Source organism: Plecotus auritus (assembly GCF_963455305.1).
Source record: "Plecotus auritus genome assembly, chromosome: 5".
NCBI classification, from domain to species: Eukaryota; Metazoa; Chordata; class Mammalia; order Chiroptera; family Vespertilionidae; genus Plecotus; species Plecotus auritus.
The window spans coordinates 68,208,680-68,452,195 of NC_137776.1; the positions used below are offsets into that span (position 1 = coordinate 68,208,680).

General features: G+C 41.6%; 1 protein-coding gene across 3 annotated transcripts; it reads right to left on the reverse strand.

Annotated features, from left to right (window-relative positions):
• Nucleotides 1–49,429: 49,429 nt before the first annotated feature.
• Nucleotides 49,430–183,483, reverse strand: EPC2 (enhancer of polycomb homolog 2). 3 transcript variants are annotated; one of them, XM_080670742.1, is made up of 14 exons: nucleotides 183,009–183,483; nucleotides 138,170–138,329; nucleotides 90,219–90,364; nucleotides 82,011–82,217; nucleotides 75,170–75,318; nucleotides 74,230–74,362; nucleotides 71,881–72,072; nucleotides 68,192–68,281; nucleotides 66,710–66,855; nucleotides 66,261–66,604; nucleotides 55,613–55,743; nucleotides 52,884–53,043; nucleotides 51,627–51,960; nucleotides 49,430–50,695 (listed from the first exon to the last, which is right to left on the reverse strand). In XM_080670742.1, the coding sequence occupies exons 1-14, from the start codon at nucleotides 183,159–183,161 to the stop codon at nucleotides 50,623–50,625; spliced, it is 2,418 nt and encodes an 805-aa protein (XP_080526868.1). In that variant the 5' UTR covers nucleotides 183,162–183,483; the 3' UTR covers nucleotides 49,430–50,622. The 3 variants fall into 3 exon arrangements, with proteins under 3 accessions (XP_080526868.1, XP_080526867.1, XP_080526869.1); XM_080670741.1 differs by having other exon boundaries at nucleotides 55,613–55,749; XM_080670743.1 differs by lacking the exon at nucleotides 71,881–72,072 and having other exon boundaries at nucleotides 55,613–55,749.
• Between the last annotated feature and the right edge of the window lie 60,033 nt (nucleotides 183,484–243,516).

Sequence of the window (243,516 nt, forward strand, 5' to 3'; positions counted from 1 at the left end):
TGAGATGAGAGAGAAAATGGACAATTATCTGGATCATTCAGGCAACAATGAACAGTCTCACTTTGACTTGCTTGCGACTGGCAGAAATCAGGGCCAAAGCACGTTCATTTCCCCCCATTATCCCATTTTCTCCCCTGAGTGATCAGAATCATTTTCTGAGCACTCTGCTTCTCTTCCTTCAGCCCTCTCCTAGAGAGCAGTTTCTGCCACAGTCTCTACTGCCAGTAAAAAGTGTAAATTGATGCAATTATCTGGATTGTTCAAGGAAAAAAGCCTCAGAAATTCTTCTGCCTGAGTGATCTAGGTAATTGCTTCAATTTTCACATCAGCTCCCTGTCTTCAGCAGTCACTGGGATAGCCATTTAACTCCAACACTGGGGGTTGCAGGTCCCGTGTGGGTTTAATCATTTCTGATTGCCTGGGCCCAGCTCCATTCCTATAAGTACAAAAAAAAATATCTGGCTCTAGTGAAGATTAAAAACCAAATGAACAGATGAAATGTTTTTTAAAATGTTGACAAATCCCTTTAAAACTTCCAAAAATAATCTAGTCCATGGAATGGAAAATCTGGATGTCTGTTAAAATGTATCTCCTCAGTTCAAGATGTCCAGATAACCCAGCTCAGTGGAGAGAAGCAAAGACCATCACACCATGGGACATGGCTGATCTGACGAAGGGAGCCCTTTCTTTTCTAGGAGAGCTGACCCATGGGCTGAGATTCATTTCACTGGATTAGACCTTTAGTGGTAATGCAGAAAAATACTCAGGCTCTTCTAGACAAATAAGATGGAGAACAACTGAGTCTAAGGAGGGAGAGGAGAGGAAAAAGAAAAGCCAAACTCTGTTCTGGGGGTGGGAAAGGGGTACCTGTGAATGAGCACTGGCATTCACAGGGCAGCATGTGGGTTCCAGGCACCAGGCCCGGGTGGGTGGGAATGGAGGTGTAGGAGATGACAAGGCATGGAGGACCCCTGCCCTTCTCAGGGCTGACTCAGCACAATCCCAGGCATATTCTCATGGCAAGGCAGAGGTGTGAGAGTGAGCAAGCCCAAATGTGCAAGAGATTAAGTGAAAATGTGCATGTGCTTTTCTCTTTTCATTGAATTTATTGGGGTGACATTGGTTAATGAAATTATATAGGTTTCAGGGCTATAATTCTATAATACATCATCTGTATATTGTATTGTGTGTTTACCACTCCAGGTCAAGTCCCCTTCCATCACCATTTATCCCCCCTTTACCCTCTCCTACCTTCCCCCACCTCATTCCCTCTGGTAATCACCTTAGTGTTGTCTGTCTATGGGTTTTTTGGGGGGGTTGTTGTTTTTTGCTTAACCCCTTCACCTTTTTCACCCAGCACCCCCTGATCCCGCCCCTCTGACAGCTGCATCTGCAGCCAGGTAGAGAGCTGTCATCAGAACCTGCTCCTGTTGACACCTTGATCTTGGACTTTCCAGCTTCCAGAACTCTGAGAAACTCGTTTCTGTTGTGTAAGCCTCCCAGTCGGTGGTTTTTTGTTATGGAAGCCCAAGCCAAGGCAGGTGTGGGTACATGGAGGCCTTTTACGACCACAAGAAGGAAGGGAGGAAGAGAGAAAGGTTTCTCTATTTTAAAAAATGTGGATTGTTGAAGAACATGAATAAACTCCACGCTCCTTCATCTGAAAGCAGACTGTCTGCAGTCTCCATCTGTGAGCAGAAGGCAGTCAGGAAGGTGAGGAGGATTGGGATCGAGGAGATAGAGACTGGGACCCGTTCACTTTCTTCCGAAAACAAATAGAAATGGTGTGGGGATTTCCACGCTTGGGACAAAGCACATTGTTGTGTGAAAGATTCTGGCTCTGCCTGGAGGACTCAGAGCAGAGCCTCCTCCCTATCTCTAAATGTTAGGCCAGCTTTAGGAATAGATTTAAAAAACAGAAGCTCTTCCGAAACTCAGACTTGCGATTCATTTCCTCCCTCTTACCTCCTTTTAGGTGGCCAGATGTGTCTCCAGTAGATACTAACGTCTGTCACCAGCAGGCAGAATGTTAGATTTCAGGTAGGAAGTATTTATTTTATTGCTCAGCCACATCACTAAGTCCAGTGAATTTTTTGTTTAAAATATAGTTCCTGTATATATATTTTTTGTATGTCCTTAATGTCATTCTAGACCAAGCCATTATGACATCACCCCTGGATTACTGCAGTAGCTTCTTAGCTGCTCACACTGCCCCATGTACTCTTATCTCATATTCATCCTTCCAATAGCCATTCTAAAACCTAATTCCGTTTTTATTATTCCATAAACTATAGCCAATGTGGGAAGGCAAGAAACAGAAATGGGAGGCCTAGCTGTAGGAAAAAAGTGGAAACAAAACTATACATAACTGTAGGAAAGGTGATTACCATCCTCCTAAATCGTAACAGTTAGCTAAAAAGCGAATACACTTAACAGGACAGTTCAGTAAAGTGACCAGATGAAAAATAAATAGGTGAAATCACCCGTTTTTCTGTCCATCAGGGACATTCAGCTTCATAGGGAGATGAAAGGCCATGAGCAGGGGCTCATGGAGAGGTGGAGAGAAATGGACACTTTCCCTCAGTGCACAGTGAGGAGAGTAAGGGCCCTGTGCCAGCGCTGGGCTGCATGGGTTTTCATCCCAATTTCACTTTTTCATTCTTTTTTTATTTGTTTTGTTAATCCTCCCCCGAGGATATTTTTCCATTGATTTTTAGGGAGACTGGGAGAGGGAAAGACAAAGAGAAACTTTGATGGGAGAGAAACACATCCATTGGTTGCCTCCTGCATGAGCCCCAGCCAGGGCCAGGGTTGGTAGGAGCCTGCAACCAAGGTACGTGCCCTTGACCAGAATCGAACCTGGGACCCTTTGGTCCGTCCGCAGGCCAACTTTCTATCCACTGAGCCAAACCAGCGAGGGCCACTTTTTCATTCTTGAAGGATTTGGAACAAGCTACCTAATCTTTCTGGCCTGAATTTTCTCAATGGCAAAATGGAGATGATGGTTGAACTACCTCAGAGGTATATGTGGATTAAGGAGATAATACACAGAAAGCGTAGAGCAGTGTCTGGCATGGAATAAGCACTACAGAAGGGCTTGCTATTATTGGTTTTAATTTATTGTTAGTAACTCTTAGTCACACTTTGTCACTTGCCCTGAAAATTTGCCTTAAGCACCGAATCTCACAAATTCTTCCATGAAGTCCTGGCTAGATAGTTCAGTTGGTTAGAGCATTGCCTCAAAATAGCAAGGTTGCAGGTTCGATCCCCAGTCAGGGCGCATACAAGTATCAACCAATGAAAGCATAAATAAGTGAACAACAAATTGATGTTTCTTTGTGTGTGTCTCTCTCCCTCCCTCCTTCTCCCTCCCCCCCTCTCTCTTAAATCAGTAAAATAAATTTAAAATATTCTTCCATGAAAACAATTCCATTATTTCCTAACCTCCATTCTTTGATTAATATAGGGGTTTGGTGCAAGTCCAAGACTCCAGCACTGTGTTAGCTTTTGCATTATTAATGACCCCTCCTTAGCTCACAGCATTTTCTCCAAAAGCAATCGAAGTTTGCAGAAATACAACTCAACATCCAGCAAGGACAACATTTTTACTATCTTAAATTCTAAAAATGTTTATCTCCTTGGAACTGGTCTCATTGAGAAGAGGATCTTTGCTTTATATTTGCATTACTAAAATTTCTACTTAAAGGTAATTCTAGGACAAAAAGAATTGCCTCTAAAAAGCAGCTTACAAATAACAAGAGCTGTTGTTTTTATCTTCTTAATTATCGAGGTTTCAAAAATATTAGGATTCAGGTCTCAGCTTGAGCATGTCAGATACAAATGTCCAACATACCTTCATGTTCCAACGGTTTTAAGATAATGTAATGGATAGAGTGTGATGGTTTTGCTGTTGGATCTAAAGATGATAAGGGACTGAAAGAATCTGCTACCTGGAGGCAGCAAAGCGAGCAGCTGGGACCCCAGGCTGAAGAGGAGTGAGATAGATTACCCAGTGTTATGTTACTCTTTTTCTTTATTTCTGCTTAGTTACTCTCAGCTTTCAAGAACCTTTAAAAAAAAAAAATCTTCTAGCCTGTGTTCTTAGCTGTGCTAAATGGAATTAAGGGAAGCGTTGTATGTTGTATGTTCTCATACTTGGGCTGAACCCTGAAAAGTAAAGCAGAGGCTCCCGAGGTCAGCCTGTGGGCGATAGGAGCAATTAGTGAGAGATCCCCAGGAGAGGAGTGAATCTCAGAGCAGGAATGAAAGCTTTGAGGTCCAGCCAGCAGTCCTCACTTGGTGATCCCTCCCACACTGCCAGCCTTGGAGAATCTGGGCTAGATTTTATTAGGCTAGCCATCTGGTTCTTTTCACTATGAGCCCAAATAGCATTAGCACAATGAGGGTTGTTATGTTGTGTTTCAGTGCCACAGGGAGTTAGAAGCAGGAGTTATAAGAATTCAAAGGAAAGAGAAGCCATTTCTAGCTGTCAAAAGGTCAAGCAAGACTTCCTAGGGGAGGTGACACTTGAGAAAAAAAAAATACTGGCTTAAACACACAAGAATTTATAGTCTTTGTAAGAAGGTAATCCAGAACTGATATGGCAGCTCCAGGAGGTGACAAAACACCCAGTAATGAAAGCAAAAAGATTTTCTATGTTTTTACTCTGCCATTCTCACTGTGTGGCTTCTTGAGATTGCCTTACTGTCCAAGATGACTGCCAGCACGCCAGCCATCAAATCCATATTCTAGGAAACAAGAAAGGCAAAGGGTCCCAGTCCTGACCAAACAGTTTCCTTTAGTAACACTTCCACTTACAACTCATTGACCAGAACTCATCCACACAACTGCACCTTGTTACTGCAGTCTTTTAGCTGGGTGGATTGCTGCCCACAATAGCATTGGGGTTCTGTGTCTGAGGAGGAAGTGGATAGCGGATATTAAATCTCAACTAGTGGTCCCTCGCATGGGCTTTTTGAAAGTTTCTAAACAATTAAGATAGTAATTAAAATGCCCCAGAGAAAACCACCCGATCGGTGCGGTGTAAAATGGAGTGGGCTGGAGTCCCACTTCCGAGATGGTAGCATGAGGAGCTCTGCAGTCCATTCCCCAATAAAACAAACGAAGCTGGTGAAGCTATTTTAAAAACAAGCATTTGAAGTCTCTGGATTCTAAGGGCATACAACAGATGAAGGAACATTTATTGAAGGAAACCTATTAAACTTGATAAGAACAGCAAGCACCTATGGCATTTGAGCCACGACCCACTTCCTCCCTCTCCTTACCCCATCTCAGCTTCATGGAAGCTACACCAAGCAGGTGTGGACACGAAGACAGGGCTTCCTCTCCCCTCACTTCCCCATGGATGGTTACTATGTCTCACTAAGAGAGGCAGGCCACCAGCATTTCTCCTCCCCTCTACCTCCAAGGTAAAGAGGCTACATTTCTGGTGAGCTCTCTTCTTCCATCCAGCCTGACTCATAGGATAGAGGTTCTATTCCAGGCAGGACAAACCAAGAACACTGAGGCTTCAATCACCCTCACCCTAGCATGCTCACTTGTAAGGGAGAAGCAAGCCAACAAGACCAGAGGCTACCACACCAACCCATGCTCAGAGCAGTGGCTCAGAGGTTTTGCCCAAGGGGAGAGGCAGTGTGTAAGAAAAGAGAGCTCCAAAGGTGTGTTTTTCTCTCTCTTTTTTTAAAGGAACGCACTTTATTTGTAACAGAGTGTGCAATCATTCAAGCCTAAGATGTTCTAGAAAAAAAGAGCTTCTTTTCATCAAAAGCCAATAAGCTAAACCATAGGCTAGCTAGTTCAGCAGAGAAGACTAAGGAAAGGGATTGTTAAAAACAGCCCTTCTGGGGTCAGAACAAACTTCAATTACTGGCTAGAAAAAAAACTAGTCTTGGAAGGCTTCTGGGAAGATGGGAGACTAGACAGCACCAGAAATATGTCTCCCAACCAGGACAACAATTGCCCAGGCAGAAGCTGTCTGATATAGCTATTTTGGAACTTTGGAGTCTACTGAAGGTCTGCAACTTCCAGGGGAAGGCTTGGATGGTAAATTACAGCTAATGTCAGTCAACTCCATCTCTTAGCATAGTAGCAGCCATCCATCTCCCACCCCTCACCCCAAGGACAGGCTATCATGTACATGTTTCTGGAGCAGCTTGCACACAGCTTTCAGAAGCCAGGGTGGACAAAGATTAGGGATCTGTGCTCTGAACACTGAATGCTGCTTCTGATCACAGAGGTGCAAAGAGGCCATGACCATTGTTGCATCTCTGCCCATTGTTGTAAGCAACCCACCTCTGGCTGGCATGACTTCCAGGTGATTTGAAAGGACCAATGACACTCCTCCCCCTTCATTTTTCTCATTTTTAGAGCCAGGCATTGAAGACTAGAACATCATTGAAGACTAGAACATTTACTTATATATTTTTTAATCTTTACCCGAGGATATTCTTCCATTGATGTTTAGGGAGAGTGGGAGAGGGAAAGTTAGAGAGAAATATCAATGTGAGAGAAGCACATCAATTGGTTGCTTCCTGCAGGAGCCCCGACCAGGGCCTGGGCCAGGGAGGAGTATGCAACCGAGGTATGTGCCCTTGACTGGAATAGAACCTGGGACCCTTTGGTCCACAGGCTGATGCTCTATCCACTGAGCCAAACCAGCTAGGACAAAGACTAGAACATTTAAAAGCAAAGTCAGATACAGGGAACATTAGAAACTCACAGCACAATGCCCAGAGAAAAGCATAGGCTCAGAAAATGCCTGAAAAGACCTTAAGTTTACACCTCAGCCTGATCCTTAGCACAGAGATAGCTTACAAGAATTACAAAAACAAAAATAAAGCTTAGCAAATCCTGGAGAAGGGAGAGAATCTGACTTCCAGACTTACCATATAGTTTGATTCAAATGTCCAGTTTTCAACAACAAAAAAGAAATCACAATACATACCAAAAAAAACCAGAAAGTATGGTCCATTCAAAGGGAAAATAGAAACCGTCCCTAAAAAGAACCTGGTGGCAGATCCACTAGAAAAAGACTTTAAAACAACTGCCTTAAAGATTTTCAAAGAACCAAAGTAAAATGTGGAGAAAGTAAAGAAAACAATGTATCAGCAAAATAGAAATACCAATTAAGAGATACAAAACTTTAAAAAAAAAAAAGAATCCAAAAAGAAATTCTGGCCCTAGCTGGTTTTGCTCAGTGGGTAAAAAGTTGGCCTGTAGACTGAAGGGTCCCAGGTTCAATTCTGGTGAAGGGCACATGCCTGAGTTGTGGGCTTTACCAATGGTGCGTGCAGGAGGCAGCTGATCAATGATTCTCTCTCATCATTGATATTTCTATCTCTGTCTCCCTCTCCCTTCCTCTCTGAAATCAATTTAAAATATCCTATCTAATAAAAGAGTAATATGCAAATTGACCGTACCTCCACTACACCCACCAGCCATGCCCACCAGCCAATCAGGAGAGAATATGCAAATAAACACAACCAAGATGACTGCAGCCACAGAGAGCAGGAGGGATGCTTGGGTTTCCCCGGTGATGGAGGAAGCCAAGCTTTCCGCACACCCTGGCCAACCCAGGCCTCCACTTAAGGCTACAAAGTTTCAATTATAGAAGATAAATTAATCCCAACAAAAATGGCAGCAGCCACGGAGCTGGAGAGAGCAGGAGGCTAGGGTTGCCCCCAGCGATGGAGGAAGCCAAGCTTTCCGCACACCCTGGCTGGTCCAGGCCTCGCTTAAGGCTACAAAGTTTCAATTGTAGAAGATACATAAATCCCAGATACCAGGGCCTCTGCTTGGGTCGCCGGGTGCTGTAGCCGGTCTGCAAACCACCACAGGCCCCTCGCCCAGGCCACCCCACACCCCAAGGGAACCCCCACCCTGATCTGGGACACCCTTCAGGGCAAACCAGCTGGCCTACACCTGTGCACCAGGCCTCTATCCTATCTAATAAAAGAGTAATATGCAGATTGACCATCATTCCAACACACAAGATGGCTGCTCCCATGTGGTCAAAGATCCTGCCCCCATGTGGACACAAGATGGCCACCACAAGATGGCCAGCAGGGGAGGGCAGTTGGGGGGCGATCAAGCCAGCAGGGGGGGGCTGTTGGGAGGGACCAGGCCTGCAAGGGAGGGCAGTTGGGGGCGATCAAGCCTGCAGGGGAGGGCAGTTAGGGGTGACCAGGCCGGCAGAGGAGAGAAGTTGGGGGCAAACAGGCTGGCAGGGGAGCAGTTAGACATCAATCAGGCTGGCAGGGGAGTGGTTAGGGGGTGATCAGGCTGGCAGGCAGAAGCGGTTAGGGGCAATCAGAAAGGCAGGCAGGTGATCAGTTGGGAGCCAGCAGTCCTGGATTGTGAGAGGGATGTCCGATGCCCGTTTAGACCCGATCCCAGTGGGCAGTCGGACATCCCTGGAGGGGTCCCAGATTGGAGAGAGTGCAGGCTGGGCTGAGGGACACCCCCCCACCCCCGTGCACGAATTTTGTGCACCGGGCCTCTAGTATATATATAAATTCTGAAGCTGAAAAATGTAGTAACTAAAGTGAAAAAAATTCACTAGAGGAATTCCAAGGCAGATTAGATCAAGCAGAAGAAAAAATAAGAAAACCTGAAGATTAGAAATTATTGAGTTTGAGGAACAGAAAAAAAAAATGATCGAAGAAAAGTGAACTGAGGCTAAGGGACATATAGCTATTTTGGGACTCTGGAATCTATTGAAGGTCTGCAACTTCCATGGGAAAACTTAGTTGGTAAATTACAATTAATTTCAGTCAACTGCATATCTTAGCACAGTAGCAGCTATCTTTTGGTCAATCAGAAATGAGATAGGGGACATTACTACTGACCTTACAGAAGTTAAAGGAATGTAAGAGAATACTATGAATAACTGAATGCCAATAAATTAGATAACTTAAATGAAACTGACCCAAGAAGAAAATTTTAAAAATCTGTCATGTATCCACACAATAGAAATCTATTCAGCAATTATAAGAACTGAATTATTTTCTTTTATGTTTTTAATTATAAGAGATGAATTTAGTGATAAATGCACATGGATAAACCCTGAACATATTATGTTAAGCAAAGAAAGCCAGTCACAAAAGGCCACCTGTTGTATGACTTCATTTACATAAAATGCCATAATATGCCAAGTCTGTAGGGACATAAAGTGGATAAATGGCTGGCTAGGGCTGGGGAGGGAATGGGAGGTTTGGGGCTGGGGTGAAGGCTAAGGGATGTGGGGCTTTTGGGGGGATAATAAAAATACTCTAAAATTGATTGTCGTGATTGTTTCACAACTTTGTGAATATATTAAAAGCCATTAAACTGTACCTGTTTAACAGATAAAATATATAGTATGTGAATTATATTTCAATAGAAATATTTCTTTAAAAAATTGATGGGAGGGAAAAATCTGAAAGTGGGGAGGCTATTGCAATGGTCCAATAAGAGACTGAAGACCTGAACTGGAGGGAAGAATGAGAATGGAAGTCTGGAGGAGGGACCAGATGCTGGTCCTGGGGCAATAGAAGATGAACCACTGCATATTCGAGATAGCAGAATTTAAAAATCCTTCTCTTGCAGCATTTTAAAGGTCAAAGAAGTATAAGAAGCTTCCTGGAGACTGCTTTAAAAAAAAGTCATGTTGGAAATACAGGAAAATGTCAAGGATACGCACACACACCATGCAATTTAAAATAATTCACTGCATGGCAAATGGCAACACTAAAAGGGCATTGGGGAAAGTGGGGAAGTTGGAGCATTATGAAGAAAAGGAAAAGAGAGCCCTGGTGAAGAAAACAGAAAGATCACCAATTGAGGTGCGTGTTCATGAATTCATTCACCAAATACTGACTGAGCATCTGCCATGATCCATGCTCTATGGATACAGACATGCTTGAGACCTTGCCCTCCTGAAACCCCCAGTCTAGTAGGGGAGCAGACTGCAGTGCACAAAGCTGTGATATATGACATCAACTAGTGATGCGTGCTGTGGAGAAAAAGCCGGTTAAGAAAATAAGTGATGGTATAAATAAAGCAGATGACTCCAAGGAAGTGGCACTTGAGATTTAGAGACTTGGATGATGCAAAGGTGTGGGCCCTGTGACTATAAAAAAGGAGAACATCTCAGGCTCAGAGGCTGTTTGAGGCTGGAACAACCACAAGAATTTGAGGAACAGCAAGACCAGTAGCTGGGGTGCAGTGAGCTAGGTGCAGAGCGATAGCAGGCCGAGAGCCATAGGCGATGGAGTTGAAGGGGTCAGCAGGGGCAGGGGCAGGCCTTAGGTAAGCCATGGTAACAAGTATTCAGTGTTGAGTCTATTTTAAATGAAATGGGAAGCCATGGAAGGTTTAAACCAGGGAGTATTGTGATCTGACTTGAATTATAAAAAGATGTGTGGAAAATGAGGGGAATTAGGTAAATCTGGAAGCAGGGTGTTATGGCTTGAATTGTGCTGCCGCCCCCCCCCCCCCAACAAAGATATGTAGAAGTCCTACCCCCAGTGCTAGGGTCTGTGACATTATTTGGAAATAGGGTCTTTGCAAATATAATTAAGTTATGATGAGGTCACTAGGGTGTCCTTAGGAAAGGAAAGAAATGTGTCCACATACACACAGGGAGAAGGCTATGTGACACCACAGGGACACCCAGAGGAAGACGGCCATGTGACAGTGGAGGCAGAGACTGGCATTTCGCTGCCAGGCCACAGTCCACACCTGGGTTATCAGACAGTGACATTGGCAAAGAAGGAGCATGGCTGACCCCTGAATTCCAGACTTCTCACCTCCAGAGCTGTGAAACCACCAGTTTGTGGTTTGTAGTTCTTACAGCAGCCCTAGCAAACTCATACACAGGGAAACCAATTGGATGGTTCGTGCAGAGGTCGGAAGGAGAGAGGCAAGTCCGTGGACAGGGAGGTGTGAGAGAGGATCTGATTCCTGATACGTTCTGACAAGGATTTGCTGATACACTCGGTTGCAAAAGAGAGGAATTTGTTGGCCAGAAACACACTTGAGGAGCAGCTTTCTAGGACTGCCAAGACCAGTAGAGTTTAAGTTCTGGATCTCAAAGGGAACAGATCGATCAGTGAAGCTTCTCGATGGCTACGGGGACTTTGGGATAGACAAGAATAAGCAAGGCGGAGCAGCTGAGGCCACAGAGCTTTGCCTCTGTTTCTGTGAAGCAGCGCTGAGAAATTGGTCAGGCTAGATGACCTTTACACCAAACTGACAAACCAGCCTCTCCTGCATCACTGAGTCTTCAAGCCGCTCAGGAGCTCCACTGGAAAACATTGGGTCAGGGAGTAAGTGAGGGCGTGTGAGAGGCCTCCTGGGAGTGCAGGGGTCACAGCCTGTGAGGGTCGCCTGCAGGAGCGCCAGGGCAACCTGCACATTTTACTCACCCTAAGGCCAGCCCTAGCCACCATAGGGGATGTTTAATTCAAAAGAGCTCGGGCAGAGCTTGCTCCTTTGTAGCAGCCAAACACATGCAAAGTAACACCATGCACCCAGACCCAGTGACCTCCCCTGGGAGGCCTGAGTGAGGAATAGATTCTGTGTGTGTTCAGTGATGGTGGTCTTGGTGAAGGTGTGGAGAGGTTCCTGGGAGGGAGGGGCAGGGAGCGCCTGTCGATTGTTGGATGCTTTCTACATACGAACATTATGTGACCCATTTTGCAAACATGATCTAATTGACCCCACCACAGGAGGGTGGGCGGGAGAGATTCGCACAAGGAATGAGGCTCCAACAAGAAGGGTAGTATTGTCCCCATTTAATAGATGAGAAAACTGAGTTTCAGAGACGTTTCAGAATGTGTCCAAGACCGCACAGAGCAGCACTGGGCTTCAAACTCAGGGCTATTTAATGGAAAGCCTTGGATCTTCTCATTGTATCGTGTGATGTGATCTTTCTTGCTACTCAAAGTGCAGCCCATGGACCAGCAGCATCAGCATCGCCTGGGACCTTAGCCATAGCACCGACTCTCAGGCCCAACCAGACCTACGGAGTCAGAAACTGCTCTTTTTCTTTTCTCTGTTAATCCTCACCTGAGGATATTTTAAAGAGAGTAGAAGGGAAGGAGGGTGAGAGAGGGAGAGAGAGAGAGACATCAATGTGAGAGAGACACATTGGGTGCCTCCTGCAAGCGCCCCAATTGGGGCTGGGGATTGAACCTGTGACCCTCTGGTGCGTGGGCAGATGCTCCAACCACTGAGCAACACTGCCAGGGCAGAACCTGCATTTTAACATGAACCCCAGGTGAGTCAAGTGCATGTTAGAGTATGAGGAGCACCACTCTACTAGCCTTTAAAAGGCCTTTGATAAGAGTCCACTCAAGAGTCCAACTGTCTTGCTTTACAGATGAGCAAACTGAGGGTCAGAGAGGATGAATACGCTGCCCAATGTTCCTGACTTGATGCTTCTAACAACAGTGTGGGCCACTAAGGACCCCGTCCAGCAGGCTGCTGTGGCCAGAAAAAGCAGTCACATGATGGAAGCGGTCAGCCAAGAACAATACTGAAATTAAAGGCCAAACTCTGTTCCATCTGTTACACAAGGCAACAGAGCCGAGCACCAACATCCCAGCCCCTCATCTAGACCTGGTCTAGGCGCCCTTGTAAGAGTCCCATTGACTCCTTCCTATCGCAGCTGTGAGCCCCCGGAGGGCAGGGATGTTCTCACTTCTTTCTTTGCATCTTCAGTGTCTGCCTATATGCTGCGCACACAGTAGGTGCTCAGTTCATGTTTGCTGATGTCACTGGCGCTAGTGGGTGGGAGATTCACGCAAGGAATGAGGCTCCAACAAGAAATGGTGAACGGAAAACAAAGCCCGCATATTTGCCTGGGGGCATTTCCTCCTCTCCGTTTCGCTCTCCCAATTACCTCCCTTCAGTATTTCTTACAAAGTATTAAACTGCTTCAGCAATGCTTGGACTTTTCCAAATTCTTTAACAGGAGTGCTAGTGAGTGTGCCAGTACTGTACTCTCTTGCATTGACCCCATTTTCTCTCCGATACCATTAATACTGCTGAAACTGCCAAGGCACTTTGGCTCTGAGCTCTAATGGACATTGGGCAGCTGAACCCTAGAGGATCAGCAAAAATTCTTTCTGGACACCAGTGTCCGGCTCTCTCCATCTCCTGACCCCAGGCTCTGCTTCCACCTGCTGCTGGCACCTACCAGCTGCCTCCTTGCAAACTCTGCCCCCCTCCAGACAACAAACAGCACGGCCAGCAGACAGTGAACTACCCAGGAGAGGTCTCAGTGGAGTGAAGGACAAACCAAGATGTCCAAGGAGATGAAGAAGACCAAAAGGCCTGCAGAGCCACAGGCCCAGCCACCCTCTTCTCTGCCTGAGTCAAGAATGTCCCCAAGCTCTATCTCTGGCTGCAGGCATATGCCAGCCAGCCCATCCATGCCCCTGCAGACGAGGGAGCCACAACAAGGGGCTTTGGCGCTCTGCCCGTGTGTCTAACCCCATTCCTTATTGCTGCTCTTGTTGGCTATCTCTAGATTGCTCTGGATGCTGACTCCAGCTGCTGGCTGGAACCCTGTTTTTTTTTTGTTTTTTTCTGTTGCCTCCTTTCTGATCTCAAATTCTGGACTCAGTTCCCTGGACTTACAGAGCTTTTCCATCATTATCTAAGTTTCTAGGCTTTCCTACAGCAACCCCTATTACCCAGGCCATCAATTGTACCCCTTGCTAACTAACTGCCCATGTCCAAGCCCAGTGGGTATGATCCATCCCTGTTCAACTTCTCGGCCAGTGAGTGACGCAGGAGGCTGCCATACATCCCCAGACACATGTGTACTCATGCCTCACTAGCAATCATACTCTGGGGACAGAAAGGAAAGAACACATACATGGTTATTCAGCTCAAGGAGCTAATAAAATAGACACTTGACCAGGTATAGTCCTGTGTAGTAGAATCTGATACCACAGCCCCAGCTGTTGAACCTTTCTGTCCACTCATTTTTGACCCAACCCAGAAAATTTGACTCAGCTGCAGGGCGAGTCAGCAAACCTCTTCCCACTTTCCTCTTGAGATGGTCCATGACTTCTAGGGATTTGAGACCTAAAATAGAAAGATTAACAAAGGCCATTTGGATGAAATCATTAGACCAAGGTGGCTAATGAGGTCTGACACCACAGACAGGTCAGTGGGCATGTGGGGGGACAACGGGGACCAGTCTCTGGACCATCAACAAGTGAGGCTATGGGAGCTCCATATGCAATGTGATGTGGGTGAAGGAAAGCCATGAGCTCCGCTCAACCACAGGCTCAACATTCTCCCTCCCTCCCCCAATCCGGGCAAACTTCACAGCGCAAGCGGGAATATCAGCAATTACTCACTTGCTAGGAGACAGAACTGGCTGAGGGGGAGTGGTGGGAAGGAACACTTCAGGACATGGGCCTGTCATGACGAGGCTCAGAGGAAAGTGGAAAAGGGAGACAAATGAACTAGGAGGGCCTCGCCAAGTGAAAAATGATGGGTTCCGGCACAGGGCCAGGAGAAAGTGCATCAAGATGAGAGTATTGAATGGAATCCATAAGTCATGAGCAAGACACAAACAGTGGACAGAAAAGCATAATGGTTAAAAGGTACAAGATGAATTAAAGACATTGCCTGAGTGACAATCTTGCCTGTGTAATCGTAGCTGTGTGACCTTGGACATGTGAATTCACCTCCCCACGCCTCCCTCCCCTCACCTGTACATTAGGAGGGATGTTGAAGTCTCTCACAGGTGCTTTCAGCGCCCGCCTCTGTTTTCAGCCCCAGCTGGGGCCGAAGGTTCTTTGGGGGCTCACTCTCTTGCTAACATTTTGCAGTTGAGAAGCAGGTCAGTTGCTTCCAAGCCTCAGGCCTCAATCTCTGTGCCTCAGGCCCTTCCCTGAAAAAGCAGGGTCCCTGCTTTGGAAGTCAGGGAAGTCAATGTCCCCATCAGCAACCCTCAACCAAAGGCAGCTGGGAGCCAGTGGGCCAATGGCCTACCTGGGGGACAATTGGCCTCTCTGGCTTGGGCAGAAGATCTGGGGTGGGTTTGGGGGAGAGGTTAGGGAGTGTTTTGCATGCTCCTGGTGATCCTGGGGAGTAGAGGCTCTCTTGCCTAGAGCAGTAATCTCCATAACATTCTCTGACTTTCCCTCCTTCTCTTCTACCGTCCCTGCATTCTCCCTCCTGCTTCCTGAGATAACTTTCCTATAGACAAGCTCCAACCACATCCTTGTCTCAGGCTCTGCATTCCAGAGAAGCCGAACTGAGACAGATGCCTTCCTCATGAGGTCGCCGTAAGGACAAAAGGAGAAAACGTAGGCAAAGCTCTTGGAAGAGAAATAAAAGAAGACCCAAGTGACTGAGAAAGAAAAAGGCAGCACCTCACTCCTGTGCATTTGTCTGACGCTCAGGGCTGGCCTCCATGTTGTCAGAGCTCTTCTGATGCTCACAGCTAGTGTTGTTATCCTGCTGGACAGAAACCATCTCAGAACATCAGCATCAGGATCTGAAGGATAGCATGGAACACCAATGTTGACATGAATGATCTCATGGAACACCAAGATTAGGACATGGATGATCTCACGGAATACCAAGGTCAGGACATGAATGATCTCACGGAACACCAATTGCAGACACTGCCACTCTGATACTATGATAAAGTGAGACAAAAACAAGGTCACTGTGCAACCCACAAAATACTTAACACCTACCTGTGTCCTTCTCCCTCCCTCCCTTCCCTGCAAAAATGATTGACTACTGCTTCTTTCTAAAGCCCCACATCCTTGACCCTCCCCCGAAGAACCCAACGAAAGCCGAAAGCCGGCATCCTATCCCAGGTTCCTTCTCGCCCTCTTCCTGCCAGCAGAGATGTGCCTGAAGCATAGGAAGAAAGGAAAGGCCAGGAGGAGGTGAGGCCAGGAGACAGGTTCTCTCTCATCCTGAACCACTTAGCACCTGCTCAGCTACTTAGCAAGCATATATTGGCACCTGCTATGTGGAGTACTGAGCAGCTCAGGGCTGGTGCTGAGTGCAGACAAACCAATCCAAAGACACAGTCCCCACTCTGGAGGATTCTGTGAGCTAATGGAGAAGAGAACGCACACTTGCAAGAAGTAGCTAGGTCAGTGCAGGTATTTAAGGGACACAATTCCCACCGCAGCAGGCCCTTTGCTCTCCTGTGTCTTACTAGGCTCAGTGAGGCCACAAAGCCTTGTAACCACCAGACTTAATGAAATATTGATTTACTTTATCTTGTCTTCTAAAAAGGCGCTACACTCTACTAGTAGCCATTTTTAAGAATCTCTTTTGGAAACATATTCTGGACATTTTAGATGATATAAAACACCACTGACAATCTTTGTGATAAGTTGTGGTGATAGTGTGTACCCTTGATACAGTGTGATGAGAATGGCACTTCCCCATGGTCTGCCTCTCAAAGACCTATAATCCCAGTCTAATCATGAAAACAGCACTAAACAAGCCCAAGGAATGGGACATTTTACAAAATACTTGATCAATACTCCTCAAACTGTCAAGGTCCACACAAAGAAGCCAAGAGGAGTCTAACAAACCATGATGCCCAAGTATCATGCAGTATCTTCGACGGGATCCTGAAACAGAAAAACGACACTAGGTAAAAACTAAGGACCTCTGAATATGGACTTTAGTTAATAATAATGTTTCAAATACTGGTTCATTAGCTCTGATGAATACACCATCCTATCTAATAAAGATGTAATATGCAAATGGTCGTTACGCCATGAAGCGTAAGGATGACTGCATAACGACTGGATCACAGATCAGCAGGAGGGTGGGGCAGTGAGCTACAAGTGGGCAGTGGCGAGCTACAGGAGGGGGCAGGGCAGCAAGCTATGAAGGGGGATTGGGGTGGGGGAGCTACAGGAGGGCGGGGCAGTGGGCAGAGAGCTACTGGAGGGCGGCAGCCAGCTATTGGTGAGCTACTGGCGCACAGATTCATGCACAGGGCTACTAGTAGTAATATAAGATTTTACCAACAGGGGACACAGGAACTTTCTGCACTGCCTTTGCAACTTTTCAGTAAATCTAAAACCATTGTAAAAGTAAAAGTTATTATAATAAAAACCAGAAACCACCCTAGCTGGTTTGGCCTACAGACTGAAAGTTCCCAGGTTTGATTCCAGTCAAGGGCACATGCCTGGGTTGTGGGCTCGGTCCCTAACAGGGGGTGTGCAGGAAGCAGCTGATAAATGATTCTCTCTCATCATTGATGTTTCTATCTCTCTCTCCCACTCTCCCTTCCTCTCTGAAATCAATAAAAATATATTTTAAAACAAACAAACAAAAAACAGTAAACCAATAAATTTTGAGTACTGCATATCCTATGTACCTAAAGGTGAATTCTGATCAGGGTAGTCCTTCTTACCATATGAAAACATTGGAGTGTGCCTGTGTTATGTGTGTGTGTGTGTGTGAGCAAATGTTTAAAGGGGCAATTACTGCACTTTAATTTTTTATAAAAAGTCAGCCTAGCTATTGTAATAGTTTCACAAGTATGTGTATGTCAAAATGTACCAAATTGTACACTTTAAATATGTTCAGTTTACTGCTTGTCCATTATATCTTAGTAAAGCTTTTTTAAAAAAGTTAGTCTAATCTAAATTTTGATGCCCAAACAAGTAAACTAAATTGCTATGACTTTGGAATATTTCTTTGAAGGAAAAATCAAACGAACGGACAAAACTTAGCATCTCATGGATCTTTCTCATGAAAACCAAACTGGCCATTTCAGAGTATGAATCTCAAATTCCAAATTACAGGTTTCAGCAAATCTCCATAATCTTAAAATATTTTTTTTTAATTCTCACCCAAGGATATGTTTATTTATTTGAGAGAGAGAGAAAGAGGAAGAGAGAGAGAGACATTGATTGGTTACCTCCCATAAATGCCCCAACTAAGGATGGATCCTGTAACTTACATATGTGTCCTGACCTGGAATCAAACCTGTTACCTTTTGGTGTATGGGACAATGCCCAACCAACTGAGCCACACTGACCAGAGCAAATCTCCACACTCCTAGTGTCCAAGCATTGGAAAAATGATCAGAGTGAGCATTTTGGTAGTCTGTGTCACTGATAATCAGATTGGTGATACAGAAGGGCAGGAGGAAGGGAGCCATATCTCTTTTCCCAGAGCTCTGACTCCGCCTCCAAGCCAACCAGCCTCTGACTTCCCCAATGCTCTGACAGGGCATTCTTCCGTGAGGAGTTTCTGGGGCTGGGAGGTCGGTGGCTTTCTCCTGACTTTGCCCTGAGGCTTCCAGACCCTCACTGTTCACAGGCTTTATTTAAAATCCCTCATCTTTGAGCTGTTGTCATTCAGCGATCTCACCTCTTCCTGCTTGACTGCCAACACTTACAGACCTCCTGCACAGTTCCTGAGGGCCTGGACAGTCAATTCCACACATTAATAATAATGCAGGTGGTAATATGAATGATACAGTTAATGGGCACTAACCCTGCTGAGCAGTACATACATGACCCTATATGAAACACATGTGTTATCCTTATGAAGCCCATGATGTGGATACTGTCCCTGTCTTTGTTTCAGAGATGGTGAAATGGAAGCTTAGCACCATCATGCTGGCAGTGCTGTGTCTTATCAGTGATTCCTGCATCATGTGAATCTGTTCTACTCCAGTACACTCCCCTCCACTCCGCTCAGCAGTCCCCTCCTTGTCCTTATCCTGGAACTTGTAATCGCTTGCCATTGCTCCAATTCCCACCCACTTGTTCACTTGCACACTTATTTGTATGTGCAAGAATGCCTGTCAAACACCTACAGAGTTCCAGGCTGAGCCAGGAGATGGCAGGGACCCAAGGACAGAGGCTCGGGACATTCTTCTCTCTTCCTACAATAGCCTGTCACCCAGACACCTTGCTCTTCTCTCATTCCCACTAACCCTGGGACTCAGTTTCCCCAAGTGTGATCCCTGATCTACCTGCATGGAATCACCTGGGGCAGAAGTGAAAAGGTGGCAGCTGGGCCCTGCCCCAGGGAACGGAGTTAGAAATTCAAGGCCAACCAGTCCCCATGTGTGGCTGAAATTTGTCATGTCTTTTAAATATTTAATAAAGTTCCATAAACCAATACATTTATATTAAAAATTCAAATAAGATCAAATAAATAAGATGGAAATCTGCCTTTATTCCTACTGAAATCCTGCTCAGAGTCAACAGTCTGGGCTTCCATTTTTCTTGTATGTTCAAACATTCAGGGTCCTCTTTACACAAACAAGCACCTGGAATTAACTGAGCACAAGAAAGCTTTCTCACTGAGATGTTCCTGTATTTCCCTCTTTCTTTTACTGGATTTTCAAGGATCCTATATCTTTTGCCTTGGTTATCACATGATCTCACTCATATGTGGAATCTAATGAACAAAATAAACTGATGAACAAAATAGGTCTAGAGACAAATAAGCATAGAACAGACTGCAGAATGCCTCCCTTATTTAAAAACTATATATTTTATTTCTATGTATCTAATGTTACATTTACATTTTGACAGAGATATTTAAGCATATTTTTCCCTATCAATGCTGAGAGTTAATCAGGATCCAAAACAACTACACTCAAACAAGGTTATCAAAACCTTGTCCCATGCCCCCTTTTAAAAATGTTTATTATGGAGAATTTCCAATACAGACAAGAGTAGGGCAAATGGTATAATGAATTCCTCTGTATACCTCCTCGACTTAAACGTGAGGAGTATGTACCAGCTCATGGTCAATCTTATTTCATCTACGTGTATATCTCCATCCACTTGGTCCTCCCATATTATGTTGAAGCATACCCCACATATAATATTATTTCATCTATACATTTTTTCAATATCAATCTCAAAAAATATAAGGTCTCCTTTTTATATATAATTGCAATGTCAATAGATTAATATTATCAAATATCTCATAAATATCCACAATTCCAATTGTCTCATAAATGGCACTTTTTTCTACAGCTTGTTTGAATTGGACTCCAAATAAAGTCCACATTTTAAACATTGCAATTGGTTGACATGTGTTTACAATCTCTTTTAATCTATAAGTTGCCTTCCATGTTTTTTTCTTACAATTAATTTGTTGAAAAAAAGCAGATTGTCCTACAGTTTTCCAAGTCTGGATTTTGCTGATTGCATCCCATGGGTGTTATTTAACAAGTTCTTCCTTTTTCTGTATGGGTACTTAGGTCTGTCGGCTTAATCAGGCTCAGGCTAGATATTTTTGGCATGAGTGCCTGCTAGAAGGTAGTGTGTCCTTCCAGCAGGAGGTAAAGGATGTCTGGTTGTCCTTTTTGTCATGTTAACAACTAACAATACTCCCAGGTCCAAAATTGTGATATTCAAAATCCACTATTCTTTCTTCATTTATTAGCTGAAATACTTCTTTAAAAGTAAACTTCTCCTTGTCTTTGCTTTACCCGGTGGTACAGTGAGTAAAGAGAAGGCAGGGAAAATGATTAATTCTTTTTTTTTTTAAATTTTTTTAATTTTTTTATTTTATTTTATTTTTTTTAAATAAATCTTTATTCAGATTATTACAATTATTTCTCCTTTTTCCCCCCATAGCTCCCCTCCACCCCTTTCCCACCCCACCTTCTGCCCTTACCTCCCCCCCACTGTCCTCATCCATAGGTGTATGATTTTTGTCCATTCTCTTCATGAACCCCCCATACCCTTTTCCCCCTGAGAATTATCAGTCCACTCCCTTTCTATGCCCCTGATTCTATTATATTCACCAGATTATTCTGTTCCTCAGGTTTTTAATTCACTTGATTTTTAGGTTCGCTTGTTGATAGATATGTATTTGTTGTCCATAATTTTTATCTTTACTTTTTTCTTCTTCCTCTTCTTTAAGAATACCTTTCAGCATTTCATATAATACTGGTTTGGTGGTGATGAACTCCTTCAGCTTTTTCTTATCTGTGAAGCTCTTTATCTGCCCTTCAATTCTGAATGATAGCTTTGCTGGGTAGAGTAATCTTGGTTGTAGGTTCTTGCTATTCATCACATTGAAAATTTCTTGCCACTCCCGTCTGGCCTGCATAGTTTCTGTTGAGAAGTCAGCTGACAGTCGTATGGGTGCTCCCTTGTAGGTAATTAACTGTTTTTCTCTTGCTGCTTTTAATATTCTCTCTTTGTCTTTTGCTCTTGGCATTTTAATTATGATGTGTCTTGGTGTGGTCCTCTTTGGATTCCTTTTGTTTGGGGTTCTGTGGGCTTCCTGGACTTGTAAGTCTATTTCTTTCACCAGGTGGGGGAAGTTTTCGGTCATTATTTCTTCAAATAGGTTTTCAGTATCTTGCTCTCTCTCTTCTTCTGGCACCCCCATAATTCTGATGTTGGTACGCTTGAAGTTGTCCCAGAGTCTTCTTACATTATCTTCAACTTTTTGGATTTTTTTTTTTTTGCTTTTTGCTTTTTCGGTTGAGTGTTTTTTGCTTCTTTGTATTTCAATTCTTTGACTTGATTCTTGTGTTCCTCTATTCTGTTTCTGGGTCTCTGTATAATATTTTTTATTTCAGTCAGTGTATGTTTAATTTCTAGTTGGTCCTTTTTCATATCTTCGAGGGTCTCGTTATATTTATCGGCCTTTTCTAGGATATTCTTAAAAAGTCTTATAACCGTGGTTTTGAATTCTATATCCAGTCGTTTGTTTTCCTCCATTTCTTTCGTTTGTGATCTGATTCTTTGACCCCGCATTTTCATTGATTCCCTGAGTTGGTAAGGTAGATATTTGTGCTAGGTTTCCAATATGGCCCAGTGGGTCTGCTTCCCCAGTTAACCTGAGGTGGACACTCTTGGTGCACCCCTTTGTGGACTGTGTGTACAGCCTTGTTGTAATTAAGTCTTTATTGTTGTTGGTATCACTGGGAAGAATTGACCTCCGGGCCAGTTGGCTGTAAGGATCAGCTGTGTCTATGCTGGGAGAAGTTCGGTGTTGGAGACAGCCTTATAGGATTAGACTTGCCAAATTGCAATAGCCTCTGTGCTCAGCTTGGATGGGGTGGAGTCTCAGTCTTGGCTTCCTGTCAGCCTTGCCCTTGCGCGCGTGCGCACTTTCAGTCCTCCGCCTTCCCCGGCTCCCGAGTCTCCGCCCGAGAGTCCAGACTCCCCCCACAAGAGCGTGGGTCCCCAGGGGCTCGCCTGGAACCGGGGTTCACTGCAGTCAGAACTGGGGCTCAGTGCAGTCAGGATCCTCTGACTCCCTTCCACTAGGGAAAGCCTGTGGCAACCTCCGCAGCCTTTGTGCGCACTGGCCCGCGTGCGCCTTCAGACTTCTGCCTTTCCCAGCTCGAGTCTCCGCCCGAGAGTCCAGACTCCCCCCGTAAGAGCGTGGGTCCCCAGGGGTTCGCCCGGAACTGGGGTTCAGTGCAGTCAGATCTGGGGTTCAGTGCGGTCGGAGGCTTCCTTCCCCCTTCCGCCAGAGAAAGTCAGCCAGGCTCTCAGCCGCCCTTCCTCTCTGCGCGCACAAAGCCCCTTTGCCGTACCTCCAATTCTCTGTGAGCTTTTCTATCCTTCTAGTTGTAGAATTTTCACTCAGCCAGCTTTCCTGTGGTTCTGGATGGTGTCCGTTCTGTCTTTTAGTTGTAGTTTTGAAATTGTTGTGCAAGGCAGCAGTTTAGGTGTTTACCTATGCCGCCATCTTGGTTTCTCTCCCCAAAATGATTAATTCTTTCCTTTTATTAACACTTTTCAAAATAATGGCCCAGTTTCCCAGTATCCTCCAACAGTGACCAATTAGATTTACTTTTGTTGTCATTGCTGGATTAATATGATTGTATGCTCATGCATTCACACAGAGTTGATGTGCTTCCATCCACTGGGGCCATCATCCTCAGCGGTGCTCAAATTGTCCATTCTTTGGTCAGTTGGAACCTCTTCAGGTTTGCTCGAGAGTTAACTTGCTGGCTGGGTTAAGACATCATATTTAATAGTTAGCCTCTGGTAAATATGTAAGTTGAAAAGCCACATGGAATCTTTGGCCCTGTCCGAAGATTTTATTTACACAAACCTTGAAGAATGGAAAGTGTAGAAAGTAGATCACAGTCCTCTGTGGAGGACACATATCCTTGATTAATATGACAAGTAAACATGCTTTACACCTCCTCTTAGGCACAGACACCTTCTCTGACCAAGTGAAACAGCTGGTGGTGAGCTTCCGCACTCATCTATCTTCCAGTATCCATTCTTTGCACCCATCCACATAGGGTCTCTGGTATGAAATGTTACTATTTCTTTTCCTCCAACTCTTTCTTCTTGATGTATAACCTGCATATATTAACATGCACAGGTTTAATTGTAAAAGTTGACAAATGCATATCTCATGTATCTATCACCCCAACAAGAAATAGAACATTTTCATCCCCAAGAAATTTTCTCATGCCTCTTTCTAGATAATCCCAACCATCCACTCAGACATAACCACTGACTGGTTTTCTATCACCATACATAGATTAGATTTGTTTGGTTTGGACTCCATATGAATGGAATCAAACAGAATAATCTCTTCAGTGTCAGGATTCTTTCTCACAACATAATGATTTTGAAATTTATCTAGGTTGTATCAGTAACTCATTCATTTTTAAGACTGAGTAGCACACCAGTTTGTTAATCCTCTCACCAGTTGGTAGACATTGGGTTGTTCCCAGTGTTTTTCTATAAATGAAGTCCACATTCATGCAGTAGCCTTTTTGTAGACATAGCTTTTCATTCCTCCTGGATTTGAATTGGAGTTGTATTGTAAGTATATGCTTAACTTTAGGAAAAGCTACCAAGCAGGTGTACAAAGTGATTGTACCATTTTACATGCCTACCCACAATGTTCCAATTGCTCCACAACCTCACTAACACTTGGTATTATCAATCTTTTGAATTCCTGCTATTGCAATTGGTGTGATCTCTCATTGCAATTTTAATCTGCATTTTCCTAATGATGTTGAATATTTTCATCCACTTATTGGTTGATCTTATATCTCTTTTTGTGAAGTGTCTGTTCAAGTCTTTTGACCCTTTGCTATTGGGTTGTTTATCTTCCTATTACTGATTTGCAGGGATTCTTTCTATATTCTGGGTCCTGCACTGGATATATATATTATGAATATTGTCTCCTAATCCATGACTTGCTATTTCATTTCCTTAGATTTTGTTTTTAATTTTATTTCTCACTTCATCTCTACACTCCAGGATATTTCCTCAACTGCTAACCCAAGCTCAAAATAGAATTTACCATTTTCTGAACCCTTCACTCTGCTGAATTCTCTGTGCCCATTGACTTCGCCTGCTACTGACCACAACTCTGGGAGGCAAAGAATATCCACCACCCTGATCCCTAGGGAAACTGAATTTGAGCAGCCTTTCAGTATCACCAAGCCAGTAAGTGGCAGGGAGGCCTTACAGCAATGGTGTTCTACGCTGGCTACACGTTAGAGATGGAGGTGGATAGTGATGCCCAGGCCCCAACCTCGGGGATTTTGGTTGATTTGGTCTGGGAAGAAGCTCAGGCATGGGTATTCAAAAAACGCTTCCCCAAGTGATTCTACTATCCAGAACCTCTCACTCAAAATGTGCTCTGTGCTTCCTGCTGCTGCTCAGCGTGGCTCCTGAAGAGCGCCCTGCCCACCAGTGCAGGAAGAGTTAAGTCAGTGGTCGGCAAACTCATTAGTCAACAGAGCCAAATATCAACAGCACAACGATTGAAATTTCTTTTGAGAGCCAAATTTTTTAAACTTAAACTATATAGGTAGGTACATTGTTATTAACTTAATTAGGGTACTCCTTCAATCGCACTGTACGTGCACGCCTGCACGTGGTATTTTGTGGAAGAGCCACACTCAAGGGGCCAAAGAGCCGCATGTGGCTCGCGAGCCACGGTTTGCCAACCACTGAGTTAAGTGACAGGCTGTGGTGGGGACCATCTCTCTGCTTCATTTCCAGGCTTCACAGGCAGTGCAAAGAGAATGCATGCCCGGCTGAAACAGGTTCTGCTGTGCAGACTGGAGATGATTTGGGTTTTAATTTAAGGAGCTCTTTAAAATCTGCTCTCTCCTCCTCCCAGGAGGCAGCATATGCAGACATCAGTGCACAAAAACCAGGTCCAATTTGGAAGTCTGCAGCCATCTGGGGAAGCATCCAAGGTGTCCTTGCAGACAGGCAATCACAACTCGGAAATGACGATCACATAGGGGTTTCAATGATGCATGCAAAGCGACGATTTTCAACTTGCTGTCATTTAATGAGGCTTCCCTGCTTCTCCAAGGCAAGCTGGTAGCTAGTGGGGGAGTGGCCCTGCTTTTCTTTTCAATATTCCACTGATGCTGCTGTGGCTTTCAGAAGCCGAGGTGGGATTCCTGAAAAGCCAACATCTTAATCAACTGCGAGAGGAGAGCCAGGGAGAAATAGGTTTCTCTAAAATAAGACCCTTCTTGATTTTTCTCCCTGTGATAGTTACAGCTCAGAGCAACGTGCCCAGAAATCCTTATTCGTTCTGGAATCAGAGCCCTGGTGTCACTCAATTGAGGGTAAGGGAGAGGAGACGTTTAATGTAATTCTTCTGTGGAGTTTTGAACATTACCATCATCACTTGGGTGTGACAGAGTGTGCGAAACGTATTGGATATTTGTTCCTGGCCAGTAAGCTTTCTCTGAGAGAATATCTCAGACTTACCGAGGGGAAGCACAAATGGCCCACATCAGCACCCTCTCTCCTGGAAAGCTCAGGTGCCATGCTTTGTGAAACAAGGATGTGAGGTTGGGGAGTGGAGACTGGGGTCCTGGCGGTGTCAGGTGGTGGCTGATACCCGAAGCACAACATGCAGAGCAGTGGTTTTCCAAGTATGGTCCCCGGGGCCAACAGTGTTGGTCGGCAGTCATGGATCCCCTGTCAGACCTACTGAGTCAGAAACTCTGGCGGTGGGGCTGGCGATCAGCGTTTAACAAGCCCTCCAGCGGCTCTGAGGCACCTGGAAGTTTAAGAACCGTTCATCTAGCCTAGACTCTTGAGAACCATTCCTGGAACACTTGAGCCCTACTGCACAGGCAGGAGGCAGGTGGGGAAGGGCCCTGCTTCAAGCTGCTTTCCATGCCTGCCTCCATGGTGAGGGGGTGGGAGCGGGTAGGGTGGCTGGAGGTGAGAACACAGAAGTAGAAGCAGAGCGGCCTGGCATGGAGGCCACGGAGCAGCCTTCCTGCTTGCAACTGACTTCAGGCAGCTGGGGCCACCTCCCTGCAGACTCCCTGAGCAAGGGGGATGCCCTCCCCGCACACTCCCTGTGGAAGGGGGATGCCCTCCCCGCAGACTCCCTGTGGAAGGGGGGTGCCCTCCCGCACACTCCCTGTGGAAGGGGGATGCCCGCCCCGCACACTCCCTGTGGAAGGGGGGTGCCCTCCCCGCACACTCCCTGTGGAAGGGGGATGCCCTCCCCGCACACTCCCTGTGGAAGGGGGATGCCCTCCCCGCACACTCCCTGTGGAAGGGGGATGCCCTCTCCGCACACTCCCTGTGGAAGGGGGGTGCCCTCCCCGCACACTCCCTGTGGAAGGGGGGTGCCCTCCCCGCACACTCCCTGTGGAAGGGGGGTGCCCTCCCCGCACACTCCCTGTGGAAGGGGGGTGCCCTCCCCGCACACTCCCTGTGGAAGGGGGGTGCCCTCCCCGCACACTCCCTGTGGAAGGGGGATGCCCTCCCCGCAGACTCCCTGTGGAAGGGGGATGCCCTCCCCGCACACTCCCTGTGGAAGGGGGATGCCCTCCCCGCACACTCCCTGTGGAAGGGGGATGCCCTCTCCGCACACTCCCTGTGGAAGGGGGATGCTCTCCCCGCAGACTCCCTGTGCAAGGGGGATGCCCTCCCCGCACACTCCCTGTGGAAGGGGGATGCCCTCCCCGCACACTCCCTGTGGAAGGGGGATGCCCTCCCCGCACACTCCCTGTGGAAGGGGGATGCTCTCCCCGCAGACTCCCTGTGCAAGGGGGATGCCCTCCCCGCACACTCCCTGTGGAAGGGGGATGCCCTCCCCGCACACTCCCTGTGGAAGGGGGATGCCCTCTCCGCACACTCCCTGTGGAAGGGGGATGCTCTCCCCGCAGACTCCCTGTGCAAGGGGGATGCCCTCCCCGCACACTCCCTGTGGAAGGGGGATGCCCTCCCCGCACACTCCCTGTGGAAGGGGGATGCCCTCTCCGCACACTCCCTGTGGAAGGGGGATGCCCTCCCCACAGACTCACTGTGGAAGGGGGATGCCCGCCCTGCAGACTCCCTGTGGAAGGGGGATGCCCTCCCCGCAGACTCCCTGTGGAAGGGGGATGCCCTCCCCGCACACTCCCTGTGGAAGGGGGATGCCCTCCCCGCACACTCCCTGTGGAAGGGGGATGCCCTCTCCGCACACTCCCTGTGGAAGGGGGATGCCCTCCCCGCACACTCCCTGTGCAAGGGGGATGCCCTCCCCGCACACTCCCTGTGGAAGGGGGATGCCCTCCCCGCACACTCCCTGTGCAAGGGGGATGCCCTCCCCGCACACTCCCTGTGGAAGGGGGATGCCCTCCCCGCACACTCCCTGTGGAAGGGGGATGCCCTCCCCGCACACTCCCTGTGGAAGGGGGATGCTCTCCCCGCAGACTCCCTGTGCAAGGGGGATGCCCTCCCCGCACACTCCCTGTGGAAGGGGGATGCTCTCCCCGCAGACTCCCTGTGCAAGGGGGATGCCCTCCCCGCACACTCCCTGTGGAAGGGGGATGCCCTCCCCGCACACTCCCTGTGGAAGGGGGATGCCCTCCCCACAGACTCCCTGTGGAAGGGGGGTGCCCTCCCCGCACACTCCCTGTGGAAGGGGATGCCCTCCCCGCACACTCCCTGTGGAAGGGGGATGCTCTCCCCGCAGACTCCCTGTGGAAGGGGGATGCCCTCCCCGCAGACTCCCTGTGGAAGGGGGATGCCCTCCCCGCACACTCCCTGTGGAAGGGGGATGCCCTCCCCGCAGACTCCCTGTGGAAGGGGGATGCCCTCCCCGCAGACTCCCTGTGGAAGGGGGATGCCCTCCCCGCACACTCCCTGTGGAAGGGGGATGCCCTCCCCCAGACTCCCTGTGGAAGGGGGATGCCCTCCCCCAGACTCCCTGTGGAAGGGGGATGCTCTCCCCGCACACTCCCTGTGGAAGGGGGATGCCCTCCCCGCAGACTCCCTGTGGAAGGGGGATGCCCTCCCCGCACACTCCCTGTGGAAGGGGGATGCCCTCCCCGCACACTCCCTGTGGAAGGGGGGTGCCCTCCCCGCACACTCCCTGTGGAAGGGGATGCCCTCCCCGCAGACTCCCTGTGGAAGGGGGATGCCCTCCCCGCAGACTCCCTGTGGAAGGGGGATGCCCTCCCCGCAGACTCCCTGTGGAAGGGGGATGCCCTCCCCGCAGACTCCCTGTGGAAGGGGGATGCCCTCCCCGCACACTCCCTGTGGAAGGGGGATGCCCTCCCCGCACACTCCCTGTGGAAGGGGGATGCCCTCCCCGCACACTCCCTGTGGAAGGGGGATGCCCTCCCCGCACACTCCCTGTGGAAGGGGGGTGCCCTCCCCGCACACTCCCTGTGGAAGGGGGATGCCCTCCCCGCACACTCCCTGTGGAAGGGGGGTGCCCACCCCGCACACTCCCTGTGGAAGGGGGGTGCCCTCCCCGCACACTCCCTGTGGAAGGGGGATGCCCTCCCCGCACACTCCCTGTGGAAGGGGGATGCCCTCCCCGCACACTCCCTGTGGAAGGGGGATGCCCTCCCCACAGACTCCCTGTGGAAGGGGGATGCCCTCCCCGCACACTCCCTGTGGAAGGGGGATGCCCTCCCCGCACACTCCCTGTGGAAGGGGGATGCCCTCCCCGCACACTCCCTGTGGAAGGGGGATGCCCTCCCCGCACACTCCCTGTGGAAGGGGGATGCTCTCCCTGCAGACTCCCTGTGGAAGGGGGATGCCCTCCCCGCACACTCCCTGTGGAAGGGGGATGCCCTCCCTGCAGACTCCCTGAGCAAGGGGGATGCCCTCCCCGCACACTCCCTGTGGAAGGGGGATCCCCTCCCCGCACACTCCCTGTGGAAGGGGGATGCCCTCCCCGCACACTCCCTGTGGAAGGGGGATGCCCTCCCCGCAGACTCCCTGTGGAAGGGGGATGCTCTCCCTGCAGACTCCCTGTGGAAGGGGGATGCCCTCCCCGCAGACTCCCTGTGGAAGGGGGATGCCCTCCCCGCACACTCCCTGTGGAAGGGGGATGCCCTCCCCACAGACTCCCTGTGGAAGGGGATGCCCTCCCCACACACTCCCTGTGGAAGGGGGATGCCCTCCCCGCACACTCCCTGTGGAAGGGGGATGCCCTCCCCGCACACTCCCTGTGGAAGGGGGATGCCCTCCCCGCACACTCCCTGTGGAAGGGGGATGCCCTCCCCGCACACTCCCTGTGGAAGGGGGATGCCCTCCCCGCAGACTCCCTGTGGAAGGGGGATGCCCTCCCCGCAGACTCCCTGTGGAAGGGGGATGCCCTCCCCGCAGACTCCCTGTGGAAGGGGGATGCCCTCCCCGCACACTCCCTGTGGAAGGGGGATGCCCTCCCCGCACACTCCCTGTGGAAGGGGGATGCCCTCCCCGCACACTCCCTGTGGAAGGGGGATGCCCTCCCCGCACACTCCCTGTGGAAGGGGGATGCCCTCCCCGCAGACTCCCTGTGGAAGGGGGATGCCCTCCCCGCACACTCCCTGTGGAAGGGGGATGCCCTCCCCGCAGACTCCCTGTGGAAGGGGGATGCCCTCCCCGCAGACTCCCTGTGGAAGGGGGATGCCCTCCCCGCAGACTCCCTGTGGAAGGGGATGCCCTCCCCGCACACTCCCTGTGGAAGGGGGATGCCCTCCCCGCACACTCCCTGTGGAAGGGGGATGCCCTCCCCGCACACTCCCTGTGGAAGGGGGATGCCCTCCCCGCAGACTCCCTGTGGAAGGGGGATGCCCTCCCCGCAGACTCCCTGTGGAAGGGGGGTGCCCTCCCCGCAGACTCCCTGTGGAAGGGGGATGCCCTCCCTGCAGACTCCCTGTGGAAGGGGGATGCCCTCCCCGCAGACTCCCTGTGGAAGGGGGATGCTCTCCCCGCAGACTCCCTGTGGAAGGGGGATGCCCTCCCCGCACACTCCCTGTGGAAGGGGGATGCCCTCCCCGCACACTCCCTGTGGAAGGGGGATGCCCTCCCCGCAGACTCCCTGTGGAAGGGGGATGCCCTCCCCGCAGACTCCCTGTGGAAGGGGGATGCCCTCCCCGCAGACTCCCTGTGGAAGGGGAATGCCCTCCCCGCACACTCCCTGTGGAAGGGGATGCCCTCCCCGCACACTCCCTGTGGAAGGGGATGCCCTCCCCGCACACTCCCTGTGGAAGGGGGATGCTCTTCCCGCACACTCCCTGTGGAAGGGGGATGCCCTCTCCGCACACTCCCTGTGGAAGGGAGATGCTCTCCCCGCACACTCCCTGTGGAAGGGGGATGCCCTCCCCGCACACTCCCTGTGGAAGGGGGATGCCCTCCCCGCACACTCCCTGTGGAAGGGGATGCCCTCCCCGCACACTCCCTGTGGAAGGGGGATGCTCTCCCCGCACACTCCCTGTGGAAGGGGGATGCCCTCCCCACAGACTCCCTGTGGAAGGGGGATGCCCTCCCCGCACACTCCCTGTGGAAGGGGGATGCTCTCCCCGCACACTCCCTGTGGAAGGGGGATGCCCTCCCCACAGACTCCCTGTGGAAGGGGGATGCCCTCCCCGCACACTCCCTGTGGAAGGGGGGTGCCCTCCCCGCACACTCCCTGTGGAAGGGGGATGCCCTCTCCGCACACTCCCTGTGGAAGGGGGATGCCCTCTCCGCACACTCCCTGTGGAAGGGGATACCCTCCCCGCACACTCCCTGTGGAAGGGGGATGCTCTCCCCGCACACTCCCTGTGGAAGGGGGATGCTCTCCGAAGGGGGATGCTCTCCCCGCAGACTCCCTGTGGAAGGGGGATGCTCTCCCCGCAGACTCCCTGTGGAAGGGGGATGCTCTCCCTTCAGACTCCCTGTGGAAGGGGGATGCCCTCCCCGCACACTCCCTGTGGAAGGGGGATGCCCTCCCCGCAGACTCCCTGTGGAAGGGGGATGCTCTCCCCGCAGACTCCCTGTGGAAGGGGGGTGCCCTCCCCACAGACTCACTGTGGAAGGGGGATGCTCCTGGGCAATAACATGAGTGGGATCCTGCCTTCTGTTGGGCAGGGGGCGGGGGGGGGGGCACATGGTCTGCAAACCTCTCTGGAAGGGCTCAGGATGGGTGCATTAGGGAGTAGGACAGTGGGAGGGAGGATCTCAGGGGCAGTCTCTCCAGCCCACAGATAAAGGGGTCTCCTCCGCCCAGCCAGTGCAGGCTGGGTACCAGCCCTAATTCCTTGCTGTCTGTAACCTGCACAGCTGGCTACGAAACAAGAGCTTAACAAACCTTGCTCATGCTCAGGACAAAGAAGAGACAGGAAGGAGATGCCAGGGTTGGAGAGGGGAGGAAGCTAAGGAAGGGAAGCTGAGCCCCAGAACAGGGTGGTTTCAGGGTACCTGGATGTGTTTTAATTGGGTGTGGGAAGACGTGCAGGCGTGGAAAAGACTGTCAGGAGGGAAGAATTGTGTTACACTCGCAGTTCCCTAGGAAGGGACATGCTGCCCAGACACAGAGGCCCCGCCCAGAAGCCCTGGAGAACAGGAGGCGGAGGGAGTGAGGTGAGGCCTTTACTGTGGTTTCCCGGGGAGGAACTGGGGAGCAGGGTGCGCAGGCTGGAATGGGCTAGTTTGAATCATTCTGGGGGGCTCTGGGGCCCAGGGCTGTCCCTCGTTGGCTGGGCCCATCGTGCTTGGCGTATGAGAGCCCCACAGAGGAGGTGGTGGCGGCCCCTGGGCTCTGGATTGGGTAGTCGGGTATGAAAGGCACGCTAGCAGCAAGTTGCTTGCTATCTCCAGGAACTGGGAGGGGAAGTCCCTCCAGGGTCAGAGCCTCAGAACACAGAAAATAAAAGACATGGCTACTGCACAGGGATAGCAAAGTAAGATGCAGAAAGCTTGTCCACTTATCAAACCCACCACTCTGTTCCCGTGGCCTGTGCCTGTGCTGCCCAGCACAGCAGCCCCCAGCTACAGGTGCTACTGAGCACTTGCGATGGGGCCAGTGTGACTGAGGAACTGAATTCTACATTTGTATTTAACTTTTATTAATTAAATATGAAAAACAGAAGCAGTGCGAAATAGTCTTCCATTACACAACGTTAGTAAGAGTGTAAAATATCTAACTATTTTAATATTGGTAACATGTTGAAATGAGAATATTTAGAACATATTGGGTTAAATAAAACATGCTATTACAATTAATTCCACCTGTGTCTTTTTACATTTTTTAATGAGGCTACTAGGAAATGTTAAATTACAGCTATGGCTTGCATTAGATTTTTATCGGCCATTGCTATACATGTACCAGTGATTGGAAGCAAAATCCTAAAGCAGCAATAAAACAGTGTTTTTCCCTGAGCAGCGGGTGCTAACCAAGCAAGCACAGCGCATGTCTTCCTCTTGTTGGGCTTGGTGAATGCTCATCAGGAGCTCAGGGAAAGCCGTAGGGTAGGCAGGATGTTGACAAGCAGTTTCTTGAGAGAGAGAAAGGAATCCGGCTGAGTTCCTGCAGCCCAGGAGTGGCCCTCAGGCCCGAAGCAGTTCCTGGTTGCCCAGGCCATGAGGGCTGCCAGAGCCCATCTAAGGCCCCCAGCTCCCCCTCCTCACCCCAGGCTCGCCACTCCCTGCATGGCTGGGTCTGGCAGAGGCAAGGAAACAGCAAAGAATGACAAGTGAAGGGACCAGGTTAAGCATTCCGAATGGCCAGTGCCCACCGTGCCGAGCGACACTACCAGGCAGCCTCTGCCCTGGGTGTTCTCGCCTGGCTGCCAGCTCTGGGAAGAGTGCATGACTCACAGACGTCCTCAAGGTTAGACTTTGGGGCATTGTGGTTATAAATTAGTACAAGAGGATTCTTGGCACTGAATCCAGGAGTCCTGGCCCTGTGTCAGCTGCAAGAAAGCTTCTCAGCTAATTGGGAGGCAGGGTGGGGCGGGTGGTGGAGGATGGCTGTGTAAGGGGACAAAGGTTCCTGAGCCAAGGACAGAGGCCAAGTTGCTCCCAGGCTCACTAATAGGCACCCTGCTGGTCTGAGCAGGGCCATGTATAGAAGGTGACCTGACAGAGCTCCAGAGGACAAGGTACACAGCCAGCAGCCCTCTGCACCCACATGGGCTTTCTGAAGATGGGAAAGAGAACCCCAGATGTCCAAAAAAGGACTACCTTGGAAAAGGGGACAACTTTCATTTTCCCATTAGAAGCAGCAATCCAATTCAACAAACAAGTTATTTTTTGTGCCTAATATGTGCACCAAGGCCCCTCCCTGCCCTAAAGTAGCTTGGAGGCAGATGAGGTGTCTGCAGTGGATTAAAGTGCAAGTGTTATGACAAGGAAGTAAAGAGAAAGTAGCTTCATCTGAGAAGGCTCCTCAGAAGGCCTCCTCTAAAAAGATACACACAGAAATAAATGGAAAGGGAACCAAAATGGTATACCACAAAAAGTCAATTAAACACAGAAGAAGACAGTAATAGATAAAATGGATGGGGAAAAGGTATTACATACAGAAAATAAACAGAAAAATGGCAGAAGTTAGCCCTTCCTTATCAGTAATTACTTTAAATATAAATGGATTGAGCTCTTCAATCAAAAGGCAGAGATTGGAAAAATGGATTAAAAACAAATAATCCAACTATATGCTATCTACAAAAGACTCACTTTAGATCCAAATACACAAATTGGTTGAAAGTGAAAGGAAAAAATAATTTTTAGCAAATGGTCACCAAAAGAATGCTGGCTTGGCTATATCAGAAATATGAGAAAAATGCAAGATAATGTCAGAAACAAAATAGACTTTAAGTCAAAAGCTGTTACAAGAAACAAGGATGAATATATACTGGTAAGAGGGTCAACTCATTAAAAAATATAACATTATAAACATGAACAGACCAAACAAGAGATCCCCAAAATATATAAAGTAAATATTGACGGAATTGATGTGGGAGCCCTGGATAGTGTGGCTCAAGTGTTGCCAGTTCAATTCCTAGTCAGGGCACAAGCCTGGATTGTGGGCTCTATCCCTGGTGGGGGAGCATCAATATTTCAGTCTTGTATCAGTGTTTCCCTCTCTCCCTCTCCCTTCCTTTCTCACTATAAGAATACCTAGAAAGAAGATCAATAAGGGAATAGAGGGCTTTAACAACACTACAAACCAACTATATTTAACAGCCACCTATGGAACACTCTCCCCAAACGCAGAAATACACATTTTTCCCAAGTGCACGTGAACAGTCACCAGGATAGACCATATGTTAAGTCACAAAACAAGTTTCAATAAATTTAAAAACACTGAAATTATGCAGTTTCTTTGCTGACCACAATAGAATAAAACTAGAAATCAACAACAGAAAGAAAAGAGAAAAATTAACAAATATGTGAAAATTGAATGACACGCTTATGAATAATCAATGGTTCAAAAAGAAATCACAAAAGAATTTAGAAAATACTTTCAGATTAATGAAAACAAAAGTGCAATTCACCAAAACTTATAGATGTATCAAAAGCAGTGCTCAGAGCAAAATTTTTATCAGTAAAAAATTATATTAAAAAAAGAATAAAGATCTCAAATCAGTACAAAAAAAAGATCAAACTAAACCCAAAGCTAACAAGGAAGGAAATAAAGATTTGAATGGAGATAAATTAAATGCAGACTAAAAAAATGATAGAATCAATGAAACCAAAAGTTGATTCTATGAAAAGAGCAACAAAATTGAAAAACCTTTAGCTAGGCTGACAAAGAAAAAAAAGAGAAGACACAAATAAAAAATTAGTAAATTATAAGGGTCTGGTATCCAGAATATATAAAGCTCAATATAAAACTCAACATAAAAAGGCAAAGAACCCAATTAAAAGATAAATAAAATACTTGAATAGACATTTCAAATATACAAATGGCCAAAAAACACATGAAAACATGCTCAATTTCATTCATCTTCAGGGAAACACAAGTTAAAACAATAAGATATCACTTCACAAACACTAGTATATAGCTATAATTTAAAAAAAGAAAAAAAGTGTTAGCAGGAATTTGGAGAAATTTGCTGGTACCGTGTTTCCCCGAAAATAAGACAGTGTCTTATATTAATTTTTGCCCCCAAAGACACACTAGGTCTTATTTTCAGGGGATGTCTTATTTTTCCATGAAGAAGAATACGGTACACATTTATTGTTAAATGAAAATAAAGGAAATTTATTACCTGTATACGGTACGGTAGTACGGTAGTTGTCAACACAAACCAGACAAACTGTGAATCCTACAGTATCAAGAATTTACTCATTTATTCAATGACAATCATGTCATCATCTTCTGGAACATCATCATAACAATCCAATTTCTGAATTTCCTGGTGAATTTCTTGTGACTCCATTTCTTTCAGAATCAGTGGACCAAATCTCTCATTTTTAGCAATAGCACTGTCTTTAAGTGAGTACTTGTTGTCAAGGTAGCCTGCTCGCAGTGCATTTGCAATGCAACTGTCAGTGATTTTCTCCCATGAATTCTTCACCCAAGTCACAACTTCTTGCAGTTTAGGTTTCACAAAGTTTCCACGCTGATTTCTCTCCATTCCATTTTCAATGTAGTCATTAATTTCCATGTGCAAATTGTCTTTGAATGGCTTGTTTATTGCAATATCAAGAGTCTGGAGATAGACCGTCATTCCTGTGGGAATCATTATCTGATCTATTTTTCTTTCGTGAAGAAATGTCTTCATGTCCTTAGCGTGGTGAGTGCTGGCTGCATCCCAGACTAGCAGACCTCTTTGGCTCCCTCGCATAACAAGCAGCAGCATTAAATCGACCCACTTCCTTAAAACTGCTTGTGTGGCCCAGGCTTTTTCAGTTTCAAGAATAAAAATGCCCAAAACACATTCAATCTTTTCCTTCTTGTCCTTAGAAATGATTAAAGGTGGGATTTTAGTGCCATCCAGACGAATTGCCAAAATACAGGAAACACGTGCACTTTCGTAAGCAGTGGAGGGAATGTACGCTAAGGAGGCACCCCGCTGTTCAATTGTTGTTTGAGATGATTGGCCCATAAACACTGCAGTTTCATCCATAGCAATCATGTTGGAAAGATTGTATTTAGAGAAGTCGGCATCATCAATAAAGGACTTGAATGTAAGTGCTAGCTTAATAACTTGAGTATCTTCCAACCTAAACAATGTTGTAGATCTTCTTAAAGACAGTTCACTTCGCTGAAGGAAATTATCCAGCCAGTGTTGTGATGCTTTGAAGTCTTCGGGGGCTATGTCAAATTGTGGTGTCATTGCAAGGGCAAATTCTTGAATCTGAGCCCTATTCACAACCAAAGCCTTTGCTCTCCTGTCAACAACCCATTCACAGATCAGGTCTTCCAGCTCGGAAAATAATGGTTGCCGACCTGATCCACACTTGCGCTTTTTAGCATTTCCCTTGTCCACTTGTTCAATGAGGTTACCATACTCTCCTCACCATTATCGGACCAATCGGATACTCAACATCTTTTCTTTGCAGAAAGCAGTAAGATTTTGGCCCCAAGAGTCTTCCACGATTCCTTTCTTGTACTCCACGGAGTAGCTTTTTCTTTTTGCACTCATTTCTACCATAGGGGTAAAAAAAAAAAGGAATTGGGGTATCAAGGTGGGGGGAGGGGGATCACTCAAAATGACACAGGGGGGATCAGAGGGGGGAATCAAAATGGCACAGGAGAATCAGAGGGGGGATTACCATTTTAGTAACCCCTTTTGATCCTCCTGTGTCATTTTGATTGTCCCCTCTGATCCTCCTGTGTCATTTTGATTGCCCCCTCTGATCCTCCTGTGTCATTTTAAGTGACCCCCCTCCCTCCACCCCTGTGCCACTGAACACCTTCACCAGACATCCCCCCTACCCCTTTATCAGACATTTACCCCCTGGGGCCTGCCTGGGGACTGTCACTGGGCTTGCTGGGGCTTGGATCGGGACTGGAGCAGGGTCTGCCACTGACTGAGAATCTTCAGTCATCATGAAGGCGGCCGCGAGCATCAGGTAGTGTCACCAGAGACAGACCAGCACTCACCACCTTTGCCGCGTCCCATCCACTCTAATCCTCCTGTTCTTTTACATGCATCTGTGAAAGTCTCCTCCTCTCTCCTGTCCCGCGCTCACTGCTCACTCCGACCTCCACTCCGCCTCCACACAGCAGTGACGTCAGGACTCCGCGTAACATCACTGCTTGCTAGACGCCAGTCGGGGCGGCCCTAGCGACCAGTTTATGGTAAATTAATTTTCATTCTGAGACAGAGCCTGGGGGCTTATTTTCGGGGGATGCCTTATATTTCACTCAGAAGGAAACCTGTAAGTAGGTCTTATTTTCAGAGGATGTCTTATTTTCAGGGAAACACGGTAGGAATATAAATGGTTCAGTCATTGTGAAACAGTTTGGTGCTTCCTCAAAAACTTAAATAGGTGTTGAATTATCATAGGACCCAGCAATTTCACTCCTCCTTATGTACTCAAAAGCATTAAAAATAGGTACTTAAACAAATACATGTTCACAGCAGCATCTATACTAATAAAAGGGTAATATGCTAATTAGACCAGGAGACCTTCCGGATGTCCTTCTGGACAAAGCCATGGTTACGGGGCTGAGGTAGAGGTGGTTAGCGGCGATTAGGCCAGGAGGGGAGGGCAGTTGGGGGTGATCAGGCCGGCAAGGGGGGCAGTAGAGGGAGAGCAGGCCAGCTGGGGGGGGGGCAATTGGGGGCTAGCAGGCTGGCAGGGGGGCTGTTGGAGGCGATCAGGTCAGCGGGGGGGGGGCAGTTGGGGATGAGCAGACTGGTGGTGGGGCAGTTGGGGGTGATCAGGCTGGCAAGGGGGGGCAGTTGGGGGTGAGAAGGCTGGCAGGGGGGCAGTTGGAGGCTATCAGGTTGGCGGGGGGGGGCAGTTGGGGATGAGCAGGCTGATGGGGGGGGCATTTGGGGGCGAGCAGGCTGGCAGACAAAGTGGTTAGGGGCGATCAGGCAGGTAGGCAGAAACAGTTAGGGGTGATCAGGCAGGTAGGCTGGTTTAAATTGGCAGTCGGACATCCCTCAAGGGGTCCAAGATTAGAGAGGGTGCAGTCTGGGCTGAGGGACACCCCCACCCTGCATGAATTTCGTGCACCAGGCCACTAGTTTTTCATAATAGCCTTAAGTAGGAAAAACCCAAAACAAATGCATCAGTGAGTGAATGGATACACTGGTATATACATGTAATGCAGTATTATGCAGCAATAAAAAGAAATGAAGTACTGGTATAGATACCACAACATAGATAAACATTAAAAACATGGTAGCCCTAGCCGGTTTGGCTCAGTGGACAGAGTGTCAGCCTGCGGACTGAAGGGTCCTGGGTTCGATTCAAGACAAGGGCACATGCCTGGGTTGCGGGCTCGGTCCAGTAGGGGACCTACAGGAGGCAGCCAATCAATGATTCTCTCTCATCATTGATGTTTCTATCTCTCCCTCCCTCTCCCTTCCTCTCTGAAATCAATAAAAATATATTAAAAAAACATTATGGTAAGTGAAAGAAGCCAGACACAAAAGGTCATATATGAGTCCATTTATATAGAACATCCAGAATAGGTAAATCCATAGAGACAGAAAACATCATAATGGTTGCCAGGGGCTCGAGGGAGAAGGAAATGATGAGTAACTGTTTAATGGCTATGGGGTTTCATTTTAGGATTTTGAAATGTTTTTGAACTACATAGAAGTGGTAGTTGCACAATGCTGAATTACATAGTAAATATCACCAAATTGTTCCCATTAAAATGATTAATTTTATGTTATGTGAATGTTATCTAAAAAAAAAAAAGTGTATCTGTAAAATCTAAACATTAAGAAAGAAAAGGTCCTTTCTTAATATCAGGTGGGATAGAATTTAGACCAAAAATCACTAAACATGACAAAGGAGAATACCTTAAATAAGATGATTTAAACTTGATATTGAAAAATAAGATAGAAAAAAATAGGCAGAGTAATTTATAAAAGAGGAGCAATATCTCTCTCAGATATTTATAATACTATAAAGCCCAAGCATTAAAACAATAAGATATTGGCACATAAATAGCTAACACCAATAGAACAGAAAAAAAAAAAAAACAGAAATAGACCCAAATATATGTAAGAATTTAGAATATGATAAAGGCAGGGTATCATCAATGAAGAAAAAGTGTACTTACTAATAAAAGTTTGATAAAACTTTGGACAAATATAAACTTGAACCTACATCTCATATCATTTGCCAGGATAAACTGCAAATAGATCAATGTTTAAATATTTAAAAAATGAAATGATACAAGTCTTAGAAGATAACCAAGGAATAAATTCTTTATAATTTATGAGTAGGAAAAGCTCTTTTAACCATGCCTCAATAATTGAAGGCATTAAAAATTGATGCACTTGACTACATAAACAAAAGCAATTTTTGTTTGTGATAATAAATAATATGTGATAATAAATATATTAAGCCAAGTCATAAGACATATACTTGCAATCCTATCATAAAGTGCTATTTTTTTTTGTTTTATAAAGTGTTGCTAGAAATTAAGTAAAGGACCAATAATCCAATAAAAAAATGGTGAACATAAAAGTGGTCCTTAAGTTTATGAAAAGATAATCTCTTTCCATATGAAATAGTATATTCACCTCTCAGACTGACAATCCCAAAGTCTAAAAACACTATTGGTGAGGCTTAGTGGAAACGGACACTCAAACATGACTAGTGAGAGTGAAAAACCCCATACCCTCCAGAATTCTGTTAATAACTACTCAAATTGCAACAAAAAACTCATTGACACAGACAACACAATGCAACAGAGATGACCTATTATAATATTGTACTTTTGAAACATATCATAACCAATGATACCCCAATACATTTAATAATAATAAAAAAGAATGAGTTTTGTGGGTTTTTGTTATTTTTTTGCTTATATTTGTATTGAGAAACACTGAGAACAAACCAGAAACTAATAAATATGGGAATACGACTATCTGTAGAGGTGGATGGGGACAGCATGGGAAACCTCTTCGTACAATGTTTTAATTGCTCAATCCCTGCACCTAAAAACACTGGTATGTGATAGGTCTTCAATGAATATTTATTGAATGAATGAATAATAGGCCTTCAATGAATATTTATTGAATGAATGAATGAATGAATGAATGAATGAGACATATTCTGTATGGGCTTAAAGAGTAGAGCATCAGGAAAATCTAATAAAGCAGTCAAAGCAGGAATAGACTGCACTGGGCGGTGGAAGATCCCAAGGGATCATTTGTTAGGATTTTGATTCCTAAACCCGGGTATATGAGAGATTTTTTTTGGGGGGGGGGGGACAGAATTTAAAAGCAGATTTGAAATTATTTGCAGCATTAAACTGGTGCTTAATCAGTAATAATAAAGAAATTTCTAACATTTAAAAACAAAACAAAAAAAAGCATATCTCTAGGACTCATTTAGAATGAATTAGAATCTCTGAAGGAATAGCCAGAAGTCTACTTATTTATTTATTTATTTAGGCTCTCAGGAAATCCTGATGGAATCAGTGTAGCATAGTCATTCACTTATTTATTCAGGAACTACTTACTGAGCCTCTGTTTACACTCCAGGCTGCTGTAGGCGGTACCGAGGACAGAGCCAGGAATAAGACAGGCATTGTTCCAGCTCTAATGAGACTGGAAGTCTAGGCGAAGAATCAGGCAACAAGCAAGTAAATGGACAAATACACTGATAATTTTAGATAGAATTACATGCTATGATGAAAGTAAAACAAAAGTGAAGTGATAGAGAGCTTAACTGCAGAATGTAGAAAAGGTTGGGAAAGGCCCCCTGAGGATGTATTTCAGCTGGAAACTGTATAAGAAGGAGTTACAGTCGTGTGAAGGTATAAAGAAAGAGTATTTCAGAAGAAGCAGAGAACAAGGCTGTGATAGGAACAGCTTGATAGGTACCCGGTAGACCAGAAGGCCATTGTGGCCACAGGAGAGGACAGAAATAAATCCGCTCTAAGAGTTGAGCAGACAGCAGGTCAAGAAGGGCTGTGCAGGCCAGGGCAGAGAGCTGGATTTTTATTTTAAGAGCAGTGTGAAGCCCTAGAGTCCGGGAACCATTAGTAGTTAGGGGGATTTAAACATCCCATCTGGCCAATGTAGGAGCTGGAATCAAGACCTACCATCGGTTGGCTGTTTTCCGTCCTCATTATCCCCATTGGTACATGTGTATGTATTTTTTACCACAGGGCCAAAACTTAACATTTTATATCCCTGACAGTGCCCAAGGGTGTCTTAAACAAAGCGAGTGGTCAATAGTTGTTGCTGCTTAAAATGATAAATTCAGATATTTTGAAAACTTAGTAACTGAAATCAAAAGACACCTTATCCAGATTTCCATGCGATCACTCTAGATTTCTTGAGCATTACTAGTGGAGCTTACAACTCCACTAATTTATAATTTTTGAGTGAAATTACTAGTTTGAAAGATATATCTAATTTAAATACTTACAAACAAGTATTTTTAATCCAATGAAATTAGGCTGAATTCATGAATATATACATTTCTGAAAAGTGGGCTTGCAATTAAAAAGTTTAATATAATAAATTTCTACTTACATGTAATAATCTTAAATATTACCCTAAATGCAAATGGATATTTAAAATAGTAATTTCAAGGCACGCAGTTGTTAATGGCCCCTAAACCCATGAAATGTGTATACTAAACTCTCTAAATGTTCATTAGTAACACGGCCACCCGATATTTTCAAACTAAGAACTTAAAACTAAGTGCTAAAAACTGCTTAAGCTTTGTTGGACCAAGATGGTGAATGTTAAGTGGAAAGCTTCACCAATTCACTACATTCCTGGCAAGTGTGTTGAAATCTGATATTTTTTGACAAAAATACACCCAGAAAGCGTAATGCATAAGGAAATATTGATTAGTCACAAACCACGAATACGAATCTTTCAGCAATCTTTGATGAAGAAATATTTCTAGCTCACAAACACCATGACAAAACCAGCAGCTAGCCAATCTGCTCCCAGATTTTCTTATATTGAGCACAACCGCTAATTCTGTATAAGTATAAGCAGAAAAAATAGCTTTTAGGGAATCTTAAAACAAAACCTATTTTCTGCTACTATCCACCCACAGCCATCTGCTAGACTACGGCTCAAAGCAGATGACAGTGACCTCCCAAGAAAGCTTCACCAGGAAATGAGTTTCTGAAGCTACAGGTCAATCATTTTAAGCATAATTGAACTATTTTAGATTTCAAGTCTGTTTGGTTAATAAGTCCAAGAGACATGAAACTGTGTTTAGTGATCATCATGTTTTGGTTTAAAATAACAATAAAAATGAAATATAACAAGGAAATCCCTTGACTCTGTTTGATGGCTCTAATTGCTATTTGTTCCCTTATTTATTCAACAAATATTTCAGCAACTACCATGTGCCAGGGTCTATGCCCAGCGCAGGAAATACAACAGAAAACAGTCCCTGTCATCATGAGGCTCATGAAGGGAGTAGTAAACAAACAATTGAAATTATTTCCTTCATATCATCAACAGATAAGGGGCCGGGACAGAGAATGACAGAGGGGGAAGGCCAGGGAACCAACAGCTCTCTGGAGGGGTCCTCAAGGCCTAACATAGGCAGAGAGGAGAATTCTAGGCAGAAGGGATGTCCATGTACAAAAGCACCAAGGCAGGAAATCCGTTGTTCAAGTCAGGACCAAGGTCCTCCAATGAGGCTCGCATGTGCTGAGGCCAGGAAGTAATACAGGATGCGTTTGGAGAGGAAGCCAGAACAAGACACAGAAGATCTTGCAAGTCATGGTGGAAATTCAGATTTTTAGTGTAAATCGGGAGCAATGGGGAAGGTTTTAGGAGACTATTGAGACAGTCTGACTGTTAAGGGCTATTTGCTCCCATGTGAACGGATGGAAATGGGCAAGAATGGAAGCAGTGGGGGTGGGGGAGTGGGGGGTGCCATGAGGCTGTTGTAGTGCAAAGGATGTCCATGGTGTAGACAAGGTGGTGGTCATCTGAACAAGGGGAAAAATGGATGGGCCTAACATATTTTGGAGCTCATGTCAAAGACTTGATGGATTGTATTGGGTAGATGTGGGGGCGAGGAAGGGAAGAATCAAGATGATTCTTAGGTTGCCCTAGCTGATTTGCCTCAGTGCTTAGAGCATCTGCCTGTGGACTGAAGGGTCCCGGGTTCGATTCTGGTCAAGGGCACATGCCCGGGTTGCAGGCTCGATCCCCAGTAGGGGATGTGCAGGAGGGAGATCTCATCAATACTTCATTTCTATTTCTCTCTCAGTCTCCTTCCCTCTCTAAAAAATAATCAATTGAAACATTTTTTTTTTTTTTTTAAAGTGGGTGACTAGTCCCTTGCGGGGAACAATTCTGTCTCGGAGCATATTGATGTTCTGGTGTGATTTGGGAACTTAGATTGCTTGAAATGGGAAGGTGTGAGGTATATTTATGAATTGCTGTAGAGAATTTAAATAACCACAATTTTAATCTGTGATGAACTGCACGACAAATTTTTTCAAGCACATGATCTCAAAACCTTAAAAGAGCAAGGAACTGCATTTGTTATATGGCAGCAATTGTCAACCTTTTTTTTTTTTTTTAAACTCATGGCATACAAAAACTAATTACTAAAAATCCTATAGCACACCAAAAGATATATATTTTGCCAATCTGACAAAAAATATAGGTATAATTTTGATTCATTCACCCCAGACAGCTATTGTTGTGTTGGCTGTTGTCATTTTTAAATTTGACAATCTAAGGGAAAGTATCTAAATAGTCAGATGTTGCATGATTTAAAAATTCTTTAGGCAAACTGGTTGGAAATCACTGTTACAAGCAATTCTTCAAAGTCAGTACTATGGAGCCATGGAGCTTTCTCAGTGAGAGGCATTCTCTGTATTCCATTGGAGCTAATGGGACTCAGGGAAATAATTTATCCCTCCTTATTTTTCAGCTAAGGAAATAAATTCTGAACTTTCAGTACAGTTACTCGTCCACTGTCACAACCAGTAAATAGAAAGATCAGACTAGTCATTCCCAACCTTAGCTGCAATGAACAAACACCATCTGGTGAACTTACAAACACAAACACAATCAACCAACTCTACAGCAAATAAACAGAAGGACTAATACCAACAAAGAATAATTTTTAAAATTAGTAATTAAAAAAATCTTAAAGAAGTAAAAAACATTCCATTTTTGGAAATTCAACCAGCCTGGGATGAGACTCACACACCTGTACCTGTGATGGTGAGAAGCACCCAGGTAGGACTTTAACCCAGAATTTCTGATCAGGTCATTCTCCACTTTTTACCTCACTGCTAAACCCTCATCACCTGTTATTTCCTTCCCAACCAAAACCACTCATTTCTATCCACTGGCACTGTACCTCTGCAGAGTTCTTCCAAAGGAAGTTAGAAAACTCCCTGGGTTTCCAGATTCCGTCCCCCCGCCCCCCTGGATGGCTACCCTGTCCCTTCTCTGCCCCCACCTGCCCCACCTGCCCCCGGCTTCATCGATGCTAAGGTTCTGCTGCTCAGTTTCCTTCCTTCTGGTCTATTCTTGCTAGCTGATCTCATCCACTTGTTTCCACATGGCTTTTCTGCTGCTGATGGGCAGGCTTATCTCCAGACTGGACCTCACCTCCTCCCTGACATCCAGGACTGTGGAATTTATGGTTCACAAAGTAGCACAATGTTTGCACTAGAGAGTACCTTCAATTGTTTCTTTATAGTAGAAGACTGGTGAGTGGTAGTGGGATGGAGTTGATCCAATTATTGATATGTGGCAGACACACCCTGGAGTAACCCTAATATTCCCATCTCTTAGTATCTAAGCCTTCCCTCCCTTTGAGTTTAAGGCCTGTGACTTGTTTCTAATAAAATAGGGCAGAAGGAAAAGGACTTCACGGGATGTAAGGTCCTCAATCAGTTGACTGCATCAATCACAGATCAGGCTGCACAGGCCTGACCTAATCAGATACACCCTTTATGAGGTCCAGGCCTTCCCTGAAGCAAGAGACTTCACACACAGCGGAAACACTCCCCCACTGCCAGCTTTGAAGAAGCAAATTGCTACAAATTCTACAGCCACAGGAAGTGAATTGTCTACAACCAGAGGGAGTTTAGAAGTGAATCCTTCCCTACTTGAGCCTCCAGATAGAACACAGAGCCGATGCCACCTGGATTTCTGCCTTGTGCTACGCTAGACTCTTCACCCACATTACATGTTGTACCAATTTATTATTCAGCAGCAGATAACTAATAATGTTTTATGTTAAAAGCCGAAATCCTGGTCCTGGCCCATGTGGCTCAGTTGGTTGGGCATTGTCCAGTGCACTGAAAGGTTGCCAGTTCAATTCCCAGAGCACATGCCCAGGTTGTGGGCTTGATCCCTGGTAGGGGGCGTGAAGGAGGCAGCCTATCGATGTTTCATGCTCACATCGATGTTTCTTTTCTTACTCTCCCTAGAAATTAGTAACTAAGAATCTTAAAGAAGTAAAAAACAAAACAACAAAACACACATAAAAGCTGAAATCCTGCATCTTGGTTTTCCCTAATTTGGGCTCACTTAGGCTGACCAAAATCTACTCATGACAGTGAGAAGAGCACATAAGACAGGCATTAGTAAGACAAGGAGCTGTGTGTGCCCACGACCTTCAGTGGCCCTGGGACTGAGCAGAGGAAGAACATGTCATTGTATACACTAATGGAAGGTTTTCAACATTGGTAAATTTAAAATGTCAGTACTCTATGATCAAACTAATAGTTTGTATATGGAAGGTGAAAGAATTTTCTTTCTGTGATTGGGGTTGGTCTCTTGCTCTGGCAGTGAAACGTGACTGCAGAATCCTAGCCTTCCTTGAGAATAACAGGTGTTCATTCTGAGGCAGGGTCAATGCTCTGAGGTATCTTGTCATCTTCTTGACCTGCCATGTTCCTCTGATCAGTCAGCCAGGGAAGTTTTGTTCAAATATGCAATGCTCCGACAAGGAAGATTTCATGGACTCTTATTCTTGATATGACATAAAGAATTCCATTTCAAGATTTTTCTGAAAAGCAAGGGAGCCAGCAGGGGAGTGGGAGGGGGAGGGGAAATCGGATTCCTGCAGCACTGGAGCTGGCAGAGATGTTGGAGGTTACCTAATTCCACTCACCAGTCCTATGATACAAGTTTGGAGATAGGAAGGCGATAAAATCAGGCAATTAAATGGCAGAGGCATTAAAACCCAGCTCAACAAATTCTCTGCTAGTCTAGCACCCTGTGTTGTCTGTCTGGTTCCCCGTTGATGCCTCCTCCAAAAAATATTAATTCCTGTGTCCTTCTGAGACTTGTTGTCACTGAAGTTGGTTAGAATTATTAGTTCTGCCCAAGCTCAGCGGCATTACACACAGACAACTGTCCACACTCTAGTCAGCCTTGATGACATTAATGACTAAAAGAAGTTGTCTAGACTGTATCTGTCTTCGATCTCACATCATTTACTTCCTTGGTGAGAAACCAATGACACGAGGGCCATACCTCCACCTCCACCAAGCTTGTCTGTGTGGCCTCCTTTCTGGAGTTCCAGGAAATTTTGCTTATTTTACAGATAGGAACACCAAGGTCCAGAAAGGGCAAAACTCAGCCACACCCTGGCCCAGACCCAGCTCCCAGTGCCTTGTGTTGAGAGCTTGAGCATTTACCGGCTAGGTCTGACAGAACAGAAACTAGTTTGGGTTTGCCAGGCAGATGGCTAGGAGCCAGTTGGATCTAATGCACTCAGTCTGGGAAGTAAAAAGCCGACATTAAGTGCCTGGTGGTGGAAGAGGGGGAGGGTGTTTTCTAAATAAATTTTAAAACCCTGCTACAGATGCTGCCAATAAGTGGACTAAAGATACAGTAAGTACTTCTTTGAAGAGCATTTCTTTCACATTAAAGATGGATGCAATGGCTTGAGAGTGTTGACTACCTAAGTTTAATTCCTGGCTCAGTAACTTACCAGCTATATGACCTGGGGCAAGTTATCTAACTTCTCTAAACTTCACTTTCTACAACTGTTGTTAGGACTAAATGAACAATCACTGGGAGAGAACTCCACATGCTCCATGATGCTAGCTATTGTTCTGTGGTTAGTGATTAAAACATCACTTGTCTTACAGGATAAAGTAGTCACAATTACTTGAGATATCCTTAGACTTCTGAAATTTAATTTGCCATGGCAGTTAAGGGACAAAACATTTCAGTCAAAAGTGTATTACTACTGATCAACAAAATTTGATTAAAAAAAAAGAGCATTATACTCAAACACAGCAGTATTTACTAGGGAGAAGTTTCTGAAATGTTAGCCCTCCTTACTGCCCTCCCACTCCCCGCCAAAAAACAACCTTGGTAATAAAAAACATTAAGCATAGTTGCAAATACTGTATTACCTATTTTTTAAAAAGAATCTGTGTGAATTATATTTACATATATATCCTATCTAATAAAAGGGTAACATGCAAATTAACTGTCACTCTTGTCACAAAGGTGGCGGTGCCCATAGCCACAAGATGGGCCTAAGCCATCATGGCTCTCAGATTGGAGAGGGTGCAGGTTGGGCTGAGGGACCCACCCCCCGTAAACGAATTTCGTGCACCGGGCCTCTAGTATATATAATTTTAAATGTGCCCTCCAGGTATTCCCCCCCTCCCTTGGACTTCTGCAAAAGATATGCAACACATGGTGAAATATATTTAGAGCTACCGTCATAATCCCTGGGCATAATGATGATCTTCAATTACTAGGAAAGGAAGGGTATTTACTCTCTTTAGGAAGGTGGAAGACTAGTTTATAAATACTTTTATCTATACTGAATTACAAGATATCCCAAGCACAGGAGAGTTACCCCTTTGTTTAAAACAAATAAACAAACAAACAAGCAAACGAACAGACCTACTACTCCATAAAAAAAATCCTGCAAGGACTCCAGGAGCTTACTGAATTACAAGTACCAAGACTAGTTTCCTCAGAAAACCAAGAGAGAGAGAGAGAGAGAGAGAGAGAGAGAGAGAGAGAGAGAGAGAGAGAGAGAGAAAGAGAGAGAGAGAGAGAGAGGTATTGTCCAGGGAGGGCCATGCAAAACTAAACTATTCTTCAATTTAGTAAGGTGAAAATAAGTATCTGTCATGAAAGTTTTTGAAATATGTGTCCAAGTAACTGAAATGCCATCCATGAAATAGTTACAACCACCAAAATAATGAAGGCTTATTTTTCTATTTTACTTCAAAAGGAACAAATAAATTGTGTCATCAGTCTGATAAATTCTGGATTTGTCACATCTCCAGAAACTGTACAAATGGATAGTTCTTTTCTTTTACTTAAATTATTTTTTAACATGTATATCACATAAGGCAAATTCACTTCATGCTTTGCTTTAGTAAAATGGAAAAAAAAGCTTTCTCCAAAATTGGCACTAACGTTATTTTAAGTTCTTAATAACGAAGAGTTACATTCAACTACAAGCAGAATGAAAACAGTCATGATACATATCAAACAAAATGATTTCCTTTATATCATCAGCAATGAGAACTCCAGAGGTAGAATGGCAGAAACGAGCATGGATCCTATCAGGTCACAACCAATGAAGAAATTAAATTTATTTATTTTTCTATGGTTTTGCCCATAAATTGCTTTACACATTTAAGACCTGAATAAAAACCACTCTCAGCAGAAATCTTGGCCCATTAATTCAACTGACATATCAATTTACAACTTTTAGAACTGCAGATATAAAAAATGTAAAATATAAAATTATGTAAGTTTGAAATGGTTTTAATCATATTCATTAAAAATATTTACATTTCCCAGAACTTACTTGACAAAACGCCCTTGCAATATAATTCTACTCTAAACTTCTATTTATAAAATGAGGCTCATTTATGAGATTTCAATGAATGTTATACTGCAAATTACTTACATTTGTAAAATATTTCAAGAACTTTTCATATCAAAGGTAGTTTATATTGGATTATCTGAAACCCAATAGTGCCCACAGATGAGCTCCTTATAGTTCTTTTCATTAATGCTTGGAAAGCACTGTGAAAATGAAAAGTGCTGTTAAGTGCTATCGTCTCCCTTAAATTTTACTGACACTGTGTGCACATTGTGAAATAAACACATATGCAGCATGGCCATGTTTTGATATGTATTTTTATTTCCCTGCAGTTTTCACTTATCAAGAACAAGTAACAGGGAAAGTTGTCTGAACTAGTGCATAAACAAACATTCTGAAACACCACTACACGTATCTAATTTACAAGAACCGTATAAAAAAAGTCACTAAAACACTACACTATGAAGGTGTCCAACGCTTACAGTCAGACTTTTTCCAACCCGTTACTTGCCTTGTAGCCACAGGAAAACTCTCCAAAATTGAAAAGACAATCTTGCCACAACCCTCCCCCCTCCCAACACCTGGGATGGCTCGATATCTAGACTTCCAATAATTATTGCAATGATATAATAATGCAATACATACCTGGTAAAATACCCTTTATGTGGTGTGTTACAGTTTTAAAGCCAGTTAAAATATGCAGTCTTCAGATAAAATGTAATCCTTGAAAAATTTTCTTATCTGCACAGTTTAAATGTGCTAGATGCATAATTTTTCCTAGTCCTTTTTTCTGTGTAATTATTTTTTATAAACTGGTATTATAAATAGAAATATACATTCAAAATATATGGAAAAGTGAGTTACTACATTAAATTTGCATGTATCGATCCATCCCTTTCCCCTGCACAGTAATAGAAAATACTATTTTGCCTTGAACTTCATATTTGACAGTGAAATGCCACTAAAGTATTTACCAAAAAGTCCATCTAGTCAAATTGTGAAACAAAATGAACCAAGTGAAAACTTTACAGTTCCTTTAGAAAAAAATTACAAGAATTTCATTTCCTAGCTATGAATCTTTAACGTTTTAGACACAAAGTTGGATTTATTTTTACAAGATACAAAATGTAAACATGGCAAAATAAATAGTTAAAACAAGTGATGTAGGATCCCATTTCATGCTCATGATCCCATTAAAGAATTATTTTTTTAAATCCATTCAGTTGCAAATTCAAGTGCAAAAGCATGATGATGAATATCTACTATTCAAGTAACAGAAATAATATTGATGATACAAATAAACTATTTTACAAGGTAGTGATTTTCCCGATTTTACAAAATATACATCATATATGGATTACACATCCGATATACTGTAGTCCATTTAGGTCCATGGTTAACCTCTGTGATCCACAGAGTGTCGCCTTTTGCATTCAGCTGGAATATGAATGACTGCACACCATCAGCACAGGTCAAAGCCACATGTTTTAGGTTATGTCACTTCCATAGCTACTGTTGTCTCTGCTATTCCATTTAAACCCAATCTTTCTGGTTCATGGTTCTCTCTATAATAAGGCAAAGAGTAAAATAAACATTAACACTCTCTAGTATTTACAGATACCTTTTTATGTACTATAACTAAACACGTACTTCCCAAGAACATTTCCCACTTTTATAATATCTATACAGGAATGAGAAAAAGTTTCCTTCGGCTAAGAAATCCTATTAGTTCCTAATTACTTGATTATAATTATTTACTTAGGAAACAAAAATAATTTAACATAAATTTCAGTAGAAGCCAGTGATAAATTACTTATGCAATATATAACATAGGACAATCCAAGTTTTTACAATAGGTGGAGCTTATGATGCTCCAAAACAATGATCATTAGGAGCACAATATTAAATTACTTTCTACTGTAGTTATCTTTTCAGCTTCAAGGTCATGTAGTTATTCACCCATGCAAATCAATTTTTTTAATTCATTGTTCTCATGTATTAGTTTCACAGAAAGAAGATAATATTTAGTTAATCCCAGAATATTATCAATTTTAATATATACATAGAATAATTTACTTTCCTCTTGTGTTTAATGTTGAAGAAAACACAAATGTGATTGGAAAATTAAGCTCTGACATGGATGTTAATAACAACTCTAATCCTCCAGACTGTTTAAACTACTAGTAAGCCCTATAAGAGTAACTGAAGTTTCTAAAATGGGCTCTGTGATATATCTCTTTTGGTTTGATGGTTCCCAATTTGATGTGGTTTTCTCCTGTTTTTATAATTTTGGCTGGCATTTAAACACTGCAGTAGTGACCTCAAACAAATAATAAGTCAAAGCACTTTACACTAAGCAGATATTCAGTATCTGTTGAAAAGCAAGCCAATCAACAGACATCTATTACTTGAGCAGTAAAAAAAAAAAGTCTTTTCCTCCCTCAGAGTAGCCAGCAGAAAGGGATAGAATGATGCCTGAAACAAGCACACACACACCTTGCTATGCTGCTGATGGCACTGCTAGGAGTAACCTTTGGCACTCTGTCCATACTGGCAGCAACTGTGGCAAGTTTTAAGGCTGTTGGCGATGGTGCTGAAGTCCGTGTATTGATATGCACATTGACTGGAGAAACAACACTGACGTTATTGAGGTGCACTGCATTTGTCAGGCAAGAACTGTTCATGGGAAGTGTTGGAGGACTGCTTGTGCACAAGGCTGGGATTAAGTGATTTGTAGTGGTGTGGCCAACTGTCCTTACAAGTTGTACGGCTGAAATCCCTGGGCTGGATGATAAAGCCATATTGGTGGAGTATAATGTTTTAGAGGTTCCTGAAGGAGGAAAAAAAAATCATTCAATTTATGTCATGAGACATTAATTAAACTCTTAAAAAGATTTTAATAATAAAAATATATGCAAACATTTGTAATCTAATTAAATACCATGTCAACTTTCCACATAATGGCCTCTCAAAAAGGCATTAAAGACAGCTTCTGATTAGTAAGGACAACATACGCACCTGTTACAACCCCAAAGACAAAGACACCCTCTTTCTACATAAAAGGGCTTTGCAAAGTATTCTGTTGCCTCCATATTTGGAAATTGTATAAGAGGACAGAGCGGTCCATTATGGAGGCTGAGGGCAGGGGAAGACTATAGTTGGATTTCTATTAGAATGGATACATGTAAGAACATCAGTAAGGAGAAGCAATCAGGATTGTGGATGCATGCCAAAGCAAGTGAAAATCCTAAAGTTAGAGCAGTAGTTGAAGGATGTTAAGAACAGCAAGTGTCTGAGGACTCAGGGTAGTAAGAAGCAGACAGGGTTTCAGAGCAATGTTGTACTTCAAGAGGAGTCAGAGAAAGCAGGCCTACGAGTATGTAAAACCGAGGAGGTAAACTCATTTCAATCTTATTGATCATCCTGCACGGAATTTCGTCTTTTTAACAAAGCATGGATAATTCAGCGGTGGTGGTTAGTGATTAGCTTGATGCATTTCCTAAGATGTGAGGCAACTGACAGGACATGGATAGAACCAGGCAGGGTAGAGTGTCACACAGGTAGATATCCAGTGGGTGTGGTACAAAAGATATAGGAAGCAGGCTCTATTTGAATTCTAAAAAACATCCAGCTGTTCCACCACTCATTATCCACAGAAGACGTTTCCCCTTGGATTTAAAAACAAAAACCATACCTCAAATCACCGAGTTACAACTCTGAGCTAGTAAGTAACACATGAAACCACAGGCTTACCTGAAGGCTGGACAACACCGTTTATGTTGTTGTGCCCAGTGTTCTGTTCCTTGGCCGACTCACTGCGACTGGGAACAGGTGCACTGACCACTGCAGATGCAGCAAAGTGGGCGCTGGCTGAGTCAAGTGTTTTAGACATACAGTCAGAGGTGCTTGAGCCCTGTAAAATGAACAAAATTAAACCCAATTTTTTTTAGATGTGATTCCACGAACTTATTAAGAAATGGGCAAAACCCAAGAAGAGGCTGTTGCTTTTTCATACGGAACAGTTACAAGTGTTTAGATTAAGAGACAGAGGGCTCTGGTCCTGACCTGTGTTGCTAGGTGGTTAGAAAGTCGGACATACACTAAAGGGTCATGGGTTTGATTCCCGGACAAGGGCACGTACTTGGGTTGCCGGTTCACTCCCCACACCTGAGGCATGTGTCAGGCAACCAATTGATATCTCTCGCTCACATTGATGCTTCTTTCTCTCCCTCTACCTCTCCTCTGAAAAAGCAATGGGAAAAACAACCTCTGGTGAGGATTAACAAAAACAAACAAACAAACAAAAAAAAGAGACAGTTCCAGGGCTTCATAGACTATTTTTGGCATATGAAGCAGAGAAGTGACTAAAAACTGAAAAGTAACTATTTCTCAGAAAGAACTAGGGGATTAAAAAAACCCAAACCTTTAATACTCTATACATTTTTTCTAATTAAGTGTTAATGAATGCCTTTAAAAATACTTGACAATCTTGATACTATGAGCAAAATAAAATCAGAGATGACTAACAGTCACCTTTGTCACACTGTAAAAAAACATGTCTTGGCCTAATCCTGGAGTAGGCTGAAAACACTTCAGGCTGGTTACCCAAGAGACTACGAAAAAGCAAATAAAAAGGCAAGTTTAACGGCATTTACTATTTTTAAAAATTTATCTTTATTGTTGAGAGTATTACAGACGTCCCCCATTGCCCTCCTCCACTCCAGGCCTTCACGGCACTATTGTCTGTGTCCATGAACTATGCATATATGCATATAAGTTTCTTTGGTTAATCTCTTCCCCACTGCCCCTTCCCTCTGAGATTCATCAGTCTGTTGCATGCTTCCATGTCTCTGGAGCTATTTGTTCATCAATTTATTTTGTTCATTAGGTTCCACAGATAAGTGAGATCATGTGATATTTGTCTTTCTCTGACTGGCTTATTTCGTTTAGCATAACATTCTCCAGGTCCCTCCATGCTATCTCAAAGGGATGATCTTTTTTTATAGCCGTATAGTATTCCATTGTGTAAATGTACCACTGCTTTTTAATCCATTCATCTACTGATGAGTACCTGAGCTGTTTTCAGATCTTAGCTATTGTAAATAAAGCTGCTATGAACATAGGGGTGCAGATAGTCTTTCTGATTGGTGTTTTCAGGATTCGTGGATATATTCCTAGGAGTGGGATCACTGGGTTCAAAGGCAGCTCCATTTTCAATTTTTTGAGGAAACTCCATACTATTTTTCATAGTGGTGGCACCAGTTTGTATTCCCTAGGGTTCCTTTTTCTCCACATCCTCACCAGCACTTGTTTGTTGATTTGTTGATAGTAGCCATTCTGGCCAGTGTGAGGTGATTCCTCATTAGAGTTTAATTTGCATCTCTCTGATGATTAGTGACACTGAGCATTTTTCCATATGTCCTTTGGCCATCTGTATGTCCTCTTTGGAGAAGTGTCTACTTAGGTTCTTTGAATGGCATTTGCTCTTGATTCTGTATAAAACTGGTAGCTATTACTAACAGCCAACAACCCTAGAATGTGGGCCAGTCCCAAATCCACCAGGATGATAGCGGAGTGTTAAGGAGTCCCAGGGTGACTGAGATTTTCATGTTGCTGGACATGGGATCTCAAGGTTGGTGTACTGACCTTTTGAGAATGAGCTGAACTACTATGGGCAGATGCTGGCCTGAGATATAACAAACTGAGTTAATTTCATTATTATTTTAGAATTATTTTTTAGAATTATGGTGCAACAAAATTTAAGACCTAAAACACTGGGTTTATTTTTTCAGATGGCTCAAATCTGAAATACACTTCTCAGTTTTCTTTTTAGTGGTTTAAACAACAGAAATTCATTGTCATACAGTTTCCGAGGCCAAAAGTCCAAAATGAGTCTACAGGGCTCATCTCAAGGTGTTGAAAGCTTTTCTCTTCTGGCAATTATAATTTTATCAGGTATTTTTGTTCTTATCCATAGTGTCTTCATTTAATGGTGCTTATGGACCTCACCTGGTGGCATTATTTTCTTCAGGGAAATATGATTCAAGAAAATATGTTTAGAGTTAATGCACAATTCAAGAGAAGTAAACACCTTTCAGCTTGGGGCACAACCACATGGCACTAGCGGTTAGGAAAGTTAGTGCTTAAAAAAAAATTTTTTTTTTTGGGGGGGGGACAGTAAGGGTTGGGGGATAATGGTTCTAAAAGTATGCAATTGCTTTTACAAATTCTCAATAACCCTTCAAAACATTTCTTCCTAAATTAAAAATATCCTATTTGGTTCTAATGCACCTCTCATAAAATATGAACTGGTCACTTAAAATTAAAATTATGTAAATTAACTAAAAAGACACTTAGAGGTTTGATCTTTAAAATCAAGAGTGGCAATATCAAGATTATTTCCTCTGACTTGACTACAAGTGAACAGGACTATAATGATGAGAGAAAGGAAGAGAAATAAGCGTGGTTAAAGACAGGCTTACCTGTGCTTTTGGATGTGTCTGTTGCGAGGAATGCTGAGATTGCTGTTTTTGCTGAAGCTGAGCAAGTTGCTGCCTTTGCATTTGAACTAGCTGCTGTTGATGTGTCTGAAACTGCTCTTCTGTGATACCCCCTGTTACTGATAAAGAACATTAATTTCAGAAGTATGCTTAAAAGTTCTTTTAACAACACAAATAAAACACAACATAAATTTATTCCACAATTAAGATGAAAAGCAATTATAAACCACAATATACATCATCAGCAAAGAATCCAATAAAAATGACAAGTCTTTCAGCAAAAGTGGCTTATGCTAACATCCATGACCTTAGGCTAAAAGTTCCTATATTTTTTACCATATAACATACCTCTGATATGAGAATTCTATCATTTATTCAGACTCATTATCTGTGATCACTCTTAATTCTCTACACTGTGTTAACTACAATGAGAAAACTTTGATTTATTAGTGTAAATAATATTAAGGCTAAGTTAAGTTATAGCCATAATAAGAACACAGGACCATCTGTAATAATGTAATTGGTTCTGATTGCTGGTTTTCATCTATGACAATACGAAAATACCTTTTTTTAAAAAAATTACAAATCAGAGTGGAAGACAATGATGTTCATTTTACATAACCATTAACCAGCAATTTTCAACCTTTTTCATCTCATGGCACACATAAACTAATTACTAAAAGTCTTTGGCACACCAAAAAATTACATTAATTTTTTAATTTTTATTTTTTATTAAATTTTTTTTAATCTGACAAAAAATAGGTATAATTTTGATTCATTCACACTGGACGGCTATTGTGTTGGCTTTTGTCATTTATTTATTTGACAATGTAAGGAAAAGAGGTCAGTGGTCCTGACCAGTTAGGTATTGCATGTTTTAAAATTCTTGCAGCACACTGGTTGAAAATCACTGCCATAAACCATAGCTCAAGCCAATAGATTAGCTGTCTGAAATAAGTCCTATCTATAAAAATATGGGCTAGAAATTGGAGAGGTATTCAGAAAATTCAAGATACAATGTTTCCTCAGATAGAACTGGTTATGCTGTAACCAACTGTATTAAAAGTTAGTAATTTAAAATAAAAGCAAGGCATCTAAAACTTTTGTTGAAAAGATTAGCTAAGTAAAAGTAATATAAGAAACATTTTTCTCAAACAAACGTATACAAACTTTCATATTTAAGTAGCTCACTGATAAAATGATTTAGGACACAAAGCTATTTCCATAGCAGTTACTATGTTATTCGAGTCAAGAAATATTAAATCATATCAGAATATATGTACTACTAGAGTAATTTTGTTTTTGTTTTTTTTTAGTTAATTTTGAGAGAGAAAGAGAGAGAGAGAGAGAGAGAAGAGGGGAAAGGGGGAGTGTAGAGAGAGAGAGAGAGGGAGAAAGATTTCTTGCTCCACTTATTTATGCATTCATTGGTTGTTTCTTGTATTTGTATGTGCCCTGACCGGGATCTAATCTGCAACCTTGGCATATTGGGACCATGCTGTAATCCAGCGGTCACCAACCTTTCGGACCTTAGGGATCACCAGTGGTCCGCAGCTGTTCTAATCAACTGGGCTACCCAGCCAGGGCTGCTCTATTTTTCTTTATTGCTTTCCTCTCCCCCAACTACTTCTCTCAGTCAACAAGTATATACTATCTATTGTGATGCAGAGTGCTGTATTGAGTTAAGCGTGACTATAGGAAAAAATAAATTAAGAAGAAGGTCCCTGCTATGACGTCCTATAGGGTAGTTGGGAAGAACAGATACTTATAAAGAAATACCAACTAATAAATGTGTCAACCTTTAAATGCAATCGAGCAATCTAATCAATATAACCTAAAGAAGTTTACATAGGAGATAGACCCTTAACCTAGCTTACTTAACTAGTCCCCAAAGTATTCTGTATAGTAGGATCACAAATGGAAAATAAAAAAAATTCTGTTGGTTAATCAGATATATAATAAATTATACATAGTATAGTCTATTTTGTATGAAAAGGGAGTTAGGCATCAGAGATGAACAAAGCTTTAATATGTCTTCATTACTATTCCACAACAATTAAAAAAAAAATCCTCACCCGAGGATGTTTATTGATTTGAAAGGTGGTGGGGAGGAGTGGTGCTGGGGGAGGGGGAGAGGGGGAGGGGGAGGGAGAGAGAGAGAGAGAGAGAGAGAGAGAGAGAGAGAGAGAGAGAGAGAGAGAGAGAGAGAGAGAGAGAAGTATCTACCTCAACCAGTTGCCTCCCATATGTGCCACGAGGGGGTCGGGGGAGGGGGCCTTGAACCCAAAACCTAGGTATGGTCCTGACCAGGAATTGAACCCATGACCTTTTGGTTTACAGATCCATGCTTCAACCAACTGAGCCTCACGGGCCAGGGCTTCCACAATTCTAACCATCATTAAAACGTGTATTAGACAATGAGGGGAAAACAGTTCTTACACAGATAGCAATTTTATTTTCAGAAGATTAAAAAGCCTCGGGCTATGATAATGCTCACTAAAATGTTAACATTACCTGTATTTTTGAAGTACACATTAGTTATCTTACTGAATTACCAACAAAATCAAATGTCTTTCTTTGCACATATTAAATTCACTGCAAGTGCTCTATTTTTAAATGGAAAATAATAATTTTAATTCTAAATGTACAATCTTCAAAATCAAATGAAAATATGAAGTATTCATGAATTTCCAGCTGTTTGAAAACCTTGGGAAAGATGAAAAATAGTTTATTAGATACAAAGGCAGGAAGGAAAATTTCACCCCCAAAAAATCTGTTTAGTCCTGTATGTGTAAGGAGTGTATCAATTAAAAAAAAAGATTGACTTGGAATCTGGTGTTAACATGGTCCACTCCTCAAATCCAGTATTATGCTTGTCCAGAGCTAAGGGTTATATTGTGGTAAAAAGCTGAGTCAGTGGTTAACTTTAAGTGAATATAACGAAGAATCAAACGAAGAATATACTTTTAGTGGCTATTTTAAAATTAAAGAGAAATGAGGATAATGAGTAACTTTTCTGTTTCCAAAATATTTTAAGTCAGACAGTCATAAAATCTTACTAATTCAGAATAAAGTATATACTAAATTAGTAGAAAGAAGTAAGTGTACTTTTTTAAATTAAAATAATTACTTTTGGTTGGTAGTCCATGACAAACAAAGTATTGCTAATTATAGGTATTCAACTTGCTTTTATGAATAATCATTTATATATACAAAAAAGGAATGCTGATAGAATTGCCCATTTTGGGGGCTATGTCTACTTATTGCTCTGTTGAGAACCATTAGTTTGCTCAGGAACCCCATATTGTTTCCTAGAAAACTCAGGATACAATATATTCTCAGATGTATCTCCAACCAAAGAGCAACCCAATTATTCAAATTAATGGTCAGTGTTTCCCAATTTTTTAAACTTAAGCTGACTGATTCTCATTCTTGTTCGATTACTGGTTGAGAATTTAATATAATATGCTTTAAAAATTTACATTCATTGTTGTTTCTCTTCTCTCTCACCTCAAACTTAGTATATTATATCGATTCCTGTTACCTAGCATCTTCTTTACTATAAGGTGCTTGTGCTTGAAACAAGCTGAAGTTCCTCATTCAGAATTTTCTAGAGCATTGTTTAGTGTTATTGCAACTCTTTAGACAAAAATAGCAACTAGTACCATGACTCAAACAAAATATCCTTTGTAACTGACTCACTTTCCTTTTGTTAGGGTGAATGGAAAATGGTAAGAAATGTATGGTTTTAATGGCATAGACACAGTACTGAATTATCATTCTCAGGGTTGACTTACTGGTTGGTGGAGGATGGTAATTTGATTGAAAGTACCTTCTCTACTCTACTAATTATCTTTCCTTTAAAAAATTACTGAAATACTTCCACAAGAGATTTATTTCTTACAATGACTTTGAGTTACCAAGAGGTAAGCATTAATATAATAAGGACAAGGTCATAATTATAGCATGAAGAAATCTGTTTAGGAATGAGATACAGGACAGGGGCCCATAGCTTTGGGTCGGTGGTAGTGTCACAAAGGGAAAGAGGAATGTCCGAAAGAGAAACCTTGTCTGCTTCTGTTGCTTAGGACCAACCCAAGTTCTTTCCTCTGGTTGCTCTGAAGTTGCTAGTTTAGAAGTGAAATTCATGCTGGTCATAAATCTGCCCTACCCAACCCCTCCAAGTCCTACTGGTTTAAAAGTAACCACAAAGCTGAATGTTTTGTGAAGATGGCAGTATTTCACTATTCCAAGTCTCACCTTGGGAAGTGTTCCTTTCCCTAAGTAAAAAGTTATGCAAATCTCCCTGGGTAAACACATTCTAATAGGTAGATATCCATATTACAGAATCTTCCCTTTTATGTAAATACTAGAGGCCTGGTGCATGAAATTTGTGCACTTGGGGGGGGGGTGTCCCTCAGCCCAGCCTGTGCCCTCTCAGTCCAGGAGCCAGGGGCCCTCAGGGGGATGTCCAACTGATGGCTTAGGCCTGCTCCTCAGCAGTCGGACATCCTTAGTGCTGCCGCAGAGGTGGGAGAGGCTCCCACCACTGTCGCTACGCTCACAGCCATGAGCCTGGCTTCTGGCTGAGCAGCACTCCCCCTGTGGGAGCGCAATGACCACCAGGGGGCAGCTCCTGGATTGAGTGTCTGCCCCTGGTGGTCAATGTGCATCATAGCGACGGGTTGTTCCACTGCTCGGTTGATTTGCATATTATCCTTTTATTAGATAGGATATTTTTATTGATTTCAGAGAGGAAGGGAGAGGGAGGGAAAGATAGAAACATCAGTAATGGGAGAAAATCATTGATTGGCTGTCTCCTGCACGCGCCATACTGAGGATTGAGCCCGCAACCTGGGCATGTGCCCTGACTGGGAATCGAACTGTGAGCTCCTGGTCCATAGGACAATGATCAACCACTGAGCTACACTGGCTGGGCTATCCTAAAACTTTTATGCTTGGCAACATTTAATAGCAATTTAAGAAAGGAAGAGAAACTGAAAAATAAAAATCAAGAATTTCTCGTAAAACTATCCAAAATGTTAATGATTTTACAAATTGGTAATATTAAGATATTTGAAGATGGTCAAAAGGCTGCTGGTATCTACTACTCAGTATACTAAGACAAATAAGGAAAGTTAATTTGCAACCATGCATTAGTCAAAACCAAGATTAAATGTAAATTAATTCAGCCTGTATTTTCTTGAGGTTTGGATTTAAGAACAGCATACCAAAAGAATAGTTTAATAATGCTACACTTTCAAATGACTAGAAACTTTATGATCTTTTTATATAAAAAATGCAATATTTGCCTGTAAACTTCTTGAAGGTAAGGATTATTGTTTTGTAAAACTTTGCAACTTTTAAACACTTAATATAGTGCTTTGCAAATATCCTAAATAATTATGTATTAAATGAATAATCCTTGGTTGTTCACGTGCCATGTTCAACACAATCTACTTTTCCTTTCTCTGTCCTGATTCTATTCTTTGAGAATAATTTTTCAACTAAGAAAACATATCCTTATTTTACTTAATAGTTACAAGAAATGTCTCTGCTTTAAAATGAAGTATTTAGTTTTAGTTCTTCTAATAATTAGGTCACACATTTCAATATTTATTCCTTTAAGTCCTTTATGTATGATACAAAAATAAGAATTAGAATATATTTAGGACACAGGGATTATGACTTGAAAAACATCAACTGGGTTATAAACAACATAAAAAAAAGAAAATTCTTTGCCACTAGACCTCAAGTTCAAGTTGTTTTTTAAGAACTAAGGAACCTGTGATACAAATAAATATTACTTCCAAGTGTATCATATTCCTTTTTCTGATTAAATCTTTTATTTGCTGGATTTGCCTGCTGTGAAACAGAAGATTCAATACTTATAATCTGTCTAGCTCAGTGATACCCTGCCAGGTACAAAAATGGTCCTGTGTCAGTCTTGGTACTCTTAAACACACATGCTCTCAAGACCAAGACAACTAAGAATAAGCAGAAAGCAAAAGTGTTAAAGGCACATAGACTAAAAGAAACCATACATATGTGGATTCAATCCTTTTGTGCATATCCATCAAATATCAAAATACAACTTTCTAAAAACACCTACATCCTTTGCTTTAGGCAGATGAAGGAATTTCTATCAATACTTATTGAATTGAAGTGAAATCGCATAAAATTATCTAACCGGAACTGAGAAACTAGAAGCCCAGGGCACGAATTCATGCACAGGTGGGGTCTGGCCAGCCCAGCACCAATCGGGGCGGACTGGGGTTGGGCCTGTCGGGAGGAGGAGAGGGCAGGAGGTTGGCCAGCTGGCCCATCCCCATCAGGGCCCGATTAGGGCTGGGATGGCTGGGGGAAGGGGCTGTGGGCGATTGGACAATGGGCCCCACCCCTGAATGGGGTGGGGGGGGTGCTGATCAGGGGCCAGCGGCCTGGGGGAGGGGCCATGTGTGGTTGGCCAGTTGGCCCTGCCCCTGATAGGGATGGGGGGCCGATCTGGGGTTGGGCCAGGTGGGGGGAGAGATTGGCCAGCTGGCCCTGCCCCCTAGTGGGGGGGGGCAATCAGTGGCAGGGCCAGCTGGGGGCCGATCAGGGTGGTGGGGGCCCATAAGGGACAAGGCCAGCCAGGGGGAGGGGCTTCGGGAAGTTGGCCACCTGGCTCCGTCCCCTATTGAGGTGGGGTGACAATAAAGGACGGGGCTGGCCAGGGGGAGGGCCTGCGGGCTGATCAGGGTGGTGGGGGCCCATTGGGGGTGTGGCCGGCTGGGGGGAGGGGCAGCAGGAGGTTGGCTGGCCAGCCCCGTCCCCTATTGGGGTGGGGTGGGGGTGTGATCAGGGGCGGGCCGGCTAGGGGGAGGGGCTGAGGGCCTATCGTGGTGGGGCTGGCTGGCTGGGGGTGGGGCTGGCGGGGGTGTTGGGGGAAGAGAGGGGGCGTTTGGCCAGCTGCCCTGCTCTTGATCGGGGTGGGAGAGTACGATCAGGGACAGGCCGGCAGGGGGGAGGGGCTGTGAGGTTGGCTGGCCTGCCCCACCCCGATTGGCCGGTTCATTTGGCCACAGTGGGCGTCATAGCAACCAGTTGTTATGGTTGCTGGCTTTATATATATATATATATATATATATATATATATATATATATATATATACACACACACACACACACACACACACACACACACACACACACACACAATGCATATATATATATATATATATGTACATATGTGTGTATATATATATGTATATATATATAACTGGTACAAATGGATACTTAAAATTGCCATAACTCTGTGGTTATTTATAAAAATGCTGTTTAAACACCTGCTTCATTATGCATTTATATATCTATGCCTACTACTTTGAAATGAAAGAAATTTGTTAAAAACAAACAAAAAACCTTGTCACTTTTATGATTAGAGGATCACACTTAGCAGAGAAGAAAACTTCAAACAAAATCCTTTAGTAACAAATAATTATATATTTTAAGAGTTCAATTAAAAAATATTGATTCTACTGTAGCTTAAATGGTACTATGTAGAGAGTACTAAAAAAAACGTAAGACAGGAAAAATTACACAGATCATTTTTTTCCAATGATAGGAGAAAGGCAAAAATAAAAATCTTATTATCTATGATGTTATAACTTTTTAACACTTGTGATTTAACACTGTACGCCATAAGTGTCTGTAGACACAAGTGGTAGACCTTCCCCAAACATCACGCTCGTCTATTAAAAAAACAACAACACACTTTTCCCTAAGTGGCAGCCCTGACCAACTTTAAAATCATTTTTCATGAGAATTTTCAGTTGAAAATATTCAAGAACACCGAATTGTAATATATTTATTTTTATAATATTCATTGCAAATTGGTTTTTTAAATTAAATTCAAAATGTCATGGAGCATGGGAATTGTTTCCGTTTTGGATGCGTGGCAGTTAACTTAAAGTTCCCTAAGAAGTGTGTATTTTATTATCCTGTATAATAAGAGGTAATATGCAAATTAACCATCACTCCAACACACAAGATGGCCGCCCCCATGTGGTGAAAGATGGCCACCACAAGATGGCCGGCAGGGGAGGACAGTTGTGGGCGGTGAGGCCAGCGGGGGAGGGCAGTTGAGAGGGACCAGGCCTGCAAGGGAGGGCAGTTGGGGGCAATTAGGCCTGCAGGGGAGGGCAGTTGGGGGCGATCAGGCCTGCAGGGGAGGGCAGTTGGGCGGGACTGGGCCAGCAGGAGAGAGCAGTTAGGGGTGACCAGGCCTGCAGGGGAGGACATTTAGGGGTGACCAGGCCTGCAGGGGAGGGCAGTTGGGGGTGACCAGGCCAGCAGGGGAAGGCAGTTGGGGGCAACGAGGCCTGTAGGGGAGGACAGTTAGGGGTGACCAGGCTGGCAGGGGAGGGCAGTTAGGGGTAACAAGGCTGGCAGGGGAGGGCAGTTAAGGGCAATTGGGCCAGCTGGGAGCAGTTAGGCATCGATCAGGCTGGCAGGAGAGTGGTTAGGGGGTGATCAGGCAGAAGCAGTTAGGGGCAATTAGGCAGGCAGGCAAGCATTTGGGATCCAGCAGTCCTGGATTGTGAGAGGGATGTCCGACTGCCCGTTTAGGCCCCACACCTCCCCGTGCATGAATTTCGTGCACCAGGCCTCTAGTTATTACTAGAAGCCCGATGCACGAAGATTCGTGCAAGAATGGGCCTTCCTTTCCCTGGCTACCGGCACTGCCTCCTTCCGCTTCGGCCCCAGAGCCACCTTTCCGCCTTCCCATGCTGCCCAGAGGCCCGGAGCGGCTAGGGTGGTGCAGAATGCCTGAGTCGTCGCCATGGCGACAACGCAAGCGTCCTGCCCCGCCCCCAGCTGCTTGATGCTTGTGTATGCAAATTAACCCGCCAACTTTGTTGGGTTAATTTTCATACTCACTCGTGATTGCCTGGTGGGTGTCGCAAAGGTACAGTCAATTAATTAGCATGTTACTCTTTTATTAGGTAGATAACACTTACATGCCTTTTTTATGCTAATATATGGTAGTGTCATAAAATTCCAGAGCTGATTATGAAATTATTTAAGTTACATTAAGTTTTTTTCTGGATCAATGCATTTAGAGTATTGATGATACATTAATATGCAACAAATATATATTTTCTGGAAAAGAGTTAAGTCAGATAGATCTAAAGTGGATTGGACTGTATAGAAGAAAAGCTGCAAGTATGTTCAAACTGCGAAGGAATAAATTAAAATCATTTTTTTGATTTGGTATATACATTGGTAAAGTTGAAACTCATTCTATGGTCAAATCTAATTATAAATGCCTATATTGACAGGCTTTTTAAACTCCCTTTTTGACAAAAATTATTTTGAGCAATTTTGGGGATAGGAATTCCTGTTCAGTTCAATAATTTGAACAATGTCTTGGAGTTGGCTGAAAAAATATCTGACCTATATTCATTAACTTCCTACTATCTTTAGATTTCTGACAATCTTGCCACCTCAAAATCACATTAGGTATTTATCCATTTCAGCTTCAAAAGCTCATTAAACTTCACAGACTTATGAACTTTATATAACAGGATGCCATTTTCCTTACCTAAATTCATTTAGGAGAATATTAACCAATTAATTTGGAGAATGATATCCCAACTTCTAATCATTCAAACAAATTCAATTTCCCATTACAACTTTAAACACATAAATATGTCTAGGTCAGTTTGAAAATAAGCAGTTTAGTAACTAAAAGATTGAACATTACTGAGACCAAATTTCAAGCTAAAATGATTTAAAATCACTTTAAATAAGTTTAACATAATTTTGCATACTAAAATACACCCTCCAGGAAATAATTTAGAAATCTATACCTATAAGAGAAAGAAAGGATATCACCAGTATAAGTCCAGTCACATCTATGTTGTTTCTGGATACCATGAATCTTTTGCAATGCATTTGTTATAAGGATGTTTATAAATTATACATACTTGCATAAAGAGAAGCTATCCACAGAGGGAAACAAATCAAAATTACACTTTTGATTCTCTAGATATTATACATTATTTACAATGTACATGTCATAAAAATATTAAATTATTCTGAGCACAATATCTCTTAAAATAAAAAAACTTTCAAATCTCAATTACAAAGGTAAGTTACCAGATAAAAATAATAACTCTTCATAGAAAGCCTCTTAAAATATCATTTTACACAAAAAAAGTTTTCAATGGTACTCTTGAGGAGCAATGCCTATTTTTAAGGACAATTAATACTTAAAAATAAACATTTTCTTTAACCAAAGCAGACAGCATTGTGCAATGATGATATGGTTGCAGCTTATAATCACTTTTCCCATAGGGATCCCTAAGCATTCTGCTTCCATAGTCACCACAGCAGGCCCACACACTCAGAATATACCTCAACAGTTTTATAGGTATTAGGACATTTTGGTTAAAATGTCAACCACAATAATTAGGTTTAATTTCTTAGGCTGGAAGGAAATGTGGTAGATTACGATAAAATCGCAGTTCTCAGTGGGATTATGAAAATAAACCTTCAAAATTTACCATGTAAGTTTACTGAGTATATAATAAAATTTAAGGAGAAAAAACCAGCAGGATATACCTCCAATAAAGTGACAGCTTACCTGATATGCCATTCTTGCTGGTGTTCAATAAAGCTACAGATGCTGCAGAAACTCTTTTACTGTTCACAGTCTGCCCTGGTTTTCTTGAGGTACATTCTTCACTATCACTGTCCTGTACATTTAGTAGCCTTGGCTGGAAACACTGTAGTCGACATGATCTGATATTGCTTAATATTTCAGAAAGGGACAGTCTATTTTCACAATGTTTACTGGAAGCATTGGTCCGAGAGAAATTAGAAGAAAAGTCTATAGTTTGGGAAGAGCTTGAAAAACCATTCAGCATTTCAGGATCTATCTGTTTCAGGACTGGGTCATACTCTGTGGATATTCGGTCCATTATGACCCTGAAAAACAATATAAAACCAAATATTATCTGGAAGAACTTAACTTTTTCCTATAGGTTTTCTTCTATCTTGTAAACAAAATCCATGTCAAAACAAATAGTTTACCTTCCACCTCTGCCAATTCGCCTCCTTGCAAATCCTATACATCTTCTTGGGACTGTGAGTGTTGTAAGGCAATGCCTATATCTCAACTTATCCAGATCTGCCAATTCTGAATTTTCAAATGAATGGTTAACTTGGTCCAAACGAGGCTGCAAAGAAAGGAAAAATAAATTAAAACTCATGCAGTAAATCTGAAATGAAAAAAAGCTAAATCATGATAAAAATAAATTACAGCATTAGGAAAACAATTAAATTTAGATATTCAGAAATTTAAAAATTCAAAATGAATTTAGTTTACAAATATAAACACATTTAAGGTATATTTTAAAAAGAAATATATCTTTAAAGAATAACATGGCTTTTAACATTTATGTGAAAAAGTAAAGATAGTGAAGTTAGTAATAAGCTTTCTATTGAGATAAACCAGAAGAAATTTTTTTGGACACCAAATTACACTTTTTAAGCATGCATGGGTCAAGATGACACTTCCTCTTTACTTTTAAGAACATACAGTCCATTTCTTTACCTTCTCCCCTTTATTATTCTATTTTTCTGTGTCTTAGCAATTCTGCCCCTTTAATATTTTCCTTCTCTCATTAGCATAATTTGTAAACAACTCCCTACCTCTTCTACATTAAACACACATACCCTGCCCAGACAGGTGTGGCTCAGCAGTTGAGTGTTGACCCAGGAACCACGAGGTCACCAGTTCAATGCCCAGCCAGGGCATATGCCCAGTGTGGGGAGTGCAGGAGGCAGCCAATCAATGATTCTCTCTCATCATTGATGTTTCTATCTCTCTCTCCCTATCCCTTTCTTTCTGAAATCAATAAAAATATATTCAAAAAACAACAACACACACACACCCTGAAAAGGCTATATGACAAACGGTGTCCACAAGACATATATGAAAGGCATCCTTATAACTATATAGTTTATACCTTATCTGAAAACCCAAACATTTGGGAGTGAGGGCTGTTCTCTGATATAATGCTATACCAAAACTTGACTTAATAGCACAAAATAATTTCTAAGTGTGTAAAAAAGTTATGAATATAATGATTAAAGTTTAAAAATGGTCCTTTATGTTTGATACTTACTGGATATGTATGCACAAGATGGCTTGTCTAACAATAAATTCTAATAAATACTTGGCAGTCATCAGGTTCAATTAGATATTCTGGGCTTACCTAACTATAGCAATGACACTGAGTAATTTTCGTTAACTGCTGAGCTATAGCTACACTGAAAGCCCAAAGTGAGAGTAGATTTCTAAAATATGAGTCATCAATTTCCAAGTGAAGAATTCTGTTATCTTTTGAAAGAACTCAGTACCTTTGAGCATCTTTTACTGGTATCTGCACAGGGGGTATTAAATAAAAATGCTGAAGGATTTCCAATTTCTAGATCAAGACTAAGTCACCTTGACAAAAGTTACCTGTTAATTCCAGTTCACAAAAACATCACAAAAAATAAAGTTCTTACAGCATAATACTGGCATCCTGCTCGCCTCCTGAAAGCACAGGGACCATCAGGATCATTTTCTTCTTCAGGTTCTGATACTGGGGACAGTACCTGAAAAATGAGGAATGAGGCATTCTACTTAGGAGTTATCAAAAGTCAATAGATAAACCTTTGTAATGTTCTAAAATTAGAATCTGATCATAAATAGTAAATCACTCCTATGTTAACTTGCAAATTTTTGAACCTCACAAATCCTTCTCTTCCTATTTTGAGAGGAAAAATGTTTTCTCCACATTTATTTCCAAACTGTGGTAATTACCACTAAGCAGGGTCATCCAGGGGAGAAAGGCATTTGTTTGAGGTTACAATATACCTCCACCAGCCCTGTGGAGGATACAGAAATAGAAAGCTAGGGCAGATTCGTCTTTCTGCAGAACCAAGCCCCAAACCTGAAACTTGAAAGGAAATCCCAAATGTGAATTTTATACTTTGTTTCCTTTGCCAATCATCTACCTCTTCTAAAATGCACACAGAAAGTATCACAGTCTTAGAAATTCTTTGCATAAAGCATACCACCCCTTCCTCCCAACCATCATTCCCCAGGAGTGGACTTTAGGATTTAGTCTGAGCTATAAGAAGAAAGAGGCACTTTAGGAGAACCGGAAGCATGATCAAGAAGAGACAGGAGTTTTAGTTCTGCTCTCCTGCGAACCAGTGGATAAGTCTGGTTAAAATGTTTGTTCTCTTCTTTTTTTCCTTGTTTATTGGACAAAGAAAAAGCATATGATTATTGTATTGATTTTTTTACCAATAAAATCCTGATTTGTCAGAGCAACATTCTAAATAGTTTAATCATGTCCAACTGTAGGTAAATACTTACTTTAGCAATATGGGGATACCATTATAAAAATGACAGGGTTGTCAAAAGACCTTGTACAAGGACACAGAGGAACCTAAAAGTTTCAAAATACAATTTTCATGTCGTTATGGGAGCTGCGGACTATGTGAATAAACATGAGAATTTGAACAGAAATGAAGATACCTTAACGTTTGAGGAATGTATGACTAGTATGTTGAGTGTGCCCTATTATCAGGATGGACAGACTGATGCTAGCAATAAGGGAAAAGTTTCTATAGGTCATAGTATCCCATGGTATCATTCTTAAAGGGACTGTATAGCAAAACATTATAGGTTCTCTTAAGTACCATCAGTATAAGGCCAATATATATCTATATCTGTCATATTCTGACTTAAAATTCTTCAATTATTTCCCAATAGTCTAAGATAGAGGCCATTTGCTATCTGGATAGTACTCCAGGCACCATTCTGTTCACTCTTTCTTCTCTTCTGTGTTTTATGCTCCAGCAATGCCAAATTACAAACAATGCTCTCTAATATGCTGTTTTCTCTACCTAAAGCCCTTCCCTACACTTTCTATCTGGAAACCTACTATTTGTTAGGACATTATTTCCCTTATTCTTTCACAAGGTCATTTAATTAATGTTTCATGGCTACTCAAAGCCCTGCATAAGTCTAACTGGATGATCCTCTGACGAAAGTAATAAATTATTTCACTAAGTGCTTTTCAAGAGTATACTAAATTAAACACATCTTTGTGCATTGGTTACAATACTTATAATGCTAATTTATCATCTAGGATAAAAAACTAAATCAGTGACAAAAGAGTAAAAAATATAATCTAGCCAAAGTAAATATCCTATATAATAAAAGACTAATATGCAAATTGACCGAACAGTGGAATGACCGGTCACTATGATGCGCACTGACCACCAGGGGGCAGACACTCAATGCAGGAGCTGCGCCCAGCCCGCAGGCCCCAGGCCAGCCAAGGCGGGTGCCCCCTGAATGCCCCACCAGTCGCCCTGCAGAGGGAGGCAACTGGCAGAGGTGGCAGGGGGCGGGGCCACCGAGTGGTTGGTGCCAGGCTGGCCAAGGCGGGTGCCAGTGGAGGCCCCCTGATCGCCCCGCAGAGGGAGGCGACCAGCTGTGGCAGCAGGGGGCGGGGCCAGCAGGCTCTCCCCCTACCCCATCGTCCTGCCAGATGCCCCAAAGATGGGCCCTGATCACCAGCCAGGCCTAGAGACCCTACCTGTGCACGAATTTCGTGCACTGGGCCTCTAGTTTTATATAAACTCTAGATCAGGGGTCCTCAAACTTTTTAAACAGGGGGCCAGTTCACTGTCCCTCAGACTGTTGGAGGGCCGGACTATAGTTTAAAAAAAAAAACTATGAACAAATTCCTATGCGCACTGCGGGCCTGGGACAAGTCAGCTGCTAAGCAGGACAGGCAGCGGCACCCGGCGGGCCGGATAAATGTCCTCGGCGGGCTGCATGTGGCCCGCTGGCCGTAGTTTGAGGACCCCTGCTCTAGATTCTTAAATAATTACAATAAAGGGTTTTATAAACAGTCGTGCTTCCAAATATATCTGTGATGGTGGTTTTTTTAAAATTTGTTTTGTTTTTAAATTTCTTTTAAAGCAAGTAAGTCACAATGTTAAAATATGAGAAAGCTTGTTTGTTACTATATTCTCTTTAGGTTGCCCATACCATATAGAAAAGAAAAAAAAAAAAAAAGAGGATACTGCTAGACCAGGTGCTAAACAATTTTAAAAAAATTGAACCTTTACTAAATAAAATAAAGGTATTTTTAAAAATCCTCACCTGAGAATATTTTTTTCCTTTGAAAAAAATAGAAAAAAAAGAGAGTGGAAGGGGCCCTGGCTAGTTTTCCTCAGTGATAGAGTCTCAGCCTAACTGAAGGGTCCTGGGTTCAATTCCCATTAAGGGCACATGCCTGGGTTGCAGGCTCGGAGGCAGCCGATCAATGACTCTCATCACTGATGTTTCAATCTTTCTCTCCCTCTTCTATGAAATCAATAAAACAATATTAAAATGCTTTAGAGAGTGGAAGGGAGAGAAGAGAAATATGAAAGGGAGGGAAGTGGGGGAGAGAGGGAGAGCGAGAAACATCGATTGGTTGCTACCCGGGCTGGGGAACCTGCAACCAAGGTATGCGCTCTTGACTGGAAATAGAACCTGCAACCCTTTGGTCTGAGGGTCAATGCTCTAACCACTGATCAAAACCGGCAAGAGCAAAGTCTTGTTTTAAAAATAGCACTTATGAAAATAAAATTGAGATTTTAATTGCAAACATTTTTTTCTATAAAACTGTTGCAGTATAAACAAGAGAATTATCTTTACAAGTTTAAAATTTGAGTCAGTTCTTCTAAATCATCTTTATAATCAAATCATTACTGCCAAACAAATTAGCAAAATTAACATTAAAAGCTGTAAACTATAATGCTGGTAAAAAGGGAATTACTGTTGGTGAATATTTATAATTATGTATTAAATGTCTTAAAATGTTAATAATCTTTGGTTCAGTAATTTCATTTCTAATAATCTATTTTAAATAGAGAGAAAAGATAGAGATGCTCATTTCTTTTAAAAGGGAAAACGGAAAACCACCCAAGTTCTCCATAATAGAATAAATTCTATCCTACTGATGGAAAATAACAAAAAATAAAAACCATTTCAATGGCTATAAAAATAATGTGGAAAATATTTATGCTATACCATTAGGTGAAGAGAGCAAGAATCAAAACTCTAAGATGTCAATTATGTTTTAAAATATAGCAATATAAAAGACTAGAAGGAAATGTTTTTAAAATAGTTTTAAAACAAGCACCTGTGGAAATTCATCTTCATCTGAGCTGTGAAAGTCATATTGCTTAATGTCACTCTTATTGATCACAGGCAATGTCTCAGGAGTGGGTTGCTGAGATGTTATCAAAGCCTCTGCTTTAGGCTTCTTTGGGTACTTCTTCTTTTGACGAACCACATCAGAAGCCTCTTCTTTCAAAGACAAATGATGAGGGTGCTGTTAACATGACGATTTTCCCCCCAAAGGAAGAAATGAAAATCATTTTAGAAATCATGAAAAACTATACTGCTCTTTGAAAAACATACATTTTTTTACCCCAGAGGTGATTTTATTTACTTTTATTATGCAAAAATTATGTAATCATAAATTTAAAAATTATAAGTTAAGATAAAAAATAATTATGTTACTTAAATTTGCTTTATTTATTGTTATTAATAAACTAAGATGTTAGTGGTTTTTAAAAATTGCTCTATTGCAATCCAGCATTTAAAAAGTATTTACATTTAATTTTAGTTTCATCACTGTCCTGATGAAAATTAATTATTTTTATTTTAAAAACTTGAATTAGATTATGAATTCATTAACTAATTTCTACTTATTTCCAACTTTAAAAAAAACTCATTTTTTTTTTAGGGGAAATAGCTTATTACCTAGAAAAAAAGTCACTTTTTAGAATGTATAATTACTGCCTCAACTGAAGAATAATCAAACTGTTCTCAAGTTCCACAGAGTTCTGTTGGTACTTCAGAGGTCATATGGGAAACAGGCAGGCCGCTAGGGTGGGTTTCCAGCCCCCACCTCTCAACAGAGCAGCTGTTTCTGTTTTAACACACTGGCACTCTTTTTAAAAAAGGGACCTATCACTTAAAAAAGTTTGAAAACGACTGTTCTGAGCACCAAAGTACAAGCAATATGGAAAGTGTAAAAATATTTAGGAAGTTATACATTTCCCCATGTAGCTCAGATTTTTGTTAAAACTACTTTAGGGTCAAAATGGTACACACAATGAAAATGTTGCTTAAACGCCAAATTATTTAGTGAGATATAAATTGTTTCATACAATGGGTACAGTTACACCAACTAAAAGAAAATCCAACTTCTTAGAAAGTGCCTACATTTTAAGGTGGGGTATGTGACAAAGTAAATACAGTTAACTTTGTTATAGTGTAGAACAACTATGGATGCAACCATATATCTAAAAGTAGAATTTAAATAGGCTGAGTGTTTATTCTTAGAGATGATCTACAGTAAGAATCAATATATAATAAAGACTAATTCTGTCAGTTATTTGGGACTGAGATTTTCAGATTTTATGCCTGCCAATCACATACCTAGGAAAAGCATTGATCTATATACTAGTAAAATGGATTTAAAAAATAACTTAGAAAATGTCATTTTTTGCATTGATAACATTTTGGCTGGTTATAGAGGCGAATGTGATTTAAGGGGTATCAGGTAAGTGGGCTAGATGCCTGTGATTAATAAGAAAGAACTTTGGTGTTTGAACCAACATGAGTTGAGTAAAGGAGTTTTCCTGCTCCACATTCTTCCTTGACCTTTAAGAATGAACCCATGAAAAATGAGGATTGTGTACATTTTTTAAAAGATGAATTTTCCACAAACACCCTAAGTCACTTTTAAATCTTGCTACACAGCAAAGCTCTATTGTCTAATGCTTCAGTTAATACCTGTTCCTTATTTAAATCTATGCTCCTAAAATTAAAGGTCTTACTAATTTTTTATTATCTATTGAATACTTAATCAATGTACCAAGTGAATACTGAATAAATATAATTGAATACTTTAATCAATGTGCCAAGAGAATAATGAATAAATATAATTCTTTAGTCTAAGAAAAAATTGTAGTCTAGAAGTCAGAGGACATTTTCAAATCATGAAGTGTAGATAGCAAATGATAACTGCTGGTTCTGGCAATGATGATAACAAGAATAACTTTCAATAGTCTCAATAAAGAATGCTTTAGTTTTAGATTTTGACACCTGCCGGTAAGTACGATGCAGGATTTGCTAAGGCTAAAGGTAATAACTAAACTTTAACCTTATTCTCTACAGAAGCAGCTTGCACAGTAGAAAGCATATCGTCCTTGGTATAAGATCTAGATTCAAATCTTGAATCTGCCACTCATTAGCTATTTGATCTGGAAGTCACACAGAAGTAAAATCTATCTCAAAAGCTTGTTATAAGAATTAATAAGCCACATGTATGTAAAATTCCCAGCAAAGTGTTGGCAAATAGTAAGAACTAAATACATGTTAATTACTCTCTTTAACCAAGCTATACTAAGATAACTGCAGAAACCAATAACTGTGAAATCAATATTATCATACATGCTTCTCCCCAGAGGATATTCACCTTAGTTTTACATTCTTGGACTTTGTGATGATTTCCATTATGAAGAGTTGCTGGAGTGGCATATAACTCTTTTTCTGATCTATTGATTTTCACTTCATTAAGGATTTCACCACCATAGTCTCCCAAATGATATCTTGAAAAGGTAACAAAACATAAAAAAAAGTTGCACATTTTAAAAATGAAGAAAAACCAATGATAACTCAATTAATTGGAACACAGCTAATCCAACAGAGCAAACAATCAAGATTCTTAAAACAAAATTTGCATGAATAAAAAAGCTCATAATTGGGATTTAGTAACTAAAACAAACAAACAAACAAACAAACAAACAAAACAACAACCCCAAAACAAAAAATCTCTTAGGTATACAGAAGACAAATTTCTTGTATATTTTATATTTTGAAGCACAGGGAAAGGATAACTTCAGGAAATACATTAAATTCTGTTAGGTTTAGGGACAGTATAATTAAGCAGGAAAATGACTAATAAATTAGAGAATACATTTTCAAAATGCATTGAAACAAAAAAATATTTCTATTTAATCAGAAAATACAATAAATAAAACATTCATTTCCCTAAAATTTTCTTTAATAGAAAATTTAATACAGAGAATTAGACAAAATGATCTCTAGGTTCTTTTCTAAATACAACTCAATGATTCTGCAATAACAAGAACAAAAAATCAGGTGTACTTAGAGGATCTATACTATACCCCAAAATATCCCCAAATTTGTACTCCAAATTATAACAATCTGCTTAAAAACAAACAAGTAGCAACCACAATTCTTAAAAAAAAGTAGATTTTGTTAGAGTATCAATTTCAATTGTTTTAAATTTAACAACAACAAAATCTCTCTTTCTTGCTCTCTCTCTCATCTGGTTATATATTGCCCATAATTTGGCTAAAGCTGCCACTAGTATATAATTGTAGCAATGTTACCTTTTTTCCACAACTTCTAAGGTTAAGTGCAATAATTCTCTTTTTGTTTTCTCTCTTCTTTTAATCATTTCCAAAATTGTTATGGCTCTACTAAACTCTCGTCTCAGTTTCAACATCTTTTCATAAGAGGCTTCATCATTCTTACGATTCTATTGAAAATAAAGACAATTAAAAAAGAATAAACAATCCAGTTATCCACATTTCTAGTTTCATCCAACAAATCCATTCTATAAAATAAAAATGTTAAATGTAAAAGTTAAAAAGTCATCTAAACAACAACCACATAAAAAAGTTATCTAACTCTGAAAATATAAGTATAAGCAAATATCTCAATTAATATTCATAAAAAAGTGTTACCAGCTGTTGAAAAGATGGAATGACATAGAAGGGATAATTCCAGTGTAACCAAATTTTTAAAATCTGCCTGAAACAAAACCTAGTGTATTAGAAAATGCTGTCCATTTAAATTGTAGCAAGGTGTTTTCCAATGACAGAGAGAACAGTTCTGTCAAATCAAGGTTACCTAAAAATAGCCAAAATAGGTCTCTCTCCATCCATCCAGCTCTGTAATTGGGGGCTGGAAAGTTCAATATACTACAATGTAAACATGCACAATGACAAGCAAAGCGTCACTTCAGGAACTCAGATATAAAACTAAAAGTGGGATATAATGTTTCTCAAGGAATGAGATTATCATGATTCATTGTAATAGCACCTCACTGCAGAGTAGAAGAGATTTAGTAATAACTATGAGTTTCAGAGTATTAAGTTCTTACTATGAAGTGTAGAAACAATTTGAACAAACTTAGATGACAGTTGTGTTTAATAACCAGAGAATGCTCAGCTATAATTAGCAGCATCTACTTGTATACAAAAGTTACTGTTTCCATCCTTGACTTAATAATGCAATATGATTATTAAAAAGAACCTGAAGAAAGCCAAATTTCATGCTGGAGGATTATAGAAGAGAAAATAAAACTTGAGAAAGATTCAAAGTTTTATTCTTTTTTTTATATATATATATATATATTTTATTGATATTTTTACAGAGAGGAAGAGAGAGGGATAGAGAGCTAGAAACATCGATGAGAGAGAAACATCGATCAGCTGCCTCCTGCACACCTCCCACTGGGGATGTGCCCGCAGCCAAGGTACATGCCCTTGACCGGAATCGAACCCAGGACCCTTCAGTCCGCAGGCCGATGCTCTATCCACTGAGCAAACCGGTTTCGGCTTTTTTTTTTCTTTTAAGCATCGTTTCTTGTATCTTAAAATTGATCAGCACATACAAAACATAATCTAAACTAAGTCCCATTAAGGTACTGCATATCAAACATTAAGAAATACTATGTTAATAAGTCATCCCTTTATCTCATCAAGAGGAAAATCTTTTTTCCCTTTAATACTATGTGTATGACAAAAGGCAAAATCTAATGCATGATTTTAAGCAATTTTTTGGAGGGAAGGGGGGTTAGGCAGCAATAATACCCTCTAATTGAAAAATAATTAACATTATCAACAGCAAATATTAAAGTGTCCACTCTGTGCAGGATACTGCACATGTCCCCTATCCGCAGGAAGCTTTAAGTCTTATAAGAAAGACAAATAGATTACAATCCTATATAATAAAAGCCTAATATGCAAATTGTCCCCTTGACCGGGAGTTCGACAGCTCGCTATGATGTGCGCTGACCACCAGTGGAAGCACTGCTGGCCCCTATGGGCCCAGATAAGAGCGGGACCGCGGTGGGATGGTGGAGCAGGTGAGCGGGCAGCGCCAAGCCAAGGTAGGTGCAAGCAGGGCCCAATTGCCCTGATCGCTCCACAGATGGCAACCAGCGGAGGCAGCGGGGGGGCAGGGCTGCTGCCCGGCTCCCAGGTGCTGGGGGTCCGGGGGCCCAGGTGCTGCCCAGGGCCCAGAGGTCAGCTGGGACCTGCCCTTCCTCGCCAGATGCTCACGCTTCGATTACCAGCCAGGCCTAGGGACTGCACCCATGCACGAATTTCATGCACCAGGCCTCCAGTGATAAATAATAATACAAGGCTACAAGTCAGCTGAACAATATCCAAAAGAGCACGAGAACCTTTTAAGATTGCTCCCTCTTCACCAAGGGTTCCTCTTAAACTATGTGCTTCTGCCCTGTCTTACTCATTTACTTCCAGCTCTCTGTAGGCCCAAATAACTACCCTTCCTAATTTTTCCTTTCCCCAGATTTACAAAAAAACATTACATAGCATAAAGAATTCTCATATATCTTCAACCAGATTCCCCAAATGTTAATATTTCATATTTGCTTTATCTTTTTCTCTATGTATGTAGGGTGAGGCAAAACTAGGCTTACAGCTGTTTGTGTGGATATAATGCAATAATTAGTAAACAAGAAAAAATGTTTCATGTGCTCACAACTAGTTTTGCCTCACCCTGTATATATACACATACATGCACATATGTTATATGTTTATATATGTGCATATTGTTATGGACTGAATGTTTGTGTCCCCTGAAAATTCCTATGTTGAAATTCTAGTCTCCTAATGTGATGGTATTTGGAGGTGGCAGTGATTAGGTTATCAGTGTGGTCCTTAGGAATGGCTTAATGATCTTATAAAGAAAACCCAAGAGAGCTCTCTGGACATAGCAAGATGACCGTCCATGAACCAGGAAACAGGCCTTCACCAGACACCGAATCTATTGGTACCTAGACCTTGGACTTCCGAGCCTCCAGAACTGTGGGAAATATATGTTTGTGTTTAAGCCACACAGCCAGTCTTTGGTATTTTTATTACAGCAGCCCAAATGAACTAAGAAACATATACACATATGTTTATTAACAGTAGTATTTTAAAGATTTTTTGAAAAAAATGTATGATAAAATACCCCTTTATTCCTAAACACATTTAAAGTGTATTTTCTAAAAATAATATTCTCTTATATAATCACAGTAATTATAAAAATCAGGAAATTAACATAATGTATTCCTATTATCTAATTTATAGATTTCATTCATATTTACCTAATTGTCCTACTAATGGTCTTTACAGCAACATAATAGTTATATTTTTATATATTTATATAACTTGTTAAAAAGGGCATTAAGTGGGATAACAGTAATTTTTATTATTAAAATTCACTAAAATGTAATAATTTTTTTTCTGTCTAGGATCTAATTCAGGATAAAACTGCATTTAGTTGACATGTTTCTCTAATCTGATTTTCTACAGTGATCATGACCTTTTTATAGATACATGTATTTAAATATGTTTTTATTGATTTCAGGGAGAGGGAGAGAAATATCAATGATAAGAGAATCATTGATCGGCTGCCTCCTGCACATCCTCTACTGGGGATCGAGCCCACAACCCGGGCATGTGCCCTGACCAGGAATCAAACCGTGATTTCCTGGTTCATGGGTTGATGCTCAACCTCAGAGCCACACAGGTCAGGTGTGACCTTGATATTTTTGAAGAGTAGAAGCCATTTATTTTTACAGAATGTTCCTCAAGTTGGGTTTCTTTGATGTTTTTCCACAATTAAATTCAGTTTATATATTTTTAGTGGGACTACCACAGTAGTATTATATCCTTCTCTCATCATATTACAAGTTAAATTATATCTATTTGTCCTATAAGTGCTGATGTTAGCTTTGATCACTTGATTACGATGACACCTGCCAGGTTTCTCTAGTAAAATTACTATTTTTCCTTTTTAAATCAAAAAGTATGCTGTAGAACTCTGTATCTTGTTTTTCATCAAATCTCCCCCCACTAGTTTTGCATCCACTGATTCTAACTTTTGCTTGAAACATTTTTACTACGGTAGTTGCCAAACGGTGATTTTCAAATTCAATGATTCCGTTGACATTTTTAAGTTGCAATTCTCTTATAAGGAAAAGAGTACCTTTCTCTTATCTATAGGTCTGTATAATAATCATCCATTCATTCATCCATCCATTTATATCAGTATGGACTCATGGGTTAGTTATATACTGTCGTTTATCCATTATTCTTATTTATTCTGACACTCAAACTTTCTTAGTTCTGCTCAGTGGAGTCCTCCTTCTGACATGGCTCCAACATATTTTAATCACATTCTTATTTTTTGGCATAGCAGAATGTTCCAAGCTTATCTTTATGCTTTCTCAGCCCCAGACCCGGAATCAATCGTTTTTCTAAGGAGCCCTGGTTCCTTTTTATGAAAAACAGTATTTAAAGTCACAATCTACATGCTAAGCATGCCCACTGCTACTGAGTCATTGCTTCTAGACCCTCTCAGAGAACAGAGTTAGAAAATATGTATGTAATATATATATGCACATACATGTGCACAGAGCTATATCTATTTCTAACTGTACCAATATATTAAAATCCATGAGTTCATATTGACACCTTTTCTATATGCTTTTAAGATGGCCCCTAACCCCTACATTCAAACCCACTCATTCCCTTTACTCTTCCTCACAAGTGTCTCTGCTCAAGCCCAATTCCTTTCTTCCTATTCCAGTAACATATAGTTCTGACCTACTGCCAAATCCCTGGGGAAATGGTTCTCAAACTGCTTCACTTTAGAATTACCTGTAGATCTTTTTATAACCAAGGATAATTCACAGGTGACTGTTATGTGCTGTCAGACTGACAACCACTACCATGAGACTTCCCTCTCCTGTTTGTCTTGCTTCTTCTGGTCCACAGAGAGGGAGGAGAGAAGTCACAGATGCTAACAATTGTTTCTCTGGGGTTAAACATACTAAATGTATATTGGGATTCAAGACTTCCCAATCAGTACATTTAGACTTGCTGGTGCCTTAAAACTATCTCATTTAAGAACGGCCTAAAGTACTTAAATATTCCCAAATTAAATATTAGTTTGGTGAATTAAAATTAAATTCTAGACTACCAAGCAAGTATTTCAGAAGTCCCTTACTTTTAGTCTTTGCATTTTGTGGCAATAGAGAAGGAAACAGAGAATCTTTGCTAGCTGTATTCATTTTTGCATATCCCAATGCTTGCCCACCTCTTAAACACCTGGGGCGGGGGTAGGGAGTACTCATTGTTAACTGCTTTCCCAACTTTCTCATTTTGAAACATAAACATTTCTACCAGCAATAGCATGCATGAAGGGGAATAGTCTTTTGTCCCACAACTGAAAACAGAGAGAAATACAAAGACTACTGGAAAAGAAACCACACCACAGGTAAGAGTAGGGGTAGGAATTAAGATTCAGGAAAAAGCTTGACTAGTTATTACACAATGGAGAAGCACATAAACACAAGAAACCATTACAAGCAATTCTCAATACTGATTAGAAAATAGTAACTTAACCTATTTAAGAATAAAACACATTTAAACATTTAGAATATTGTTTAAAATGCAATAAATACTTCTTATACTTTTCCTTCAAGACATTGCTAAAAGTTTATGCTTTGCAATATATCTTAATTAATTACATTTCTTTTAAAAAGCCACTGGCAGTTCAAATGATTCAGATAAACCTTTCCTTCCTCATGCCCTATAATCTATATTTGTAAGTTTTATTATATTTACAAATTTATCTCACTCTAATCTTTTCTAAGGCACTAAATCTTCATAACATATCTTAGATTTCCTTAGTTAAGAACTAAAACACCAAACTGAAAACTCAGCTCAGGTTAGGGAATGCCATCTACACTTGGGAAATCCAAGAAAGTTATATAACTGCTTGTTAACCAGTTGCGAGTTTCACCAAAACCAGTGGTCGGCAAACCGCGGCTTGCGAGCCACATGCGGCTCTTTGGCCCCTTGAGTGTTCTAACACCACTTCTTCAAAATAGACTTGCCCAGGCCGAAAACCGACTTCTGCACATGGGCCACGAAGTTTCAATCGCACTGTACGTGCGCGCCCGCACGTGGTATTTTGTGGAAGAGCCACACTCAAGGGGCCAAAGAGCCGCATGTGGCTCGCGAGCCGCGGTTTGCCGACCACTGTCCTAAACTATACTATCCCTGGCAGCTGTTAAGCTTCCCAGCTGTTACACTAACAGCTGAGGAGGACAAGCTTTCAATGTTAGGAGAAACAGAAATCCACAGAAAATGTTTTGCCTACAATTATAATTCCTTATGGTTTTTACATTTATATGTTCTTAATATTTTACAATGTTAGAGAATGTGTTACCATGTGTGGTTCTTACTGTTAATTACTAGAAAAGGAAGGCAGTGAATACTCATCTGAAATAATGCTTTCCTCTATACCATGTCATTCCACAGCATGAGACCTCTTACTTAAAAATCTGGCTCATACTGCTTATGAACTTGCCAGATGGGGACACGTTTATCAATCTGAAATCCGACACACCTGACAACTCAGAAAAGGAGAAAAAGATTCCACTGTATTACCTCTGACTGTTGGCATAATAGGCTTGAAAATGAACCTTTCCCAACTTCCCACGATCTTATCGTAGCTAGAGGCAGTAAAGCCCATATTTACTTGCAAGGATTAGAATATGGTTTCAAAGGAACTGTGAGTTCTTGGGCTTCCCAAATAAAGAATATGTACAGATTGTCATAGTTTACTGAAGAGATCAAAATGTCCAAGGTACATAAAGACATATAATTCCTCATATCACTTCAACTGCAAGTCTAAACTGGTATGATCAATAGATTTATAAGGGGCATGGGATTAGATAAAAACTGTACACAATTGATCAATAAAATCTACTGAAGAGCAGGATTTCTAACATAAAGTTCAACAATATCATATTGTCTCTTTATTTTCAAAGTATTGAAAATTATTCAAATTGTTAGCAGAAAAAATACTTGTCTCAAATACTATTAAGGTACATTCAATTAATTCAAATTTACACATTACCTTTCGAGTTTGCATTTTCTCTGTTCTCCTCCGAAAGGCAACGTAAGGGTCATTGTTAGTAGAGCCATCTCTTTTCTCTTGTTTTATCTGGGGGATGAGGGATGGCCCCCTGCAGTTTTTACGTTTTCTCACCCAGTAGTCATATACCGCTTTAATAAGGTAATCATCTTCGTTTAGCAGCAGTTTTGCTTCTTGAAGTGTTACAAGCTAAATTTAAAAAATTACATATTATCAACTACAATGCTTAAAAAGAGAAATCAAAGAAAGTTAAAATCATACATTTGAAAAAAATGTGATAAGTCAAATAAAACAATTATGATCAGATATCATGATGTCAGAAAATACAATTCAATTCAATCAAACAAATGATTTATTAATAGTAGATTTACCTGAAAATTTATATTTCGCCCTGATAGGTAGGAAGTACCACCACTTATAATATTTAAGAAGCTTGGATGAATGATAGTTGGGAAGACCACAATAGATTTATGCCTCAGGTAAGTCTTGAACTAGAAGACAACTTTGGTCCTTCAAAATTCTAATATTCTATGATTATAAATCTACACACTTGAGGATCCACTAATTTTCAATAGTCTAACTTTTTTTCTGTGTATTTATCAACAGAAACTACAAGATAGAGATTTCTTTTTCTCCCTCTCCAAAGTAAAAGATAAATACAGGGTGTGGCAAAAGTAGGCTTACAATTGTTTGTATGGAAAATAATGCAATAAATAATAATACAAGAAGTAAACTCTTTCATGTATTCACAACTGAAAACCTACTTTTGCCCAACCATGTCCTAATATATTGCAACTAAATATATAATGCCTGTTTCAAAATTGTAAAAGGAAAATTTTTAGCACATTTCCATAAGTTTCAATACCATGTAATTTTTAATTTCTTGTACCAATTACAGATAAAAGCAATTCCTCTAACCAAGCTGGTTATATACTAGAGGCCCAGTGCACGAAATTCATGCACGGGGGGGGGGGGGGAGGGGCAGGGGGAGTGTCCCTCAGCCCAGCCCTCACCCTCTCCAATCTGGGACCCCTCAAGGGATGTCCGACTGCCCGTTTAGGCCCGATCCAAGTAGGATCGGGCCTAAACGGGCAGTCGGACATCCTCACAATCCAGGATTGCTGGCTCCCAACTGCTCGCCTACCTGCCTTCCTGATTGCCCCTAACCGCTTCTGCCTGCCAGCCTGATCACCCCCTAACCACTCCCCTGCCAGCCTGATTGATGCCTAACTGCTCCCCTGCCAGCCTCTTTGCCCCTAACTGACCTCCCCTGCAGGCCTGGTCACTCCTAACTGCCCTCCCCTGCAGGCCTGGTCCCCTCCAACTGCTCTCCCCTGCAAGCCTGTTCCCCCCCAACTGCCCTTCCCTGCAGGCCTGGTCGCCCCCAACTTCCCTCCTCTGCCAGCCTGGTCACCCCTAACTGCCCTCCCCTGCTGTCTTGATTGCCCCCAACTGCCCTCCCTTGCAGGCCTGGTCCCTCCCAACTGCCCTCCCCTGCTGGCCTGATCACCCACAACTGCCCTCCCTTGCAGGCCTGGTCCCTCCCAACTGCCCTCCCCTGCTGGCCATCTTGTGGTGGCCATCTTGTGTCCACATGGGGGCAGGATCTTTGACCACATGGGGGCAGCCATCTTGTGTGTTGTAGTGATGGTCAATTTGCATATTACTCTTTTATTAGATAGGGTAATTTTTGTTCTCAACACTCCTTCTGTTATGTGACAGTGTCCTATGATGGTTTCTCTAGTAACTCTGACATTGGTATCTCAGGGATCTACTCCTTTATCAATGCAGCCAGTATAATGCAAACAAATCTCAAACTAATGTTTGTAAAAATTTGCTTGGTCACATCTGATTCCTTGCTCCTTATGAAATGAAGGGCAAAATTTTCTCATTCAAATTGTAAGATCCACATATGAATTGATGTGTTGCTTTTATGAAGTCATCTGAAGAAAGCATGACCCATCAAATAAATTTCTAATATGATCTGACTTATCTATACTAATAAAGGGTAATATGCTAATTAGACCGGGTGACCAGGTATCTTCCAGACGTCCGACTTCCTTCTGGACAGTTAGGGGACGACCAGACTGGCAGGGGGGCAGTTGGGGGGCAACCAGGCCAGCGGGGGGGCAGTTAGTGGGCGATCAGGCAGGCAGGCAGGTGAGCAGTTAGGAGCCAGTGGTACCGGACATCACTCGAGGGGTCCCTGATTGGAGAAGGGTGCAGGCCAGGCTGAGGGATGCCCCCCCGCCCCCGGTGCACAAATTTCGTGCACTGGGCCTCTAGTATGGATATAACTTTATGGAATAATGTAATGACCACTTGGACTTCTAGTCCTATGACAGTGATTACTAGGGCTCATTAGTTGGTTTCTTATATAATTTGGCTGCCAAGATAGTTTGACCACAGAAAGAAAATACACTGACAATGTAACCTCAAGTATTCTAGTCCATGTAACAATTGCATTAAAATTTTAAGTGTCCATTCTTTGGTTTATTCAAGGTCTCAGTGGAGTTAGCTTAAATGCATCTGAGAAGCTGAGCAATTTGGTCTTTCAAGTGAAGGGCCAGAGGCTGGAACATGAGACCAAATGAAAAGAATCAATATTTCCAAACATCAACTTTAAATGGACACTTTTTTTTTTTTTTTTTTACTATGGGTGAAGTTCTCTGCAATGGTGATATGTGCCCCCAAAGTCTACAAGGACAGTGGCAGAATAAGAATCAAGCATTATGGATGTAATGAAATTCCCCCTCATGCTGACAGCATCACAGCATCATTAGCAGCTCTCATGTGCTCTGGAGACCAAGGGAAACAATGCTGTGATTATGCTACACAGCTTGAGCTGTTTGGTCATTCTGCTTCTGATAAAATTTTACAACATTCACTCAGTAAATAAAAAATTTAATCTAATCTTAGACTGGGGAGAAGATCGAATTCTTTCCGTCAACCAGCAGAGCAGTAGTGAGTGTCTTATATAATAATACTATCAAAATAACACTATCCTGTTGCAGGAGGCATTAGGGGATTAAAACACTGCCACGGATTTCCTTCTCTGATGCTTTCTGTTCCTGCTAGAAATTTTCTTCTGCCTGGTTAAGTACCCTCTTTGTATCTGAGGTCATAAGAATTCAATACACAATTTACAGTTGAACATCCTGACAATTTTTTCTAGTGTTAACTGTATTTTTTTAGTCAATTGCTGTTTTTATATTATACTAGAGGCCCTGTGCATGAAATTCGTGCATGGGGGCAAGGTGTCCCCTCAGCCTAGCCTGCACCCTCTCCAATCTGGGACCCCTTGGGGGATGTCCAACTGTCGGTTCATGAAACCGGCAGTTGGACATCCCTCTCACAATCCGGGACTGCTGGCTCCTAACTGTTCACCTGCCCGCCTGCCTGATCGCCCCTAACTGCACCCCCCACCCCCGCCAGCTTGCTCATCCCTAACTGCCTCTGCCTGCCGGCCTGGTCACCCCCAAATGCCCCCCACCCGCCATCCTGGTTGCCCCTTACTGGCCCCCCCCTACCCCCCACCAGCCTGGTTGCCCCACGCATCCTACTGTTCAGTCGTTTGGTCGTCCCTCACTAACCTCCCTGCCAGACTGGTCGCCCCACGCAGCCTGCTGTTCAGTTGTTTGGTCGTCCCTCACTAACCCCCATGCTGGCCTGGTCGCCCCACGCAGCCTGTCGTTCAGTCATTTGGTCGTCCCTCACTAACTCCCCTGCTGGCCTGGTCACCCCAAGCAGCCTGCTGGTCATTACTGTTACTGTGACAGCATCCCAGAAAATTTGCATATCCCTCTATTATTAGTATAGATAGCAAATTTTTATTTTATTAAATAATCTTCATTTTAATCATTCCATTAAATTATATGTAGCAATTCTAAGGCAATTAATATCACTATCACCATTATCATTGGTGACAGCATCAATCTGAATGGGCAAGAATTATTTTCAGATAAAGTACTCCCAAATTATGTCACATGATTAAAACCCCACAAAATCAGAATTCTACTACCTTTGAACCTTAGCAAAAAGTCCTGCCACTTAGCACTTTGTCTACTAGAAAGTAGAAAACAGTATTTAACTGGCAAAGCATCGGGGGTAAATTTACTATTCCCAAGACAGGTCTGAGTTGTTTGATTTACTTACTTTGGGGGTTTGAGAATGGGGAGATTAAAAATTATTCTACTGTATGGCCTTTTCTTCTAGACTGCTACTAGCTCCATGAGGATAAGGATCATTCAGTTTGTTTACATACAAAACTGATGATCAAGCAATTTAAATAAACACATTTTAAATACACAAATGAATAAATTACATGTAAACGTTAATGTTTTATATATATAATATTCAATTAAACAATAAGTAGCCAATAATTAATTACTCATTGTGTTATAGTTTGTGAGGAAGATAAACAAATTTTAAAATAAATCCACAACCTAAAGAAACTTACAATATGGCCAAAGAGGTAAAATAACACAAATACAAATTAAACAATAAGAGAACAATATAAAAACTCTAGAACTGAGTATTAGTGCAGTAAAATGCAGGCCAGAGTCACAAGAACACTATGTGAGAGGGCCTGCAGTAGTAGTTTGAGATACAAGAATAAATTCAGAGGTCAGATACTGAAGAAAATAGCAAAAAGAATATGTAGAGGAGCAGTGAAAGAAGAGATGAAAACAGCAAGAACCAGGAAATGTGGAGGTCAATAGCATCCAATACTACAGAGATATTAAGTAGGGTACAGGCTGAGAAGAGGCTCTTGGATGACAATTTAGAAGGTCACTAACTGGTGGACCTTATAGAATTTCTATAAACTGAAATAGATTGTGGTGGTTAATCTTTTGGAAATTTAACAGTGACAGAAAAAGGAGAGATATAGGTGGTAGTTTATTAAGAAAGAAAGGGTCAAATATAGGGACCCTTGGCAGAGAATTTGGGGGCAGAGAAAAGAAATGAGAGAAGAGAAAACTGAAAATGAAATATTCCAGGAATACGCTAACACACAAGGAAAAGTCAGAATTAGAAACTTAAGAGACTAAAGGAATAAAAAAAATACATGATTCTGAGTTCTGTGAGTCACAGGAGAGAGAAGGAATACTATATAGGATCATCTGGAGTTGAGAGTAACTATCATGCTTTGGGGCCTAGAAGCTTGTCACTGAGCAAAGAGAACTAAAATAGGATAATGCTGATGTATGTGTATAGTTAATTGATTATTTACATGCTTTTTGTTTATCTGGTCCCTACTTAGAAAATAAGCTCCACAACGTGAGAACTTTTGTCACCTCTCCTGTTCACCTGAGCACTTAATAAATATTACTGACTGAATGAAAAAAAGCATGTTAAAGAACAGAGGTGAAGGTTTCTGATGATATAATTTTGGCCACCGTGAGTAATTTCTGAGCAACCATGGAAAACAGTGGAAATACCAAAAGACTGATCGAGCCTAAGATTGCTAGGAAAACCCTATCTAATAAAAGAGTAGTATGCAAATTGACCATCACTCCAACACACAAGATGGCCACCCCCATGTGGTCAAAGATGGCCGCCCCCATGTGGACACAAGATGGCCACCACAAGATGGCCAGCAGGGGAGAGCAGTTGAGGGGGACCAGGCCTGCAGAGGAGAGCAGTTGGGGGCAACCAGGCTGGCAGGGGAAGGCAGTTAGGGGCGATCAGGCCAGCAGGGGAGGGCAGTTGGTGGGAACCAAGCCTGCAGGGGAGGGAAGTTGGGGGAGACCAGGCCTGCAGGGGAGGGCAGTTGGGGAGAACCAGGCCTACAGAGGAGGACAGTTTTGGGGGGGGGGGACCCGGCCTGCAGGGGAGAGCAGTTGGGGGAGACCAGGCCGGCAGGGGAGGGCAGTTAGGGGTTACCGGGCTATCAGGGGCGGGCAGTTGGGGGTGATGAGGCCTGCAGGGGAGGACAGTTAGGGGAAATCAGGCTGGCAGGGGAGGGCAGTTTGAGGCAATTGGGCTGGCAGGGGAGCAGGTAGGCGTCGATCAGGTTGGCAGGGAGGTGGTTAGTGGGTGATCAGGCTGGCAGGCAGAAGCAGTTAGGGGCAATCAAGCAGACAGGCAGGTGAGCGGTTGGGAGCCAGCAGTCCTGGATTGTGAGAGTGATGTCTGACTGCCCGTTTAGGCCCGATCCCACTATGGCAGGGGTCCAGATTGGAGAGGGTGTAGGCTGGGCTGAGGGACACAGTTTGTATATAAAGAAAAACTCAAATTATATCTGATGCCAGTGATCAAAATCCTATAAAAATTTTAAGCATTAATTACTATGAATACCAATTTGATAATTAAAACACATTTCAAATTAAAAAAACAAGACAGACATTTTCTCAAAAATTCAGTTTTCAATGTACTTCTTTGGATAGTACACTAGATTTTACTTTCCATTAAGATATGGGGAAAAGATTGGTAGGAAGGCTAAATACGAGCAAAGTCACTTTACAATATAAAAGTTTTTAGAAATGTTCTGAAAGCTGGTAATGCCTCAGGAATTCAAAGGACTTAAGTTGGGAGTTAAGAAAATTAATGTTTGCAGGAGTAAACTAGTGAAAAGTTTTAAGACTATTTTTAAAAGTTTATTTACAGCTGTAACTTCTTATTACTTTAATAATAATTAGTACATTAATATATCACACAGGTATACCAATTGTTTTAAAATATAGTTTTAAAAAATCTAATTACAATAGCAACATGTGATTATAGTAAAATTGGAAAACAGAATGAAAATATAAAAAATCACCAATAATTCCATAACTTAAATGAAATCATTGCTGCCATTTTGTTGGACTTTCTTGTTCTTTATTTTATGCACAAGTATAAATTTAAAGGCTTTAAATAAAACTCATTTCCATTTAAACAATTCTGTATCCTGGTTTTGAAATGGCTAATTATAAAATCCTATCTAATAGAGGGAATATGCTAATTGACCCTCACACGGTCACAAAGATGATGGCGCCCACAGCCAATAAGGAGGGAATATGCTAATTGACTGCCCGCCCTCAAAGACGGCGGTTCCCACAGCCATAAGATGGCAACGCCCAGTCCCCTTAGCCCCGCCAGGGCAGCAGGCCCGTGGCAAGGCCAGGCCCGCCCCCAGGCAGGCCTGGCCACTCCGCACACCTGCCTCCGGAGTCCCCCAGTCCCCTCAGTCCCCCAGCCGGCCCAAGGTGCTGGCAAGCCTTGGCTGGCGGCTGCCCAAGACGCAGGCAAGCCTCGGATGGTGGCTGCCCAGCCACCCAGGGCTGCCCGAGGCTCAGTAACCAGAGCCGGGCGAGGCTTGCGCTGCTGGTAGTGGCAGCAGCAGAGGTGTGATTGGGCATCACCTTCCTGATCGCCGGGTTGCCTCCTGCCCCTGAGGGTTCCTGGACTTTGAGAAGGGGCAGGCCAGTTTTAGGGACCCCCCACTTCAGTGCATGAATTTTCATGCACTGGGCCTCTAGTGAACTAATAATTTTGAATGACTGTATGATATTCCACAATAAAGACAGTATGTAAGTTACTCTGAACATCACTATTTAAAAATCTTTGATATTTTCACTAATTATTATTCTTGAGAATAATTCCTAGAGATAGGATTACTAAATCAAAAGGTATAAACATTTTATACTTGACACATGCTACCTAATTACTTTTCAGAAAGACCATACCATTGTAAATTCTGTATACCAAATAAAGACTGTCTCACTAAGGAAAATTCACTACTTTATGAATAATTTTTCCTTCACTTAAAATTTTAAGTAATACATAAATAAGTAACTCTAAAATACATTTAAAATAGTAGGAGTACCTTAATATAAATCTGAGCAACTGAGCAAGATTTGGTATGAGATGCTTGCCTTAGAGACCCAAACAAGCCAATTTAGTTACTGAAGCACAAAAAGATAGCCCTATGAAAAGGATCAAGAAGATATTATAATATTGTAACTAGTATTATTTTATATCCAAACAATAAAAATGTCAGAACAGTACTCTTTATACTCCCACAGAAAGAAATTATGCTTAAGTATTCAGTTTAAGAAATATTAAAAATAGAAATTCTAGGTTGTGAGGAAAAGAAATTCAAAAGACAGTAAAACGCAATATACTTTTAGGTCTAAAGAAAATGTAAAATAAAGCTACTAATTGGATTAATTATAAGACAAAAGACATTTTTACAGTGTACAGTACCTGATTAGAACTGGCTTTTTCAAGTCTGTCAATCATAATTTCAAATTGCAAAGGCTTAATTTCCATCTTTCTGTTAAGTCTATTTAATAAGGTCTCATCTTCTGAATCCATATCATAATCTGGTTGCTCGTTGTCTAGATTAAAGGCTAGAAAAGAAAAGAAAAAGTGTTCAAATCAGGAGAAATTGTTTACATATGACCATAGAATACTCTTAAACTATAAAGCATTGACCAAAGACGAGCTCATGAGCAGACATCTATAAACTGGCTTCAAAAACAAAGGAAACAATGAAAATATAAAATTTTAATTCATATAATGTTTTAAAGTTTACTAAAAGCAATAACAAAAATATACATATTTATCGACATGTTAATTTAGTAGCACAATGAGAAGCTATGAAACAAAATTAAGAATCCAGAAATAAACTCAAGTACAAAATATAATGAAAATGGCAATTAAAATAATTAAGGACAAAACCGATTATTTAACAGGGGAGGAGCTGGCACAACAAACTAATGATAATTATCTTTAAAAAATTAAGTTTGGCCAGGGCAGTGTGGCTCAATGGTTGAGTGTCCATCGAACCAGGCGGTCACACTTTAATTCCTGGTCAGTGGACTCGATCCACAGTGGGGGGCATGCAGGAGGCAGCATCAAAGATTCTCTCTCATCATTGATGCTTCTCTCTCTCTTTCCCTTACTCTCTGAAATCAATAAAAATATATTAAAAAGTTTGATTCCTGCCATCATACCAACAAATGATATATTCATCAAATTTTATAGTAAAAAATAAAACACATAAAAATATTTTAAGAAACTGAAAGGGAAAATTGTTGTATGGGCAGGTACAAGCTCAGAAATCATAAACCTGACTAAATAAGTGCAAATACAGTAACAATAGTGTATTTTACTCATTAGACCAGCCGTGGGCAAACTATGGCCCACGGGCCGAATCCGGCCCATTCGGCTGTTCTATCCGGCCCGCGGAGCCGAAAGAGCGGAGGGTTCTCTTGCTCTCCCCTCAGCTCCTTCACCAGCAGCAGTGTTAACATGGCAACGTCGGGAAACACGGCCGCAGCTCCTTCTTCTGAGTGGGCGGATTTACATCCGCCCATTGAGTAGAAGGAACAACCTCTCAATCTTCCAGAGGCTCCTTGTAATGCCGGAGGCGTCCCCCGACATCACCCTGGGAATGCGTAGACACGTTATTGTGGTGATGTAGGGAGACACGCCCCTGGAGAGCACAGTATCAGAGCATTAGCTAAAAAGGAGACCAACAACACTGGTCCCACTGAAGTTGATGTTTTAAAGACCAAAAACCTTTCAACCCAGTCTACATTGCCATCTACATCTACGTCCCAGGCATAATTTGGAAGTTGCACTAAAGACTATGTTTAATTTACTGTTTACACATTTTGTTCTTTTCTATTTGTTTTAGTTTTAAATTATTTTATTATATTTAACTTTAATTTGAAAGGCTTTTGTACCTTTCCTTTGTTAGGCAATTTTATTTTGCCTTTGCCATCTTCAATATAAGGTATGTTATTGTGCTATGATTCCTCCATTTTTTGAAGTTTCAAATTATAATTAGTGTTTACATTCTTCTTGTTAAAATGTTTGAAATGAATAAAACTATTAAAATAATAATAATAAAAAAAGACCGTACCCTTTAATGTAATGATGTTTACTTTGAATTTATATTAGTTCACACAAACACTCCATCCATGCTTTTGTTCCGGCCCTCTGGTCCAGTTTAAGAACCCATTGTGGCCCTCAAGTCAAAAAGTTTGCCCACCCCTGCATTAGACAGACTAAGATCTAAAACTTGATGTTCAACTACTTTGGAATGAATGGAGGAAGGAGGCCTTCTGGAACACTGTGACAAAGAAATTATAAACTGATATTTATGTTTAGTTTCTATTGTAGGAATTTATCTGATAGATTTACACAGAGACAAAGACATAGAAATAAGAGTTTTAGATGTGACACTATGAGAAGTAAAAAATATAAAACAAGTAATGGACTAGAGAAATAAATGATGGTTTGTACATAAACTGAAGCCCTGAGATTAAATGAAATGACGTATGTGTATTTATATGCAATGAAACCAATCTTTATGAACATTGAGTAAAAAAAGCTAAGGTACAGCCCTAGCCAGTGTAGCTCAGTTCACTGGGCATCGTCCCTTACACCAAAAGCTTGCTGGCTTGATTTCCAGTCAAGGCACATGCCCAGGTTTTGGACTCAATCCCGGTGCGGGGACCAATGTCTCCTCACATTGATGATTCTCTTTCTCTCTCTAAAACTCAATAAAAATACTGGGAGGGGAGGGGTGCCTAAGAACAGAATGTTGTACAGTGTACTAAGCTATGTTTTTAAAAGAGGAAGGAGTGTATGTGTATAATCTTATAAATGCACAGAATATTTTATTATTTTTATTATTTTGAATCCCCACCCAAGAATATGCTTATTTATTTTAGCAAGAGGGGAAGGGAGAGAGAATCATTGATGTGAGAGAGAATATCGTATGTGCCCCGACCAGGGATAAAACCTGCAATATAGGTATGTGCCCTGACCTGGGAATTGAACCCACAACTTTTAGGGGTAAGGAACAAACACTCCAACCAACTGAGCGAAACTGGCCAGGGTTGCACAGAATATTTTTAAAGAATACTGGTAATAGTTCTCCTCTAGAAGTGGAATTGTTAGGTAGGAAGTTAGACATGAGCTGCTGGGGTGGGGACTGCCCTGGGGTTCTATACAGGGGTAAGACAACATTGCCTTCAGACCGCCTCTCTATCGGTGGCCCAGCAGCCATCAGACCACCAATGGGCAGGATGGGAACCAGCCAGTTCTTGGCATAAGCTCAGAGGAAAGCAACATGACCTCAATGTGACCTTACTAGGGTTCTGAACTAATTATAATAAAATTTGCATTGCGGTTTTGACATTAACCCCTACCCCACCCCCTGCAACAGGGTTTTCTGCATGCATTAGGGGTAAGATGCACAGAAGAAATATAGTCATATAAACGTTTTCTGTCAGTCATCCACGAATGCAAATGAAATTCTCCACCCAGAATATTTCTCTTTTAAACCATATAACCCAGGAGTTCGGGGCCATTGTCTCTCTTAACTGGCCTGCTCCTCTAAACCCCATTTTGCTTTACTTTTATTTCCATTGGCCTTAAAATCTTTTCTGCATTGATAAGAAAAACTGGGGTCCCAGCTGGTAACCCCAATTGGTAACAGAATTTTAAGTAGGAGATCAAGGATAGGGGCGAGAATTTTAAATTTTTCTATGTTCCTTTTATATGATCCCCTTTATTTTAAATGTAAAGCTTTTTAAGATTTAAAAGTAAAGGATTTTAAGCATGTGTATGTACTAATTTTTTTTATTGATTGATAAATGTTTTTTTAAATAAATCTTTATTCAGATTATTACAATTGTTTCTCCCTTTCCCCCTATAGCTCCCCTCCACCCAGTTCCCACCCCACCTTCTGCCCTTACCTCCCCCCCCACTGTCCTCATCCATAGGTGTATGATTTTTGTCCATTCTCTTCATGAACCCCCCATACCCTTTTCCCCCTGAGAATTATCAGTCCACTCCCTTTCTATGCCCCTGATTCTATTATATTCACCAGATTATTCTGTTCCTCAGGTTTTTAATTCACTTGATTTTTAGGTTCACTTGTTGATAGATATGTATTTGTTGTTCATAATTTTTATCTTTACTTTTTTCTTCTTCCTCTTCTTAAAGAACACCTTTCAGCATTTCATATAATACTGGTTTGGTGGTGATGAACTCCTTTAGCTTTTTCTTATCTGTGAAGCTCTTTATCTGCCCTTCAATTCTGAATGATAGCTTTGCTGGGTAGAGTAATCTTGGTTGTAGTTTCTTGCTATTCATCACTTTGAAAATTTCTTGCCACTCCCGTCTGGCCTGCATAGTTTCTGTTGAGAAATCAGCTGACAATCGTATGGGTGCTCCCTTGTAAGTAATTAACTGTTTTTCTCTTGCTGCTTTTAATATTCTCTGTCTTTTGCTCTTGGCATTTTAATTATGATGTGTCTTGGTGTGGTCCTCTTTGGATTCCTTTTGTTTGGGGTTCTGTGTGCTTCCTGGACTTGTAAGTCTATTTCTTTCACCAGGTGGGGGAAGTTTTCAGTCATTATTTCTTCCAATAGGTTTTCAGTATCTTGCTCTCTCTCTTCTTCTGGCACCCCCATAATTCTGATGTTGGTAAACTTGAAGTTGTCCCAGAGGCTTCTTACACTATCTTCAACTTTTTGGATTTTTTTTTTTTTTCTTTTTCGGTTGAGTGTTTTTTGCTTCTTTGTATTTCAATTCTTTGACTTGATTCTTGTGTTCCTCTAGTCTGTTGTTGGGTCTATGTATAATATTTTTTATTTCAGTCAGTGTATGTTTAATTTCTAGTTGGTCCTTTTTCATATCTTCGAGGGTCTCGTTATATTTATCGGCCTTTTCTAGGATATTCTTGAAAAGCCTTATAACCGTGGTTTTGAATTCTATATCCAGTCGTTTGTTTTCCTCCATTTCTTTCGTTTGTAATCTGTTTCTTTGACGCCGCATTTTCACTGCTTCCCTGAGTTGGTAGGGTAGATTTGTGTGCTAGGTTTCCTATATGGCCCAGTGGGTCTGCCTCCCCAGTTAACCTGAGGTGGACACTCTTGGTGCACCCCTTTGTGGACTGTGTGTACAGCCTTGTTGTAGTTAATTCTTGACTGTTGTTGGTATCACTGGGAGGAATTGACCTGCAGGCCAGTTGGCTGTAAGGATCAGCTGTGTCTATGCTGGGAGAAATTCGGTGTTGGAGACAGCCTTATAGGATTAGACTTGCCAAATTGCAATAGCCTCTGTGCTCAGCTTGGATGGGGTGGAGTCTCAGGGCGGAGCAGACAGTCTTGGTTTCCCGTCAGCCTTGCCCTTGCGCGCACGCGCGCGCCTTCAGACTCTGCCTTCCCCGGCTCCCGAGTCTCTGCCCGAGAGTCCAGATTCCCCCCACAAGAGCGTGGGTCCCCAGGGGCTCGCCTAGAACTGGGGCTCAGTGCAGTCAGAACTGGGGCTCAGTGCAGTCAGGAGCTTCTGACTACTTTCCACTAGGGAAAGCCTGTGGCAACCTCTGCAGCCTTTGTGCGCACTGGCATGCGCGCGCCTCCAGACCTCTGCCTTCCCCGGCTCCCGTGTCTCCGCCCGAGAGTCCAGATTCCCCCTGTAAGTGCGTGGGTCCCCAGGGGCTCGCCTGGAACTGGGGTTCAGTGCAGTCAGAATTGGGGTTCAGTGCAGTCAGGAGCTTCCGTCTCCCTTCTGCTAGGGAAAGCCTGTGGCAACCTCTGCAGCCTTTGTGCACACTGGCACGCGCGCCTCCAGACCCCTGCCCACCGGGGCTCCCCCGGGTCTCCGAGTCTCCGGGTGCCTTTCTCTCTACCTGACAGTCCAGACTCCCCCTGTATGAGCCTGGGTCCATGGGGTTTCGCCCGGGACTGGGGTTCAGTGCTGTCAGAACTGGGGTTCAGTGCGGTCGGGGGCTTCCTTCCCCCTTCCGCCAGAGAAAGTCAGCCAGGCTCTCAGCTGCCCTTCCTCTCTGCGCACACAAAGACCCTTTGCGGTACCTCCAATTCTCTGTGAGCTTTTCTCTTTTCTTCTAGTTGTAGAATTTTCACTCAGCCAGCTTTCCTGTGGTTCTGGATGGTGTCCGTTCTTTTAGTTGTAGTTTTGAAACTGTTGTGCGAGGCAGCAGTTTAGGTGCTTACCTATGCCGCCATCTTGGTTTCTCCTCTGTATGTACTAATTTTTAAAATATAAAGGAAAAAACAAACAAACCCTGAAGTGCCACAGAGTATGTGTTGAAATCATGTATCAAGAGTCAGTGCCAGGCAATGAAAGAGAAACCAATCACCAACAGGTTATTTAAAGACTAGAGGCCTGGTGCATGAAATTTGTGCACGGGTAGAGTTCCTAGGCCTGGCCGGCAATCAGGGCCGATCTGTGGGGTAACCAGCAGGGCGATTGGGGGACCCCCACTGCCACCCGCCATGGCTGGCCTGGCACTGCCCACTAGCTGGCCCCGCCCCCTGCTGCCACCACGGTTGGGGCCTGCGGGAGCTCCTGCGTTGAGTGTCTGCCCCCTGGTGGTCAGTGCATGTCATAACGACCAGTCATTCCACTGTTCGGTCTATTTGCATATTGGATTATCTACATATTAATGTATAAATGAATGCCCCATATTCATACTGTGTGGAAATTCCTGGCATTCTCAGATTCAGCATAGCATTCTTAAAGTTAGTTTATAACACAGTAACAGGAACAGATGTGTATATTTATATAATTTTAGTCAAGTCACCCCCTCAACAACAGATAGTACTGATGGACATAAACTATTTAAAGGCAAAAATAACTGATTATATCTGAACTGTGGTTGTTTAATAAAACTGTACCACAAATAAATGTTACCTAACATTTCTAACCTTATATAGCACTTAATATGGGCCTAGCAGTGTTCAAAGTGCTTTATATATATTAAATTATCACAACCACCCTAAATTGTTGGTAATATTTTATCTCTGAATGAGTCTTATATTCTAAAATCTGTAAAAATTTTATTGTGTTTAAGTTGTATCACATAGTATAAAATAAAGTTAATGAGAGAAGTTATAGCAATTCATGAAATGATACAAATTATTTTGTAAGTATGATTAATTTAAAATAGTCCTGAAAATAAAATTTTCTTCATCTTGATATACTGCTTATTATATGATTAGCAGTAATTCACAAGTATGCTTTAAAAAATCCAATCTGGGTGCTTTGCCCATGCTTTTCAGCCAGCAACTGCACCCTTCTGCCCAGAAGTAAATTTGCCCTGCTGAGCTATTTCTGAGTGTTCGTTTCATTCCCGTTGAGCATTTCTAATAATTTGGGGACTTGTCTGGGATTTCGCCTCTTGAGAGAGTCATCTGGACTCCCTCTCTAGGGGAGGTGCACTCCATCGTCTCATTATGGTGGCCTCTGGGAGAGGGAAACCTATGACACTCCAAGCCGGCAAGAGACTCCAGATTTCATCGGCAACACAGGGAAGGGCCCGGGAAAGGAAACCGCAGCAACCAGGTAACTATGCATAGACCAAGGTACAAACACTTCAGGGAGAAGTCAGCAGTGCCTTGATGGTCAGGACATTCTCAGAGGTTCGGTATATGTGACTGGGAAAAGGTCTGGGACATAAAGGGAGTGCGGAGTTCTGATTTGCACTTCTGTTCTCCCGCAAGGGAAATGACAAGAGAGACAAAGCAGATTTCAGGGAGTGCGACACATCTCCCAATATGGGACGTTGAGCATGAACAAACGGTCACAAGGAACTTTCCGAGGATGGGAAACAAAAATTCTAGGCCTAGGAAATACATTCCCCAAATAGTCCATTGGGAGAATGCTGAGGCTCTGGGGAAAGGCAGTCCCCAAACCAGGGACAGGAGACATCGCTCTTGCTTCAGTGGTTTTTTATACAGGGTGTTCTGTGGTGTCTGTGGGTTTGTGCACGCCTGTAAATATTGTATATAAGAAAAAGTTAATAAATAAAAAATCCAATCTGCATCAAATTCAATGACAGATTATGTGGACCCCTAAACTATGTAGATCACTAAAAAGTACTATTCTATCTTTAAAGCAATGTTGTATTTGTAAATTCACACAGTGAGTCAATGATCTGCCTTTAGTCCACAGACTAACAAATAATAAAACCAGGGATATGATATGACTAGAAGACATTTTATTTATTTATAAAATGTATTTTTTATTGTTGATAGTATTACACATATCTCCCATTTTGCCTCCTTCCCCCTGGCTTCCAGACGCCCTTCCCTCCCCCCACGTCTTCCCTACCCTATTGCCAAGAAGACATTTTAGAGGAAGATAGGGTTTTAAAAATGTTGAGAAGAATTAAGCCAGTATACTGAGTTTCTAAGTTAAACACAAGTTTTTGGAAGTTCAAGGTCATGGCTATCTATGCAAATTTTGTATGCCCATCTTTTACACAACAACCAACCTTTTTTTTTCTTTCAAATTTTAAAACATTTTAATGTATGTGACTTTATTCAATCTTTTTTATGAGTCTTTTAAATAGTTAAGATCAGTATCTTATTTTTTTAAATATATTTTTTATTGTTGATAGTATTACAGATTATCTCCATTTCTCCCCCTTTACACACCTACTAATTTTATTCATCTCTTGTTCCTCCACCTGTCACCTCTGGTTCTACATTCTTATGCTATTCTTACAAAAGGCAGTACCTTAGCTTCTAAGGCAGGGGAAGGGGCAAGAAAAATTGGGAAACAGAACAATTAATAGTGAGAATTAACAGGTCTTACAGTATGTTAAACCAGAACCAGGGCAAAGACTTGCACTAGCACTGTAAGTTTTCTGATGCTACCTGCCATTTATCTTGTCATCCAAAAACTATACAAGAACTTGATTACAGATTCAGGTATTTTATTGCTTCCAAACACCTATACAGTTCCATCTGCACCTCTTTTTACCACAGATTACATTGATTATCTCCTCTAGCAGGCCAAACAAACAAACAAACCCCAAATTCTTTAAAAATAGTGATTACTTTACTGGCTGGTATTGCTCAGTTGGTTGAAGCATTGTCTGTACACCTAAAAGGTTATGGGTTCGATCCCCAGTTGGAGCACTGTGGGAGGCTCTCTCTCTCTTTATCTCTCCCCACTTCTTCCTCTCTCTAAAATCAATTAAAAAAAAACATGTCCTCAGGTGAGAATTAAAAATTGTTATTTCTTAAATATAAATATACTAGAGGTCCAATGCACAGATTCCTGCACCGGTGGGGTCCCTCGGCCTGGCCTGTGGGGATCGGAACAAAACCAGCTCTCCAACATCCCCCGAGGGGTCCCGAATTGTGAGAGGGCAGTTCTCGGGTGACACCCCGGAATCAGGCTCCCTCCTGTCTGGTTCTGGGTGTATCACCCAGGAACCACAGCTGCCAAGTCACCACAGCTTGGCAGCTCCTGCATTGAGCGGCTGCTCCCTGGTGGTCATTGCACACCATAGCTACCGGTCGGATGGTCAAACGGTTGGATGGTCGCTTAGGCTTTTATATATATGTGGGGAAGCATGGAGCTCGGTTGGAATGTCTGTAAGGAGTATTCTCTGAAAGTTTGGGGGCCTCTGAGGGGACCTTGCTGAAGTTCCTACCCTGATTTTTCCAAATAAGTCTGATACCCCAGGGTGTTTTGTTAGAATCTCTATGTTTAGTCTTTAAAGGCCCGGCCTTGTAGAACCATATACTTTCTCAAGGATACTTACCCTGCTGATTGTATCTAGAGATTAATTTTAATTCAGGCTGTCAGGACAATAAAAGCCAAAGGAGGCAGGTGAACAGGGCTACTTGGAGGCCACAGCCAAGCAGTGCCTTAGTCCTCTCTTTTACAGAAACATGTGCCAGAGTAATCATTAATCCATCATTCAGGATCTGCCAGTCAGCCCCGGCATATATATAGAGAAGATCTCTTAAACTACAAGCAGAACATATTCTGTAAATTTTTTATTATCTTATTTTTTGAAACCCAGAAAGATTTTTCCTATTAAAAAATAAATCTTACAAATACTGAGTTAGTTTCACAAGCCAGTCAACCATGCAAAAAAAGTAAAACATTCTCTATTCCCTCTCCCCATAAAGAGGGGAAGGAGGTACAGGGGGGGCTGAAAATTTCACGATGTAGTTTATTAACAGAATCAAGATATGAACAAGGTTAAGGACAATAAGGGAATGGGTGTATGTGTAGAAGACTTCCTGTGGTAAAGTTAATTGAACAGTAAACAATTAAAGAAGAAAAATGAGAGAATTAGAGTGTGCATGATCACTATGAGAAAGAAAAAGGAAGTGGGAAGGAAAGTAGATCAGTAAGTTTCAAAGGGTGGATACCACTGTCCAAGGAAACTTGGTTACAGGGGGAACAACTACTTCTGTGTAGGTAGGGAAGTGAGCATAATCTGCTGTGTTCATATATAAGGCTTAGAGAATATATAGAACAGAGTTGGTCTAAAATAGCTGGTATAAAGAGATATTACTTCAAGTTAAAAGGACCTTTCAAAGTCCTTTAGATTGCCTTTAATTTGGATATCAGAGGCCCAATGCACAAAATTCGTTCAAGAGTAGGCCTTCCTTCCCCCAGCTGCCGGCACCGGCTTCCCTCTGGCACACGGGACCCGGGCTTCCCTCAGGCTGCTGGCAGGCACCAGGGACCCGGGATTCCCTCACAGCCCTGGCTTTGTCCAGAAGGTCGTCCGAAGGATGTCCGGTCTAATTAGCATATTACACTTTTATTATTATAGATACAGGGTGGGGCAAAAGTAGGTTTATAGTTGTGAGTTGACCTTCTACTATGGGGCTGATCCTGTCCCGATATTTGGAGATATGCTCTGCCAGTGACCAGCCAGTGGTGAGGCAAGTTTGTCTAATTCAAGGGGTAAATATTAGATTGTCTGTTGAGGAATTTCAACACCATTTTTATTAATAATGGTAGAAGACTGAAGGCTTAATTTGTAAAGGTTAATCCAGAAAGCCAGTGGACCCTGGAGTACAAGGCATGCTGAAGGAAGGTACTGGCTACATACCAAAGAAGATTAAGTGAAAGTCTACAGGTTGAATCATAAACTCTCCCACCACTGCCATCCCACTATCTCATTCCCACCCCCCAATTCAGCTATAAAAACAAAAAGTCAGCTACCCAGGAATGAAACGGAATTCTTTTTTTGGGAAAACTGACCAATTGCCCACAAACAACATTAGATAAATGACCTTATTCAAATATGGACAGTCAAGTAATCCAAATATTTGAGAAAGGACAGCTGATGGTTATTTCTATCTCTCTATTCTTCTTCCTTCCTCTCTAATATATATATTTTATATAATATATATATATATATATACACACACACACACATATATATATATACATATATATATAGATATATATACACACATATACTAGAGGCCCAGTGCACGAAATTCGTGCACTCGGGAAGGTGGGGTGTCCTTCTGCCTGCCCTGCGCCCTCTTGCAGTCTGGGAGCCCTCCGGGGATGTCTGATGGACAGGGAGCGGGTCTAAGCCTGGCAGCCGGACATCCTTAGCGCTGCTATGGAGGCAGTAGCCTTGCAGCCATGAACCCGGCTCAGGGCTTCTGGCTGAGTGGTGCTCCCACTGTGGGAGCACACTGACTACCAAGGGACAGCTCCTGCATTGACCGTCTGCCTCCTGGTGGTCAGTGTGCGTCATAGCGACCAATTGTTTGGCTGTTTGGTCAATTTGCATATTAACCTTTTATTATATAGGATTAGAAAAATAAAAAGAGCAGAAACAAGATACTATATAAAATAAACACTTAGACATCAAAAAATTGAAATTTAAAACTGTAATAGCAAAAAGTAAAGAACAGCAGATTTCTCAATAGCAACACAACAGCACAATTTTCAAAATTATGAAGGATAAAGGTTTTCAACCCAAAACTTTGTACCCAGCAAAACTATCAATAAAGTATGAGGCTAGAATAAAGGTAATTTCAGACATGCATGGTCTCAAAAATTTTTACCTTCCACTCACCCTTTCTTAGAAAGCTATCAGAAGGTGTGCTCCATTAGAATGGAGTAAATCCAAAAGGAAGAAAGCATGGAATCTAGGAAATGGGGAAATGAACACATGAGAAAAGCAAAGAAATTCCCAAGATAATGGATGATAACCAAGCAATAAGCCTAAAAGCAACCAGTCCAGAATATAGCAACATAATGAATGGTTCCAGAAAAAATAATTTCCACGGAAGAAATAAAACTGACAGATTATCTGACTGTTTGAACATATTAAGAGAGTTATACACTTCTGTGGGAGAATTTGTGGTGACTTAATCAAAGGTACATACAAGAGGAAGCAGATATAAAGATAAGAAAGTCATCTCCTTTGAAAATAAAACCTAAACAAGAAAGGATATGTAATCATTGTTAAACTGTTGATATTTGCAGAATGATAATGCTGTTTCAGATGTTAGTATTTGCAGAATGATAATACTGCATACATTGGATAATGATTTAATAATGTAACTACAGCCAAAATATGGGACATGGAAAGTATACTAAGAGAAGTAAATTTTAAATAGACAGAAGTAAAAAAATAATTTATTTTTTAAACGTTTGAAAAGCGTTATATAAGCCTATTATTTAGAAATATGAAGATAAATACCAAAAAAAAAAAAACCCACAAAAAACAACCAACAAGTAAAATATTTGAAGTTAGTTGCATCTCAGAATGGGGAGTAGACTGCCCTTTTTAGAATAAAAAGTTTTCAACTAAATGTAATGATACATGCATCACTTTGATCTTAAAAATATGTACTTTTTAACTTAAAAAAAAAAAAAGAGAGAGAGAGAGAGAGAGAGAGATAAGAAGAATGTTAATGATGGGAGCAACAGGTGAAAAGATTCCACTTACAATACGGTCCATGAAGACCAAAGTTGTGAAGTAACAGAAACTAGGAAGAAAATAGTAAAAAAATTCCAATTTCAGTTTTCAGCCATTAATAATCCTTATACTAATTCCATCTTTTCTGCTTTAGTTATATGAGTGATCACCAACCTTACAATCAAAAGTGACTGTTTAAAACACTTTACTCCTTCCAAAAAATGTTTCCACGAGGGTCAATACAGTTTATTTCAAGGTTTTAAGCAGAAGTTTGTTTTTCCTTTGATCTGTTTGTAGCCCTAAACAGTTCCAGTTAGTTTTAAGTAGCTTAATAAAACCCTAATTCACTTGTTGCTTGAAAGTACTCTAAATTAAAAAAAAAAGTACTGTAAATTACAATTACTCATAGCAATGCTTAAAACACTGATGCAATTCCTACTGTCTTTAAATGTATGCTTTATATACATTTTCTCTAATCCTCGCGGAGCACTGAAAGGCATGGTACCTGTATCTTCATTTTGCGTACAACAAAACTGAGATTTTAGAGGTGATTTAATTACTTTGCACCAGTTCACACAGATAGAATTTGAACCCGAGTCTGCTGGATCCAGAAGTCCATACTGGATCTTTACTCCAACTTGCCTAAAAGGAGTGCATTTATTTCTCCTTTTTGTTGTTGTTGTTGTTTGATTCTTTTGTGGTATAGAAATTTAAAGTTTTACTATAATGCAATCTTTCCTTTATGGTATCTGCTCTTTGCCTTAAAAAACCTTTAACTTTAGGTCATAAAGTTATCCTCACATTTTCCCCCTAAACATGTTAACACTGTCTTTTAATATTTATTTCTTAGTTTTATGTTTTTCCATATGGATAACTACACTGTCCCAGTACTATTTATCAAATATTTCAATAATTTCCCCACTGATTTGTAGTGCCTCTTTGGTCATATATAAAATTTACACATATGTATGTGGATGAGTGTGTTTCTAGCCTCTATTTTCCTTTCATTGGTATACTTATCAATCTTCGAATAAAACATTAATATCCCAAACCATAAAATTTTAAGAAATGGTTAACTATAAGAGGAGGGAAAAAACAGGATGGGGGGGCACAAACATACAAGGAACAGCAACTAGACTTCTTTGAACATGCCTTGTTTTATAGGTAGTTTTAGAACCATATAAATATTTTACATAATTATGAAACAATAAAATCTTGGAACAAAATAAAAATTAAATTAAATGGAACAAATAAATCCAATTGTCATTTGAGTTCTATTGCAAGCACCTTTAAAATACAACAAACTAATATTTCTGATGGGAAATACTCTAAGGACTAAAAGCAAAAACCAACCAAACAATCAAAAACCTTCAAATTGCTTTCAGTAATTATATTGTTGGTGTTAAGTGTTGGCATTATAATTCTGAGACTACTGTGGTGTAAAGTGAGTTAAAACAGGGAATTAGGTAGATGCCCTTGAAAACTAATAGATGTGGAAGAAAGTTGTAAATGTATAGATTAAAACACTATTGTCTTGAGTTAGAGTAAGAAATCCTAGATAATAAAAGAGTAATATGCAAATTAACCATCACTCCACTACACCAACAAGCCACGCCCACCAGCCAATCAGGAGCGAATATGCAAATAAACCCAACCAAGATGGCTAAGGCCACAGAGAGCAGGAGGGAGGCTTGGGTTTCCCTGGCAATGGAGGAAGCCAAGCTTTCCGCCTGCCCTTGCGGGCCCAGGCCTCCACTCAAGGCTACAAAGTTTCAATGATAGAAGATACATAAATCCAAACAGAAATGGCGGCAGCCACGGAGCTGGAAAGAGCAGGAGGCTAGGGTTGCCTGCGGCGATGGAGGAAGCCAAGCTTTCCGCACACCCTGGCTGGCCCAGGCCTCCACTTAAGGCTACAAACTTTCAATTATAGAAGATATATAAATCCCAAAAAAATGGTTTCCGCCACGGAGCAAGCAGAAGGCTTGGCTCCGCTCCAGGCTACAAAGTTTCAATTATAGAAGATAAATAAATCCCGGATACCAGGGCCTCCACTTGGGTTGCCAGGGGGCGTGGCCGGCCTGCAAACCACCACAGGCCCCTCGCCCAGGCTGCCCCACGCCCCAAGGGAACTCCCACCCTGATCCGGGACACCCTTCAGGGCAAACCAGCTGGCCCTCACCTGTGCACCAGGCCTCTATCCTATCTAATAAAAGAGTAATATGCAGATTGACCATCACTCCAACACATAACATGGCTACCCCCATGTGGTCAAAGATGGCTGCCCCCATGTGGACACAAGATGGCCACCACAAGATGGCCAGCAAGGGAGGGCAGTTGGGAGGGACCAGGCCTGCAAGGGAGGGCAGTTGGGGGTGATCAAGCCTGCAGGGAAAGGCAGTTGGGAGGGACCCAGGCCTGCAGGGGAGGGCAGTTAGGGGCAAACAGGCTGGCAGGGGAGCAGTTAGGCATCAATCAGGCTGGCAGGGGAGTGGTTAGGGGGTGATCAGGCTGGCAGGCAGAAGCAGTTAGGGGCAATCAGGAAGGCAGGCAGGCAAGCAGTTGGGAGCCAGCAGTCCTGGATTGTGAGAGGGATGTCCCAGATTGGAGAGGGTGCAGGCTGGGCTGAGGGACACCCCCCTCCCCGTGCATGAATTTCATGCATCGGGCCTCTAGTATTATATAAACTCATGATATATTTTATCTTAAAAAATTTTAAGTAGCTATTTCCTAGTGAGGTTCACTAAAAAGTCTTAAGAGACAATGGCCAACCCAGTGCCCTGATTGTAGTCTCCAAATGATTTGTCACTGAAAGGAACAAAAGCTCTATGGAGAAATAGATGCTTTCAGATCTGAGCCAGGAAATATAGGGTTTAGCAAATGTAGGTTTACAGTTGTGAGTACATGAAACACCATTTATTCTTGTATTATTGTTCTATTATTATTACAACTGTAAACCTATTTTTGCCCACCCCTGTACTAGGTGAGCCAATAACTGTTAGTTTTCTTACTTTTTGGTCTGGCAATGTCAAGACTCAGAAGTTAACCTGAATAACATTTTTTCCTACTGACCAAAGACAGTCGTATATATGAGTGTCAATCCTATCTAATAAAGAGGGAATATGCTAATTGACCATCACTCCGTCACAAAGATGGCTGCACCCACAGCTGAGGCCAAGTTCCCATAAAGAGCCTTAACGAGCAATCAGCAGGGACCTGAGGCTACACTCTCCCCCGCTCCTGTGGGGCTTGACAGGGGATCTCAGGCCACTCCCCAAACCCGGCAGGGCTTGACAGGGGACCTCAGGCCGCGCCTCCCACCTGGAGGGGCTTGACGTGGGACCTTAAGGTGCGTTTCCTGTCCTGGTGCTGGGCTAGGGGACCTCAGGCTGCTCCCCCTGCCCCAGCGTCTGGCTGAGGGACCTCAGGCCACACCCCCACCAGGTGGGGCTTGACAGGGGACTTCTGGTTGCGTCCCCCAACCCAGCACCAGGCCTGGGGACCTCAGACTGCACCCCCCACCCAGCGGGGCTTGACAGGGGACCTCAGGCCGTGCCCCCCACCCAGCAGGGCTTGACAGGGGACTTCAAGGTGCACCCCCAGTGCTGGGTTGGGGGAACTCAGGACGTGCCCCCACCCACCGGGGCTTGATGGGGGACCTGAGGCTGTGCCCCCCTGCCGGTGGGGCTTGACAGAGGACCTCAGGCTGCACCCCCCTCCTGGTGCTGGACTGGGGGACCTGAGGCTGTGCCCCCTGTCTGGTGGGGGACCTCAGGTCATGCCCCCCACCCAGTGGGGCTTGACAGGCGATCTCAGGCTGTGTCCCCCACCTGGCGGGGCTTGACGGAGGACCTCAAGGCACACCCCCCACCCTGGTCTGGGCTGGGGGACCTCAGGCCACGCCCCCCATCCTGGTGCCAGGTCAGGGGACCGGAGGCTACAACCTCTGCCCAGCAGGGTTTGACAAGGGTGAGACTGGTTGGGTCTGGATCTAGCCCAATGTGGGGCGGCCGGGTCTGGGTCTCACGCGATTTTGAGGTGCATGTGGGTGGGCGGGGACTTGACTCTGGGTACCGTGGTGAGCCCCAGACTTTGACAGGAGGAAAGTTTTCATACACATTTTACTAATTTTCTTTCATCTCTGACACTTCTATTATAAAGGGCAAATAGCAATATTAAATTATTTCCTCTAATTAATTCCCTTTTAATGTGCATGAATTTCGTGCACCAGGCCACTAGTGAGGATAATAATACAGTAAATTGAAACATAATAAAAGTGTATAAATCCATGATTCATAAGAATTCTAAAACAAAACAAACATCTTCACAGTCACCTTTAGAGAGTACTAAGAAACCATCCTTCACCAGGAAGCACATAATTTTTGGTTGCCTCTCCTTTTGTGATATTTGCAACCATTAATGATCACTGCCTTGATCCATGAATTCATTAGGGGTTGAAAAATAGTGATACTTTATCATTCCTTTTTGTTTTACTTCAGCTGGAATAATTCTACAAAGAGAAACATCCCCCTCTTCAAATATGTAGAAATCCTGAGATACAGTTCATAGAAAAGGCAAGATAAAAGCTCAATTCCCATTTAAAAGAATCTTTAGAAACTGATTAACCAATTGTACCTTATGGAAGTTTTCTGGATCCCAATTCAAAATGATCAACTGTTATTTTTTAAAGAAGATAAAAGAGAAAGGGTGATCACTTCAGACAATCAAAAAATGTGCACACAAACTATTTTGTGATATTTTTAAAATGCTGTTTTCTTTAAAGTGGTGGCATGAGAATGGTACTATTATTATGTTTTAAAATTCCCAGATTAAATGATGTTGGAATGGCTATAAAATCAAGGGGTGGGGGGTAAAGATGTAGAGGAACAATATTGCCAATGTTGAGCGATGAGTACATGGAAATTTATTACACTATTCTTTCTAATTTGGAATATGTTGAAAAATTTTCCATAATAATTGTTTTTAAAAGTATTTAAACAACCTCTTTAAAAAATCAGTAAGAAAATGACAGAGAAAAATGAACCCAGAGATAAGAAGAGGTCATTGACATAAAAAGATGTATAATCCTCTTTGTAATTGAGGAAAGGCAAATTTAAATCAGCAAATACCATTACATATCCATCAGATTGGGAAAAATTATAAAGTTTGACAATAACAAGTCAAAAATATGAAAAAAATAAGAACTCTCATACACTACTGGTAAAAATATATATTGATATAATGAGTTTGGAGAGCAATTCTGCAATATGTAGTCAAGTTAAGCATGTACATTCTATAAGACCCAGCAATTCTACTTTTAAGTCTATATTCCATAGAAGCTCTCATAAATGTGGACAAAGCCATTCATTACTGCATTATTTGCAAGAGCTAAAAATTAGATAAAAACTGTCCATCAACAGAATAAACTGATATATTTACACAAAATTATTTTTATTTTTTTTAATATATTTTTTATTGATATTTTACAGAGAGGAAGGGAAAGGGATAGAGAGCTAGAAACATCGACGAGAGAGAAACATTGATCAGCTGCCTCCTGCACACCTCCCACTGGGGATGTGCCCGCAACCAAGGTACACGCCCCTGACCGGAATCGAACCTGGGACCCTTCAGTCCGCAGGCCGACGCTCTATCCACTGAGCCAAACCGGTCTCGGCACAAAATTACTTTTATGAAATGAAAAATTATGTTGATACAAAAACATGCACATGAATGTTCATAGCAACTTTACTAGTACTCATAATAGCCCAAAATTGGAAACAACCCAAATGTCCTTCAATGAGTGAAGGATTAAACAAACTGGTACATTCATACTGTGGAATTATATTAAGCAATACATAGTATCAAACTAATGATATATGCAACAACTTGGATAAATCTCAAGGGAATTATGCTGTGAAGAAAACCCAATCTCAAAACATCTTAATCCTTTTTAAAAATCCTATTTATATAACACTAGGGGCCCCATGCACGAATTCGTGCACTTTAAAAGGAACTGTGGGCCGCGAGGCTGTTGTGGGCACAGGGGAAGGTTGCAGCCCATCCTCTGTGCCCCTGCCTGGCCCCTCGGGCCATAGCCCTTGGTCCCCTCTCTGCCGGCAGCCCAGCTCCCGCTGCCACCACTGCCACACGCTGACATTGCCGGCCCCGCTCGCATCCGCTGATGGCGCGGAATAATTGGGGCCAGTGCCAGGAGCGGGTGTTAGTGGGGCCAGTGCCAGGAGCGGGTACAAGCGACAGCTGCTGCCCCAATCGTCACTCAGGAGCAGGGGGAGGCAGAGATCGGGGCTGGTAGCTGCTGCTCTCACCTGCTGATGGTGCCAAGTGATCGGGGCCAGTGCCAGGCGCTGGCAGCGGATGCGAGCGCTAGGCGGGATTGTGGCATGTGGGAGCAGAGAAATTTTAGTAACCACCAGAGGCCTGCCCCGATGACAGCGACCAGTACCCCACCTTGGTCTGGCACCCCTGCTCACTATCCTGCTGTAGCTGCCGCCTGCCATGTTCTGCACTCTGCCGCCTGCTGCCGACACCTGCCATGTTCCACGCACACCCCCTGGTGGTCAGCGCACATCACAGGGACCGGTTGTTCCACAGTTTGGTCTATTTGCATATTAGGGTTTTATATATATATACACACACATACATACATATATATATATATATATATATATATATATATATATATATATTCTTAAAATGATAGAGGTGGAGAACAGACTCGTGGCTATAAAACAAGACGAATAAATGCACCTATCTCATAAGATTCTTGTCAGGGTTAAATTAAATAACTTGTACATCATAGTGCCCAGTATAGAGTAAAAGTGCTCAATAAAGGTAGGTTGCTATAACTCAACACTACTCCATTAGTAGTAGATCAAGACTATTCTGTAATGTAGCATAAATGAAAGTAAAGCACAATACAATTTTATAGGTATTTTTAGTATTAATGCCCTTAATGATCTGAGTATACAGAAATCAAGTTTTTAGTTTAAATACTTTAAAGTAGTTCCAGCTATGACTAACTGAAAATTGTAAGGTACATTGCAAAAAAAAGTACTTCTGTTTCTCTAAGGCTAAAACCTACTAAGAACTGCAACATCTATTTTTCTGGCTTATTTCTTAATACTGATTTGTAGCCAATGTGATTTTTTTAATGGTTATTTTTATGAAGATGATATTGATTTTTCAGAAAGTAATGGAAAAGGAGAGATAGAAACATTGACTGACTGGCTGCCTCCTGCATGCCCTCACTGGGGGCCAAGGCTGAAACCAAAACCAGGGCATGTGCCCTGACCTGGAATCAAATGGGCGATCTCCTGGTGCATAGGAGGTCAATCTAAGCAATACCAGCAGGACTAGACAATGTGCTTTTAATTGATAAAACCTGAACTTGCAAATGGTTTGACAGAATCTGGACTAACTTTAAAAATTAACTCCTACGTGTACAATTTACGGAGTGAATCACAAAATGCCTGGCCTAACACTAATTTATCAAGGGCTTACTTAATGTATCAGGTAGAGAGCTCAGTACAGATGAAACCATGAATCCCTGTCCTGGAGGCTTTGTAGTCCCTCATTTTAAATACAACAGTATTGACTTTTACTTGGAAACACTCTTGGACTGGAAAAGAACTTCGTAATTTTTCTCAGAAACACATATACCATGTGGTCACTGGGCTTAGAACATTATTTGTTCATCTTCCAACAAAGTATTGCCCTACATCAAGCATGTCAAACTCAAAGGCTAACACAGGCCAAATAAACAAGGTTTAAGTTTATGTGGGCCGCAAAAAAAAAACACAAAAGCTTCAATTTTCATAGAAATGTAGGTTTATTTCAATAGAGACATGCTGAATACAAAGGGCTGAAATAAATGAGTAATCGTTAACATAAAATAATAGAACATTTTAATAAAAATTAATATTCTTTCTTGAACATTAAATTACCAGACACGGAATAACTTCACAAATAAGCATAACGCAAATAAACCTATTTTTCTTGTTTTCCGAAAGCAAAATATTTCCTGTTGCGCACACCAAACAAATCAGTACAAGACTAATGACATGGCAATTGGCTGCTAAAATATTCGCTGCTAGTATTAGTGGAGAGAAATGGTACGCCTGCGCATTAAGGCGTGTTAAGGGAAATGAATGCACCACGATTATAGTAATAAGTCATTAGCAAACGTTGTAGTTCATATTAATAATTATGTATAACAGGATATTGTAAAAATTAAGTTACAAAATGTTTATTAAAACGTTTCTTACATACTGTTATATTGGCTGGGCTGCAAAAATATTCATGTTGGCCACATGCGGCCTGTGGGCTGCAAGTTTGACATGCTTGCCCTACATCCTTTGACTTATGTAGCCATATCCAGTTTAGGGTTTTTTCTTTCCTCTGATCTAGAGGAGCAGTTTGGCTACATGTCACCCTTCTTTTGGTTACCTGTGATAAAGAGCTTAACTTGGATACATCTGAATTTTAGTATTTTGAAAGGGACTTGTACCACAGCTAGATAGTGTGTGCTACTGATGAGAAAGAATCAATTTCCCTTCCAAAGGGACAAACATTTTAAAATAAATTTGGAAATAATAATGCCTCATGTTCTTTTTGTCCTACCAGGTACCACACAGTATGGCTCCTGCGAAGAGAGAAGCAAGGAAAAGCCATCTGCCACCAGAAAAGGAGTGGCAGGGGTGGGCAAACTTTTTGACTCGAGGGCCACAATGGGTTCTTAAACTGGACCGGAGGGCCGGAACAAAAGCATGGATGGAGTGTTTGTGTGAACTAATATAAATTCAAAGTAAAGGAGCGGAGGGGAGAGCAAGAGAACCGGATAGAACAGCCGGATCCGGCCCGCGGGCTGTAGTTTGCCCAAGGCTGGACTAGAGAGTTCACTCACAACATTCACTACCATCTTTGGAATGTGCACCTCACATACCAAGAAATCTAAAAAATTCACATTGAAGGAGATGGAAACACCAAATGCATATACTGCTAACAGGCTTAAGAAAGCTGTCTGACTAAAGAAGAATGCACCCTAGAGTATTTAGGTACATCTGTTCAGAAAACATCATTAATATGAAGATTTGTCAAAGAAGCTCTATACACTCATCATCCATGTACATATCCGCAATTTCAAAATCTTGCAGAGGCACAGGACAGCAGTTTATAGCAGTGGAGCTTAGCATTTCTTCCTTCTACCCAGCATAGAGTAATGGGCATCTTTCTAAACAATGGGTAAGACGAGGGTCATCGATGCAGACTACAATGTATCTAGTAATAAATGGTCTGCATGAAGACCCTAATGAGAAACAGCATTGTGCTCATCCATAGCACACACCACCTAGCAATGTACAAGGTGCCACTACACAATGTCCCTGAATCACATGGGGCAAAGCTGACTCCTGAGGAAATTTTAAACAAAAACAATAAAAATTTTTCAAGAGAAATATGATTAAGAATAAAAATTTCTGAAGGAGTTCCAGAGCAGGGAAAGCTTCTTAAGAGCACTGCTTTATGGTCTGGCTAGTGTGGCCCAAAAGGCTAAGCTGGTAACTTTGTTGCTGGAAAATAAGTTGGAATTCCATCTAAGGAAGACCAACTCCCAGAGAGGCCAACCTCCCCCCTCCCATCTCAGTTCAGATAATAAAGTAGTCTATTAAAACAAAAACAATAAGACCCCGAGACAGTTCATATGAAAAAAAAAAAAGTTGTTTAAAATTATAATAAAATTTTAAAACAAGAAAAAAAAAAGACTTTCTAATTCATCTTGTACACTTCCAATGAAGGGGCAGACAGACACATTGCTTGACCATTTTTTTTTTTTTACCTTTTGTTAATATCTATCAGATACTTCTCTCACACGCTAACAATTACCTTTACTTTTAAATTAAAAAAACAAAAACAAAAACTCATTCATCTACATACATATTTTCTCTGATTTAAAATAGCAACAAACTAAGCAAAACAGATTTTAAAACTGTTTTGCAAGTGGATAAAGTTATATGAGAATGGCAAGTTCTGATTTTAAATGTCTTTTACTAGTACTATCAAAATTACTCCATTTTTATTGGAATATTTTTTACCTAAGGTTGCTTGTCTTCTAAATAGGAATTAAAGAAAATAAAGAGGCCATAGATACAAAATGCAGTGAGAATGGAGACAACATTTCCTATACTTTGTTTTTTCCTTTCAAGCTGATTTTTCTCTTAAGTTCAACCTGTATTATTGAGGGTCTATAATATGGTGGCACTAACAACAGAAAGGATGCATGGGGATGCCCAGTTTAAGTGCTCCTGAGTCTTAAAAAAAACCCTGTAATTTATGTGCAACTTGTTAAGAGGAAAAATAGAATAAAAATATGCTGGGAGATCCAGATTCCAATTAGCTTTACTCAAATTACATAGCAGCTATCTCTTCTCTAGTAAACAGAGGTAAAAATCTTAAAAATTCATAGTTCCTAAGGGTAGTCAGTCACAAACCAGAACCCAGATGTTCAATTAATCAGATTATTCCCTTTCCTCATGTTGGTGGAAAAACACCAGGTGTGGGGGGAAATTATATAACTAAATATGGTTACTGAAGCAATGCTTAAAAAGTGAAAATCTCAATGTTATAAAATAAAACTTGGATAGTTATCATCTTTTTAAGTTTTTTCTTACTACTGGAATCCATTTTGAATTTTTCCCCTCTTTTAACTCCCCCTACCCTACTCCTTCCTGTGAATTTTTCTCTTTCTAGTATACCACTACTAGGGTCATTGTTTTTTAAAAACACATACACACACAAAAACAGCTCTGGCCTACGTTGCTTAAAGGTTAGAGCAGGGGAACAGTGGCAGGATCTTGTTTGATTCTCAGTCAAGGGCACTCTCCTGGATTGCAGGTTTGATCCCCAGCCCTGGGCGAATGTGTGCCAGAGGCAACCAATCAATGTATCTCTCTCACATCAATGTTTCTCTCCACCTCCCCCCCCCCACCCGCTCTCCCTTCCCATTCCTCCCTTCCACTCTCTCAAAAAATCAATGGAAAAAATATCTTCAGGTGAGGATTAACAGCAATAAAAAAGCAAGCTAAAGTGAAGATCAAACATATGAGTTAATTTACGTGTATAAGAAGTTACACAATGCAGAACTAGAAACACCTTGTCTTACAGATCAGAAAACTATGACTGGTTAAGGACCTTAGTGAGTGGAGCACAGGTTTGAGGGCTTTGACTCAGAGCTCAATACTTTTTCCATTATGCCACACAGATGTTAAATTAAACCCTTCTAATCATAAGAGCAGCAATAAAAAATTCTTTCAAAATTAAAAGGAACAAAAATACAGATAAATCAAAATCTTGTTTTTGTTTGACTTTGGACTTAAAGGTTCAAGCTTATAAATTACATTAATAACCAAAGATAATACCAAATAATCTACAGATAAAATAATTACCAGTTGACTAAAATGCTTATAAAATAAGCTATTGTGAACCTAGTGCATCAGATACTCAAGGATTTGTTAAAAACAAATGTTAAAAATTAAAATGAATAAAGACAATATTTTCCTACTTAAAGTTATTTCAAGTCAAGAAAATTTCCAATATTTACCTAAGAATTAGCAGTGATAATTTTTTGACACAAAAAGCAAAATCAATCTTTATACAAAGCCACTAACACTACTTTCATGCATCTTTATGTTTCCTAAATGTTTAACTTCTGGAAAGTATTTGCTAATACCCAATACCTCTAATGAAGGCAACAAATTAAGACAGAGGTACAAGTGTACCTTGTTAGTAAAGGCTTTTTTTAAAAAAATATGTTTTTATTGATTTCAGAGAGAGAGAGAAACATCAATGATGAGAGAGAATCACTGATCAGCTGCCTCCTGCACTCCTACTACTAGGGATCAAGCCCGCAACCCAGGCATGTGCCCCAACCAAGAATCGAACTGTGACCTCCTGCTTCATAGATGGACGCTCAACCACTGAGCCCCATCGGCAAGGAAGTAAAGGCTCTTCTTTGAAAGTATTAACGATAGCATTCTAAGAGTTCACTGGACAGGGTAGGTTTGTACTCATATGACATGGGTTTAAAATGGCAAAGGAAGGCTGTGAGAGAACACTGTTTTGAAAGACTACAGGGTAGTTTTTTCTCCTGAAAAAGTTTGTTTCCTTCTATGTTTGAGCAAGTGAATGTAAGTGTGTCCATTGGGAATGGCCCCTTGTTACCTGCATGTTCTTGTTACGTTTAACTCTTGCTTCCTCTGTCTTCAGGATCCTCTTTAGGATCTCGTTTAGCCATTTAATGCCTAAGAGTGGCCAAACCATTTCAAACCTCCCATGGGGCTGGATGGTACTGTTGCTTCTACATAGGCACAGACAGGCTTCCAGGTAAACAGACCTTGCCTCTTCTAGCATTTCAGATTCCCCTTATCTTGGTTTAAAAAATTATTTCCCCCTCTGTCCTTCACACTAAAGAGTCAACCACAAACATCACTGCATTGCCATAAAAAATTCACGATGTGCTCTTTGTTCTGAGAAGGGCAGCTCCAATCATCCCTTGGCCAGGTAAGACCATATAGTTCTGATTCAGTAATGAAGGACGAGGGTGAGCTAGACCCAGAAGTTATGCAGCCAAATTCTGCAGTAGGACATTCTATTTGCATGCTCTTCTCTTGCCTCTTAAGAATAAGGTGAGAATAGTAACTGAATATTGTTTAAATCTAGAAATGAGTGCATAACCTATGCTGACCAATTCAGGGGGCTTAACAGATGCCTCCTGACTGACCTTGTTGGCAGGTATTGATTGGCTGAAACGTTTTTAGCAGGAGTTCCATTCATGTGGACCTATGGCCACCTGTAAGAAGATGGCAGGCATATTGGGAACTTGGGGATGTGTGAAGGGATATCAGGTTTCAGTGGCTTTGGACAGAAGAGCAGGCTCTGAATTTAAGTGGGTAGTCACCTATTAGACTTTTACCTTGGGATTGTTATTTAACGGAATCAGTTATTTTCTTGAAATTTCATAGTAGTGTGTGGGCCAGTGTTAAGGCTCTGGCCAAATAACATGAAATATGAAGCACATAGAAACACAGGACCACCAGGGTCTTTCTGCAAGGCTGAAATGTCAATGTCATGAGTTGTGATGACTTTCAACAGTATCATTAGAAGAACTGGTGTTGTCGTAGCCGGTTTGGCTCAGTGGATAGAGCGTCGACCCACGGACTGAAGGGTCCCAGGTTTGATTCCAGTCAAGGGCATGTACCTTGGTTGCGGGCACATCCCCAGTAGGGGGTGTGCAGGAGACAGCTGATCGATGTTTCTCTCTCATCGATGTTTCTGACTCTCTATCCCTCTCCCTTCCTCTCTGTAAAAAATCAATAAAATATATTTAAAAAAAAAAAAAAAAGAACTGGTGTTCTTGCTGGTCTATCTCATCTTCCAACTCTGCACTTTCTTTCTTATACAACAATATTATGTTTATTAATTTTATGAACCCACTGACGATACCTCAAGTACAACATGTATAACAGACTCCCTTCTAAATTAGAATAGATATCAATACCATAAGGCATATGCTTAAGTGCAAGAGATACAAATTATCTATGATAGGACAGTATGTAATCCAAGTCCACCTTTAAACAACAAAAATTAAGAACTGTATGTTTATAGAAGTTGTACGTGCATAAATAAGAAGTGTGTGCATGTGTGCATACACACACACACATTTATTTTAAAAAAGCAGTGTTAGCGAGTTAACCCTGGCTGGTTTGTTCAGTGGTTAGAGCATTGGTCCATGAACCAAAGGGTTCTGGGTTCAATTCCTGGCCAAGGGCATATACCATGGTTGCAGGTTCAACGCCCAACCCCAGTCAGGCATGTGTGAAGGCAAACAGTTCCTGTGTCTCTCTCTCACATTGATGTTTCTTTTATTTTCTTCTCTCTCTCTCTCTCTCCTCCCCTCCCTTTCACTCTCTCTAAAGATCAATGGAAAAAATATCCTCCGGTGAAGATTAAAAAAATTTAAAAAGCAGAGTTAAATGGTTTTCCATATTGCACATCTAGACCTCAGTTACATGAAACCTAGTGTACACTAAAGTGGGCTCTGACTTGGCAGAATCATGAACTCGGAGCAGTTTGAATAAACCATCTTCCTAAGCTCCCATATACTTCTTAACCGTGGGACTTGACAAAGGCTCAGAAGTCTCTCCTTGACACGAGAATATCATCAAAGCCTTTAAACCTTTAAACCAGTGTTTTTTGAACTTTAGCATTCACCACAATCATCTGCTTGGCTTGTAAACAAATTACTGAGCTTGAGCATCCACTTCTGAATCAGTAGATCTGGAAAGGGCTTGTGAATTTGCATTTCTAACAAGTTCCCAAGTTATGTTGGACAATGTTTTGAGAATCTCTGATCTAAACTCAAGTCCTTGCTCTTAAAATATTATAAACTTTACTTATGTCTAATATAAGATACACTGGCTGAACTTTTAAAATTTGTAAGTTGCCCTGGCTGTGGTTCAGCTGGTTGGGCATCATCCTGTGCACCAAAAGGTTGCTGGTAAAATTCCCAGTCAGGGCACATGCCCAGGTTGTGGCTCAATCAATGTTCTACTTTCACATGGATATTTCTGTTTCTCTCTCCCTCTCCCTTCCTCTCTCTAAAAAGCAATAAAAATATTTTAAAAATAAATAAAACTTGTAAATCTTTTTCTCAGGCTTCACATAACTTTAAAAAATAGTTACTGACAAGCAAGTGTATCTCAGAGTTCAGAAGCAACCCTAGCACCATCTCCTCTTTTATTTGGAGCTCTCCAAGGTTCTGATAGCCTCCAAGCCAAGCAGTTCTCAATATTGTACCAAGAGATCATTAATGTTGAAAGTGAAGAATGTGAACCTTGACTTTGATTCTCTGAGATTTCCTACAGTTATAAGACTTGGCCAGAGACCTTCCTTACACTCCCTCCCCAATGTACAAATACAGAAAGCACAGAGGAGTCCAAGGCTACTTTCCACAAGATCACACAGTGATTAAAGTTGCTCTACTTGTCAAAAAAAGCTCCAGGTTTATACTATAAACACTATTAGTGTTTTTGCTGACCAGCCAACTAACATTTATCTCTCCCTTTGAAGAATCAACATTTGATATAAATAACAAGCATTACTGGCAAAAATTAGTAGCAATGATTACAACACAGACTATGAAAGTGGGTAAGTGAATTCTCTGAATCTTTCAGGTAGAGATTTTCATCATTAGCGAGGGGACAGAGCTTAATTATATTAGACAAGACCTAAGGAATGCAATACAGTAGTGATTTTTTAAAAAAGTAAGGTGTGTGGCCTGGCTGGTATAGCTCAGTGGGTGAGCACTGACCCATGCACCAAGAGGTCAGAGCACATGCCTGGGTAGCAGGCTCCATCCCCAGTAGGGGGCATGCAGTAGCCAATTGATGTTTCTCTCTCATCTATGTTCCTTTCTCCTCCTCCTTCTCCCCGTCTCTCTAAAAATCAATAGAAACATTTTTTTTTTAAAGTAAGGTGTGTGAAGATAACGATCCTTTTATTCTCCCTCTAATTATGCTTATTTTATAACAACTCAATAGACACCTGGGCAAAAAACAGTTAACAGTTCAGGGATAAAAATGCTAATGGCAACTAAACATAAGAAAAGACAATCAACCTCATTCATAATAAGAAATCCAAATTAAAACTACACTAAAAGAAATCAAGAGTAACCTCTGCGTTTTAGTTAATAGTAATGTAGTGGTTTCTTATTTTTGACACAGGTGCCACAGTAACGCATGATAATAAATTAGAGGAAACTGAAATTGGATGAATTGTATACAATTGGATGAATTAAAAAACACTATGAACTATTTCCCCAACTTCTCTGGAAATTTTCCAAAATACAAGTTTTGAAGTCGGTTTCAGAGTTTCCCAAATGGTTTCTCTATGGATATGTTTCTCAAGGATTAAGATCATGGCTTATTCATTATGAACCATCAGAGCATTTTTTAAGAAAAGTCTCACTGTATTATTTTTTTTTCCCTTCCATGAAGACAAAATGATCTACATAGATTTTACTATATTGTGGTCTGAAATGTAAAGACAGTAGTTTTAAGAATTGGAAAATATTTTATTGTAGCTTATTTATTCATTCATTCATTAGAGTTTCAGGTCACAAGTCTGCTGATCTAACGCATAACAATTTTATGCAAAATAGTATTTGATTTGATTACATATGCTTATGAATAAGCAAAAGGAATGACTGCAATGATACAAGGAACAAGAGGGAGGAATCAGAAATGTTTTGTTTTTATAAGGTAGTTGCACTACCCAGAAAGGGATACAGTGTTATTTGGACGTGAACTTGGATTATTTGTAAACGTAGAGTGATATGCTAAGAAAGGACAGAAAAAAAATGAGCATATAAAATATTCAAGGAAAGCCAAAAAAAAAAAAGGGGGGGGGCAAAGAACAAGCAAATAAATAGAAATCAGTAACAAACATGGTAGATATCAATCGAACTATATCAATAATTGCTTTAAACATCAATGGTAGAACTACAGCAATTAAAAGAAACAGTCAGAATGGCTCAAAAAACAAGACCCAACTTCTTATCTACCAATAATCCCACTTTAAATATGAAGACCCATATAGATTAAAAGGATGGAGAAAGATGTATCATGCTGACACTAATCAAAAGAAAGTGGGAGTAGCTATATTAGTTTCACATAGAGCTAAGTTCAGAACAAGGAAAGTTATCAGGGATAAAGAAGGACATTATATAATGATAAAGTCAATACTTAAAAGAGATATAATACAAAAACCTGCAAAGATACTGAGCAGTTCTTTTTATAATCACCCAAATTGGAAGCAAACAAGCAAGATGTCCTTCAGTAGGTGAATGAATAAATAAACTGTGGTATATCCAAACAATGGAATATTATGATATATAATAAAGAGGTAAGATGCAAATTGACCCTCACACCGTAACACTATCACAAGATGGCGGTGCACACAGCAGTCTGGTTTCCCATAACACAAGATGGCTGCGCCCACAGCAGAGGTGGGGTTTCCGTAACGAGCGATCAGCAGGGACCTGAGGCTTCGCCCCCTGCCTGCCTGACAGGGCTTGACAGGGGACCTCAGGCTGGGGGACCTCAGGCCACGCCCCTCACCTGGTGAGGCTTGACAGGAGACCTCAGGCCATGCCTCTCGCCCAGTGGGGATTGACAGGAGACTTCAGGCTGCACCCCCCGCCCGGCAGGGCTTGACAGGGGACCTGAGGCTGCTCCCCCCGCCCGGCGCCGGACCAGGGGACCTGAGGCTGTGCCGCCCCGCGCCCCCCCCCCCGCCCGGCAGAGCTTGACGGGGGTGGGGCTGGCTGTGTCTGGGTCTCGCACGATTTCGAGGTGCACACGGGTGGGTAGGGACTTGACTCTGGGTCCTGCGGTACACCCCAGACTGACAGGAAAAAGATTTTCACATACATTTTACTAATTTTCTTTCATCTCTGACACTTCTATTATAGAGAAAGGGAAAATAGCAATATTAAAATATTTCCTCTAATTAATTCCCTTTTAATGTGCATGAATTTTGTGCACCGGGCCACTAGTTCAATTATAAAAAAAAAATTAGCTATGAAGTCACAAGAAGACAGAACTTAAATGCATGTTGCTCAGTGAAAGAAGCCCATATGAAAAGCCTAAGAGCTGTATAATTCCACCTACATCACATTTTGGAAAAGGCAAACAACAGAGACCACAAAAAGATCAAGAAATAATAAATCCTAGTAAGAAAACCGAAAAAAAGGAACCCCTGTGTACTGATGATCAGAATGAAAATGGGTACAGACACTATGAAAAACAGTATGGAGGTTCCTCAAAAAACTAAAACCAGAACTACATACAGTATGATCCAGCAATCAATCCCACTTGTGGGAATAAATTCAAAGCAAACAAAAATACTATGTTGAAGAGGTAATTGCACTCTATGTTCATTAACAGTAGTATTTAGAATAGCCAAGACATGAAAATAACCTAAGTGTCTACTGACAGATGAATGGATAAAGAATTTGTGGTATATACATATAATGGATATTATTCAGCCAAAAAAGAAAGAAAGAAAGGAAGAAAGAAAGAAAGAAAGAAAGAAAGAAAGAAAGAAAGAAAGAAAGAAAGAAAATCCCCCATTTGTGACAACATGGATGAACCTTGAGGGCATTATGCTAAGTGAAATAATTCAAACAGTACAGTAGGATCTCACTTAAATGTGAAATCTTAAAAAAAAACAAAAAACAAACCCCAAACTCACAGTAAAAGAGATCAGATTTGTGGTTACTAGAGGTGAGGAGAGGGCGAACTGGATGAAGACATTCCAAAGGTACAAACTTCCAGTTATCTATACCAGTGGTCGGCAAACTGCGGCTCACGAGCCACATGCGGCTCTTTGGCCCCTTGAGTGTGGCTCTTCCACAGGATACCAAGGCCTGGGCGAGTCTATTTTGAAGAAGTGGTGTTAGAAGAAGTTTAAAAAATTTGTCTCTCAAAAGAAATTTCAATTGTTGTACTGTTGATATTTGGCTCTGTTGACTAATGAGTTTGCCAACCACTAATCTATACATATAAAACCCTAATATGCAAATAGACCGAACAGTGGAACAACTGAACAACTGGTTGCTATGACATGTGCTGACCACCAGGGGGCGTGCATGGAACATGGCAGGCGTTGACAGCAGGCGGCAGAGTGTGGAACATAGTGGGCGTCAGCCGTGGCAGGATGGTGCAGCAGGTGAGCGGGGGTGCCAGACTAAGGGGGGCGGGCTGGTCACTGTCATTGGGGTGAGCCTCTGGTGGTTACTGAAAATTCTTTGCTCCCAAATGCTGCAGTCCCGCCTGGTGCTTGCACCTGCTGCTGGCGCCAGCCCTGCTCGCACCCACTACCAGGCCTGGCGCCGGCCCCGATTGCTCGGTGCCGTCAGCAGGTCCGAGTGGTGGCTGCTGGCCCCAATAGCCCCTGAGGGCTGCTCCACCTCCCCCTGCTCCTGAGGGCCGATTGGGGCAGCAGCTGCCACTTGTACCCACTGCTGGCCAGTCCCAATCGCTCTGTGCCACCAGTAGGTGCGAGTGGGGCCGGCGCGGTCAGTGCGTGAGAGTGGCGACGGCAGGAGCGGGGCTGCTAGCAAACAGGGGACCACTGCGAGAGGGGCCGGGGGGCAAGAATGGAGGATGGGCCAAGACCTGCACCTTGTGCCCACCATAGCCTCACTGCCCACAGTAAATATTAAGAGTACTTATCACAACAAAATATTTCTTTTTTTTTGTACTTGTATGAGGTGATGGATAAAACTTGTGGCAATCATTTCACAACATCTATAAATCAAATCATTATGCTGTGCACCTTAAACTTATACAGTGCTGTATCTCAATTATCCTATATAATGAAAGCCTAATATGCAAATAGACCAAATGGCAGAACGACCAGTGGAACGACGTGCACTGACCACCAGAGGCACTCAACACAGGAGCTGGCCCCAGCCCGCAGGCCTCAGCCAAGGCGGGTGCCAGCAGGGGACCTCTGATTGCCCAACCGGTTGCCCCGCAGAGGGAGGCGACTGGCAGTGGTGGCAGGGAAAACGAGGGGCAAGGTGGGGCAGGTCAGCAAGTGGGCAGTTCTGTCCCCCGATCGCTCTGCCGGTCACTTCCAAGGCGGGTGCCAGTGCCCCCCCCCCCCCGATCATCCCGCTGGTCGCCCCACATATGGGCCCTGATCGCCGGGCAGGCCTAAGGACCCTACCTGTGCATGACTTTCATGCACTGGGCCTCTAGTATCTCAATAAAACTAGGGGCAGGGGAAAGCAGGAATTCTGGAATTTGACTGCCTAGTTCAAATTCTGGCTCCCCTAGTTACAAGGCCTTGGGAACATGTTCCTAAACCGCTCTGTATTTATAACAGACCATTACAATCTCTTGTAAAATAAAGCAAGTAATTTTAACTACTTCATACAGTTTTCATGGGTATGAAATAAAGTAAAACATAAACTAACAATATTTGACTAATCATAAATATTCCATATGTTTCATTAGCATATTATGGAACCACACCTAAACATATTCCATTTCCACATTCCACAGTTGGACAATTAGTTTTCAATTCTGTTCTCTCTCATCTTCTCTTACAAAATCAGTTATAAAATACTGCCTAAAATTGTTCAAAATGTGGTTCTCTAAATCTAGACTTCATTGGCTCTTGCCTAGAGTTTTGCAGATATGGTTATGGTTTTGTGGCACCTGGTTAGATGTTGTAGGGGGTAGAAACATGTCAAATATTTAGTGGTTACTCTAATAGTATTTCATTTTATTTTTCATTAAAGTAGGTATGATTTCCCCCCACACAGTGGGAGTATCTAAAAACCTACATGAATCAGATAACTTGATACAAGTTAAAACCGTCAATAACTAAATAAATACCAGAGCTGCAATGTCCCATTAATATCAGGTTATTCATACTTTGTTTCTTAAGCACTATAGCAATACCCTTAAGAAGGAAAAAAGCGGGGGGGGGGGGGGGGGGAGGGAGGGAAGGAGAACTGTTAGAGATTATTTCCTCAGGAAAACTAAAATTACATATATGCCCTGAAAGGACAGAAATACTGACATCTTACAATCTGTATCTCAAAAAGATTATGTAGCTGGATTAGGTGAGATTGTAAACGTCAGTTAAAAAAGACTATCTAAAAAAGTTTACTGCATACTAGCTCTTGAAAAAATAATGAACTATAAACTTCTTTAAAAAATTCTTTATTGTTTAAACTATTACATGAGTCTCCTTTTTTCCATTAACCTCTTCCCTGCCACTCCCTCCCCCAAGCACAAGCCCTATTAACTTTTTAAAAAAGTCTAAAATCCAATTTTTCCTTGAAATGCAAATTATATTTTACTAATGCAGACTACTAATTTATTAATATACAAATTCCTATTTTACTAATATAAAAAAACCCCACAAATAATCTGGGTCTAAAACTCCTTAGAGTGTAAATAAAAATGTACAGTACTAGCTTGCTTTCCTTACAGATTCCTGTTGACTACTGAAAAATATGGAACTAATTCCTTGTACTATTTTAGTTTTAAAAATAAAATGTAATGCAAATTTGGGGGGAAATGGGAAACCAACTATTATCTATGGTTTAGTATTTTCCACAATGAACATTTTACTTTTCATTACAGAGGATGTCTTCTCAACAAACAAACAAAACAAAAACGAACCCCCCCAAAAAACCAAAACACCCTATTTTCTTAGTTTTTATCAGAGAAAAAAAGGAGTCTCTTAACTCAGTGATGAGAAACAACTTCTTCTGAACAAGGTCTAATTGGGGGTGGTAGTGGGTGAGAGTGGCTTTATTTAACCTCCTTGGGGTGGAGTGGTCTTATATTTCTACTATTTTGATTAGTTTGATTTTATTGAAGAATGTCAGTGAGAAAACAATTTTTAAAAATTTATCTTTATTGTTGAAAATATTACAGATGTTCCACTTTTTTCCCTCAATGACCCCCACTCCTGGCCCCTCCCCAGGCCTTCACCCCACTATTTTCTGTGTCCATGGGTTATGAATATATATACAGGTAAGTTCTTTGGTTGATCTCTTTCCCTCCTCCACTCCCTCCACCCATCCCCTTCCCTTTGAGAATCCTCAGTCTGATGTATGCTTCCATGTATCTGGATCTATTTCTTTGTCAGTTTATTTTGTTCATTAGATTCAACATATAAGTGAGATAACGTGATACTGGTTTTTCTCTGACTGGCTTATTTCATGTAGCATAATACTCTCCAGGTCCCTCCATGCTATCTCAAAGGCTAAGAGATCCTTTTGTTTGTTTAAATCCTCACCTGAGGATATTTTTTCATTGATTTCTAGAGAGAGTGGAAAGGAGGGAGAGATATAGAGAGGGAGGGGGGATATAGAGAGAGAAATATGGATGTGAGGGAGACATATTGGTTGCCTCCCACATGCTCCCCTAATGAGGCTGGAGAACCTGGAACTTAGGTTTATGCCCTTGACCGGGAATAGAACCCGAGACCCTTCAGTCTTCACATCGATTCTCTAACTACTGAGCAGAACCAGCAAGGGCAATATCCTTCTCTTTTACAGATGCATAGTATTCCATTGTATTGCAACTCTTTTTATCCATTTATATACTGACTAGAGGCCCGGTGCATGAAAATTCATGCACTGGGGGGGGGGGGGTCCCTCACCCCAGCCTGCCCCCTCTCACAGTCCGGAAACCCTCAGGAGCAGGAGGCAACCTAGCGATCAGGGGAAGGCGACACCCCCATCACACCTCTGCTGCTGCCACCGCCGGCAGCGCAAGCCCCAGCTGGCCCTAGTTACCTGAGCCTCAGGTGGCTCTGGGTGGCTGGGCAGCTGCCATCTGAGGCTTGCCTGCGCCTCAGGCGGCCCTGGGTGGCTGGGCAGCTGCCATCCAAGGCTTGCCTGCGCCTCGGGCTGGCCCTGGGCAGCTGGGGAGCTGAGGGGACTGGGGGACTACGGAGGCAGGCGTGTGCCTGCTGCCCCAGCAGGGGTTAAGGGAACCGGGCGCTGCCATCTTGTGGCTGTGGGCACCACCATTTTGAGGGTGTGATGGTCGATTAGCATACAGGATGGGGCACTTAAACTGTTTCCAGATCTTGGCTATTGTAAGTAATGCTATGAATATAGGGGTGCATATATTTTTCTGATTATTGTGTCTTCTTAGGATATATTCCTAGAAGAGGGATCACTGGGGCTAATGGCAGTTCCATTTTTAATTATTTGAAGAAACTCCACACTGTTTTCCATAGTGGCTGTGCCAGTCTGCATTCCATTCAGCCATGTCCTAAGGTTCCTTCTTCTCCACATCTTTACCAGCACTTGTTTGTTGATTTATTGATGGTAGTCATTCTGACAGGTGTGAGGTGGTACCTCATTGTTGTTTTAGTTTGCATCTCTCTGGTAAGTAGTGACATTGAGCATTTTTTATATCTCTTGACCATTTGTGTGTCCTCTTTGGAGAAGTGTCGATTTAGGCCCTCTGCCCATTTTTTTTATTGGATTGTCTTCCTTTTGTTGAGTTTTATGAGTACTTTTATAAATATTGTAAACTAACCCCTTATCAGATGTATCATTGTAAATTATGTTCTCCCATACAGTGGGCTCCCTTTTCATTTTGATGCTGGTTTCTTTTGCTGTGCAAAAGCCTTTTATTTTGATGTAGTCCCATTGTTTTTTTTCCCTTTGTTTCTTTTGCTCTAGGTGTTGTATCAGTGAAAATTTTGCTACTTGAGATGTCGGCATTTTTGCTGCCAATATTTTCTTCAAGAATTTTTATGGTTTCACCACTTACATTTAAATCTTATCCCTTTTGAAGTTATTCTTGTATATGGTGTAAGTTGGTGGTCTAGTTTCATCTTTTTACATGTACTTGTCCAATTATCACAAAACCATTTATTGAAGAGACTCTCTTTACAACATTGTATGCTTTTGCCTCCTTTATAAAATATGAGAGCATAATGGCTTGGGTCGATTTCCAGGTTCTTTATTCTATTCCATTGATCTATATGTCTGTTCTTGTGCCAGTACCAGGCTGTTTCTATTATAGTGACTTTGTAATACAGCTTGGTATCTGATATTGTGAACCCTCCAACTTTGTTCCTTTCTCAAGATTGCTGTTGCTATTCAGGGTCTTTTTTGGTCCCACAAAAATTTTTGGAGAGTTTGTTCTAGATCTGTGAAATATGCTACTGGTATTTCAATAGGGATTGCATTGAATCTATAAATTGCTTTGGGTAGTATGGACATTTTAATGATATTGATTCTACCAACCCATAAACATGGTATAATCTTCCACTTATTTATATCTCCCATCTCTTTTTTCAACATTCTATCGTTTTCTGAGTAAAGATATTTTAATTCATTGGTTAAGTTTAAGTATCTTAACATTTTAGTTGCAATGGTAAATTGAATTGTTTTCTTAGTCTCTCCTTCTGAGAGTTCATTATTGGTATATAAAAATGCCAATGATTTCTGGGTGTTAATTTTGTATCCTTGCTACATTGCCAAAATCAATTATTAAATCTAGTAGTTTTTTGGTGGAGTCTTTAAGGTTTTCTATGCACAATATCATGTCATCTGTGATTAATGATGGTTTTACATCCTTTCCAATTGGGATGCCTTTTAGTTTTTCTTCTTGTCAGAGTGCTGTTGCTAAGACTTCCTGTACCATGTAGAATAAGAGTGGTGAAAGCAGACATTCCTGTCCTATTCCTGTTCTGAGGGGAAATGGTTTTAGTTTTTGCCCAGTGAGTATGACGTTGGCCATAGGTTTGTCATATATCGCCTTTATTATGTTGAGGTATAACCCCTCTAGTCTCACTTTGTTGAGCAAGTTTTTATCAAAAGTGGGTGTTGGATTTTATAGAATATTTTTTTCTCCATCTATTGATATGATCATGTGATTTTTCCCATTCCATTTGTTTATCACATCTATTGACTTGCAAATATTTTAACAGCCTTGCATCCCCAGAATAAATCCCACTTGGTCATGGTATATGATCTTTTTAATATACTGCTGGACCCGATTTGCTAATATTTTGTTGAGGATTTTATCATTTATGTTCACCAGAGATATTGGCCTATAATTCTCTTTGTAGGTTCTTTATCTGGTTTTTGAATTAGGATAATATTGGCCTCGAGAAATTAGCTTGGAAGCATTCATTCCTCTTGAATTTCCTGGAATAGTTTGAGGAAGATAGGTGTTAGTTCTTTGAATATTTGGTAAAACTCCCCTGTGAAGCTGTCTGGGCCAGGGCTTTTTGTTGGCTGGAAGTTTCTTGATTAGTGCTTCAATTTCAGTAGTTGTATTCAGGTTTTCTGATTCTTCCTAATTCAGTTTTGGAAAATTGTATTTCCCTAGGAATTTGTGCATTTCATCCAGGTTGTTCAGCTTGTTGGCATACAGTTGTTCACAGTATTTGCTTACAATGCTTTGTATTTCTGTGGTGTCCCTTGTTACTTGACCTCTTTCATTTCTGATTTTATTTGGGTCCCCTCTCTTTGTTTCTCAATGAGTCTGGCTAAGGATTCATCAATGTTGTTTATCTTTTCAAATAATCAGCTATTGGTTTCACTGATCTCATATATATTTTTTAGCCTGTCATTTATTTCTGCCCTGATCGTTATTTTTCCTTCCTTCTACTTACTCTTGGCTTTTCTTGTTCTCTTTCTAAATCTTTAAGTTGTAGAGTTAGTTTGTTAGCAATTTTTCTTGTTTCTTGTGGAAGGCCTGTAATGCTATGAACTTCCCTCTCAGGACTGCTTTTGCTGTGTCCCAAGATTTTGGATTGTTGTGCACTCATTTTCATTTGTTTCCAGGAAGTTTTTTCTTTCTTGATCTCATTGGTAAGCCATTCACTGTTTAATAATATGCTATTTAGCCTCCATGTGCTTGAATGTTTTTATTTTAGTTGATCTCTAGTTTTATGCAACTGTGATCCAATGATTTTAATCCTCTTGAATGTGTAGCGACTTAATTTATGTTCTTGCATGTGCTCTATCTTTGAGAATGCTCCATGTACACTTGAGAAAGAATGTATATTCTACAGCTCTGGGGTGAAATATTCTGTAAATGTCAATTAAATCCATTTGATCTAGTGTGTCATTCAGGGTCATTGTTTCCTTGTTGATTTTTTTGTCTGGAACTATCCCGTGATGTCATTGGAGTGTTAAAGTTCCCTACTATGACTGAACTGCTGTCACTCTCTCCCTTTAAGTCCCCCAGAAGTTTTTTTTTTTATATAATTGGGTGCTACTATATTGGGTACATATATGTTTACCAGAGTTTATTCTCTTGGTTGTATCAATATAGATATTGATACATATACATACATATATCTCAATCACATTTTCTTATCCATTCTGCTACCCTGTCTTTCGATTTGAATATTTAAGCCATTATTTAAGGGTATTATTGATAGATACTTATTTATTACCATTTTTACTCTTTATGCCTGTGTTCTGCCCTCTCTCTCTCTTTCATGTTACGAAAGTCCTTGTAGCATTTCTTGCTGGTTTGGTGGTGGTAAACTCTTAGTTGTTTTTTTCTGCAAAACTCCCAATTTCTTTAATTATGAATGATAGCCTTGCTGGATAGTCTTGGATTCAGTCCCTTGCTTTTCATTATTTTGCATACTTCGTATCATTCTCTTCTTGCCTGAAGTATTTCTATTAAGAAATCAGTCTAATGGGAGCTCCTTTGTAGGAAACTTTCTGTCTCTCTCTTGCAGCTTTTAAGATTCTTTGTGTCTTTAACATCTGCCATTTTAATTATGATGCGTCTTGGTATGGGTTTTTTTGGGTTCATCTTTATCGGACTCTGTATTTCCTGGACTTGTGTGACTTTTTTCTTCACCAGATTAGGGAAGTTTTCTGTCATTATTTCTTCAAAGAGGTTCTCTATTCCTTGCTCAGATTCTTCTCCTTCTGGTACCCCTATTATATGAATGTTGTTACATTTCATGGTGTCCCAAAGCTCCCTTAAACTCCTGCTTTTAATATTGTTTTCCAATTGCAGCTCTGAATGGGTATTTTTTTCTACCTTCTCTTCTAATTCGCTGATTCATTCCTTAGCTTCTTCTAATCTATTGTTGAATCCTTCCAGGGTATTCTTTACTTCTGCTATTGTTAGTCTTCATTTTGATTCTTAATCATTGCTTCATCTCATTTCATGTTGGTGTAGTTCTCATTAGTTCCCTATAATTCTCATTAGTTGCTTGTAGATCTCCCTAAGTTGTTTGAGCACCATTATAACCATTCCTTTAATTCTTTATCTAACAAATTGCTTGCCTCTATTTCGTTTAGTTACCTTTCTGGCAAGTCCTCCTTTTCTCTCATTAGAGGTTGTTTCTTTGTCTCCACATTTTAGCAGTCCATTAGTCCGGGGCACTGTTTGAGGTGGACAGGGTCACGGGGTCTGGCCTGTGCATTCAGAGTTAACTGATTGCGCTGGGTTGCTGTGGCAGGTCCGTGATTCTGGGGCTGTCAGGTCACATCTACCGATAGATATCAGGCAGTAGGAGCGCTGGGTCAGGCACAGTTGGCCGTGGTGGCAGGGCCAGGTGCACCACGTCAAAGCAGTGGGGTCAGTCATCCAGGAACATGAGGTCGGGTATTCTGGGTTGGGGTAGCAGCTCCCTGATCCAGGCAGGCCATGTGTGAAGGTGGCAGGGTAGGCCTAGTGCTGCTCAGCTGGTGATAATGATGGGCCAGGCCAGATGCTGCTCCACTGGTTGGGCCGGGTGATGCTTCGCTGGTGGAGGGGTTGGGTTGGGTTGGGCGCTGCTCCACCAGCAGAGGGGGTGAGCTGGGCACTGCTGTGCTGGTAGAGGTGGGGTTGGTTGGATGCCCTGCTCTTCAATATGGAAAACAATTATTTTAATCACTAAAATATAATCATCTTGGATTATTTAATAAACATTATAAACGTTTTTGTATTCCTACATCTTTTACATCACTTCTGTTATCCATTTCAGCCTCCTCTGAACAACCATGACAGGTACTGTCAAACATAGAAAATAAAGCAAATCTGACCAAGGTCCTATGCAGTCCAGTTCATTCCACCCAAAGCAAACTTTATTGCTTGCCAAACACAGCATTTTGTTGGAGGTTTTAGAAATCAGTACCTGCCACACAGCCCTTTCTTAACTTGGGCCTCCCTCTATCAGGATTGCAGGATTATCTTCAAAGAAGGGTTGAATTTGGAAAGCCAGGATATCCAGTGTCACCAGAAGCAATTCTCAAGCTCTGCTCCCAAAGCCCAAAGGTCTTGGATGATTCCTTGTATCACGCATTTGTGAGTGTGTGAGTGTGTGTGTGTGTGTGTGTGTGTGTGTGTGTGTATTCACCTATGCACATGTGCACATGTACTGGAATGAGAATTTTTTTAAAGGCTTACCTAATATTGTCACCCTAGTGGCTTTCTCCCCCTAATATCTTTGATTGATAGAACTGAAAAGTGTTTTTCTTTGTTTTTACAAATATTAGATCAGAGGCCTTTCTAAATGCTAATAAAATTCACTCCTTTTTACCAGAGCTCCACACTAACTTAAGTAAAATTATAAAATGTGTTTTTATTACTCTAATGGCTCTCTTTTCTTCAATCTTTTCCCTCTTCCTGGCACCTTCCCTCATCCCCATGCACAGTAGTCTTCGCTATTTAAGCAACTCTGCCAGGCCAAACCAGAAAAATGTCATAGCAGGTGTTTGCATCTGTCTTTCACATCCAGATCTCCCTTTTCTATCAGCAGACAACCTATCATCTATCCTGCAATTTATCCATCAAAAAAAGAAACATTTTATTCTCCCCGCTGATTCTATTATCAACCACACATGAATGGTAATGGATTTTTTTAATGCACACCAATATTTGCATCTTATAACAATGAGGCATGACTGAGTAGAATATATAAGTAAACCAGGCACCTTGTAGAGCCAGATGGCCTGGGTTTTAATTCTGACTCTCTCTCTTGCTGGTTGCACTACCTTGAGCTCTTTACATAATCTTCCTTTACAAAGGAGGCAAAGCCCTGGCCAGTTTGCTCAGTGGATAGGGTGTGGGCCCATGGACGGAATGATCCAGGTTTGATTCCCAGTCAAGGGCATGTACCTGGGTTACAGGCCCAATCCTGATCCTGGTCTTGCACGTGCAGGAGGCAGCCAATCGATGTGTCTCACATCGATGTTTCTCCCCCCACTACTTCCACTCTCTCTAAAAATCAATGGGAAAAATATTCCCTGGTAAGCATTAACAACATCAACAAAATATATATATTACCTGCCTCATAAGATTCCTTTGTGCTTTAACCCTTTGTAGCCATAAGCATCTATAGATGCAAGTGGCGGACCTTTCCCACATGCCACACACGTCTATCGCCGCAAACCTCACATATCAACTCTGGTCGCCCAATTTTAAAATCAGACTTGTTAGTTACATCTCTGGGTTTCTAAAGAAAATTATGGTAACTTAAATTCGTAAATATTCTGGCACATATGGAAGAAATTCCAATATTGATATATAGGGCTGCCACTCAGACACACAAGAGATAAACACTGCGACACTTGAGATTTGTGTTTTCATGAATTTCATACCTAAAATGGTAAACATGGTGTGCATTCTTCATTATTTTATTTTATAGATTTCGTCTTTGGCGCATCAACAAAATTTAGTGTTTTCGAGGCTTTTTGTGTTGAAGGTTTATTTTTATTTCGTGCTTGCTTTTGTTATTTCCATAGAATTCAAAATTATCATCATTTTATTACTGAATTTATCATTATATTACACTAGGAGCCCAGTGTGCGATGCAAAATCACACGGCGCTGCCCACCCTTGAGTTGCCAGTCCAGTCCTGCCTCGCTCCCCAGGCCCCACAGTAGCCGCGGTCGCTGCCAGTCCAGCCCTGCCTCCCTCTCTCTGGCCCTTGAAGCAGCCGTGGCTGCTGCTGATCAGGCCCTCCCCCAGTGCAGGCGCTTGGAGGCCCCTGCCGCCGCACCCTCGACGCTGCACGCGCAACCTCCTCCTGTCCGGTCGACCCATTGTGGCATCCTGGTTAATTAGCATATTTCTCTATTACATATATAGATTGTGCAAATGAAATTCAATCCCCATAAATGGCATCAGATGAAGAAATAATAGAGCCAAGCACCTCCCAAGAAGAGGACATCCTTTATTCAACTCCAGAGTCAGATGATTTTTTAAATTGTATTCAAAATATCGTGGCGTGTGGGGATGGTTTCCGTTTTGGACGTGTGGCAATTAACTGGTTAACATATGTAAAACACTATGGGATGTGGGCAAAATCAGTAAACGTTACATATTTTATAATGCTTTTAACCCATAACTGTAGAAAAAAATTTTTTAGTCTATTAAAATTTTCAGGAAATAGCATATGAGAAAATATTTTTATAGATAGGCAGTTCATGAAATTATATTACTAGGTCAGATGGGAAGAAAATTTAGTCTTTTATGATAGACAGGGAGACAGATAAAATGCTAAAAGGTGTCAACTCTCAGGGCAGTGTATTGTCACTGAAGAATCTTCCTGGAGATGCTAGTTGCTAAGTGAATGTGTTGAAGGCCTAATTCTGGCAACTCCTATTAGCACAACCAGGTGTGCTGCTGGGTTATATCACAGTATTTTCTTTGTGTGGCCCTACAGGAGAGTTCTGAATGCTTCAGTACCAGGAAACATGCACTGAAATATGCACCTTATGACCAACATTACTTTTTGCTTTGTCTATTAATTACATCATGCCTAAAATATGTAACACTATGCATCAAATTTACCTCTTACTATACTATCTTTATTTTCTCCCGGATTCCTTTTAACCCTGGTCTTTAATATATTATACTGTGTTTTATTCAATCACCTCAAACAACTTTTTTTCATAGTGGACATAAATAAATGCATATAGGCCCAAGGGGCACTCTCCTTGTACCCAAACTTCTCTTTGGTCTCTCTATCCCAGACTGCCAAATGATTATATTTTATTTTTGCCCAAAACACCTTGCATTATCTTAATATTTAATAATTTCTGAGTTCTGGAGTTCTTCCTCCTTCCTGGATTAGTAGGTACCCAAATAATGGTCAACCATTTCAGCCCTAGGATCCACATTCATAGCTTTATCCAAAGTTAGGAGGGTCAGCTCAATCTTGAGAAGAGAGGAAACTAATTAAAGGTACCTATCAGAATTAAAGGTACCTTCAGTGCCAGGCCTTGCTAAATGTCCCTGTTATAATCCCTCTAATTACCCCAAATTGGAATCCAGCCTCACCTGGAATGTGATTCTCCACAAATTTGATACAATCAGCTTTTGTACTTGTGACTGTTTTTCTAGCATTTATTTAAAAGTGTGATGTCATCTAATAGGATTTGTGCTCAATTTGACTTAATACATATCCTAGTGACATTTTTACAAGAAAATGATGTTCCTACAATGCATCCTTTTCACCAAGAAGTTTTTCTATATGAACAAAACAATGCTCTTCATTTGAGATCTTTTCCAACTCTTTCTAATCAAAACATGTTTGTCCTGCCAGTACTAAGGGTCAATTACCATCATTTTTGTTTCATGAGAATAGAAAAGGACATTCCAAGATAATGAGATTGAAGCTGGGTGTTAGGCCAACATCTGACTCCCTTTTGCTAAAAATTGAGTGCACTAGACAGGTTCACTTTACATTAAATAAGTGGGATTTTTCTTCTTTTCCCAGTGTATACTTGTCAGCTTTATCAGACTGAGAAGGAGCCAGCTTCAAGTGTACTGAGGTATATAGTAGAGTATATACACAGGCACTTTGCCAGGGTTTAAGAACTTGGCCACAGATACAAAACAGCAGAATTCAATTTACTTTGGGAGAGTTCCTCTCCCTGTCTAACAGATAACAAGAGGGCACTACCCTACATATTCTTTCCCTGAATTCTCCACACAACAGGTTTCTCAATTTCACTGTACACACCAATAATTTTATTCTTATATCTGATTCTGCATACAATTTTGAGTTCTACAAGATGGATGTCAAAAAAATGCCCTGATGTGCATGCTTTTATCCACACCATCCATCCATTCACTCACTCATTTATTTATTCAGCAAATAATTACATACCTAACCACATGCTAGGTACTATACTAGGCAGTGAAATGAAAGAAAAAAATTCCCCTGCTCTCAATGAGTATTATGCCTGTTGAGCAACAGAGGACAACAATCACAACTGAAAGCAGTCAATGCCACACTGAGAGCGGAAACATGGCACAGGAGAGCTTGAGGTAAATAGTGCCAAAGACTTAATGGGGTCAGAAAAAGGCTCTTAAAGGTAATCCTAAAGACGAGATTTGGAGAACAAGTTATGTTTTAACAAGTGGAGGAGAGAAGTAAAGGGCGATGTGAAGCCATGGAGGCATTAGAAAATAAGACATAAGTCAAGAGAGTTGCAAGGAGCTCGTTATTGTAGCTGAAAATATAAAGACAGGAATTGGGGGTGTGGGGTGTTGGGACTATAGGGACTATACGGTGAGTGAGTTGAAGCTTCTGTTCCTCAGGAGCTTAGAGTCAAGAGAAGGAAACTCTCTCCAAAAGGTCATTTCAATAAGGTTGGTGTCACAGTGAAAAAACACACAGGGAACTGTGGCTGGACAGGCACAACAAATGTTAAAATGTTATCCTATTCACAACAGAGAGTCTTTGAAAAATTCTAAATGGGTAATGATTACAACAGTGGTTGCATGGACAACGGACCGGAAGGCATGAAGCTAGAGCAGAAGGACCATAAAGAGGTTTCTGCCAAAGCCCAGGTAAGCAATACGATAGACCTGCACTAGGCCACCTTACTGTGGCAATTTTGCAATGTCTTTTTCTAGCCACGCTAATGGGGATTCTTTCAAATCTATCATTTAAAGAAGAAAAAGAAAAAAATCCAGAGCAATATTATCTGAAGTTTCTTGCATTTAAGGACTTAAAAGGAGTTATATAAAAAATACTTTTTAAGCTTTCCTGTAAAAAATAACATCTAAATAACCAAAGATTACGTTTTACTACAGATAACCTTAAAGCCAATAATAATCACAAAGATAAGCAAATTGTGGAAAATCAATTTGATAAAAAAGTAGTATACATTGAAAATGAAAATAAGAGACTATGTAATATAAAAACTTGAGAAACTTAAAAAAAGTAAGTAGAAAAACAGAATAAAAAATTGTATAGTATGAAATTGCATAGTATGTAGAATATATATGCTGACAGACTAAAAGGTTAAAATAATTTTCTGTTATTTTTATTCAAATTATTTTTTTTACAATAATAGAATAAAATGAAATGAAATGAAAAACTAACACCAATACAAAATTAATGTTTACTGAATCCAATGGCCCTGACCTGGATAGTTACACCCAATTTCTTGCTTCTTGGTTTCCTAGAATAGATTTTATAAATAGTCCTATTGTCTGGCTATACTGTTATTAAAATAAAATAAAAAATGGATACTTTGGCTTGACAAATTTTTAAAATTCCTCTTGTGAACAGCTATCTCCTTCCTGATCCAAAGATAAGGCAAATTCAATAAGCTAATGGAACTCAACATGAAAGAACACAGAGGAAACATATCACAAATAATGTTTGAATATGTGTTTTTCTTGAATGCTTCAGAGAAAAAAAAGTCTCTGGAAAATGGTTATGACACCTAACAGACTTATAAAAGTCATTTAAAAACAATTGAATCAGTCAACAAACATGCCATTTATTAAGCATCTATAAGCCATGCACTTTATTCTAAAGATACAAAAACAAAAGAAAACAAAACAAAATCTTCTGTCCTCAAGGAACTCACAGTCTAAAAGGAGAGAAAGAATGGCTGCAAATAACTGCAATGACATATGGTGACTCCTCTAATAGAAGTATGTACAAAATACTGAGATAAGCAAAGAAGATAGGTAGAATTAGAAAAGTGGGTAAACTTTATAAGTGAGTTAGGTCTTAAATGAGCTATAAGAAGGGAAAGAAGACTTGAATAGTACATGCAAGGAATTGTGAAATGTAAAGCAAGGCAAATGTGTATAATTTTTAGTTAGTCCCTATGGTGCAGAGAATAAGGGAAAGAACCACAGAAAATGAGGTTAACAGAGCTGTCAGGGAATAAATCACTTAGTAGCCTGTTTTCAAAATGGAGAATCTGGCTATTACTAAATTCTGCCAAAAAACATCAACTACAAATGCACCATGACTTTATGTACAGTAAGAAAGAAAAAACCAAAACTTTATGCTAGAGTCTATTAGAAGACTTCATAGTATACTCCTACATAAAGCTGCATGCACGACACCAAAGGGCAACAACCTCAGTGTAAGGTAAGAAAATAAAGTGGTCATGCAGAAAGGAAAAGCAAAGAACTTTGCATTTCTCTACTTGCGCTTAGGTGGAAAGGAGGAGAAAATCTCCCCCTGAGAACTCCAAGCCGGTCTGTAGTCTGAACTAAAGTTACCAGTGTGGTACAAAAACAAACAAAACAAACAAGCCAAGAATTTAAAATTCTCTCAGATTGGCAAGTGTCTTCAGATGCCTGGCAGAAACAAATGTAAATTCTCTTTAGTTAAACCAAACTTCAATCAGGTCAATAACAATTTAAAAATGCAATCTCATTTCAAAGATGACAAGTGAAAAAATATTCATCTTAGAATCTACGTAAAAAAACAGATCTTATAGTCCCTGTGACTATAAATCTGAAGATGTTTCAGAATTACTTGAGGAACTTCTAAAACATTCTTTATAACAGTTGCATATCAGAGATTCTTAGACAGGTAGGCCTAAACAGAATGCTGGAATCTCTATTCTAACAAACTACCCAAGGGTGGGTGGGTGTGCCTGCACTATTAGACAAGACAGTAGCATGTCTGTGAGGAGCTGGTTGAAAACTCCTACTATCCTATATAATAAAAGCGTAGTATGCACATTGTTCCCTCGACTAGAGTTCTGGGAGTCTGACCAGGGGGCAAGTTGACTGGGGGAAGGGAGGGAGGCCCCAGTGCTGGCAAGCGGCTGGGGGAAGGGAGGGAGGCCCTGGCCAGCAACAGTGGCAGGCAGCCGGGGGAAGGGAAGGAGGTCTCAGCTGGTGGCGGCAGGCGGCCAGGGAAGTGTCTGGCCGCAGCTGCTAGGAACCCTACCAGTACACGAATTTCACGCACTGGGCCTCTAGTAGACAATAAAGAACAGTAGGATTTAGACCAGGGATGGGCAAACTTTTTGACTCGAGGGCCACAATGGGTTCTTAAACTGGACCGGAGGGCCAGAACAAAAGCATGGATGGTGTGTTTGTGTGAACTAATATAAATTCAAAGTAAAGGAGTGGAGGGGAGAGTAAGAGAACCCTCCGCTCTTTCGGCTCTGCGGGCCGGATAGAACAGCCGAACGGGCCAGATCCGGCCCGCGGGCCGTAGTTTGCCCACGGCTGATTTAGACTGACACTTCGGGAAGACACTCTGGTGCTGATGGACTTTGTGAATAGATAAATTAGAAAAGGGTAAGGACTGGAGATGGGGGGTAGTAATATAATAATTAGGAGGTTACTAAAAGAGGCAAGAGATGGTGATCATTTAACTAATAACAATGGAAAGAAACATGAGTATCAAGGAGGCAGAATTAGAATTTCATAAAAACTAGTGCTATACAAAATCCTACACTACATTAATATCAAATGCTCCAAATGCAACTAACACTCAAAATGATCTCCAAGTTCAGATATAAGCACAGAGAGATTTTATTATTTAATGTTTTACATTTCTACTAATCAGTATATACAAATTGAAAAATTTAAATCTCTTTGGGCAAGAGAGAGAAAGGATTTTAAATTACAAACAGAAAATAATGAGTTAAAAAACTTACGCTGAATATGAATGAACTGTTTTGGTTGTTTAAACTCTCCTTTGTACAAGCGATTGTAATAGTTGACGTTGCTCTCTGCCTCAGGAACTGGAATGACCATGCTCTCTTTTTTCTCTCTAAACACTTGCTGTGCTGAAATAGCTCGCTGTAAGTGATGTTCCTGGAAAATGTAAAGTAGGCAACATAAGTTGTTTTAATAACGTTAATTTAACGCATAATTATATTTGAATCTTACTTGGTTTAATAATAGCAAGGTGCTTTAAGAATCAATTATAAATAGTCCCTTTGCCACAAAATTAGAGAAAACATTGCCATTGCCCTCCTTTAATACTTGTGGTTCATACTTAGATGTCACCTTAGATGATTACAATTTTAATAAGTAGAATTTTTAAAGATTAAATATATACATATTCACAAAGTAGAATTTAACATCTTAATTACAAGAAAACTGATCCCTTGTTTGCTAAAGTGATTGAGGTGTTTGTCACCAATACCAAGTTACAAACAAATATGCAAATGACAAGAACATAATTTTTATCACAGATTTTAAGTGTCTTCTGCATTTATATTGCAGAAACTTCAACAATAAAAATTCTGGGTAATTCAAAGAAAGGTAAAATGATGTTCAACAGACAAAAATTAAAAAAAACTTCTTATAAAATACACAGATTATAAAATACTTTCAATCACCTCCCACTTAATGCATACTTTCTCCCTTGACCCACAGTGGACCATTCCCAAACCAGCTGTACCTTGAGGAAGGAAAATTAGGTTATCTTACCCCCCAAGAATTCCCCTTCATATTCAGATTAAAGGTTTTGAAAAATCCCTTACCACGAAACAAACTGGAAAGAGAGCATCAAGAAAAGCCTAGAGGAAGTAGATGGAAGGAAATAATAAAGATCAGAGCAGAAATAAATGACATAGAGATGAAAAAAATAGTACAAAACATAAATGAATCCAAGAGGTGGTAGTCCGAAAAGATAAACAAGATTGATGAACCCTTAGACAGACTCATTGAGAAACAAAGAGAGGGGACCCAAATAAAATTAGAAATGAAAGAGGTGAAGTAACAACAGACACCACAGAAATACAAAGGATTGTAAGCAAATACTATGAACAATTTATACGCCAACAAGCTGGACAACCTGGAAAAAATGAACAAATTCCTAGAAACATGCAAATCTTCTAAAACTGAGTCAGGAAGAATCAGAAAACCCGAATAGGCCAATAACAACTGATGAAAATGAAGCAGTAATTAAAAAGCTCCCAGCAAACAAAAGTCCTGGATCTGATGGACTGACAGGAGAATTTTACCAAACAGGAGATTCCAATAATAGATAGATAAGTCAGACATAATATCAATAAAAAAAAAGGACTTAGACAACACTACAGACCAACTGAACTTAACAGAACACTCCATTCAACAACAGCAGAATACTCATTCTTCTCATGCACTCACAAAACATTTCCCAGGAAAGATCACACGCTAGGACACAAAACAAGTTTTATCAAATTTAAGAAGACTGAAATCATACCAAGTATCTTTTACAATCACAATAGAATGAAACTAGAAATCAACAGCAACAGGAAAACTGAAAAATTCACAAATGCAGGGGTAGGAAAGAGCAGGTTTATAGTTGCTCATATGGAAAATAATATAATAATTAATAAATAATACAACAGTAATCTCTGTTTTGTGTACCCTCAACTGTAAACCTAATTTTTCCCACCCCTGAACATGAAAATTGAACAATACAACCAAAGGAAAATAAGAAATTACAAGAGAATTTAGAAAATACTGACACAAATGAAAACAAAAATTCAAAATTAAACTTAAGGGATGTAGCAATGTAGCAAAAGCAATATTAAGAGAGAAGTTTATAGCACTAAAATCCTATCTACATTTAAAAGATTTCAAATCAACAGCCTAACATTACACTTCATGAAACTAGAAAAAGAACAAGATGTAAATTAGCAAAAGAATATTAGAGGAGAGAAAAATAAAATAGAAATAAAAACATAGGGGGGGGAAAAAAATCAATGAAACTGAAAGTTGTTTTCAAAAGATCAACAAAATTGACAAACCCTTAGCTACTGAACTAAATGGGAGTAAACTCAAATACGAGAAATCAGAAATGAGACATTAAAAATGATGTCACATAAATAAAGAGAATCATGAGACTACTAAGAACAATTATACACCAATGAATTGTGTAATCTAGAAGAAACAGATGAATTTCTAAAAACATGCAACCTATCAAGACTAAATCATGAAAATAAAAAGTGTGAACAAACCTGTAACTAGAAAAGCTCATGGCCAGATGGCTTCACTGGAGAAAAAATTAACAACAATCCTTAAACACTAAAAAAAAAAATTAAAGAAGCCCAGCCATTGTTGCTCAGTGGATTGAGCATCATCCCATACACCAAGAGGTCGCAGATTTGATGAACAGTCAGGGCACATGCCCGAGTTGCCGCTGATCCGTGGTAGTGGGCATGCAGAAGGCAGCCAATCAATGTTTTGCTCTCACATTGATGATTCTCTCCCTTCCTCTCTTAAAATAAATGAAAATGTATTTTTAAAAAATTAAAGAAAAGGGAAAATTTCCAAAGTCATTTTATGAAGCCAATATTACCAATACCAAAATCAGACAAAAATACTGCAAGGAGGAGGGTGAAGGAAGGAGGAAATGAGTTGACACATTAAGCGTCCAGCCTGTTTTGTCTTCCAGATGGAAAGTATACTGTCAGTCACTGGTGACTGATATGGCGTTTAACGTGTTAAGGTAGTCAAAAGGTATAAACTCACAGTTACAAGGTAAATAAAATTCTGAAATGTAAAGTAGAGTTACTGGTGACTATATATCATGACCAAGTGTGATTTATTCCTGGAATGCAAGATACAAAAACTTATCAATATAATACACCATAATAAAAGAATGAAGGACAAATACCATCATGATCATTTCAATTAATGCATTAACAAAATTCAACATTCTTTCATGGAAAGAAAAAACACTCAACAAACTAGGAACAGAAAAAGAAAATTACCTCAACTAGTAAAAAATTAGAACTAATAAATTTAACAATGTTAAAAGATACGTCAACACACAAAAATCAGTTGTTTTTTTACACTAACAATGAGAAATCTGTAAAGAAATTAAGAAAACAATCCCATTTACAAGAGCATTGAAAAGAGAAAAATACTTAGAAAATAAACTTAATCCTGGAGATGAAAGAACTGTATATGAAAAACCACAAAACACTACTGAAAGAAATTAAGTAAGACATAGTAAAAAGGAAAGACACCTTGTTTTCATGTATTGGAAGACCATTTTAAAAAAAGAAATACCATATGATCAAGCAATCCCACTTCTGGGTACATATACAAAGAAATAAAACTGGGATTTTGAAGAGATATTTGCACACCTACGTTCACTAGAGCCAAGTGGTAAAAACAATCCAAGAGTTTATTGACCAATGAATGGATAAGCAAATGTGGTACATACCTGTAATGGAATATTACACAGCCTTAAATAGGAAGAAATCCTGACACATGCTACAACTTGGATAAACCTTATGAACATTATGCCAAATGAAATAACCCAGCCACAAAAAGACCAATACTGGGGGAGAAACCAAGATGGCGGCACAGGTAAACACCTAAACTACTGCCTCGCACAACAATTTCAAAACTACAACTAAAAGACAAAACGGACATCATCCAGAACCACAGGGAAGCTGGCTGAGTGGAAATTCTACAACTAGAAGGAAAGAGAAACGCACACAGAGACTCAGAGGAGCTGCAAAAGGCGGAGGTACGGGGATGCGCGCGTGGAGAGGACTGGTGGCTGAGTGCGTGGCTGGCTTTCTCAGGGGAGGGAGATGGAAGCTCCCCACTGCGCTGAACTCCAATTCCGGGTGAGACCCTGGAGACTCAGACTCATACAGGGGGAATCTGGACTGTCAGGAAAAGAGAAAAGCATACTGAGACTCAGGGGAGCTGCGAAGGCAGAGGTACGGAGGATCGCGCGGAGAGGACTGACTGCTGAGTGCGCGGCTGGCTTTCTCAAGTGGGAGGGAGACAGAAGCTCCCGACTGCACTGAACTCCAGTTCCGGGCGAGACTATGGGAACCCAGACTCATTCTGGGAGAAACTGGACTGTCTGGAAGTGGGTGAAACTCGAGGGCGGCTTTCTCTCAGAGGTGCTTGCAGCGATTACCACGGGACACTGAGACCTAGGGGCCTCATAGGGCAAGGCTGATGGGAAGCCAAGGCTGTCTGCTCCGCCCTGAGACTCGGCCCCATCCAAGCTGAGCACAGAGGCTTTTGCAATTTTGCAAGTCTTGTCTCATAAGGGTGTCTCCAGCACAGAAGTTCTCCCGGCATAGACACAGCTGATCCTCACAGCCAATTGGCCTGGAGGTCAATTCCTCCCAGTGATACCAACAACAATCAAGACTTAACTACAACAAGGCTGTGCGCACAGCCCACAAAGACGTGCACCAAGAGTGTCCACCTCAGGTAACTGGGGAGGCTGAGCCACTGGGCCCTATAGACACCTAGCACACAAAGCCACTCTATCAACTCAGGGAAGCAGCGAAAATGCGGAACAGATCACAAATGAAAGAAATGGAGGAAAGCAAACGACTGGCTATAGAGCTCAAAACAACGGTTATAAGGTTTTTCAAGAATTTCCTAGAAAAGGCCGATAAATTTAGCGAGACCCTCAAGGATATGAAAAAGGACCAACTAGAAATTAAGCATACACTAACTGAAATAAAAAATATTATACAGAGACCTAACAGCAGGCTAGAGGACCGCAAGAATCAAGTCAAAGATTTGAAATACAAAGAAGCAAAAAACACCCAACCAGAAAAGCAAAAAGAATCCAAAAATTTGAAGATAGTGTAAGGAGCCTCTGGGACAACCTCAAGCGTACCAACATCCGAATTATGGGGGTGCCAGAAGAAGAGAGAGAGCAAGATACTGAAAACCTATTTGAAGAAATAATGACTGAAAACTTCCCCCACCTGGTGAAAGAAATAGACTTACAAGTCTAGGAAGCACACAGAACCCCAAACAAAAGGAATCCAAAGAGGACCACACCAAGACACATCATAATTAAAATGCCAAAAGCAAAAGACAAAGAGAGAATATTAAAATCAGCAAGACAAAAACAGTTAATTACCTACAAGGGAGCACCCATACGATTGTCAGCTGATTTCTCAACAGAAACTATGCAGGCCAGACAGGAGTGGCAAGAAATATTCAAAGTGATGAATAGCAAGAACCTACAACCAAGATCACTCTACCCAGCAAAGCTATCATTTAGAATTGAAGGTCAGATAAAGAGCTTCATAGATAAGAAAAAGCTAAAGGAGTTCATCAACACCAAACCAGTATTATATGAAATGCTGAAAGGTATTCTTTAAAAAGAGGAAGAAGAAGAAAAAGGTAAAGATAAAAATTATGAACAACAAATACATACCTATCAACAAGTGAATCTAAAAATCAAGTGAATAAAAAATCTGATGAACAGAATAAACTGGTGAATATAATAGAATCAGGGGCATAGAAAGGGAGTGGACTGACAATTCTCGGGGGGAAAGGGGTGTGGGGGGTGTGGGAAGAGACTCGACAAAAATCGTACACCTATGGATGAGGACAGTAGAGGGGAGGTAAGGGCAGAGGGTGGGGTGGGAACCGGGTGGAGGGGAACTATGGGGGGAAAAAAGAGAAACAATTGTAATAATCTGAACAATAAAAATTTATTCAATTTAAAAAAATTCAAAAAAAAAAAAAAAGACCAATACTGCATCACTTCATTTGTAAGAGGTATAAGTAGTCAAATTTATAGAAACAGAAATTGGTTGCCAGGGGCTGGAGGGAGGAGGAAAAAGGGAAGATGTTGTTTACTGAACAGAGTTTCAGTTTTCAGTTTTTTTAAATGAAAACAGTTCTAGATATCTGTTGCAATAACAGATAAAAATTTAGTGGTTTGCTTTTTTACATTTATAGAACACCTCAACTCAGACTAGCCATATTTCAAGTGCTCAAAAGCCACAAATGACTAGTGGCAACATATTGGATAGTGTGGTCCATCCTCACATGGCTTCCATCAACCAAGACTGGAAAATTTCAGCAAAATTCTGTACACACAAACACACATTATTTCAAAGATGGGGAAAAGGCTGGAAGACTAATACTCAAAATCTGCACACCAAAGTGGAAATAATGCAGCTAAAAATGGGAGAATGAAAAAAAACCTTTTCAAATACCAAATATAATCCTATGTAATAAAAGCCTAATATGCTAAGTGTCCGGTCAGCCATCAACCAAAGTGTAAGTAATATGCTAATGATATGCTAAGGCTGCTCAACCGCTCGCTATGATGTGCACTGACCACCAGGGGGCTGACAGTCAACCGGTCGACCAGTCACTATGACATGCACTGACCACCAGGGAGCAGATGCTCTGACCAGTAGGTTAGCTTGCTGCTGGGGTCTGGCCAATCGGGATGGAGTGAGATGGGCCAGACATGTCCTGGAGTCCTCCCACGGTCCCTCCCTGGCTGGCCAACCTCCTGCGTCCCTCCTTGTCCCACATCATGCACCGGTGGGGTCCCTCAGCCTGGTCTGTACCCTTTTGCAATCTGGGCTAAGGGGCCCCACCCCCCCAAGTGAATGAATTTTGTGCACCAGGCCTCTAGTCTTTTTAGAAAAGAGCAAACACTAAAAACAGCCAATATAACAAAAATTTTAAAATTTAAATATGAAAGAATTGAGATCAAACATATTTAGGCACAGCAATAGATGTAAATGGTCTTCATTCAACTATGGAAACAAGATTTTCAACTTGTCTCATAACCCAAGACTCAACTATATGCTTATACAGCGCGCGTGCGTGCACGTGCGCGCGCACACACACCCCCCCCCACACACACACACAGTAGGTTCAAGTCATTCAGAAAGAATAAAAGGCACAGATGAAGTTTACTATGTAATGGAAGACAGTAAGAAAGACAAGCAGACCTTAATAGCAGACAAGTAGAATTCAAGCCAAAGAACAATAACATGACCTATAAACCACAATTCACAACAAAGATTTTGAATCTCTATGTATCATTTGTAAATATCTATATATTGTGAGTATATACAGGGTGTCCCAAAAAATGTATACACATTTTAATAGCTGATAGCTCAATTTTGAAAATGAAATGATTTTAATAAACACTGCCTTTATAATTATTCAAAGTGTGTGTATACATATTTGGGGGCACCCCATATTTGAATATCTATGTAATTTATGAATATCTATACATCAAATAACATAGCAACCATTTTACAAAGCAAAGTTACAGGATATGCAAGTAGTAATAGATAAGAAACAATAATAATCAGTAACTTTAACCCAACACTCAGCATAAGGCAAATCAAGGGGACAAAAAAACAATCATGGACCTACCTGCACAACTTAATAAGGTAGACTATACAGTTTATATAGAACTTTATACCCAAAGCCCCTTCTTCTCAAATGCCAATAGAATTTTCATAAAACTCATCAGATAGTAGTTAAGAATTACAAAGATAAGGTATTACAGATGGAGTAGAAGGTACAAGAACAAAGTGGAAATTCTCTGAGCATATACCCTTTGTATTTTTTTGAATTTTAGAACCATGTTAATGTTTCATGTAATCCTATATAATAAGAGGCTAATATGCAAGTCGACTGAACGGCTGAACGACTGGTTGCTATGATGTACACTGACCATGAGGGGACTGTCACTCAGCCAGAAGTCCGGCTCACGGCTGGCAAGTGCAGTGGCAGTGGCGGGAGCCTCTCCGACCTTGACAGCGCTAAGGATGTCCAACTCATGGCTTAGGCCCAGAGGGGAGCAAGCCTAAGCTATCAGTCAGACATCCCCCGAGGGCTCCCAGGACTATGAAAGGGCGCAGGCTGGGCTGAGGGATCCCCCACCCCGAGTGCACGAATTTAGTGTACTGGGCCTCTAGTATAAAAATAATTAAAGTCAATGAGGATGTGGGGAGAACCCAAAATAGAATGCAAAGAGAAACAAACAGAACCCTCACTTATTAGAAATGAATACTCATATACCTACCAGAAAGGGGATGGGAAAGAAAAAAGTTTAAGTTCCTTTAGAAAATAATGATGTGAAATTCATCTGTAAAACTTAGATAAGGTATACTTTAAAGGTTTATTGTGATGATTATGTAAGTTAATAACGTGTTCAGAATAGTCCATGGCATAAGGAATAAAAGCTTCTTGTTTTTATTAAAACACCAGAGGCCCGGTGCATGAAATTCGTGCACGAAGGGGCGGGGTCCCTCAGCCCAGCCTGCACCTCTCCAATCCGGGATCCCTCTCGCAATCCAGAACCACTGGCTCCTAACCGCTTGCCTGCCTGCCTGCCTGCCTGCCTGATACCCCTAATTGCTCCCCTGCCAGCCTGATGGCTCTCTCCCCTGCCAGCCTGACCCCCCTAACTGCTCTCCTCTCCTGGTCTAATCCCCCTAACTGCCCTCCCCGCCTGGCCTGATCCCTCTAACTGCCTAACTGTTCCCCCTTGCCGGGCTGATCCCCCTAATGGCCCTCCCCTGCCGGCCTGATTGCCCTAACTGCCTAACGGCTCTCCCCTGCTGGCTCGACCCCCCTATCTGCTCTCTGCTGCCAGCCTGATCCCCCTAACTGCCTATTGCTCTCCCCTCCTGGCCTCATCCCCCTAACTGCCTATCTACTCTCCTTTCCTCTCCGCGCCCTTCAGACCCCCGGCGCAGTCGTGCTGAGAGCTCTCTGCCGTGGCCCCGCCCCATTCTGACTGGTCATTACATGACAGCATCCTGGCCAATCTGCATGTTCCTTTATTATTAGTTTAGATATCACAAAGGTACAATATTCAAATAGTGGGATTTTAAGAACAAAAGCAAAAAAATTTAGAAATCTTGACAATTAAAAACGTTTTCAACACCCATTCAAAACAAGAATTTCTCTGAAAGAAATGTGTTCAAGCTAATAAAGAGCAAGCACCTATGAAAAACCAATATCTAACATCATACTTAATGGTCAAAGAGTGAATGCTTTCCTTCTAAGATCAATAACAAACTAATAAAGAAGTCTGTTCTCACCATTTCTAGTCCACATTTTACCAGAAGTTCTAGCCAATGCAGTGAGGGAAGGAAAAAATAAAAACATACAGATTGGAAACAAAAAGGTAAAAAACTATTTGCACATGATATGATCACGTAGGGAGAAAACCATAAGGAATCTTAGCAGAGCTGATAAAATTAAAAGGCAAATATAACAAGATTGCAAGTCAATAATAAAAATTCCATTTTATTTCTATACATAAGCAACTGAAAAATGAGAAAAAAAAGCAATTATCATTTACAACAGCATCAGAACTAAATATTTAGGGTTTAACAAAGTTTGTGCCAAACTTACACAGCAACATAAATTGAGAAATATAACATGTTCATGGACTGGAAGGTTCAATAACATTAAAAAAAAAAAAAAAAGTTCTCAGGTAAATTTCACCCTAAATTGATCTAAACATAGACTCATCATAATCCTAATAAAACTCCAATAAGCTTAAAAAAAAACCAACACCCACAGAAATAGACAAGCTGATTCTAAAAGTCATATGGGAAGGCAAAAAAACAAAACAAAACAAAACAGAATAATCAAAATAATCTTGAAAAAAATTTTTTAGAAGAACACACACAATTTGATTACAAGCTAAACCATAAAGCTAAGTTAACAACAGTGTGTTATTGGCATAAAGATAAACATATAAAGCAATGGAGATAAAAGGAGTCTAGAAAGAGACCAACATACACACAGGTAATGCATTTTAGACAAAGGTGCCAATTAAATGGGGGTAAGGACGGTATTTTCATCAAATGGTCTGGACATGAGCTGGTAAAAAAAATGAGCCCAATATTTCTACCTCATACTGCACTCAAAAATTAACTCAAAATAGGTCACAGACTTAAACATGAAGCCTAAATTATAAAATATCTACAAGAAAAAAAATAGGAAAAAAATCTTAGTGACCCTGGATTTGGCAAAGACATCTCAGGACATAAAAAGCACAAATTATAAATGGGAGAATTAATAAGCTGAACTTCCTCAAAATAAAAAAAAAAAATGTGCTTTTCATGTTACATTTCTTAAAGAAACAAAAAAGGTAAGCCAGACTGGCGAAAAATATTCACAATATATGTGAGAAAACTTGTATGCAGAATATACGGTGAGGAAAAGTAGGTTTATAGATGTGAGCACACAAAAGAGCTTATTCTTGCATGATTACTGTATTATTTTCCATACAATAACTATAAAAAGAACTCTTATAACTCAATAAAAAAACAAACTTTTAAAGCGGACACTTCATGAAAATACAGGAATGACCAATAAACACATTAAAAAATGCTCAAAATCTTTATATCAGGGAAATCTATATACATAAAAGGTTAATATGCTAAGTGTCCAACCATCCAACCAGTCACTATGATGCACACTGACCACCAGGGGGCAGACACTCAATGCAGGAGCTGCCGTGACGTGCACTGGCACCTTGAACCTGGCGCCCACAAAGCAGCACTTGGCTTCCTCCAAGTGGGACACAGGCCCTGCCACCACACTGGAGTGAGAGCCCACCAAATTGCAGCCAACGCTGCCGAGACCCCATAGCGTAAAATGTGGCCCACAGCCCAGCCCGGAAATGGTCACTGTGGGCACTGGGTAATGATGTCACGTAGCAACACTTGGCTTCCTTTCCCTAATGATGACTAGCCTCCTTGCAGTTTCTTCAGCCCAGGAACACGACTTGCTTTATAGCCAGGTGCAAGCATTTCACACTTTAACCAAATATCTGTGAAGTGTTTTCATGTGCCTCATTTCATTTGATCCTCACAGAAGTCCTGGAGCAGGTAGATAGGAGGCTTGGTAGAATCCTATTTTCTCTTCATTAGCCAGAAAACGGAGATTTAGAAAGCTTAGAAACTTAAGGTGACTGAAAAGAAATGGTGGAACTTGAAAATGACTGCAGGTTTTCTCACTGTGCAGAATATAGTTAAACACTGCTGCAGTTAAATATTTACACTTTGTTCTCCCTGCATGATCAACAATAATAATCTGCTTCATGTTGATACTTACTGCTGTGCTGCTGACAATTACCTGAAAGAGAAGTTGGGGTGCTTCACTGGGCTGGGAAAAGTTTAACAACATCAGAAAACAGGTCTATTCTATATATATAAAAGGCTAAGTTGACTCGTGCATGCACGATACATACAAAGCTCTCGCTGGTGCCAATCGCACGCATGTGTTTCGATCTGTCATTGTCGACTGTGAATTTGGTTGACACTTCTATTGTAGAGAAAGGGCGAGCAGTGATATTAAAATATTCCTTCTAATTAATTTCCTTTCAATGTGCATGAATCCATGCACCGGGCCACTAGTGTAAAATAAAACCACAAAATGTTTTGACTAGACACCCACAAAATGACTAGAATTAAGAAACTGATCACAACAACTGATGGAGTGTTAAATGATATCACCACTTTGGAAAACTGTCCGGCAGTTTCTTATCCTATCTAATAAGAGTAATATGTAAATTGACTGCACCTCTGTGATACCCACAAGCCATGCCCACCAGCCAATCAGGAGCGAGTATGCAAATTAACCCAACCAAGATGGCTGCAGCCACGGAGCAAGCAGGAGGCTTGGGTTTCCCTGGCAATGGAGGAAGCCAAGCTTTCTCCACACCCTGGCAGGCCCAGGCCTCCACTCAAGGCTACAAAGTTTCAATTATAGAAGATAAATAAATCCCAACAGAAATGGCTGCCACCACGGAGCAAGCAGAAGGCTTGGCTCCGCTCCAGGCTACAAAGTTTCAATTATAGAAGATACATAAATCCCAGATACCAGGGACTCCGCTTGGGTTGCTGGAGGGCATGGTTAGCCTGCAAACCACCACAGGCCCCTCGCCCAGGCTGCCCACGGCCCAAGGGAACCCCCACCCTGATCTGGGACACCCTTCAGGACAAACCAGCTGGCCCCCACCCATACACCAGGCCTCTATACTATCTAATAAAAGAGAAATGTGCAAACTGACCGTCACTCCAACACACAAGATTGCTGCCCCCATGTGGACACAAGATGGCTGCCACAAGATGGCCAGCGGGGGAGGGCAGTTGGGAGGGACTAGGCCTGCAAGGGAGGGAGGTGTGGGCAAGCAAACCAGCAGGGGAGGGCAATTGGGAGGGACCAGGCCTGCAAGGGAGGGTAGTTGGGGGCGATCAAGTCTGCAGGGGAGGGCAGTTAGGGGTGACCAGGCCAGCAGAGGAGGGAAATTGGGGGCGACCAGGCTTGCAGGGAAGGGTGGTTGAAGGGGACCTGGGCTTGCCGGGGAGAGCAGTTGGAGGGGACCAGGCCTGCAGGGGAGGGCAATTAGGGGTGACCAGGCCTGCAGGGGAGGGCAGTTAGGGGCAATCATGCTGGCAGGGGAGCAGTTAGGCATCAATCCGGCTGGCAGGGGAGTGATTAGGGGGTGCTCAGGCTGGCAGGCAGAAGCAGTTAGGGGCAATCAGGAAGGCAGGCAGGTGAGCAGTTGGGAGCCAGCAGTCCTAGATTGTGAGAGGGTTTGGGCCTAAACGGGCAGTTGGACATCCCTCGAGGGGTCCCAGATTGGAGAGGGTGCAGGCTGGGCTGAGGACACACCCTGCACCAGGCCTCTAGTAAATATACATTTATCATTTGACCCAGAAATCCTACTGCTAACAAAGTATGTACCGAGATGTGAAATGCATGTCCACAAACAACTTGCACATAAATGTTAATTGCCATTTTACTCACAATGGCAAAAAACTGGGAACAATACAAATGTACATCAACAGATGAATAGATAAGAAAAGTGAGTATACTTGTTCAATAGAATATTTGTTTAAAAGAAAAAAAAAGGAATGGAACAAACTAATCACACTCAGGATCTCAGAAGTATACTGAACAACAACCACACACAAGCAGCTACATACTGTGTGATTCCCTTTATATGAAATTTGAGAACAGATAAAACTAACCAATAGTGATTGAAATCAGATCAGTAGTTGCCTGAATGGGGGTGGAGGATAAAACTGCAAAAAGGTTAAAGGGAACTTTTGTAGGGAATGAAAATATTCTATTCCTTATGTGGGGTACCGGTTACACTGGTATATTTATTTATTAAAACAAAGAACCACACGCAAAATAAATGCTTTGTACTATAAAGCACAAAGCAAATTTTTAAAATCTAGTAAATTAACTTGTGTATAAACATTTAACATAAACAAAACATGGTGGCTAGGCAATATCTGCAATGCTGATAAAATTGTGATGAGTAAAACAAAAATTTTCAAGAATGAGTGCTAGAAAATGTGTTAAAGTGTAAATTGGCATGTTCTGAAGAACACTTTGGTAATATATTTCTAAGCCTTAAAAATCTTCTAACAGTTAACCTATTATTTAAACTAGAGGCCCAGTGCACGAATTTGTGCATGGGTGGGGTCCCTCGGCCTGGCTGGCAATTGTGGCTGATCAGGTCTGTCTCACCCAGTCCTGATGGGGGCCAGCCCAGCCAGGGGGGAGGGACCATAGGAGGTTGGCTGTAGGAGCACACTGACCACCAGGAGGCAGCTCCTGCATTGAGCATCTATCCCCTGGTGGTCAGTGCCTGTCATAGCTGCCGGCTGGTTGTCCAGTCATAATGATTGCTTAGGCTTTTTATATATATATATATATATATATATATATATATATATATATATATATGATCATATCAAGTAAAACTTGAAGCAACCTAATTATCTCCATCATTGTACTAATTGTAATTTAGTATATCCATACACTGGGCTTATACACTGCCACTTAAAATGTCTTTAAAAATAATTTAATATTTGAAAATGTTTATGCATTAAATAGAAAAATCAGGAACCAAAACCACACACTGAAGATAATCTCAAATAGAATAAGGTAAGTAGATGATACATGATGGGATATATAAACACAGAGTTAAAAAGTAAAAAAAAAAAAAAAAAAAAAAAAAAGCTGAAAAGAAATGTGCCAAAGTATTAGGTGGAAAAATTATAGATGACTTATTTTCTTCTCTACATTTTCTACAATTTACCCAGAGAGCAACCAATGCCAATCTTCAAAATCACTTAAAATGATCCCTTTTAGAATCAAAGACAGGAAGAGAAAAAGGAAGAGAGAGAGAAAAAAATCCTAGATGAGTCCTTATCCTATCTATTTAAAACTGCTTCTCTTCTAGTACTTCCTAAATCTGATTCTCAGCCCTGGCAGCTTATTAAAATTACCTGGAAGGCCAAATATAGACTCTATGGGAGATAAAAGCAGCAGCAGAAATCAGTTAAAAGGCTTCAGTATCTTTCTCTACAAGAAAGATGAAATATATACAGTGAAATATTTTTCAGCCATAAAGAAAAATGTAGTACTGATTTATGCTACATCATGATCTTTAAAAACATTATGCTATTTAAAATACGGTCGCATAGTATATGATTCCCTTTATAGGATATGTACAGAAATAGACAAAACCATAGAGAAAAAAGTATACTAGTGATTGTTGTAGAGTAGTGGGGGGAGTAGGATGAAGAGTGACTAATGGGTATGAGGTTACTTTTTAGGGTGCTTAAAGTGTTCTGAAAAAAATAGTTGTGATGTTGCAGAACAGTATGAATATACAAAAAAACCATGGAGGTGCACAATTTCATATAGTGAATTATATGTTATGTGAAAGTTTATCACACAAAAAATTGCCCCCCCCCACCAAAAAAAAAGATGAAGTGACAGTGAATGAATTTACACTTCTACCTGAAGCAACAACAATAAAATGTGACAAGAGTTGAAACAATGGTTTTCCAGGCAGTGGACATCAGGCAATAAAAGACTTAAAAGAAGGAAAATAAAACCAGGTGAGTGAGCCTATGTGATAGCCTCTGCTTACTACCTTGAAAGAGTTTCCATGCCAAAGAGCAAAGGAATGAACTGAGGCAGAGCCTAGACTTCATGAGCTGCAGAGACAGAAATAAGAGGCCAGAAAGACTAAGGCACCTTTAAAGTTCATGGCAGAGTACCAAAGAGGAAAGAACTACACAATATAGAACCCAGGAAATCTGCAGAGGGTTCCCTGGAGTATTCAGCAAAGATTCTTCAGCACACGTATGTAACAATGAAGAACAAACTTCCCCAAAAGATTAGAGGGAACAGTGCCTGTCACTCAGGGTCAGGAAGAGTACCTGTTCCTACCAACCAGACTGGAAAAAAAAGACAGTCTGTATACTAGGTGTACCAGTTAATAATGCGGATTTTTTTCAATAGATGGAGTTACACACATGTTGATATATATGCGATTTGATAGTATGCTATTTTGTTGTATTGACACACAGCAAGCTTCAAAACTTCATATGTCAAATTTGCTGAAGATGTTAATATCATAGATACCTTTACACTTAAAAATGTCGAATTTCGTGCCAAAAACAAATGCATTTGCGGGAAGTTTTAATTCATTACTTTATTTTGAAGAAAAAGTTATTGTATCCTTCAGGAAGCTTATGGTGAACATGCTCCATCTCAAGATACTTGTGAACGCTGGTTTAAACGCTTTAAAAGTGATGATTTCAATTTGAAAGACAAAAAATGTCCAGGTCAACCAAAAAAGTTTGAAGTTCAACAATTACAGGCATTATTGGATGAAGATGTGTGTCAAACTGAAAAACAATTTTCAGAAAGATTAAATGTAGCTCAGCAAACAATTCCCGATCGTTGACAAGCAATGGGAAAGATTTTAAAGGAAGGAAAATGGGTGCCCATCAACTGAACGAAAGACAAATGGAAAACTGAAAAGTCATCAGTAAGATGTTGCTTCAACGGCACATAAGAAGTCTTTTTTGCATCGAATTGTGACTGGCAATGAAAAGTGATTTTGAGAATCTCAAATGTACAAAATCATGGGTTGATCCAGGTCAACCATCAACACCGACTGCAAGGCCAAATCACTTGGAAAGAAAACAATGCTCTGTGTCTGGTGGGATCAGGAAGGTGTGGTGGATTATGAGCTTCTAAAACCAGGTGAAACGTTAATACTGATTGCTACCGACAACAAATAATCAGTTTGAACCACACTTTGATTGTAAAACAATCAGAATGGGCCAGAAGACATTGCTTCATGATAACGCACCATCATACACTTTAAAACCAGTTAAAGACACTTTAAAACCAGTTAAAGACACATAAAAAGATCTTGCCTGGGAAGGGTTAACCCACCCGCCGTATTCACCAAACCTTGCTCCTTCAGATTACCACTTGTTCAGATAGATGGCACACGCACTTTCTGAGCAGCACTTTAAAACGTACAAAGAAGTGGGAAATTGGGTCTCTGAATGGTTTGCCTCAAAACAAGAAAAGTTCTATTGGGATGGTATCCACAAACTACCTGAAAGATGGGGGAAATGTGTAGCTGGCGATGGACATTGCTTTGAATAAAACACTTTTGATGTTTCTCTTGAAATTATCGTGTTTTCTTTGATTACAAAATCTGCCATTATTAACCGGTACACTTAGTAGAGAGGAACAAAAATACAGATGACATCGATTTCTCATCAGAAACAATGCGAGAAAAGACTGGAACATTTTCAATGAGTACTAGAAGAAAAAACTGTCAATCTAAAATTCTGTATCCAGAATATCTTTCAAAAGCAAAGCAAAAATCAGAGATCTGTTGTACAACAATATGCACATAGTTAACAATACTGTAATGTGTATTTATAACTTGTTAAAAGGATAAATTCATGTTATGTGCTTTACCACACACAAAAAAGGCAAAATAAAGATTTCTTTAGACATACAAAAGCTGAAATTATTCCTCACCAGCAGACCGGCAATATAGGAAATGTCCTTTGGGAAAAAGGAAAATGATGCCAGATGGAAGTCTGGATATAAAACAAACTGATGAAAAGCAGGAGTAGTAGTAACAACAAGAGTCAATACATACATCTTTTTATATTATTTTAAAGTATTTGAAAATAAGTGGTTTAAGTAAAAATAAGAATGTATTATAGGGCTTATTACATATAAAAAGAATAATAAAAGGGCTGGAAAGGAGAAATGGAATTACACTATTATAAGGTTTTTACACTATGCATAAGTGATACATCACTTGAACGTAGACTATGATAAAAAAAAAAAGTATATTATAATCCCCAAATCATAGGTTCTCAACTTTGGCACTACTGATATTCTGGGCATAAATTCTTTGTTGTGGGAGGCTGCCCTGTGCACTGTAGATGTTTAGTAGCATCCCTAACCTCTATCCACAAGGAGTCAGTAGCATTCCCCAAGTTGTGAAAATAAAAAAACGTTTTCAGATATTACCAAGTGTCCTCTGGGAAATAAATCAGACCACATTGAGAATCACATTACTAAAGCAATCAGTAAAGTAACAAAACAAAATTATTGCTAATGAACTAAAAACAGAGGTAAAATGGAATCATAAAAAATACTCAACTCAAAAGAAGAAAGAAGAGGAAAAAGGAACAAAGGACAGAAGAAACAAAGAGAAAACAGTAACAACAGAATGTTACCTAACCATATAAAAAAAATCATATCAAATCACAGTAAAACAGAAATAGAGGGGAACTTTCCACAACTTGTTCCCTCTCACTACTGTGCTTCAACATCATACAAGAAGTTCTAGCAATGAGACCAAAAAAAAAAAAGGAGATAAGACTAGGAAAAGACATAAAGTTGTCTCTGTTTGCAGATGAAGTGATCACCTATGTAGAAAATCTGAAACAAACTGACAAAAGACTCCTGGAACTATTATAGCAAGGTTGCAGAATTCAAGGTTAATATACAAAAGTAAATCTCCAACAATCAACAAGTGGAATTTTAAATTAAAAACAATACCATTTATATTAGCAATACCCAAAATGAAATATTTATGTATAAATCTAACAAAATATATACAATATCTATGAGGGATTATTATAAAACTAGAGGCCCGATGCACAAAGATTCATGCAAGAGTGGGCCTTCCTTCCCCTGGCTGCCGGCACCACTTTTGCTCCAGCCAGAGCCACCTTTCCGCCTTCCCACGCTGCCCAGAAGCCCAGAGTGGCTGGGGCGGTGTGGAATGCCTGCGTCATCGCCATGGCGATGACGCAAGCTTCCTGCCCCCGGCCACTCGGTGCCTGTGTATGCAAATTAACCCACCATCTTTGTTGAGTTAATCTGCATACTCACTCCTGATTGGCTGGTGGGCATGGCAAAGGTATTGTCAATTGCATCTTTCTCTTTTATTAGTGTAGATTCTGAAGAACAAAATCAAAGAAATAAATAATAAAGAGATATTCTATATTCATAAATAGGAACACCAAAATTGTCAAGATGTCAGTTCTTCCCAACTTGATCTACAGGGTGGGGCAAAAGTAGGCTTACAGTTGTATGTGAAAGTTTATTTTTGTGTTATTATTTATTAACTAGAGGCCCGGTGCACGAAATTCGTGCATGGAGGTCTGTGTCCCTCAGCCTATCCTGCACTCTCTCCAATCTGGGACCTCTCGAGGGATGCCCGACTGCCCGTTTAAGCCCAATCCAGGACTGCTGGCTCCCAACTGCTCGCCTGCCTGCCTTCCTGATTGCCCCTAACCGCTTCTGCCTGCCAGCCTGATCACCCCCTAACCACTCCCCTGCCAGCCGGATTGATGCCTAACTGCTCCCCTGCCAGCCTGTTTTCCCCTAACTGCCCTCCCCTGTAGGCCTGGTCACCCCTAACTGCCCTCCCCTGCAGGCCTTGTCCCCCCCAACTGCTCCCCCCTGCAGGCCTGGGTCCCCCCCAACTGCCCTCCCCTGCAGGCCTGGTCACCCCTAACTGCCCTCCACTGCAGGCCTGGTCCCCCCCCAACTGCTCTCCCCTGCAGGCCTGGGTCCCTCCCAACTGCCTTTCCCTGCAGGCCTGCTTGCCCCCAACTTCACTCCTCTGCCAGCTTGGTCACCCCTAACTGCCATCCCCTGCAGGCTTGATCGCCCCCAACTGCCCTCCCTTGCAGGCCTGGTCCCTCCCAACTGCCCTCACCTGCTGGCCTGATCGCCCACAACTGCCCTCCCTTGTAGGCCTGGTCCCTCTCAACTGCCCTCCCCTGCTGGCCATGATGTTGTGGTGGCCATCTTGTGTCCACATGGGGGCAGCCATCTTTGACCACATGGGGGTAGCCATCTTGTGTGTTGGAGTGATGGTCAATCTGCATATTACTCTTTTATTAGATAGGATAGAGGCCTGGTGCACGGTGGGGGCCGGCTGGTTTGGCCTGAAGGGTGTCCCGGATCAGGGTGGGGGTTTCCTTGGGGCGTGGGGCAGCCTGGGCAAGGGGCCCTTGGTGGTTTGCAGGCCAGCCACGCCCCCTGGTGACCCAAGTGGAGGCCCTGGTATCTGGGGTTTATTTATCTTCTACAATTGAAACTTTGTAGCCTGAAGCGGAGCCAAGCCTTCTGCTTGCCCCGTGGTGGCAGCCATTTCTATTGGGATTTATTTATCTTCCATAATTGAAACTTTGTAGCCTTAAGCGGAGGCCTAGGCCGGCCAGGGTGTGCGGAAAGCTTGGCTTCCTCCATCACCAGGGGCAACCCTAGCCTCCTCTCTTTCCAGCTCCGTGGCTGCCGCCATTTCTGTTTGGGTTTATGTATCTTCTATCATTGAAACTTTGTAGCCTTGAGTGGAGGCCTAGGCTGGCAAGGGCAGGTGTAAAGCTTGGCTTCCTCCATTGCCGGGGAAACCCAAGCCTCCCTCCTGCTCTCTGTGGCCATAGCCGTCTTGGTTGGGTTTATTTGCATATTCACTCCTGATTGGCTGGTGGGTGTGGCTTATGGGTGTAGCGGAGTGGTGGTTAATTTGCATATTACTCTTTTATTAGATAGGATTACTAGAGGCCCGGTGCACAAAACTCATGCACTGAGGGGGGGGGGGGGGCCTCAGCCCGGCCTGCACCCTGTCGCAATCTGGGATCCCTCTGGGGATGTCCGACTGCCACTTTAAGGCCCGATCCTTCAGGGCCTGTGGGGATCGGGCCTAAACTGGCAGCCGGACATCCCTCTCACAATCTGGGATTGCTGGCTCCTAACTGATCACCTGCCTGCCTGATTGCCCCTAACCACTTGCCTACCTGCCTGATTGCCCCTAACTGCTCATCTGCCTGCCTGATTGCCCCTAACTGCCTCTGCCTTGGCCTCCACCGTGGCGGCTTCACCTGGAAGGACGTCCGGAAGTTCGTTCGGCTATTCAGTCTAATTAGCATATTATGCTTTTATTATTATAGATTGTATTATTTCCATTTGAATAACTGAAAACCTACTTTTGCCCCATTCTGTATATAGATTCAATGCAATCCCAATCAAAATCCCAACAAGTTATTTTGTTGATACTGACAAATAGATTCTAAAGTTTACAAGAGATAAATGACCTAGATTATCCAACGCAATACTGAAGAAGAGGAACAAAGTTGGAAGGCGGATGCTACCTAAGTTCAAGACTTCTAAAGTCACCCTAATTAAGACAGTGTAGTATTGGGGAAAGAACAAATAGATCAATGAAACAGAATAGAGAGCCCAGAAATAGACCCACATAAATAGATCCTCTTTGATGGAGGAGCAAAGGCAATGCAATAGAGCAACTCTTTTCAACAAATGCTACTTGAACTGGACATTTGCATGCAAAAAAAAAGTGAAAAAAGCCAATCTGAAAAGGTTACATATTGTATAATTCCAACTATGACATTATAGAAAATGCAAAACAATGGAGATAGTAAAAATATTAGTGGTTGTGGGGGATGGGGAGGCCAGAGCGATAAATAAGAACAGGGAGGATTTTTAGGAGTTAAAATACTCTATATACCATAATGATGGATACATGTCATTATACATTTGTTCAAACTTATATAATGCATGCCACCAAGAGTGAACTATAATGTAAACTACTGACTTTGGGTGATCATGGTTTTTCAATATAGGTTCATTAATTCTCACAAATGTACCACTCTGGTAATAGATAGGCTATGCATGTATGTGGACAGAGGTATATGGGAAATCTGTCCCTTCCTCTCAATTTTGCTGTCTAAAACTGCTCTTTAAAAAAGTCTTAATTTTAAAAAATCATACTAAATGTAAAAGGTCTAAACACTGCCAGACTGAATTTTTAAAAAGACCCAATTATAAACTACCAATAATAAATGGACTTTAAATATAAAGATATAAACAGGTTAAAACATAAGAAGAGATATAGATGCTACCACTAGTTAGAGACTTCGTGTGACCACATTGACATCCAACATAGATTTCAAAGAAAATCACAAGGGATTTAGAAGTTTATTTTATACCGCTTAAAGGGATCAATTAGTCAAGGAGACATAACAAACCTACCCAATTACGCACCTAACAACAGAGCTTCAAGATATGTAAAATAAAAGCTAATGTAACTTTAAGGATAAACAGACATATGTACAATTATAGATTTTACTACCACGTTCTTAATCCTCCTATATAATAAAGATAATATGCAAATTGACCCTCACGCCATAACACCCCCACAAGATGGCTGCCCTACCCAACCCCTCCCCCGACCCCACCCCTGATCAGCCTCTCCCACCCCAATTGAGGGTGGGGCAGCTAGCCAAACCCCACCCTCCCCATGGCCCCACACCCAGGCTGGCCATGCCCCCATGCTTTCCTGGGGCTGGGGGTACCCCAGACAGGCTGCAGGCAGGGCGTTGGTCAGAGGCAAAGGTCCTGGCTGTCCCTGGTCTAGTGAGTCCAGAAAACCTCAGCAGTGACCAAAGACCAAGACCCAGTGGAAAGGTCCCTGCCAACACTTATGGCTCAAAGTGCCAGGAGGAGGCGGAGCGTCTTGAACCTGCAACCCTGGCATCTGCACACCAAGCCTTGGGGCACACCACACCAGTGGAGCCTGTGGGTGAAAGGGGGAGAGCAGGGAGCTGGGGTATGGAGCTGGGAGGGGCCTAGAGTCTTTGGGAGCAGCCCGCCTGCCGAGTTTGCTGTGACCCGTGCGCTTGGGCTTGGTCAAAGCCCCTGGTCAGCTCTGCCGCTTGCCTTCCAGGTGCGGCTAGCCCTGAACCAGCTGGCGTTGCACTCAGAGAAGCAGCTGTCACTGGGCTCAGTTAAATAACAGAAATCAAAGAGCCAAGAGTAAGTATCCTCCCAGCCCCTTCCTATGCCCCAGGCGAGGCGGGCTGGGGATGGGGGTAATGGAAAACGGCTGCTGCTTTGCATTTTATAAAGAAAAGACTCCTGCTATGTAGAGAGGAGAGCTGATTTGTTTCCAGGAACACCTGGCATGTTCCCTGCCCCAGCCCTGAAGCCTGACAGCACCTAGCAAAGGTGTGTCCGCACAGCCACGTTGGCCTGGCTCCTGGAACGTTGGGAGCAAGTTTGAGCTGCATTGATTTAAAAAAAAAAAAGGTCAAGATTGAAAAACACCTCTTTATACTCAAATGGCACTATAAAATGCAGATTATAGCATCTGATTTTGTCTTCTGTGTTGATTTGTGGCAGAGCGCAAATAGGTTCATGGGAAAAGCAGAAAAAACAAAGGGAAAGGGAGAGGATTCTGCAGTCCACAGCACTGAACATTGTGGGGTTTTTTTTGTTTTGTTACTTTTCCTTCTGTTCTTCAAGTCAGTATATGCCATTTAAACCACTTTATGGCGTTAGGTAATGAGCTAATGCGTCCTCTATTAAGAGCAAGCAGCAGTGCCTTTCATATGAGTCACATATATTTAATCCATTCAAATGGAGCATACTGAGTGGAGAGAATGGTATGTGTCATATGAAGAACTTGGCATTATGATGCTATCTGGCTGAAGATCTTATTTATTTTGCAATTTAGAGAACGTAGACAAATCAGGCATTGAAAATGAATGTGCATGCTTAAATGCATGACTTTATTTTCATCCATAACGACCAAACAACCAGTCACCAGGAGGTGCATTGATGGGTCCCGCAGTGCGGCGGGTCTGGGGTCTCGCGGTGCGGCAGGTCTGGGTGAGGCTGTGTGGCATGGGCCAGGGCCAGGGGACCTGAGGCTGGGCCCCATGCCCCAATGCCAGGACATGAGGCTGTGTCCCCCACCCAGCGGGGCTTGATGGGGATGGGGCCGGCTATGTTGCCCAATGGGGGTGGGGCCAGCAGGACACTTCTATCATAGAGAAAGGGCAAATAGCAATATTAAAATATTTCCTCTAATTAATTCCCTTTTAATGTGCACAAATTTCATACACTGGACCACTAGTAATAGAATAAATGAATACACAGAAAATCAGCACAGGTATAATGACTCTAACATAATATCATCTAACTTGACCTGCCTTTTACAGAATGCTGTCTACCCATTAAAGGCAGCATACACCTTCTTTTCATGTTGAAAGGGAACATTTAGCATGACAAAATATATTCTGAACTATATTACAAATTATAAAAAATTTACAAGAATTCAAATCATACAAATTACGCTCTCAGACTACAATGCGATCAAGTTAGAAACTGATAAAGATTTCTATGAAATCACTAAATATTTGGAAACTAAATAACATTTTTCTAAGTAACCCCAGGAACAAAGACAAAATTAAAGGGGAAATTACAAAGTACCTCAAGCAGTACTTAGAATTTTATAGAAATAGAAAACAAAATCAATAAAACTGATAAACTTCTAGCCAGATCAGTGAGGAAAAAAGAAGACAAATTACCAATGTCAGGAATAAGAAAGAAGAGACTATTATGAGCACTTCTGTACCAATATAAACTCATCACCTGGATGAAAAGGACAAATTCCTTGAAAGAAACAAGGCTCAATGAGGAAGAAATAGATAACCTGAATAACCTTATATCCATTAAAGAAATTTAACTTAGTTAAAAACCTTCATACAAAGACAGATACTTCATTGGTGAATTCTGCCAAATATGTGAGAGAAAATAATACCAACTCTATACGGATTTTTCCAAAACACTGAAGTAGAAGGAATACTTCCCAACTCATTCTATGACGCCAAAACCAGAAAAAGATATTACAAGAAAGCTACAAATATTCCTTGTGAACACAGATGCAATCATTGTAAACAAAAATTTAGCAAATAGAACCCAACAATATAGTAAAAGGATAGTAAGTGACCAAATGGAGTTTATTCCAGAAATGCAGCGTTGGTTTACATAAAAAAAATAAAAATAAAAATCAATGTAACTCATCATATTAATAAATCAAAGAGAATAAATCATCTCCATATACAAAAATAAATATACAAAACCCAGCTACCATTCCAAAAAAATTATCAGAAAACTAAAAATAGGCATTTCCAAAGGGCATCAATGAAAAAAACACAACGTCACACTTATGTGAAATACTGAACATTTTTTTCCTAAAATTAAAAACAAGATAGCGATATCCACTGTCAACACTTATATTCAATATTGTACTGAGGGTCACAGTCAGTGTAATCACCAGAGAGGGAGGCAAGCAGAAAGACAGAAAGAGTGAACGAGTGACTGGGAAAGGAAGAAGTACAACTGCCTTTATGCACAGACCAACACGATCTTCTCTATATAGGAAATCTGATGTAATCTACAAAAACAAAACAAAACCTTCTAAAACTAATAAAGTAATTTTTAGCAATATTGCAGGGTATAAGATCAATATACATATTCAAAAGTATTTTTATGCATCAGTTACAGACACACTAAAATTAAATTATAGATTAATCAAGACAGATTCCATTTCAATCTAAAGTGATTTCAAATACAACAATGTACTAGCTCCTTTTAATATGTACTGAAACAACCTGCCTAACTTCCAACTTAGAGTTATATGAATCAATTGCTATGCAACCCAGAGGTCTTAAACCATGACGGTTTTAACCAGCAAAGTCTTCTCAGATCCATCAAAAGAATTTTAATTATGCAACGCATATTCCTAGTACCTAAAACACCAGAATCTTTTTTCAGTTAGCACATATATTTTCAAACATTTCAATCTTTAATTACATGTGTTATTTTCTAAGAATCCATGACAGATTTAACTTTTTAACGAACCATACCTTTCAGTCTTTCAATTACATAGTTTGCATTCAAAGAGAGTTTAGGACTATCCAGTTCCTCCTTAGAAAGCCCAGGTAATCAGCATTTTAGGGGGATAGCCCAAAGCAATGGCTCTCAAACTTTAGTGTGCTTCAGAATCACTTATAGGGCTCATTTCAAAACATACTGCTGTGGCAAACCACCAGAAATTCTGATTCAGTAGTTCTGGCATGGAACCAAACAATCTGCATTTATAAAAAGTTCCAATCTACTATATCAGGGGTCCTCAAACTTTTTAAACAGGGGGCCAGTTCACTGTCCTTCAGACCGTTGGAGGGCTAGACTATAGTTTAAAAAAAAAACTATGAACAAATTCCTATGCGCACTGCAGGCCCGGGACGAGTCGGCTGCTAAGCAGGACAGGCAGCGGCACCTGGCAGGCCGGATAAATGTCCTCGGCGGGCCGCATGTGGCCCGCGGTCCATAGTAGTAACTATATACATAAAAGAGTAATGTGCAAATCAACTGAACAGCAGAACAACCACAACGACCGCTCGACCAGTCGCTATGAGGTGCACTGACCACCTCTTGGTTCCTCTCCCTCCCCCCGTCACCGGTAGGCTCCGATCGCCCAATGAAGAATGGGAAACTGGGGGGGGGGGGGGGGGGGGGGGCGCAGCTGCTGGGGAAGATGGCCCTGATCACAGGCCAGGCCTAGAGACCGCATCTGTGCAGGAATTTCATGCACCGGGCCTCTAGCATGGTAATAAAGCTGTAACTTGGGGACTACACTTAGACTTACCAGTCTAAAGCAGTGCTACCTTAGATTGTGGTGCTCTAGAACAGCCGTCCTCAAACTGCGGCCCGCCGAGGACATTTATCCGGCCCGCCAGGTGCCGCTGCCTGTCCTGCTTAGCAGCCGACTCATCCCGGGCCCTCAGTGCGCATAGGAATTCGTTCATAGTTTTTTTTTTTAAACTATAGTCCGGCCCTCCAACAGTCTGAGGGACAGTGAACTGGCCCCCTGTTTAAAAAGTTTGAGGACCCCTGCTCTAGAAGTTGTAAAGCAATATGACAAAGTAATTTTGTCTGTTAAAACTAATGATTAAAAAGTAGTGGCCCTGTAGTTTCTTTGAATTTTGCTAGTAATTCATTTTTTATCACACTTAAGAAAAGTATTAGCAAGAAATGAATTATTTTTTTAAACTGGTCTTTCACCACAAAATTCATCTAGGTGAGAAACATTAGCGTAAAGAATATGGTATCTAGCCATCCCTCTAGTATTGTAAATACCGTCTTTGAAAGAAAAGTTACATTTGTTTCATTAACTTTGCTTCCCAAAGAGATACATCAGGTTTAGCTGAAAATCAGTGAAACAGAAACTAACCTTATTAAGCTTTCTGTTTTTTTTCTGAAAACTGTATTTAAGGGCATTTATCAATTAATCAGGTAAGTGCTCCTCTCTATATATAAAAGCCTACGCGACCGAACGACCGGTTGCTATGACGTGCACAGCGCTCAATGTACAGGATCAGGCTCCCTCCTGTCTGGATCGGGCTCCCTCCTGTCTGCATTGGGCCTGTGGGGATTGAGCAGAAACCAGCTATCCGATATCCCCCAAGGAGTCCTGGATTGCAAGAGGGTGCAGGCCAGGCTGAGGGACCCTAGTTTGCAATAAATTCCTTTTAAAATTTAAGAACAGAATAAAGATTTTTCTCTTCTGAAAAACAACTGTGTTTAACTTTAAATAAATAAGAATTGGGTCACCCATAGCTTCTCCACCTTTCTTAATGGCCTGTGGGAATGTAAAAAAGAAATGTGGGTGAGGGGGTTTTAATGGCCTGAACAACTGATATTTTAGACAAAAATATAAAAGTGAAAGCAATCTTATTGGGTAGAAATATTTTACCACAAGCATTACTGTATAATACTAGAATATTTGACTTATAGATCAACTTTTGGAGGACTCAATTATTAAGTTACATAACGCTAACTTGTTTCACTTGATAAAGTAACAAATGTTTACTTTTTAATCTAATTATTGGGTTTTTTGAAACCTTGTTTTAATTTGAGAATTTCTTAACACTAATTAAGACCATGACCTTTAACATTAACACTAATTCAGGAAGGTGACAGTAACATCATTGTAGCTTGATTTAAATATTTTATGCAATAATGGAAATGAGCAATAGTAGAGAAAATTTAAAACAGTAGGCAAAATAAATTATTGGTACTTGGCTTTAAAAAGCATTATTTGATATTCAGTTAACCTATTAATAACAAAATCATTTCTAAAATTACTTTGCATTCCTTGAATACTAAGAATAGATAGATAATCCATACAGAAATTTTCAGGATACCTATATAAAAAAATAACCAAGAATTAGATCACTGGTTATGAGAAAAAAACAGAAATAACAAAAAAGGCAAATGGACTTATTCACCAGATAAATTACACAAAATTATACAAAAAGAAAAAGGACATCACTTACCCACCTACACAAAAAATTGTGCCAGGCTAGATAGCTCTACATTGAAGAAATGCTTGGGAAGTAATTCCTTCTTAAAGTGATGCCAGAATAATTAATGGCCTAGACTTCCCAGACATGAGTGGGAGTGAGGCTCTTGGGGCACTGTTAAAAGAAGTATTTTTAGAAGGTTCCAGGGGAAGATGGAATGTGGAAGAAGTCTTCATTGGCATGGAGTTATATTTTTCAGGTTGCAATGTTTTATTTCCCCCAAGCCAGTCCTGAAAGAGGAGCTGGGTGTTCAATAGAGTCAGAAACAAGGTTAGTGTCCAGAATTTCCATTCTATTATAGTTGTTTGTGGTTTAGTATTTAGCCCAGATTAAAGTCCATTAGTGTAGCGGTTGCCAACCTTTTGGACCTCACGGACCACCCGTGGTCCGTGGACCGCAAAACTAGCGGTCGCTAACCTTTCAGACCTCATGGACCACCAAGTGGTCTGCAGACCACTGGTTTGCGACCGCTGCATTAGTGCATACATGAAGTTCAACATGGCCGTGAGCCATGTGGGCACAGCGCAGTCCCCTGCAGTAGGAGCCCCAAGAGGGCCAGTGCGTGAGAGCCAAGAGAGAGAAGGGGGGGCAAACTCCCTTTGGAAGTTTATATATTTAGATTTTGCCTGTTTGCAGTGGCTACTGATTTGGGGTTTTTTAGGTGTGACTGCCTGGCAATTAGCTTCCCACATCACTCAGACCTTATTGGGCCTTTGTCTAGTTCCTTCCCCAATCAATCAGTGGGGAATACACTTAGAGAATGTTAAATACAGCTTTTTGGCAAAGCTATGTAAATGGATACCTGTATCTTTTGGTCTCCCCTTTCACTCCTCTCCTGTTAAATAATAACCTGGTTACCACAACATTAGCAACACTACTATATTTGAAATGGGCAGTAGGCAGAAAGTTATTGCCACAAGTAAATCACTATGAAGCAATCATTTAAAGAAGGACAAAATACTCAGAATTTATCAATATTATGTCGGAATTTTAAAAACGATACTGCATCTCCCAGCCCCATTTGAGAATGTCATACAAATGTGTCAAAGCCCTAAGTGTGTTAAAGTGAAGGAGGAGGAGGAGGAAGGTGAAGAAGTAGAAGAAGGGGAAGAAGAAGGATGAAGAAGGAGGATGAAGAAGGAGGATGAAGAACAACAACAACAACAACTGCTCTAAACAACAACAACATCTGCTCTAAACCAGAGCTTCTCAAATTCTAATGTGCATTTGAACCACCCAGGATCTTTCTAATTTTTTTTAATTGCACATTTTGATTCATGAGGTGTAGGATGGGACCTAAAATTCAACAAATTTAAGGCGTTCCTCTTAGGTAATGCCAAATCCACACCAAACTTTGAGTAGCAAGGTTTTAAGCTATGTAAACATCTCACAAAAAAAGTATCTTTATGGTATATAATTACTCTAAAAAACAGTCTGCTAATTTTAAGTTAAAGCTTTTTAATATAAACTAGAGGCCCGGTGCACGAAATTCATGCACGGGGGGGGGGGGTGTCCCTCAGCCCAGCCTGCACCCGCTCTGGGACCCCTCAAGGAATATCCAACTGCCCGTTTAGGCCCGATCCTGGTGGGATCGGGCCTAAATGGGCAGTCGGACATTCCTCTCACAATCCAGGACTGTTGGCTCCCAACTGCTCACCTGCCTGCCTGCCTACCTGCCTGATTGCCCCTAACTGCTTTTGCCTGCCAGCCTGATCGACGCCTAACTGCTCCCCTGCCGGCCCGATTGCCTGTAACTGCCCTCCCCTGCCTGCCTGGTTGCCCCAAACTGCCCTCCCCAGCAGGCCTGGGTCCCCCCCAACTGCCCTCCCCTGCCGGCCATCTTGTGGTGGCCATCTTGTGTCCACATGGGGGCAGCCATCTTTGGCCACATGGGGGTGGCCATCTTGTGTGTTGGAGTGATGGTCAATTTGCATATTACTCTTTTATTAGATAGGATACCATATGATCAAGCCATTTCACCCCCAGATATTTAACCAAAACAAATGAAAGCAGATGTACACACACAAATATTCATAGCAGCTTTATCTGTAAGAGCCAAAAATCAACCAACCAGTAAGTGAATAAATTATGGTATAGCCATAACATGGAATACTACTGAGCAATAAAGAGGAATGTATTGTTGATACATGCTATCATATGTATGAATCTCAAAACAATTATGCTGAGTGAAAGAAGTCAGACCAAAAAAGAATATCCTATATAATAAAACCCTAGTATGCAAATCGACTGAACAGCAAAATGACCAGTTGCTATGATGTGCACTGACCATCAGGGGGCAGACGCTCAATGCAGGAGCTGCACCCTGATGGTCAGTGCGCTCCCACACGGGGAGCGCCCTCAGCCAGAAGCCGGGCTCATGGCTGGCGAGAACAGCGGCGGTGGCAGAAGTCTCTCCCACCTCCGCTGCAGGCTGGTGGTAAGGAGGGGTCCTGGACTACGAGAGCCCTGGACTGCAAGAGGGATGTCTGACTGCCGGCTTAGGGGATCGGGCCTAAGCTGGCAGGTGGACATCCCCCAAGGGGTCCTGGACTGTGAGAAGGCACAGGCCTGGCTGAGGGGCCCCTCACCCCCAGTGCACAAATCTGTGCATCAGGTCTCTAGTATACTGTGATTTCATTTATATAAAAGTCTAGAAAAAGCAAACCAGAACACAATGCCCAATGCATTTCCTTCTATCTGGCTGATCCTGAGTTATACCCTATACAATAAAAGGCTAATATGCAAATCGACTGAACGGAACAACCAGTCACTATGACGTGCACTGACCACCCAGGGGCAGACACTCAACGCAGGAGCTTCCCCCTGGTGATCAGTGCGCTCCCACAAGGGGAGCGCGCTCAGCCAGAAGCTGCTGAGTGCAGCAGCAATGGCAGTAGTGCTAAGGATGTCCAACTGACGGTTTAGGCCTGCTCCCCTAAGCTGTCAGTTGGACATCCCTGAGGGCTCCTGGACTGCAAGAGGGTGCAGGTCGAGTTGAGGGACACACCCCCCCGAGTGCACGAATTTCATGCACTGGGCCTCTAGGTTTTTTTTTAATAAAATAATCTAGCAAGTAAAATGTTTCTCTGAGTTCTGTGAGAAGCCAGATACTGATCACTAAAACCTCCAATCTATAACCAGTCAGTCATAATTAAACCCAGGTGAAGGATCACTGAAACCTCCAATCTATAACCATCAGTCAAAAACACAGGTGGCAATCTGGACTTTTGATTGGCATCTGATGCTATTTCCAGATAGTGTCAGAACTGAGTTGAACTACAGGATAATCTGCTGATGCCAGAGAATTGCTTTGGGGGAGAGGGGAGAAGTATCAGAATAAATGCCAGAATCAGATATCCACAATAGTATGCCTATATTAAGAATAAAAGCTTCACTCTTTTGGGGGAGGTGATGTTGAACAGTGACTTAGAAATTCCAAGTAACGACTGAAAAGTATTGTAGAGTAGGTATGAAAACCAATGGTGACCCAGAGACAGAAATAACAGAAAGCACTAGTTACATGATATAAAATTAAGATAGAAATTGATAGCTTTTTAAAATACAAGCAATAACAAGTTATAAGGTATAATGGAAGAGGAGATGACATTTACAATAGCGACCAAATAGGCAGAATTCCAAAGAATAAGCTTAACCAAAAATGCACAAAACCAATAAGAAAACTGCCCCTGAAAGATATAAGTACACTTCAACAAATGAAAAGATAAACGACGTTCTTGGATAGGAAGTCAACATCACAAGGATGTCAATAATTTATAAAGGTATAGTGAATCCCAATAAAAACACCAATCTTTTTTCTAGAGTTAAACAAAATAATTATAAAGTTCATATGGGAAAATAAACAAGAAACTATAGTAAGAAAAACTCTGAAAAAGAAGAGCAGTAAGAATGGGAGAAGTTACTAACTCTACCAGATATATTTTAGAATGATAAAAAGATAGAATGAAATGATTATTGATTAAAACAGTAAATTTTTTTTGCACAATGACACAAAATATAAAGTCAAGAAATAATCTCAAATGCCTAAGAAAATTCAAATATGGTGAAAATGGCATCTTAAACCAAGGAGAAAGTATTTTTTCAATGGTGTTTAGACAAATGAATAGTCATTTGGATGAAAAAAAAATTGGATCTACAGAGTAGTGCACACTAGAACAAACCATATAAATTCTAGAAGAACATCTGAATTAAGGACCTGAGAGAAGGGGGGTGGGGAGATGCCTTAACACTAATTCAAAAACCAGAGCCTTTTTTGAGAAATGAAAACTTTCTATTTTGTCCTTTTAATATTCTATTTAGTGCTATGTTTTTTGCATTTTAAAAATTATTTCATTGTTTACATCCCCCCTCGGTATCTCCAACTGTAGTGCTGCAGTGCTGTTTAGCGTGTCTAGAAGGCTGGAATATGCCTTACAGAGAAAATATCGTATGTTAGACAAGCTTTATTCAGGCATGAGTTATAGTGCCAGTGGCTCTAAGTTCAATGTCAATGAATCAACGATATATATTATATAAAGTATCTTTAAACAGAAACATACGTTAAACAAGGTTATGTATGCATTGATTGACTGATGAAAATACACTGAGACCAACCCTAGCCCGTTTGGTTCAGTGGATAGAGGATAGGTCTCCATACTAAAGCATCCCAGGTTCAATTCCAGTCAAGGGCATGTACCTCGGTTGAAGCTTGATCATGGGCCCTGGTCGATGTGTCTCTCTCACAACAATGTTTCTCTCTGTCTCTCACTCTCCTTTCCACTCTCTCTAAAAATCAATGGAAAAATATCCTCAGGTGAGGATTAACAACAAAAAAAAAAAGAACACACACACACACACACCCAGAGGCTTACAGGAACCTAACCCTGTATTTCCTCTAGGAGCAATGGTTCAGTCATTCACTGTTCATGGCAACTCTATAGAATGTAACTACTACTGTGAAATATAAAAATCCACCGAATATGTATGTGAGTATCAATGTGTACTTCATTTTGATTGTGTACACACACACACACACACACACACACACACACACACACACACTGTCATAGCCAAAAGAGGTTGAAAGCCAATGAATTAGAGCACAAAAATTCTGAATGAAGTGGTAAAATGGCAAGGCAGTCAGGAAGGGATCATGGGCATGCATGCTAATCATTTTTTTTCTACTTAAAAAGTCAAAATCAGCCATAAAGGTTAATTCGGTTGGTAAATCTAGGGTAAAGCCTAAATATGTACTTTAGAAAAGCATCGAGATATTCTGACGTGTAGTCTAGATGAGAACCATGCTTCTCCCTCCTAACCTGGTGGCTCTCAAAGTGGTGTTGCTGGGTAAGCAACATCAGATCAGCTGGGAACTTGTTAAAAGTGCAAACTCCTGGGCCGCATCCCAGAACTACTAAATCCAACACTCTGGGAATCACCAGTGATCAGTGTTTTAACAAGCCTTCCAGGTGATTCTGATGCATGCCAAAGTTTGAGGATCCTGACCTAACCTTCTGTATTTCTTTTAGAGATATTTTGAAAGCCCTGATATATTCAGCTAAGATGGCTGAGGCTATCTATAATAATAAAAACGTAATATGCTTATTAGACCAGAGAGCCAAATGGCTTTCCAGTCGACCTTCTAGAACCTAGAATCAGATTCTAGATGAAGCCGGGGCTTCGAGGGCCTAGGCAAGCGGCTGTGGCTGCGAGGGCCAAGCCCCTTGCACGAATTTTGTGCATTGGACCATGAGTTTCAAATAAAACATTATGGTATCTGCTTTTGTTATGCTACTGAAGCACCTATAATGTATAAACAAGCTTCTTTCAAGTAGTTTATGGAGAGTGACTCTGTGCTTTAAACCAAAATCATTAAAAACTGCAAATTATTTGTATACTAATCAAGCAACACGGTTTCTTTAAACCATCCTCCATAACACCAAGTTTCTTGTCCTCAGAACTCTTTAAAACAGTGGTCGCCAACTGGTGGTCCATGGACCACTGGTGGTCTGTGAGGTCCGAAAGGTTGACAACCGCTGCTTTAAAAGGTACTGTTCTTAACACCAGCATGCTTGTCCTAAAAGGTGAATCTACACTAAATCACAAAAATTCTAATCCTCTAACAACTCTCCTGGGCATCACACACTTCCTAATATGAAAAAATATCTATTAAAAAAATAACCCCAACAACTTATGGCATTCTGGCATATGGACCTAATTTTGAAACTGATTTGTAAAAACACATACTCTTGTTCAAATAGGTCTCTTGTTGTCATGAATTTCCACAGTACCATTTTTATCTTCCACATAACACATTATGCCTCATACGGAGTTATCCGTGTGCAAGTCTTTTCTATGGGGCTGGAAGCTGCTTGAAGACAGGTACCACATTTTACCTCTTTCCATGTCTAAAGTACAAAGCAGGTACTGTTCATCCCATCAGCAAATAGTGAGCAGCTACCATATCTCATTCACTGTACCAGATGACATATACATAGGAAGTACAGGCAGTCCCTGTGCTCATGGAGCTATTTATTCAATGAATAAACATCACAAACATTACACTCAAAAGTTGAGAGTGTAGTCTGTAAGGAAGATCCAGTTTACCAATGTGATGCATGCTCTTTCTGATCCAAGTTGCTATTTAAGGCCATATCTGATTGTTAAAAAAAATTTGGAGACAAGTCACTTAATTAATAGTTAATCTGATTTTAATATTTTATATATAGAAAAATAAATAAAAGTCTATGCACAATGCAAGGCTTACTGACAACCGAATTCCCACATGGGAATAACAGGTTAAGGTTTGATATCCAAACTCCAATTTATCAGAAAGCTACAGTTTGTGAATTTCTCGGAGATTTTAGAAGGAAGAAATTTAAAATTAAAGTTATCTGACATATGACTGTAGATTAAGGAATTATAAGGTCACATATCACTCACTTATAAAATGAATACAACTAGAGAAATAATTGTCTACTTCACTGAATAAAAAGCATGTGTTTAGAAATTTTCTAAGAGACACACACTCACACACACAGTTTCCTCTGTAGAGTGTCTGGGACATGGGGAAGACACTTTATATATATATCATTTTGTTATTAAATTTTTATATTTAAATAATGTGGAGCTATTGTATTTCAAAAGCTAGGAATGTGAAAATATCAGGGGGACCACTTTGTCAAGTATATGGGAATAAAATCTGTAGCCTGACTATGTATTTGGGAGAAGAATGACACAGAATGGGATTGTCGTTTGGGCCATGGAAATTCTTCTGAGGAGTTCTAAACCACAGGTCATAGATTCCCCAAAACATTCACTGAAAAACCTGAAGAATCCATGAACTTGGGTGAGAAAATAATCCTTTCTCTAATTTCACTAACTTGTTACATATTTAATATATTTCCTTTTATTAACTAGAGGCCTGGTACACGAAATTTGTGCACTGATGTGTGTGTGGGGGGAGAGGGGTTGTCTCTCAGCCCGGCCTGCACCCTCTCGCAATCCAGGACCCCTGGCTCCTAAGCTCTCTGCCTGCCTGCCTCATTGCTCCTAACCCCTCTGCCTGCCTGCCTGATCGCCCCTAACGATCTCTGCCTCGGCCCCCACTGCCGCGAATTGTCGGGAAGGATGTCTGGAATGATGTCCAGAAGGTCATTCGGCTGTCCGGTCTAATTAGCATATTACCCTTTTATTATTATAGATTATTATTATAGATGTAATTAGACCACAGTGGTACTAGTAATACTTTTGACTAGCAATACAAAAGAAGCCACAGATCTTTCAATTGTCATATTACAATGGTTGCACTTGTCAAAATATTGTTTATACTCATCACTACTTCAAATTTAAGACAATTAGACTCAAGTCTAGATCCAGTTATTAATGTGTTAAATACATAAATTAAAAACTGTTTTAATATTGATAACTACATTTCAATATAATTGGTTTATTTTATTTTATGCATTCAAATATCATTCTGAGGAATTTCACCAGGCAAAGGAGTCCAAGTCACAAAACAGGTTAAGAAGGCTTGGATAATGGTTCTCAAATCAAGTGCAATAACCCCCTTCTGGAAACAGAAGGAGGAAACATTATGAGGTTATTGCAATTGTTATGCTACTAGAAATTAGTGGGCAGGAGACTGATTAATAAACTTGCTGATATGCCCGCCCTAAACAATTAACTATGCACAAACATCAAAAAACGTCCCAGTCCAGAACAATCTCAAGAATCAAGTAAATGTCAACGCTATCCTCTTCAGTACCATGCTTTTCAAGATTTCCAAACTTAAGTGTTCATCTGAGGCTTCACTGGTATATTAAAATGTATCACTTCGCCGAAACCGGTTTGGCTCAGTGGATAGAGCGTCGGCCTGCGGACTGAAGGGTCCCGGGTTCGATTCCGGTCAAGGGCATGTACCTTGGTTGCGGGCACATCCCCAGTGGGAGGTGTGCAGGAGGCAGCTGATCCATGTTTCTCTCTCATCAACGTTTCTAACTCTCTATTCCTCTCCCTTCCTCTCTGTAAAAAAACAATAAAATATGTTTTAAAAAAAAAAAAAATGTATCACTTCACTTGCTTCTGCTCTCCAGTGTATACCACCCACTGAACAGATTTTTACCACTAAAACCTATTTTCACCCATTAACAACTAATCTCTCTAATCTAAAAAACAAATACAACATCAATTATTCAAGACTAAATTATTACCCCAAGGATTCGCTAAAGATTTAGTTCTCTTGGCTATTAATTTTCAGTTTTTAATTTTTTAAATCAATTTGATTGTTAACTGCTCTGCCAGAGAACAGAGATGGAAGGAGAAAAATAAAGTATCAATTTGCTAATGTCTATCAGATGTAAAAATATATTTAATTGACAGGAGAAAAAATGTAAAACTATACCACAATAATGTATGGAAATACTCCGTGTACTTTATTCTTCCATATTATTATTTATTATTTATAATTCTGTATAACTAAAAATTACCAGTAATAAATAATAGCAATTGCCTGTAGAAAGGACTAACTTATGTCTTTACAAAAAAAAATTAATCTTTAAAGTTACCTTTTTTAGATACTTCTCATTAAACAGATAAAGAAATGTTGTTTAATAAGATAAAAGTACTTTATCTTGCCCAGAGGGAAAGTGAAAGAGGCCAAAATTGGAAACTAAATCACAATTTGGAAGTTCCAACAACATCAGATTAGTAGTACTAACTAAGAGTTGCTTGCAGATTCCCCAACCAACAACTTTATCCTTTGCCCACCAAAAAAGGGGGGGTGCAATAAGAAAGCTGGAGCTAAAGATATGAGGATATGAGTTAGAGAGCAAGCAAATGGGCTGACTCTTCCACTCTGCATTCCTCAAACGCCACAGTAATACGAGCTGACAAGACAAAAGAAACCTAAAAGCAGATAATAAATGAAAATGGTGCTAAAAAGAATCTGGAAGTGACTGCCATCTTCTAGTATAAATCCCAAAAGCAGCAGTACTACACAATGAGCAGGCAAATCTGAAGGCCTATTCCATTTAAGTGTAAACAATGCAAAAAACAAAAACAAACAAACAAAAAAAAGAATCAAGGATCAGTCCTAAGGTAAGATCAAATAATCATGATGGACCTTCTGCTATCTACACTGTCTCCTTCATGGCTTATTCCTACATAGTATCCTTTCTACCTCAGGCAGTCATTACAGTTTTTCTACCTCAACTGTACTTAAAATGAAATATAGACGCAGTGCTATATTTTTAGTAATATAATCCAACACAATCCCAGTGGCCATGTCTGAATTACAAACTTTCTATCACTTAAGTGCCTGGGTAGGTATCTGTGCTGAATAAAACAAGGACATGATACCTTCTTTAAAGTATTTGGTTTAATTGGGAAAACAGGTGTCTTTTCTCTCACTTGTGCTCTCATTCTCTAATACATATATCTATAGACATACATACACACATGAGATATTGGAAAATTATAATAAACTCAAGTAGTAGGGGTTAAAATTCAGAACATTTACAGCAACAAGAGTAGTAAAGATAGGAAAAGAAAATCTTATGAAAGCAAGGGAACTAACTGATTATAACCAAAACTTACAGCATGGACTGCCTACTGATCTCTAGGAAAAAAATCAGTGTCTGATTGTAGGTAAATGTAACTGATCTTCATTAAAAAAAGGACTCTAAACAAAATTGACAGCATTTACAATAGTGTTAGAGTTAAACCTTACCTATTAATATTTTCCTAATATCTAGTCTCTCATTTGTTAGTTCTAGGTAAACATGTTGATTCACAGATGCAGTAATTTTTAGGTCACTCAGTCCAATTCTATTTCACAAGTGAGAAAACTAAGAGCCAAAAAGATTAAATAACGTCTTTGAGGTCACACAAAATTCATTCCTTGCTACTTGGAAAATTAGTAAATGTGAATGAAGGGTTTGCTTTCTTTAAAGGGATTCTGCAGACTTCTTTTATAGTCTCTAATTCAAATTTCATCAAGGAATGTAATACATTAAAGTTATTGTAATCTCATTAAAACATCTTACAACCCTGGCCGATGCGGCTGTGGTTAGAGCATCAGCCCATGCACCGAAGGGTCGTGGGTTCGATTCCCAGTAAAGGGCATGTACCAGAGTTGTGGGTTCCTCTTCATGCCCCCCAAATACCTCCCCCTCCCCCATCAGGATGCATGCCAGAGGCAAGGAGTCAATGTGTCTCACATCAGTATTTCTCTCCCTCTCTCCCCCTCCCTCCCTTCCACACTCTCTGAAAAGCAATGGAAAAAATATCCAAACAAAAAAATAAAACACCTTACAAATTTAAGGTTTGTAAAAACACAACAAGTATACAAATTCACCTTGGGTCAAACCATGAATTTAAACAATTTAACTCCACAACTTTTGATTATGATGTTATATACCCACCAGAAGATCTCTCAGGGCAGGTCCTGGCTAAAACCCCATTTTCAGGAGGGTAGCCCTTAACAGCACATATATACTAACTCCCCCTGTCCTTGACTGGTAGACTTAGAGGGAGACAGATACCTGATGCAGGCCAAACCAATAACACTCCATCTCAGGAATCTGAATTTTGAACTTAAAGAAATATAACACTGATGATAATAATAGCTAATACTTATTATACGCTTACTGCAAGCCACGAACTGTCCCAAGTACACTACAATTCATCCTCGCAATAACTCCATTAGATTTCATAGATGAAATTAACCTGCCTGGTGATTCAAACCCATACAGTCTGGCTCCAGAACACATGTACTTAACCACTAACCTATATTACTTCTCAAAAGATTGCGAATTGTTAGAATGACATCAATGTCACCATACCTGCCCTTGTTCTTGGCCTTCCCAAATCTTGACTGTTCACTTCTTTCTTGGGAGTCTGTTGAAGAACCTCCAGGAATGTTAAAGAAACCAGACTTGGTTTCTGTTACTTGAAACCAACCTACTGATCCCACCAAACATTTTTAGGCTTCATTTTTAGAGAACTGATACTAATGAAATCTAAACTTACACCACAGATAGATCATTCCTTTGAATTTTTAAAAAAGGAATGTGTTTACAAAAAGAATTCACCACAAAGTTTCTTTCATAATATTCCCTGAGGCAAAACTTAGTACCTCCTCTATGCCTATGTGATAGTAAGTGATAGAACAGTAGAAACGTAATGACACTTAGATATCATCTGCTTCTCTACACACTCATTTTACAGATGAGCAGTACAATGGTGAAGAGAAGAGCTCAGGGTCACGAACCTACAGAGCCCGAGTTCAGGCACCACCTCTAGCACATTCTAGTTTAGATAGGGGCACCCTTGTGCAAGATACTTAATTTCTAAAGGCTTGGGTTCTTTTTCCGGAAAAGAAATAATAGTACCCACTCATCGCAGCGTTATAATGAGCTCTAAACCATCTACTGAGTTTAAGGAAGTGCCTGGCACATGCTCAACACACTCAATAACACACACTCAATAAATGGTAGCTTAGATGGTAGTGATGAACAACCAGAGGCTCAGAGAAGGTAGGCAACTCTCCCAGGTCATAAGGCCACTTAACAACAGAACGAAAACTTAGAAAACAGGTTTCACACTTGTACCTCAATTCTCTTTCTTCTACACCATCCTACAAACTGCTGGGCCTAACATTCAAAACTCTGTATAACTGACATAACCCTACCCTTTTTTCAACCTAGTCTCCACTGCAACAATTTTATTCATTCAATCACCAGACATTTACTGAGTGACTTCCAGATTATAAACAGTATCTAGTGCTGAAGACACAGCAGGAAACAAAAGGAGGGGAAGAAATAAAAATCATCTGCATGTCCAAAAAAAGGAGAAAGATCAAAGAGAATGACATGCTCAGAAATGACAGACTGCAGCCCCCCTCAAGTTTCTGTAAGTAGGGGAAGGATAGACAAGGATAGCTTCAAAAACATATACATGCAAGAGACAGCCAGGTGGCTTGGTTGGGTGAGGATAAAAAATATATATAAGATGCAAGAATCTTCCATTAGTCTGTGTAACATCCATAGAACTAGTTTTAAGTATTTCTGCACTAAATATTTACTTCAACATACCCATACAAACAAACCTAAAAGTCCAAATTGTTAAATCCCTCTCCAAGGAGCCTTCTCTATACATTCCAGTAACAGTTTTCTCTTACTCCTCTTAACTGCACCAACAGTTAACTTTTTCTAATGCTCTTTTAATGTCTGTCAGGCTGACTTAACCTGGTAGTTTCTGCTAACTTTCAAAATACGTTTTTGACCTCAATGATTCATTTAAGTTCCCTGAAGTCAAGATCAGTATCATATTCTTCTTTTAATCGTAACAGCACTTCAGCACACAGCCTTACACACAATGATATACAGAACCTTTTAAATAGTTTCTCAATCTCTTATTTAGGTAACACCTGGAACTTAGATGATACCTGGCTGTTATTTGCTTTTGTTGGAAAAAAACACCAAAAAACCCAAACAAAACCAAACCAAAAACGCTTAATGTTTTTACAATGTCAGCTTACAAAACTTCATTTTATTCCCTCTTTAGAACCCCTCTATTATGAAACATGAAATATATTAGTACCAAAAATAACTTTGAAATGGTAGAAAGATTGAATATATTTCTACTCCACCATTCAAAATATCACATGTTAAGATGACAAAAATTAGGTAACTAATATATAGGGGAGAAATACAATTTAACTCAGTCATGATCTTTTTCTTTGAAAATAAATGTAATCACATGCTTCATGTAGATTTTGGTTCATTCCAATATAAAGAGATCTTACACAAACCTGTATATACCTATGAGAGGGGTAACTAACACAGATAAAGACTAATATTGCAACCATACCTATCTACAAAAAATTCTATATTTAAAGAGGCCTGACTCAAGAGGGAAAACAAATGAGTATGTAAGTGTACACAGTACACCAAAATAAGAAACCAAAAAGAATCCCTGGGAGAATAACTTACCAAATTTTGCTAACGAATTACACACACACACACACACACACACACACACACACACAGTGTTTTATAAAAACCTAGCTCTTGGTATAGAAAACGAAATAGAAGCTCATTCAATACTCAACAAACATATATCAAGCGTAAGTTATATGACAGGCACAGTTCCAGGAACTGAAATATATTAAGGACCAAAACATGCAAAGAACCCTGCCCTTATAGAGATTACATTCTACTAGGAGAAAATATAAGTAATAAAATAGGATAGTTTCCTACAAGTTTATTATATGCTTAGGATAACAAACACTCAGATAAACATAATGGTGCCAACATTAGGGAAAAGCAAAGTTAACAGACTTACAAGAAAAAAAAAGAGAAAATTTGAAAAGCCAAGAGCAAAAGTCAGTGATGAAAAATTACACTTAATTTAATATTTTAATCAAATCAATATCATTTACAGTTCCCAAAATTATAAAAAGTACTTTATTTACAAAAACTAAAATTAACTTAGTAATAGTTCATAAGATAATTTGGGTTTCTGTAAGAAGTCAATATGAAGCATAGTGGTTATGAGAACAGGCTTTTGTGACATTAAAGGCAAGGATCTGAATTCTACCCCTGCCAGTTACTAGCATTTAGACCCTTCAATTTCTTCATCTATAAAATAGAAACAAAACTTCAAAGGGCTGTTACAGGATTAAATAAAAACTAAAAACAACTGAACATCCAACAACAGATGGATGGAAGGAAGGGATGGAAGGAAGGGATGGGAGGGAGGGAGGAAATGAAACGGGTGGGCAAAAGTAGGTTTACAGTCATGATTATGCAAAACAGTTTATTCTTATATTATTATTAACTATTCATTTGTATTACAACAGTAAACCTACTTTTGCCCACACCTGTATTACAGTATGTAAATTCAGTAATAAAAAGGAATGGACTGCTATATGCAACAAGGATGAATCCTTAATGCATTATGCTGAGCAAAAGAAGCCAGACACAATAAAGTATGTATGATTCCACTTATATGAAAATCTAGAAAAGACAAAACTATTCTATAATGAGAGAAAGCAAATCAGTGGTTGCTCAGAATTATGGTGGAGAGGGATTAACTTGCAAAGAAGCATAAGGGAACTTTTTGGGTGTTTAAGATGTTTTTATATCTTTATTGTGATGTTTCCATCAGAATACACATTTGTCATAATTCATTAAACTTTATGCTTTAAATGGGTACATTTTATTGTATTTAAATTATATCTATGAAAATTGGTTTTAAAAAGGATTAAGTAAAATAATAAGGCAAAGTTCTTGGTACAGTACCTGGTGCAAAAGAAGTATTCCAAAAATGATAGATATGTTAAAAACATCAACTACCACTATACAAACTCATGGGGAGGTGGAAGAACCACTGATTACCTGATCTTTCAGGTTGTGTAGATTCTAAATAGACATAAGTTTACACTATTTGACCTAGACCAAGCAATGAGGAGCACTACAGAGACCAAGTTATAGAAAGATGACAACTGGCTGTCACTCATGAAAGCACACGTCTTCCGACTTATGTTAATTTTTAAAAGAAAAAGAAAAAACTAATATCCCATTTAAACATTCTGGGAAGCAAAAGACTTCAGACTGCATATACTGTATAAATCTTAACTGTCAGGGCTTGTTTAGTTTTCCTTTAATTTTAAGAACCTCCACTTGGAACATTAAAGAGGCAGAAAGGACAGAACAGAGACAAGAAGTCCTGAGTTACAACTCTAGTTCTATTAGAATTTGGATTTCTTCTTGCCTAAAATTGGGTAGATGAAGCAGGCTTCTGAAAATAATGCAACGTTAACACTAACAAACAAAACTGTGCTAGGGTTAATTATGCATTTATTTTTCATATATCATTAGAAATAAATAACTGCAAGTTTTTTCCCTATTTTCAGATAAAATACCAAGACACATGTGGCAAACTAAGGACCTAAAGCAGTAACTAAATATAATGCTGATCACTGTTTACAAACAGTAACATATCTTCCACAGGCTAATTATTCATTCTAGTTTTTGATTCAAGTTTTTCCCAAACCAAAATAATGGGATCCAAGTAGTTACATACAATACAGGGCGGGGCAAAGGTTTGCAGTTGTTCGTATGGAAAAAAATACAATAATAAATAATACAAGAATAAACTCTGTCTCACGTTCTCACAACTGTACTTTAAGGCTCAGAAGCCACCTTAACATTAACAGAAACTTAAATTTGTGGAATCCAAAGTTGTGTTATTTAAAGTTCAATTCAATTAATTCCTGTACATACTATAACTTTCTTATTTTAATTATCTTTTCCATGGAACACTGAGCTCAAACAACCAAAAGACTTTTCACATTTGACTTAATTCTAAACTTTCAGCATAAATGTTGGGCATTCATCTTATTTACTTAAAAGAAGTTGAATGTTCGTTCGTCCTGATAGTGCGGCCATGTTCATTTTCCACTGAAAGTGTAAAATTTTCAAGTAATCAAACACCATGGAGAAATGTGATTAAATCACAGCAGAAAGTAATGGCAGGGTAATATAATGAGGTCAGAATCGAGCAACCAATCAAAGGCATAAAAGCATTTCCTGCAATATTAATAGTCAAAAGAGAAAACCAATCACAGAAACCTCGCGCCTTCTTTTGACAGTCACAGAAGCAAGAGAACCAATCCACGAACACCCGGGGTTGACAATAAGGCGGGACTGCAGGTTCATTGAAGAAATTCTTGAGGGTGCAGTTACTATAAACTTCGCATGCAAGTAACACCACTCCGGTGTCATCAACACTGTCAAACCAGATGAAATTCAACCGTATGCAAAATTTAACCCATCAGGGAGAAAAAGCAGCATTTCAGCCTAAATACGCTGTATTACTAAAAATGCAACTGTCAATTTAGATGCACTAGGTCAACTCCTAAAAGACTCCCCACCCCTCCGATAACAATTCTCGGGGAGGCGGCACTGGGACAGGCCACAGCCAGCGGCTCGCTGCTGCATATCCCCGGTTCCTTCCTAAGGCTGCGCACCAAGCGGGCGCCGTCCGAGCGAGGAAGGCAGAGCTAGCAGGTCCCCGACTCTCTAACGCTACAACCCGCTGGGTAGTCGCGGCCTCCGCCCTCCTCCGTCGCAGTGCCGCACCGCCTCGTCCCGCTGCACCCCCACGGGCCGGGGAACGAGGATTACCTTGCTGGGAGGAAGATGTTTGTTTTGAAAGCGCTTTACTTTCCTAAGTCATTTCAAAGATAACCCAATGCAAAACTAAATTTAAAAGTGAAAAACAAAGCTTTCCCAGCCAAGGATCCCTCTCCCATTAGTTAACCCAGTGTCGTGGGTGGGAAAAAAAAAAGGTAAACAGAGGCCCTACGCCAAGTGCGGCCAGAACATTCCCTGCGCCATTCCCAGCAGCCGCTTACGGCAAGGCCCCCTTACGGCAGCGTAAGAGGCGCAGCGAGCTAATCACAACACTGGGACGCAACAATATGGCGGCCCCGGGCGGGCGCTGCGCCGGCCGAGAGGGTTTACGCTACTCCTCCGGCGTACGGTCTCATGCGTTGGAGCGGCAGCGGCGCCCTCCAGCGAGCGTAAAGCGCGCTGTGAATGGCGAGGCCCGACTGACAAAGGGGAGGGGGGAGGAGAGAAGGGGGGGTAATAAACACTTGAGTCCCTACCGATTCCTCCTCCTTCTCCATCCCGGTGGGCATCTGGGGCACGGCCCGGTTGATGGAGACGCAGTCGTTGAGATCAGGCATGTCCTTGCCGCGGTAGATAGGCAGCGGTTTGGCGGCGTCCAGCGCCCGCGCTCGGAAGGAGAGTTTACTCATTGTCTCCCCGCCTCACAGGAACAGCCCGGGCGGCGGCGGCGGGGCGGGTGGGGAGGGGGGGAGGACTCCCGCCGCCTCCTCCACCTCCTTCCTCAGTGCAGCGCGGCCGGCCCGCTCCTCCTCCTCCTCCGCACTGCCCCTGGCCACAGCATGGGCGCCCACCCGCCCGAAAACAGCCCCCCGCCGCCCGCGGCCGCTTCCAAACACTAGATCCGCCGCTCGCCCGCCCGATCCGCTCCCTGCGCCATGGCCAACATGGCGGACATTACCACAGCGGCGGCGAGCGATCCCGGCAGCCCGCGCGAGAGCGCGCCCCCGCCGCGGGGACGCGCCCCGTCCGCCCTCCCTCCCTCCTTCCTCTCCCTTCCCCTCCCTCGCCTGCCCACCCACTCGCTCCGCGTCGCGGCCGGCCCGCGGGAGCGTGCTCCGCCTCGGGCGCCAGGGGAGAGGGGCGGCGGTCCTCCGCGGGGCGGCCCTCCGCTGGGCGGCCCGCGCTCTCGCCGGCGGCAGGTGCCAGGTGCGCCAGTTCCTCGCGCCCGGAGCGTGCGCCTCTGCCTCCGCGGCCGCGACTCCCGCTCGCCGGGCGCCCGGAGGAAGGCGCCGGGCAAAACACCGCCGAGCGCGCGGAAATGAGCGAGCGCGCTGAAGTCTGCGAGCGGGAAAGGAAGGTGACAGCCAGGGCTGTCACCGCCGCCACCCAGCCTGTTCTTGTACACTTGCTTATATACTTATGTAACAACTATTAGAAAAGGCTACAATGTATCGCACTCTTCCTAGAGGCTGTATCCTTATAGACCTACTTATTTACTTATGTAGCGCTGTCTCCGGGCGCCCCGAGCGCCGGCTAATTTGCAACCTCCAATTCGCTTGTCCCCGGGAAGAGCGAAAGGTCCTCCCCGGCTGCCCCAGGGCTGCAGACCTGCCGAGCCTGCCGCCGCTCAAACGCTCCCGCAGCCCCTGCTTCCATCCCCGCATCCCCTCTCGAGTGCTGACCGAAAGCCCACTCCGAGGTAAGGCGGCGTTGCTCGTCCTCACCTGGGCGGGGAGGATGTAATGGCAGCTGCGAGGGTTAATGCTTGCGGCTGCCAGATGCAACAAGTGCACTTGAGCCTGTCACCCAAACTATTTAGAGTTATTTAGTGGACGGTAGATATTCCTCTGATTTCAAAAATATTATAGTCCTTTAGAATTAAAGATCAAGTTTAACTAAGGCAGCAAGATTTCCCAAGTGGCAGCATTGTGGACAGTATTAGCTACGGTGAAAGACGAAACGAAGTTTGAGATAAAGTTCCTGCCCGCGTGGAGCTTCCACGCTTGTGGGATGACAGGTCGTTGGGAAGATGGATTAACAGTAAGAGCCGTCCATGGTGGAAGAACTGGGCAACTGGAAAGATAAATGGCAGCAAAACAACAAACAAACCACAAGAGAACAACAACAGTGTAAATACGTGGAGAAAACTATACAGGAGATAACACAAGGCAGGAGGACGTGATTAATTACCGAATGAGTTGTACTGGCAATGATTGCCGGGAGAGTTCAGAGGAAGGAGGCATTGCGTTAGCCTGAACTGATTAGAGAAAGTTCTGAAGAGGAAGGGAAATCAAGCTGGCTCGACTATACCAGCTATTGTTGACACCACCCTCGTTTTGCCAAGTTTCTTGGTTAGTCTTTAAGCATTCCAGTTTTCTTACAAAACCCCTAGGAAGCGTGTAACACATTTTACCATATTCTAATAGTTGGTAAATACTCTGCCTAGTTCAGAGAAAAGGAGATGGTGTGCTGAAGTCCAGACGTGTGAACAGTTGATTCCTACAGTCATTTCTAGAAAAAACAAACAAACAAACAAAAAACAACTTCCTCCGTTAACGCCTCCTTCTCATCCACTTCTCTCCTTTTTTTCCTCCTGCCTTTTCTCTCCATCTCCCTCCTTGAAGGCAAAATGGTGCATATGGACCCCTGGCAGTGTCTACGAAGTCTAACCCGCTTGGTGCAGCGAGACTTCAAGTGTTGTTTAGCTGGGCTTGAGTGTGTTTCCATCCTCTTTGTTTTTGGAAACAATGGAGATGCTGTGACTCACTTCTTGTAAGCAACACCTTCCTCAGGCTGATGGGCATGTCCGGCTCTGAGAGCTACCCTCTGGAGCAGTTCCAGTTCTCTCCGAGGAAGGACAAGATGTTGCTGCAAGGGGTCAGCCCTGTTCAGGCCTGAAGGTGGCTGAAGAAATGAGTCATCCAGAGCTTCCATCTGGGTGCCCAGCACTTCTGGGACTCAGAAAGGATAGCTTTTTTCTATGCCCTACATTTATTGTTACTTTCTATCAAGAAGGATATATTGAGTATTTGTAATATACCAGCTACTATAGTGGTAACATATACATATACATATTAATCAAATTCCACTTAATTCTCATTACAACCCTATGAAGAAATATTATAACTTTACTAATGAGGAAAATGAAGCTCAGACAGATAATCTGCCACATTTCAACACGACTAACTAGCAGAACTGGGTTCCAAACCAGGTCTAGCCTGGCCCCAAAACTCCTGTTTCCTCTGCAGTGCCACCTTTAAGTCCAGTGGCTAATGGAGTGCATGACCCATAGCCTAAAGATGCAATGCCCTCAGTGAGGGCAGGAACCACACCTGCTCTGTTAATCCTGTGTCCCTAGTTCTGTGCCTCACATGGAGCAGACACCTCATATATATCTGTTGACTGATAAATCCCCTCAGGAGATTCTGATACCCCACTTCATTCTAGCTTAGAGTTCATCAGACCTTATTGGCCCGTCACCTGACCTAATCACTGCTGCCAGTATTTGCTCTTATGGCCCACCCTGCTCTCCACCTTCCTACCTTGAGCATAGGAATTTTAGAACCAATTAGAGCAATTCAAAGAAGCTTCTTAAAATCTGAAATTTTATTACATAAACAGGTTTTTGCTATGGTAGTTGTTTTGTTGTTCTTTTCTTTGAGCATGTAACTTTTTCCTCCTGCCCTGTAGGCAATGATTATAGAGCTGGGAATAAAACACTTTGAGGCAGGTAACACAGCATGCTTTTCAAGTGAGACACAGCCTGTGTTTTCTTGGCTTCCAATTCAGTACCCAAACCAGAAGGCCTCTTTCCACATTTGGAAAGTAGCTTTTATTTGTATACAAATATTCTTTTTCATGAAGTTCACTTCTAATCTATTTGCTGAATACCCATATACTTGCTAGGGCTAAAAGCAGAAAATAGCTTTTCAACTTTTGAAGTAGATCCTGTTATAAAATGTCTTTATCAAAACCTGTTTCAAATGATTGTGCAGCATGAGAGCCTATTTTAATTTCCATGTACAATGCACTAAGTACACTTATTCTGAAATCAGTACACTGCAAATATGTTCTGGACCCATTAAAAAAAAAAGACATGCATTTAGCCAAGCAAGTGTCATAAATACACATCCAAGAATTAGAAATAGTTTTACAGCTATATCAAAAATAAAATCACTGTCTAAATGTAGTTTAAATTAGAATAAAAGTCAAATAACCATAAGAATTGAGTTTATATTCCAGTTTCCACTTCCCCATACTACCACCAGGACAGGCAGCTTCCAAATAATGAACAAATTACTTTTTGAAAGAACCTTAGAGCTAGTAAACACAGTTGCTATTCAACCATTTCAGAGTTTTGTAAATGTCACGTCCTTCCTAATTGGCTCTCTATTTCAGCAAACCCAATTGAATGTTAATTGGGTTGGTATGTGAACTGCATCCCCACCTCTCTCCCAGTGTTCCAGCCCGGTACCAATAAAGCTTCATTGTTTTCATCTGTAATCTGAATGTGGGGTCTGCCCACATTCAATACAATTGACCAGAATCAGCCTCCTGGTTCCAGTGCCCTCAACTGAGGCAACTCTGGATCTTTGAGACATAGGGACGGAGACCGCCCTCAAAGGTGACATGCCGAAAACTACTTCCACCTTTATATTTGCAACAGTGAGAAAACCAAATGCTGGACAAAAATTGTGGCTGTGGCTCTGCCTCTTAGCAGCACGGCTTCTCTCAGCCCTGGTTGGAATCACAGGGTGCCACCTTGTGTATAAGCTGACGATTTACTTCCCAGTTCCACAAAGGACCCAGAGAGACTCAAAAATAATCAGCCCCAAAGCTCTGTATTTTATTAACCAAGGAAGAACGGGACAGATGTAATTGAAGGAAACAGATTTGAAAACACACAGCTCCAGATGGTCCACACACTCAATTTCAAATCACACCAATAGCCTGTCTCATTTGTTGCCCTACCCTGACCAGAAAACACACCCAATGGCTCAAACATGGACTAGACTGATGCCGCTCACTCAAGCTTTTGGATTGAGGATACCGGGAATAGGTAAAGCTCTGTGACAGAGCTAATAAATCTGACTAGGGCAATTATCAGTGTCCAAACAGCAAGCGGGTTACATAGGTTTAATTTTGGGACTTTGAATTTCTGAGAGGCAACAGCTTCCATCAAGTTGATGAATATGATCCTACTTATTTTAATAAAGTGCCGAGTTTGAAACAGAGAAACACGATGGTTGAAGCAAGGCCACGGGAGGTAAAATATGGTCCTTTCCAATCCAGCTACCTTGCCCTTGAGAAATTCCACCCTTCTCTAAATTCAGCACAGCTGCCATTCATCTGAAGCCACCGTTACAGTCAAGGAATTGGCTGGAACTTTCAGATTATCTTCAGCAGAGAGGTGGAGTGGAGACCCTGGGGCTTTGGTGCTATAGGTACACTTCTTTTGGCTGAGGGCTCCTGAAACATCTATTCTCAGGTGCCTGCCCTGGCCTCCTCCACCAGGCATCCTTTTCTTCTCAAGCATCTCTGAAAGGTAACGTGGAAGGTGGTTTCTCTCTCCCTGTGAAGACAGGTTAGCCTCACTGGTGTGTTGGCACATCTCAGACAACCATAGCAGGCTCCGAGCCCCGAGCTCGGGGCGGGGGAGGGGAGGGTCTTAAGTGTTAGCTGAGAGGAGTCCATCTTTAGGAACCTTGAGTTGCTATTCTAAATGTCTCTCCCCTCACCAATTTTTTAAAAATCTCTTCCACCACCAAAGGACTAATGTTTATAAACACAGGTTTGGGAATGGAATATGCAATTGGAAGCCTAACTTTAAAAAAAAATAAAAATCAGTCAACTGATTTAGTAAGCCTTATTGATCTTATCTTTGTTGCCCCAAGAACAAGCTGGCCTGTTTCCTAAGAGGTATGGTATTAGCATATTGAGAGCCCTAAACTCCAGAGTGACTTGTCAGGAGGCCTAAAGGAAAGCACCTGTATGTTTCCAAATTAGGAGACAGGTCTACTTGTCTTTCATCAGCCATTAAAGATAACTCTGGCAGAGGAAGAGATAGAAACCATTGAGATAAAATACACTAATTACCTGGACATTTACTGCTTCACGCACACCGCTCACCTTGTTTCAGAAAGACTTTTAGGTGACTTTTGAGAGTAGCTCAAATGTGCTAGGATAGCATTTGGGCTCTAACTTTCCTAGTAAGGTGAAATATCCTAATCATGAAAATATGGCTCGTCAGTTTCACAATGTCCATTAAATAAGATGATTGCTCAGGAGATTTACAACTGTTCCTGGTTCTAATGGGAATATCCAAGAGTTCATAAACAGGGCACCTAGGTGGTATGACAGACATCTCAACAGTCTCCTTACAATAGACTTGCAAGGGGCAGCCCAGAGCTGTTACTTACAGTGACCCTCTTTGCATGCTGATGGCATCCTCTGCAATCCAGCACAAACAATTCTGCAAGGGTTACAATGACCTGGATGTCTGAGACTGTGAGCCCCACCCCATGCAGATCGGGGAGTGGGAATGGCCTCCTAGAAATCCTCCCTGAATAATGTTTTTCTCTCAACTGTCACCTGCTAAACTGTGTGGCTGAGAGCTCAAAATTGTGCTCTATTACAATTGCCTGAAGAGTGGTTCTTCTAAGTGCCCAATTAAGGGCAGACCCATATGCCTTAAATGACTATGTTGTGGAGGACAGAGTTAACTTCCTTTTCTGGAAAGAAAGGAGCTTTACAAGGACCAATGCCTGAATAGAAAGCTGTCCCTCCTGCTCTTGCAGTGAGCTAAGGGTTTATCTACTGGCAGGGCCAAGAGGTAAATTGGCCTTTGCATAAACAAGGTGTACATTGCTCTCTCAGGATAGATGACAGTTGCGGGGGTGGGGAGGGGGTGTTCTTGAACTGCATCCACATGAGGTTGTCCTATGGTTGGTAGCAATAGGTTCCAGTTCCAACTCCACTTCCCGTGCCTACACTGTGCCTTTACTTAGAGAGCAGCTCCATCTATAACCACTCCTTGCTATAAACAGCTTTATAGTTCAGCAGGCTGTATCAAAGGTAATTTTGAAAAAAAACACACAAAACAAAACTGAGCTTCAGAGTATCTTCTTTTATAGGAAGATATCAGCTCCTCCTACTCAAAGCCATGCAGGGGATGTCTTTGTACCAAGCCTCCCATCTTCCACACTTACCCACTCCAGCTGTCCTTCCCAGCATGGCATTCCCCTGCAAGGCTGGTGCCCAGGCCCAGGCCCATGCCCACAGATGACCCAGACCTGCCATTTTAGGATAATTTAACATGGACAAAAGGGATTCTAGAATGGATGTTGGTTTGAAGGCCAATTTTCTCCATTACATTGATGGCCTCTATAAAGTTTGGAGGCAATTATAGCTTGGTCTGGAGATTGCTGCTTGCAAGTGCTCTGAGTTTCTTAGTCCTTTCTTCTACTACTTTTCTATTTCATGGAGATGAAATGGCCTAAATAGTATGTTTCAAATGTCTATGTTTGCAACAGCTCCAGCTGTTTAAAACGTGCCTGAGTGGCTAACCAAAGAAAACATTTGAAACCTATTTTAGACACAGAGACAAGTCTGGAACGTTGTATCGAACTATTCCCTCTAGTGAGGGAAATGGGATTGCAGGGAAAGGGACAGTGGTGAAGAGAAATCCTTACTTCTCACTCCACAAACCCCTCTGTAAAGGTTAAATAATAACAATAATTCTAGAGAAATGGTTTAAAAAACTCATTTTAAAAAATTGAAGTCAGATAATGGAGCACAGTTGGGCTTTGAAGAAAGACAAAGCTTGTCTCCATGTATTCTATGACCCCTGAAACATTGTTTAACCTCTGTGACTATTTCATAGCCTCCTTATGAGAACTAACCGTTAATACGTTAATACGACACAAGTTGGCTAACAGTGCCTGGCAAATAGAGGCCCAATCAGCATTAAGACTACTCTTTCTGTTCCCCTCCCTCTGTCTTTTTATTTACATAGTTTGAGGTGATTAAAATTAGATAAAATTAGAACCATAGCACATAGAAGATGAAACCTCGAGTTTCTACTCTGGTTTATGGTTTATTTTAAACACTTAAATTTAGAACTAAATGGAACATTCCTCCCTCCCTTCGCCCCCAATAACACCTATTTTCTGGCCCTATTTGGTTCTCAGGCATGGAGTGGAACTTTATTCAGATCCTCATGGCCATTGGGCCCTGCCAAAGAGATAACATGAGGTGTGAAGATCTTATCTTTATTAAGAATGGGCACACTTATATCAAAACATTTAATTAGACTCTCTGAAAATTCTGATTTTTTTTCATTTTCCAAAATTTCTCTTCAATGACTATGATAAGGTGAATCCCATGACCTTAATACTTACATTTGCCTTTCCTTCTTCTTTTCTCTTACCCTCATTTCCTCCCTTCCTTCCTTTCATTCTCTTCTTATTTTAGAAAATTCTAAAGCTAATTTTTAAAAATTCAAATTTCTGGCTGAACACCAACATGGTTAGCTTCTATTCAAAATCAGCAAGAGATGGGCTACTTACCCATGAAATATCCCACCATAATCCATGTGCTAGTTTCTGAGTTTGTTTACCTGTAAAATACTGTTACCACATTCATCAATGAGATTGTAAAGATTATTAGCAAGAGTTTTAATATAACATATTGGTAGGCTCTCCAAAGGAATTTACAAGTGATGTTTAAAAATAATGTATGTCTGATTGTTTTCAACAAATCTGTCAGAACATAGCCACCCTAAAGAGCTAGACATGTCTCAGAGTCAAACCTGGTAACTAAAGTGAGTGAGCCATTTGAGTAGATTTTTTTTTTCTGGTCGGAGAGGAAGGAGGTAATGACTCAGGTTGGCTCACATGATTTGTAAATTATATCTGAAGGCTCACATGATTTGTAAATTATAAAGAAGGGTCCCAAGAATACAGTAAACTTGCCCAAATCTCCACTTTGAAGGGTCACACTGATTTGGATGTGTATATATTAGCATGTTTACTAAGCCAGGCCCATCACTTACTGACCTTTTTCTTTATTATCTATTTATATAATTTAATTAAGAAGAGAACATTGAAACATAAGACTTGGTTTACCAACCTTTTCTGACTCCTGAGAGATGAGAATTTTCTTTAGACAAGAGTTTAGCTCAACAAGAACAATAAATACGCTGTTCAACGCTGTTTTCTGACAACATATTTATTCTATATTAGTTTTACAAATTTATGAACAGCTCTGAAGACATTCTGTTTGAATGAGAGAGTATCCAAGCTTGATTTTATTTGGTATTTTTATTATATTCTTTATACAGATTTTTATCACTTTTAGAATCACCTTACCATAATTAGGAGTAATTTGGCATTATATGAAATAGTAATAAAAAAGGGAATAGCCCCAAAATACTTAGAATTAAGAATGTCAACTTTATCTCCATCCCCAAACCAAATATGTGTTTCCCACCCTAGAAGCTCATGCGTTCTCAGCAGTACAGCGAACTTCCCGGAGCAGGCACAATTACTGAATTCTCCATTGCCCTGTTGCCTGATCTATAGCAATAAATTCCCAGGGTGGCAGCGCAATTACATACAATGTGATCACCATCACAGCAGGCCCAGCTAGATATGGATACACAACGTGATCACTTACCCGGTAGGCACTGTTCAGTGTGGTTAGACAACATGATCACGACACAGCAGGCCCTTTTCAATATGGATTCTTAATATGGCCATGACTAATACACCAGGCAATGTGCAGGCTTCAAACTGCAGCCACCATCCATGCAGGAACTGCTTGATGGGGATACGTCATCAAATACCTGGCTCCACATGTACACTCCGGTACAGACACCCTGCACAAGGCCATTTAGCACAGCGTGTTCTGCCAAACAGATATTTGACCAGAGACACAGTGGAAACAGGTTTGGCCCTGAAGACAGCATGTGATAGGGCTCCCAATGAGACCACTAACATGGCAGGCCAGTTCTGACTTTAGCCAAGTGTCAATAAGCAAAACCTACTGAGCACAAGATCTGCGATATAGAAAACGTCATCACAAAAGGACCTGGAGGAAAAGACAAGGGCGCACCGCCTGCTGGGCAGGATTTTCCTGCACCCACGTGGCCAGTGCTTCAGGCAGAAGAGAACACATTTGACATTATCCTGCTCTCTCACTAGAGCACAGCCTTTTGATGGAAGGTGTGAAAGTACTTCCTGTAAGGCTATCAACAGTTGTGTAGAATAAAAAGGGAAAGCTTTTCAGACAAATAAATGGGTACATTTTTTTTAAAAGAAGCAAAGGAATTTGCAAATCAGGAATCAAAGTGAAATCTGAAATCAAATTTTAAAAAGGAGAGTAATTATTTTATCAAAAAGCTTTTCATTTAGGTTTAAATGATGCTATTCCCATAGATTTCAACATGGCTTATCTGGAATGTGGCCCAGAAATATACTTTTTTTTTTTTAATGTATTTTATTGATTTTTTTTTTTTTTTTACAGAGAGGAAGGGAGAGGGATAGAGAGTTAGAAACATCGATGAGAGAGAAACATCGATCAGCTGCCTCCTGCACACCCCTTACTGGGGATGTGCCCGCAACCAAGGTACATGCCCCTGACTGGAATCGAACCTGTGACCCTTCAGTTCACAGGCCGACGCTCTACCCACTGAGCCAAACCAGTTAGGGCCAGAAATATACTTTTAACAAATATGCCAGGTGATTCTGCATCAGACTTTTTTATACAGCTTTATCCCACTGATTCTCTTTTCACCCTCATCTTTTCTCTAATTTTTACCTTCCTCTTCCTCTCCTCATGTATCCCCTTCATTCTCTTGTCTCTTTCCTTTGTCCTATCTTATTCCCTTTCTTCCCCTCTAGGTATGGGCAGGGATAGGTAGAATAGTTGGAGGGTTATGAGGAAAATAGAAGAAAGAAAATCCTGCCTCAAGCCATGTTCACAAACAGTATGAGGTCTCACTGTATTGCCTGTGCCCCTTTAATTGTAATACACAGTCCATGCCACCTGATTTCCTACAATCATGATTAATTGAGGGAGGTCTTCAGGAGCCAAGAGAAGAGAGGCAGAGATCGGATACCGAGCCTGGAATTGGCCAAGTTTGGTTCCATCAACTAAAAGGTCCTACATTTAAAATCCCTTCAGCAAACCCGGGATTGGAGCAGCTTTTGTCTTAATTTCTCACCAGTGGCCTTTGGAAATAACGAGGCTCCAGTGTTCACGGTCATCCCTTTTCTCTGGCCTCTGGCCCAGTTTTCCATCTATTTACTGGTAGTTGGCTTTGTTTATTTCTATTGTGGACTGTTTTATTGAACACGAGTGAAGCAATATTGTTTGAAGAACCCTAAGAGTCAGGAGGCTCATATCCACCTCTGGACCTCTTCAGTCTCATTGTCCTCATTGTAAAGTGAGGGGGTTATCTGTAATGCTCATTTTACTTCTAAAATTATACAAATTAAAAGATATTAATCTTCCATAATGCTTCAAGATAAGTGAGTTTTTAGCATCTAGAATAAGTGATTTTTTTGGCCTTAAAAAATTAAACTCTTTTTTTCTAAAATAGCCGCTTTATCTAGAGTCAGAATTAAATGGCTGCCAAACTTGTCTGTTGGATCATAATCAAAATTAGCCTGAATGGTAAAATATAAACATATAAAAACATAGCATGTAATATAGGTTAGTGTTTTAAATTAAACTACTAGCTTCTCAAATTTTCTTCTTCTTATTGTTGAGAGAGAGAGAGAGAGAGAGAGAGAGAGAGAGAGAGAGGGAGAGAGAGAGAGAGGGAGAGAGATACTGATGTGAAAGAGGTACATTGATTGGTTGTCTCCCGCACGCACCCCAACTGGGGTGGGGGATCTAACCTGCAACCCAGGTAGATGTCCCTGACCAGGAATCCAACGGATTCATAGAGATCCCTCTGTGTACGGGCCCATGCTCTAACTACTTGGTTACACTGGCTAGGGCAAATTTCCTTCTTATTCAGGATATATTTATTTTTATCATGATTATCCTTTAAAGAAACTACTAGAAAGCTTTTTAAAAATTAAGCAATTTGAATAGACAAAAACATTGGTTTTATTATTACCACAACCCATATTTAGGTAGCCTAAACACTTATGAAAAAATGAGAATTATGATATAGAATTAAGGCATATGGAGTTCTTAGGACAGAAAACCTTTCTTCTTGAGCACAAAGCATCAGCCTTTATGGTGGTATTCCACAGAAGGAAGATGAGAGAAGGAGCTGCAGAGAGCAAGGAGAGGAGGGGGAGAGCGAACACTTACAGAATATCCTTTACCAGGCACTTTTAACTCACTTAATACATGACTACTACATGCTTTCTGTGCCTAACCTAAGACATGAGCATGGGATGGGAGCAAGAAAGGCCTTTTTACTCCTAATCTTTAAAAGCCCACGTCATTGACCCATGTTCTTTGCAGTGCTCACCTTGCATTTTATTAAAATTCGCCAAGTTTAAGACGTTCCCTCCCGTCTCTCACAGGACATAAACATACCTTTCCTTTTCTGTCCTGTACCTGGTACGGTGATGAGTTAAGTGCTACTGAGTAGAGAGCTGTTCCGATTTTACTCAATTAACTAAATTAGTAAGAATATTAGCCTCCAACTTTTATTTATTTATTTATTTATTTATTTATTATTATTATTTAATATATTTTATTGATATTTCACAGAGAGGAAGGGAGAGGGATAGAGAGCCAGAAACATCGACGAGAGAGAAACATCGATCAGCTGCCTCCTGCACGCCTCCCACTGGAGATGTGCCCGCAACCAAGGCACATGCCCCTGACCGGAACCGAACCCGGAACCGAACCCGGAACCCTTCAGTCCGCAGGCCCACGCTCTATCCACTGAGCCAAACCGGTTTCGGCTAGCCTCCAACTTTTACCATCTACCTGGACAGAGAAGTCAATCAGAAAAATTAACGGCCTGAAATTTCCTTGGATTTCATCGAGTTCTATGTTTTTGTTTTTATTTTTTATTGTGAAAATACACATAATAAAAAAATTTATCATCTTCACCATTGTTCAGTGGACAGTTCGGTATTGTTGAGTATATTCACATTGTAAAACTAATCTCCAGGACTTTTTTACCTTACAAACTGAAACTAGATTCATTAAACACGCCACATGTTTCCTTCCCCCCAGCCTGTGGCAACCACTATTCTGTTGTTTCTATGAATTTGATTACTCTAAGTACCTCATATATGGAATCATAAAGTATTTGTCCTATTGTGAATGGCTTATTTCACTTAGCATAATGTCCTCAAGCTTCACCCATTTTATAGCATATGTCAGGATTTTCTTCCTTTTGAAGGCTGAATAATATTCCATTATATGTACATACCACATTTTGCTTATCCATTTATCTGTCAATAAACACTTGGATTACTTCCACTGCTAGGCTATTGTGAATAATTTTGCTAGGGACATGGGTGTGCAGATATCTTTTTGAGACCTGCATTCAAATCTTTTTAGTACATACCCAGAAGTGGAATTTCTAGATCATATGGTAGTTCTAATTCTTAATTTTTTGAGGAATCTCTATACTGTTTTCTATAGTGGCTGTGCTGTTTTACATTCCTACCAACAATGATCAAGGGTTCCAATTTCTTCATATTCTCACCAACATTTTCTACTTTCCATTTGTGTGTGTGTGTATGTGTTTAATAATAGTCATCCTTATGGGTTTGATGTGATATGTCATTATGGTTTGGACTTGATTGTTGATCATTTACATAACTTCTTTGAAGGTATGTTTATTCAGGTTCTTTGCCTACTTTTTAATTGGGTTATATGACTAAAAATAAGTAATCTATTGTATAGCTTTTTGTAGTATATATAGAATTTTCACACAATTTACTATATTTTACATTCACAATAACCTTGTGGGGTTGCAGGTAGATATTTTGCCATTTGCTCCAACAGAAAACTGATAATGGGAGAAGCTGAGTATTTTGACCAAATAGTCATTTATAGGCAGGACCAGGACTGAAAGCTTTGTTGACTGCATCTTCCCACTCACCGTGTTTTATCCTTCAAATTCCTGATCCTGGCACGCATCTTGTCCTTTCCCCCTTCATGAACCTATTGCCCCCTTTCTACCTGTTCACGTACTTTTCAAGGCTATATTTTGCCCTAAAGCTTTCTCTGACATACTCCAAGCCCATCAGCCAGAAGTAATCTCTCCACCGTTTCTTTCCCCATAGTTTTTTTGTGTGTGTATTTGTAGATTTTGCTTAAGATAACTCACTTTCTATGTTATACCATAGTTAGCTGGGTACATGTCTTGTCTCCTCTTCCAGATCATAGGCACTAAGGGCAGATATTTTCTCATCTTTGAATCCTCATAGCATTTAGTAAAAGGCCTTACTTAGTAGAAAGTAGAAAGCACAGTAGGCATTACTGAATATTTGAATGAATGAATAAGTGAATGAATGAATGAAGTGATAAAGGTGAAAGTCTCAAGAACATGGTATTTGAAAAAGAAACCATTTCCAACACTTTCCTCTCTCCCCAGTTTACTCTGTGTATTCCAGAGCTGAGGGCAGACACATACTGTAGAGAAGTTCAGCGATTTCTAGCCAATATACCTTCTGTTTAATTTTTATGGAAGGGTCACCTAATTTCTCACACAAAGTCAACCAGGCATGGAGCATGAAACTTGGGTTTAATAACCATGAAAAGCTATACAATGAGAGAAAAAAAAAATGGTGGCAGAATAGACAGACGTGTCCTGAGCCTTGTCCCAGAGCAGATAGAAAGAACAGCTGAGGGTCGCACAAGGAGTGTTTGTTGGAGAGTTAAGGGACAGCTATACTCCAGGAGAAGGTGGGGGACTGCTGGATGGGGGTCCCTTGACCGGGCAGCCCTCACTGCTGCTGGTTCCCTCCTGGAGCCACTGGCTTGGACGCGGAGACCGCACCATCTTGAAGGGGAAAGTGGATGTTAGCGGAAGCCTGAAAATCTACAAATGCAGCACCCACTGAACAGCTGCGAACCCCAGAGCACCAGTTCCCAACTGGCACAAACACGTGGATTCAGAGGAGAACTACACTCCACCATGGAAAGGTCAGATTTCGCCTGGGATAAGGTGAGGTCTCTAGTCCCAGCAGGACAGAGAAACGCACGCACTGTGGAGCTGGAGGACTGGGGGAAGTCTGCGCCTAGAAAAATCTGTGGCTATTGGGGCTGGCATGATCCATGAATGTGGAAGGGGGTCCTCAGAGCTGCTAACAGCTAAAAAGCAACTCATTTTGATCTGACACAGAAGGACAGCCTAAAAATTTTAAAAGGTGTGTCAGCTGCTTGGACACGGGGGGAGGGAAGGGCTGCGCAGACTTTCGTGCAGCCCCGGAGTTCACACACTCGCGCTTTCTTCTCTTTAAATCCTTGCTTCTGATTGCTGAGCCCAGTGCATGGGATCACCCAGTTTGGTAAACCCTAGGAGACTGCAGGGGAGAGTTGTTTTTCTGGAACCTGGGGATCAGAGCGGGGAGTGACCATCAGAGAACCAGCTATTTGGCAGCCTAATCCCACAAACCAGTATTGAGTGCCACAGGGAAAGCAGGATCTAAGCACAGGCTAGAGAGGATGTATAGACCTGGAGGTCAATCCAGAAACACTGCCACACAGGGGTTGAATCACAAATCAACTCTTGTGTAATCACAAATAAAGGAATACAAAAAGTAAGACACACTGCCTGCTTAAAAATCAGGACTGGATTACAACACTGAGGAGCAGTGGAATGCAGGGAACTGCAATACTGTCCTGACTGGGAAACAGGCATGTCAAAAGAACAATAGAGGAAGTGAATGACCTTCACTACTGCACTTTTTATTTATATTTTTTTAATTTTTAATTTTTAAATTTTTTATATTTTTTTATCTTTTACTTAAGAAACTATTTTTTTCTTTTTTCCTCACTTGATTTTACCTTTTTAATTATTACATTTTTATTTTCAATCAGTATTATTACTACTACTATTTTACCTTTTTTTAAAAAAAGTGTCATTTTATTTTCTCTTTATTTGATTTTGAGATTAGTGTTCTACATTCTATTTTCATCTTTCCTTTAGCATCATTCTATTCCATCTCGACTCTACCTTTATACTATCACTCTCTTCCTAACTTTTCCCCTTTTGTTGTCCTGTTTTTCTTACCCTTCTCCTGCTTTAGATTTTCCCCATTCTTTCTTTTTACCACCTGTTAAAATTTCACCCTACTTATATATCTAAGTTCCAATCCCCTGCTCTGAGTTCATACACACCTCTCTCTTCTCTGGCTTCACTATCCAAAAACTGTATTTCTCTCTGTCCTTTTATTGTTGTTTGCTTGAATGTTGATTATATCGATTTTTTATGCTTGTTTGTGAGATTGTTTTTCTTTTTCTTTTTGTATTGTTTTTTTTTTGTTTGCTTTGTTTTTGTTTGTTTTTTGTTTCTGTTTTCCCTTGCCTTGCTTGATATTAGTTGTTGTTTGTAGTTTGTATTCATCTCCAGGTACTTGCTGGCATTTGCTGAGATTAGTGGCTGTTCTATTGGAGTTTTCTCCCCATATATATAGTTGGTTCCCCTTTCCTTTCTTATTCTCTTTCTTTTCTCTCTTACTTTTTTTCCCCTTTTCCCAATTTCATTTTAGCACTCCTTTCTTTTTTTTCCTTTTTGTAAATTATTACTTTTTTTTTCTCTTCTTCTTTCTCACCTATCCCCTAATTTGCCTTTCTCTGGTGGGCACCTTTATTTGGGGTTATTAATATTGTGAATACATTTCTGTTCAGTGCCTTGTGTGTTGTACCTGGTTGTATTGTATTTTGTACCTTTAAATCAATGCAGGAGAGAGAGAACTGCATAACCAGACACCCGGAGAAGAGAGACCATGGGGAGACAAAAAAACAGCCCACATATGAAAGAAAAGCAGGCATCACCAGAAAAGGAAGTAAACAAAATGGAGGCAAGCAACCTGTCAGAGAAAGAATTCAGAGAAATGGTCATAAGGTGGCTGAAAAGAATGGAAGACAAATTCGATAATATGAGTAAGAACCAAGAGGAAATGAAGAAGAACCAAGAAGAAATGAAAAATGACATCTCTGCTGTAAAGAACTCAATAGAGAGCATCAAGAGTAGACTAGAAGAAGCAGAGGACCGCATCAGTGAGCTAGAAGAAAGGGTAGGAAAGAATACCCAAGTAGAGCAGCTTCTAGAAAAAAAAAATCAAAAAGCAGGAGGAGAGCCTAAGGGAACTTTGGGACAACATGAAACAAAACAACATCTGCATAATAGGGATTCCAGAAGGAGAGGAAACTGAGCAAGGTATAGAAAACCTGTTTGAAGAAATAATGACAGAAAACTTCACTGAAATCAAGAAGAAAAAACCCACACAAATCCAAGAAGCTCACAGAGTCCCAAGCAAAATGAACCCCAAAAGACTGACGCCAAGGCACATTATAATTAAATTGGCAAACACCAACGACAAAGTAAGAATCTTAAAAGTGGCCAGAGAGAGACAAAAAGTTACCTCCAAAGGAACCCCCATCAGACTAGCAACTGATTTCTCAACAGAAACTCATCAGGCCAGAAGGGAATGGAATGAAATATACAAAGTCATGCAAAGGAAGGGTCTGAATCCAAGAATACTGTACCCAGCAAGGCTATCAATCAAAATTGAAGGTGAAATCAGGAGCTTCACAGACAAAAAAGGACTAAGGGAATTTATTACCACCAAACCAGCAATGCAAGGAATGCTAAAGGGTCTGCTATAAAAAAAAAAAGAAATAGGAAGCAAAGAAGGAACACAGGGGTAAAGAACAAAAATGGTGACAAATAAGTACCTATCAATAATAACTTTAAATGTAAATGGATTAAATGCCCCAATCAAAAGACAAAGGGTAACGGATTGGATAAGAAAACATGACCCATATATCTGTTGTATAGAAGAAACCCACCTCAGAAAAAAAGATGCACAGGACTGAGGGTGAAGGGATGGAAAAAGGTTCTTCAGGCGAATGGAAATGAAAAAAAAGCTGGGGTAGCAATACTTATATCTCACAAATTAGATCTCAAAGTGAAGGACATAACAAGAGATAAGGAAGGCCACTTCATGATACTAAAGGGAGCAATCCAACAATAAGAAATAACTCTGGTAAACATATACTCACCCAATACAGAAGCACCCAAATACATAAAAAAACTCCTGGAGAATATCAAAGGAGAGATTGACAGCAATACAATCATAGTAGACTTTAATACCCCACTATCACCATTGGACAAATCCTCTAAACAAAAAATCAGCAAAGAAACATCAATCCTAAATGACTCACTAGACCAGATGGAATTAATTGACATCTTCAGAACATTTCACCCCAAAGCCACAGAATATACATTCTTCTCAAGTGCACATGGGTCATTTTCAAAGATAGACCATATGTTGGGTCATAGGCAAAGTCTCTCCAAATTCAAGAAGATAGAAATCATATCAAGCATCTTCTCAGATCACAGTGGCATAAAACTGGAAATCAACTACAATAAAAAGAATCCAAAAAAATCAAACACATGGAGACTAAACAGCATGCTATTAAACAATGACTGGGTTACCAGAGAGATCAAGGAAGAAATAAAAAACATCATGGCAACAAAAGACAATGAAAACACAACAATCCAAAATCTATGGGACACAGTGGGAGCAGTCTTGAGAGGGAAGTTCATAGCTCTACAAGCCTACTGCAAAAAAACAAGAAAAAATGGTAATAAATTACCTAACCCTACAACTCAAAGAGTTAGAAAGAGAGCAACAAGAAAAGCCCAGTGTAAGCAGAAGGAAGGAAATAATAAAGATCAGAGTGGAGATAAACGACATTGAGACCAAAAAAACAATACAAAAGATCAACAAAACCCAGAGCTGGTTCTTTGAAAGGATAAACAAGATTGATGAACCTCTAGCCAGGCTCACCAAGAAGCAAAGAGAGAGGACCCAAATAAACAAAATCAGTAATGAAAGAGGTGAAATAACAGCAGACCCCACCGAAATACAAAGGATTGTTAAAAAATACAACGAACAACTCTAGTCCAACAAACTGGACAACCTGGAGGAAATGGACATATTCCTAGAAAAATATAACCTTCCAAAACTCAATCAGGAAGAATCTAAACATCTCAATAGGCCAATAACTATGGAAGAAATTGAAGCAGTCATCAAAAAGCTTCCAGCAAACAAAAGCCCGGACCAGACGGCTTCACAGGGGAGTTTTACCAAATACTCAAGGAAGAACTAAAACCTTTCCTCCTCAGATTATTCCAAAAAATTCAAGAGGAAGGAACACTTCCAAGCTCATTCTATGAAGCCAGCATCACCCTAATACCAAAACCAGATAAAGACAACATAATGAAAGAGAATTACAAGCCAACATCCCTCATGAACATAGATGCCAAAATCCTCAATAAAAATTTTAGCAAATTGGATCCAGCACTACATCAGAAAGATCATACAGCATGAGCAAGTAGGATTTATCCCAGGAATGCAAGGATGGTACAATATCCGCAAATCAATAAATGTGATACATCACATAAACAAATTGAGAGATAAGAATCACATAGTCATATCAATTGATGCAGAAAAGGCATTTGACAAAATCCAACATCCTTTCTTGATAAAAACTCTCAACAAGGTGGGAATAGAAGGATCATACCTCAACATAATAAAAGCTATGTATAATAAACCCACAGCTAACATCATACTCAATGGGCAAAAACTAAAACCATTTCCCCTAAGAACAGGAACAAGACAGGGATGCCCACTCTCACCACTCCTGTTCGACATAGTACTGGAAGTATTAGCCATTGCACTTAGACAAGAAGAAGAAATAAAAGGCATCCAAATTGGAAAAGAAGAAGTAAAGCTGTCCTTATTTGCTGATGACATGATATTGTACATAAAAAACCCGAAAGACTCCATCAAAAAACTAACAGACTTAATAAATGAATTCAGCAATGCAGCAGGATACAAAATTAACGCCAAGAAATCTATGGCATTTCTATACACCAATAGTGAACTTACAGAAAGAGAGACTAAAAAAGCAATCCCATTTATCATCGCACCAAAATTTAAGATACCTGGGAATAAACTTAACTAAGGAGGTAAAAGACCTATACGCGGAAAACTACAGGACACTGAAAAAAAGAGATAGAGGAAGACGTAAATAGATGGAAGAACATACCATGTTCATGGATTGGGAGAATCAACATCATTAAAATGTCCATACTATCCAAAGCAATCTATAGATTCAATGCACTTCCCATTAAAATACCAACGGCATATTTCACAGACCTAGAAAGAACTCTCCAAAAATTCATCTGGAATAAAAAAAGACCCAGAATAGCCACAGCAATCCTGAGAAAGAAGAACGAAGTATATGGGATCTCAATACCAGATTTCAAGCTGTATTACAAAGCCCCTGTTCTCAAAACTGCCTGGTACTGGCACAAGAACAGACATATGGATCAATGGAATAGAATAGAGAACCCAGATATCGACCCAAACCACTATGCTCAATTAATATTTGACAAAGGAAGCATGAACATACAATGGAGTCAAGACAGTCTCTTCAATAAATGGTGTTGGGAAAATTGGACAGACACATGCAAAAAAATGAAACTAGACCACCAACTTACACCATACACAAAAATAAACTCAAAATGGATCAAGGCCTTAAACATACGATGAGAAACCATACAAATACTAGAGGAATCCACAGCCAGAAAAATCTCTGACATATGCTGAAGCAATTTCTTCACTGATACTGCTCCTAGGGCAATGGAAACTAAAGAGAAAATAAACAAATGGGACTACATCAAAATAAAAAGCTTTTGCACAGCAAAGGAGACCATCAATAAAACAACAAGAAAGCCCACTTCATGGGAGAACGTATTTGCCAATGATATCAACGATAAGGGTTTAATCTCCTCCAACATTTACAGGGAACTCATGCAGCTTAACAAAAAGAAGATAAACAACCCAATCAAAAAATGGGCAACTGATCTAAATAGACACTTTTCGAAAGAAGACAGAAGGAAGGCCAAGAGACATATGAAAACATGCTCAAAGTCACTAATCATCAGAGAGATGCAAATCAAAACAACAATGTGGTACCATCTCACACCTGTCAGAATGGCTATTATCAACAAGTCAACAAATGACAAGTGCTGGCGAGGATGCAGAGAAAAAGGAACCCTCGTGCACTGCTGGTGGGAATGCAGACTGGTGCACCCGCTGTGGAGAACAGTATGGAGTTTCCTCAAAAAACTAAAAATGAACTCCCATTTGACCCAGTGATCCCACTTCTAGGAATATATCCCAAGAAACTAGAAACACGAATCAGAAAGGATATATGCACCCCTATGTTCATAGCAGCACAATTCACCATAGCTAAGATTTGGAAACAGCCTAAGTGCCCATCAGCAGATGAGTGGATTAAAAAACTGTGGTACATCTACACAATGGAATACTATGCTGCAGTAAAAAAGAAGTTCTTACCATTTACAACAACATGGATGGAGATGGAGAGCATTATGCTAAGTGAAATAAGCCAGGCAGAGGAAGATAAATATCACATGATCTCACTCATTTGTGGAATATAATGAACAATATAAACTGATGAACAAAAATAGATCCAGAGACAGAGAAACATCAATGAGAACGTCAAACCTCAGGGAAGGTTGGGGAGGGTGAGGGTAAGGGGAAGAGATCAATCAAAGGACTTATATGCATGCATATAAGCCTAATCAATGGACACAGACAACAGGGGGGTGGGGTCATGAATGGGAGGTGGGGGGTAATGGGGGAATAAGGACACATATGTAATACCTTAATCAATAAAGAAATTTTAAAAAAAGCTATACAAGGATAAGTTATTTTTATTAGTAGATGGGGCCCAATGTTGGAGGGCCTTGAGCATTAGGCTAAGGGGTTTGCATGTGCCAACTGCATCAGATGCAGAAGGTCTTTCATCGGGAATTCCCATTGCTTCCCAGGTGAAGTCAGCTACCTGTTTTACACAATGTAATATAATCAGGTATACCAGCTATATACACATTTGGTAACTGGTATAGGCTACACACTTACAACTCACCTTATTAAATTAACTTACTACAGGTTCAAATTTTAAGCATAGGCTTCCAATTTTCCCTCCCCTGTAGATTGACAGGTTTATCTTCTGGCCTGAACATTGGGGCCACCTTTCCAAATTTCTTGTTCTCACGACTTCCCCCTTTCAGGCCCACATTAGGGACATTCTTCCCAGCTCCACTGATTCCTGAAGAATTAAACTCAATCCTGGTGTGGGGCCCAGCATCCACTACCCGCCTCAGATTGAAAGGAATTCCCACTTCATAAGGTGAAAAATTTTAAATTAATTAAGGGTGAATATATGAATAACTGGCATTGTCTCAGAGGATATGTGATAGCTGTTTAACACTCATTGGTTCTAAATATCTGTTGGCTTTCACTTTATGCTTAACTTTTTGGTTGTCATTAATAATGGATTATTTGCAAAATTAAAATAAAAATGAAATGAATTCCTTGTAGCTTTGATGGCCAAACTTTTCATTTCTGTGGCCCACCCACTAACTGCTTTTAACTGTGGCACTATTTCTCCATGACCAGATGCTTACTGGTTTCCTTACACCAGTGGTCTCCTAACTAGACATTCCTGCCCAGTCTTGCCTCTTCCTCTCCAGTCTCCACAGTGGTATCAGAGTGGTCATTCTGAGGGGTGCAGGTCTGTGGGTGCCTTTCCTTTGCTTCCTTAGCATGGCTTACACCCCTCCATGACCTCACCCTCTGCCACTTCCCCCATCACCCCACGCCCCAATGTCACCATCCTTTAGTCCTACCACGCCCCCTGCACTCCAAGTCGGCCATTCTCTTTTACAGCTTGCCTTTTCATGTTATCCCCTGGAGTTTCTGCTCAGTATCCTCATATTCTACTTGAAGTCTCATCTCTATCAGTCCCTTCTCTGTGAAGACGCTCTGATGGGGCTGCCCTCCTGTCCCCCCACCTTTGGCATCATCGATGCAGGCCTTCTCTCAGCACCTCATGCAAAATAACTCCATTGGGGCATTATTCATATCGCGTCACCACTGTTTGTTTGCTCACCTGTCGCCTCACTAGATCCTGAGCCTTTTATTGTTCCACGACCGCATATTGACCCAATGCATAGTTGTTAAATGAATGACTAATGAACCCACAGACCTCGACGTTAGAAAGTACTCGAGAAATCCTAGTTCCCTTTTGCCCTTTTTCCTATCTCTTATTCTACTTAGTTTCTAAAAAACCATCATTTCCATTTCAGCTTAACCTAGGTCACCATATGGGGACCCCAATAACAAATGCCCACTTTTAGGGAGTCGGATCACCAGTCATGGTGAAGAGGTCATTTTCTATTTTCAAGCTCTATAGAGGGAAAGAAAAATCCTCCCACCCATCAACTGTTATTTTACTGTCTTGCCCGGACCGAGCCTCCAGGTACACATCCACTTGGTGGGGAAAGAAGAAAGGTTTTGTCATATTCATTCCTACACCTGCTTGTAAGACAGAATTTTACCCAACAGAAGTAATGACCAAGAGGACAAATAGAGGTGATGCGCAAACCAATGTAAACTAGATGCTCCATGTAGACTTGGACGCCTTCTCTGTGCCCGGCTCCATGTGAGCGAGGTGCTTGCACACATTCTCTATGGTTGGAATCGGTGATCTGGATCGGGTTTCTCACTGTTGGCACAACTGACATTTTGGGCCAGATAGTTTTTGTTGTGGGGGCTTTCCAGTGTATCATGGGGTGTTTAGCAGCATACCTTGCCTCCATCCAGTAGATACCAGCAGCAACCCCACCCCAGTTGTGACAACTGAAAATGTCTGCAAGATGTCTCCAGACATTGCCAACGTCCTGTGGGGGCGACGTCAGCCCACTTCAGAATCACTGATGTACCTGACTTCTGCTCATTTTTATATTTTAGCTAATGTGTCACCACCTCTTGGAAGCCTTTCTTGACCCCTCAGAGTGGATTGAATGTCCCATCACATGTTCTTATAACATTGTACACCATTCCTTTAGAGCCGTGGTCGGCAAACTGTGGCTCGCGAGCCACATGCGGCTCTTTGGCCCCTTGAGTGTGGCTCTTCCACAAAATACCACGGCCTGGGCGAGTCTATTTTGAAGAAGTGGCGTTAGGAGAAGTTTAAGTTTAAAAAATTTGGCTCTCAAAAGAAATTTCAATCGTTGTACTGTTGATATTTGGCTCTGTTGACGAATGAGTTTGCCGACCACTGCTTTAGAGCATCAAGGTTTGCAAGGATATGTTTACTAGCATGCTTGTTTGCTTATGATTTTTCTCCTAGTCTATAAGGGCCATGAAAGTTCAGGCTGGAACTGTTTTTCTTAGGTTGTATGCCTTAGCACAGCACCTGGCTCATAGTAGGTGCCCCTAAACCAAACAATGTGTAAAAGAGAGAATGCGGAGGTAGAGAGATCAAAGATGTAATCTCTGCCCTCAATAACAAAGTTAAAAAAAATACAGGTAGAACATACATGTGAACCATTGGCCTGAAGTATGTAAGACGCAATGTAGTTCCAGGGGTGGGTGTGGGAGCTTATAAATAAATAAAATTCCTTCTGTATAACCGAGAAACAGTGGGAAGCAGCTGTACAATTAGTGTGGAAGAGAGTCTCTGATGAGACACTATTGGGGGAGTGAAGGGATGGGCACACACAGACATCTCTAAGGATTGGGCCAGGGAGGCTAATGCCCATGGAGCTGAGGCTCACATGATGGCTACAGGGAGGACCTCACAGTACCACGTGCAGGCAGGACTCCCCCTGCGCTGAAAGCCGTAGCAGCAGCTGTGGCCTATGGCAGTGGTCGGCAAACTGCAGTTCGCGAGCCACATGCGGCTCTTTGGCCCCTTGAGTGTGGCTCTTCCACAAAATACCACGTGCGGGTGCGCACATACAGTGCAATTGAAACTTCGTGGCCCATGCGCAGAAGTCAGTTTTCGGCCTGGGCGAGTCTATTTTGAAGAAGTGGCATTAGAAGAAGTGGGGGTGTTGGTCGCATGTGGCTCGCGAGCCGCAGTTTGCCGACCACTGCCCTATGGGAACCCGGGACAGAGAGCAGCGAGGTGTGCATGTGTGGAATCATTGGCTGCCAGCTTCTGATACATTCTGTACCCATGGATAAATTCAAAACAAAGTAATCATTTTTCTCTTTTAATGAATGAAGATGTAAGCAAAATAGGAACTAAACTTTTTTTCTCGTGTTGATCTGCTGGCAATACCTTCTCCAAATAAGGGTTCTTAGATTGTTCTCATCTTTTCTTGCTCTAAACTTTTTGCTTTGATTTGTTTGCTGTTTATGTATTAGGAGGGTGTTAGAGGCAGGGTCTTGACAGGAAAAAGATGGACTTGATAAAGGTATTGTGTACAGGATGTGTTGGGAAACCAGAAACCACAAGGATAGTGCTATATCTGGGGTCTAACAGGGAGGCACCCTTGTCACCTGTACACTTAAAGAACTAAAAGAGAGGTTACAGGAAGAAAGAGCGAGAGGGAGAAAAGAGAGAGACAGAGTGCACGAGAGAACTCTATAGGTAGAGAGGGCCACCTGCCATGAGCTGTGGCTTCGGAAGAGGAGGTACCAGCTGCGGTGACCAGTCAGCACAGAAAATGGATCCATACCCACCTTTGCGCTCATTCTCCCTCTCAAATCTGCTATTGCTCATCATTGGTAGCAAGGCAGCAGGCAAGGTCACCTGCTGATTCAGTCAACAAAGGTGAGCTTCTTGGGGCCCAGGACAGGGAAGAAAAGGGAGCCATGAAGACATGGAGGGCAGCAGAAAACATCCAGTACCATGTAGAACTACCATTTCCAGAGGTGGACCATGACATTATTTCAGACTTAACATCAACAGTTTGTAAACCAGCACTGATTGTGTTGCAAAGTTTTAACTGGAGATGGAATATACTTTCAAGTGTGTATATACTTTGAAAGTAGCCACAACATAGAGAAAGCCTGCATGACTGTCTCCGACACTTGATCATTTTCAGAGTCATTGCAGTGGTTCAGAATTATAATGAGGCAGGCACCAGCCTCCAAGCTGCCTGTTATACACTTGAGCATGGCTGCATTAAAGAGGCTGAATAAAACTTAACCTACCTCTGCCTCTCCCCTTTAGGGGTGTGATAGGATCACACAACAGAGCCTTCTTAACTTTCCCTACAAGGAAGTAGAAGCAGCAGAAGCAAGAAGAGCCATCACTAGCTCTTTGAGGAAGTGGAAGGGAGGGAGAGAGGGAAGAAGAGAGGGAGAGAAGAAGGGAAGTGGAGGGAGAGAGGGAGGGAGGGAGGGAGGGAGGGAGGAAGGAAGAGCGCGCGAGAGAGAGCGCGCTTGAAAGCTGTTGTGATGAGAGGCCCCTTGGCAATACAATAGGTGGCTAAAAAGGAATGTCAGGAAGTTTGCCTGTGTGTCATGTGATATTACCTCTCTCTCCTAAGAATTTTCTGAGTGACCTAAGTAAAAATTTAAATTGCTTCTCAATTTTTTATTTGAAAGTGAAGCTGTTCAGTAGAGACCCCCAAGTCATCTCAGCTGTCTGTAGGCCGCAGAAGCAAAGAACAGATGGCCATCTGGACAGGGGCCCTGGAGCCAGAAGGAAAACACGAGGAACATGGGAACTCAGAGATGCCAGTCTCAACATGATGCCCAGGTGAACTCTCCCCTGCTCGCACCATGTTTTCCAGGAAGGGAGAGCATGCTCATCGGGGGCAGTGTGAAGGGCACATGGATGGAGAAAGTGCAGCCTAGCTCAACATACTAACAGGCGCAAACATTTAAGAAATAGGCTGGCAGCCACACCTAACTGGACAGACCCCCTTTCAGGATAATGGCGCCTACTAGGAACGATGCTGGTTGCTGTCTGAGACCCAGCCTTGGCTTCTGCCTGTCCCATCTCTAGAGTCCTGATCTGGGCTTGTTGCCCATGCTCCCATCTGTCCTGCTCACTGCTTGGCACTCTTTCCTGTTCATAACTTCAGCCTCCACCTGTCTGTGCCTTTGATGAGCCCCCTCTGTAAACTCTAGCCCTAGCATGCATGTGAGCTATGAGCTTTGATAAGTGCTTTTCTCAACGATATATTTCTTCCAATCTTCTTTGGGCTTCTTGACTGTCTTGGCTTGAAATATATACTATTTCTACATCATAACAAGGACAAATTGGGGTCTGATACTAAACCAAGTTCATGACAATATCCTTGGGATACTCCAGCTTGGCCCAGGCCAATTACCTCAGTCGTTGCAAACCAATATTATATCACTAATATTTATTAGGGTTTTTTTTCCCCTGTAAGCCTAGCCCTTTGCATGGATTTTCTCGTGGAATCCACAGGAAACACCTGTATGTAAGAGAAGAGTACTGTTTCCATCTTATAGAGGACAATATCAAAACACAGAGAGGATGCGAAGCTTCTCTAAGGCCAGGCAGTGGATGGTACAGTGGGCACTGGGACCCAGCCTGTCAGACTTCTGAGCCTCTGCCCTCACCCACTGTGCTGCACGTGCCCAGAATGCCCCTAACCCTCCCGTGGGAGGACCCACGGTCCACGCCAGCTGTGCCTTCTGATCAGGAGCCCCTTCCCTCACGTTGTACACGGTGAGCGCCTTCTCAACTCTCAACTTACCCGTTTCCTCCCCAGAGAGGCTCCCTGCTCACCAGTCTAAAGAAGGTCTCTCCCGCTTACATTCTCTCATGCACGTTCTTCTTCTGTTTCATTTATCCCCATAAACATTCCTTTGTGTGTTTACTTGTTAATGGGTTCTCTTGCTCTGTAAGGGCTGGGACTAGGTCTGCTTGGCTCAGCATCATATCCCCAACATTCAGCTCAGCCACCGACCCACACTAGTCAGTGTCTTTTGAATAAAGGAGTAAATAAGTAGACTTCCTTCTGGCATTCTTCTCAGCCCAGAATCTTCCAAAAGTTCCATCCATTACCTAAATTGTTGAGCAAATGTCTTTTGCTCTTTGCTTACTGCTGAGAAAGCAAACATTCATCCTTTGAAGGTAGATTTTATTTTTAGAGATAGATAAGACTTGTCTGAGGTCAAATTTGCAATGAGCAAGTTTGTCACAACTAAGTAACCTAACTTCGGTTCAAAAGTTCCTTGTGATTATAAAGTAGCAAGACTGTCCTGGCCCGTGTGGCTCAGTCCGTTGGGCTTTGTCCCGTGCGTCAAAGTGCTAGTTCAATTTGCAGTCAGGGAACATTCCCACGTTGCGGGCTCAATCCCTGGTCAGGCTGTGCAGGAGACAGCCAATTGATCTTTCGCTCTCACATTGAAGTTTCTCTCTCTGGCCTCCTTTCCTCTCTCCCTAAAAATTAATAAAAATATATCTTCAGGTGAGGATTTTTAAAAAAAGAGCCCTGGTCAGTGTTGCTCAATGGTTAGAATGTTGGCCCATTCACTGAAGGGTCTCAGGTTCGATTCCTGATCAAGGGCAAATACCTGGGTTGCAGGTTCGATCCCCATCCGTGGGTAGGGGCATGTGCAGGAAGCAACCAATTGATGTGTCTCTCTCACATTGATGTTTCTCTCTCTCTCTCTTTCTCCCTCCCTTCCACTCTCTAAAAAGCAATGGAAAAAAAAATATCCTTGGTGAGAATTAACAAAACAAAAAAAAAAAAAAAAAAGAAAAAGAAAAAGACACATAAGTATCAAGATTAAATAAAATTAATAATTTTTACTGCCCACCAAGGACATTCTTTTTTTTTTTTTATCCTCACTGTAGAATATGTTTTTATTGCTTTTAGAGAGAGAGTGAGGGAGAGTGAGAGAGAAAGAGAGAGAGAGAGAATCATTGATGTGACAGAAAAACATCCATCAGTTGCCTCCCTTACAGGCCCTGAATAGGGACTGAACCCGAAACTTAGGTGCCCTGAATGGAATCGAAGCCTGCAACCTTTTTGGTGTAAGAGATGATGCTCCAACCAACTGAGCCACTTGGCCAGTGCCTACCAAGGAAATTCTTAATTTCAACAGGTTTTTCTCATTCTTTCTCTCTTTATCCTTTCCTCCCTCCCTCCCTCCCCTTCCCATCTGCCTTTCTTTCTTTCTTTCTTTCTTTCTTTCTTTCTTTCTTTCTTTCTTTCTTTCTTTCTTTCTCTCCCTCTCTCTCTCCCTCCCTCCCTCCCTCCCTCCCTCCCTCCCTCCCTCCCTCCCTCCTTCCCTCCTTCCCTTCCTTCCTTCCTTCCTTCCTTCCTTCCTTCCTTCCTTCCTTCCTTCCTTCCTTCCTTTCTTTCTTTCTTCCTTTCTTTCTCAATAAAGGATACAATGGCTGCTGCCTGGTGCTGCTACCTTGATTTGGCAGATTTGACAGCCATTGCTTTCACACCACAGTGCAAATGTCAACACAGCAAGAAAAGCAAATAACATAGTATTATAGCCAAAATAGTTTCGACTGTTTAATCCCTCCAAAGCAGGCTCCCCGAGTCTGCAGACCACTCTGAGAATGGCTGTGTTAGTCTTCCCACTATAAAATTTTCCAAGAACAAAGTTGTGTCATTATCTTCCTGTATAATGTGATGAGACAATATACCCATAAAACAGTGTAAGCCCAAAACTCGAAAATGGCTCCAAATCCACCAGAGGAAAAAGAATGTAGGAGAGGAAAGAGTCTGTTATAGACAAAAAAAGCAATTCTGGTTACAATGTGTTTAGATTGCAAATACACTATAATGGCACTGATTCTAAAATCTGCTTTTCTTTTTTAATATATTTTATTGATTTTTTTACAGAGAGGAAGGGAGAGGTATAGAGAGTTAGAAACATCGATGAGAGAGAAACATCAATCAGCTGCTTCCTGCACACCTCCTACTGGGGATATGCTTGCAACCAAAGTATATGCCCTTGACTGGAATCGAACCTGGGACTCTTGAGTCCACAGGCCGACGCTCTATCCACTGAGCCAAACCGGCTAGGGCTAAAATCTACTTTTCTTAGCCTATAGTAGACTTCAAGAATGGTCTCGCCCTGACCGGTTTGGCTCAGTGAATAGAGCCTTAGCCTGCAGACTGAAGGGTCCCGGGCTCAATTCCAGCCAAGAGCATGTACCTTTGTTGTGGGGTTGGTCCCCCACTGGGGACATGCAGGAGGCAGCTGATTGATATTTCTAACTCTCTATCCCTCTTCTTCCCCTCTGTAAAAATCAACAAATTAAATAAATACATAAAATAAGCTGCAAAAAAGAACAACAACAAAAAAGAATAGAGCAGTCTCAATGGTCACGCATCTTGCTGGCTCCTTCTAATCCTACTACTCAGGGTACAAGAACCATGAGTTTTCTTTGAAGGGGAAGGCAACAGGAATTCAGGGAGGTAGTGTCTTACTTCATAACCAGAGTTTGCCTTTTAGCACAAAGCTGGTCACTTCCTACCAGTCTGACTAGAGTTGTCTCTTCCAGCTAATGTCATAGTGTCTCCTGTCTCTCGGAGTGCTTCTGGTTATGTGTAGTGGCTAATTAATCAATGCCTGTGACATCTGGGAGAGGACAACTTTGTGAGAAAGACATTCATGTGGGGGCACTGGCTTTATCTATATATGTAAAAGCCAAGTGACCAGGACAGCTTAACAACCGGAACAACTGGACCGACCAGAGCAGGGGTCCTCAAACTACGGCCCGCGGGCCACATGCGGCCCACCAAGGACATTTATCTGGCCCGCCGGGTGCCGCTGCCTGTCCTGCTTAGCAGCCGACTCGTCCTGGGCCCACAGTGCGCATAGGAATTTGTTCATAGTTTTTTTTAAACTATAGTCCGGCCCTCCAACGGTCTGAGGGACAGTGAACTGGCCCCCTATTTAAAAAGTTTGAGGACCCCTGGACCAGAGTGACCAGAACGGCTGGTTGCTATAACGTGCACTGTAGCGGCCAACCAGCCCAATCAAGGCTCCAATCACCCCCCCTCCCCAACCTCCCGCAGTCCCCCCGCCCCACCCCCGGCTGGCCCTTCCCCTGATCGGCCCACCCGACCCTGATTGGGGGTGGGGCCAGCCGACCAACTGCCTGTGCCCCTCTCCAGGCCGTACCCTCCCCGATCGGCACCCCCCACCCTGGACCCCACCTGTGTATGAATTTGTGCACCGGGCCTCTAGTGTCTTAAATAAAGAGCACAATTGTTCATTTAAAGCATGTGGCAGCCCTAGTGCTGTTTTCTGATCAGAGCAAGTGGGTTTGTCCACAGCCAAAGAGCAGTGGGTAGAGGAGCCCCTCTTTCAGTCCCTGTGTGCCGTGCTGACAACCTGGGATGCTGTGTTTGTGTGCCTGGCTCTAGGGGAGGCGGCCTTGGGGGAGGACAATCCACGTAGAGACCGGATGAAGCGGAAGAGAGAAGAGGAGCACACGCCATCTTGGTCACATCAGAGCAGTTTGACTGCTGTCAGGGAAAACAAAACTTTCTGTCCTTTGGGCATCTTCTCTGATTCTGGAAGGTGCAGACAGGTTCCTCCTGGACAGGACTTAGTCCACCCCTGGGGGCCAGGCTTGCGCCAGAACCTCACACTAGCGCCAGGCCAGTGAGCCAGAGGCACTGAAAGTGCTTGCTGGCTGGAAGGTTTGACCTTGAGACTGTGGAGGTAGAGCAACGGCAGGGAAATCCCAGAAATGGGTCAGCAGCTACTTCACCTCCCTGCCCCTTCCGTGGTGACAAGGATCCTACTGGAGACCTCGATTGATGAATTGCAATTGAGAATTTTCCCAGCCTGCTGCCTCAGTAAGCAGGAGGGAAAAGATTGTGAAATAGGAACCATCCAGGGGAAGGGGAGAGGGAGCCAGAAAGTTTTGCTTGTCATGAGGAAAGGAGAAAGTTCAACTTGGGTCCAGGCTGCTCATGGTAACGAAAACAATGGAGCCATACATTTTCAAAAGCACTTCCCCGTTAGGGAGCCTTTTCCCATTTCCCATTCCCACCGTCGTACCACACTACAGGCAAATGATAGGCAAAGGGAAATGCTGGGGGATGTTTCTGTAATAAGGAAATGTACAAGTTGTAAAGCTGCCCACACAGTCGAGCCACAAGACTGTTCTTCGGTGTGAAGTTAAAGGTAGGAATGAATGCCAATAGGAGTGCTTTTAGTTAGAAACATTTCTTTTGATGTCACAAAAAACAAGAAGGACCTAACCTTTCTCTCAAACATAAAACATTCACGATGAGAACAGAAGGTATTCTGTTTTGGATGTTTCTGATGAAATCGTTCCATTTTTCTTTTATTTTTTTCCTTCTCTTCAAAACAAGAAGAAAGGCATCCCATGACTTTCAGTCTGCCCTAGTCTTTATTACTCTGAGGGCAATAAGGGTTGACCGTGCACATAATTCCAGACATAAGAGTTTGCTGGGACCCATGTAAAATTGCCAGTATCGGAGCTCTCTTAGCTTCAGGCTCCCATGGGCCTCTTGTTAGTACCTAGCGTCAGAAGAATTGGGGAAAAGCCTCAGCTTCTTTGAGCCCAGACTTCCCATCTGTGAAATGGTGATGACAATATCTACTTCACAGGGTATTGTAAGTGCTAGATTAAAGGGGCAATCACACAGATAAATGTGTACAGCATAACTGCACAACACATTAGTATAAACTTACTCAGTGGTGTTCTGCAGTTGATTTGTATGCCCTTACAAAAACTGGTTATTATATTTTCAGGAACTTTGCTAGCCAGTCACTAAACCATGGGTAGCTTGAAACTAACCATGCTAAGAGCATTCATATCATGGAAATCAGCAAACTATAAACCAGGGTTTCTCCCCCGCTGGTGGAGAAAGGTTTACAAGCACACCATTACTGCCCCTAATAAATATTTTCTTCAACATCTTGGTTTTCAATTTCCTATTTGATATTTTCTAAAAAAATAGTATGAAGTAAATATTTGTTGGGCATAAATATCTTGAAAATATAATTATCTTTTTTCAGTTATATTTTATTTTTAGTGTTGACATTATTACAGATGTCCCCCATCCCCCCTGCCCCCCGCTGTGTCCCCCTCCACCCAGATCCTGCCCTTCCCTCCCTCTGGCCCTCACCACATTTTTGTCTGTGTCTGTGGGTTATGTACATATCTTCTTTGGCTGTTCTCTTCCATTCCATCTGCCCCACCCACCTCCCCTCTAACCTTTGTCAGCCTGCTCCATGTACCCATGGTTCTGTTTTGTTCGCCAGTTTATTTTATTCATTAGATTCCACATATAAGTGAAATCATGTTATATTTGTCTTTCTCTGCCTGGCTTATTTCACTTACCATAGTAATCTTCAGGTCCTTCCATGCTGTCTCAAAAGGTAAGAGTTCCTTCCTTTTTATAGTCATGTAGTATTCCAGGCGTCCTCAAACTACAGCCCGCGGGCCACATGCGGCCCATCAAGGACATTTATCTGGCCCGCCGGGTGCCGCTGCCTGTCCTGCTTAGCAGCCAACTCGTTCCGGGCCCGCATTGTGCATAGGAATTTGTTCATAGTTTTTTTTTTAAACTATAGTCTGGCTCTCCAACGGTCTGAGGGACAGTGAACTGGCCCCCTGTTTAAAAAGTTTGAGGACCCCTGTAAGTATTCCATTGTATAAATGTACCACAACTTTGTTACCCACTCATCTACTAATGGGCTCTTGGGCTGTTTCCAGATCTTGGCTATTGTAAATAATGCTGCAATGAACATAGGGGTGCATATATCCTTTCTGATTGGTGTTTCTGGATTCTTAGGATATATTCCAAGAAGTGGGATCACTGGCTCAAAAGGCAGCTCCATTTTTAATTTCTTGAGGAAACTGCTTGTCACAGTGGCCGAACCAGTCTGCATTCCCACCAGCAGTGCACGAGGGTTCCCTTCTCCCACATCCTCACCAGCACTTGTTGTTTGTTGATTTGTTGATGATAGCCATTCTGACAGGTGTGAAGTAATTCTAATTTGCATCTCTCTGATGATTAGTGATGTTGAGCTTTTTTTTTTTTTTTTTTTTTTTTTTTTTAATATGTCTCTTGGCCATCTGTATGTTCTCTTTGGAGAAGTATCTATTTAGGTCCTTCGCTCATTTTTATTTATTTATTTTATTGTATTTTTGTTAATCCTCACCTGAGGATATTTTTCCATTGATTTTTAGAGAGAGTGGAAGGGAGGGGGAAGAGAGAGAGAGAGAGAGAAAGAGAGCGAGAGAGAGAGAGAGAGAGAGAGAGAGAGAGAGGGAGAAAGATCGATGTGAGAGAGACACATCAATTGGTTGCCTTCTATACGTGCTCTGACTGGGGCTAGGAATCGAGACTGCATCCCAGGTATATGCCCTTGATTGGAATCAAACCTGGGACCCTTCAGTCCACAGGCCGACACTCTATTCACTGATCCAAACCAGCCAGAGCCCTTAGCGCCTTTTTAAATACAAATTTTCTTTCACTGGGACAGAGCCTCTGTTGAGTTAAAGCACCAGTGAAACAACCGTGGGATTCCAGGCATCAGCAAGCTCAGTGGTTATGGCAGACACTGTTGGCTGCCTCCCCAACAGCCACTCTCCTGCCCTGGTCTCTCTTCCCTCATCACAGAACTCCACTCCTCAGTTTCCGAGAAGGCAGGCCCCAATCCTGATTGATGGGTCACAATTGCTCCAGCTGTTCCTGGCAATGCAATTCTCCTTCCCTGGTGATTTGTATACTGAGCTCCAGCTCCCTTCTCAGATTGAAAGAAAGCAGACCCTTATTAGAAGAAAGACCCCGAGTCCTTTCCTCTCCTTTCACTTTGGTCTGGCCTTGTGACCATAAGGCAACAGGCAGGCAGGGAGAAAGGCAACTCTCTGGGGATGTCTGAGGGGAAGAGTGGAGAGTGTCTATTGCTGTGTAGCATCCCTGAGACGCTGATTGAACCCTGAACCAGCCTTTGGCCAATAAAAATGGTTTAACCACAATTTTATTTTTCTATTACTTGCAGCCAGAAGCATTCCTATCTAATACAGGGAGGACAATAGATTTCAAAGGAAGGTATCTTTTCAAAGTTCCCTAGATTATACCTATTTTGTAGCTGATATTTACTTAAAAGTTCATTCTGGCTCTAATCTCAAAGACCACAGGCCTTAGAGCCAGAGGGGACCATGTTGTGGACGTCCCCAGGGCTGTGTGGGTCTGTTGGGCTATTATAATGAATCAAGTATGGATGGGCATCACTGTGAACTCCTGAGAGGGACTCCTGCGTGCTCAGGTCCTGCTCCTGAGGTGTTCCCCTGGGCACAGTATAGTTAGGATCGTCTCAGGGTTATTTAATTAACCCGTTATTGTGAATGCTTACCAGAAAGGATTTCTGGGAAATTTGTCTACAGCTGGCAAATAATGAAAGAGGTTTTAAGGGAGCGGTGGAGGTGGTGGCGGGGCTGTCTAGAAGCTGTACCTGCTACCCCTTTCAAATGAGATTTAAAGGCTGTGTCATCATACGTGTGAACAAATAAGAACCTGAATACGATGAGGCTATTCCAGCAGAGGAAACAGTGAACTAGCACACGGTATGCTGCCTCCACTCTTTCTGTGTGTCAGAATCTGCTTACGCCTCCCCTTCATCCAAAGAAAAGACTTGCAGCCAAGTCAGCGGAAAGCCAGCAGCAAGGGGGGCATTTCGAAGAAGCAGGCAATATAGGCCTTGTTCCTGGAGGCAGCCTGGAGGCAGCCTGGAGGCAGACTCCGGGAAAGCTCTGCCTGTTTAGCAGACTTCCCTGCGGCCCCTCCCCCGCCCCAGCAGGAGGTTTCAGACTTGCTATAGGAGCATTGGGACAGGAAGTGCGATTCAGGGGTACGAAAATAGCCTTATGTACTTCATCCCCCCAGCGCCACAGTTCTGGCTCATCTCTTTTCTGCACAGTCTGTGATCCTATCTGATGGCTTCTTCCCATACTCCAAAGCCTACGAGCCTCAGAGAGCTCAGCTGCCCGGCTGGTACCCCAGAGGGACAATGATGACAGTGAGGAGCCACATCCAGGGCCTCAGCACTGGGAAATGGCAGGGCATGCTAGCCAGTCTGTGAATGGCCTTCAAGGCTGTTTAGAGCTTATAAAGTCCTCCTTTCTCCTTTTGCTGAAAACTCCCATGGAAGTGAAAGGGACCTCTGTCTGGTTTATTTCAAAGGGGGGTTTGTAGAAAAAAAATATTAAACATTAACCAAGTAGCTGCTTACCGGATAATTTTCAGAGCTAAATATCTCAGCTGCTCCCAAACGTTTCTTTTTCATATTCATCAAAGAGACCGATGATGGGGTCTGACATCGATGCATTTTCTATGTATATGTTGTTTCTCTCTCTTTAGAGACGGGCCAATGCATGAGCCTTTTCAGAAACTATTTTTAGAGAACAACTGCTCACTGATAAGAACTCATCAGAACAAAATCAACTCCAGGAAGCAGGGGAGTCACTGCAAACTGTTCTTATGATTTGGGATCAATGAAGTCCAAATCTCTTCAAGCTGTCGCAGCCTGTCCTCCCCTGCAAAAGCGAGCAGGACTGTGCCAGAGGCACTCGAGTGTCCCAGGCTTCTTTTGGGGAGTGGGAAGTGATGTTTACATTAGTCGCTTCCCTTGCACACACGTGCGCAGGCGGGCGTACGTGTGTGTGTGTGTGTGTGTGTGTGTGTGTGTGTGTAAGCTAACATCATGCTACAATTACTATACAATTATGTATAGTCTTACAATTAAATTATGTAAGACTGTACATAATTTCAGTGACAGAGACACACTGAAAGTTGCCACACACACCAAAAAAAAAATGTGTGTTGCAAGCAGTGCTTCTGCTTCTGTGGCTCCTGCTGGTGGTTTTAAAATTGGAGACCCAGGAAATCCAAATCCCCTGCCACAGGGAGATCAGGAATTGGAGTTGAGTTAAGTGGAAGGGGGAGGAGGAATTCGTCCAACTTGACGCGGGGAGTTGTTTGTGCCTCCTCAGCTCCTCTGTTGGTCTGTTGCCTCAATCTTATCATTTCTGCTTTCTCAGAGCTTTTGCTTCCTCATCTTACTCATAGTTTCTGTTTCCCCCTAACTTCTCTGGCCTTGTGTAGACCCAGTGAACCCTTTCAGCCCCCGAGCTCGCTTCTCCTCCCTCATTCACCAAGTGTCTCCTCATGGTAGGATCTGGGAGAGACTTGATGGTCCAGTTTATCTTTTCTTATGCTGCTCCTGTCCTGAGGACTGATTGCCCTTGGCATAGGACCCTGTGGTTCAAAACATGGCAGTCCTGGCAGTCTCTTGCTTAGGGGCAGTGGTTGAGTCAGTTCCTATTAACCATGGTGGGTACCATGACTGACACGTCTAATACGTGTGAGTATGCAGTTACAACATCCTCTTGGCAGTTTCATTTTTTGTTTTTTTGAGGAAACTCCACACTGTTTTCCAGAGTGGCTGAACTAGCCTGCATTCCCACCAGCAGTGCACGAGGGTTCCCTTTTCTCCACATCCTCACCAGCACTTATTGGTTGCTGATTTATTGATGGTAAACATTCTGACAGGTCTGAGGTGATATCTCATTGTGGTTTTAATTTGCATCTCTCTGATAATTAGTGACAGTGAGCATTTTTATGTTTCTTGGCCATTGGTATGTGAAGCCAGAAACACCAATCAGAAAGAATACATGTACCCCTATGTTCATAGCAGCATTATGTATGATAGCTAAGATCTGGAAACAGCCCAAGTGTCTGAGTAGATGAATGGATTAAAAAACGGTGGTACATTTACACATTGGAGTACTATGAGCTATGAAAAAGAAGGATCTCTTACCTTTGAGATAGCATAGAGGGACCTCGAGAGTATTATGCTAAATGAAATAAGTCAGTCAGAGAAAGACAAGTATCATATGATCTCACTTATATGTGGAATCTAATGAACAACATAAACTGATGAATGAAATAGATCCAGAGACATTGAAGCATGCAACAGACAAATGTATTTCTGAGGGAAAGGGGGTGGGGAGTGGGAAAAGATTAACTAATGAACTTATGTGCATATATGCATAGCTCATGGACAGACAATAGTTCAGGAAAGGCCTGGGGAGGGGGTGGGAGCAGGGTGGAGGGGACCAATGCGGAGGGGGGTGGGGAGGAGAGACATCTATAATACTTTCAACAATAAAGATAACTTTTTAAAAATCCTCTTAATTTAAACTTATATTAAAGGGTTTTAAAATTTGATTTGTCACCTTGGCCAGTATGACCCTTCATCCTGTGGACTGAAGGGTCACTGGTTCTATTCCCAGTCAGAGCACATACTCAGCTTGTGGGTTCCATCCCCAGTTGTGGAGTATACAGGAGGCAACTGATCAATGTTTCTCTATCACATCAATGTCTGTCTGTCTCTCTTCCTCTCCCTCTCCCTCCCCCTCTTCCTTTCCCTTACCCTCTTTCCTCCTTTCTCTAAAACAAAAACAATTTTTTTTATTTGTCTAATAGCACTACAGTTCATATGTGGGCATATGTTTTTGTTTTATCCTGAATGAGAATTCTGAAGGGAAAAAAATCATAAACATGCATCTCAATTAAATGTTGCCTCCTCATAGAGCTTTTCTTGAGCATCCAATCTAAAGAAACCACTGAGCTGCTTGCCTGCCAACTCCCCTTTCTTTATTTCCTCTATAGTTATTATTATCTGAAATTACATTAAAAATATAATTTATTGCCTCTCCCCCTCACTATCCAACTGTAAGCTCTTGAGGATAGGACTTGGCTGATCTTGTTCATCACTTTATTCTCCAGCACCTGAGACAGTAACTAACAATAAATATTTGTTAAATAAAATGAATTAATAAGTAGAGTCCATGATGAATGCATAATGGGAAAAACACTACTTAGTCTTTAGATCTCCAGCGTTAGTGCACGTAAGAATCAACTGGTTCTTGTTTAAAATGCAGAATCTTTGCAGGTATCCTGACTGAGCATTTCTGGGGTAGGATCAACAATTCATCACGGTACACAACTACGCTGAGTGATTCTGATGTGAGTGGTGCCCCAACCACATTTTGATAATCCTGGCTGTAATCAAACCTGTAAGACCTTCGCTTTGAAACTTCTCACCCAATCAATACCAGAACAGGGGGCCAGCACTGGGAAGGTTGCAGGGGACCAGCCCCTGGAAGATCAGAGCTCGCTCCCTTTGTCATCAGTGACTGTCATGACCTGTATCGCATCAGCTAGTTTTTTGCCCCCAGTTATATCATGGACTACTTTGACCAGAAGAAAGAGAAATGGGTGCTGGGAAAGCACCAACAGCAGCTGTCTACTACAAATACCTTGGCAACATAGCATCACTCCCAAACTCCTTTGCATATAGCACTGAGGCATTTCATGACCTGATTCCCAATGACTCACTCGTCCGCCTGTGTGACACCTACCCCAATCTCATAAGCAACAGCAGACATGCTGACCTTCTAATAGTTTCCTCTACATGACCACGCTCTCCATCACCTCTGGGCTTGTGGTGTGTCAGTAAATGTTTATTGACTGGTTCTTTAGGGGCAAAAAGCCCTGATGAGTAGTGTTTGCCAATTTCTGTGGTGTAAATACTCCTCCTGTGACTGATTTCAGGCTATCAGGGTGACATCGATGAATGTAGGGTTGGGAGGAGAGGCACACAGTCACCTCTTCTAACAGTTACTAACAGGCACCAACACCACTGCCTCTGGGCCTTCACACATTCTGTTCTTTCCGCATAGAACCACCTTCACCCAAGTTCTCCCACATCTCCCCACCCTCTTCCAGGCTAATTCCTACAGAGCTTCCATCTGTGACTCAGCTGTAGGCTGCTTGCCTGGGGGCAGTACTCTTCTACCTGCATGCAAGCCCCTGGGTTTCCCTCTAGTAGAGATGCTCATGCATGTCTCCATTAGATGACGAATTCATGGCATCCACCACACGTTGCACACTACCTAACCTACAGCAAGTATTCAAAAATGTTTATTGCATGATGAGTGAATGTACTCCTTGAATGTCATGAAATCTCTTCATGTGGGCAGCTGTCAACTGGTATGAGGCCAGGCAGAATGTATTTATTAAAGATGTAAACAATGCATCTTGGAAATGACTTTCCAAAGGTGGGCTAGTGGACTCATTCTCACTTCATTAAGATGCTTTGTGCCCAAGAGATCAGAAATTCACTTCTTGGTCCCCAGTCTTGCATTTGCCTTACTGTCCATGAAGCCCGAGGGAGGCATTCATTAGTGAATGAGCACCTCACGCAAGGATGGAAGATGTTTGTGTGAGCTGAGTGCATTGCTTGTTTTTGTTTGTGAGAAAAGCTCACCAGAGGACAATAAAGCTGAGGCGCATGTAGCATGGCAGGGAATGCTGGGACAATGGTGGGAGGGAGACAGGGACAAGGAGCACTCAGAAGGAAAACTGGAGCATTACTGATGCATTCTCCACATATTTTCTGAACTTGGAGGGAGTGAACATTCTATATTCAAAGGGCTTTGATAATGTACCTTTTTTCTGGGAAATTAGAGAAAACAAATTCTTCTGACTCTTGGCAATAAAAATACAAGAACACCTTAAAGAAGGGTTGGTGGCTAAAGGTTGAACACAGTATTGGAAAATATAACAGCTGTGCTGTTTAATAATGTTTGTGCTATGTCACCAACTTTCAAACACCTTGTAGATTGTCCCATATAAGTCTTGCAGCACATGAAATCAGGGAGGTGCCACAAGTTGACCCAGGTAGGAAATAAATCCCTATGGAAGACACCTGTAATGCCCATGTCCCTATCTGCAGCTCTGCCCCAAGCAGAGCACATGGTCATGGGCACAGTGATGCAGACAGCAAGCAAACAGCCAACATTACTGCCTCTGGAGTGTGCCTTTGTGATTATGTGCTCTCTACTGAAAGTGAAGGGAATTATCATTCCTTGGGCCTTCTTATATTAATAACATCATTGTTCCTGGAAAGGTTTTCTCTCATCCTCTGCTTCACTGACCCCCTTGCACTCCCTCCAACAGTTTCTAAAGCAATTTCACATAAGTGCAAACATTTCCAGAGCAAACATGTACCAGTCCAGCCATTGGATGGAGGTAGAAAAGTGGAGGCTTCTTGCTTTGTCTTTAAGAACTTTACAGACAAAAAAGGTGGTTTTTACCTGGGTCCACGATCCCCAAGGGAGTCCGGGGATGGCCTTCGGGGGTCTTGCACATGCCCTGACACTGAATGCAATTTCAGTTGTCAGGGGAGAGGGCCCATCACCTTTCTTGGTGTCTCAAAAAGTCTCCTGAAGCCCACGATTCGAAGAGATGGGCTCGTGACCTAACTGAATAAGGATGTGACCAAGGTGTCAGGAAAGCACCGTGGTCTCTCAACAACTCTGTGTGGGGCTTAGAGCTCGGAAGGGAGGCTCTGAAGGAGAAAGCAGGTGGGCTTGGGCCCAGGGCAGCTAAGCTTTAAATCCTGGCTCTGCCCCAGAGATGCTGGGAGACCTGGGTCCAGTTGTGGAACCTCCTCGACCTCAGGTCCTCACTTGACATAGCACAAACTTACTATTAAACAGCACAGCACCCCGCTGGTTTGGCTCAGTGGATAGAGTGATGGCTTGCGGACTGAAGGGTCCCAGGTTCAATTCCAGTTAAGGTCAAGAGCACATGCTCGGGTTGCAGGCTCGATCCCCAGTAGGGGACATGCAGGAGGCAGCCAATCAATGATTCTCTCTCATCATTGATGTTTCTATCTCTCCCTCTCCCTTCCTCTCTGAAATCAATTAAAAACAAACAAACACAGCATAGCAGTTATGCTTTCCAATACTGTGCTCAATATGTGTTTTTTTAAATCAACTTCAGACACCTTTGTAGGTGAACTTAGTAAAGCAATGGGTCCAATTTTTCATTTGAAAAAGTTCAGAAAGTGCTTATTTTCTCTGTGTTTGCAGATTTCTTTGAATGTTCTGGAGTGTACTGAAATTTAGAAGAATTTTATCCGAAACAGTGTCTGAAGGTTGAAGAAAAATAATATTGAAAACGCAGTAGCACCTTGTTTGAAATGAGGTTTATCCTGCTTTCATTCGCAGGCTTTTCAGACACTCTCTGTATGCAGGTTGCTGAGACACCATTTTGTTCTGTTTGTGCTTTTCCTGAGGAAGAAGCAGAGATACGTGAATCCCTAACACCAGCTAGCAGCACAGCTGGGGTCCCCGTAACCCCTGGTCTTCATCCCGTCACCTCTTCACCACCAGTGTTGGAGTGTGCAGTGGCCACTGCCCCATCCTTCCATCCCTCCCTCCCTCTGCCTCTCCCAACTCAGTGGCATGGAGGTGTCTAGCAGTCCTCCTATGTCCCGACAGGTGACCACCCTGAAGTAGTTTTGCTGAAAGGAGAAAAGATTACTGGTTAGAGAAGAGTTCAGTTGCATGTAGTCGTATAAACTTGGGTGGTTTTTTCCCAATTAAATTTATTGGGGTGATGTTGGTCAACATGCTCATATAGGTTTCAGGTGTGAGTTTCTGTGTTACATGATCTGTATATTGTACCGTGTGCCCACCACGAACATCAAATCATCTGTCACCAACTATTAGGCCCCTACACATGGTTTTTTAAATGATGGTTAGAGACTAAGGAGCCTGGAGGAGGCTCTGTCCCTCTCTCCTGGGGCAGGGGGTGCACTTTCCCTCCCCAGCACTTAGCACCAAGATGCCAATCGCCTGTGTGGTGGTCTGTCCTCCTCCCCAGCTCACATCCCCACTCACCAGCACTGTGGTGCCTGCTCTATAGCAAGAGTTCCACAGTATTTTTAAAAGAAGTGCTTCTTAAAGAAACAGTGTCTTCCTGAAAATACAAGGAGATTGTTACTTGAGATTGGTGAGTTGCAGTTGGAGACACAAGTTCTTTGAATGAGAATAATTAAAGCCAAACATCTGAGCTATAATTCCCCAACTTCTTTTCTCCCAGGAAGCTGTCATTGATGTAGGACACATACACAGTAAGCAAATAAGGACATTCATGTACTAACAGATTTTATTAACGAAGCAGGGAGTGTCTGGGGGTCCTTCCTCCGCGTCATAGAGGTTTTCTCGGTGTGAGTAGCACACCAAAGACGCTTTCGGGTTCCCAACCCCAGCAGGTCCAAGAATCCCCTAGAAGTTCTTGGGAAATACCTATTCCCAAGCTACAGTCCTGGAGATGCTGGTTCAGAAGGTGTGAAGTCAGGCCCAGATTCTGTTTTCACAAATGTCCCCTGGGGTTCAGTGGGTGGGTTAGGTTTGGGGACAGACTTCTGAGGGGCCTGTCGCTGAGTAGTGTTGGAAGGCTCTTGATGACTCACGCCTCTGAAGCAGTGGTTGAGTATGTGTAAGAATCGCCCACGGAGCTCTTTAAAATGCAGACTTCACATCCAGTAGAAAGTGGCAAAAATGACAGAGACAGACAACAGCAATATTGGTAAAAAGTGGGGAACATTGTAGATGAAAAGGAAAAACTGTACAGCCTTTTTGAAAAATGGCATGACATTTTCTCCTAAGGTTAAACATAAGCAACTCTACTCCTAGGTATTTACCCAAGAGAAATGAAGCATTTGTTCCCATAAAGATGGTGTACTGATATTCATAATTAGTAAAAACTAGAAACAACTTCTGGTGGACACATGCTCAGGTGGCCCCCAATAATCCACAGCCTAATACCCTGTCTGTGAGTCTCAGTGAAATCTGTGACTTGCTTCTATTCAATATGTCACTCCCATGGTTATCTACACTAATGAAAGAGCAAGATGCAAATTGACCGTACCTTCACAACACCCACCAGCCAATCAGGACTGAGTATGCAAATTAACCCAACAAAGATGGTGGGTTAATTTGCATATGCAGGCACCAAGGTGCTCCCTTGAAGGTAACTAACTGTTTGTAAATTGTAATGAGTACTTGTACCTCCCAGATTCTCATTCAGTGGGTGTAGGGCAGTGGGATGTAGGATTCTTCATTTTAACAAGCTTCCCCAAACAAGTCTAATGTACACGTCCTTGGACTGCACTTGGGAAAGCACCCCAGAGCAGTGGGTCATTTAAGGAGGAAGGATGGAGGAATCAGAAACATACAGTTTCTTCTGACTTAATCTAGCTTTCTCCCAAGGAACCTGTATTCTAATTAGAACAACATTGTCTTCATTCGTTATTCAGCCAGTCAACAGGCAATTTCATTTGGTTCTATTAATTGAGAGTTTTCCAAGTATTTGCTACTTATCTTACTCAAAGAAATCGTAAGACATAGCCATTCTTCCGAAGAGCTAAAATTTCAATTGAGGAAAATGCTTATATGTGCATGAAACTGGAAACTGTTCAATTGCAATACAAGGTAATCACCCACTCTCTCTTGTTATCAAATCCAGTTTTTCTTTGTCACTTTCCAAAGTATTCCCAATAGCCGTACTTCTCTCATATCAGTATATCTTTAAAGTCAGCTCTTAATGGACTAGTTAATCATATTAATGACCATTCAAATGCTGTTCCCCTGCTAGGTTTCCTCCATCTTTCCTACTTTAAGGTTTCTCTTTTTTTCTCACTTTATGCATTTTTGTTCTGATTTGCCATGAACTACGCTGTGGGGAGATTTCAGGAGCTCTTGGTCGAGGATCATGGCAATATTCAGCCCCACCTGCCTTCCTGGTGTCTTGGCACAGCTCTTGGTCCTGCCCCATGTCCCAAGGACCAAGAAAGAAGTTTTGTTACACCCAGAATAGATTTATCCCAGCTGGACAGAGAAAAGACAACATTTTAATTCCCAGCTGCTGCTGTTTTTTTTTTATTTTAAATTTAATAAATCTTTATTGTTCAGATTATTACAATTGTTCCTCTTTTCCCCCCCCCCCCATAGCTCCCCTCCACCAGGTTCCTACCCCACCCTCTGCCCTTAACTTCCCTGCACTGTCCTCATTCATAAGTGTACGCTTTTTGTCCAGTCTCTTCCCGCACCCCCACTCTCCTTTTCCCCCAAGAATTGTCAGTCCACTCCGTTTCTATGCCCCTGATTCTATTATATTCACCAGTTAATACTGTTCATCAGATTTTTTATTCCCTTGGTTTTTAGATTCACTTGTTGATAGATACGTATTTGTTGTTTATAATTTTTATCTTTATCTTTTTCTTCTTTTTCCTCTTCTTAAAGAATACCTTTCAGCATTTCATATAATTCTGGTTTGGTGGTGATGAACTCCTTTAGCTTTTTCTTATCTGTGAAGCTCTTTATCTGCCCTTCAATTCTGAATGATAGCTTTGCTGGGTAGAGTAATCTTGGTTGTAGGTTCTTGCTATTCATCACTTTGAATATTTCTTGCCACTCCCATCTGGCCTGCATAGTTTCTGTTGAGAAATCAGCTGACAATTGTATGGGTGCTCCCTTGTAGGTAACTAACTGTTTTTCTCTTGCTGCTTTTAATATTCTCTCTTTGTCTTTTGCTTTTGGCATTTTAATTATGATGTGTCTTGGTGTGGTCCTCTTTGGATTCCTTTTGTGTGGGGTTCTGTGTGCTTCCTGGACTTGTAAGTCTATTTCTTTCACCAGGTGGGGAAAGTTTTCAGTCACTATTTCTTCAAATAGGTTTTCAGTATCTTTCTCTCTCTCTTCTTCTGGCACCCCCATAATCCTGATGTTGGTACGTTTGAAGTTGTCCCAGAGGCTTCTTACACTACCTTCAACTTTTTAAATTCTTTTTTCTTTTTGCTTTTTTGGTTGAGTGTTTTTTTGCTTCTTTGTATTCCAAATCTTTGACTTGGTTCTTGCAATCCTCTAGTCTGCTTTTAGGTCTCTGTATAATATTTTTTATTTCAGTCAGTGTATGCTTAATTTCTAGTTGACCCTTTTTCATATCCTCGAGGATCTCATTAAATTTATTGGCCTTTTCTAGGAAATTCTTGAAAAACCTTATAACCGTGGTTTTGAACTCTATATCCAGTTGTTTACTTTCCTCCATTTCCTTCATTTGTGACCTGCCTCTTTGTCTCTGCATTTTGGCTGCTTCCCTGAGTTGATGGAGTGGCTTTGTGTGCTAGGTGTCCTAGCAGGGCCCAGTGGCTCAGCCTCCCCAGTTACCTGAGGTGGACACTCTTGGTGCACCCCTTTGTGGGCTGTGTGCACAGTCTTGTTGTAGTTAAGCCTAGATTGTTGTTAGTATCACTGGGGGAAGTTGACCTCAAGGCTGATTGGCTGTGAGGATCAGCTGTGTCTATGCTGGGAGAACTTCTGTGCTGGAGACACCCTTATGAGACAAGACTTGCAAAAGCCTCTGTGCTCAGCTTGGATGGGGCGGAGTCTCAGGGTGGAGCAGACAGCCTTGGTTTCCCATCAGCCCCACCCTACGAGGTCCCTGTGTCTCAGTGTCCTGCGGCAATGGCTGCGTGCACCTCTGAGAGAAGGCTGCCCTCGAGTTTTGCCCGCTGCCAGACAGTCCAGTTTCTCCCCGAATGAGTCTGGGTACCCAAAGTCTCACCCGAAACTGGATTTCAGTGCAGTTGGGAAGTTTTGTTTCCCTCCCGAACGAGAAAGCTAGCCGCGTGCTTGCTTCCTGCCCTTTCTGTGTGCGGGTCTCTGCACCTCTGTCCTCCACAGCTCCTCTGGATCTCAGTGTCCTTTTATCTTTCCTTCTAGTTGTAGAATTTCCACTCAGCCAGCTTTCCAGTGGTTCTGGACGATGTCTGCTCTGTCTTCCAGTTGCAGTTTTGAAATTGTTGTGTGAGGCAGCAGTATAGGTGTTTACCTATGCTGCCATCTTGGTTTCTCCTCTGCTGCTGTTTTTTATTGTGTTTACTTCATGGGGGGAAATTTCTGTTAACTACATAAGCATCAAATCTTAATCCTACTTAAGTATCACAATCTAGCCCTAGCAGGTTTTGCTCAGTGGATAGAGCATCAACCTGTTGACTAAAGGGTCCCAGGTTTGATTCTGGTTAAGGGCACATACCCAGGTTGTGGGCTCGCTCCCCATTGGGGAGGGTGCAGGAGGCAGCCAATCAATGATTCTCTCTCATCATTGATGTTTCTATCTCTCCCTTCCTCTCTGAAATCTATAAATATATATAAATATTTTATCTAATAAAAGAGTAATATGCAAATTGACCATCACTCCAACATACAAGATGGCTGCCCCCATGTGGTCAAAGATGGCTGCTCCCATGTGGACACAAGATGGCTACCACAAGATGGCCAGCAGGGGAGGGCAGTTGGGAGGGACCAGGCCTGCAAGGGAGGGCAGTTTGGGGCAATCAAGCCTACAGGGAAGGGCAGTTAGGGGTGACCAGGTCAGCAGAGGAGGGAAGTTGGGGTGACCGGGCCTGAAGGGAAGGGCAGTTGGGGGGGACACAGGCCTGAAGGGAAGGGCAGTTGGGGGGGACCCAGGCCTGCAGGGGAGGGCAGTTAGGGAGTGATCAGGCCTGCAGGGGAGAGCAGCTGGGGGGGACCAGGCCTGCAGGGGAGGGCAGTTAGAGGTGACCAGGCCTGCAGGGGAGGGCAGTTAGGGGCAAACAGGCTGGCAGGGGAGCAGTTAGGCATCAATCAAGCTGTCAGGGGAGTGGTTAGAGGGTGATCAGGCTGGCAGGCAGAAGTGGTTAGGAGCAATCAGGAAGGGAGGCAGGCAAGCAGTTGGGAGCCAGCAATCCTGATTGTGAGAGGGATGTCCGACTGCCCGTTTAGGCCTGATCCTGGTAGGACGGGCAGTCAGACGTCCCTCGAGGGGTCCCAGATTGGAGAGGGTGCAGGTTGGGTTGAGGGACACCACCCCCCACCCCCGCACGAATTTTGTGCACCGGGCCTCTAGTATATAGATAAAAGTATCACAATCTATAATGTTCAGGCAGATTCATACTTTTGAGACCTTCCTGATAATTTTCTACTTCATTTTTTTATTCCAGGTCATTCTAAATGATTCTTCTCTATTATGCACAATTGCATAGTTGTTGGTCCAGAAAATAATGTTTGTCTTTGGTGATAAAGATGGAAAATTCCTCCTTTGTAACAGAAGAGCAAGGTAATCCAAATCAGCAAAGGCTTTCTTTCTTTCTTTTTTCCTTGGAGATCACGTTTTTTGCAAGGATTGGAGAAAACTAAAAATGCCATTTAGCTTAATAATTTGTGAGTTATGTGCAAATCAACTCATTTCAGGAGTGAAGAATTATTGGTCATTTCTTAGTATCAAAATTTATGCAGGTTTCTCTTTTGAATATCTTCTGCATTTAAAGACCCAATCATATAAGGCTCCTAATTTCCACACAGGATGAATTCTTTGTTTCAGACAATTGTCAGTGCAGCAGCCACTAAAACGCCATCTCCCTGGACAAAGAGCATTGGAATATTCCATTTTGTTGACTTATATATCTCTTCATATGTTTCTTTTTCAATTTCTACAGCAGTCACAGTTTTGTCCACGTCTCCCAATATCATATTTAAATGTTGATCATAAGCATGTGATCTACCTGGAAGCTCTCTGTCATGTCTCATTTTCACATAAATTCCCTCATCCAGGCTGAGCCAGGGTGGAGAATGTACAGGGAATCTCTGGTCCAAAGAAGGGAAGGTTCACCTGGGCTGTCTTCAAATATGGGATGGGCTGTCAACATGGCTTCAAGAAATAAAATGAGGTCTATTGTTGGAAGGAACAGTGACAGGATCCTAGTGAAAACAATAAGGTTACATTTCCTTATAATGAGTGCTATTCAAGGATAGAATAAGCTTCTTGGGAAGGATTATTCATTTTCTATGACTGACATAAGAAATCACCACAAATTTAGCAGCTTAAATCAACACTTGTTAATTACTTCACAGTTCTGTAAATTTGTGGCAATTGGTTACAGAGCAATAGAGAACTAAGACACTTAGCTTTATCCTTAATGCCTCTTTTTTTCTCACATTCCACATCTAATCCATTAGAAAATCTTGTTGGATTTATGTGCTTATCATATATCCAGATCTGACCATCTTTCACCATCTCCACCGCCACCTCCCAGGCCCTTGATCTCTCTGCTTCTACATCTGCACTGCCTCAGTCTATTCTTTCTTTCTTTTTTTTTTCTGTTTGCTCTCCTTTACTGAAGGGTCCCACATCCTCATAGGACCAGAAACCAGAAACCAGAGAGGTCCTGCATTTATAGCAGGAGGCCTGGAAGGGGTGGGGAATGACTTATGATCCCACCACACCTCCCTGGAAACAGAAACCACCACAGAAAGTCAGACAAGGGCTAGGGAAGAGAACTTGCCTCTCTCTAGGTTCTCTCCCTATTGCCCCTCTTGAAAAGAAAGTCAAACACTGACTACACGGCCCCTCAACCCCCACCTAACCCACAGCAGCATTTGTGGAACTCCCCTCTGCAAGGGGCAGCCCTGGGGCAGCTTCCCATCGCCCTTCCTTGGGTTTGCTCCTGGCAACTCCTTCAGTCTATTCTTCAAGGAGCATCCAGGAACCTTGAAAGATGTTAGTTAGGTCATGTCACTTCCCTGATCAAACCCTGCAATTCTTTCTCATTTCACTCATATTAAAGCTAAATCCTCACAGCGACTCTACATGATGTTACCTTCCCCACCCCCCTCCACTGGGATCCCAACTACTATTCTACACCCATCTCTATATCTATCCCCACATTCCTCACTCACCTCTCTGCCTTTATTTAAATTTGCAGCCCCCCCTCCTCTCCTCCCCCTCTCCACATCCTTGGCACTCATCACCATCTGACACATTGTTTATAGCCAGGGATGACACTCTAACCACTGAGCAAACTGGCCAGGGCCTAATCATTACTCTTATCAGCAAAACTCTCCTGGGTCTTAACCTAAAATCATTGTAAAATGTCCCCTTTTCTCTCTTTTTGGAAAGAAAATAAACCTTTTTGAAACTCTTTTGCCACCCTCTGGTTTTCTGTCTTTTCACTGCCACACTTCCTAAACTAGCTGTCTCCTTTTTCTCCCAGCACACCACCAGTCTGATTGCCCAGCCCAAGAACTGCTCTCTAAAACTTCCGATGTAGCTGGCACTCTCAACAACTCTCCTTTTCCTTCCTCCTTGCTCATCTATTTCTCCTGGATTTTCTTTGCGTTCTCACTTTCTCCCTTAACCTCTGCTTTGTATATTCCCAAAGGCACAGTACCTAGCCCTCCTCCCTATTGTCTCTGCACCCTTCCTTCTAGGGACCTTACTCCCATGCTGTCCTTATCACTTGCAATTATTTCATGATGTTGATCTCTATCACTTCACGCTTTGTGAAGAGATCAGAAGAGATGCCTTAAACTAAAGGAAAGCTTGACATAGAAACCAGAAGCCTTAAAGATAGACACTGTTCAGTTCGATGAGCAAAAATTTCAAACATTGGCATGGCTACAAATCAAACCAAGATGTGAAATCAACCAACAAATCAACCTACCATAAGCAAAGTTAACAGACTAATCATACCTAATTGAGAAAGGCTATTTATAATTCATATGGCAAAGGACTAATTTTCTTATTAGACAGATGACTCCTACATATCCATAAAACACCCCAAAACAACCCAATAAGAAAAAATGGGGAACAGATATGAATAGAAAATTTATAGGGGTAAAAAAAGGCAAGTATGTGCTGGGACAACAGGATATTGACATGCAAAAGAATGAATTTGGACCCCCTACCTCACAATACATACAAATGTTAACTCAAAATAGAACAAGGGTCTCAGTGTAAGAGCTAAAGCTATACAACTTTTAGAAGAAAACGTAAGTATAAATCTTTGTGACCTTGGATTAGGCAGTGTTAGATATGATGCCAAAAGCACAACAAACAAAGGAGAAAAAAAATAAAACCTTTTTACAATTCAAAACTTTTGTTCAGGAAAGGACACTACTAAGAAAGGGAAGAGACAAGTCACAGAATGGGAGAAAATATTCTCAAATCATACATTTGACAAGAAACTAGTATCCAGAATAAAGAAAGAACACTTATAACTCAACAGTTAAAAGTTAAACAATTTTAAAATGGGCAAAGCATTTGTTTTTGTTTTGTTCTTTGTTTTCTATGTCTAAGGTGTTTTTTTTTTCTCAATCTCTTCACCTTTTCACCTGGTCCCCTAAACCCCTTTCCCTCTGACAGCTATCAGTCTGTTCTCTGTATCTATGAGTCTGTTTCTATTTTTGGTTGTTTATTTTATCATTAAAATTCCATATATAAGAGAAATCATATGGTATTTGTCTTTCTTTGACTGGCTTATTTCATTTAGCATAATAATATCCAGGTCCATCTATTCTGTCTAAAAGGGTAACATTTCCTTCTTTTTTTTATGGCTGAGTAGTAGTCCTTTGTGTAAATGTACCACTGCTTTTTTATCCATTCATCTACTGATGTATACTTGGGCTGCTTCCAAATCTTGTCTATTGTAAAGAATGCTGCAACGAACATAGGGGTGCATATATTCTTTCTGATTGGTGTTTCTGGATTCTTAGTATATATTCCCAGAAGTGGAATCCCTGGGTGGTAAGGAAGTTTTATTTTTAATTTTTTTGCGGATCTCCATTCTGTTTTCCACAGTGGCTGCACCAATCTGCATTCCTACCAACAGTGCACAAGGGTTCCCTTTTTCCACGCTTGTTTGTTGATTTATTGATGGTAGCCATTCTGGCAGGTGTGAGGTGATACCTCTGATGATTAGTGACCTTGAGCATTTTTTCATATGTCTCTTGGCCATCTGTATGTCCTCTTTGGAGAAGTGTCTATTCAGGTCCTTTGCCCACTTTTTACTTGGGTTGTTTCTTTTTTTGGTGTTGAGTTGTATAAGTTCTTCATAAATTTTGAGTATTAACCCCTTATCAGATGTATCACTGGTGAATATGTGTTTGAATAGATATTTCTTCAAAGAAGATACAAAAATGGAGAATATATACATGAAAAGCTGCTCAACCTCAGTAGTCATTAGGGAAATTCAAATTAAAACCATGGTGAGATATTACTTCACATATACTAGGATTGTTATAATTTTTTAAAAACAGGAAAATAACCTCTATTGGTAAATATGTGTGGAACTGAAACCCTCATACATTACCGATGACAATGCAAATGGTACAGTCACAGTGGAAAACAGTTTGGCAGTTCCTCAGAAAGTTAAACAGAGTTACCAATGACCCATCAATTCTTTTCCAAGGTATGTCATCAAAAGAATTAAAAGTATATGTCTATACAAAAATTTGTACACTAATGTTTATAGCAACATTATTCACAATGGGCAAAAAGTGGAAACAACCCAAATGTCCATAACTTGATGAATGGATAACCAAAGGTGTATGGATAATGGAACATTATTCAGCCATAAGAAGAAATGAAGTACTGATACATGCTACAACATGGATGGACCTTGAACATATTTTGCTAAGTGAAAGAAGTCAGTCACATAAGGCCATATATTACTTGATTTTATCTAGGAAATGTTCAGAATAGGCAGTGTCATAGGGACAGAATGTGGTTAGATTAGTGGTTGCCAGGGACTGCAGGGGTGGGGGTAGTATTAGAGGAGTAGGGGTTGGAGGAAGGAGGGGGATGGGAGTGACTGCTGATGAATATGAGGTTTTCTTTTGGGGTGATGAAATGTCTTGGAACTAGACAAAATGGTGATTGTACAATTTTGTAAATATACTAAAATTCACTGAATTATATACTTTAAAATGGTTAATATTATTGTATGTGAATTACATCTCAATTTTAAAAAGTGAAAAAAAGCAAGTGGGCAATAAACATGGGAATAGATGATCAAACTCACTAGCAATCTTAATTTTCAAATTAAAACAACAATCAGGATTCATTTTCCCATAATTAGATTGGCAGATTTTAAAAAAATTCTATAACATACTGTGTTTCATGGTCTTAGAGAAACTCATATCTTGGGGAGAAAGTAATCTGGCATGATGTGTTCATACTTTTTGAATAAATAACCTCACTTTCAAGAATTTATCCTGGGATTATATTTGCACAAATATGGAAGAACAGATGTTTAAAGCTGAAAACCATTTAATTGTATAACCATACAATGCAATGTTAAGCTACTGCTAAAATAATAAGGTATGTTTATGTAGAAAGATGTCCGCAATATAATGTAATGTTTAAACAATTTATCACAAATACATATAGATAAAAGCTATAATCTTTCAAAAGTGGGTATATATACACTTATATACCCTATCCTATCTAATAAAAGAGTAATAGGCAAATTAACCATCACTCCACTACACCCACAAGCCACACCCACCAGCCAATCAGGAGTGAGTATGCAAATTAACCCAACCAAGATGGCTGCAGCCACAGAGCAAGCAGGAGGCTTGGGTTTCCCTGGCAATGGAGGAAGCTAAGCTTTCTGCACACCCTGGCAGGCCCAGGCCTCCACTCAAGGCTACAAAGTTTCAATTATAGAAGATAAATAAATCCCAACAAAAATGGTGGCAACCACGGAGCTGGAGAGAGCAGGAGGCTTGAGTTGCCCCCAGCGATGGAGGAAGCCAAGCTTCTGCAGCCCTGGTCTGCCTTGGCCTCCTCCACTCAAGGCTACAAAGTTTCAATTATAGAAGATAAATAAATCCCAGATACCAGGGCCTCTGCTTGGATCGCCGGGGGGGGCATGGCCAGCCTGAAAACCACCACAGGCCCCTCACCCAGGCTGCCCCATGCCCCAAGGGAACCCCTACCCTGATCCGGGACACCCTTCAGGGCAAACCAGCTGGCCCCCACCCATGCACCAGGCCTCTATCCTATCTAATAAAAGAGTAATATGCAAATTGACCATCACTCCAACACAGAAGATGGCTGCCCCCATGTGGTCAAAGATGGCTGCCCCCATGTGGACACAAGATGGCCACCACAAGATGGCCAGCAAGGGAGGGCAGTTGGGAGGGACCAGGCCTGCAAGGGAGGGCAGTTAGGGGCAATCAAGCCTGGAGGGGAGGGCAGTTAGGTGTGACCAGGCCTGCAGGGGAGGGCAGTTAGGGGTGTCCAGGCCTGCAGGGGAGGGCAGTTAGGGGCAAACAGGCTGGCAGGGGAGCAGTTAGGCATCAATCAGGCTGTCAGGGGAGTGGTTAGGGTGTGATCAGGTTGGCAGGCAGAAGCGGTTAGGGGCAATCAGGAAGGCAGGAAGGCGAGCAGTTGGGAGCCAGCATCCTGGATTGTGAGAGGGATGTCCGACTGCCCATTTAGGCCCAATCCTACTGGGATCGGGCCTAAACGGGCAGTCGGACATCTCTTGAGGGGTCCCAGATTGGAGAGGGTGCAGGCTGGGCTGAGGGACACACACCCCCGTGCACGAATTTCATGCACCGGGCCTCTAGTATTATATATAAAACACATCAATTTTTGTCCAAAATGTATGTATGCATGCATTTGTAAAGTAAAAAGTAGAGAAACAAACACTGAAATGTTAATAATGGTTGTTGAGCATGGGGGAAGATGAGAATTGAGACAAATTTTACTTTCTATCTTCCTTATTTAAACTTAAAAAAAAAACATGTTTATTGTATTTGCAAAGATACATGCACCCTATGTTCACTGCAATATTATTCATGGTGGCCAAGACATAGAGACAGCCAAGGTGTCCTTCAATAAAGAATTGGATAAAGAAAATGTGGTACATATACATAATGGAATACTACTCAGCCATAGACGAAATACTGCCATTTGTGACAACATGGATGGACCTTGAAAATATTATGCTAAGTGAAATAAGTCAGGCAGAAACACTAAGAACCATAGGATTTCACTCATATGTGGGATATAAAATTGAAACTCATGGGTGCAAACAGCAGTGGTGGTTGCCAGAGGGAAGGTGGTGGGGGAAGGGCCATGAAGGGGAACTAATATATCGTTGATGGAAGATGATTTGACTTTGGGTGGTGAGCACACAATGCAATATACAGATCTTATAACATAGAAATCCACACCTGAACCTTTTTGATTCAATTAACCAAATGTCACCCTAATACATTTAATTAAAAAATAAATAAAATAAAAATAAACATGTTTAAATTTTTTTATAATCAGAAAAAGTAATCACTGTTTATAAAATTTAGTGAATTTTTTGAATGCTCAAAACATAAATGTGTACATTTGACATATTTTAAGGTATTTTAAAGACATCACTTTTGCCCCAACCAGTTTGGCTTAGTGGATAGAGTGTCAGCCTGCAGACTGGGGGGTCCCAGGTTTGATTCTGGTCAAGGGCATGTACCGTGGTTGTGGGCACATCCCCAGTAGGGAGTGTGCAGGAGGCAGCTGATCGATGTTTCTCTCTCATTGATGTTTCTAACTCTCTATCCCTCTCCCTTCCTCTCTGTAAAAAATCAGTAAAATATATTTAAAAAAAAAAAGAGAGATCACTTTGTAGAAGAAAATAAAAATGTCTTAAAATCCACCATCTAGGATAGCCTAGGATTCTTTTTTTTTTTTTTTTTTTTTTTAATTTTCACCTGAGGATATTTTTCTCCATTGATTTTTAGAGAGAGTGGAAGGGAGGAAGGAGGGGGGAGAGAGAGACAGAGAAAGAAAGAGAGAGGGAGAGAAACATAGATGTGTGAGAGACTCATCAATTGGTTGTCTCCCTCACCGGCCCCGAGTGGGGCTGGGGATCTAACCTGCAACCGAGGTATGTGCCCTTGCCTGGGAATCGAACCCATGACCCTTCAGTCCACGGGCTGACACTCTAACCACTGAACCAAACCGGACAGGGCTGGAATTCATTTTTATGAATTGTATTGCTTTATTTGTGTGTATCATCAGTTAATGTTTTCTGTTTGTTTTTTTCTCTCACACCGTTACAAAGTGGCTTTGTCTTTTTCCACCTAAAGAGAGAAGAGCTGGGACGTTGGAGGGAGGAGGCGTCTCCTAGTGGGCCACAATCCTGCCACACAGAGGATGGCTATGCCCGCAAGGAATGACCAATTGCTAATCACTGGGACTATCAATAACTTCACAGCTAGCAAAGAACCTCTGCACATCTCACCTCATTGAACTGAAGGACCTAATGCTATGCCATGTTCCTTAAGATCAGGTTCCATTTCATTAACTGCTGTGTCCCCAGGATCTGGCTCCATCAATGTACACAATAGCTGCTTTCTAAACGGAACTGAACTGAAACTGGGGAGACAAGGAGGCAGAAGGATGGAAGGGGATAATGTTGAAAATAAGGATAACCCTGAAGCTGTTTCATAGGGTTTCACATTTCTCTCTCCCACCTATCTCATCCCATCTTTACACTCTAGAGAAGGCAAGACAGGAAGGCCAGCAAAGAGTGGCAGGAGGGACATGGACAGTGGGAAATGACAAAAGCACATTTCACCTAGCCCCAGTGTTCCAGAGGCCAGTCGCCACCTCCGAAGGGCGAGGTACAGGGTGCAAAGCTAAGCTTAATCAGATACAGGTCTCAGGCAGTCTATCTTTTGCCCTTTAAACAATGAACTTCTGGTCTTGTTTTTAAGCTGAGCATAGTCTGGTCTATTGGCAATATTTAGCTGAATTAAACGAGGAGGCTGCTATTTGAAATTGTCACACTTTTCAGATACCTCCGCTGGTGACAAAGCATGGCTATAAGGCAAATATAAGTCTCCTTCGAAACTGCCGAGCTCAAGGTTTCAGGCTGTGGCTTGCAGTTGCTTCAGATTCTCTCTTTGCTCTGAATTCTGCTCAGTTCAAATGAAATTCATGCTTCCGACATCCAGGAAGACAGGAAGTGGCCGGAATGTCCTGGAACACCTGGTGTCAAGGGCAGGCTGAGGCAGGCGAGTCTGTCATGCTGTCCCTTGACAGGTTTGTGATAGCATCTTCCTTTGATCTTCATGTTATTTACTGGCAAATGCCAAGCAGTTCCAAGCAGCTGATGAACACAAAACAGCCACTGTGGCTGCGCTATCGCCGCTGCTCAGAGAAGACCTCGATGGATCTTAACAGAGCTTTTTAAACTGGAGGAGTCTGATCCCTTGATGGGTTGAAAAAACAACTCAGTAGATCATGACAGCATTTAAAAAACCAAGTAGCATAAAATGGAAAAAAGAAAAGGAATTTATAGTTCATACAAAACATGAGAACTGTTTTATGAAACTTAAGTTTGAATTACATATGTGTATATATATTTATACATATTGTAGCTCATGATAAATGCCTTTCTTACAGTCATGGTCAGAAGAGAATGAAAGCCACTGATCTGGAGCAGAGGTTGGCAAACTGCAGTTTGCAGGCCACGTCCAGCCCGCTGCCTGTTGTCTCTGGACCACAAACTAAGAATGGCTTTTCATTTTTAAATATTTGAGAACGAATCAAAAGAGGAATATTCCATGATATATAAAAATCATGTGAAATTCAAATTTCTGTGTCATGAAGGAATGCAGCCACACCCATTTGTTCATGTACTGTCTGGGGCTGCTTTGGTAGGAATTAAATAGTTGCGAAAGATACTTTATGGCCCATAAAGCCTAAAATATTTACTACCTTTATGGGAAAAGATACTGGATCCTCATCTAGAGGACTCATTTTCACGATGCATTCTTTTCAAGTCTGTGGATACGTTTACTTTGGTTTGTAGAAGAAATAGGGAAACAATCTGGCAGGATTGGAGCATGATATTTAGGGGGTGTCATAGACACTGCCGCTACTCCCAGTATCTCCTGGGGTCACCCACCTGTGCCTTCAGATGACCCACATCTGCAGCTTTCGCAGAGGCCTGACCTTGGGCTTCTGGAGTGGATTTGCCCACCAGGGCAGGAGCCAGAAGTGCCTAGAAGTTTCATCCACTGCAGGTAGGCCCTTGGCCAAGATGCAGGGACATGAAAGGCTAACTCTCTTGCCTCAAGTCATGAGGACACAACTCTGAAGGGTCACCTCCATTCCTCAGGTGTCCTATGCGATCAGGCAGACATTCTCTTCCTCTGGACTTTGCCCAGATCACACCCTTGCTTGATTTCTCTCCCTCCTTGGTCCTGCTTGCGTTTTCAGGTTTCCCGGAGCACTTCCTTAACACTTCGGGACATGTGAATCTCAGTCTCAGAGTTGTCTTCTGGGGAACCCAACCTCAGAGAGAAGGCGCAGGGAGTGAAGTTCATAAAAGGCAACCCTTTTTGACAAAGCTCTGGCTTAGCCTGTCCTGCTGAATGTGGACTGTGCGTGCTGTGGTGGGTGTTCTTCAGAAAGGGGAAAGATGGTTTTCTTATTGACGATGAATTTGCAGTGTGCTGTAATTTTAAAAAGCCCCGGGATGAGTCAAGAGGATTGGATTCTAATTCTAACTGAGCCAGTGGGCAAGCAGTAATCTGTGAGACATTTCCCCCCACTTGAGAAAGAGTTAGACTAGCCAATTTTTAAGGTTTCCCCCAACTTTCTGAGTCTCCTTGTGAAGTGGGTGGTTAAACCATCTTCTAGATGCTGACTAATCCCCATCTGGCTATCTAACCCACACACTTGGTTGGGCTCCCAAATCTAGACCAGGGCACACAACCCATGCAATACAGCCACTAGATCCATCATCCTCAGGTGGGCACCCCCAGTGCAGCTGAGCACCCCCTAGGGCTCCCTGTACTGCAAACCCAGACATTGGCAGCCAGTGAGCAGCACTAAGAGACATTGCTTCCCTAATGTGGAGGCTCCGTAGTTTTAGGTTCTACAACTCTGAACTCTCTCACCCCAATCCCAGCCCAGGCTCTGCGGTACTGGATTTCCTACTTGGCACCAAATCTTTGGTCTGGTATTCTTTTCCTGTGGGCCTACTAGCGATACTCCTGTCACAGCTAAGGGCTCTGATACAGTGATAAGACTGGTGCAAAAATGGCCAGCTGTGGAGCATGCACAACAGAAATGAGGAGAGTAGGGTGGGGTGGTGAGAAGTAGGTGACTGTAAGGTGGTACCACATTATTTTTTATCTTGCTCAACATAAACACCTTAAACAGCAAAAGAAGGATAGGAAGTATTTCTTCAACTAGGTCTAAGGACCCCTAGGGATTCTGGACAGATTGTCTGAGGCCTGTGAGTTCCTGACACAAAATTCTTTGTAATTGCATCTGTTTATCGGTATAGCTATCGCAATGCTTAAATAGGAAAAACTCAGGCATCCAGATTCTAGAAGATGGCCACATTCAACTGAAAGGTAGCCCTCACATTTATCACCTTTGTTTTCATTTGTGTTTATAATCTTTGGGAGTCAAGTAATCAAGTGACAGCATTTTTATCTTTTCATCTTTTCACAATAAAATCAGCATTATCACTTACTTTGTAGTTTATGTAAATAATCATGATTGTGTAAAAACAGTCCAATAACACAGGAAAGGGAAGGAAGAAGTAAAAATTCCTTGAAATCCTACCACTCATGCCACGAACATTTGACTGTTCTTTCCTGGGTTTTACCTATTTCTGAGTTGGAAAGCAGGTTAGCTGCCATCAGGTTAGCAGGTCTCAACTCAAAATGCTAGTCATCGCGCTTATCTTGAATTGTTTCCTTGTGAAGACAAAACTTCCCTTTGGCTGTGATAATTTGCACTTGAGTGGCATTTTCATATACAAAGACTTAAACTTTTAAAATTATTTAATGAATTCCAAATTTAAGTTGATGTCCTGAAAATTAACATAATTAAAATGAGTAATATACTACTTTAGTTAATGAGGAGGGATGAGGACAGACGAGCAGATTTAATAGGAAGATGGTGCATTTGGCTCATCTGAAAACCACTGGACATTGTGCTGACAGTAGTTTGAACATTTCAATTGCAGGTAATACAGAAAAAATGAAAAGAAAACTTGAATTATGGTTGTTTTCTAAATGATATGAATGACTCATTTCCCATTTTTACTATTTTCTTTCAAACTTTAATTATGGATTCTGTTGAAACTATATTTTTTTCAACATTTGCAGAAAATAGAATAGATTCATATATTATTTTCCTGTTCCACCAAAAATTTAATGCTTAAAAAAGTTACAATAGCAATCTTACACTTAAGAAAATAAAACCAATTTAGATTTATCAATTTATTTAATTATTTAGGGCTCTTGTCTGCATGAGAATATTACTCAATATAATGCAGAGAAAGTCACAGAGCAGGGCCTGGGATGGGGCAATGTCATTAAAATTGGTCCATAGTTTTGGTTAAATGTGGTCTGATCACCTGGGTATCAATGTTTTTCATATTTTTACTAGAGATTCAGCGTGCACGAAATCGTGTGCAAGTAGCTTGCTTCCACTTGCCTCAGCTGGCCGTCCTGCCCATCGCCGCTCGTAGCACTTCGCTACTGGTAGCTAGCGCCCCGCCCCGGCCACCACGAGAGCTGCTGCTCATTTGGTTGTGACGCCGCCGTTACAGCGTCACGACCACAGGCCTGTTACGATATAGATAGCATAGAAGAGTATAAAGAGTATTAACAAAAGTCAAATTTAAAAAATGTAATATAGACTTGTACCTGAGATTACATCTTTTCATCATTATAACTTCAACAGAGATCTTTTGTTAGGACAACACTCAACAATTTGAGATTTTATTACATAGATTTTTTGGGGCCGTTTAATTTATAAATTGTCTTTGAAATTATATTTCTATTAATGCTCTAACTTTCTAAGACCCCCTAATTAATGCTAAAAGCATAGAGTACATTGATTTCTAATACTTGTACCTATTTAAGTAAAAATTAGAATTAAAAAATTTAAGCCAATGGTGAATATTCAAAGAACTATTTTCCTTTAAAGGATCCATATAGCATTTGGATTTGAGAAAGCCAGGTATAAGGCTAAAAAAATGTTTTTTTGTTCCTGTTGCAGGCTTTTAGAGATAGAGATAGAGATAGAGATAGAGATAGAGATAGAGATAGGGAGAGAGAGAGATTCTTCTTTTATCATTTGAACCATTTCATATGTGCTATTCTGTAACTTGAATTTTTACTTAATAATATGTCACAGACCTCATTCTTTTTAGTGGCTAGAAAGTATCCCATCACATGACCAGTTAAGTGGTTCCTCATTAGGATATTTTTGTTCCCAGATTTCGG

Bases quoted from the DNA above. Each gene is read 5' to 3' on its own strand.
- EPC2 (XM_080670741.1), bottom strand. From the start codon at position 183,161: ATGAGTAAACTCTCCTTCCGAGCGCGGGCGCTGGACGCCGCCAAACCG. The intron at 51,961-52,883 runs GTAAGCCTGTGG...TTCCTCCTTCAG, and splicing joins CGGTGTTGTCCAGCCTTCAG to GAACCTCTAAAACATTATAC. The intron at 50,696-51,626 runs GTGTGTGTGTGC...GCCTTATTATAG, and splicing joins GCCATCAGCAGCATAGCAAG to AGAGAACCATGAACCAGAAA.